Here is a 285,344-nt window from a genome sequence, read left to right as displayed (position 1 = left end):
TTCAGACTCACAAGGCCTGCTGTGAGATTGACCTGAGCTAAAACTTCATTCATCACCTAACCTCCAGACTGTGACCGGTAGCCCACAGTGCAGTTTTGGGTCTCCTGGAGTTAGTATCAGCTCAGAGCCAGTGTCTAGTCTTCCCTCAAATATCTGATTATTTCCTTGTCCCCAGTGCATAGACACCCTAGTAATATGCCATAGGTTCCTTTAAGGAAAGCTGGGACAAAGATTAACAGTATAATTTTTTTGCAATATACCAGTGTCATTCATAAAGTGGATCCAGTCCCCATTTTGTTCATAGGGTCTTGGGTCTATAAACTGGCTCAAGTCTGGGAATTGACTGAGGAGGCTCTCTGTTTGGGTGATTCCATTTAGAACTCTGCTCACTAGATCTAGAACACTTCTGCTTATATAGATCAAATAAGGATTGAGTAGATTGCCCATTTGTTTAAATTTTAGGGACATCATCCATGGTCAACTAGCCACTGCCAGTCAGACTATTGTGATTAATGCTTTAAGTATGCTGTCCATTATGGCAACCCTGCATTTGGTGATTAAGTGCCTTCTCTTGGACCCTGCCACCCCAGGTTACAATGATCTTCATTGCCTTTAGGAGTCCCAGTTCAGGGGCCCCTGGCTGGCTCAGTTGGTTAAGCATCTGACTTTGGCTCAGGTCATGATCTTGAGGTTTGTGAGTTCAAGCCCTACATTGGGCTCTGTGCTGACAGCTCGGAGCCTGGAGCCTGCTTCAGATTCTGGGTCTCTCTCTCTCTCTGCTCTTCCTCCACTTGAGCTCTGTCTTTGTCTCTTTTTCTGAAAAATAAACATTAAAAAAAAAAAGAGTCGCAGTTCAGGGTAGTACTTCTCATGGTAATTCCTGACCTACAGAGAAGAGTGACCACAGAGTTCTTCAAGGAAGCTGGGGTTTCCCTCACAAACTGATTTCTCACATTCATGGTGAAAGATGTGTCCTCTGGACCCTCTTAACATGAATAAGCATGTATTATAAGACAAATGTATTCTAACATTCTAATTTCCCTAAGCCTTTGGGTATCTTCCTCTACATTATATAAAGGCAGTTCTGGCATTTCAAATTTCTTTAGTGTAGGCCACATTTTGGTCCATGTTTCAGTCAACCAAAATACAACCTGTTAGAACCTTGTCTATCTCCTTAAGCTACAATATTGAGTCCAGAATCTCTTCTAGTGGGCTCATGTCAATAACTATAGACTCACCCAACTTTACATTTCTTCTACCATAACTCCAGACCCCTAATGTTCATTCCCACACATATTGCCTGGATTTCTTTCTTCTTCTTTCTCTCTCTCTTCTTTTTTTTTTAATTTTTTAAAGGTTTATTTATTTTAGAGAGAGAGAAAGAAAGAGAGAGAAGCGGAGAGAGATAGAGACACAGAATCTGAAGCAGGCTTCAGGCTCTGAGCTGTTAGCACAGAGCTGGTCACGGGGCTTGAACTCACAGGTCATGAGATCATGACCTGAGCTGAAGTCAGACACTCAACCGACTGACTGAGCCACCCAGGCGCCCCACATGTTGCCTGGATTTCTGTCTGTATAAATTAGAAAAATCATGCAGTGCTTTTGGGGTGAAGCTCACTCCTAATGGTTTACATTATCAATCTTACCTTTCAGGGCCTGCTGGGACTAGAGTGTAGTTATAGGTCTATAAGCAAATGAGCGAGGGGTGGGAATCAGTCCTGAGAGGGGAATCAGCAGTGTCTTACAAGGTGACTACCTCAGGGGAGGCCATTACAGTGTCCATAGGCAAAGCAGGGTTAACTTCCTCAGATGGGGGTCAAAGGACTGATTCTACTGTTAAAGAAGACTGTGCAGAATTTGGGAGTTCAATGTCTCTAGTTATCAGGATCTGCCCATATGTTCCTATTCCAATTTTCAGGATCCCACTCCTTTCCAATAAATGCCCTCACTTTAACAGCAGACATAATATCAGTTTGGGAATTCAATTTGTAATTTATCCACTTGTGAGATGAGACTGCAGGTTTGGTGTTTGGAAAGTTAAGCTCTGACAACAGAAGATGAATTTTTGTTTCAGAGCAGACAGAAATTTTCAGGTGATTTACGTGGCCCTTGAGCTGGGAAGTTGAATCCCTGAGCCCATCCTTTCCTTTCCTTAATTTGTCTAACACAATTAGCAGCAAACAGTCAATCTTATTATGTTTGTTAGTTTGATGAAAGTGTTCTAATATATCAAATACATGGTCACCTATGTACTTTGCCTTTTATAAGTATTTGATTAGAGTATCTAGTTGTGACATTCTGAGTATCTCTATTGCCATGGATTGTCAAGTGCCCTTTTTACTACTTAAAATAAAGTCATTAGTGCCTTTAAATCTTATCAGATTGAAGAACCAATTCCAGAAACCCCATAATCATTTCAGGCCTTAATAAATATTAAGGAATTAGCTTATACAATTGTAGAGAGTGGCAAGCACGAACCCTGTATATGTTATCAGAATGGAAATTCGACAGGAGTTGGTGTGGTAGTTCTGAGGCAGAATTTCTTCTTCTCCGGAAACCTCAGTTTTTGCTCTTAGGGTCTTCAACTGAGTAGAATAGGCCCACTCACATTATCAAGGGTAACCTCAATTTACTTAAAGTCAAATGATTTCAGATGTTAACCATATGTGCAAACCCAATCCTAACATGTACAAAATGTCTTCACATTACCACTTAGATTAATGTTATTAAAAAACTGGGTGCTATAGCCTAGTCAAGATGACATAAAACTAATCAGCATACATAAGGTATGAAAAGGAGATAATCGTTCAGTGTGTGAGAAAATAATAAAAATTTAATTACTCCCTAAGCTCTAAGTAAGTTGTTTCATTGATTTGTGTTTAGCAAATGTGGGGATAAAAGAAATAGTAAACAAAAATTTATGTCCCTTAAAATTTCAATAAATTACAAAAATCCCTTCATGGGTGGCACTGTGTATACCCATCACATCCATCTGGTTTCACATGTAGAGACATTAACATTGGTTAGTGGGTTCAGGTGGCGACCACCTTATATCCAACCACTATAAAGTCCCCTCATCACTCTTTCAACTAATAGTCAAATATCCACTGATGATCTTTACCTATACTCATTACTTCATTAGGGGCTATAAAAGGATGATTTTTCCCTCATTCATTCTGAATTTGTTAATTGGAATCCTGTTGGAAAGATGATGCTTCCCCATCATTAATTTGGGTCCTCTGAAATAAATTTCTGACCAAAAAAAAAAAAAATAGGATAATGGCTTGAATTCCCTATTTATTTGTTTATTAAAGTGAGTTTGTAAACAAAAACAAAAAAGAAAAAAATATATAAAACAAAACAAAAGAAGAAAAAGGAGTTTGTGCCAAAAGTGATAAAAGATTCATTTATATTTTACTAATTCAAGTGTAAAACACACGGATCATCAGTAACAGCTTAATTTTCAAAAAATTAACACACCTCTTTTACAACCCATAAGTCAAGAAATAGAACATTACCAGCACCACAGAAAGCCTTCTCACACACCCCTCAATCACTGAGCTCTTCTTCCTGCCCCCAAATAACCATTAATCTGAATTTTAGCAACAGATTACTTTTTTCTGTTTAAAACTTTATATAGATGGAATCATACATTGTGTGTTGTGTGCATGACAATATTATTTGTGAGATTCATCTGTGTAATTGTGGGTAGCTGTCTTTTGTCCATTTTTGTTACTTGTGTAGCATCCTATTATGTGAACATGAGTCAGTTTATCCACTGTACTGCTAATAAATTTTGGGATTGTTTCCATCTTTTGACTATCACAACCAAAACTGCTTTGAATAATACATCGATGTTTCACATATTTTGTTGTTGTTGTTGTTGTTGTTGTTGTTGTTGTTATATACCTAAAAGTGGAATCCACAAGTATAGGGAAGGTGAATCTTTATCTTTGGAAGATAAGGACAAGCCAATTTTCAAATTGGCTGAACATATTTATTCTTTTCAACAGCAGTGCTCAGCTCTTTCACATCCTTGTCAACAGTTGACATTGACAGATTCTCTCATTTAGAACATTATGGTTGGTGCATAGTGGCTTTTAATTTTGGGGAAATTTTTTTTGACTCAAAGGACACCGAGTCTATATGCTCAATGTGGAAATAAAAGAATGTCACTGGATCATTTCACAAGGTCATGTACTACTTATAGACTTGCTCTTAAGGTCAGTCACTAGACTGGAACTTACAGGCAAACCACAGACTGAAGATTCTAACTAAAGAAGGGAGTAAAAATATTAAAAAAAAAAAAAAAGAAGGGAGTAAAGACTATGCCTTACTTTGTCATGCACTATATTGCAGAGAGAGAGAGTTCTTTTGCTTCAGGTTAAGGAAAGTCAAGGTGAACTATCAGGGCCCAGGGTAGTGATAAAGAGCTGATGGAAATGATTAAGGATGATGCAATACGTAGAGTTGCACACTGTCTAAATGCACCAGATAGTGTCAGTTCCTATGGTGAATTTCCTTCACTGAAAAAGCCTGGGGGAAGAAACAGGCCTCAGAAAAAAGGCTTAAGATGGTAATAATAAAACAACAGCCAAAATAATACTAACAATTATATAGTGCTTTGCACATGTTAAGACATTTCACCCTTTTAATAAATGACTGGTGTCTTTTCCAGTTTTCAAGATGAGCACACAGGTACAGAGAGTTTAATTCACTTATCTAAGGCCACACAAAAAGTAAATGGTGGAGCCTGAATTAGAACCCAGGCAATCTGGCCTCAGGGCTCTGCTCCTGACTCTGTACTATCCATTGAATCAGGTTTGGGGGTTGGGGGATTCATGCAGAGAGATTCTGGGAAAGGAAGAAAAGGAAAAGGGGACAGGTAATCTTATTATCATCCAACAGACTTAAAAAAAAAAAAAAGCATGTCTGGACTAATGGGATACATCCTACCCTGTTGCTGAAAATAAAATAATGAAAGCCTGAACATGTCTAGGTTCGGATCTCAAAATCTTCAGTGCACATTGAGCATAATGGCTCGGTAGGGAAGCCCAACTTAGCAGAGATCCAAATGGTGGGGACTGCAAATCATTCTGGGAGTTACCCTTAGTTTTTACACACCTGTGTCAGGTATTTATGATTGCTTTAGCAAAGCACAGATGACACAGAATTATGTCTAGTTTCCCCTGGGTTTTGAGGTTGTAGAGAAGCCAATCAGGTTAGTTAATAATCTACATTTATATTATCCACACCAGTGGGTAGGGACCTTGTATTTGGCCCCAAGTCCAAGGCATTCAGAGGCCAGACCATGAGGTTCCAAACCCTCCTTCTGCTCCACTCTGGAGCCCATTTACTGATTATGGTAAATCTGGAGTCATTTTACTGATTAAGCTCACTATGGGCTGGTGAGCATGGAGTCTGGAGAAACTGATAACGAGAAAGGAGGAGCAAAGGAAGGCTATCTGAGTGGGTGCTTGGGCAAAGAGAATAGCCCATCTCTACTTCCTCCCAAAGCCCTGGACATCTCCTCTTCCCTACACCTTTCTACCCTTTCTGTCCTCGTCCCCTAGCTCTCTTTCTTCCCTACTTGCCTTCTCCATCAACAAAAATAAGTTGCCTTTCCTTGGAGAAAAGTTCACTCTATGAAGTAGGGAGAGCAAGAAGGATTGCCTGGGGCTGGAGCAGCCAGATGACCTTGATGGTTCACCTAGAGTGTCCCAAGATCAAGTGTCCAAGGTAGAATGGGCCAATGATTGCTCCATGGGTAAAGAGAAGCCTCAGGGAAGACGCTTACAGAGCCATGTTTGCATTTGAGCATCTCCAGTTTAAGGAGGCAGATGTGAAGCAGAACCCTGCCCTCAGGGTTGCCCTCTCCCTAGGACTTTTTCCAGGCTTTTACTTTCCACCCCCCACCCCACCTCCTTCAGTTTCTTCTGATAGTTCTCATGACTCATATGCACTTTTGTTGGGATTAGATCTTAGGATTCTGGAAAAGCCCATCAAAGTTAGTGGAGGTTTGTGTTTATAGAAGTGGGTGGGGATTTCAGAGTTAGTTCTCCACAGATATTGAGATGTCTGGAGAAGCTGGTGCAAGCAGTTCCTAACCATCTTTCTACTCATTTGGGGATCCCTGACCCTGACTGAAACCCAGGCCGTCTCCCTAACTCTGGTTCCTTATGTCCACCCTGTCCCTCTCCTGGCCTCTCTGTCTTTCTGTCCCTCTCATCTGTCCCAGCTGCACAAAGCAATAACAGGACCCCAGGGATGCCTCTCTGAACAAAGGTGGGGTGCAGAAGAGAGCCCAGGGAGTAGCAGAGCCAGAAGGCGGGAGGGTGGGTTCACAGCCCACTCCCTGTTGGACCCCAAGGTAACTGTTTCCACCCCTGGCACTCACTGCCTGGTGTATTTCCACACCATGTCTGTCCACCTGGCATAAGCAAGCCTGGCTTCCTGCCACTGCCTTCATGGACCACAAACAGTTCCGGCACTTGGACAGGCCACTGTGCTCATCACAGCATGAGCTGTGGGCAACGTGGCTGGAGGACAGGAGACCTAACTATTGAGATCAGAAGGATAAGGGTACAGAAATACTTCTGTAGTGTTAGCGGTGCCAGCAGAGTTTGGACTGTCCAGCAAGGCTTGTGAGTGATGTCGAGATTCTTGTAAGGACAAGCTGGGCTTTCCCAACTTTAGAACAAAGGGTTTTCACCATGTTGTGTCCCGGGAATGCACTGACCACCCTTCCCCCTATCAGCCTGGGAAATGTGTGTAGCATTTTGCTTCAGCTGTCATATTCAATCTGGTTTGTCACTGATTCTTGGTCCCTGGTCTCAGTCTTATAGATGTTGGTGACCCCAATGGGAGCTTCTCCAGGGGACACTTTTAGCTCCTTAGAATGGTGAGGATTTCATCTCTCTGAAGGAGGACTAACAGTATGGACGATGGCAGGCAGGTTGGCTACTGAGGCCAAGGACGATGGAGGAAAGATAATGGAAAGATCTTTTGCAAAGATCTTGAGGTGCTACTTGACTCGTGTGTGGGCTCACAACTCCACCTGGAGGTCACAAATGAGCTGCTGCTGCCCTAAGATTCTGGGGGGAACCCACCACATCCATGGTCACCCGTTGGGGAAGGAAAGAGTCCTCTGTTGGCCTCACTCAAGGGAGGGTGGGGACAGGACTGACCCCTGCATCCACATCTTGTCCCGACAGATAACTGGGCTATGTGAGATTTCAGACATATTTTCTGTGGGTAGCTTGCCTAGAATGACCCCAATTCCATTCATGTCCTTTTTAATGAAAGATCCTGAGGTTTGAGTAAGGTCAGAGAAAGGGCCAGTGAGAGAGAAGAAGGGAAAGTGAGTGACCGCAGAGAAACAGAAGGTCCCTTTGGCCTCATAATTGAATATGGGACCAAGTATACACGGGAGACTCTTTGTCCTTCCCCTCTGTCCCCAGCGTTCCCCTCTTAGACCTGTGATCCTTACCCTGACCTTGTGAGCTGGTGCCCACTCTGATGTTGCCCCATCTGGATTAGCTTTCAACACTGTACTCTGACATTCAGCCTAGAGAGTAGTTTGTCTTCTGACTACTGGTTAGGGAGGTAATTTAGGAACTCATGATCCCACTGAGAACAACTGAGAAAGCCTGATGAAACATAGTTTATCTTATTAAAATTTTCAACATGTAGACACAGTGAAGAGGCCCAGCCAACATCTAGGAGAGGACTGTAGCCTGGAGAGGTGAGGTCAGGGAGCCCAGAGCTCCAGATTCACTTTTGCTCTGAGGACATCAGCCAAGACTGAGGAGATAAGCAAGAAATCCATCCGAGCTTTTGGCTGCTTTGTGGTGCTGAGCAGAGAAAGACGTGAAAGCCTGGTGCCTAACAGGAGTGAGACCCTGATAGACTAACCCCCACAGTAAGTGGTGATTCTAAAATGCTGCTTCCTGGGGCGCCTGGGCGGCTCAGTCAGTTGGGTGGCTGACTTCACCTCAGGTCATGATCTCACGGTTCACAAGTTCAAGCTCTGCATCGGGCTCCATGCTGACAGCTCAGAGCCTGGAACCTGCGTCAGATTCTATGTTTCCGTCTCTCTCTGCCCCTCACCTGCTCATGCTCTGTCTCTCTCTCTCAAAAATAAATTAAAAAAAAATTTAAATGATGCTTCCTCTAACCAGAAGAGACTCTTTAAAAAAATTTTTTTTAATATGAAATTTATTGTCAGATTGGTTTCCGTACAACACCTAGTGCTCATCCCAACAGGTGCCCTCTTCAATGCCCATCACCCACTTTCCCCTCCCTCCCAGTCCCCATCAACCCTCAGTTTGTTCTCAGTTTTTAAGAGTCCAGAAGAGGCTCTTTTTAAAACATTTTTTTTAAGTTTACTTATTAATTTTGAGAGAGACAGAGACAGCGTGAGTGGGGCAGGGGCAGAGAGAGCGGGGGAGAGAGAGAGAGAATCCCAGGCAGGCTTCATGCTGCCAGTGCAGAGCTGACGAGGGGCTTGAACTCATGAAACTGTGAGAACATGACCTGAGCCGAAACCAAGAGTTGCCCGCTTAACCAACTGAGCCACCCAAGTGCCCTAAGAGACTCTTAATGATGCAGAGAGCAAACTGAGGGTTGCTGGAGGAGAGGTTGGTGGGGGATGGGTTACATAGGTGATGGGTATTAAGGAGAGTACTTGGGATGAGCACTGGGTGTTATATACAAGTGATGAATCACTAAGATCCACAATAGTATATGTTAACTAACTAGAATGCAAATAAAATTTTCAAACAAGCCATTTTTTTTTTTCTCAGTTGAGTTGTTAACTAACAGTTCAGACTTTGAGGAACACTACGGCCACACTAGAAGACCAAGGTGGTGTTTTGGTTTTTTGGTTGGCTTGTTGGTTATTTAGTCCTCTGCGAGGGTCACATAAAAACTGATAAATGTTACAGACTCTCTCCCCAGAGTACTTCCATGCAGAGGGAAATAAAAACGTTAACATGACACGTCAGTGCACGCAGAGGCCCCCTGAAGTCTTACAGACCTAGGTGTTCTGTTGTCAGAGACAACGGGTGACGACATCTTGAATAATCATTTCAACACCCCCAATACCTTTCCGTATATTTGTCAGCATAAACTGGATTAGACAAAAGCTGGTCTAATAGTATCAGGGGAATGAGAGGAGAGATGCCATCTATTGGCTTGTTCTTTCAGCCGAACCTGAGTGCCTGCAGGGCACCGGATCAAGCTGCAACCTCAGGTCTGTGCTCTGAGAACAGCAATCAGCCATCCTTTCTCCAGCCCTCGCCCCCAGCACCCGAACTGCCATCCTGTTATTCGATTCTCACATTGAGAGTCTTCTTAGGAGGTAGAAGCCACCTCTCTGCACAGAAAAGGAACATCTATTTTCCTACCATTCTTCTAGTTAGACAGCACGAGGCTCCACTAGGCAGCTGACCATGTGCTGGCCCTGACTCAGGAGGTGGTGTCAGCAAGGCTAACACTGTGCAGAAAGCATTTGCACAGGAGCCGTGTGGGCAGTTACTACCTCCTGTTGCCAGGAGCAGCAGCAACGTCAGTCCTGGACTCAGGGCCCAGCGTCCTGCATCAGGGGAGTCGGTGGTGTGACAGGTGATGTCTGTGCAGAGCAGTAGGGGCAGTGGGTTCCTGTGTGGGCTTCAACCTAGGGTGGGATTATGTATTCCATTCCTGGCTCTGTAGCCCCAAGCCTGCACTGTGGCCTTCCCCAACATAATCTCATATTTAGAAAAAAGTTGGATTCCATTGTTCGCTCCAAAAAATTGATCAGGGGAGTAGTTGCAGAGAGCAAGCATTCAGAGGTGTTTGTCACACCAAACCGTGAACCACTCCCTAGTCCTCCCACTCGTCTAGACCCCAGGATACAACAATGACATGTGTCTCACAACATCACGTCTCCTATTGACAAGGTATGTGCTCCCCTCTCTTTACAAGGGAAAAGAAAACGTATTTAAATGTGGTTTTAATGCCCCTCCCCAGGCTGGCTGCTCTAATCGCTGACCTCACTGGCTCCAGATCTGGCTGAGCGCCAGGCTTCTCACAAAATGCACAGGCCTCTCCCCAGACCCACAGACTCAGAGTCCACTTCGCAAGATCAAGGAATCGCTAATTTAACGAGCCCTGCAAGTGAACCCGATGCATAGCCGTGTGGGAATCCTCATCTCCATTCTTGCTACTGAAAGTGTGATGTAAAGACCAGCAGAATCTCATACTCTACTCCACACTTTGTGAGCCTTAAGACGGTGTTTGGGGGAGTCCTGTGAACTGGGAAGTTTGGGACTCCCTGGTCTAGGTGCCTTTAAGGTGAAGCCAGGACTGTGCAGACTGCTCTGAGTGTGGGGTCTGATCGGATCTTTTGGAACTGGGGGTCCAGGGTTTGGTCCTTTTTCCTTTTTCTTCTATGGCCATCACCCCTTTGGTGACCTCATCTATGCTGAAGGCTCTAAACATCATCTACGTGGTGTCATCTCCAAAATCGGTTTCTCTAGCCCAGACATTTCTCCTAAATTCCATACTCATCCATGCTCATCTGACTGCCAAGTTGATTCTCTCACATTTCTAATAGACATCTCATCTCATGTCTCTTCACTGACTATCTGTGATGCCTCTCCCCAAATAGGCTCCTTCCAGAATTTTCCCCATCTCTGCTGACAGCAACTCCATCTTTCCACTTGCATAGTCCAGAATTTTGGGGTCCTCCCTGGCTCCTCTTTCTCATACTCAAGATCTAATTCATTAGATTGTGCTGTAAGGTCCATTTACAGATTGCTTCCAGAATCCCATCACTTCACACTCTTTCCACTGCTCACACCCCAGTGGAAGGAGCAGACATCCCCAGCCTGGAACACTGAGCTGGTTTCCTGGATTCAGGAATACTGAGCTGGATTCAGATCACTCACTGTGAGTGGTGACAATCTCACCCCACTGCATCCTCAAAACGTCCCACTCAAAGAATTCTCATAACCCAGTCGTGTTCCCTCTGCCCAACCCCTCCCCACTTGAGGTCCTCCAGGATCTTACTTTAGGAGCCATGAGAGACACATCAGAGCCCTGGGTACGGTCACTGCCCGGGTTAATACAAACAGGATGAGGTCAGGAGATGAGACTAAAGGAGGAACTATGGAGTGGGTGAGCTCCCCATGGGATCCTGTCTACACTATCCCAGGGTCTCAGGGATCACCTCCTCCATACGTACTTGCAGACTGAATGTAGCTGCCTCCTTTTCCACCTGTGGGAAGAAAACACCGTGTTTGAGGCCATTTAGGAGGCAGGGCCATGAGGTCCTAGACCTAGTTCTGAACCCCAGGGAAACTTCCAGAACTGTGGCTACAGATTGAGGGCAGGATCAGGAAACATGAAGAAAGTACCTGTGTGGGGAATGGAGAAACCGCCCTCCTATAGTCTGTCCTCAGCAGGGGCCTTCCTCTCTGTCCTATGACTGCTGTGAATCAGGTCCCCATGACCAGATTCATCAAGGTGAAACATTTGTCCTTCATTTTCACGTGTTTTGCTACAAAGAAATTGTTAGCATTCCACTCCACACTGGACTAGCACATGTGTGTGGGTGGTACTTCCCATTAAGTTGGATAGGAAAACTCAGAGTATAGCCTCTCCCTACCTGAGTGCTTCTTTCTCCAGATCACAGCTCTAACCAGCACAGTAACCACAGGAGAACCAGACCAGCAACGATGTCCATGATGAGAGGAGGAGGCTCTGGGAGAGAAGGGAGGGACCCTGTACCCCAGGCATAAGCCCCTACCTTGCTGAAGTTCTTCAGAAGGGACATCTCCCCGAGAAGAGGCTCTGTGCCCAGGTTTCCCTCCTTACCCCATCTCAGGTCGACGGGCTCCTGTAGCCCCTCGTGCCGCACATGGCATGTGTATCTCTGCTCCTCTCCAGGGGGCACCACCACAGCCACCAACTTCTGGAAGGTCCAGTCCCCTGCAGGCCTGTGTCCAGAAGCTCTGAGTCCTGGGTCAGGTCCTCCCCATCACGCTGCCAGGGTAGAAGCCCAGGGCCCAGCACCTCAGGATGACATCACTGTCAGAGATGGGGTAGTGGGTTACCTGTGTCTTTGGAGGGTCTGAGGAGAAGGGTCAGAAAATAAAAAAAAAATTCATGTCTGTCTTGGGCCACTGCAGCAGCATTCATGTGACCATCCTGAGAAAGGACAGTTCAACTGGGGTGGGAGAAGGGAGCAATAACCCAGACACCAGCCTAGGCATAGACATCTTGGATGATCTCTTCTTGTCTGGAAAGTTCTTTAATTAGGACAAGATAGCCTAAGGTAGGAGGCAGATCGGGGGGGGGGGGGGGGGGGCGGGCGGAGAAAAAGTATTTCTGGTCCCGACCTGAGGCCCAGTGACTCAGAAAAGCTGGAGTCCGAATTCAAACACATTGGTTTTGGGGTAGAGAACAAAACTAAGAAAGTCCCCATGGTTCCTAAAGCCGCTGCCAGAGTCGCTGATCAGTTACTTCAGAGATGGTTTCCCCCTCCATCCCCGAGGGATTGCATTCCTTAATTGTCCAGGGAGAAGCGTGGGCACTCTGGACAGGTTGCTCTTTGGTACCCAGTCTGCACACCAGAGCTGTTTCCTTCCTCTCTCCACCCCTGGAGTGGGGGGCGGGGGGCATTCTGGCATCAGTCCCATTTATCTCTCCTAATAGAGAGACACTGGCCCCAGGCTGAGGGAAGACTGGGGAAGTTCCTTGCCCCCTCGTCCCTGCGAGCTGCGGCATCTGCTCTCTGTTCTGCAGGTGCCTACGGAGACCCTCCACCCACTCTCCGTCCAGGTGGTTCCTCCAGCCCTCGGCCACACCGGCCACTTCCCACTTGAGGCGAGTGATCTGCCGGGTGAGGAGCGCAGGTCCTCGTTCAGGGCCCGTAATCCGCGCCGTTCTTGGAGAATTGACTGTACCCGCGGGGGACCCGCCTGTCCCGCCCCACTTCTCATCCAGAAAGCCCCAGTCCCGGTGAGACCCTGGCCCCGCCCCCGCGAGAAATCCCTGGGTTGTTCTTGATCTGAGCCTGTTCAGCTTAAATTGGAAACAAAACCCGAGCAAGCCCTCTGGGCTCTTTCCCGGTCTAGGGGCTTGTCGGTGGACCTCGGGGTGACCTTCGGACCTGGAAATAAGGGCGGACATTGGGATGGGGGTCGTGACCTGGACTCGGGCCCGCTCACCGGACTCGCTCTGGTTGTAGTAGCCGCGCGTGTTCTGCAGGCTCACTCGGAAAATCTGTGCGTTGTCCTTGTAAATCCGCGTCTGCTCGTCCCAATACTCCCGCCCCTCCTGCTCCATCCACTGCGCCCGCGGCTCCATCCTCTGATTCGGGGCGTCGCTGTCGAACTGCTCGAACTGCGTGTTGTCCACGTAGCCCACGGAGATGAAGCGGGGCTCCCCGAGGCCGGGCCGGGACATCGCTGTGTGGAAATACCGCAGGGAGTGGGAGCCTGCGGGCGCGGAGGGGCTGAGACCCCGCCCGACCCTCCTCCCTGCGCGGGGCCAGGGTCCCAGGGGGAGGCGGCCGGGAGGGCAGGGGGAGGGGGACCAGAGTGGGTGAGAGCGGGGCCTAATCTGGGAGGGACGGGGGAGGACAGGTGGAGGGTGGGCAAGGGGCAGGTGCTGGTCTGGGGTCAGGGCGGCGGACAGTCGCCTTCCTCGGGGTCCTGCATCCCCGCGGGCGGTCCCCGCGCTCCTGCCCCGCAGAGGCCCTTTCCTCCCGACCCCGCAGTCACCCGCCCAGGTCGCGGTAAGAAGTAGGCCTCCCGAGAACAGGAGGAGGACGGGTTGTGGGGTCCATGCAGCAGACCCTCGGGGTCTTGGGAAAAGCTGAACGGAGCCTGTTTCCGAGAATTTTGTATGCGGCAACAGCGGTGACGCTAATTGTTTCTCTAAAACGGGAAACTCAATGGGAGTGCGCACTGGGCTTCCGTCATCAGTATCCAGGCAGGAGGACGTGACCCAGGCTGTGAGAAGGAGAAGTAAAACCAGGGGAGTTAAGGACTCCCTAACCCTGGCCTTCCCTGCGCCAGACACCGCCCTCGTGAGGGTACACGAAGAGTCAGGCCCTCCCGGGAGTTCTGAGACTTTGCCCTGACCTCTCTCCGCATGCACGGTGGTCAGGTGACGTTGTCATCCTGTCTTCCTGAGTCCTGGCCCAGGGGCTGTCTGAGGAAAACAGGGAAAGACACACAGGCTGGGCTCAACTCCTTTTCCTGCACAGTCCTTTCCGGAATATTCGCTGAACTGGATTCTCTTACCTCCTACCCCTTACCTTTCTTCCTCTGGATTATTCTAGAAAACTCACTCCCAGGGAATTCGATACAAGAGAATGAGCTCACCCTGGGGACAGAAAAGGAGGGACAGAGGTTTTCTCTTTAGACATGGAGAAGCTGTACCTGATTCCAGTTTCCTTCTTGTTGATTAACGCTAGTGGTAGCACAATGTTGGTAACCCCTGAACATCAGGAATCTAAACTGTAAATGTGATTTTGGCCCCACCCTACAGAAAAGTGACCATCCAGCACAGCAGTCAGACTCACAAAGCTCTTAAGTTTTCCCAAACAATGTATCAGTGACTCCTGTGTTTTATTCATTTTTGAAAGACAGAGAGAGACAGAGCACAAGCAGGGGTGGGGTGGAGAGAGAGGGGGGACACAGAATCCAAAGCAGGCTCCAGGTTGTCAACACAGAGCCTGACGCAGGGCTCAAACTCACAAACCGTGAGGTCATGACCTGAGCCAAAGTCAGATGCTCAACCGACTGAGCCACCCAGGGGGCCCTGACTCCTGTGTTTTAACATTACCTTCATTCCATAGCCCTAAGATTATCTGTGTGAATGCTGGCCATTTCCTCAGTCCATGGATACACAACTGTTATGTATATTTCTGCTGGAAGAGTGGGCAAGCTATAATCACCTCCCAGTTGCAAGTGTTCAGTGCAGCCAGATGCCCTTCACCAGTGTTCTTCCATTTCCTGTGTTTGAATTAATACTTAAATTATGTGCATATTGTTGGGGCACTTGGTATTGTTTTCTTTACCCTGAATATCATAAGGAGGCAATGGGTTTTCAGGGAGCGCCCAGAGTATAGTAAATAGTAGATGCAAAGAACGTCTTGCTACATCCTGTAGATAGAGATTTATTAAAAATCTGTATAACAATGTATTTAAATCTGAGAATTCCACTGCTTAGAATTCTTTCCCTCTGCTTCTTTTCCTCACCCTGTGCCTGCAGCCCTTCTCTCTGTCTCTCTCATCCCTCAGGCCCTCTCCTCCCCTTAGTCTCCACCATCCTGTCCCTCCTGGATTGTGGCCCTGGTGCCCTGCATCACCTGCTACCTGGGGCTCATCTCCCCACAGGGGAGTCTAATGTCCTGCTAATGTGAGTCAGCGGTCTTGCTAATATGAGTCAGGTCACATCATGTGTTCACTGAAAATGTTCCAGTGGCTCCGTCTCACTCTTGAGAAGCCTCTAGAATGTAGGGCACATGAGCACAGGGGCTTTGGGCTATTTTGGTGAAAGCTGTCTCCCAGCATAGAAAGCCATTCCTGGTGTATAGTAGGCTCTAAATTAATTGTTGTTGAATGAATGAATGAAATGTGACTATTAGTATTTAATTGCATCACATAAAAATCATAAAATGAAAAATACATAAGCAAAAATAAGGAAAGTTAAACAATTTTTTTTAAGTTTTTATTTTTGAAGGAGAGACAGAGACTGAGCATGAGTGGGGGGGAGGAGCAGGAAGAGAGGGAGACACAGAATTCGAAGCAGGCTCCAGGCTCTAAGCTGTCAGCACAGAGAGCCTGATGTGGGGCTTGAACCCACAAACCGTGAGATCATGACCTGAGCTGAAGTTGGACGCCTAACTGACTGAGCCACCCAGGCACCCCAAGGAAAGATTTTATTTCATCCATCTAGTGTGCATGAAGTTTCATAAATTCATTCCAGGGGCAAGACCTCTATGTACACTTGAGGCTGTGCAGTGGTTTCCTATTGCCGCAGAACAAATTCCCACAACCATAGTGACTTACGACAGCAGCCATCCATGTGTCCCAGTTCTGCAGGTCAGCAGTCCAGTGTGATGCTGAGGGTTCTCTCCGGTGTGTCACAGGCAGTGTTTGCACCTAGCGCTCAACATCCCCTCCAAGCCTGAACAGAGCTGTTGGCAGAATTCCATTTCCTGGAGCTGGAGGACTGCGGTCCTCTCCCTGCAAGGGTCCACTTCCTTGCACAATGTCAGTGGGATGCTGCTGTCAGCTCCTGTGGCCACCAGCACTGCTTGCCTGGTGGTCCCTTCCATGGTCAAGGCCTCCCTTGGGGTGCCTGGGTGGCTCAGTCAGTTAAGCGACAGACTTCAGCTCAGGTCGTGTGATCTTGCTCAGGTTCATGAGTTCAAGCTCTGCATCAGACTCTGTGCTGACAGCTCAGAGCCTGGAGCCTGCTTTAGATGCTGTGTCTGCCTCTGTCTCTGCCCCTCCCTGCTCATGCTCTGTATTCTTTCTCCCAAAAATTAAAAACAAAACAAAACAAAAAAACCTTTTTAAAATAAAATAAAAATTAAAAAAGGCCTCCCTCACCCTGAGTCCTGCTCATTCAGCCAGGCCTTCAGTCAGGAAGAACTCCATCCTGTTAAGGGCTCACCTGATGAGGTCAGGATTACTCACAATAACCCTCCACTTTTAATTCAGCTGATATGACCCTTAACTGCGCATGCAAAGTCCATTCACACTAGCACCTGGATTAATGTTTGATCCAACAACTGGGAGAATATGAACAACCTGAGGTTGGTAAGGGCATCCATCTTGGAATCTGCCCGAGACAGCCTGGTTCTTCCTTTTTCTCTAATTGGATCACAGTCAGAGACCAAAGTCCAAATAAATAGATTGTTTGAATGTTAATAGTATGTATTCTGTCCCCTTAGATATAGATATTCTTCTTAAATCTTAAAACTAATGGATGATTGTTTAACATCTCATAGTTAATTTAGAGCCAACAGAGAAAGAGAGAGAGAGAGAAACCCAGCTGGAAGCTGCCGTGTGTTTTATGTTCTGGGACCCAGAGTCACACACCATTACATCAGCCTTTTCTGTCTGAAGTGAATCCTTCAAGGCAGCCCACACCCAAGAGAAGGACATTCAGATCCACCTCTGGAAGGGAGGGTCTCAAAGGATTTAGGTACACGTTAAAACCAAAATTAAAATTAAATATTGTTTTTTGGATTTGGTAAGTCAAATCCTACTTTCACCCATTATTTTTATTGAATGCTTCAGAATTCTCTTTGGAAGGTAATAATGAGAAGTTTATATAAATTGAACATCCATAATAAATTTAACATGTCTCAGTATGTTTTTCAGTGAGATTTGGTAGAAGAGATTTAGGCATCTACAAATTCTAAAAAGCACTGTTACTATGTACCATTTTTTTTTCTTAAAAGCAGCTCTGTTGTCATTTCCATTCATTTCTTCTATTTCATCGGTGGTTATTCCTTTGTATGATTTCCAGCTTAATTTACATTGAGCAACAATGTACTTTTTCGTTCTGTGAATGTACTGAATCTAGGTGAATGTGAGGTTAATGTGCCCCCTCAAATCCTTCACAAGACAGAATTGCCTTGCACACTGTATGCAACATTGTATGCCAGAAATCAATCGAGATGCCAGTGAGCAAAAGATCAAATGCCCTATGTGTAGCCAAAGCTATTGTTGTTATAACATTCTGTGTCCTCTCTCTAACATAGTGCAGAATAATTGACCGTGGTTTTGTTCCAAATGCAAATAGTTCTTTCGAAGTATCTTTGAAACGAACTTTGGTATTTCATTTTTAATTTCCTTAGAAACATTAACCTGGAATGAATGGTTAACAAACTCCAATCTGAAAAATGACAGTTTAAGGAGTTCTGATACAGTAAACCCCTGGGCACCTGCACTGGGACAAGAAACAGAAGGAATGAAGCCCCGTGGACCACTGCCCAGTCCCATCCCCCCATGTGTAACCTCTGTCCTGAGACTCCTGGTTACAATTCCTTTGAGTTGCCCTAAAGATATTACAATAAGTGTATATATTTCCAAACAAAATATTATTAGTTTTTGCCTGTTTTTAACCTTTCTGTAAGTGAACACATGCTGCACATATTTTTCTGTGACTCAGTGTCTTCTCTCGTTGACTTCTCTCTGATGTGTGAGGCGTAGTTCACTCATTTTTACTGGTGTAAAGTTTTAAATTTTGTGACTCATTTCCTATTTATGTTTATGTGGTCATTCCAGTTTTTTCCATAAACATTACTGAACGTGTCTTCTGGGACACACGGGCCAGGGATTCCCCAGAGTGTACGATCAGGGTTAGGATTGCTGGACTGTATGCAGGATGTGCTGTAACCAGACCAGCACATGCGAACTTGATTTCCAAAGTGCTTGTGTCAGTGTAACCTTTCACCAGGCGTGTGCATGTGTCTCTGTTGCTGTTTCTATTGCTCTGAAAATGAAAACTGAGAGGCAGCTCTTTCACCTGAAGGGCAGGCAATAAGTGTGAACATTACTGCTTGGTTGCAGGACCGCCCAGGTCTGACCCTATTAATAACTTGATTTCCTTTACTTGTATTCCATATACCTAGTTATTATACTTGCAGCCTCTAAGTCCAGATATGCTTCCTCTCTGCATCACCATATAGTATTATTTTATTCGTTTGGAATCTTTTATTGTATATGTTTAGAATCATCCATAATGGAGACAGCGGAAGGGAAAAGTGGGGGCAGATGGACACAAGCAAAGACAAAAGACAATAGAAAATAAAAGCAAGAACAAGAAGAGAGGAATTGCAAACAGTGAGTAAAGACAACATTTTCAAAGTGCAAGGAAATAAAAGAGAGGTAGAATAAAATAAGTTTTAGAGAACTTTACTAGAGATCTATTGCTGTGTACCAGATGACCCCCCCAAATTACTGGCTTAAAACAACAAACACCTCTAAGCTCATGAGATACTACAAAGACAAATGCAATGGAGCAGAGGCTGATGGGAGGAGCTGGACAAAGAGGACGAATTTATAGATGGAATAGGCAGTAGGTGGTTGGTTTACAGATGGAAATGATTTTGTTAGTCCTCCTGGAAGCAGATGCCAAAACAAGACAGGGTTAAATTCATTGTAATATTATCAGAGGAAACACCTATCAGAGCATAGGAGAGGGAGACAGAAAATGCTGGAAGAGCCAGCAGACCGAGATGCCAGTCTGACCCCACATTATGGCCTGCAGGAGAAAGTTGTGTTGCACTATCACAGATCACCAGGCAACCTAAGTGAAGGTGAGCAAGGCTGGAGAGGAGTCCTCAGCTACAGTCAGCCCTCAGAGAGCCCCATGCCGCCTGGAAACCAGCCTGCCTTCATGTCCCTGCTGTGACCTGTTACTGTATAACCCAGCCCATGGGAAGCAGGGCCTCTGCAGAAATACTGCCATGGATTGCAGAGCACAGGTGTGGGGGCCCTTGTGGGCTACCTGGGAGTGTGACCCAAATCTTCCTATCTGAGGGGTCTGGGCCCTTGGAAATCAAGCCATTTTCAGGCTGGGTTCCTGCACTTGTCCCTTCATAGTTACAATGGGGTGAGGGAGAACCAGGAGGCACCGACGTCTGTCACCCAGGTTCCCCCTACATTGCTCTTATCCCAGTTGTGTAAGAGGAGTCCCACCCCCTCCAGAGGATCAGGGTGGATTACTTCTGCCTGGAGAAGAGCAGACTCCTACCCTGGGCACAGGGAGTCCAAACATCCCTGGTGACAGCCATAATGTGTATGAGGTTCAATCGATCCTTATTCCAGGACCTCCAACCTGCCGTTCCCAGAACTACAGAGAAGAGGAGCATAACCTCCCCCAGTGGGTGATTGGAAGCAATGGTACATGGATTGATACCTGCTTCCACCCCTTGGTTCCTGGACTCACATACTCTTCCTATTGAGACCACAGCACCATATAGAGATGTCTGATTCCATAAATATGTTGCATCATGGAAAATGGCAGGGTTTTCCCCCTAAAACTGACATCTTGTGCCTTAGAAGGCCATCCAGCATTTTGTGTGGCCGACTAGATCTGGACCATCTGAAATGTGACATGACAGGTAGATCCCATAGTCATGGCATATCCTGTACCTGCTTCACTGCGAGGGATCTCCCAGCCACATACCGTGTTAAGAGCAATTCTGAGCCCATGGATCAGGCCTTTTGATAGCCCCTAGACAGTGTCACTGGCTCTGTGGGGAGGAAAGGAAAGCGCTCACATGGCATAGGTGTCTGTCCCTGTGAGGATGAATGTCTAGCCCTTCCAGGATGGAAGGGGCTCAATGCAGTCAACTTGTCACTTCATGGACAGTTGACCACCTGAAGAGATGGTGTTATAGCAGGGCCCAGTGTTGGTCTCTGTTTCTGACAGGGTGGACATTCAGAGGTAGCAGTAGACTAAATGCGAATCATTGCTGCTGGATTCCTATGTGGCTTTATCTCTGCCATGTGGTCACTCCATTCATGCGCCCATTCCACCGGTCCTGGGCTGACCACTGATAAAGGCTTGCTAAGGTCAACTTGTCTGCTTAGTGTTTCAGTGTCTCTTCAGGGGTGGATGATTTCTGATGAGTGTTAACATGTGATTCAGGCTTCAGTGCAGAGAAACCATTTCCATTTAGGATGGACTGCTGTGGACCTGGCTAATTTATGACTTAGTGTGTTATACAGAACCCAGCATATATGGTCATTTTTTAAAAGTTTATTTTGAGAGAGAGAGAGAGAGAGAGAGAGAGAATCCCAAGCAGGCTCCACACTCAGCATCACGAACTGTGAGATCATGCCCTGAGCTGAAATCCAGAATTGGATGCTTAACTGACTGAGCCACCAGGCGCCCTGCATATGATCAATTTCAATCATGTGCCTGCTTGGTGTCCCATGGACAAGCATTCTCTCTTCTCAGGTCCTGAAACACACCACGTGTTACCTCTAAAAGGGAATCTACTACTCTTTGTGGATGGCATGGGCTTTACTACAATACCTGAGGTGACAGCATGTGATTCTCCTACTAGTGCTTTCCTTTAGCTCCACACTGCATCCTTTCCCAGCATCGACCCTTCTACCATCAAGAGGTCCAATAGATGGTATCTGAATGTAGGATGGCCTGGATCTTTCTGTTCTGGTCCCACTCAAAGCTAGCATCTCTCTAGGTTATCCAGACGTGGGCCAAACGTAACACCTATGTGTGAAGTGTGTGCTGCTGGAACCCCACGTGTCCCCTGGGCCATGTCCTTCCTTCTTTGCAGTGAGAGATGCAACTGGCAATAATCAGTGTCTTACCTTGGAGGGAATATCCCTGCATGCCCCTGACGTCTAGATCCATAAACCTTAATCAGGTGGCTATTCCCTGCACCTTTAAAAAAATTCATTTACTTAATTTTTAATGTTTAGAAAATGATGGTAGTTAGCATCAATGACCAAATTTACCATAATTTTATTTTATTTATTTATTTTTTTCAACGTTTATTTATTTTTGGAACAGAGAGAGACAGAGCATGAACGGGGGAGGGGCAGAGAGAGAGGGAGACACAGAATCGGAAACACGGAAACAGGCTCCAGGCTCTGAGCCATCAGCCCAGAGCCTGACGCGGGGCTCGAACTCACGGACCGCGAGATCGTGACCTGGCTGAAGCCGGCCGCTTAACCGACTGCGCCACCCAGGCGCCCCCAAATTTACCATAATTTTAAAGCATAAAATGTAAAATTTACCATCTTAACCATTTTTAGGTGTACTGTTCAGCGTATTAAGTACATTTTTATTCCAAGGCAACTGTTAACACCATCTATCTTCAACTCTTTTCATATAGTCAAGACTGAAACTCTTTATCCATTTAACAAAAATCTGTCGTTATCCCCTTCTCACATCCCCTGCAAACTATCATTCTATTTCCTGTCTGTATGGATTGGCCTATTCTAGGCCCCATATGTAAGTGGAATCATACAGTACCTGTGTTTTGGTGGCTGGTGTATTTCAGTTAGCACAATCCTCTCAAGGTTCATTTGTGTTGTAGCGTGTGTCAGGTTGTTCCTTCTTTTTAGGGTCGTATTGCATTCCATTGTATGTATATACCGTATTTTGCTTATCCCTTCATCCCTTGCTTAATTCTTTTGGCTAATGTAAATAATACTGCTTCTAAGTATGGGCTTATAAATATCTGTTGATATCTCGTCTTTCAATTTTTGGGGGTATATACCCACAAATGGAATGGCTGGATTATATGATAATTCTATGTTTAATTTTTTGAGGAAGCTTCATACCGTTTTCCATAGTGGCTGCTCATTTTACATTCCCAACAGTGTACAAGGGTTCTAATCACTTTTCCTGTTCACTGGCACTTGTTATTTTGTTATTTTTAAAAGAGTAGCCATTCTCATGCGTGTGAAGTGGTATCCATGGACCCTCATTTGTCCCCCTGTACGAGGGCTGGAAGAAACCACTTCTTCCCCTAAGAACTGGTATCTCACTGTGGTGTTGATTTGCATTTCCCTAATGATTATTGATGTTGCATATCTTCTCAGATGCATTGGCCATTGTATATCTTCTTTGGAGAAATATCTGTTCAAGTCCTTGGACCGCTTTTTAATCAGGTTGTCTTTTTTCATCTCAGGAGTTGTCTAATGTGTTCTGAATATTAATCCCTTATCAGATTTGTGATTTGGAAATATTTTCTCCCATGTTTGGATTGCATTCTTACTCTGTTGATACTATCCTTTGATGCACAAAAGTTTTAAATTTTCATGAGGACCAATTTGTCTATTTTTTCTTTTGTTGCCTGTGCATTTCATGTCACATTCAAGAAATCTTTGTCAAATCTAATGTTGTGAAGCTTTGACCCATGCTTTTCTTCTAAGATTTTTAGTTTTGGCCTTTATGATGAGGTCTTTAATCCATTTTGAGATTATTTTGAATGTGGTATTAGGTATGGGTCACCTTTTTTCTTTTGGATGTGGGTATCCAGTTTTCCCAATCATTTGTTGAAATGATTGTCCTTTTCCAACGAATGGTCTTGGCACCCTAGTCAATAACCACTTGACCATATATCCAAGTTATTTTCTGGACTCTGTTATTCCATAAGTATGTATATCTATTTTTATGCCAGCACCACACTCTTTTGATTACTGTCACTTACAAAAATTTTTTTTAACGTTTTATTTATTTTTGAGACAGAGAGAGACAGAGCATGAATGGGGGAGGGGCAGAGAGAGAGGGAGACACAGAATCGGGAAGCAGGCTCCAGGCTCTGAGCCATGAACCCAGAGCCCGATGCGGGGCTCGAACTCACGGACCGGGAGATCGTGACCTGAGCCAAAGTCGGACGCTTAACCGACTGAGCCACCCAGGCGCCCTGATTACTGTCACTTTAAAGTAAGTTTCAAAATTACAAAATTCAAAACTAGGCCTTCAAATTTGTCCTTTTTCATGATTGTTTTGGCTTTTGGTGTCCCTTGACCCCAAATAAAATTCCATATGATTTTTCTATTTCTGCAAAATATATCATGAGATTCTGATAGGGATTGCATTGAATCTTTTGATCGTTGTGGGTAGTATTAGCAGCTTAATAATATTAAGTCTTTCAATCCAGAAAAGTCTTTCCATTTCTTAATGTCCTCACTGATTTCTTTCAGCAGGTTTCTTAGTTTTCCCTGTACCAGTTTTTGCCTCCTTGGTGAGGTCAGTTTTCCACATATTTTATTTTTATTCATGCTATTGTAAATAGAATTGTTTTCTTTTTTTTTTTAATTTTTTTTTCAACGTTTATTTATTTTTGGGACAGAGAGAGACAGAGCATGAACGGGGGAGGGGCAGAGAGAGAGGGAGACACAGAATCGGAAACAGGCTCCAGGCTCTGAGCCATCAGCCCAGAGCCCGACGCGGGGCTCGACGCGGGGCTCGAACTCCCGGACCGCGAGATCGTGACCTGGCTGAAGTCGGACGCTTAACCGACTGCGCCACCTAGGCGCCCCTAGAATTGTTTTCTTAATGTCCTTTTGAACTGTTCATTGTGAGTGTATAAAAATACAAATGATTTTTTCATGTGATTTTGTATCCTGCAACTTTCCTGAATCCATTTATGAATTAAAATTTTTTTTTTGCAGAATTAAAAAAAATTTCTACATAGAAGGTTGTATAATGAAACAGGGATAGATTTACCCCTTCCTTTCCAATCTGGATGCCTTTTATATCTTTTTCTTGCCTAATTGTTCTGGCTGTAACTTCCAATACCATATTGACTAGAAACGGTGAAAGCAGGCATCCTTGCCTTGTTCCTGATCTTAAGGGAAAATCTCTTAGGCTTTCAACACTGATATTAACTGGGGCATTTATAATTGGATTTTATTATGTTGGGGTAATTTCCTTTTATTCCTTGTTGTATAAGTCCTTTTATAATGAAAGGGTGTTGAATTTTTTCTTTGTCTGCATTAATTGAGATTATCATGTGTGTTTTTTTTTAACCTTAATTTTGTTAATGTGATGTATTACTTGATTTCCTATGTTGACACTTCCTTGAATTCCAGGAATAAAACTCACTTGTTCATGATGTATAATCCTTTTAATATGCTCTTAAATTCAATTTGCTAGTATTCTGTTGAGTTTTGCACCAATATTCATGGGGGATATTGATCTGTAGCTTTCTTCTCTTGTAGTGTGTTTGTCTGGCTTTGGTATCAGGACCATGCTAACTTTATAGAATGACTTCAGAAGAGTTTCCTTTTTCTTCAAATTTTTGGGAAGAGTTTGAAAAGGATTGGTGTTAGTTCTGTAAGTGTTTGGTAAAACTCACCAGTAAAGCCATGAGGTCCAAGGCTTTTCTTTGTCAGGTGTTTGATTACTAATTTAATATCCTTTCTGGTTATAGGTCTATTCAGATATTCTATTTTCTTATAATTGTGTCTTGGTAGGTTTTAGTTTCAGGGAATCTATCCATTTCATCTAGGTTTTCCAGTTTGTTGGCAAGCAATTGTTTACAGTGCTCTCTTATAATCCTTTTTATTTCTGTAGAATAGGTAATAATATCTACACTTTCCTTTCTGATTTTATTATTATTATTTTATTATTTTATTTTTTATTTATTTTTGAGAGACAGAGAGAGACAGAGAGAGAGAGAGAGAGAGAGAGAGAGAGAGAGGCAGAGTGTGAGCGGGGAAGGGGCAGAGAGAGAAAGAGGGAGGCACAGAATCCAAAGCAGGCTCCAGGCTCTGAGCACAGAGTCTGATTAGGGCCTGAATTCAGGAACTGTGAGATCAAGACCTGAGCTGAAGTTGGATGCTTAACCAATTGAGCCACCCAGGCGCCCCTCCTTTCTGATTTTAGTAGTGTGTTTTCTCTCTTTATGTCTTTAGTCAGTCTAGGTAAAGCTTTGTCAATGTTATTGATCTTTGCAAAGAATCAGTTTTTGGCTTCATTGATTTTCTTCATTGCTTTTCTATTCCCTGTTTTATTTATCTCTGATATAATATTGATTCTTAACTTTCTTCTGCTTGCCGTGAGTTTATTTGTTGTTTGTTTACTAGTTCTTAAGTTGTAGAGTTTGGTTGTTGATTTGAGATCTTTTTTGATATAAACATTTGCAGCTATAAATTTCCCCATAAGCATTGTGTTCCTGTATTCTATAAGTTTGGATATATTGAGTTTTGTTTTCAGGTGTCTCTAAATATTTTCTGATGATTTTCTTTGGTGGTATACTTGTTTTACTGTTAAATTGACACATCTGAACCAAAATATTCACAATACTTGATACACTTTAAAGAGAATCATGTACTATAGTCTTAGATGTAACCACAGAACAAGCAGAACAAAAAGCTTTAAAATATATCCATAGTGTGTATTATTTCAATATTCATTCATTTACAAGTTAGACTTTTTCTTTTTGTAATTCTTTAAAGTTATTTATCTAGTTCTTTATTTATTTATAGTGTGTGTGGGTGAGTGGGGAGATGGGCAGAGGGAGAGAAAGAATCTTAAGCAAGCTCCATGCTCAGCATGGAGCCCAAAGCAGGGCTCGATCTCATGACCAGGAGTTCATGACCTGAGCTGAAATCAGAAGTCTGATGCTTAACCAATGGAGCCACCCAGGTGCCCCTCTTTTCCTTTTTCTTTCATTGTTTTATTTGTTTATTTATTTATTTACAAAAATTTAAAAATGTTTATTTATTTTTGAGAGACAGAGAGAGACATGGCATGAGTGGGGGAGGGGTAGAGAGGGAGACACAGAATCCAAAGCAGGCTCCAGGCTCTGAGTTGTCAGCACAGAGCCCGACGAGGGGCTCGAACCCATGAGCTGGGAGATCATGACCTGAGCTGAAGTCAGATGCTTAACCAACTGAGCCACCCAGGCGCCCCACTGTGAATTATTTTTAAACATCAAAATGAGTACTGTATGAAATTTTAATTCTATAAAATCAAATGCTGTAAAATTATTGCCAACTGCTTTTGCATATCAGAAACAAATTTATAGATATTTTTATTTTATTTATTTAAAAAAAATTTTTTTTTCAACGTTTATTTATTTTTGGGACAGAGAGAGACAGAGCATGAACGGGGGAGGGGCAGAGAGAGAGAGGGAGACACAGACTCGGAAACAGGCTCCAGGCTCTGAGCCATCAGCCCAGAGCCTGACGCGGGGCTCGAACTCACAGACCGCGAGATCGTGACCTGGCTTAAGTCGGACGCTTAACCGACTGTGCCACCCAGGCGCCCCTATAGATATTTTTAAACATCTCAGGGCACATGGGTGGCTCAATTGGTTAAGCATCTGACACTTAGTTTCAGCTCGGGTCACAATCTCACGGTTCGTGAATTCGAGCCCCACATCAGGCTCTGTGCTGACAGTACAGAGCGTGCCTGGGATTCTGTATCTCCCTCTCTCTGCCCCTCCCCTGCTCTCTCTCTCTCTCTCTCTCTCAAATAAACTTAAAAAAATATTTTGAAAACAGCTCAATGTACTAAGTCTTATCCAGGTGTACAACGTAATATTTTTTCAATAAAAAGCTGTATATCTAAAACAATTCAAGAACTCACAATAGAATAAACTGTTAAAAATGTGCAAGTTCACTAGACATGACCTACACTCTGTTGTATATGGATAGAGGTTTAAATGCTTATCTTATTGTAAAATACATTGAGTTTTTTGTATTCCTTGGTTATCATACATTGTCTCCCTTAAGAGGAGGTATGGTACTGTTATCTCCAGTTTCTAGTTCTGGTAATGAAAACCTCCATGAAGTCTGTTAACAATTCATTACTGGTACATTTATGAAGGCAGCTCACATGATTTGCAAACAAAACCTTCAGGCCTCGTGTTATTTACCAAAGAATTCAGTGCAGCAAGAAGAGAAAGCCCAGTATGCAAATTTACAGACTAATCTACAAATTAACCAGTTTCTGTGATCCAAACTGTGTCAAACTTTCAAGGTATTGTCCATAAAGTTCCATATCATTGTGACCTGCCCCTTCTACCCACAGAGGCTGCATTGGTCTTTGACAAGACTCAAACAATGTGAGGCCATGTGAAGGGTCAAGATGACTTCATCTTCAGTCCCGTGAATTAATACTGGAGAGGTTATCTTAGAGACTTTGTCAATGTTTGGGAATGCATCCAAACAGTAGGTCTTCATGGTATCAGGAAAAGTGACTGGCATTGCCGAGGTCAAAGGGGAATGAAGAATTATGCAAGCACTCTTACACCAAGCTGCAAGATCCACAGATGGTACTGTCCCTCTCTAATTTGGTCATTATAGAATCACATTTTCAGGGCGTTATCCATATCTTGTCCTAAGAGCAAGCCAAGCAGCTTCTATATCTGCATAGAGGTTCTTGTCTGATGGTTTCCCAGAACTTGGGCCATACCCAGAATAATCCTATGAGAGCATATGACAATTACTCTGTGATCCCAGTCCTATATAGAGTTGCTCATCTGACCACGATCAACAGCACTTCCATGTGAGAAGAATAAAGCGTACTTGACATTGGGTGAACAACGTGCAAACATGCAGACAATTCTGTTGCCTTTACTGGTTCTAGTCATGAAACACTAATAGCATCTCTTTGTTTAGAAGAGTGCTGCCAGTCTGCTGGTTGTGATCGGTGTAAAGTCCAGAGGCTTCCACGTTCATCATACATCAGCATATAAGTTGAATAAGGTGGCAAAAATGCTAATTTTGAAGCCATTTTCCCAGGAAAGGCGGACAGCAGAAGAGGCCACATAGTTCACTAAAGGAGAGGTTATTCTTCTATACCTGAGGTGTGGGGAGGAAAGGGCCAGGAGGGAGTCCCTGCCCATGCACTGTTCTCCACAAGATGCGACCCATGCTGCAGCCACTGCCGCCACCTCCCCTTCTGGCACAGCAGACACCTCTCCAGATGCAACCAGGTCTTCTTCACCCTTACTTTCCTTTCTATGCTCCTCCTCAGCCTCCTCTGTGGGGCCGGCTCTCCTGATGGGAGGAAGGTGGACATGGAACCGAGGGGGCGGGGGGGTGAGCAGAACTCTCGCTAAGGAAGGAGTTGGTCACTGACTTAAATGTTTTTTAAATAGTTCACTTGGGATTTCTTTGGGCCCATTGGTTAAGAGTGTGTTTAATTTCCTCCCTATTTGTATATTTTCCGGTATTCCTTTTGTTTTTGATTTCTAACTGCATCCCATTGTGGTTGGAAAAGATATTTTGTGTCATATCTCCTTTCAATACTGTTGAGTCTTAATTTGTAGTCTAACATATAGTGTATCCTGGACAATGTCCCATGTGCGCTGGAGAAGAACGTGTATTCTGTTATTCGTGGGTAGAGTGCTGTGTATGTGTGTGTCAGATCTAGCTGGTTTCTTGTGTTGCTCCAGACCTGTGTTTCCTCACTTTTCTTCTGTGGGGTGCTCTATCCAGCTTTGAGAATGGGACAGTGAATTCTCCAGCTACTATTGTGGGTCCCTACTTCTCCTTTTCCTTCTATTAAACTTTGATTCATAGATTTTGTTGATCGGGCATTAACGCTAAAAGTTTATCATTGTCAGATATTCTTGCTCTATTGAAACTTTGTTGTTTTGTCTCTTCTAAATTTCTTTTATTTAAAACCTATTTGGTCTGATATCAGTAGAAAATACTCCAGTTCTCTCTTGATTACTGTGTGCAGGGGATACCTTTTCTTACTTTTCACTGTCAAACTATTTGTGTTTTTCAATAAAGTGAGTCTCTTTTAGACAACATAGAGTTAGATCATCTTTCTGTCACCATTCTGCCAGCCTCTAGTTTTGACTGGAGTATTTAATTCATTTACATTCAAAGTAATTGCTGATAAGGAGGGACGTGTCTCTGTTATTTGGCTATTTTCTACATGCCTTATAAATACATTGTTCCTCATTTCTGGATTTGTTGTTTTAGTTTAGCTTTTTTAGTGAAATGGTTTAATTCTCTCTCATTTCCTTTTGCATATATTACTCTATAGACATTTTCTTTATGTTTGCCATGGGGATCACATCACACATCCCAAAAGTATAGCCCTCTAATGCGTATTTCTACAAGCTTATCTTCAATAACAGACCAAAAGTCTCATTTTATGCAGCTCAATCTGATCCCCTTGCAGTAATTGATGTCAGAAAATTACATCTTTATACATCATCCCAAAACATAGACTAATAATTGTTTTCGTGTTATTTGTTAAATCAAGTCAAAAACAAAAAGTGGAGTTACAATTCAAAGTTACAATAATAGCGGCTTTAAAAAAAATATCAGTCTTTTAAATCATGTAGAAAACAAAAACTGTACTTATAAAAAGTCACACTAAAACGATGTTTATAATTGCCCATTTATTTACCTTCACTGAGATCTGTATTTCTTCACACAACTTCAGTGACTGTCCAGTGTCCTTTCACCCTGAAGGATTCCCTTTAGCAAACCTTGCAGGGCAACTATGGGGAAATGAACTCTCTACCTTTGTTTACCAGAGAATGTCTTCATTTCTCCCTCACTTTGAAGACCCATTTTGCAGATATAGGATTCTTGATTGGAATATTTTTCTTTCAGCACACAGCATATCAGCCCATTGCCTTCTGGTCTCTAGGCTTTCTGATGACAAATCTGTCAACTTTTTAAGGAACCATTGTACTTGATGAGTCACTTTTCTCTTAGTGCTTTCAAGACTCTTTGCCTTTGGTTTTCGTTTCATTATAATGTGTCTTGGTGTGGATGTCTTTGCGTTCATCCTAAATGGAATTTACTATTCTTCTTGGATGTTTATATTCATGTCTTTCATCAATTTGGATCAAGTTTTCAACCATTATTTCTTCAAATAATCTCTCTTACTTTATTCTCTATCTTCTGTCTGGGACTCCCAAAATGCATATGTTGGTCCCTTTTCTGGTGTCTCAGTGCTCCCTTAGACTGTTCACTTCTCTTCAATGTTTTTCATTTGGCTCCTCAGACTAGATAATTTCAACTGTTCTCTCATCAAGCTCAGTGATTCTTTGTTCTGCTTACTGTAGTCTGCTCTTGAATACCTCTAGCAAATTTTTCATTACAGTTGTTGTACATATCAGCACCAGACTTTCCTTTCAGTTTCTCTTCATGTTGTGTATCTCTTTGTTGATATTTTACTTTATTCATAGCTCAATGTTTTGACTTTTTGGGTCTTCCTTTAATTCTTTGAACATCTTACAGACTGTTGATTTAAAGTACTTGTCTAGGAGTGGCTGGGTGGCTCATTTGGTTAAGCATCTGACTTCAGCTCGGATCAGGATCTCATGGTTCATGGGTTCAAGCCTTGCATCGAGCTCCATGCTGTCAGCTCAGAGCCTGGAGTTTGCTTCAGATTCTGTATCTCTCTCTCTCTCTCTGCCTCTCCCGTGCTCACACTCTGTTTCTCTCTCCCCCTCTCTCAAAAATAAATAAACATTAAAGAAATTTTAAAAATTAAACAAAATACTTGTCTAGTAAGTCCACATTCTGATCTTTCATGGGGTATTTTCTGGGTTTTTTGTTTGTGGGTTTGTTTGAATGAATCTTATTTTCCTGTTTCTTTGTATAATTTTTGTTTCGTTGTTGAAAACTGGTCACCTCAATCTTATAATGTGGTAACTCTGAAAATCAGATTCTTCCCATCAGCAGGTTTATTTTTGTTTTGATTTTTGATTGTTGTAGTCTGTGTGCCAGAAATCAGCCTGAGGTGTAAATTTCAGCTCTTCTCATGTCATTTTTCAGCCTACACTTTTCCCTGAGCATGTGTGTGGTAATTTTCTACATCCCTGCTCACCTCCTCTACCAGTGATGTTCAGAGAGGCTCTGAGAGCACAGTGGCAATGCCCCTGGGTGGCCAAGGGCTGACAACAAAAGCCCTTATACCTGCTTAGCCAGGACATCCCCCAGGGACTCCCTGGGCTACTGCACCAGGACAGGACTCTACATAGGGTTTGGCTTGTAAATTGTTTTCCCAAATATACTCTGACTTTGATGCTTCCTCCCCACTGAGTAACCAGGGACTTTGGCCTTACAGAAGAAAAGGTCTGTAGGCCATTAAAGTTGGTTCCCAGATCTGAAGCCAGATCCACAAACATGCTGGATGTTCCAATGCATAATCTGGCACTTTCCATGGAGAGGACATTGGACTAGGAGTCCCTGTCACTTGTTCCTGCTGCAGCATTTGATGCTGGAGGCTGGGATACTGGTTCTTTATTTCAGTCATGTAAATGCCATAATCTTCACTCCTGACAACTTCAGGTCCCTCTGTCTGCTATCCATAACACTTGAGTCAGGAGCTCTGGTACCCAAGTTCAAATCTCATTTATACCCCGATGGCTAACCAAGGGGTTTGAGAGTGGCTAGCCAGGAGCTCCCAAGGGCCTCAATCTCTGTAGCTGAGCCAATGACCTACAACAGGAAAAGCCCCTTCCTGAGTCCCAGACATCTCAAAGGCATCTGGTGGTTAAGCACTGCTTGTCTACAGTGCCCAATGTGATTGAAATGTGAGGCACTGTGCATAGTCCTGGTTGCTTGCTCAGGCAACCAAGGCCAGCAGGCAGGCAGTAAACTCAAGTAGGAACATGTGCAGATGCATCCACACGTGTACAGGACCCACCACACCAAACACCCATAAACTTTCCTCTTTCCAGCCTTCAAGTAAACATTAAGGAATTCTGGTCACAGCGTTCATTCCCTCTTTCCTTCTCTTCCTTCCTTCCTTCCTTCCTTCCTTCCTTCCTTCCTTCTTTCCTTCCTTCCTATTTCCAAGTATATTAAGTGGATATCTCTGTGCCAATCTGTGTGTTAGGCTTGGTAATCATTTAATGAAACAGACAGAACATATATTCTCCTAATGCTTACAATCTGATAGAAAAGAGACAATAAATAAAACATAATAATAGTAGTACCTTATATGGTACAGCTTGATTCGGGGCTGGACCCACGAACCATGAGATCATGACCTGAACTGAGGTCAGATGCTTAACCCACTGAGCCACCCAGTACCCTCACTTGTTTTCCTCTCTCATCCCTTTTCCCAGCCCTTGCTGGTCTCTACCCATGATCCTTCAGCATCCCTCTGCTTCCACCACTCACCAGACAGCAGCAGGAAAGGGCCCCATGATCAAGGACAACACCCTGGAGCAGAACTCAATGTCTTCTTTCCTCTCAAGCTTCGACCCATCCCCCAGCAGAGTACAGGCTCTCCCTGAAAGACACGTCCCTGTTGCGTGTTGGTCCCGGCTGAGCAGTGGCACAAACACAGCTCCTTCTCTCCCTAGCTGTCCGGCTCCCCCCCTGCATAAACACCCACGTGCAGGTGTTTGCTTGCTGGCCCCTCTGCCACAGGCACAGACTCCACCTGCAGCTCAGCTTCCCCCCTCCTGTAGCACTGAGCCAGCAGCTCCTAACTGGAAGGCACATCAGAAAGCCCAGGTGAGCAGCAGGTCCCATCTAGAAGAAGTGGGCTGCAGAGGGGTCTGCACTTGACCTGACTCGGGAGCACTCCACCTTCATAGAAGCCTGACCTTGCCCTTCAACCTCACCCCTGGCCCAGGCTTGCAGACTGCACTTGGCCTTCCCTCCTCCTTCCTGGCCCACATGCACCTGGAATCACAGCTTCTTCCCAGTGCTGCTTGGTCCAGGCTGCCAGGGCCTTCTTGCCCCGATCCTAGCAGGGACTGGACAAGGCAATGCAGGCAATGCTGTAGCAACGTTCTTCTAAATGAGGTCTAGGTGGTAAGTGAGACTTCCTAGGTGATGCTGTCTGTCTACCCTCTGTATCCTGAGACTGCCACCACACCACCTCCCCCCACCACCCACATGGAACCCTCCCAGACAGGGGCCCCCTTGGAATTTCTGTTCCACTTTACATGCCTGGAAAGCTCACTGTTCAAGGAAATTCTTCCTATCAAAGTTAATTAGTGGAAATCACTTGTTTTGACACCAACATTTAAAGTAGGCATTTGAGAAATTAGCGCATGATTTCATGCTCTTTCTCCAGCAAGTGCACCAATGACGTATGAGGCAATCATTTTGATCCCAAGGAACTAGAACTGATGTTCCCTTGGGGAGGACCACCCCAAGAGATAGCAGGAACAACCACAGACCTGCATGGTCCTTACTCTGGTTGTGATATGGTCACAGTCCCTCAATGTGGGGCAGGATGACTAACCATCCCAGGCAGCCCCAGACTGGGCAATGTATAAACACATTAGGACCAATGTATAAACACATTAGGTTCACAAGTGAGAAGACAGTCACCCTCCATGATGGTCACAAATAAATGGTGGAATCAACAGAAAGTCCCCAGGCCCTGCACTCTCCACCTTTTCTTGTTTCATGTGTCACCTTGTTCTTTGACCAAACACAAAACGTGTTTTCCTATTTCCCTCCCCTCAAGCAGCTTGATTATGGGGAAATCACGTTGACCATCCCTTCCTTCAAATCTACAGGGCAGAGACCACCATAAGGAAGCGCTGGCTCAAAGAGGGCAAGGTGAGGCCATAGGGCACAGTCCACATGCTCTGCTCTAAATGGTCTTTTGGGCTGTGCCCTGAGAGGCTGGACAGGGAAAATCCTGGAGGCAGGATCAAAACAGAGGGCACAGCTGCCCCGAGAATGACTTGCCCCCCTCTCCCCAAATGGTCAAGGGGGCCTGCATCTCCTTTTGCATATGTTCCGAAGAGAAACTCCAACAAGAATGGGGGCAGGTGGAGGGAACCAGAAAAGAGTACAGGTGGAAGTGACCCAGAGGAACAATTCAGGACACAGGTCCTGGAGGAACAGTTTTAGGGGCTGCATAGTGGACAGAGGTGACCATCTGTGCTTAGGACTCATCTATCTGCTATAAGTGGATCCTCCCAGTGGAACATTATAGTCAGGGCTCTGGCACCACAGACTGACCCCTAGGTGTGGTCTTGTGGGTCTTTTTCTTGGATTCCTCATGATGGCTGGGGAGATTGGAGAAAGGGTGCACATAGGAAGGAAATAGGGTCATCAACTCTTGTCTGGATTCCTCCCCAGTGTTGAATTCCTCCCTGCTAGCTCTCTGACCCTTTCTTGCTTGTGCCCCTCTGATCCCATGATCTCCTGGGCCCTCTGCAGTCAGGACATAATTGCCATGCATCACCCCGGGGTGAGCCCTGCTGAGTCTGAGAGTAGAGAGAGGTAGGGTCAAGTGCTGAGCAGGGAGTGCAGCCCTCGCTGCCCAATCCTCAGCCAGAGCCAGAAGTGGCCATGCTCCACACTCAAGGCCCCGGTGACCCTGGCTGTGAGCAGGGCTAAGGGTGTGGATGCAGATGTGGCTCACAGGCCACCTCAGCACTCACACTTCTCACTCCTGTTACAGGAGCTTGTCGTCCCCTCCGATCTGTGCGGATACAGATGAGGGATCCCATACCCCAGGAAAGCCCCTCCCATCCCACCATCTGCCCAGACTCTCACCTGGGCTTCCCTCAGCTGCTGGTGATTTCTTCCTGCATGAAAGGACACACACAATAATGGCAATAACAAAAGCAACAGAAGCAACCATAGCACCCCAATGGTTGGTCATCCATTCTGGTGCACCAGGGCATTTCTTGGAAAAAGGCCTTATATTAACCTGGGATCCCTACTTTCCTCTCCCCACCCTGGTTCCTGACCTGATCAGGGCCAGAGCCTCCTCCATGATCACTGCAGTCTCACCTGAGGGTACACAGTATGCAATGTGGTTCCAGGGGCTTCCATGTAGCAAGAGAACCTCTGCTCCTCTCCCTGGGAAATCCTTATGACCACACACATCCAGTAGGTCCCCTTCCCATCAGGAAGGACTCCCTAAACTGCTGGGCATCTTGGCTCACAGGATCCTCATCCTGAAGCAGGTCAGGAAGATATTCCCGGGAGGGAAACTGAAAGCCCAGCACGTCACAGTGACCATACCCTCCAGGGCCTGGCTGCAGGTGACCTTTACTGTTGGGGACACTGGGGAAGAAAGCACAGAGCCAGCCATTCACATGGCAGAGCACTGCTGCCCTCTAAGTGAGACAGAGAGGACAGGTTTGCTTCTTTCATCTTTCCAGCTCTGGCTGAAGCCATCATTGACCCCAGACTTTCTCCAAGTCCCTTCTGCACCCTACAACCCAATTCCTTTCAGCTGGCAGGAGGATGCACCTGGGATCCAGGCCTCGCTCTCACGGATTCTCATTTTGAGGCTGAGGAGGGGATATGGGGGGGGGGTGGGCTCCTGGGCTGAGGGGACTATAAGGGAACTCTCTGTGACAGGGTGGATGGAGCTTCCTCTCCTGCTTGACACCCACCTTCCTGGTTCAGTTTTCTGTCAGAAGGCCCATGGTCTTCCTGGACTAATGACACTGGGAGGGTGCATTTCCATCCCCACCTGTTTGGTGTCTCTATCCAGAGGCTGTAACAGCACAGGTGGGTCACGGTCCCAGGGGCCAACAGAACATATGTGCATCCCATAGGGCAGGGAAGGTTTCCTGGGACAGTGTTGTTGGGGGGAGGTCAATGGGCCTGGGGGAGGGGAAGGCCCTGCACCAAGGTTGAACCTGCTCTGCCCAGAAGTCCATCCAGGATTCCAGATATTTCTGCAGGCTTCCACCAAGCTCTCCCTGCACATAGGCTGAGGCAGCCTGGTTTGAAAGCCATCTGCATCATGATTTCCTTAGCCAAGGTCTGCGGCAAGGACCAGGGAACTGGCCATCCATGGGTCTTTGGGTCATAGGGGAGGAAAGAGCTCCCATCACAGCGGAAATGACCGAAGCTCCTTGGTGCTGTTGTTCTCTCGGATCTCCCAACCCCAGATCTCCTGGAGTGAATAGGAGCCTGCCCCCAGCCAGCAGTGACAAATCCCATCCAGTGTTCCTCTGCCTTCCCCTGACCAGTGACAGATTCCCACCAGAGGGGCCCCTCCCTGCTCTCCTCCACATCTTCCCTGTGCTGGGTGAGTGACGACCACCCCTGGGCTGAAGTCTACAGACCCTCAGTCTTCACCCCACTCCTGGTAAATCCAGTGGAAAGAGACAGGTTGCTGTTCTTGGCCTGGAACTTCCTCAGGAAAGGCTTCCCATCACCCTTGCCCCCACCCTGCACTCACCTCCTTTCTGGGCCTATAGGGCCACGGTGTCTGCCAGAATCTTTGTGAGGCTCTTCTCTCTCTCAAGTCCTTGGTCTCTGTGTCCCATGTCTTAGGTCCCAGGACTGCCTTGCCCACAGTCCCTGTGCCTCTGCCATGTGTATGTCATGTCATCATGCAAGAGGGCCGGGCCCTCTGAGCGTCCCACTGGGAAAAATCTCCAATGTACAGATCCATCCTGGGACAACACCGTGAGGTTATAACGAAGACTGAGGGAACCTGGCAAGGAGGAGACTGCAAATGAAACTGCCTCCTGGAAGTAACTGCTTGTCAAATGTTTCTCAGTAAAGCTCTGCTGTCCTGAGCTGCTTGAAGTCTTGAGGATGCAGAAAATGCACATGTACAAGGACAGAATAGAGGCTTTCCAGTACAGGAAGATAGGCAAGGAGCCTGAAGGAGAGGGAAGAAGGAATGGCAGTGGGGGCGGGGAAGGGGGGGGGGGAGATGTGCAAACATGCAGGACAGGAGCCAGGACAGGGAGGCACGGGCTCCTGTAGGTGGTGTGGGTTGGAAGTCAAGGCAGACGTTGGCCTGCAGGGAGCAAGGCACGGACAGGAAGGCCATGCTGAAGGAGAGGTTTTGTCAGCAGGGAAGGAAGGGCAGTCAAGGGCGGGGGAGGGGGGACAAGGCTGAGCGATGTTTGGCCAGGGCTGCCATGGTGCACAGGTGGGTGCTGGTGGGGTCCAGAGCCAGGGGCTGCTTCCTGTGGTGAAGACTCATCAGGAATGAGGTGGGGCCCCGGGGTAGGGGGGCAATGAGTGGGCTGTAGAGTGGATTGTGACCACAGGGAGTTTAGAGTAGCCCAGTGCCCTGGGAGAGGGGGGGAAGGTGTGGGCCTAGGCCCAGAGTGGAAGCGCGGCAGGATGAGGCCCCCAGGTGAGGAATGGGATGGACCTGCCAGTGTCCCTGGGGAGAGGCAGTCAGAGGGTCTCTGAGAGACAAGACAGTGAGCCCAAGGGTAGTCTATATTAGAAAGGAGGGGCAGTGGAAGAGAAAATAGACCTGACATGCCCCAGTGCATACCTTGGGGAAAGACCTGCATGGTGGGGGTGCTTCTGGGAGGAGGGCAGGTCAATATCTCCAAGGAGAGTTAAGGGGAGACTTCCAAACCAGGACAGGCAGGCTGGGAGAAGGTTGGCTGTGGGGAAAGTCTGGTGCTGACCACGTGGCTAGACAACCAGTTTGGAGACCAGATGTCAGGAGTGGGGCCCACTGAGGTCATGGAACCAAAGGATGGGGTTAGGGCCAAGGATAAGGGCAACGGGACCTCAAGCAGTTTTCTGGTTGGTGGGGGAGAGGGGAAGGCAGGAGCCAGCAGGGGAGGCTAGTGCTGAGGGTCTGGGAAGGGGGGACTGAATGTTTCAGAACAAACTTGAATCAGAGGCTGACAGGAGAGGAGGGGACTTGGGCTAGGATCCAGGAGGAGGGGGTGCTGATGGCAGGGCCCCATGGGAGGAGGTCCTGAGACAGGAGAGCTTGGTGAGGGCCCAGCATGTGGGCAAGGGGTGTGAGCAGGCATGGACCATAGGGAAGGGATGCAGAGGGACCAGGGAGACTGGGATTCCTGCGCACAGGGAGAGTGGAGGCCACGAAGGAGTGAGGGTGGGATGCAGAAGAGGGGACAGGACAGTGTGGGTGTTGACCCAGGATGAGGAAGGCCAAGAGACTGCACTGGAGGGGAGGGAGGAGGAGGGGCACCAAGACAGGGGACAAGTCTTGACAAAGCTCTGAGCACCATGCCACAGCCTTCCCCTTGGTGATGGCAGGAGGACAGTGGGAGGGAGAGTCTCTGGGCAAAGACTCCTCAGAAAATTAGCATACTACTGGAAGTCTTAGCTTCAGCAATGAGACAACAAAATGAAACAAAAGGCATCCAAATTGGCAAGGAAGTACTCAAACTTTCACTCTTCTCAGAAGACATAGTACTGTGTGTAGAAAACTCAAAAGATTCCACCAAAAAATTGCTAGAACCAACACATGAATTCAGCAAAATAGCAGATTGTCAAATCAATGTACAGAAATCTGTTGCATTTGTATATGCGAATAACAAGGCAGAAATAAAAAGAAACAAAGAATCAATCTTATTTGGGGTTGCACCAAAAACAATAAGACACCTAGGAATAAACCTAACTAAAGACGAAAAAGTTCTGGACTCTGATAACTATAGAACACTTATGAAAGAAATCGAAGAAGACACAAAGAAATGGAAAAGCATTCCATGCTCATGGATTAGAAGAACAAACATTGTTAAAATGTCTATCCTCCCCAAAGCAATCTATACATTTAATCCAATCCCTATCAAAATACCACCAGCATTTTTCACAGAGTTAGAACAAATAATCCTAAAATTTGTATGGAACCACAAAAGACCCCAAATAGCCAAAGCAACTCTGAAAAGCAAAAAACTGGAGGCATCATGATTCCAGATTTCAAGCTGTATTACAAAGCTGTAGTCATCAAGACAGTATGGTCCTGGCACAAAAGCAGACACATAGAACAATGGAACAGAATAGAAAATCCAGAAATGGACCCACAACTGTATGGTCAACTAAGTTTCGACAAAGGAGGATTGAATATCCAATGGAAAAAAAGTCTCTTTAACAAATGGTGTTGGGAATACTGGACAGCAACAGAGGAATGAAACTACATCCCTTTTCTACAGTATACACAGAAAGAAATTCAAAATGGATGAAAGACCTAAATGTGAGATAGGAAACCATTAACATCCATAAAAACTTCTTCTAGACACAGCACAAACAAAAGCAAACAGGAGCTACTTGGAGTTCATCAAGATGAAGACCTTTTGCACAGTGAAGGAAACAACCAACAAAACTAAAAGACAATCTAGAGAATGGGAGAAGATATTTGCAAACAACATATCTGGTAAAGGATTAGTTTCAAAAATCGATAAGGAACTTAGCAAACGTCACAACCAAAAATGCAAATAACCCAGTTAAGAAATGGGCAGAAGACATGAATAGACGCTTTTCTAAAAGAGACATCCAGATGGCTAACAGACATGTGAAAATATGTTAACATCATGAGAAAGAATGAAATCCTGCCATCTGCAGCAACGTGGATGGAACTGGAAGGTATTATGCTAAGTGAAATAAGTCAGTCAGAGAAAGACAGGTTATCATATGTTTTCACTGTTATGTGGAACTTGAGAAACTTAACAGAAGACCATGGGGGAGGGAAGGGGAAAATACAGTTACAAACAGGGAGGGAAGCAAACCAGAAGAGACTCTTAAATACAGAGAACAAACTGAGGGTTGCTGCGGGGCGGAGGAGAGGGAAAAATGGGGATGGACATTGAGGAGGGCACTTGTTGGGATGAGCAGTGGATGTTGTATGCAAGTGATGAATCATGGGAATCTACCCCCAAAACCGAGAGCACACTGTATACACTGTATGTGAGCCAAGTCGACAATAAATTATATTAAAAACAAACAAACAAACATGAAAAAAAAAAAGAAAATATGCTAACATTTTGCTAAAATGAACAACCCAGGAAACAACAGATTTTGGGGAGCATGTGGAGAAAGGGGAACCCTCTTGCAGTGTTGGTGGGAATGTACTGGTGTAGCCACTCTGGAGAACAGTATGGAGGTTCCTCAGAAAACTGATAATAGAAATACCCTATGACCCAGCAATTGCAGTACCAGGTATTTACGCAAATGGTACAAAAATACATATTTGTAGGGGCACATGCACCCCAACGTTTATAGCAGCATTATCAACAATAGCTAAACGATGAAGAGAGCCCAAATGTCCATCTACTGATGAATGGATAAAAAAGAGGTGGTATAGGGGCGCCTGGGTGGCGCAGTCGGTTAAGCATCCGACTTCAGCCAGGTCACGATCTCGCAGTCTGTGAGTTCGAGCCCCGTGTCAGGCTCTGGGCTGATGGCTCAGAGCCTGGAGCCTGTTTCCAATTCTGTGTCTCCCTCTCTCTCTGCCCCTCCCCCGTTCATGCTCTGTCTCTCTCTGTCCCAAAAATAAATAAACGTTGAAAAAGAAAAAAAGAGGTGGTATACATACACACACACACACACACACACACTCACACGCAGACACACACACATATAATGGAATATACATGATTTATCTTCAAGAAATTTCCAAGTGCATTTGAAAAGAATGTGTATTCTGTGGATGGCTGGAATGTTCAATAAATGTCAGATTTGTACTATTGGTTTATAGTACGGCTCAAATCTTCTTTATGATTATTGATCTCTGCATAGATGTTCTATCCATTATGGAAAGTGATATATTGCAGTTTCTGACTATTACTGTCATATTATCTGTTTCTCAATTTCTGTCTGTTTTGTTTTCATGTATTTGGCGCTGAGGTGACAATATATTCAGGATAATTTGACCCTTTTATCATTATAAAGTGATGCTGTTTATCTTTACTAGCATTTTTTCTTTATGTCATATACATTATTATGTATATTTATATACATAATATACAATATTATGTATTATTATGTATTATGTGTATGTATGTTATTCATATAACATATATTTATATATTTATATAATATCCTGGTCATGTTATATTTTATGTCTTAGGAGTGCAATATTGAAGTTTTATGACCTTCTTTTTACTACCTATTCTTTCTCAAGTTACTCAATCAAGTCTTTTTCCCGTTTGTAGTTTACATTTCATGCTGTGAGTTTCTCTTTTTCTTTTTTTTTTTTCAACATTTGTTTATTTTTGGGACAGAGAGAGACAGAGCATGAACGGACGAGGGGCAGAGAGAGAGGGAGACACAGAATCGGAAACAGGCTCCAGGCTCTGAGCCATCAGCCCAGAGCCCGACGCGGGGCTCGAACTCACGGACCGCGAGATCGTGACCTGGCTGAAGTCGGACGCTTAACTGACTGCGCCATCCAGGCGCCCCAAGTTTCTCTTTTTCTTTGTGCAATTCTTTGTGTAAATTTTTTGACACATAGGTTAAATGTAGATTTCTCTAGAGAAATTTGTTTCTTTCTTATAAACTTGAGTCAATATCAATCCAGGACAATAATAAACTGAACTAATGACTAGAAGGTATTTTGGCCCCAAATAAACGCAAATTTGGACTACAAATCACAGAAGCGTTAGTCTGTGATTGGAAATTCTTTGAAGTAGTTGTTTGCTCACTTCGTGCTAGCTCCAAGAAAACCTCCTTAGAGTAATATCTTCTTGTTCTTGAAGACAGAGTCGAGTCAATCTGATTCGTGTCACCCTTTCCTGAGGATATGAATCTATGAATCTTAGGTTCCCATACTTTCAGGGAGGGATGTTTCTCATGAAATAGAGTGAGCTCTGGGCATTATTTCTTGTCTATGAAGTTCATGAGCCTGAGAAGCAAGCAAAGATTTTCTAGATTTGAAATACACCATAAGTATCAGAGCAGCCATCATCCCTGGCTTTTTGCCTATTATTATATTTTGGCCTAAATGATTATTATTCTCCTGATTTTTCTTGTGGGTGAAATATATACAATATATAATATATATTTTATACATATTATTGTATACATCTATGTATAAATCATGATTAGTTGTTTTTATTGGAAGAGGCAGTCTTAAAACTTAGTCTACTGTGTTACTGGAAGAGGATCCCCATTCACAATTGTTTCATTTCTGCGATTTATCCAGCACCAGACGAGATGGTAGAATACAAGTCTACCTAAACCAGTGGTGATCTGTGTCTTCCGTGAGCCAGCACTGGTCTGTGAATGTGCATCAGCCCACAAACAGATAGAGCCAGAAATGAAAGTGAAACCTTATCCTGTCTCAGACTGGCTATCAAGACAAAAATAAGCCTGTATATCGTCATTGGATCTGCTAAAAACAGTTTGATTACTAGCTGTTCGTGGACCAGACGTGGAGGAGCACAATGTCTAACCTGGAATGATTTTGCAGACTTTTCTGAGGGTCACATAAAACCTGGTAAATTTTGGACACTCTGCCCAGAAACACGGGCATGTACAAAAAATATGAAGTGTTACTGTATGTATGAGGATTATTTGAAGTGTTACAGATCTGGGTTACTTAATCCTAGGAAGAGACAAAGGCTGGAGAAGACATTTTGAACAATGACTTCATCACCCGACAGTGCTACTCCACTTACCTGTGAGTACAACTGGAGTAGACAAAAGCTGGATCCCATAACAACTATCAAGGGGAAAAGTTGAAAGACCCCGTATTTAGTCACTCCTTCCTCCAATCTGACCTGAGTGCCTACAATGTATCATATCAAGTTGTAGTCTCAAATCACTGCTCCAAATGTTGCAATTTGTCATTCTTTTTCCATTCCTGGCCCCGCCCTGTTTCCATGCCCAGAGCTAATATCCTCTTCCCATATGAAAAACTTCCACATTTAAAAATGTTGACGGAGGGCAGAGACCATGGAGAGGAGAACCCACTTTGCCAAACACTCTTGCATTGGACGTGGCATGAAACTTCACAGTCACGTGACCACCTGCCAGAATCTCTCTCAGGACATGGGACAGATAGGCTGGGACCGCACTACATGGCATTTGGCACAGGTGTTTGAGTGACAGTGGTGTCATGCAGTTGCAAGGGGCAGCAGCAACAGCAGTCTCAGCCTCCAATCCAGTGTCCTATGTCAGGGGACTGTGTCGCGAGGGTGGCATCTATACCCAGGAGCAGGGCCCTGGCTATATGTGAGCCTCCCCATCGGGTCCATTGTGGATTCTGTTCCCGTCTGTGTAGACTCAAGCCTGGTTTGTGACTTTCCTTAAAATAGAACAAGGCCCCACATTCTCTTTCTCTCATCACAGTCTGTAACTGTGCACATGTATCACAAAGAGGGAGAAGTTGATGTAGGGAATAGCGTTAGAGAGCATGATTTCAGACTTTTTTTCACCAGTTTTACTGAGATATAACTGACATACACCATTGTGTCAGTTTAAGGCTACAGTTTCTTGACTTGATACGTTTCTATGCTGCAAAATGCTTACAAACAGAGCATTACCCTAGACCTGCAACTTGTCACATAGTTACCATTTCCTTTGGTGTGGTGCAAACATTTAAGATCTACACTCTTGTTATCTCAGAGATTTTATGTTGAGCTGACAACCACTTCCTCAATCTGCCACCTGGCTGTGCCCCCTAGGAGAGAAAATATGTATCTCCCAGCAGGTCTTGCATTTTTCTTCCTAGAAAAAACAACAACATTTCAATGTGGATGTAAGACCCCTTCCCACAATGAGGGCTCTCATCAGTGACTTCACTGCAACTCTATCTGGTGGAACCCCAGGATTGCTCATGGGTTCGTTACAAAACACTCAGGCCTCTCTCCACATACCCTGTTAGAGTGTTGGGCGTGGACCCAGGAATCACTACTTAATAAGCCCCACAGGAGAGGCTGAGGCACAGCCACGTGGGATCCTGCTTTATGTACTTGGTGCTCAGTGTGTGATGTGAAGACCAGAAGCAGCACCAACCTTGTTATAAACCCAGAATCTCACGCTCTACTCCAGACTGTCTAGCTCTTCCTAAGTCCAGGAAATTTCTGTGCACGCTGAAAGCTGGGTCTCCCCGGAGTGTGTGCCTTCTAGGTGCAGAACCAGAACTGTTCAGTATGTGCGTGTGCTATGATCACCTTGCTTAGCAATGAGGAGTCCAGGGTTTGGTCCTGTTCCTTTCTCTTCTATGGCCATCAACTCCTTGGTGACCTCATCTATGCTGAAGGCTCTAAACATCATTTATATGGTGTCACCTCCCACATCTATTTCTTCAACCTAGATATTTCTCCCACCCTGCACTCTACCTCCAGCTGGAACTTCGCTTGTATTTCTAATAATCTCAGATTTGACATTCCTAAACTGAGTGCCTGTGATGAAGCTTCCCCAAATGTCCTACTTCCAAAATCTTCCCTGTCTCATTGGAAGACACCCCCCTTTCTTCTTGCAGTCTGAAGTATTGGATGCCGTCCTCGATTCCTCCTTCTCACAACGCAGAATTAATACATTAGGACATGCTGCTAAGTTCATCTTTAAATGTATCCAGAACATACACACACACACACGCACACACACATGCACACACACACAATAACCAGAGTACAGCAACTTCCTGTTATTTCTCTCTTCAAACCCCAAAATAAATCCAACATCCCCCCTCCTGGAAACTGCACTGGCTTCCTACAGTCTCCCTATGGGTCTCCTGCCCTTCACCTGTCGATTCTGCATAGCAGCAAACAGATGCTGCTGAGAGAAGTACTACCACGTGGACCATCTGATCTAAACCATCCGGTGACTCCACATGTCACTCAGAGAAAATTTAAAAGTCTTCTAATCCTAAAGCCTAGATATCTGAGTGCATTTCCCATGCTCTCTGCTCCAGCCACAGTGGCCTCTCACCCTTCCTTGAACAAGGACACGCTCCTGCCCTAGTGTGTGTGTCTGGAAGTTCCCCTGCCTGGAAAGAATTCCTTGAGACATGCTCTTCAACAACTCGTTGTGTCCCACCCATCTCTCAGAGGTCAGCTTCCCAGTGAGGCTCACACTTACTACCATAGTAAAGTAGCCACCTTCCCTGTCCCCACACAGGTAACTCTCTGGGTCACCTTCCTCAAAGCACCTACCAATTTCCAATTTAAACACTTCCCTTATTTACCACATTTGTACAATATACAGTTGACTCTGAATTACACTGGTTTGACATGTGCACATCCACCGATCTGTGGACTTTTATACAATAAGTGCTGTCAATGCAGTTTCTCTTATGTTTTCTTACTATTTTCTCCACCTTAATTTATTGTAAGAATACATGTACATATCCATGTAACGTACAAAACATGTGTTGAATGACTGTTCCTGTTTTCAGTAAGGCTTCTTATCAACAGCATGTTATTAGTGGTAGTATTTAAGTTTCAGGGGAGTCAAAGGTTATACTTGGATTTCTGACTGCTCAATGGGGTCATTGCCCTCAGTCCCCAAATTGATCCAAGGTCAAGTAGAGTCTGTCCCTCACCCCTAGGACATATTCTCCACAAGACCAGCACGTTTGCCTCTTCTTACTTACTGAGGTGCTTAGATGAAAAAATAGCAGGTCCTGCACGTGGCACATGACATTATCAGTGGAACAAGTGGTCAGCGCAGAGGACCTATGTCTTCTGGATGAGCCTCAGGCACAGCCGGTCTGTGGCAGCTCCCGCAGAAAGTGCTCCCACCTCACCATCAGTGCAGCCTCTACTTTCCCCCAGGGGTGCTCCCCACTCTCTCTGCTCAGCTCCCCCCTCCCACAGCATTACCCCTGCACAGCACAGCACACAGTTACATTCCTGTCTTTAGAATCACTGTATTTATGCTCTATGAGGCCGTTGCTCCAACCAAATAGAAATCTACATTAGACCCTGCTTTATAAATCCATGAACATGGATGGGAGCCAGAACTAGCATCACTAGAACTAAGGGCAGGGAGAGGGCATAGAGAGGCAGGGAAGGTAGAAACTAACTGAAGCGTAGTAACGATGAGAAACTCTCAGACTCCTCCTACCTCCAGAATCTAAAGAATAATCCAGAAGACAGCTCGAGAGGAAGGGGAAGATTGGATGAATCTGAAAATTCATGTCTCCAAACCCCAGAGACCCCTGTGTGCAGGGGCCACCTAGGCCTGTGGGAACAACAGCCCAAAGGACTCCTGGTGCTGTAACCACCGGGGTGATCCGGGGAGAATGATACAGGAACTCGGACACAAGAGCAAGAACAGGCCTGATGCATCACAGACACAAGGAAAAAAAACCCCAAAAGATGGGCCTGAGGTCACAACCCAGGATGGAGCCTGGGCTGACCCAGTCACAGGAAGCTCTGGCTCCACAAGGTCCTGGTGACAGGTGACGTTCACATCCCTGTGGTCATGGTCCTGGTGAGACAAGGTTCCACAGAGGGACAAGGACAAGGAGCAGAGACATGACTCAGCTGAGGAGGGAGCACGACACTCCAAGGATGCACTGAGCACCGACTGGACCCAGGCCCCATCCCCGCTTGGCTCCTCCAGCCCTCTCCTGTCCCCACCTGCAACAGACACGGCACAGGAAACATCCAGGTTCTGGAAGGTTCTCAGGGCTTTCATTTATTTTCTGTTCCAACCATACAAATCCTCTCTTTTATTATCTCATCATGCCCACATACCAAGAATTACAGAACACAAATTCTTATCAGGATTCTCATTTTCAGTAGGGAAGTAAGGCATCAGTACTCAGCCCAACATGAAGGAAAGACAGGAATGGAGACAGAACACGAATCAGAACACCTCATGGTGGGCATGGGGGCCAGTCTCCTGTGTCCTCACGATATGCTAATAGGAATGCAGACACATTCTGACACCATCTGCAGGAAGTCAGGGGATCTCGATGTCACCAAGTGGGAGCATGAACAGATCCTGCATCGCTCAGTGCACCACAGGCAGCGGGTCTCACAGTGTAAAAAAATTTATCATGAACACATTTAGGTCAGTCACATAAGTGCCACATTTCAACAGCCCCCCTCATGCTCAAAGTGTCCCTAGTGCCCCCACTCCTTCCCACTTCACCCTCCAGAGTCTTACCTTTAAGAGCCATGAGAGACGAATCAGAGCCCTGGGTACTGTCATCGCCTGGGGTAGAACAAACAGGACATGATCAGAGTCACAGGAGTTGAGACTAAGGAGCAGCTATTGGGGGTGGGGGTGGGGGCGTGAGCTCCTCAAGGGGTCCTGTCTACATTATCCCAGGTTTCAGGGATCACTTCCTCGATACTTACGTGCAGCATGAGAGTAGCTTGGTCCTTTTCCTCCTGTGGAATAAAATACCATTTTAGACACCTGGGACAACTGGGCCATGTGATCCTAGAGCAACCTCCTAATCCTTGTTCACAATGAAGTTTCCAGAATTCTGACTGAAGACCCAGGACAAGATTGGATACATGAAGAAACAGGTGTGTGTGGGGAGGGTGGGGTGGGTCACAGGACCACCTGACTTGCTGGGGGTCTGTCCTGAGCAGGGACCTTCCTCTGTGTACTGTCACTGCTGGGAATCAGGTCCCCATCACCAGAATTACCAAGTGAAAATCTGTTCTTCATTTTCACAAGTGCTTTGCTACAGAGTGAATGTTAGTAACGGCTCCAGAGTGGGCAGGTCCATGTGTGTGGATGGAACTTCCCAGGAACCAGTCAGGACAATGTGCTGCCTAGGAAAACCCCCAGTGGGACAAGAGAACTCACATCCCCCCACTCTGTTCCTACCTGAGAACTTCTTCCTCCAGATCACAGCTCCAACCACCACAGTGACCACAAGGACAGCCACACCAGCAACGATGCCCAGGATCGGGATGGAGGGCAGAGAGGATGGCTCTGGAAAGGGAAGGAAGGTGAGGGGCCCAGACCTCTGGCTTCAGTCCTGACTCTGAAATTTCCAGAAGGGCCCTGCTTTCCCTGACACGGGGCTCTACCCCAAACCCTCCTTACCCCATCTCAGGGTGATGGGCTCGGGCAGCCCCTCGTGCTGCACATGGCACGTGTATCTCTGCTCCTCTCCAGAAGGCACCACCACAGCCGCCCACTTCTGGAAGGTTCCATCTCCTGAAGGTCTGGTGTCCACAAGCTCTGCGTCCTGGGTGTGGTCCTGCCCATCATGCTGCCAGGTCAGGGTGATCTCTGCAGGGTAGAAGCCCAGGGCCCAGCACCTCAGGGTCACCTCACGGTCAGAGATGGGGTGGCGGGTCACCCGTGTGTCGGGAGATTCTGAGGAAGAAGAAACAGAGAATCCACACTGTGGTTTAGCTTTATGGGCCACTGAAACTGCATCCACCTGACCATCCTGAGGTGGACAGGACCACTGGTCTGGATGGAAGAAGCACAAAACCCAGAGAGCAGTCTAGCCTTTGGGATCTCCTGATCCTTGTTAAGTTCTGGAATCAGGGAGAGAACCCAGGTAGGAGGCTGCAGGTCCAAGGGGGGAACACACTGTGGTCCTGAGTGTGGTGGAGGGTGAGTGACTCAGAAAACCCGGAATCAGATCTCCAAATACGTCCCAGATGGAGACAAGGCCTTGAGAGGGAAGGTCAGGGTTCACAAGGTGGCTGCCAGGGTCAGAGGGAACTGCTGATGGGTTATTTCTGGGATGTCTCAACCTGCATCCCAGGGAGAGACTGGATTCCTGTCTTTTTTAGAGAAAAGCACCCTCAAGGTGAGTCAGTCTCTAGTAGGCATATGAACTCCGAGGCGGATCTCCCTCTTCCCACCCGTGGGAGGGGCGCTATCGTGACACTGAGTCCATTTTCCCTTCCTCGTGGGAAGCCAGCCCCAGTGGAGGGGAGATCAAGGAGGCCCCGCGGTCCCAGTACCTGTGCGCAGCAGCGTCTCCTTCCCCATGTCCAGGTATTTGGCGAGCCACTCCACGCACGTGCCCTCCAGGTAGTTCCTGTTCTGCTCCGCCTCACCGGCCTCCTCCCACTTGTGGCGTGTGATCTGCGCCGCGGTGTCCGCTGCGGTCCAGGAGCGCAGGTCCTTGTTCAGGGCGATGTAATCCTTGCCGTCATAGGACACCTGACTGTACCCGCGGAGGAAGCGCCCGTCTGGCCCCACGTCACAGCCATACATATCCTGTAAGGTGTGAGACCCTGCCCCCGCCCCAGAGCAGCAGTGATTAAGGTGAAATCGAAAGTAAACCCGCCTAAAAGCTCCCTCGGGCTTTTCCAGGGTCGTGGGACGAGGGTCGCGGCCTCGGGGCAGCGCTCTGACCCGGAGACTCGGGGCGACCCCGGCCCGTCCGTGGGGCTGGGGGTCGTGACCCGGACCCGGGCCCGCGTCGCTCACCGGAACCGCTCTGGTTGTAGTAGCGGAGGGCGGTCTGCAGGTTCACTCGGAAAATCTGTGCGGTGTTCTTCACGTTCCGCGTCTCCCGGTCCCAATACTCCGGCCCCTCCTGCTCCACCCACGGCGCCCGCGGCTCCATCCTCGGATTCGGGGCGTCGCTGTCGAACCGCACGAACTGCGTGTCGTCCACGTAGCCCACGGAGATGAAGCGGGGCTTCCCGAGGCCGGGCCGGGACACCGCGGTGGAGAAATACCTCAGGGAGTGGGAGCCTGCGGGCGCGGAGGGGCTGAGACCTCGCCCGACCCTCCTCCCCGCGCGGGGCCCGGGTCCCAGGGGGAAGCGGCCGGGAGGGCAGGGCGAGGGGGACCCGAGTTGGGGAGAGCAGGGCGGAGTCCGGGAGGGTCGGGGGAGGGCAGCCCGGGGTGGGGCGGGAGGCGGGTGGGGGTCTGGGGTCGGGGCGGAGGACAGTCGCCTCCCCGGGGGTTCCGCGTCCCCGCCGGGCGGTCTCCTCCCTCCTGCCCCTCAGAGTCCCTTTCCTCCCGACCCCGCACTCACCCGCCCAGGTCTGGGGCGCGGCCAGGGCCCCCGACAGCAGCAGGAACAGAGTTGGGGGCATCACGACCCGCATGCTCGGGGTCTGGGCTGAAATGTGAGTCTCAGGAGGCGGGTGCGGAAACTTGATACCCCGGAACCGCGGTGCCGCTGATTGGCTTCTCCGGAAACTGGACACTAATAGGAGTGTGAACCGAGGCCGCGTCATCAGTATCCAGGCAGAAGGACCTGACACAGGTTGTGACAGGAGAAGTGAAACCAGGGCAGATGGGGACTCCCCAACACTGGGCTTCCCCGCCCCCGACGCCGCCCTGGGGCCAGAGACCCTGAGAGGCGGGCCTGGGGACCTGGGACTTGGCCTGGACTCCTCACCTATTGCACAGAGCGCTCTTTGTCACACTGTGTCCCTGAGTCGTGGACTGTGTCCCTGAGTCAAGTGGAAGGTGTACTTCCTAAAATCTCCCACTCTGGCACATTGTCACTCTCCCCTCCACACACACCCAGGGGCCCACATCCCCCTACTCTCCACACACAGGCGAGATCTTTGTGAAGTCTACGCAGCATTGCATTGCCCTGGCCCAGCTCCTGGTGGAGCAGAACTTGCCAGCCATTGCCATCCACTGTAGGATGCCCCGGGAGGAGAGGTGAGTGAGAGATGGAAAGATATCTTGTGTCCTTGGGAGGAAATGAGACCCATGAGATAAAGGTCTGTGAACATGTTTATGATTGTCTTTCTGAGAAACAAACATGTTATGATTGTCTTTTTGGTATCAGTAGTTTAAAGGTCTTCAATAACGAATTCTTGTGGCCAGCAACCTATGTGGCCAAGCATGGACATTAAGCAGGTGAACTCTGCCATCAACTACCACCGGCCTGGCGATTCCAACACCTACCTGTAAGCTGCACACCCACACAGACCTCCCAGTGTCCTCTCCCAGCCCCTGATTTCCTATGTCTTCATACATTACACCCTCGTCCCTCCTTTTGGGTGTCTTCCTACTTTGGGGTCTTCCAGTGCTACCCTCTGTCCCCTTCCAGGAGGCCTGAGCAGGCCAGTTCCCCCAAGGGCTTGGCCATCACATTTGTGTCAAGTGAAAAGATCCTCAGTGAGGTGCAAGGTCACACTGAGGGCAGTAGCAGTGAGCGGCCTGATGAGATGCACATTGTCTCCTCCAGTGAGTATTGATCCCATGAAACTGGTTCCTCCAACTCTTCAGAGTCTCCTTGTTCCTTAGAGACTTTGTCTTGAACCATGTAGTCCAGAGAATGGTGCCTGATTCCTAATGGGTGCCTGACAAGTTTATGTCCCGCGACCTTGATGCCATGTTGGGATGTTTTGTTCATTTCTATGTCCGGTCCCTTTCCTCTCTCATCCAATTAATTTTTTTTTGCACCTCAGTCTCTCCTCTGTCCCCACACACCACACGAACACCTGCATGTATAGGGGTTTGTGCTTCTGCCAGTCTCACTTAGCCTTCCCATGCCTTATTGTAACTGCACGTTTTCTCTGCGGTTGAAGCCATGGGAGAGGACGCACCATTTCACAGAGCCTGATGCTGGTCTCACACCCAGGAACCAGGAGATCATACATGACCTGAGCTGAAATCAAGAGTCGGATGCCCAACTGACTTACCTACCCAGGCACCCCTAAGGTTTATACTCCCTAATTAATTTCTTTTAAAAAATATTTTTAACTTTGAATATAGTTGGAAAACACAATTACATTAGTTTCAGGTGTACATAAATTGACTCAACTTCTGTACACATTTTCTTTTTTTGAGAGAGAAACAGCCAGAGCAGGGAAGAGAGTCAGGGAGGGATGGAGGGAGGGAGGGAGAGAGAGAGAGAGAGACAGAATAAGAGAATCTCAAGCAGGCTGATTCCTGCGGGGCTGGATCCCATGGCCCTGGGACCATGAGCGGAGAACCCACTGCCACCCAGGGGCCCTTCACCCTCTGTCTACACCATGCTGTGCTCACCAGAGTGTAGCTGCCACCTGTCACCAGACAGTGATGTTACAGTATCACTGATGATATGCCCTGTGCTGTGCCTTTTGTTCCTATGACCTGTTCCTTCCATAACTGGAGCCTGTGCCTCCACTACCCTCACCCACTGTGCCCATCCTCCTAACCTCCTTCCCTCTGGCAGTCATCAGTGAGTTCTCTGTATTTATAGGTCTGATTCTGCTGTTTGCTTGTCTATTTATTCATTTGTCTTTTTTTGTAAGTTCCACATAGGAGTGAGATCATGTGGTACTTGTCTTTCTCAATCTGATTTCTTTCACTTAGCAGACACACTGCCCTGTTTGTCCATCCATGTTGTCACAAGTGGCAAGATCTCATCCTTCTTGTGGCCGCATAATATTCTAGTGTGTGTGTATATATGTGTGTGTATATACCACACATCTTCCTTAGCCATTTGTCTGTGGGGGGAACACAGGTTGTATCCCTGTTGCTTTTGAAAACAACCTAACTCACTGAACATCATTTGGGATGAGGGCGCCCCCTGGTGTCCGGACCCCTGTCCAGGTGCTGGAGCTGAAAGAGACCCTAGGGAGGGCCTGGCTGAGGAGGAGAAAGACAGCTGGGTCTTGTTTCCTTGGCCTTGTGGCCGCAGGTGGGGTGGAAGGTAAGGGGACACCCCCTCCCTCACCCCACTGCTCTGCTCTCAGGTGGATTCTGACTGAGCAGCCTGAGTGGGGTCTGGACTGTAAGCTGGGTAGAGATGTCTGAGCAGAAACCTGGGTGTCAGTGGGGAAAGGAAGAAGTTTCTGAGCAGCCCTGGACTCCACAGGGGTCAGGCTCAGGGGTGAGGCGGGATTGCAGGAGAGGAGAGATCAGGGCCAGTGCCATTGCTGAGGTGTCTGTGTCCCTGTGCACCTTGTCCTCCAGCCCCGTGATGGTGATACAGGGAAAACCGAAAAGTAGAAACACTTCCTGGGACTCCTACTTCTAAATGTTTCAAAACTCAGTGAAACAAAAATCATTTCTGATGTGGAAATAGCATCTAAATGTCTGTACAATGCTCCTTAGTGTGGACATGCATACTCGCAGTTTGTGTGTGGACGCTGCATCAGTCTCTGGGCTGACAGCACTGAGTCTGCTAGGGATTCTCTCTTTCTCCCTCCCTTTCCCTCTCTCTTTGCCCCTCCCCTGCTTGTGTACTCTCTCTCTGAGTACACAAATAAGGTACAAATAAACCTTAAAAATAAAAGAATTGGTGTTTTCACTTTTAGGGGGGTGAACACCCAAGAGTGCAATTATTGGATTATATGATGAGTCACTATGTTGTAAACCTGAAAGGAATGGAATAGTGTGTGTAAGCTACACTCAAATAATAAGAAAAAAAGAGAATTAGAAATATTAGAGAACACTTTGGAAAGGAAGACACGAAACGTCACACACCTATATTGGTAATAAATAAACACAAAGAAAATGAGAGAGTGGAATATGTAGAGAGACTGGTCCTATAAAGGTGTGGTATGAGAGGATTGCAAAGCAGGGGGCTAAGACTCTCCAGGAGCCAAAGCCTCGGTCCCCTGGCTCAAGCCTCTTTGATTTTTGCAAATTGTTGACAACAGCAAGTAAATACAACACAGTATTTGGCCTCTTGACAGGTCATGTACCTGCAGTGTTTTCCATACTGGGTCATGAAGGAACCAGAAGGAACATTCTTATCCCCAAGGTGGCTCCCCGATGATGTCCTTCTGGAGAGAACCAGCACTCCCAGTGGCTTTCTGTCCTGGGAATGAAACTTCTTTCAGTTTCTTGCTGCTTTGTCCCTTTCCTTCAGGACATTCTTATGGTGCCTCTGGCCGGTTGTTCTCCAGCATCTCCCCCTTTCTGTCTGTATACGATGGACTGTAGGAGGACATTGCATAACCCGAACTGTCGGTCGGTACATTGACAGGCTCGTCGTCTCTGGCACAGACTGTACACGCAAAGATAAATACATTGCATGTTAAGGCAAACAGAATAGCAGTAGAGAAGCTAAATATCTTAACATGCTCTATTGGGTTTAATTTTCCTCATCCCTCTGATATACTTTCTAAGATCTTAGATCTGGATAACATGCCCAGATTGGTTTTGAAAGTCTCATAGATCTGTGCTTGCAGATGTTGAATGTCCATAGACACATTAGATTGCCCGAGCAAGTGTCTCTAACATCATTCCAAGGAAATTTAGTGTTATTAAACGATAATGGGGTTACACATATTGATGTAGTGTTCCAATCACATTTTAATGATATTTGTCTTTGTAGCTCAGTAATTGACCTCCCAGCAGCATCACACAGTCTGTTGTAGGCCTGCAATCTCACTGGACAGTCGATTGTCAATATCCCGGTGTGTCTTCCAAAATTTGAGTATTTCTCATGCCATTGTTGCACAAATTGTAGTGTCTGCACAGATTGGGGCAACAAGACAGCCGCAGTAGCTGCGGCTGCAACACAGCAATAATGCCTATGAGAGCTGCAACAAGCATTCCAGCAAACCGTCGGGATCCATGAAGAGCTCGCCATAGAGCGTGGTCCATCAGATACATTTCTGAACAATGTTGCAGTGGTCGAGACACGCAAAGCGGCAGCCACAGGCCAGGGAGTGCTCTAAGTAAATATAAGCTTTCCGGTGACAGAGTATAGAGTATAGAATTGTTAAGACAACATTTATATGTATAATGAGCAGTTAACACAGATTATAAGGGCCTCAGAATTATTCCAAACTCTCTGTCCTTTTAATAGTGTGCATGGCAAACGGACAAAACCCGTATGTACTAGGTACTATTGATCGTGAAAGATAAAGTAGAAATGTTGCTGGAGCTGTTTTTATACTATGTGCCCTTGCAGGTATGGAAAGGGTGGGGGACAGCAGTTAATTTCCATAGATGCTTTTGTAAGGGTCCTGGTTGTAAATGAGGACTGGGGGCAGAAAATCCCCCACTGTGCCAAACAATTGAGCCATTACCAGTGGTGAGGATAGTATGATTATGAACACCCCATTGTAGATTTTGTAACGAATTTTTAATGCAAATTGAGACCATAGGGCTCCAATCAATGATGCTTCCATAGGAAGTATTTAAAAGAACTCACCCTATCTCCCCTCTAAATGCCTCCTAAGTCACCCATCTGTCCCATTCTGACAATGTACGAGTAGCACAAGACGGAAGCATTGGAGGAGTGTCATTAATTGTAAGATTGGAGCCAATCAGAGAATGGGCGGATAGTATGAACACATGTTTGTGTTGGGTCCCATTTTTAATAATAGATAGCCATGCTGGAAGCTTACTTTTGACGCAGTGTTTCCCATAATGAAAACATAGGAGGAACTTCAATCCCTATAGTATAATTATCCATAACAGTACCTTCTTCATTTGGCCTATGTGGTCTTCTGTTGTCAAATGCCCCAGGTGTCCATTCAGTGTCATTTGTATATACCAGCATGGAGGAGTCATACCAATTGAGTCATATCCTGACTGAGAGGTAGATGAGAGATATAAGTCCAGGAAGTGTAGTTACCAGTGCTTACTGTAGTAGTATAATCGCGACCATCGCAGGGAAGAGGTGAGCAGGAGTTTGTGGGCTGCAAGTCTGCATCAATATTTTTTCAACATCATGTGTCAACCTCTTAACTTATCCCCAAGTGGGAGGTTGAGCGACCTCGTGTACCTCGGAAGAGGGTGTGGTGCATTGGGCACAATTATCAGTTTCTGGATGGACATTCTGAGAAACTCTTTGATTAGTGGAGTCATGTTGAATTGATGTCACTTGGACTGGCTCATGCCTGGATATCAAGTCGGGACTGGGTAACCACTGGTAGCCTTGATCCATAGAGACATAAGCCTACCGTTTGACCCACACAACAACCTCTCCCTTTTCCCAGTGTCCCTTCTCATCTTTCCAACATACCAGGTGATAAACAGGGGTGGCTTTTTGCCTGTGCCAGTGTACCTCAGCAGCAGGACATGTATAGGGTCTTTGTGTGTCCAAAAAGTTTAAAGTATATAAGGCACAGTGTAATTGGTCCCATGGTGTAGGTCTAAGTCCTTCTTCTTTTTCCCCTCTTGGTTTAATTAACATAATTTTAAGTCCCTGATGAGTACATTCTATGATCCCTTGACCTTGAGGGTTATAGGGAATGCCAGTAAGAGGAGTAATTTGTTGGGCTGCAAAGAAGCGGGCTACCTTATGAGATACATATGCAGGGCCATTATCAGTTTTAATGCATTGTGGGATACCTAGAATTGCAAAGGTTTCAAGAAAATGAGCAATAACGTGCATAGCCTTTTCTCTGGTACATTCCGTGGCCCAGATCTATCTGGAGAAGGTATCCACAGTAACACGCACATAAGGGAGTTTACCAAAAGCTGCGATATGGGTAACATCAGATTGCCAAAGTTCATTTGCCTGTAGTCCACGAGGATTCACTCCAGAGGTGTATGGAGCCACAGTGAGGAGCTCGCAAGAAGGATGGGTACTAACAATATCTTTTGACTGAGCATGTGTTACAGCGTGTCTATGGGCAAGTCCTCGGGCATTACTATGGTGAAACATATGCTCCTGTTGTGTCATCGTAAGGAGCCTTGTAATAAGTCATCAGCAATGGAATTTCCTGAGGCTAACGGGCCAGGAAGGTTAGAATGACTGTGAACATGAGTTATATACAAAGGTGTTGCTTTTGCCATATTAATTCTTGTAAATGCAAAAACAGATGATGTAATTCATTTCATGGAACAATATTTGTGGTTTCAATATTTAGGACTGTGGGCCACACATATTGTGAATCTGTCACAACATTGAGGGAGGCAGGTACAAGATGCGACAATTCTATAACGGCTGCTAATTCATCCTTTTGGGTAGATGTATAGGGTGTCTGCCAGGCCTTAGAGATAGGACCGTGTATAGAAGCTCTACCATGACCATTTCCATCTGTAAAATATGTGTCAGCATCTGCTAAAGGCTGGTCTCGAATTCTCTTTGGCCAAACCCATGATGTAGCCTTGAGAAATGACAAAATTTGGTCCCTTGGATAGTGATTGTCTAATTTCCCTACGTAATCAGACAAGGCTATTTGCCATTGTATATTAGTTTGGTAAGCCATATCACTTTGTTGATATGATAAGGGAATAATTATAGAGGAGGGATCACCACCATTAAGCACACGTAGTTGGGATTGGCCTCTCCAAATTATATTCCTAATTTTATTCAGCTATATGGTAAGAAGTTTAGTGTCCTTTTTTGGTAAAAACAGCCATTTAGTGATTCACCCATCCTGCCATAAGACCGCAGTGGAGAATGTGGAGTAGGAAAAATCAATAATTGAAGAGGAACATTAAGTCGAATACGAGTGAGCTGACAATTCTCAATATGATTTTTAATCCATTGTAGGTCAGCCTCTGCCTCTTTTGTGAGGACTCTATAGCTGTTAAGGTTGGGATCAAGGGCTAATGTTCCAAAAAGATGAGATTAAGCTAGGAGTTGGGATTCCCAAAGCAGGTCGCAACCGATTTATATCTTCTAGTAACTTCTGGAAATCATTTAAAGTTTTTAAATTATCTCGGCATCTTTATACTTTTGGGGGAAAGATGGTTGCTTTCTGAATTTTTGCACCAAGATAAAGGAAGGGATCTTGGGTTTGTACCTTATCCTCTGCTATTATTAGGCCTTTTTGAGTAACGATAATCTAGCAGTTTGATAAAGATCTTCTACCTGTGTAGGCATTGCTGCTGCAAAAAGAGTATCATCCATGTAATGGATATTCAACACCTGTGGAAACTTAATGCCTAATTGTGAAAGCTGCAGATTAGCAAAATGCTGACACATAGAAGGGCTATTAAGCATACCTTGCGGAAGCACTTTGCATTGATAGCGTTGCACAGGAACCATATGACTGTATGAAGGTACAGAAAAAGAAAATTTTTCTCTCTCATCTGGCTGTAGTAGAATTGTGAAAAAACAATCTTCAAATCTATTATAATTAATGACCAGGTCTGAGGAATCATAGTAGCAATGGGAGCCCAGGTTGCAAAGGTCCCATAGGTTGTATAACCTCGTTTACCTTCCTTAAGTCTATTAACATTCTCCATTTCCCAGATCTTTTCTTTATCACAACCCACCCGAGAATTCCATGGACTAGTGGACATTTCTATATGACCGGCATCCCATTGTTCTTGCACTAATTGCTCTAAAGCCTCTAATTTCTTTTTTGGAAGGGGCCACTGTTCCACCCACACCAGGGCAGTTGTTAACCATTTTAATGGTAAGGCACAATGTTGTTCAGGATAGTGGCCCTTACACTAAATTTGAATTCTGTACAGGATATCCCAGTTCTATAGAAGGAGGCTGCATTTCAGCAGTGTTTGGCTTCATATGCCCATTTTCGTGTTGTCCAAGCCCTTTTACTGGATTATAATTCATTTTGGACATCATATTCGTTCCAGCAGGGGAAACATAAGGAATATTAATATACGCTCCCCATTGACTTCATAGGTCTCTTCCCCACAGATTAGTAGCTCTATCAGTAACATGAGGCTGGATAGTAGCAGCCTGGCCTTCAGGCCCTTTACATAGAAAAATTTCTACATTCTGTTGGATATCAGTAGCTTTTCCTACACCTGTAAAGACTGCGGATACAGGACAAAGTGGCCAATTCTTGGGCCAAAACTGAGAAGCAATGATGGTGACGTCAGCTCCTGAGTCTACCAGGCCAGTAAACAATTTTCCGTTAATTTGTAAGGTCATCTCAGGCCTTCCGTCCTTTAGAAACATTTGCCAAGATACCGGTTTGCCAGTAGGTCCAAACCCTCCCTGCCATTCTATCGTCATGGAATTTAAAGCAATGTAATTAGTTGAGCAATGGGATCTCCTGCCATGACACAGTAAGGAACAGAAGTACTACCCATTCCTAAAATTTCATCCTTAAAATCAGCATCTCTAATTCCTAAGTGGACATGAACTCCCTTGGATGTAAGAGTACTTCGTCCAATAAGACGGCCAAGGGACCCTGAAGGAAGAGGGCCATAGATGCCAGTTTTAACCTTATAAATTCCCAAGGCAGATTCCAGGACCAGGGAATATGGGGCTGGGATATCTAATGCAGAGCACCCTCCTGTGGCCTGGAGGGGGTCATGGACAGACTTGCATGAAGAGTCCCTTTGCTCACAGGATAACAATGTAGAATCTGATTCCCCATATTGTTTACATTAGGGCTTTGTGTGAGTGGTGGGGGGGGGGGGGGGCAGATTATCCTTTTTCCCCACGGAGACGACAGGGGAGCTCCATTCTTATGGAATTTAGATCCACATTGATTTGCAAAGTCACAGCCTTTATTGCATGGGCCACAAAAGCCAAGAGGTTTAGTATTTCCTTCTGGTGGCCAAGGGGTATCACAGCAATTGTTAGGACTCTAGGACTCAGCTGTGGACAATCCTTTTTATAATGTCCCCATCTGCCACAGCAAAGACACTTGGACTGTTTGTAAGGTCCAGTGCCTTTCTGGCTATTTTCTCCCAGGCACCAAGTCAGCACAACTAGCTTGTATCGCGGCTTGATCATCATACTGAAGCTGAACCTGTATGGCAAACCATTGTCCAGTCCGGTAAGTTGTTCTCGGGTAATGGGCACAGGAGCATTGGCGGTGGCCAAACACCAGGCATGTATCTGTGCTTCTTCATCCCACCAAGTTCTAAACTGCAAAATTCAGAGCACTTAGAGCAGTGCGACCTAAGACCCCCCGCCCCCAGTCTCACGGAATGAGTCGCTCTGAATTCGCTAAACCTCACATCAATCCCAAAGTATAAGGGGAATTAATTCCCCTTAATTCCCCTTAATACTGCGTGCAAGCATGTTTCAAATCCTTAATGACCTTAAAATTTAAAGGTAATGATGAACAAATCGTTGTCCTCCCTGAGGATATTGCTGATGAGAAGGAATTTGGGTAATGTTGACAAGATAAACTGCAGGCATAGTAGCCATTAATTCAGTGTCCCCCGCAAGCTTAGCTTGTTGAAGCATCTGCATCATGGGGAAACAGGAACTGTGATGCTCCGAGCAGAAGTATCAAGAAATGGGTTTTTTGAGTAAGTGGAACATTTAGTTTCCTCAAAAGGATAGACCGGCTCAGGACCGTGGGGCAGTGCGGGAGGCAGGGGTCCGGAGGCTTGAGATGTAACTATCTCTGGGCCATTAACCTGGGACCCCCGTAAGTTTCTGTCCCTCTGGTGGTGGGCCTAGGGGCTGGGCTCCCAGTCCTCATTATCCACAAGCACATGATCACTTTCAGCCAGTGAGGGGTTGCAAGAACTAATGCCCCCTTCTTCCCAGGATTCTGACTGCAAGGGCTGCAAAGCCAGGGAAATTAAATTACATAAAGGCGATAAGGAGAGAGGGGTTACTTCTCCTTGTTGATAAGCTCTGCCCACAGCACCTAAAACTAATTCCATAGTTTCTGATTCAGAGCATTTTTGCCAGAGGGCGTAAACCAGTAACAATGTTTCTTTACCAAATAAAACGAATCCTTAAACACTGAACAGTTCACTTCTACCCCTGAGCTCTTTAATAAAGTCTGCAAGAGCTAAATATGTGAGTCCTAACTAGATGAGGTAGAATTCCTCATACTTACCCTGCAGAAATCCTGAAGGGTGAGCTTCCTGGCTCCAAAGTTCCCTTCGGTTCCCGCGGCACTTTGGCACTTAGGCACTTCTTCAGGCGTGTGGCAAACGTCCACCTTCATGTCCCTGTTCTGGTGCCAGCTGTAGAGAGAACGGGCCTGAAGGTGCCCTGAGGGGAGAATTGCAAAGCAGGGGGCTGACTCTCCAGGAGCCTAAGCACTGGTCTCTTGGCTCAAGCCTCTTTTATTTTTGCAAATTGTCTGATAACAGCGAGCACATACAACATAGTATCTGGCATCTTGACGGGCCGTGCACCTGCAGTGTATGCTATACTGGGTCATGAGTACATCTGGTACCAGACAAAACATTCTTATCCCAGGCCTGATGCCTGTACTATGTCCTTCTGGAGAGAGCGAGCAGTCTAGGCGGCCTTCTGTCCTGGGAATGAAACTGCTTTCAGTTTCTTGCTGTTCTGTCCCTTTCCTTCCGGACATTCTTACGGTGCCTCCCGCTTCTTGTTTTCCATCAGAATAAAAAATTGGACCAAAACTTAGTATCTTCAACTTGGCAAAGGTAAAAGTAGGTGAGGAGAGTGTCCAACAGAGGGCCGGGAAAATACACCGTCATAAAGGATAATGGGAGTGAACACTGGTATAAAAATTTTCAAGGGTTCTGCAAAATGTCTCCACAATTGAAGTGTGCTGATACTGTGACATAGACATTCTCTTTTAGGAGTTTAAGCTTTTTAAAAGTTTTTTATTTCTTTATTTTGAGAAAAATGAGAAAGAGTGCACGCAGGATTGGGGAGAGGGGCAGAAAGAGGGAGAGGAGAGAGAATCCCAAGCAGTCTGACACCAGGCTGGGGCTCAGGAACCCGGATATCATGAACTGAGCTGAAATCAAGAGGCTCATGCTTACCAGACTAAGCCACGCAGGTAGGAGTTTATCCTAAGGAGATAATCACATGTGTTCTCAAACATATATTTTCAGGGGGGCGCCTGGGTGACTCAGTTGGTTAAGTGCCAGACTTCGGCTCAGGTCATGATCTCAAGATTTGTGAGTGTGAGCCCCGTTCAGGCTCTGTGCTGATAGCTCAGAGCCTGGAGCCTGCCTTGGATTCTGTGTCTCTCCCTCTTTCTGCCTCTCCCGTTTCACGCTCTGTCTCTCAAAAATAAATAAACGTTAAAAAAACTTCAACACTAGGGCTCCTGGGTGGCTCAGGTGGTTAAGCCTCTGACTTCAGTTCAGGTCATGATCTCATGGTTTGTGAGTTCGAGCCCCACATCAGGGCTCTGTGCTGACAGCATGGAGCCTAGAGCCTGCTTCAGATTCTGTGCCACCCCCCACGCCCAATCCTCCCCAACTCATGCTCTATCTCTCTCTCAAAAGTAAATAAACGTTAAAAAGTATTTTTTAAAAAAAAACTTCAACACTATATTTTCAGGGATGTTTCTTGAATTGTGGTTTATAAAAACAAAGAATGGAACTATACCTAGTGCTAGAATCAATATGATAATGATAAGTATAAGTAGTAGAATACGTCTCAGGCATTATACCCATGTGATGTACACAGAGGGTCAAAGTTAATCATCAAAGCAAACCCATGAGGCACCCCCTAGGGGATCCCTTTGTACACACAGGGAGAGGGAGACTCAGGGAGGATAAGAAGGTAGTGGAACCAGGGTTCAATCCAGAACGTTTGCACTCAGAGGCTTTGTCAACTTGTCTTTCTTTGGTTCTCTGTCCATCTGGAGGTGGGTATGAGTGTGCACTCCATGCAAGTGAACTGTTGCAACGTTCCAGAATGTTCTGCGGTGGCAGGCTGGTAGGCTCAGAGCCTAAGAGGCATTAAGAGACAGTGGGACTTGCGTGCTCAAATCACACTAAAGCCCATCATCCCATGTACATCTCGAGGCCTCCAGTGACTCAGTGTCATCTGACTCCAGATGTAAAATGAAGAACAAGCGTGAGCCCCTGGTGACATGACATTGGCAGTGTCCCGTGGGAGGTGGGCATTAGCAGAAATGACAAGAAAATGTAAGTCACTCCTGAGGTGAGTGTGTGTGGAGAAAGGTCAGGATATCCCAAGGACAGTTGACAGGAGACCTAACAGGTCCCCAGTCACTAGAATCAATCATGTCTACAGAGTGTAAGAGGCATATGGCATATGGAACAGAATCGGAACCACACACACTGGTGAACAATCCTAGAACAAGAAAGAGCTCTGGGAAGTTAAAATTATGACTCTAGAAATGAATAATTTAGTCCATAATGTGGATGATTACAGTTGTACTTCCCCAAAATAGTACAGTCAGGAGGTGAAGGCAGCAGGAGAGAAGATCTGTTTGGTTCTTAAAATTTGTTTCTAAAAATTTCAAGAATATTTCTCAGAGTTGACAGGGAGCAACACATATGTTGAAAGTCCTACCCAAGTTCTTAACTAGAGTGGATGACAAGAGACCCACACGAAGACACATCACAATGAAATGTCAGGAGGAGGGTAGAGGAGCACACACCTCGGAAACTGCAGACACAACAACACAGAACTGGCAGCTGGGAGACATGACCCACGGTCCCCAAATCCCGAGGACAACTGTGTCCAGGACAGAGTCTCTATCCCGTCACCGTGGGAATCAGGGTGAGGGTAGCCCAAAGGCACGTCAGATGTTTAGAGTGTCAGTGTGTACTTTCCACATTCCCTCCATGGGATACCACTAGGCAAAGGGGAAAATGATGGAGAAAAGCAAAAGATGGGAGTGCGTGGGATCCAGGCAACAGGGGGCCAGAAGGAGAGAGGCAGAGGGCACCCAGGCTGAGCTGAGGGGGTCCGGCTGTCAGCCCTGCCCCAGGTGTGCAGGCATCCCATCCACATGGGGCAGGACTGAGGGTTGCGGGACAGGCTTCTGCACAGACATGAGGTGGAATAGTGGGTGGGCTCGAATAGATTCATGAAGATTTACCCGGGGGAGCTGGGGAAGGATTTAAATGAGAACAACAGAAACTAAGCAAATGAAGGATAAGATATGTATTTACTCCGGGAAAATAATAAGATGAGTCAGGAAAGGTAAAGTAATCATAGTCTACTAAATGCTCAGTTGTGAGTAGCATTTCACGGTCATACAAATGCAAACAGTGCACACTGAGTTAATCAAAGTTATAAAATAATTATACAGAGCATATGGGAGAGTATGAAAGAGCAAATTCAGTAAAGATGAAGCATAAACCAGAAAACCAGAGTATGGGTGCAAGAAGCAGGCTATTTAGAGGCACAGAAGCAATAATCAGAGAATCGGCTAAAATAACTAGTGCAGGTGATCTCTGAGATTCAGGAAAGGGGGACATAGAAGATTGGGGACACGTGACTTGACCTCAAGCACTGCAGAAGTATTAGACTTTTTAAAACGCTGTGCCTCTATCCATTGGCTAAAGACAACATGGTGGGTGAGAAATGGAGTCAGGAAAGTTCTGCACGGAGGCCATAGAGATGGGGCAGGAGTTGTGAGAGTCATGGAAACAAGTGTTGGATTTTTATGGGAGGATTTTGTTTAGATTTCTTTAGTTGTGTTTCATGTTTTTGCATAGGAGTCAGGACAGCATGTTTGTATGGGGAACTGCTGAGTCAGCAGAGAGGCGGAAATGGATGATGCTGCCCAAATGGAGGGGCAGCCTGAGACAGGAGGGGCGCCTCAACTATCACTTAGAAGGTGAGGACACAGGTGCAGATGGGCGAGGGGGTAGGGAGGAGGTGTACTTCTCATCTGAGTGAGAAACAAAGAAGCTCATCACCTCAGAGAGGGGAGCAGGGAGGGGTGCAAGAGACTGAGGAGGGGGGAGGAAGTGAGAAGCAGCCCTCTCAGGAGGGGGACAGTGAGCTGACTGGGGAAATGGCATCTGGAGAGAGGAGGACTGGGACCCCTGAGCTCTGTCCTCATCACTTTAGAGACAGAGAGAGTTCCAGCAACAAGAGCATATATCATAGACTTGGAGAAAGTGCAACAAAGTAGCTCAGGTTTGAGAATTACCATCCTTTTTACTTCGTCCTCATTCGCTTTTCTCATTTTATAATTTTTCTACAGGGAATATACATCACCTCATGTATACTGTACATCATACATACACATTAAAACCAGTTTATACATGTTTCTTTACACTTTAGAAAGGAAGGAGATGGTAGGAAATTCAGCAGCTCAGGACACAGAGCTGGGGTGGGCGGGGGAGGGGGGCTGGGCCTGCCTGTCTGCACCCTGGGCAGGGGACTCACAGAGACTTTGCTCCATTTCTCAGGACCCTGCCTCTGGGGGTGGGAGGGTGGGGGCAAGCAGGATCTTTCTCGTGCTTCTGGGGTGTGCTCCTTTATTCATTTATTATTATCTTGTCAGTTTAAATACTTTCTAGATGATGGATTTTGTATATTACATGGCATATTAAGCTATTCTCATGGGAGTACTTGTCCATACAATCAAGCCCACCTGCTTCAGAAATGAAAATTCAAAGGCAAAATAGTTCATGGAAAAGATGATTGGTCCTAAAGTAGAAGATCAGAACCCGAGTCTTGATTAATGGTCTGAGGATGATCTGTCAAGTGTTAGGGATTTTAAACTAGTTTATGTTTTGAAAACATCACTCCAGCACATACGAGGGAACCAGCAGATAATCACAAATATCCAAATATAAGGTAAGGGATCTGGCAATCCCTCATCCCCCCAGTCATCCAAATTCTCTCCCCAAAATACATCACAATGAGCCATTTCTCCTTTCTCCTACCCCCACCCCCAAATACATCTGTGCATATATGTCTACTGTTAGTTTATAAAGAAGTTCAGGCCAGAGACTAGGAGAGGATATTTGCAAATCACATGTCTGATAAAGGACTTGTTTTAGAACACCCATAAAACCCTTAAAAAGCAACAATAAGCCAACTACTCATTAAAAAAATGAGCAAACGCCTAAACAGACAGCTCACCAAGAACATATACTCCTGGGGAATAAGCACATGAGAAGGTGCTCACAGAAAGTGTCATTAGGGAAATGCAAAGGGAACAACAGTGATCTGCCATAGCACTCCTGTCAGAATGGCGGGAATCCAAGTGCTGACCAGGACTTGGAGCAACAGAAAGCCTCAGTCACTAATGGCAGGAATACAAAGTAGCACAGTTACTGTGGGCATCAGTCAGCAGTTTCTTGTAAAGCCACAGACTAAGCATGGGAGCTGCCGATCCCTCTCTGAGGTGTTTACCCAACTCATTAGGGAACTCATGTCTGCACAACAACCTGCATGCACATTTTCATAGTGGGACAGCCTGTATCTCTGGGCTGCACATCCTGACTTCCTTCCAACACTACTTCATGCAAAGGGACAAAGCATAAAAAGGAACTTCATGGGGAGAATCTGGGCAAGACAACCTTAGCCAAGGGGTGAAGGCTAACTTCATCAGTGATGACCAAGTGATCACTGTATGCTCTTGATATGTTGTGTTGAGAATGGCCCGTCCAGTTGTGGTCTTCCCAAGCCCATAGCTTTGGGCAGCCTAATTCACAATGAGGGATAGTCTACAATGTACCTGAAAGTTCTCCTCAAACATAAAAAGAAAAAAAAAAAAAAAAGGAAAGTCTGAGAAATGGTCACAGCCTGAGGAGCCTGATGGAGATACGAGTGGACTATCTTGGATGGAAAATTGGAAGAGAAAACAAACCAATAAAACAAATCCTGTGTGGAGTTCAGTAGTAGGAATGATGAGTATTGCATCATCATCTATGGTAAATGCATGAGGTTCAGGGTGGTTTTAACTACAGGGCAACCGAGTGTGGGGAGAACAGGGATTCTGTGCTAACTTTGTAGTTCTCTGTAAATCTCAAACTATTCTAAAATAAAACAGTTTCTTTTTTACAGTAGCCCTCAGACAAGTACTAGGTCCAGGAGGAAAAACTGTCTACTTTTCAGGTTTCCTGGGGTTGTTCAAGGGCCTGGAGAGAGAGGGTGTGGGGAGGACAGAGGGAAACTACAGACACAGGATAGGACTCAAGGATCTCCTCTTCTCTGCTCCCTGCCCCACCCCTGCATCTGCCCCCAGGGCTGCTAAGAAGGCACCTTCATCCCCCTCCCCCCTCCCTCCCTGCTCAGCCTGACTCAGCTCAGCCCAGTCCTCTCCCCTGGTGTTGCAGATCTGGAGAGGGACAGCGCTCCCGTGTGGCCACAGGGATGACGACAGAAAACGCGAGTTCCCTTTGGGGTTCTCCCCAGGGTCCTAAAGGGACCTTGACCCTGGCATCCCTGTCAGGTGTTCCTGCTTCTGCTTTCAGAGCTACAGGATCCTCCTCCAGTGAACCAAGTCTGGATTTTCCATTCCTAAGATGTGGTCGAAGAAGGGCAGGAGGAGGAGGCGGGTAATGACCTGGAATCTGGGGAGGCTCCTGGAGAAGTGAGCAGAGGTAGGAAATTGTGACATTAGGGGATGAAGGCCAACAAGAGTGCAGGAGGAGGAACCAGGGACCAGAGGTCAGGGGAAGGGTCATCTTAGGGGACCCTCGTGGGGGGAGGAGGGGTTCTGTCTGGAAGAGGCACGGGGGCAACTGGGTGGGGTCATGGTGGATGTCTCTGTTTTGCACCTGATGGTCATTACACAGGAGTCAGCTCTGTAATTGATCAGGAAACTGTATTCAGGTTTAGGCATTTTTCCATACTTACAACATGAATAGTTCAAACATCCCGGAATGAAGGGGAAAGAAGAGAGAAGGGAGGTGGTTAAGGGGCTCCCTTTCTTCCAGAGCAAGACCCCCTTTTGCTGGGGAGGCAGGGAGAGGCAAGGAACTGAGAGGAGGGGCAGCAAGGTCTGTGCAACCTGAAGGGACCTTGTTCTAATACTAGAGTTTCCAGATCCCACTCCCTGGGCTAGGATTTCACAGCCACCTGTCATCCACCCCTGTGTCACCTGGAGACATTCTCTCTTTGTGAACACGGGGAACCACTCCTCCAGGAGGAGCATTCCCAGGGCCTCCAACAGGGAGGTGCCCAGCAGCTCGGGCCATGGAGGCTGCGCTCCTGGAGCTCAGAGACAGGATGTGGGGTGCAGGCTGGACGCCGCAGGGGCTACAAGGACATGAGCCATGAGTCAGGCCCAGGCTTCTGCCTACCATTTCCCCCAGGACCCAAATGTGTCCCCTCCCTGCTCCCCAGGCCTGCAGGACCCATGCATCTCAACACCATGCCCAAGATTGACAGGGGGAAGCCCCTGTGCCAGGGGGTCAGACCCCCACATTTGGAACCTAGAGGGTGGCCCTCTCCCCCACCTAGAGGGCACGGGACCCTGGCTTGCTGCCTCTTCCTCCCCTTGGTGCACCCTTGAAACAGAATCTTGGTGCAACCTCGAAACCCAGACTGCTGTCTGGGTCCCTCAGGCCTGGCTTCCTGTCTCTACAAACTGTGAAATCACAACCTCTGTTTCTGTTGCATCTGCAGACCTCACATTGTCATTTCTGTACCTTGTCACTCAGGTACAGAGAATTCGGACCTCCCTGTGGTTGCCTCTGTAATCCATGACAGCCCAGGGGTTTGATGTGTGTTCTAATTTCCAAATCTAATTTCCAAATATTTGGGGATTGTCCAGAGAATCCCATGTTACTAATTTAGTGTCACTATGGTTACAGAGTATACTCTATAATTTCCCTGCCTTCACATTTATTTAGGGCCAGTCTGTGGTCTATTTTGGCTCATGGAATGGTTGAAATTGTCTAATCCTTACCTGTTCTATTAATGAGAGAAGAATATTGATCTTCAAATATAATAGCTAATGTCTCCATCTCTTTACCTTTCTTCCATTTTATGTGTCACCTGTTTTAGAGCTCTGTACTGAGGGTCTTCTCCATTCATTACTTTCTTTTGCTCCAATGCTGACCTTTTGTCCTTAGAGAAAGTCCTTCTTTGTCTCTAGCGATGCTCCCTATGTGACAGCCTATTTTGCTTCAGGTTAATGCAACGGTCCAGACTTCTTATACTTTCTATTCCCATGGGATATTCATTCCTTCGCCCTTTAAGTTTTAACTTATCTTTGGGTTTGTAGTTCAAGTGTTTCTATTCTACATAGTTTATAGTCCATCTTGATATTTATGCACTCTGATAACGTCAACCTTTTGATTGGAATTTTACTTGGTTTATATTGAATATGATTCCTGACATGGTAGGATTTGGGTCTATCATTTTGATCTTTGTTTCTGAAGTGTGTCATGTCTTTTCCATTCTTGTGCCTCTTTTCTACCTTCCTTTGTTTCAAGCAATCAGTTTTTGTTTATGCTTCAATTCTTCTGGTGGCTCTTTAGCTATACTTATTTCCGTTAATTTTTATTGAAGTTGTAGGGATTGAAACCTGCATCTTTCACTTTTCACAATCTACTTAAGGCAACACTGAACTCCATCCAGTACATACAGGAATAGAGTTTCATTTAGCCTTCTCACTGCTAGTATTGTTACATGTGTCACCAGCATACATTGTCAGTCAGATAATATCATGTACCTCTTAGTGTTTGTAACAGTCATATGTCTTTTAAAGAAGTTAGGAAGAAATTGTACATATACGGAATAATACCATTTCTGGTGTTAATTACTCCACTCTGTTTATGAGTTAACATCTGGTTTCATTTCTTTTGGCCTGCAGGACTTCCTTCAAAATGAGTTCATGGCGGGGAGCTTGCAATGAATTCTCCTAGCTTCTATTTATCTATAATACGTTGACCTAAAACTTACTTCCTCACTTATATTTACTAGTTTAAATTTATCTTTCCTGTGCCATTTCCTCCCTACTATTGTTTTATTTCTTGAGGTTTTCAGGTGAGATAAAATGTCCCAGGTGTGAATGCACAGTTAGAGGAATGTCACCAATGGTTTAGACTCATGGAGCTAGTACGACGAGGACGATAGAGAACAGGTTCCTTATCCTGTGTTTCCTGATGCCCCTTTCCATCTGGTCCTCGTCCCGGCCCTCAGCCCTGATTGTGACATTTCTCATTCTATTACATTTCTCACCAGGAGGCTCTCCTTATCTCCAGCAATGTGCTCTCTTTTCAAATCTCTTTTGCTCCTGATGTTAACATATCAGCCTCCTCATGTCACAGTTTGCCTGGCACAGCTGTTCCATCAACTTACGTTCTGCCTGTGTCCTCATACTGAAAGTGCACATCTTGTCTTTTTTTTTTTTAATGTTTATATCTTTATTTTTCAGAGGGAGAGAGCAGGGGGTGGAGAGAGAGGGAGACAGAGAATCCGAAGCAGGTCCCATGCTGCCAGCACAGAGACCGACGTGAGGCTCAAACTCACAAACCATGAGGTCATGACCTGAGCTGAAGTCAGATGCTTAACCAACCTAGCCACCCAGGTGCCCTGAAAGTGCACGTCTTGTAATCAGCACGCAGTGGGACATGTGGCTGTGTCTACAGGGGTGTCACATCTTCAGCCTACTTCTCCTTAGTAGAACTGTAGGGCTCCAGAGGACTTTGTTCCTTTTCTATGCCTCTGCCCCTTTCCTTGAACATTTCCAGCATTTCTGCTCATCTCTTCCTCCTAAACTCTCACCTCACAGTCCTTCCGCCTCCACCCTGCCCTGCTCCTCAGCACCTGCCTTGTGTAAAGTGTGTGTGATGCCAGCACCCCTGTCCAGTTTCCAAGGTCTGTGTCATTAACCATTGCAATGCCACAGATTATAACATGATTCTGCAGCTTTGTATGACATTATTATAGCAATAATAATAATAATAAAATAATATAAACATAATAATAATTAAAGTGTAAGGACAGGGAAGTGGGGCAGCTCCAGCTAAGCTGTCTCATTAGGTTGCAGCCAAGATGCAACTAGAATCGCAGTGATGCGAAGGCGTGACATGGGCTGGAGGGTCAAGTTCACGCCCCCACGTGTGGCTGCTGGCAGGGAACTTCAGTGTCCTCGGGCTCTCAGGGGGAAGCCTCAGCTCCTCACTCGTGGGCCCGTCTGCAAGTGAGGATCTTTCTGACAGGGCACCTGCCTTCTTCCAAATCCAGGATCTGAGAGAAGGAAACAAAGAGAAGAAGGGGGAGAAGAAAACCACAGTCCCTTTGAGACCTGATCTCTGAAGTCACACACTATCACGTCCCCCTTATTCTGTCTATGAGAAGTGAGCCACTGATTCCAGTCTGCACACAAGAGGAGGAGAATTAGTTCTACCTCTTCATGGGGGGAGTATCAGTGAATATGTGAACATTCTAAAACCATCATGTCCTGTGTGGAAGGTGTTGTCAACTTTGAAGATTTGTCTTTGTTTTTTTGTGGGTTTTTTTTTGCTTTGTTTTTAAATATATATTTATCTTAAGAGAGAGAGAGAGAGAGAGAGAGAGAGAGAGAGAACATGAGCAGGGTACAAAGACAGAGGGAGAGAGAATACCAAGTAAGCTTCATGCTCAGCAGGGAGATCCAACAGGGGCTCCATCACACGACCAAGAGATCATGACCTGAGCCGAAATCAAGAGTCAAGATGCTTAACTGACCTAGCCACCCAGGCTCCTCTGTCTTCTTTTTGATTCTCTCATGTGGACATGAAGAGCCTCAGTGTGGTTTTCTTTTGCTCTTCTTCTCTGGTGAGTTACCAGCTTCTCAGATCTATAAGCTCAAGCTTCTTGCACTAAATTAGAGGAGTTTTCAAATGGGATTTCTTCAAATATTTTTCTGCCCTTTTCCTCCTTCCCATTTTTGGTCTTTGATCATCTGTTTGCTTTTTTTTTATTGTCTGTGGATTTCTGAGGTTTTATAAGTCTCTCTTCAATCTTTTTTCTCTGATGTTTTGGATTGGGTAAATTCTATTGATTTATATTCAACCTCATTGATTCTTTATTCTGCCTTCCCAGGCTTTCTGTGAAGTTTACCTATTGAACTGTCATTGCATTTTTTCCCACTTTCAGTTCTAGAATGTCAATTTGGTCTTCTTTGTACAGTCTACTCCTAATTCAGATTTCCTTTATGCTCACCCTTTGATAACTTGATTTTCTTAAATTCTTTCAACATATATTTATTCATTTTTGGATGCTCATGGCTAGGTTTGGTGCTGATTGCAATATCTGGGAATCGTCACACAGGGAACACGCTTGTGTTGAATTTTGCATAGTCACACATTTCTGTTTCACTGCCTGTCCTTTGAAATATGTCCTTTAAAGTGGATTGTGTGATTTAGTTTTAGCAAATCTGAAATCTATTGTCCCTTTTTTTTTCTTTGACGATTGTGTTTTTCCTAAAAGTGTTTCACGAGCATGGACCCCACTATGACATGAACATTGTTGACTGGTGTTATCTATACCCAGTTTTTCCCACCTCCAGGGGCTACATTTTATCCCGGGTCTTCAGTGAGACTCCCTCCAGCTGTGTGCTTTGGGGGTCAGTCAAGGGTTAGTGCAGGTTCCTTAGAGTTTGACCCTCACCTCTTCTGTGGTCATCTTTTTCCTGGTATTTCCCCCAAACTTCTAAATGTCCTCCAGCCACAAAGTCTGAACATCCTTCATCCATTATGGTCTTATCTTTTAAGTCAACTCTGTGCCCTATGTGAGGCTTGAGCTCATGGTCCCAAGAACAAGAGTTGGATGCTTTATAAGAGACTCTTAAATACTGATAACAAACTGAGGGTTGATGGAAGGTAGAGGGGAGGGGAAAGTGATCGATAGGCATTGAGGAGGGCACCTGTTGGGATGAGCACTGGGTGTTGTATGGAAACCAATTTGACAATAAATTTCATATTAAAAAAAAGAAAATGATGGCAATTATTAGATAAACTTCTATATCTTGTTATAAAAAATAAAATGAAAAATAAAATGAGACTTCCCTCTGGTTCCTCCTGCGTTATCAACAGTGTCTCCTGAGTGTCCCCAAGCCATGCAGAGTGTGGTGCTCATCTAGGAATTTTGACCAAGATTCTATTCAGATTTCAGATCTCAACCCTCTGCTGCTCCCTCACTTTTCAAATTTCCCCTTTAAATGTCCAGCTCCTTGGCACTGTGACTGCTGTCATCTGCCCCGTGAGCCACTGGGCTGCAGTTATGTTAGGGAGGGGAGCACCCAGAGGGGAGAAATCTCTGAACTTGTGGTTCTCGTCCATTGTAGTGGTGGTTATACAAGAATAAAGTTCTCATGTTTCTTCCTGCCTGCATTTACTTTTCATGGACTTCAAGTATTTATTTTAATGTTTTTCTTCAGTTTTGACAATTGTCTTCTGAGGAGGAACTAACTCCATCCCCTCCTCCTGCCATTCCCAAAGTCTCACGTGAGAGAGGATTTGGGGTGAAAAGGTCCCAGCCCGTGATCTGATCTTGTGAGAACAAGGTGGATTCAGGCACCTGAGGTTCCGTGTTCAGGCTTTTCCAGCTGAAATACGGGGAGGCCTGGGATCTGGGCACAAGCTGACTGCATATAACCCACAGTGACAGAGGAGGACGCCCCTGCACCACCTCTCATCCACTGCTTCTATAGTATTAGCTAAAAAACGCTCTGTACATGAGAAGTTTCTTACATTATCTGCACTGAGTCACCAAAAGGCAGCAAAGTTTGAATGGAGGTCTTGGAAGTGGTTGAGTTAAATCTGAAACAAGCTCCACCTTGTCCTCCATCATCCTCAGAAGCTGCAATGACCATGACTCTCCCCATCTGACGGTTGCTTGTAGCCTTCATCAGGGAGACGCCTGTATTCTTCCCTGTGCTCTGGGCATTTGCGCTGGAGGCTTCTCTCCAGGTCTGACAGCACCAGCCCTTGGAGCTGTAAGTGCATTGGTATCATCAGACCCTTCTGAGTAACAAGTGTTATCCCCCCAAAGTAAAACGGAGGATTTCTCATCTCACAAGTGTTCTCACATTACAAAGGTATGAAAAGTGTACAGAATCTTCCCTGGGACATGGAAATGGCACAATTTTTTGAGGGCCAAGCTTGTACCCAGAGACCTCAGCAAACTGCACAAATAGTTGGTGGGCAGAAGACGTGCTCGACAGCTGTTCTACACAAACCTCTGGGGTCTGAGGGACTTGACCACAGATCTGCCACCTGCTAGTGAAGCATGGTTCACTGATGGGACGGCTGGGTGTTCCCATGTGGCAAATGCAAAAAAGTGCTGTGGCCATCCACCAATGAGGGGAAGCTTCTACCAGCACGCAGCAATGGAGACTCAGTGCAATTATGGTGACATGATTGCCGAAAGGTCACACAGGCGACACTGACTGAAGCTCATAGATTCATCAGCTTTTCTGAATGGAACTGTTGATTGTCAGGCCATGTGACTTTTGAACACTGAGTTTGAAGGGCATGTCACATGGTAAAACCCCTTATAAAGAGGGTGAAGGAATCTAGACTAACATTTATGGTCCACATTTCATGCTCAGGAGAATGGATTTCAGGAACAGCACCAGACTTACAGCATCAGGATCTGCATTTTTTTTTAAAATTTTTTTTTCAACGTTTATTTATTTTTGGGACAGAGAGAGACAGAGCATGAACGGGGGAGGGGCAGAGAGAGAGGGAGACTCAGAATCGGACCAGGCTCCAGGCTCTGAGCCATCAGCCCAGAGCCTGACGCGGGGCTCGAACTCACAGACCGCGAGATTGTGACCTGGCTGAAGTCGGACGCTTAACCGACTGCGCCACCCAGGCGCCCCAGGATCTGCATTTTTAACAAGATCTTCACAGAATTTGCTTACATGCTGGAACATCAGAAGCACAGTTCCAGGACCATGTTCCTCAATGTGTGATCTCCAAGCACCTGGGGCACTGCTCAACAGCACATTCACAAGCCCTGTCCCAGAGGTGCTGCGTCTGATTCTCTGTGGGTAGATGCACCCAGGAAGTTGCCTTGTCAACAAGCACCTAGGTTCTCGTGCACTCGAAGCTTCAGGACTGCACTGTAGATGGTGGGAAATCTGGGCAGGGCTGGGCTGTGGGCTGTGGATGGGACAATGATGTGAGGCAACTGGAACACACCCGCCGAGCCTTCTCCCAGCAGCCAGTGTGGCAGAGACGTCTGATACGTGGACAACGCAGATGTCATGCTCTCCTTGAGAGTCACCTGATGTGATGGCAGGGAGTCTGTCACATATGTCTCCTCGTGGATGCCCAGTATGGGGGCAATGTGGCTCTGGTAATGAACACACTTCTGTGAAGGTGTCATGAGAAGCCATGGAGGAGCATGTCCAGTTCAGGGATACAGGGTCTGCTGATCCTTGGTCCACTGAAGATAAAGAATGGGACTATTTTCCCTGTGAAAGAGTCCTGAACAGTAGCATGGTGACCTCATGAAAAGATACACCCTGGGCTCCCTGGGGTGTCATTATTGAGCTCCTGCCTGGTCCCTGCTGAAGAGTCACGTGGAGATGGCTCTCAATCCCTGTCCTGTGCCTCATCTGTATGACTTCTGTCACAGGACAATGCCAGTGGTCATGGGCCCTCGGGGAGGGAGGGCACAGTCTGGCCCTGCCCCCTCCCTGGATGTCTGCTCTCCCCAGGCCTGTTGCTGTGGTGTCTGCTCTGCCTCTGGGGACCCATGTGTCACCTGGGCACCAGGCTAGAGGGCTGGACAGGCAGCAGGGTGGGATGGGAGAAAAGACTCCACAAGCAAAGGACAGCTGGAGCCCAGATGGGTTCTGGCTAAACAGCCTATAGGCTGTGTGATCTGAACATGTGAATGATTTTGCCTGAGTATCTGCTTCTTCGTCATGAGTTCTGTGTGCTAGAATCTTCCTTGGATGCATCATCATTAGGAGGATGTACAATCGTGCACGGAGCGCCCTGGGTCACAGAGTCTCCTGGTACATTCTCGTCAGTCTCACGTGGCCACATAGAAGGGTCACGATAGCTGTCCTTCCTTGTCCCTGGTGTGGCTGTGTGTGCTATCTATTGCTCAGGTCAAGTGCACCCTGAAGCATGTGATTCTCCTTCTGACATAAGGTTGAAGGTCCATAGTAGCTTAACACTGCATCCCAATGCTGACCTCACTCACCTCCCTTATCTCCTCAGCAGGCCTCTTATCATCTCACATCATCACAAGAAGCAGGATGAGCACAGTACATCAGATTAGTTGGGGGCAGTTATGCATAAGTTTGACTACAGTATACTCTTAGGATTCTTCTCTTTTTTTGTAGTTATTGTTGTTAACTTATTACTGTGCCTAATTCATACATGAAGCTTGATCATGGGTGGGAACGTATAGGAAACCTCATAGGACACGTAGGGTCCGGTACTATCTGCCATCACAGGCAGCCCCTGGGGTCTTGGAACATACTTCCTGTGAAGAAGGGGACTACTTTAGTTCAGTACCTTAGCGATTTCCCCGAAGTGTCTATGTATTCTCCATTCTTGGGGCCCCTGAGTGGTTCATTCAGCTGAGTCTCTTAATTTCAGCTCAGGTCACGATCCCAGGTTGGTGGGATTGAGCCCCAAGTCAGGTTCTGTGCTAAGCATGGAGCCTGCTTGAGATTCTCTCTCTTTTCCTCTGTCCCTCCTTCTCTCTCACACATAAATAAATACATAAATACATAAATACATAAATACATAAATAAATAAATATTCTCCTTTCAGTTCATCTTGACTTTGGTCACATTATTAGACTTTGAAATGTCCCTGGATCTGATTGTGCCCATGTGTTTCTTTGTTAGTCTGTCAGGTTGGAGTCCCTCATGTTCTGGCTGGAAAATAATGGAGAAGGTGTTATGTGCTGACTGAGTTCAATGAAACGACGGCTTCCAAATCTCTAATCTCTCACAAGGTTTCCCAAAAATGAGTTAATCAAACTCCAGAGAAGGAACGAAGATGCTTTTTGGTGCAAGAACCATGAGTCCCTCTCCCTGGACCCTGAGCATGATTCTCAGGAATCCTTAGGACCTCAGGAAAGCTCCTGTCTCCCAGGCCTGTGGACAGTTCAAGCGCCAAGGACGTTCCACAAAGTGGGGAGGAGGAGAAGGTGCTGAGGAGCTGGCCGTCTCTCTTACACAGAATGGGGAGGAAAAGCACCTCCTCATTCATGATACGCAGAGTAAACTCCCTCTCTTTGGTGCCACAATGGTCTTCACTTGGCTTGTCCTGGATGCTTCCTCCCGGTGCTGTGATGGGTCCCAGATCCCCGTGCTGCTCCAAGTCAGCTGACACGGGCTCTGGAAGAAGAAATGAAAGACAATTTGTTCACCGTGGAGTCAAGTTCATTTAAAAGAGGAAGAAGGGACACAAAATCTGACCTTCAGCCAGTCCCGCCATGAGGTGAAGTCATTCAGGACATGTCTTCCTCAGAGGTCCTTGAATTTGAGGGATGTGTGTTGTTTGTTGGGTCACTTTGAGAAGCTGTCAAGTGAACTGCAGCAACGAGGAAGACATTTCAAATGAAAGGACATTGGGTTTGATCCTGATTTTGTGTCCAAGTTGTGCAAAATAAAGAGATGATAGAAATTCTCTAGGTTCGGTTTTATCATGACTAAAAGAATTGATCATAAGTGATGTGAGTAGAAAAGAGTGCTCCTTTAGTTTCTCTATAATTTTCCCACTCTTTAATGACCGTAAATGGCATGTCTGTGAGTTGGATTCCCAGTATAGAACTTGCTCTCTTCCTTCCCCTGTATGGCAATGACCCATAATCTCACACTACATTATAACCTCTGCACTCTTACAAGGTAGATGGGGCAACAAGCGTCTACAGCAAATTCCCTTCTGAACTCTGAAATGCTCCTGACTGTCCAGCACGTCCGTCTTCCTTGTGATTTCAGGAAGTCTGTTTTCAAGGGCTGGGGACACAGTTCTGGGGGCTGGAAGCTGCACCCACTTCCTCCTGGAGGGAAGGAAGGGACCGTGGTTCCATGACCCCAGACATCTCTCTGAGAGGGAGAGGCTCCTCCAGCCTGAGAGACCAGCACTGTTGTCATCTGTGAAGGGCCTCGGATTAATGGCCTCTCTCCTCACCAACAACTAAAGAGATCAGAATAAGGTAGCCAGAGGTCCATGATCCTTTCTGGCCTGAGAGCATGGAAGTTGTCGGGCATAGCCGAGTGTGAGAGCCACATGGCTTCTTCACAGGGAAACGTGGATCAGTCACACCCTCACTCCATAGTGGCAGCAAGGGCACAGGACAGCCCTTGGTTTGAAAGGGAAGCCCTGGTCCATTACTATTATGTTTAGAATTGAACAGTTTACTTCTCTGTAATGTTCTGTCCATGTGAAATGACTAAAACTTTCAGAATTTCTAAAAAAGTGGAAGGGTGTTTTATTCAAGCCATAGTGAGGACAGCTGGCCAGGATACACAAACCTCACAAAGAAGATAGTGTTTCGAAGGAAGGGATATTTGTGCAGAGTATTTGTGTTTTTATGAAAAGTGTCAGTAACCATCACAACGAAAGATATTCCAGAACAACTTATGAATATCAGCTCTCTGAAAAAAGTTTATTTTCCAAACATTTACCTCTTCCCATTGCACAAATTTCTTTAAGGTGACTCTAGCAGGTCTGATATCATTTTCAGCTGCTTTTGCCATCTTAGCACTGCTTGAGGCCAGATCTGCTAGGTATCATGGTTTCCATCCAAATATTCAGAGAGTATTATTTAATCTTAGAGGTTTATTTATTTATCTATTTTTAAATTTTTTTACAGCTGACTTTGTGGAAGATAAATGCCATCAGTATACATTTTATATATCACTTCTCATACCCAAGATTAGAATTTGCCATGTACATTCACTTAATTTACAATGTCAAAAAATGGGCACCTGGGTGGCTCAGTCAGTTAAGCATCAGACTTGGTTTTGGCTCATGATCTCAGGGTTGTGGGATCGAGCCTGGAGTATGGCTCTGTGCCAAACATGGACCCGCTTAAAGATTCTCTCTCTCTCCCTCCCTGTGGCCCATTCCCCTGCTCTCTCTCTCTCAAAATAAATAAACATTGAAAAACTGAAATGTCAAAGAAGCTACCAGAATTGTAATAGAGTAATTAAAAATAGTTTTTTTTTCAATTTGAATAGAGTTGACACATAATGTTACATTAGTTCCAGGTGTACAAGGTAACGTATGACAAGTTCACACATTGTGCTCTATCCACCACAGGTGTAGCTGCCCCAACACATCCTGTTACAGTATCAGTGACTGTTCCTCATGCTGTGCCTTCTATTCCCGTCACTTCTTCATTCCCTAACTGGAGCCTGTGTTCCTGCTCCCCCTTACCCGCTGTCCCAACCCCCACACCATCCTTTCTGGCAACCAAATCAGATGTTCATTTACTGTATGATAATACGTGTGAATACAAAGTGTCCTGAAGTAAATATTTAAAGTGATTTATTTGAATTCACATTTCACTGTATCATCCTGAAATCACTGAATACATGACTTACGCAGTACCAAGTTAGAATATCCAGAAATTTCTGTAAAACTTTGTGTGAGACCCTGAACTTTGTGGCCACACTGGCACCATGGGTACACGTGTAACCGTGTCACATCTTGTTTGAGCACCGATGACTACCTTTGATGCCCTGGATTCTCAGATCAACAAAACCCTCCTTGTTACACGTCTTCAATTAGTATTTAAGTGATGAAAACACATTCTCATGACATAGTTGAAACGACACTGATAATGATTTTTTGCTTGATTTATAAGTTGTCCAAATACTTGTCTTATTCTGGCAGACACACGGTTTGCAGCCAGCAGCCCAGTGACAGGGACCACAGGGACATGTGCTGCTCACAGTCCAGTCACAGCCTTCATTCACCATGTAAAATGCTCTGCTTCACTGCACAGTAGAGAGTGTGACTTCTGATGGCACTTTTCCCATGTTGGTTGCTCTTATCAGCCTTATAAGGGTTACTATACAAAGTTTAACTAATCCAATGACTTGCTGTGTGAAGGTAATTTATAATGTTCTTCACATTGTTCTTCTTAATTATTGCTAATTGTTCGTTGCATTCTGAGCACTGACAGCATGTGCTTAGCAGGTCCATATTCACACAGCTTTGGAGCATGATTTGCGTGTAATATTTACATGGTTAGCAAGAGTAAGACACCAGTGAGTTTTGAAAAAAAAAAGAAGGGATTTTTTAAAGGTTTTGTTATGCAATATAGTGTTTCCTTTGAACTAGATCTTACACAATGTGGAAGCCATTCCCACTCCTTATAAGGTTTGTACAGTATTAGATGCTCTGTGACAGGGCAGGTTGTGATTCATTGCTAGTGTTATGGCTCCCTGTTCCCTCTCAGACCCGGAAGAGTCATGGCTAGTATATTTCAAAGCAAAGTTAAAAGGTGTTGAAACTTTGTCACTTCATTCTTACTGTGTATTCTTAGTATTTTATTTATATTCTTGAATCTGTATCTATTATTTCCACAACAATTGCGGCAGACTGACACTGAAAACAAAGGAAAAGTTGTGCAACATAAGGGTAATGATAAGTTGAAGACTCTCCTAATCTCAGAGGGAAGAAATACAACCCAGATCATTGTCCAAACTGCCTTTGTATCACTTCTGCCACATCAGCTCTGCTCGCACACCGAGCTGGCCCGCCTGCCCTGCACGTTTTGGACCTCCGGCCCCACCCCAGTCCCATGAGCTGCTTCCTTAAAATGCACCCACCTCTCCCTTGATGCACGTATCTAACTGTGTCTGTTTCTCTGAGCACCCTGACTAACACAGTACTGTGAGGGGCACGAAGGATAGGGACCTACAAAAAAGAAAACTCACCGTTGTCATGGAAAGTACAGTGGCAGGTGGTGAACATGCAATCACGTGATGCTCACTGGCCAAGGCTGCATGTGAGCAGGAGCTACTCACCTTCCCTGGGGTGCAGCGGGGGTAGGGGGGCAAACTGTCCCTGAGGAAGTAACATGACAGCAGACACCAGAGGGAGGCCAGACCAAAGGTTGTGGCAGGGAGGTGGGGAGAATGTGCCTCATGAAGGAAGAAGGAGGGATCAAAGATCCTGGGGTGGGATAGACTAGACTGGGGACAGAACAGGAGCAGGGACTCTGGGACAAGAAGAGCTGAAGGCTGTGCCTTCTCTTGGGGCATCCTTCCCTCCACCTGTACCTTCTCCTTCACACTCATCACCCGGATCCTGGGTGACTTCCAGGGCCTTACAATTGTCCCATAGCAGAGCTGGGAGGCCCTGGACCTTCCAGGCTTTGTTCTAGAGGTAAAGAAGCTGAGGCCACAGAGGGGAGTGGTTTCCCCAGGAAACAAAGGGTGTGGGGAGGCTGGAAGCCCCTGACTCTGAGGCCAGTGCCTTTTCCACAGTGACAGGGAGGGTGATGTGAAGGAAGGGGACCTTGGTCAGGAGAACGGTGCAACTAGCAGGGGTTGAGATGCAACAAGATCACACGGGGGACCTGGGGAGGGTCCCATTCCAGGCTCCTCACACCTCACTCTGAGCCATGAGAACATTTCTAACTGTCCCCACTCCTCCTGATGCCTCCACGTCTTCAAGCCCTGCTCAAGATCAGGTTCTTCATGGCACTTTTCAGATATGGAGGAAGATTTCCTTTTTAGTTCTCTAAATTATACCAGTGCACGATGGGTGTGAGATTTGAATATCACAATCACTTGTGTGAGGAGAGGGGGTCAGGGAAGAGTGTTGTGTAATTGCCTTCTTATTCTTTTATGTTGTGTGCCCTACTGTCCTATTACACAACACACACGCACACACGCTCACAACCCTTCCCCACACATGGATAACTAGGTCCTCAGTAAGTACTGGAGCTTCCTCTGAACGCACTGGTTCCTGCTTCAGGAATGCACTGTGTGCAGTGTTTCTCCTCAGCTGTGTCTCAGTCACCTCCAAGAGTCCCTGCATTTAGTGCCTTGGGCTCCATGGGTGACCAACCGTTCATCTGCCATGACAGTGAGAAGATGAAGACAAAGTCTTGAGTCCAGGAGTTGATGGAGGAGCCAAGGCATTTTGATGACAAGACCAAGTTCTTCACAGGCCAGAGGAAGAGTAAGCACTTAAATCTGAGAAATGTGCAGCGATACTACAACCAAACCACGGAGCATAGTCTGAACAAAGAGCACCCACGAAAGCAGGCAGGTTGGTGCCTGGAAGAAAGCAGAAGTCGCCGTGCAGATGACATCAGCCCAACCCCCAGGGACGTGAGACCTTCTCGTCAGGAATTCCCCTAGTGGCAGCTGGGGCAGGCAGGGGTGCACAAGCTGTCACTGGAGAGTGAAGGCGGCTACAGTCTGGTCAGAGGGGCAAGGTCTTTGTATCATTAATTAGCTAACTGACTAAGCCGACTCAGTGGGTCAGGGACACTTCTTTAGGTCACTGTAGGTTGGGCACCAGAAAGGATGACCTACTGTTTGACCTCATAGAGCTTACAATTAAGATGGGGAAGCAACCATACTTCTGTGGTCACGTTATTGAGCTTGTGTGGCACACTGAGAGATCCTGAAGACAGGTACCTCCTTAGATGTCAAATGAAAAGTAGAGAAATGGTCACAGAGTCGATAGGCCAGACACCCCAGTGAGAAGGGAAAGTGTCATGAATGAGGTGGAACTTTGTGTAGAGTCTGATGTGTGTGTGTGTGTGTGTGTGTGTGTGTGTATGATTTGGGTTGATGGGAGAGGGGTGGGGTTCCAAGCAGGGAGAGGTTAGGGTGGGCAAGGTGTGGGGTGAAAGTGGACAGAGTGATTTCAAGGCATAGGTTATAGTTTAATAATTTCTAGTAAATGTCATGAGAACTTAGCATATGAAACAGGGAAGAGATTTGCATGTGGATTCACGGCATAAATCAGCGAGAGGCTCAACTAAAGCTGAAGACAGAGGCTGCTCAGATTTTACCACGAGATCCATACAGAAGCTTGAATTCAACAGTTTGCCAGATGGTTTGGTTACAGGCACCGAGAGTCCTGCCTTCTAAGGGCTCACAGCACAGGAGGAGAGAGACATTGTGCAGTGAAGTTTGGTACTGTGTGCAAGTAATGGACCAGGATCTTTTGTAAAGCTTTCTCAGTAAGTGGAAACACATCTAAAAAGAGATGCTCCTATGATTCTCATCATGTAGGAAATGACAAACATTTTATGACCTGTGTGCAGGAACTGTTGGAGGACCAACATATATCCTTCTTTTATATCACAAGATCATAGTCTACAGGGTGAATGTTCCCTGCAGAGCAGCCCAGTGGGGTGGTGCAGGGATAAGGGCTGGAGGGTCTCTGCCGGCATGCTCTGCCCTGACTGACACTGCCTAGTCCTGGAGAGGAGTTGGGCAGGCCCCCAACCCTGCAGTTCACTGTGACTTGGGGCTCCAGGAGGACACAGGACGGTGGGCGGTGGCAGGATGGCTAGGACAATGACAACCACCTGAGTTTGGACATGGACCTCTGCCATCTGTGGTCGTCTCATCATTGCCCACTATCCTGGCACAGATGGGAGGCCAGTAGGCATCATGGTTTGTAGTAGATGCTTTAGAAGGCTTTGCCTTAGCCCTCCCTGTTTTATCTACCACAGACCCTATCAGAACACATGTGACCCACCACCCCCTCTCTGACTGCCAGGTCACCCTGATGTCTGGTGTGCCCTGGGCTTCCGCCCCGTACATATCACCCTGACCTAGCAGTGTGCCAGGGAGCACCAGACCCAGGACAAGAAGCTTGTGGAGACCAGGCAGAAGAGGATGGAACCATCCAGAAGTGCTTGGCCATTGTGCTGTCTTCTTGAGAGGAGCAGGGTGGGGGACAACCAGGGTGGGAGAGCAGTCAGAAGAAGGTGAGAGGCTGAAGACCTGCTGGACGCCCAGAGTCCCAATACCAGGTGGGCAGTGCACATGGCTGCCGCTGGATTCCAGAATCTCAATCTAAGGTCACATCTCCCACTCACTTAGGAGAGCTCCAGGAGCAGGCATGCTGAGTACCAGAAAGTACTAGAGGCCCTAGGGAGTGGGATTCTTTCTAGTGAGACAAATATTCTCTGGTGTTTCTCCCTCAAGATACTAAAATTTTTAAAATGATGAAGTGGGAGTGAGCCATTCCCTGGGTGAAATGGCAAATGTGAAGGGAGTGTGTTATGTGTATGTGTGTCTGTCTGTCTGGGTGGGTTCACAATCCCATAGAAGTGTGTATGGGTATTTGTGTATGGAGGTTTGTATAGATGTGTATAATTGAACATACATATGGGAGAGAGAGAGAAAGAGAGAGAGAGAGGGCACCCACTGCTCTGAGGATTCCTCAACTGTACCTCCACACTGGCCATTTCATGGTTGCCTCACCACCACCCCATGGGATATATGTGACGGAACAGCTCTTCATCTGCAGGAAGTGAGAGGGGCTCAGGCTGATGAGTGACAGGGAGAACTGGTACTTGTCATGTAGGAGGAAGAAAACAGGAGCTACATTGGTGGGACTCTCTTCCTCCCCAGAGTTCTGGTTTAAGGGATTTGCATGAATTGATTCATTTCAACCTCATAATAGTCCCATGAGATAGGGAAAGCTATCAATTCCAATTTATAGGCAAGGAAATCAAGATCACTCAGAAGTTACATGACTCAATTGGCTGAGCCATGATTCTAAAAAGCAGTCAGACTCCTGAGCCCAAGAGCCCACCGTTTTTTGTTTGTGTGTTTGTTTTGTTTTGTTTTGTTTTTCATTCCTGGACACTGTTCACCTGCTGCATTAAGAGTCACCTCATTCTATGGCTCTGACAGCTTCTCCTCCTCCAGCACTGAGTCTTGTGAAGAGTATGCATTTCTCACAGTCCCTATAAGTAAGTCCATGGGGTTTGAAGTGACAGAAGAGTTGGTTCTACATTGGCTGATGGAGTTGGTTTGCTGCAGATGGTGGGAGAGAGGGTCATACCTGGGCTGTACGGAGTCCACGGTGTGTGCATCTGGGCTGTGAGGTGGGCTGTCCACAATGCTGAGGGGGAAAGACCAGCTATGGGGGGTGGGGGCAGAGTTTCTTCATCACTGTTCTATTCACAGCCCAAAAGCACAGCCCTGTGCAGGCCAGAGAGACACTGGGGTGGCCATTCATGTCCTTCTAATCCCTGCTGTCTCTGTCTTCTCTGTTTCTAAGTGACCTCCTGGTGATACCTGCTCTCCAAGGTGAGAGGTGAGACCAAGACTAGCCTCACTCTCCTCAAGGTACTTCCTCCTATCCTGCCTTTCCTCACTCATGGGGCCTCCCAGATGCAGGAAGAGCAAAGAACTTGACATTCACGTTGTAAAGAGAACAGGATGTCTGTCTTCAAGAAATGGAAAGCCTGCCTTAGGGGGAGGACTGAGAGTTCCCTTGTTGGTTGGGCTGGGGGCCTCAGTGTTGTGCTGGATGTAGACAGAAGACTGAACTCAGTTTCTTGTCTTTCTAATGCAGCTGCTGGCCTCAGCAAAGCTTGTAATTTGAGCAGATAGTAGAAAACTGGAGAGGTGTTATATGATCCAACATCATCACTGCCACATTTTATTGGTTAGAGGATTTTCCAGGTCCCACCCACACTCAGTGGGAGGAGACTCCCCAAGGCCAGTGGACCAAGAGGTGGAGCCCATTGGGCTTTATTATAGAATCTGTATGCAACAGGGTGTTCCAGTTGGCAGATGGCAGGAATGGAGGGTACCACATTCTCTAAACTGGGTGGATTCATACACAGGTGCCCAATCACTGAACAAGACGATTATCACTCTGAGTGTCTCGTTGGAGAAGAGAACTGCACAGCTGAGCTGTGTTATTAAAGCAGAGTTCTAGATACAAGATTCACATTATCGTTTGGAAAGGTCTGTCTCAACTTTGTCGAGCCTCAGAGGTCATCTTCTCTGAACACTTCACCCTGGACTTGTCAGACCTTCTAAACCTCTAGGAAAGCATTATCACTAAACTGAACTTTTTCTTTTTGCTTTCCTGTGTCATACTCCCAGGCAAATCCTGGTCTCCCACAATTTCTTCCAGTTTGCCACATACAGGATCCCACAAAGTTACTTCTTGTAATTCCACTTTGTTGGTTTCTTTCCCTTCATCCATTTACTTTCTTAATGATATTCTTTTATATTGATGAGTCAGTTACATAAGAACATTAGTATTCTCTACCTAAACATTTTCACTAATTTTTGGACCAAATGGGCAAAGGTTCTCTTTCCAAGTCTCAGCTCATTCCCACACAGGAACAAGACACAGAGGTAGGGTTCCTGGAAAGTCAGGGGTTGGCACAGAAGCTCATCAGAAGGAGACATTTAGGTCACATGGTATGTACCTGCATCTTCTTTTTGTCTCTAGCATGTGGCACAACACCAGGCCCACAGTAGGCACTCAACAAGCTTCTGTCTGGAGGGTGTTTCCCAGAACTCATTATACTAGTTGCATTTACCAGGTTATTCACCTCACTGTGAATTCCTTTTTATTTCTGTAACTCTGGCCTAGTGGAGAGCTGACCCTCTACTACTACCTAATATGTGTCTGCTAAATGGAGGTAGGCTTTCTTGGTAATTCAAAATTCATGTCAACTGACTGAGACATGCACAAGATATAAAAACTTTGTATAACATAAAGGAGTACAGAGTGAACAGTAAATTTCCTCCTCCATCGTATCCATTTTTAAAAATTTAAGTACAGCAAAAACATCCTTATTCCATAGTGATAGAGTCATGGGAGCACAGAGTCACTCAGATTCAAACCAGATTCATGCACCAGCCTCCCATGAGGCTATGTGTGTCTGCGTGACTACATTCCAGCCATTATGGTGAAGCAGAATGAAGTAGTAGGTGTTGCCCTGAAAGGAGGGAAACTTCCTCTTTTCCTGCTTTCTCTACATGGCACATGGACCATGGACATGGTCTTAGGTACTCTGGCTCATGTTACTAAGGGCAACTTCCCAGGTCATAGGAAGCTGCATGCCTGGACAGCCTTGTGGGGCAGAGATACACTCACAGCCCTGGATGGCTTGATTCATTAATGGGAGACACATAGAAGCTGCGTCCCATTCATCCCACTGGAGCTGGATTCTGCTGCACACGACGGAACTAATACATACAGAGGGAGGAGGACTTCCAAGAGTGGGTGGCCATAGTGGTCTGTTCTGGAGATGAGCAGAGATATATACACAGGGTGTACCAGGGTGGGCTCCCTGGGACAGTGTCCTGGGTTGGAGGAAGGGAGACCTGGGCCACAGGGGCATCACAGGAAGACTAGAGACTATTCTCCTCCTCATTTTCTGGTCATGGGGCTGCCCTGGGGGAGTGTTTGGCTCTCAAGATGTTACCTTTGGGAGACGTTGTTTCTTCCCTTTTCTTCTTGTCCTGTTTACAGAGTTCACCTGTCCTTCCAGCCATGATGACCATCACTGCTGGTGACCTTTTTCCTCCTCCTCATGCCATCTGATGGCAGTGGCTGTGCAGGTTGAGGTCTATAGAAGAACCCCACAGAAGGGAAAGGAATGCAGGGTCCTTTGTCATTGTTTCCCTCAGAAACCCGTACTTCCCCAGCCTGGCTTAACGTCCCACCTGGACACACTTGACTCCATGTCCCTCATGTCTTGTGCCTGGTGATCCCAGATATACTTTGTATGACTTCACCCTATTCTATTTGTTACCAGCAAGTCACTATAACCAGCTTCTGTTCCACAGTGGCTGTCACTCAAAGGCATGAATACAAGAGGATGGGTACTTTGGAGTCATCTTAGAGTCTGCCTACAACAGGGGTGACTTTGGGAAACACCTGAATGCATGGTCTCTCACAAGGCTATGGCCAGGAATGCAGAGACTAGCATAAATGAGGAGTTCAAGTGCAACAAAGTTGGTGATCACTCCCTGGGAATCCAGAGCAAAATCATGATGCCAACGTTGTTGCATCTGGACACGGCCTAAGACTCCACCAGCCAGGTGACCACATACCAGACTCTGACTCAGGATGTGGAGACAGGGAAGCTGGGACAGTGCTGATGCATTTGGCACAGGCGATGTGAGTGGCAGTCTTGTCATCCACCTGCCAGGAGCAGTAGCCATAGCAGTCCTTGCCTCATGGACCAGTGGTGTGAACAGTGGCATCTGTGACCAGCACCACGGACAGTGGTTCCTATTTGGGCCTTGACCTAGGGTGGGTCTATGGATTTTCCTCCTGGCTGTTGGCCTCAGGACTGTTCTGTAGCCTTGGCTGAAATAAATGACGCGTAATACTCTAAGTAAACATATACATGATATACATTTACCTATAAATATATATACTCATAAAGTGTAAATATACTTTGCTTTATACTTTTTATATTTATCTTAAAAGACATTTTAGCATTTATTAAATATAATTTATATTTTATATTACACATTTGAAATGGATATTATACATCTCCCTGACTATATATACATATGTGTATATGTGTATAGCAAATATGTAAATATTATAGTAAATATATATTGTTTCAATTAAAACAACTTGGACTCTGTTGTTTAAAACAAAGAGTGAGAATCTATCTACAATCTATCCACTTGTAGAGAGCAAGGATTCAGTACTTTTTTCCACTTTCATGCAGGTAGAATTGACATATAACATTTTATAAGTTTAAGAGCACAGCGTTTTGATTGGACACATTTGTATACTGCAAAACGATTACCACCATAGAGTCAGCTACACCTGCATCATGTCTCAGTAATCTCAGTAACTTGTGTGTGTGTGTGTGTGTGTGTGTGTGTGGTGCAAACATTTAAGATCTACACTTAGTATCTCAGACATTTTATGTTGAGCTGATAACCTCTTCCTCTGTCTGCCATCTGACGTGCCCCATGGGAGAGAAACTGTTTATTCCAGCATATCTTGCATTTGTCTTCCTAAAAAACACCCATTTAAATATGGATGTAAGACTCCTTCCCACAAGGAGGGCTCTCATCAATGATTTCAGTGATCCTGGTGGACCCCAGGATTGCTTGTGGCTTTGTTACAAAATACTCAGGCGTCTCCCTCAACCTACCATCTTAGAGTGTGTGCGTGTGTCGGGGAGGTGGGGGGTCAGGAATTACTTATTTAATAGGCCCCACAGGAGAGGCTGAGGCACAGCCATGTGGGAATCCTGTTTTATGTGCTTGTTCCTCGGTGTGTGATCTGAAGACCACCAGCAGCACCAACCTTGTTATAAACCCAGAATCTCACGCTCTACTCCAGACTGTCTAGCTCTTCCTAAGTCCAGGAAATTCCAGTGGACAATGAAGGTTGGGTCTCCCTGGTCTATGTGCCTTCTAGGTGTAGAACCAGAACTGTTCAGTATGTGTGTGTACTCTGATCAGCTTGCTTAGCACTGAGGAGTCCAGGGTTTGGTCCTGTTCCTTTCTCTTCTATAGCCATCAACCCCTTGGTGACCTCAAATGCTGAAGGCTCTAAGCATCATTTATATGGGGTCACCTCCATATCTATTCCTCCAACCTAGATATTTCTCCCACCCTGTACTCTATATCCAGATGGAACTTCACTTGCATTTCTAATAATCTCAGATTCGACATTCCTAAATTGGGTGCCTATGATGCAGCTTCCCCAAATGTCCTACTTCCAAAATCTTCCCTGTCTCATTGGAAGACACCCCCCCTTTCTTCTTGCAATCTGAAGTATTGGATGCTGTCCTTTATTCCTCCTTCTCACAACCCAGAAGTAATACATTAGGACATGCTGCAAAGTTCATCTTTAAATGTATCCAGAACATACACACACACACACACACACACACTAACCAGACTACAGCCACTTCCTGTTATTTTCTCTCTTCAAACCCCAAAATAAATCCAACATCCCCCTCCTGGAAACTACACTGGTTTCCTACAGTTTCCGTACTGGTCTCCCGCCCTTCACCTCTCGATTCTGCACAGCAGCAAACAGATGCTTCTAAAGAGAAGTAGTCCCAGGTGGACCATCTGTTCTACACCATCTAGTGACTCCACATGTCACTCAGAGAAAACTCAAAAGCCTTCTAATCCTAAAGTCTAGACATCTGACCACATTTCACATGCTCTCTGCTCCAGCCACAGTGGCCTCTCACCCTTCCTTGAACAAGGACACGCTCCTGCCCTAGTGCGTGTGCCTGGAGGTTCCCCTGCCTGGAAAGAACTCCCTGAGACATGCTCTTCAACAATTCCTTGTGTCCTGCACATCTCTCAGAGGTCACCTTCCCAGTGAGGCTCACACTTACCACCGTAGAAAAGTAGCCACCTTCCCTGTCCCCGCACAGGTAACTCTCTGGATCACCTTCCTCAAAGCACCTATCAATTTTCAATTTATTTTTGTATTTTTTTTAATGATTATATTTGAGACGAGGGAGACAGAGCGCAGGTGGGGGAGGGGCAGAGAGAGAGGGAGACACAGAATCTGAAACAGGTTCCAGGCTCTGAGCTTTCAGCACAGAGCCCGATGTGGGGCTCGAACCCACGAACCATGAGATCATGCCCTGAGCCAAAGTCAGATGCTTAACCAACTGAGCCACCCAGGCACCCCAACCAATTTCCAATTTAAATACTTCCCTTATTTACCACATTTATACAATATACAGTTGACTCTGAATTACACTGGTGCGAACTGTGCACATCCACCGATATGTGGACCTTTTTACAACAAGTGCTGTCAATGCACTTTCTCTTATGCTTTCTTACTATTTTCCCCAGCCTAATTTATTGTAAGAATACATGTTACATATACATATAATGTACAAAATATGTGTTAAATGACTGTTCATGCTTTCAGTAAGGCTTCTTATCAACACTATGTTATTAGTGGTAATATTTAAGTTTCAGGGGAGTCAAAAGTTATACTTGGATTTCTGACTGCTCAGTGGGGTCATTGCCCTCAGTCCCCACATCGTTCCAGGGTCAAGTAGAGTCTGTCCCTCACCCCTAGGACATATTCTCCATAAGACCAGCACGTTTGCCTCTTCTTACTTACTGAGGTGTCCTAGATGAAAAAAATAGCACGTCCTGTACGTGGCACACGACATTATCAGTGGAACGATTGGTCAGTGGAGAGGACCTCTGTCTTCTGGATGAGCCTCAGGCACAGCCGGTCCGTGGCAGCTCCTGCACAAAGTGCCCACACCTCACCATCAGTACCGCCTCTATTTGCCCCAGGGCTGCCCTTCCCTCTCTCTGCTCAACTTCCCCCTCCCACAGCGTATCCCCTAAACAGCACAGCACACAGTTACAGTCCTGTCTTCAGAATCACTCTATTTAGGTTCTATGGGGCTCTTTCTCGGCCACACAGAAATCTACATTAGACCCTGCTTTATAAATCCATGAATGTGGATGGGAGCCAGAACCAGCATCACCTGAACTAAGGGCAGGGAGAGGGGACAGAGAGGCAGGGAAGGTAGAAACTAACTGAAGTTGAAAAAGGATGAGAAACTCCCAGTTTCCTCTCGACCTCCAGAATCTAAAGAATAATCCAGAAGACAGCTCTAGAGGGAGGAGATGGATGAATCTGAAAATTCATGTCTCCAAACCACAGAGACTCCTGTGTGCAGGGCCCATCTTGGCCTGCGGAACGACAGCCCAAAGGACTCCTGGTGCTATAACCACCGGGGTCACATGGGAGAAGGAGACAGGAACTCGGACACAAGAGCAAAAACAGGCCTGATGCTCCACAGAAACAAGGGAAAAAAAACACCCAAAAGATGGGCCTGAGGGCACAACCCAGGATGGAGCCTGGGTTCCTGACCCAGATTCCTCTGACCCAGTCACAGGAATCATTTGCTGCCCAAGGCCCGGGTGACAGGTGACGTCCAAGTCCCTGTGGTCACAATCCTGGTGAGACAAGTTTCCACAGAAGGGACAGGACAAGGAGCAGAGACATGACCCAGCTGAGGAGGGAGCACGTCACACTAATTATGCACTGAGCACCGACTGGACCCGGGCCCCGTCCCCGATCAGCTCCTCCAGCCCTCTCCTGTCCCCACCTGCAACAGACACGGCACAGGAAACATGCGGGTTCTGGAAGGTTCTCAGGGCTTTCATTTATTTTCTCTTTCAACTCTAAAAATCTTCTCTTTTATTACCTCATCATCCCCACATACCCAGAATTACAAAACACAAATTCATATCTGGATTCTCATTGTCAGTAGGGAAGTAAGGAGTCAGTACTCGGCCCAACATGAAAAAAAGACGGGGACGGAGACGGTCCAGCACTGACCCTGCTGGAACAGGAAAGCAGCTCAGAAAGGGAACACGAATCAGTACGGGGAGGGGTCATGGAGGGCAGGGGGGGGGCCAGTCTCCTGTGTCCTCACGATATGCTAATAGGAACGCAGACACATTCTGACACCACCTGCAGGAAGTCAGGGGGATCTCGATGGCACCAAGTGGAGTGTGAACAGATCCTGTATCGCTCAGTCCCTGAGGGGCAGTGGGTCTCACACTGTGAAAAAATTAATCACGAACAGATTTAGATCAGTCACATAAGTGCCACATTCTCAACAGCCCCCCACATGTCAACATGTCCCTAATGCCCCCACCCCTCCCCACTTCAGGCCCTCCGGAGTCTTACCTTTAGGAGCCATTAGAGATGAATCAGAGCCCTGGGTACTGTCATCGCCTGGGGTAGAACAAACAAGATGAGATCAGAGCCACAGGAGAAATCCCCATGGGGTCCTGTCTACACTATCCCAGGTTTCAGGGATCACGTCCTCCATACTTACGTGCAGCATGAGAGTAGCTTGGTCCTTTTCCTCCTGTGGAAGAAAATAGCATGTTAGACACCTGGGACAGCTGGGCCATGGGATCCTAGAGCAACCTCCTAACTCTAGTTCACAATGAGGTTTCCAGAATTCTGACTGAAGACCCAGGACAAGATTGGATACATGAAGAAAGAGGTGTGTGTGAGGGGGTGGGGGGGTGGGGGTCACAGGACAACCACTTGCTGGAGGTCTGTCTGGAGCAGGGACCTTCCTCTCTGTCCTGTCACTAATGGGAATCAGGTCCCTGTCTCCGGAATCACCAAGTGAAAATCTGTTCTTCATTTTCACAAGTGCTTTGCTACAAAGTGAATGTTAGTAATGGCTCCAGAGTGGGCAGGTCCATGTGTGTGGATGGAACTTCCCAGGAACCAGTCAGGACAATGTGCTGCCTAGGAAAACCCCCAGTGGGACAAGAGAACTCACATCCCCCCACTCTGTTCCTACCTGAGAACTTCTTCCTCCAGATCACAGCTCCAACCACCACAGTGACCACAAGGACAGCCACACCAGCAACGATGCCCAGGATCGGGATGGAGGGCAGAGAGGATGGCTCTGGAAAGGGAAGGAAGGTGAGGGGCCCAGACCTCTGGCTTCAGTCCTGACTCTGAAATTTCCAGAAGGGCCCTGCTTTCCCTGACACGGGGCTCTACCCCAAACCCTCCTTACCCCATCTCAGGGTGATGGGCTCGGGCAGCCCCTCGTGCTGCACATGGCATGTGTATCTCTGCTCCTCTCCAGAAGGCACCACCACAGCTGCCCACTTCTGGAAGGTCCCATCTCCTGCAGGCCTGGTCTCCACAAGCTCTGCGTCCTGGGTGTGGTCCTGCCCATCACGCTGCCAGGTCAGGGTGATCTCCGCAGGGTAGAAGCCCAGGGCCCAGCACCTCAGGGTCACCTCACGGTCAGAGATGGGGTGGCGGGTCACGCGTGTGTTGGGAGACTCTGAGGAAGAGGAATCAGAGAATCCACACTGTGGTTTAGCTTTATGGGCCACTGAAACTGCATCCATGTGACCATCCTGAGGTGGACAGGATCACTGGTCTGGATGGAAGAAGCACAAAACCCAGAGAGCAGTCTAGCCTTTGGGATCTCCTGATTCTTGTTAAGTTCTGGAATCAGGGAGAGAAGCCCAGGTAGGAAGCTGCTGGTCTAAGGGGGGAACACACTGTGGTCCTGAGTGTGGTGGAGGGTGAATGACTCAGAAAACCCGGAGTCAGATCTCCAAATATGTTCCCAGATGGAGACAAGGCCTTGAGAGGAAAGGTCAGGGTTCATAAGGTGGCTTCCAGGGTCAGAGGGAACTGCTGATGGGTTACTTCTGGGATGTCTCAACCTACATCCCAGGGAGAGACTGGATTCCTGTCTGTCCTTTATAGAGAAAAACACCCTCAAGGTGAGTCAGTCTCTAGTAGGAATATGAACTCCGAGGCGGATCTCCCTCTTCCCACCCGTGGGAGGGGCGCTGTCGTGACACTGAGTCCATTTTCCCTTCCTGGTGGGCAGCCAGCCCCAGTGGAGGGGAGATCGGGGAGGCCCCGACGTCCCGGTACCTGCGCGCAGCAGCCTCTCCTTCCCCATCTCCAGGTATTTGGTGAGCGACTCCACGCACACGCCCTCCAGGTAGTTCCTGTAGTGCTCTGCAGCACAGGCCACCTCCCACGTGTGGCGGGTGATCTGCGCCGCAGTGTCCGCTGCGGTCCAGGAGCCCAGGTCCTCGTTCAGGGCGATGTAATCCTTGCCGTCATAGGACACCTGACTGTACCCGCGGAGGAAGCGCCGGTCTGGGCCCACGTCACAGCCATACATCCACTGGATGTTGTGCGACCCTGTCCCCGCCCCCAGAGCAGCAGTGATTAAGGTGAAACCTAAAGTAAAACCGCCTATAAGCTCCCTCGGACTCTTCCAAGGTCCTGGGACGGAGGTCACGCGGCCCCGGCGCCTCCGTGAGGATGGGGGTCGTGACCTGGACCCGGGCCCTGGCGCTCACCGGAATCGCTCTGGTTGTAGTAGCCGCGCAAGTTCTGCAGGCTCACTCGAAATTTCTGTGCGTTGTCCTTCGCGTTCCGCGTCTCCTGGTCCCAATACTCGGACCCCACCTGCTCCATCCACCGCGCCCGCGGCTCAGACCTCGGATTCGGGGCGTCGGTGTCGAACCGCACAAACTGCGTGTCGTCCACGTAGCCCACGGAGATGAAGCGGGGCTTCCCGAGGCCGGGCCGGGACATCGCGGTGTGGAAATACCTCAGGGAGTGGGAGCCTGCGGGCGCGGAGGGGCTGAGACCCCGCCCGACCCTCCTCCCCGCGCGGGGCCCGGGTCCCAGGGGGAGGCGGCTGGGAGGGCAGGGGGAGGGGGACCCGAGTTGGGGAGAGCAGGGCGGAGTGCGAGAGGGTCGGGGGAGGGCAGGCCGGGGCGGGGCGGGAGGCGGGTGGGGGTCTGGGGTGGGGCGGAGGACAGTCGCCTTCCCCGTGGGTCCCGCTTCCCCGCCGGGCGGTCTCCTGGCTCCTGCCCCGCAGAATCCCTTTCCTCCAGAACCCGCACTCACCCGCCCAGGTCTGGGTCACGGCCAGGGCCCCCGACAGCTGCAGGAGCAAAGTTGGGGGCATCACGACCCGCATCCTCGGGGTCTGGGGAGAAATGTCAGCCTCAGGAAGCGGGTGCTGATACTTGATACCCCGGAACCGCGGTGCCGCTGATTGGCTTCTTCGGAAACCAGACACTAATAGTGTGAACCGAGGTCGTGTCATCAGTATCCAGGCAGAAGGACCTGACACAGGTTGTGACAGGGAGAAGTGAAACCAGGGCAGATGGGGGCTCCCCAACACTGGGCTTCCCCGCCCCCGACGCCGCCCTGGGGCCAGAGACCCTGAGAGGCAGGCCTGGGGACCTGGGACTTGGCCTGGACGCCTCACCTACTGCACAGAACGCTCTTTGTCCCACTGTGTCCCTCAGCCGTGGACCAGGAGCTGTGTGAGTCACTGATTCTCCAGCATTTTGTTCTCAGGATATCTCTACAGTCTTACAAATTAGTGAGGATCCCAGGGATAATTGTGTGCCTGTGGATTCTATGGATCCTTATTTACCACAGTAGGACTAAAGCAGGTTCAAATATTTATTAATTCATTTTCAATCATATGAAAACAGAAATATTGTTTGTATGGGAAGTGACATGTTCCCAAATAAAAGGGGCAGTGAGAATAGTGGTTTTGTTGCATTTTACATTTTTGCAAGTCTCTTTCTTGTCTGTCTGGTTGGAAGACCACTGGATGTTCAGATTTGCTTCTGCATCTCTTGTGCTGTTTTGGCTGAAGTATATGAAAAAATTTATGTCCCTGACCAAATGTAGGAGAATAGTATGTGTCATAACCTTTTCAGATAATTATGCATATTCATCTTTGGTACTATAGTAAATCTACACACCGTGTATTTTCTGTGAGGTTTTAGTAAACTGGAATCTGAAACAGTATCATTGACTGTGTTTTTCTGTTACATTAAATCCATAGGCCCATCTGCACATGGAATGGATCTTGTACTAATGCATGAATGTTTTTAAGTAACGTGTTGTGTGTTGTTTCATTAAGTAATATAGGTGTTCCAGCATTGATTAGAGTGGAATTGAATTATCAAAAAGTCATTTGTTTTGGGGCACCGGGTGGCTCAGTTGGTTAAGCATCTGGCTTTGGCTCAGGTCATGATGTCACGGTCCGTGAGTTCAAGCCCCGCCTGAGACTCTGCTAACAGCTCTGAGCCTGGAGGCTGCTTAGGTTTCTGTGTCTCCCTGTCTCTCTGCCCTACCCCTGCTTGCACTCTGTCTCTCTCTTCTCTCAAAATGAATAAACATTATAAAAAATTTTTTTAGGTCATTTGTTTTAATATTATCACAAATCCCAACAAACAAGGTGGTCAGTACTGAGAAGCTGTCAAGCTTCTAGGTGGATCACAGTTTAAATGGGATGGGCTTCATGGGTGATGGGTTCACTGGGTGTTGTATGTAAGTGATGAAACACTCAATTCTACTCTTGAAACTAATATTAAACTGTATTTTAACTAACTGGAATTTAAATAAAAACTTGAGATAAACAAAGTAATGGTAAAAAGCAGCAATTGCTCAGAAACCAGCATAGGGAGATGTTCGGTATTTTGTGGGTCGTACGGTGCCTTGTTTTTGTCCGTAACTGGACAAAGTTTTGTCATGGTTTCAGAGTGTCCTTGTGTGCTGTTGATGTTCTGTGAGATGACTGGCTCATGTCCCACAGGCATAATAATGGCCCAGTGGTGGCATCAGCCAGCTTCTCACCACACTGAGGCCCAGCTGTCAGTGTCAGACCAGTTCCCGATTGAGGACTGCTGTTTCTTCTGTCTTTAATTCCATATTTTAAAGTAGTTAACACCCATCAATAATAATTAAAGGGTAGGACTCCTGATCTCATGGTTTGTGAGATGGAGCCCTGTGTCAGGCTCTGTGCTGACAGTGTGGAGCCTGCTTGGGATTCTCTCTCTTGATCTCTCTGTCTCTGTCTCTGCCCCTCCCCTGCTCATACTCACTCTGTCTCTCTCTGTCTTAAAATAAATAAATAAACTTTAAAAAAAATCTGGAGGACTTTTAAATCCTTAAATATTCCCACATACATTGGCCCTGTTAGGGTTCTTAAATATGCTTATTTCTTCTTGTATCACATCCTGAGGAGAAGCTTTCTCTCAGCTTACGGATTGTGCAACTTTTGACACTAAAACTACTTCCAGAATTAGGGTAGGTCTTAGGTTTAATGTTTCATAAGCCGGAATATCGGTCATGGTCGTTCCAGACCCTAGTTCCAATACTTATCCCTTTGTCATGGAGTACCTCCTTCCTGTCTCCTAACATGTCTGCCAGATTTGGTTACTGTTCTCTGTATCTCCTCAGAGGCCGATTTGCTCAGGAAAATCTGAAGCAAAGGAGAGAAAGGAAGAGTAATTATCTTTAGAGGAAAAAAGGAATCATGTAGTGGGGAATAAGAGGGACTTAGTGGGATTCATGTGGAGGGTATACTTCCGGAAATCTCCCACTCTGGCACATTGTCACTCTCTCCTCCACACACACACCCATGGGCCCACACCCCCCTACTTTCCACACAGGCAAGATCTTTGTGAAGTCTGTGCAGCATTGCATTGCCCTGGCCCAGCTCCTGGTGGAGCAGACTTGCCAGCTATTGCCATCCATTGTGGGATGCCCTGGCAGGAGAGGTGAGTGAGAGATGGAAAGATGTCTTGTGTCCTTGGGAGGAAGTGAGACCACTGAGATAAATGACTGTGAACATTTTTATGATTGTCTTTCTGACAAAAGCTTTCTTGGTATCAGTAGTTTAAAGGTCTTCAATAACGAATTCTTGTGGCCAGCAACCTATGTGGCCAAGGCATGGACATTAAGCAGGTAAACTCTGCCATCAACTACCACAAGCCTGGGGATTCCCACACCTACCTGCATCGGGTAAGCTGCACACCCACGCGGACATCCCAGTGTCCTCTCCCAGACCCTGATTTCCTATGTCTTCGTACATTACATCCTCATCCCTCCTTTTGGCTGCCTTCCTACTTTGGGGCCTGCAAGTGCTACCCTCTGTCCCCTCCCAGGAGGCCTGAAAAGGCCAGTTCCCCCAAGGGCTCGGCCATCACATTTGTGTCAGGTGAAAACATGCCAAGATCCTCAGTGAAGAGCGGGGTCACACCGAGGTCAGTAGTAGTGAGCTGCCTGATGAGATGGACGTTTCCTCCTCCAGTGAGTACTGATCCCATGAAACTGGTTCCTCCAACTCTTCAGAGTCTCCTTGTTCCTTAGAGACTTTGTCTTGAACCATGTAGTGCAGGCAATGGTGCCTGATGCCTAATGGGTGCCTGACAAGTTTATGTCCCCCGACCTTGATGCCATGTTGGGATGTTTTGTTCATTTCTATGTCTGGTCCCTTTCTTCTCGCATCCAATTAATTGTTTTTACACCCCAGTGTCTCCTCTGACCCCACGCCCCACACCCCACACAAAACCTGCACGTATAGAGGTCTGTGTTTCTGCCAGTCTCACTTAGCCTTCCCAGGCCTTACTGTAACTGCACATGTTTTCTCTGCAGTTGCAGCTATGGGAGAGGACGCACCATTTCACAGAGCCTGATGCAGGTCTCACACCCAGGAGCCAGGAGAGCCAGGAGATCATACGTGACCTGAGCTGAAATCAAGAGTCAGATGACTAACCCACTCAGACACCCCTACGGTTTATACTCCCTAATTAATTTCTTTTTAAAAATATTTTAACTTTGAATATGGTTGAAAGACACAATTACATTAGTTTCAGGTGTATAACACAGTGACTCAAATTCTATTACATTTTCTTTTTTTGAGAGAGAGACAGCCAGAGCAGGGAAGAGAGGCAGAGGAGGAGAGAGAGACAGAGAGAGAGAGAATAGAGATTCTCAAGCAGGCTGATTCCTGCGGGGCTGGATCCTATTGCCCTGGGACCATGAGCAGAGAACCCACTGCCACCCAGGGGCCCTTCATCCTCTGTCTACACCATGCTGTGCTCACCAGAGTGTAGCTGCCACCTGTCACCAGACAGTGATGTTACAGTATCACTGACAATATTCCCTTTGCTGTGCCTTTTATTCCTAAGACTTGTTCCTTCCATACCTGGAGCCTGTGTCTCCCAGTCCCCTAACCCACTGTGCCCATCCTCCCAACCTCCTTCCCTCTGGCAGTCATCAGTGAGTTCTCTGTATTTATAGGTCTGATTCTGCTGTTTGCTTGTTTATTTATTCATTTGCTTTGTTTTGTAAGTTCCATATATGAGTGAGATCATGCGGTACTTGTCTTTCTCAGTCTGATTTCTTTCATGTAGCAGACACACTGCCCTGTTTGTCCATCCATGTTGTCACAAGTGGCAAGATCTCATCCTTTTTGTGGCTGCATAATAGTCTATCATGTGTAATTGTATATGTGTGTATATACCACACATCTTCCTTACCCATTTGTCTATGGGTGGACACAGGTTGTATCAGGGTGACTTTTACAAGAACCTCAAACACTGAACATCATCTGGGATGAGGGCGTCCCCTGGTGTCCGGGCTCCTGTCCAGGTGCTGGAGCTGAAGAAGACCCTAGGGAGGGCCTGGCTGAGGTGGAGAAAGGCAGCTGGGTCTTCCCTCCTTAGTCCTGTGGCCTCACGTGGGATGGAAGGTCAGGGGACATCCCCTACTTCTCTGCTCTCGGGTGGATTCTGACTGAGAAGCCTGAGTGGGGTCTGGACTGTAACTGGGTAGAGATGTCTGAGCAGAAGCCTGGGTGTCAGTGGGGAGAGGAAGAACTTTCTCAACAGCCCTGGACTCCACAGGGTCAGGCTCAGGGGTGAGGCATGATTGCAGGAGAGGAGAGCTCATGAGCCCGTGCCATTGCTGAGGTGGCTGTGTCCCTGTGCACCTTGTCCTCCAGCCCCGTGATGGTGATACGGACAAAAGCGAAAAGTAGAAACACTTTCTTGGACTTCTATTTCTAAATGTTTCAAAACTCAGTTAAAACAAAAATCATTTCTGATGTGGAAATAGCATCTCAATGTCTATACAATGCTCCTTAGTGTGGACGTGCATACTCGCAGTTTGTGAGTGGACCCTGCATCAGACTCCGGGCTGACAGTCTGCTTGGGATCCCCTCTCTCTCCCTCCTTTTCCCTCTATCTCTGACACTCCCCTGCCTGTGTACTCTCTCTCTGTCTCTCAATAAAAATAAATAAACTTTAAAAAATAAAAGAATTAGTGTTTTCACTTTTGGGGGATAAATACCCAACAGTGCAATTATTAGATTATATGAGAGTCACTATGTTGTAAACCTGAAAGGAATGGAACAGTGTGTAAGCTGCACTCAAATAATAGGAAAAGAGATAATCAGAAATATTAGAGAACACTTTGGAAAGGAAGACACAAAATGTCACACGCACGTATTAGTAATAATATACATAAAGAAAATGAGAGAGTGGAATATGTAGAGAGACAGGTCCTAAAGGTGTGTTATGAGAGGATTGCAAAGCAGAGGCCTACGACTCTCCAGGAGCCAAAGCCTTGGTCCCCTGGCTCAAGCCTCCTTGATTTTTGCAAATTGTTGACAACAGCAAGCACATACAACATAGTATTTGGCCTCTTGACAGGTCATGTACCTGCAGTGTTTTCCATACTGGGTCATGAGTTCATCTGGCACCAGACAAAACATTCTTATCCCCAGGGTGGCGCCCGGATGATGTCCTTCTGGAGAGAAGGAGCAGTCCCAGTGGCCTTTTGTCCTGGGAATGAAACTGCTTTCGGTTTCTTGCTGCTCTGTCCCTTTCCTTCAGGACATTCTTACTGTGCATCTGGCCTGCTGTTCTCCAGCATCTTCCCCTTTCTCTTTGTATACGATGGACTGTAGGAGGACATGGCATAACCCGAACTGTCGTCGGTCAATATGTTGACAGGCTCATCGTCTCTGGCACAGACTGTACATGCAAAGATAAATACATCACATGTTAATGCAAACAGAATAGCAGTAGAGAAGCTAAATATCTTAACATGCTCTACAGGGCTTAATTTTCCTCATCCCTCTGTTATACTTTCTAAGACCTTAGAACAGGATAACATGTCCAGATTGGTTTTGAAAATCTCATATATCTGTACTTGCAGACGTTGAATGTCCATAGACAAGTTAGATTGTCCGAGCAAGTGTCTCTAACATCATTCCATGGAAATGTAGTGTTATTAAACGGTAATGCAGCTACACATATTGATGTAGTGTTCCAATCACATTGTAATATTTGTCTTTGTAGGCTCAGTAATTGACCTCCCAGCAGCATCACACAGCCTGTTGTAGGTCTGCAAACTCACTGGACAGTCGACTGTCAATATCCCGTTGTGTCTTCCAAAGTTGGTGCGATTTCTCATGCCATTGTTGCACATGGGGCAATGAGACAGCCGCAGTAGCTGTGGCCACAGTCACAGCAATAATGCCTATGACAGCTGCAACAAGCATTCCAGCAAACCGTTGGGATGGATGAAGAGCTCGCTTAGAGCCTGGTCCATTAGATACATTTCTGGACAATGTTGCCGTGGTTGAGAGATGCGAAGCGGCAGCCACAGGCTAAGGTGCTCTAAGTAAATATAAGCTTTCCGGTAACAGAGTATAGAGTATAGAATTGTTAAGACAACGTTTATATGTATAATGAGCAGTTAACACAGATTATAAGGGCATCAGAATTATTCCAAACTCTCTGTCCTTTTAATAGTATGCATGGCAAACGGACACAGCCGTATGTACTAGGTACTATTGATCGTGAAAGGTAAAGTAGAAATGTTGCTGGAGCTGTTTTTATAATATGTGCCCTTCGAGGGGCGCCTGGATGGCGCAGTCGGTTAAGCGTCCGACTTCAGCCAGGTCACGATCTTGCGGTCCGTGAGTTCTAGCCCCGCGTCAGGCTCTGGGCTGATGGCTCGGAGCCTGGAGCCTGTTTCCGATTCTGTGTCTCCCTCTCTCTCTGCCCCTACCCCGTTCATGCTCTGTCTCTCTCTGTCCCAAAAATAAATAAAAACGTTAAAAAAAATTTATAATATGTGCCCTTCCAGGTATGGAAAGGGTGGGAGGCAGCACTTAATTTCCATAGATACTTTTGTAAGGGTCCTGGTTGTAAATGAGGACTGGGGGCAGAAAATCCCCCACTGTGCCAAACAATTGAGCCATTAGGGGTGGTGGGGATAGTATGATTATGCACACACCATTGTAGATTTTGTCATGAATTTTTAAGGCGTGCTGAGCCCATAGGGTTCCAATCAATGACACTTCCATAGGAAGTATTTAAAGGAACTCGCCTATCTCCCATCTACATGACTCCCAAGTCACCCATCCGTCCCATTCTGACAATGTACGAGTAGCACAAGACAGAAACATTGGAGGAGTGTCATTAATTGTAAGATTGGAGCCAATCAGAGAATGGGCGGATAGTATGAACACATGTTTGTGCTGGGTCCCATTTTTAATAACAGATAGCCATGCTTGAGGCTGACTTTTGAGGCTGTGTTTCCCATACCGGAAACATATAGTGCGACCTTCAATCCCTATAGTATAATCATCCATAACAGTACCTTCTTCATTTGGCCTACGTGGTCCTCTGCTATCAAATGGCCCAGGGGTCCATTCACTGTCATTTGTATACACCGGCACAGGGGAGTCATACCAATTGAGTCATATCCTGACTGAGAGGTGGATGAGGGGTATAATCCCAGGAATTATAGTTATCAGTGCTTACTTTAGTAGTTATAACTGCGAGCATCGCAAGGAACAGGTGAGCAGGAGTTTGTGGGCTGCAAGTCTGCATCAATATTTTTTCAGCATCATGTGTCAACCTCTTAACTTGTGCCCAAGTAGGAGGTTGAGCGACCTCATGTACCTCGGAAGAGGGTGTGGTGCATTGGGCACAATTATCAGTTTCTGGATAGACATTCTGTGAAACTCTTTGATTAGTGGAGTCATATTGAACTGAGGTCGCTTGGTTCGGCTCATGCCTGAATTTAAAGCCGTGACTGGGTAACCACTGGTAGCCTTGATCTGTAGAGACACAAGCATACCGTTTGCCCCACACAACAACCTCTCCCTTTTCCCAGTGTCCCTTCTCATCCTTCCAATATAACAGCTGATAAACAAGGGTGGCTTTTTGCCTGTGCCAGTGTACCTCAGCAACAGGACATGTATGGGGTCCTTGTGTGTCCAAGAAGTTTAAAGTATATAAGACTTAGTGTAATTGTTCCCATGATGTAGGTTTAAGTCCTTCCTCTTTTCCCCCTTTTTGTTTAATTAACAAGGTCCCCCTTGACCTTGAGGGTTATAGGGAATGCCAGTAAGAGGAGTAATTTGTTGGGCTGCAAAGAAGCGGACTACCTTATGAGATACATATGCAGGGCCATTACCAGTTTTAATGCATTGTGGGATACCTAGAATTGCAAAGGTTTCAAGAAAATGAGCAATAACGTGCATAGCCTTTTCTCTGGTACATTCCGTGGCCCAGATCTATCTGGAGAAGGTATCCACAGTAAGACGCACATAAGAGAGCTTACCAAAAGCTACAATATGGGTAACATCAGATTGCCAAAGTTCATTTGCCTATAGTCCACAAGGATTCACTCCAGAGGTATATGGAGCCACAGTGAGGGGCTCGCAGGAAGGACGGGCACTAACAATATCTTTTGACTGAGCATGTGTTACAGCGTGTCTATGGGCAAGTCCTCAGGCATTACTATGGTGAAGCATATGCTCCTGTTGTGTCATCTGTAAGGTGCCTTGTAATAAGTCATCAGCAATGGAATTTCCTAATGCTAACGGTCCAGGAAGGTTAGAATGACTGTGAATATGAGTGATATGTAAAGGGTGTTGCCTATGGAGTATTAATTCTTGTAAATGCAAAAACAGATGATGTAATTCATTTCATGGAACAGTATGTACGGTTTCAATATTTAGGACTGTGAGCCACACATATTGTGAATCTGTCACAACATTGAGGGAGGCAGGTACAAGATGCAACAATTCTATAACGGCTGCTAATTCAGCCTTTTGAGTAGATGTACAGGGTGTCTGTCAGGCCTTTGAAATAGGACCGTGTATAGAAGCTCTACCATGACCATTTCCATCTATAAAATATGTGTCAGCATCTGCTAAAGGCCGGTCTCGAATTCTCTGGCCAAATCCATGATGTAGCCTTGAGAAATGACAAAATTTTGTCCCTTGTATAGTGACTGTCTAACTTCCCTACGTAATCGGACAAGGCTATTTGCCTTTGTATATTAGTTTGGTAAGCCATATCAATTTGTTGATATGATAAGGGAATAATTATAGAGGAGGGATCACCACCATTAAGCACATGTACTTGGGATCGGCGTCTCCAAATTATATTCCCAATTTTATTCAGATATATGGTAAGAAGTTTAGTGTCCTTTTTTGGTAAAAACAGCCATTCAGTGATTCCCCCATCCTGACATAAGACCGCAGTTGGAGAACGTGACGGAAAAATCAATAATTGAAGAGGAACATTAAGTCGAATACAAGTGAGCTGACAATTCTGAATATGATTTTTAATCCATTGTTCAACCTCTGCCTCTTTTGTGAGTACCCTAGGGCTGTTAAGGTTGGGATCACGGGCTAATGTTTGGAAAAGATGAAATAAGGTAGAAGTTGGGATTCCCAAAGCAGGTCGCAACCAATTTATATCTTCTAGTAACTTCTGGAAATTACTGGGGGAACGATGGTTGCTTTGTGAATTTTTGCACGAAGATAAAGGAAGGGATCTTGGGTTTGCACCTTATCCTCCGCTATTATTAGGCCATATTTGGGTAACAATAATCTAGCAGCTTGATAAAGATCTTCTACCTGTGTAGGCGTTTCTGCAGCAAAAAGAATATCATCCATGTAATGGATAATCAACGCCTGTGGAAACCAAATGCGTAATTGTGAAAGCGGCAGATTAACAAAATGGTGACACATAGTAGGGCTATTTAGCATACATTGCGGAAGCACTTTCCATTGATAGCATTGCACAGAAACCATATGACTGTATGAAGGTACAGAGAAAGCAAGTTTTCTCTATCATCTGGCTGTAATAGAATTGTGAAAAAACAATCTTTTAAATCTACTATAATTAATGACCAGTTCTGAGGCATCATAGTAGTGGATGGGAGCCCAGGTTGCAAAGGTCCCATAGGTTGTATAACCTTCCTTAAGTCCGTTGCCATTCCTTCCTTAAGTCCGTTGCCATTCTCCATTTCCCAGATATTTTCTTTATCACAGCCACCCGAGAATTCCATGGACTGGGGGACATTTCTATATGACCGGCATCCTTGCACTAATTGCTCTAAAGCCTCTAATTTCTTTTTTGGAAGGGGCCACTGTTCCACCCACACCAGGACAGTTGTCAACCATTTTAATGGTAAGACATAACATTGTTCAGGAACAGTGGCCCTTACACTAAATTCGAATTCTGTACAGGATATCCCAGTTCCACACAAGGAGGCCACATTTCAGCAATAATTGGCTTCATATGTGCCCATTTTCTTGTTGTCCAAGCCCTTTTACTGGATTATAATTCATTTTGGACATCATATTGGTTGCAGCAGGGGAAACATAAGGAATATTAATGTATGCTCCCCATTGACTTCATAGGTCTTTTCCCCACAGATTAGTAGCTCCATCAGTAACATGAGGCTGGATAGTAGCAGCCTGGCCTTCATGGCCTTTACATAGAAAAATTTCAACATTCTGTGGGATATCAGTAGCTTTTCCTACACCTGTAAAGACTGCAGATACAGGTCAAAGAGGCCAATTCTTGGGCCAAAACTTAGAAGCAATGATGGTGACGTCAGCTCCTGAGTCTACCAGGCCAGTAAACAATTTTCCGTTTATTTGTAAGGTCATCTCAGGCCTTCCGTCCTTTAGAAACGTTTGCCAAGATACCGGTTTGCCAGTAGGTCCAAACCCTCCCTGCCGTTCTATCGTCATGGAATTTAAAGCAATGTAATTAGTTGAGCAATGGGATCTCCTGCCATGACACAGTAAGGAACAGAAGTACTACCCATTCCTAAAATTTCATCCTTAAAATCAGCATCTCTAATTCCTAAGTGGACATGAACTCCCTTGGATGTAAGAGTACTTTGTCCAATAAGAAGGCCAAGGGGCCATAAATCCCAGTTTTTACCTTATAAATTCCCATGGCGGATTCCATGACCAGGGAATCTGGGGCTGGGATATCTAATGCAGAGCTCCCTCCTGTGGCCTGGAGAGGGTCATGGACTGAGGGACAGATTTACTCCATGAGTCCCTTTGCTCACAGGATAACACTGTAGTATCTGATTCCCCATATTGTTTACATTAGGACCCTGGGGTGGGGGGCATTATCCGGTTTCCCCATGGAGAGGGCAGGGGAGATTCATTCTCATGGAATTTAGATCTACATTAATTTGCAAAATGATTGCCTTTATTGCATCAGGGGCATAATCCAGGAGGCTTAGTATTTCCCTCGGGTGGCCAAGGTGGATTGCCAGAATTGTTAGGACTGGGCTGTTGACAATCCCTTTTATAATGTCCCAATCTGCCACAGCGAGGACATTTGGACTGTTTGTAAGGTCCAGTGTCTTGAATAGCCGCTGCCAGTGGTCCCATTTTATAGATCTCTGAGCCAGTATCTTGACAGGCCTTTAAATAATCAGTTAAATCATGTCCTTGAGACTTCACTGGTCATAAAGCTTGCTGGCATTCCTTATTAGCATTATCAAAAGCCAGCAGCTGTAAGAGACAGGTAAGCCCGCTGATAACATCCTTTAGTCCAGGGATGAAATCTACACGGTTCCTTAGGACTCTGTTTAACTTGAACAAAAGAGGTTGTAGCCTGTCCAGGGGGAGCTATTTTCTCCCAGGCACCAAGTCAGCACAATCTAACTTGTATCGCGGCTTGATCATCCTACTGAAGCTGAACCTGTATGCCAAACCATTGTCCGGTCCGTTAAGTTGTTCTTGGGTAATGGGGACAGGAGCATTGGCGGTGGCATCACGCCAGGCCTGTATCTGTGCTTTTTCATCCCACCAAGTTCTAAACTGCAAAAATTCAGAAGCACTTAGGATAGTGCGACCTAGGACCCCCCCAGTCCCACGGAATGAGTCACTCTGAATCGCTAAAGCAGACACCAATCCCAACGTATAAGGGGAATTAACACCATATTGCGTGCAAGCCTGTTTCAAATCCTTAATGACCTTAAAACTTAAAGGTAATGATGATCAAGTCGTTGCCCTCCCTGAGGATATTGCTGACATGGAGGAATTTGGGTAATGTTGACAGGATAAACTGCAGGCATAGTAGCCATTAATTCATTGTCCCCCCCCAGGCTTAGCTTGTTGAAGCATCTGCATCATGGGGGAAACAGGAACTGCGATGCTCCCAGCGGAGGTATCAAGAAATGGGTTATTTGAATAAGTGGAACATTTAGTTTCCTCAAAAGGATAGACCGGCTCAGGACCATGGGGCAGTGCGGGAGGCAGGGGTCCGGAGGCTTGAGATGCAACTATCTCTGGGCCATTAACCCGGGACGCCTGTAGGTTTCTGTCCCTCTGGTGGTGGGCCTAGGGGCTGGGCTCCCAGTCCTCATTATCCACAGGCTCATGATCACTTTCAGCCAGTGAGGGGTTGCAAGGACCAATGCCCCCTTCTTCCCCGGATTCTGACGGCAAGGGCTGCAAAACCGGGAAATTAAATTACATAAAGACCATAGGGAGAGAGGGATTACTTCTCCTTGTTGATGAGCTCTGCCCACAGCACCTAAATCTAATTCCATAGTTTCTGATTCAAAGCATTTTTGCCAGAGGGCGTAACCAGTAACAATGTTTCTTTACCAAATAAAACAAATCCTCAAACGCAGAAGGATTCACTTCTACCCCTGAGCTCTTTATAAAGTCTGCAAGAGCTGAAGACTTGAGTCCTAACTAGATGAAGTAGAATTCCCCATACTTACCCTGCAGAAATCCCGAAGGCTGAGCTTCCCGGCTCCAAAATTCCATTCGGTTTCTGTGGCACTTTTTCAGCAGTGTGGCAAACGGCCACCTTCAGGTCCCTGTTCTGGCGCCAGCTGTAGAGAGACAGGGCCTGAAGGTGTGGTGAGGAGAGAATTGCAAAGCAGGGGGCTAAGACTCTCCAGGAGCCAAAGCCTGGGCCCCCTGGCTCAAGCCTCTTTTATTTTTGCAAATTGTCTGATAACAGCGAGCACATACAACGTAGTATTTGGCATCTTGACAGGCCGTGCACCTGCAGGGTATTCCATACTGGGTCATGAGTACATCTGGCACCAGACAAAACATTCTTATCCCAGGCCTGATGCCCATACTATGTCCTTCTGGAGAGAGCGAGCAGTCCCGGCTCTGTCCTGGGAATGGAACTGTTTTCAGTTTCTTGCTGTTCTGTCCCTTTCCTTCCAGACATTCTTACGGTGCCTCCTGCTTCTTGTTCTCCAACAGAATAAAAAATGGGTATAAAACTTAGTGTCTTCAACTTGGCAAAGGTAAAAGTAGGTGAGGAGAGTGTCCAACAGAGGGCCGGGAAAATACACTGTCATAAAGGATAATGGGAGTGAACACTGGTATAAAAATTTTCAAGGGTTCTGCAAAATGTCTTCACAATTTAAGTGTGCTGATACTGCGACATAGACATTCTCTTTTAGGAGTTTATCCTTTTTAAAAAATTATTTATTTATTTATTTTGAGAAAAATGAGAAAGAGTGCATGCAGGCGCAGGGAGAGGGGCAGAGGGAGAGAGAGGAGACAGAATCCCAACCAGTCGGACGCCAGGCTGGGTCTCAGGAACCCGGAGATCATGAGCTGAGCTGAAATCAAGAGGCTCATGCTTCCAGGACTAAGCCATGCAGGTAGGAGTTTATCCTAAGGAGATAATCACATATGTTCTCAAACATATATTTTCAGGGGGACACCTGGGTGACTCAATTGGTTAAGTGCCTGAGTACAGCTCAGGTCATGATCTCAAGATTTGTGAGTTTGAGCCCCATTCAGGCTCTGTGCTGATAGCTCAGAGCCTGGAGCCTGCCTTGGATTCTGTGTCTCTCCCTCTTTCTGCCCCTTCCCTTTTCGTAATCTGTCTCTCAAAAATAAATAAACCTTAAAAAACCTTCCTTATCTCCTCATGCAGGCCTCTTATCATCTCACATCATCACAAGAGCAGGATGTACACACTACATCAGATTAGTTGAGGGCAGTTATGCATAAGTTTGACTACAGTATACTCAGGATTCTTATCTTTTTTTGTAGGTATTGTTCTTAATTTATTACTGTGCCTAATTCATACATGAAGCTTGATCATGGGTGGGAACGTACAGGAAACCTCATAGGACACGTAGGGTCCGGTACTATCTGCCATCACAGGCATCCCCTGGGGTCTTGGAACATACTTCCTGCCAAGAAGGGGACTACTTTAGTTCAGTACCTTTGGGATTCCCTGAAGCGTCTATGTATTCTCCGTTCTTGGGGCCCCTGAGTGGCTCATTTGGCCGAGTCTCTTAATTTCAGCTCAGGTCACGATCCCAGGTTGGTGGGATTGAGCCCCAAGTCAGGTTCTGTGCTAAGCATGGAGCCTGCTTGAGATTCTCTCTCTTTTCCTCTGTCCCTCCTTCTCTCTCACACATAAATAAATACATAAATACATAAATACATAAATAAATATTCTCCTTTCAGTTCACCTTGACTTTGGTCACATTATTAGATTTTGAAATGTCCCTGGATCTGATTGTGCCCATGTGTTTCTTTGTTAGTCTGTCAGGTTGGAGTCCCTCATGTTCTGGCTGGAAAATAATGGAGAAGGTGTTATGTGCTGACTGAGTTCAATGAGACGACAGCTTCCAAATCTCTAATCTCTCACAAGGTTTCCCAAAAACGAATTAATCAAACTCCAGAGAAGGAACGAATTTGCCTTTTGGTGCAAGAACAATGAGTCCCTCTCCCTGGACCCTGAGCATGATTCTCAGGAATCCTTAGGACCTCAGGAAAGCTCCTGTCTCCCAGGCCTGTGGACAGGGCAAGCGCCAAGGACCTTCCACAAAGTGGGGAGGAGGAGAAGGTGTTGAGGAGCTGGTTGTGTCTGTTACACAGAGTGGGAAGGAAAAGCACCTCCTCATTCATGATACACAGTGTAAACTCCCTCTCTTCGGTGCCACAATGGTCTTCACCTTGGCTTGCCCTGGATGCTTCCTCCCGGGGCTGTGATGTGTCCCAGATGCCCGTGCTGCTCCAAGTCAGCTGACACGGGCTCTGGAAGAAGAAATGAAAGACAATTTGTTCACCGTGGAGTCAAGTTCATTTAAAAGAGGAAGAAGGGACACAAAATCTGGCCTCGAGCTGGTCCCGCCATGAGGTGAACTCATTCAGGGCATGTCTTCCTCAGAGGTTCATGAACTTGACGGATGTGTGTTGTTTGTGGGGTCACTTTGAAAAGCTGTCAAGTGAACTGCAGCAAAGAGAAAGACATTTCAAATGAAGGGACATTGGGTTTGATCCTGATTTTGTGTCCAAGTTGTGCAACATGAAGAGATGATAGAAATTCTCTAGGTTCAGTTTTATCATGAGTAAAAGAATTGATCATAAGTGATGTGAGTAGAAAACATGCTCCTTTAGTTTCTCTATAATTTTCCCACACTTTAATGACCGTAAATGGCATGTCTGTGAGTTGGATTCCCAGTATAGAACTTGCTCTCTTCCTTCCCCTGTATGGCAATGACCCACAATCTCACACTACATTATAACCTCTGCACTCTTACAAGGTAGATGGGGCAACAAGCGTCTACAACAAATTCCCTTCTGAACTCTGAAATGCTCCTGACTGTCCAGCACGTCCGTCTTCCTTGTGATTTCAGGAAGTCTGTTTTCAAGGGCTGGGGACACAGCTCTGGGGGCTGGAAGATGCACCCTCTTCCTCCTGGAGGGAAGGAAGGGACCGTGGTTCCATGACCCCAGACATCTCTCTGAGAGGGAGAGGCTCCTCCAGCCTGAGAGACCAGCACTGTTGTCATCTGTGAAGGGCCTTGGATAAATGGCCTCTCTCCTCACTAACAAATGGAGACAGCAGAATAAGGTAGCCGGAGGTCCAGTGATCCTTTCTGGCCCGAGAGCATGGAAATTGACAGGCATAGCTGAGTGTGAGAGCCACATGGCTTCTTCACAGGGAAATCTGAATCAGTCACACCCTCACTCCATGGTGCCAGCAAGGGCATGGGACAACCCTTCCTGGACAGGCTTCACCTCTTCCATCAGGGAAGGTTGAATCCAGTCAGGCTGTGGGGTGGGCTCACTGCTTCCCTGCATTCCTTTAGTTGTTCACTAAGACAACAAACCCCCACTTGACAAACTTGAGCTACATTTTGCTGTTTTGAGTAAAAAAAAATCTGATGAATGTATGGAAGTTGCACATTTTCTAGAAGGAACATAGTGTTTTTATTTGTCCAAATAATATAGCCCATTCTAATAAAAGCCAGTACTCAGGCCATTGATACAAAATTCTATCGTAGAATTTTCCTCTTGCAGACCAGACAGGATGTCTGTCTTTCTTTGTTGGCAAGATGAGACGTGTGGACCCAGAAAGCACTACAAATACAGCTTGTACAGGTGATTGCTCTGAAAAAGGATCCAATACAGAGAAAAGAAAGAGATGGGGAAGTTTTAGCTGCATTTCAACCCTGGTTCTAGTCACACTTGACATTCAGTTGCATTCTTGCAAGTTTTAGTTTGTTCACTAAGACTCTGAACCCCCATTTTGACAGCCTGAGTTCCTCTCTGCGTCTTTCAGCTGAAATATAGGTACCGAACACATGAAGATTGCGCTTCTCAGGCAATAACATGTGGTTTTCCTTTGTGCAAATAGTACAGCCCACCTCCAGTAACAGCCCTGTTCATCTAGAGCTGGTTTGCTTTACAACTTTGTGTCCAATGAGGCTTCTTCACACTCAGAAACGTCAAGGGATTTGGCGGGTGTGTGAAATCTTCGAGCAACACTGAAGATTTCATATTCGACAGGAAGACAAATTGTAATGCGTTTTGGTGCCTGAGAATTCGAGAAGAGAAGTAGTACACATTCACAGATGATTTTTGACAATAGAACCCAGGGTTCAAAGGGAAGCCCTGGGGCATTGCTATTATGTTTAGAATTGAACAGTTTACTTTTCTGTAATGTTCTGTCCATGTGAAATGACTAAAACTTTCAGAATTTCTAAAAAAGTGGAAGGGCATTTTATTCAAACCATAGTGAGGACAGATGCCCAGGATACACAATCCTCACAAAGAAGATAGTGCTTCAAAGGAAGGGATATTTGTGCAGAGTATTTGTGTTTTTATGAAAAGAGTCAGACACCATCACAATGAAAGACATTCCAGAAAATTACAAACTTCAACTGTGCTTTCTGTACGTGGAAGTTTGCAGGCTTCGAAGATATAGGGGCAGAACTTAGGAAGAATTTTACTCTTATTTTAGTTTGATATGTGTCTTTTAGGTTCTTTGCTAATGAAGTAGAGGCACAATGTGTGCTCAGGGCAGAAGTAGAGGCCATGCTTTCTAGTTCGGGGTAGTCATTCTGATCCTGGCAAGGCCCAAAAACACTGAAAGCTGAAAATGTCCTTAATTGGTTCTAAAGTCAATAATTGTGCAAGCGTCCAAAGGTCTGTCCCAAGTTATACTAGAGAGCACAGGGTTTCCCTGCCTCCTCAGGCCGGGCACCCCCTCCCTCCTCAGCACAGAAGGGCATTCTGCTCTGTGAGATATTGCAAACCACACGCAGGAAATGCGGATCCTTCTGGAAAGAGCAGAAGGCCCCTTGCTTGTGCTGCTCACAGAAGCAAACTGAATCGATGCCCCACAGCATTCATGAGGTTGAAGATAGCAGAACATTTAGAGTTTATTTTTCAGAGGACTGTTTCTCCCCACTCAGCTATGGTTTCTTTTCAGATTCCTGTCCCTGCAGGAGTCTGGGATCAAGGTCAGGTGGTGTGGCTCCAGCATGTGAACAAGTGAGGTCCTGCATTCTTTATCAGGATAATGAACCAGGGACTCCATCCCCTTTATACTGGCTCTCAGAGCATGCCCAGTGCCCCCCTCCTTGTCCCAAGACAACCTCGGGAGATCAGGGGCTACATTTATCCTCCTGCTGAAGCTGGTTCCACCCCAACGTGAACACAGGCTGTATGTTTGATGCGCAAGCTCCATCTTTCCTTGTCAATAGTTACATGTCCTGCCCTTTCCATCAATATGTACATAATCTCATCCCTTATGATTATAGAAAAAAACTTGTTCCTTCCCCTTCAGGGAGAACATTTAGCAGCCAAGGCTGCTTCTCAAATAAACCCTTTCCTTGCTGCAGCCTGATGTCTCAAGCATTGGCTTCACTGTGCATCGGGTAGAGGGACATGGGTGGGTTTGGTGAGAAAACTTCCTGTGCTGGATTCCCGCTCCTGGGCTCCAGGGTGAGGAGGCTGACACCACACTGGCAAGTGTCCAGTCGGGCCTGATGTCCCCTCCTGAAATGGCTTTGTTCAGGATGGACAGCCCATGGCTCCTTGGTGGCTCTGAGAGTGACACAGCACATGGTGATGTGGGCCTGGAGAAACTGTGGCCACAGAAGATGCTCCTAGGGTCCTTCCAGTTCACCAGGTAGACACTACAGGTCACCTCTTCCAGAAGGTTCCATATAGTTGGCCCGGTCACCATGACTGCTGCCCAAGGTGTGATCAATAATTATTCTCACCTGAGGCTGACCTGTGATGAGAAGATGATGAGGCGAGGAGTGTGAAAAGGAGTACAGATGGCACAGGGGTAGTTTAGGAGGGACGGGGCTGACATGTGCCACTAGTGTGGCCCCCGCAGTGGCCTTCTGACAGGTCCCCGCATATCCTCTCCTCCTCTCCATCTCTTCCCTGCAATATACCCGAGTAGCCTTCCTCCGCATGGACTGTAACCCTCATTGTGTTTCCCACACCAGGCAGGGAGGGCTCCAGGGCCCGGCCTCTGTCCTCAGCCTCCCCTCTCTCCACCTTGTTTCCCTCCAGCCATGAGAGCAAACAGTGCTCGAGCATCAGCTGTGTGCCAGGCACTGTTCCGAGCACTTCACAGGTGTCACCTCATCCCTAGAGCATCAGCCGTGGTACAGGGAGGAGGTTGACGCGTCCCTGAGTGAGGAACTTGTTCAGGTCCCAAGCTAAGTGGCCGGTGGAGGACATCCAGGGATCCAGGTGGGCCGGGTCCAGGCTCGCACTCTTCAGCTCCAGGCTGCAGCCACTGGAAGCTTCCCTGCACTTGGTCAGACCCGAGAGCCTGCCACACCGGCCACCAGCCAGGACTTCTCCCCAGCTGCTCCCCTAGTGAACCATTCATCCAGTGTCAGCTCCTGTTCGTCCTGGGGGCTCAGGTTGATGTCACCTTCTCAGGGAGGATGTCCTGAGCTGCTCCCAGGATGGTGCCCCTGCTCCATGATCCAAATGTCTGTCTCTTCAGGCCGAATATTTAATATATAAACACACCAGCCTGTTTTACTTGCTCACTGCTCTATCCCCAGTGCCCAGCAGAGATCAGGCCCCAAATATGTATCATCAGAGTTAATCAATTAATCAGCCTCATCAAAAAGACTTAGGGAGAACCTCATGCTTCTAGTAATGGTGGGCTGGAAAAATTGCATCCACCTTCCTACTGAAAGCAACCCACTTTTGTTTATTTGTTTTTAAATTGATGTGATATACCTTGTCTGTGACATGAGCTAAAGTATTTGAAGGGTGTCATGCGAAGGCTTACACTTATTCTCTTTGACTTATAAGGGTCAGAAAGTGGTCATTTCTTTTCTTTTTTTAACAGTGTTTTCTAATGATTATTTATTTATTTTGAGAGAGAGATAGAGAGAGAGAGAGAATCCCAAGCCAACTCCTTGCTGTCGGCTCAGAGCCTGATATGGGGCTCGATCTCTCAAACTATGAGATCGTAACTTGAGCTGAAATCCAGTGTTGGATGCTAAACTGAATGAGACACCCAGTCACCCCAGAAATTGGTCATTTCTAAATTATTGTATTTTTTTACGTAAACTCTATATCCAACGTGGGGCTTGAATTCATGACCCCAAGATCAGGAGTCATGTGCTCTATGGACTGAGACACTCAGGTGCCTCAGAAATCATCCACTTCTGTAGAAACTTCAGGGAGACAAATTGGGCATCATGATAAGGTTTGTTTTATTTTTGTTTTCAAATCAGACATCACACAGGAATGCACTTCCTGTGCTCCTCCATCACTGAAAGGGTCCCACTCTGTGGTGCCTTCGTTGTATGGGGACCTGTGGCATCATGAGGGGTCAAGCGCAGGCCCTCTGAGCCCCTCCCTCACTGAAATTGCCCCGGGAGATGGAGCCCTGAGGTGCCCGTCACAGGCTTGGGTTCCACCAGCTCTGTCATCTGGCACTTCTACCCGCTGTCCTCACATTGCATAGTGACACTGTGACAGTAATATGGCACTGACTTGCAGAGTTATAAATGGTTTTATCTCCGTAACACATGTAAATTCTTGTTTGTTGGTTTCTTATTTTGTTTTCACTTCTCTTGGCCTTCTGATACCCAAGTCAACTCTTTCCTTCTCCCAGTTCCCGTTTCTGATTGAACAACGTCCTGCAGCAACAACAGGGAAGAATTTTTAAAATGGGAAAAAGCCCAGCCCCTCAGCTGCAATCCGTCTACCTTAAGGGACAGCAGCCTGTGTCTGCTGCATTTGGCTGTGAGCCAGGATGGAAGGATGGTTGTGGCTCTAACTGGGAACCACAGAGGGAACAGTGCAGGAAGGCCACTGTCCCCTGAGCCCCCGCCCTCCCCCAGCTCCATGGGACAGATCATTAAAGGTGCTGTTGCTCTGGAGGGTTGGAGGGAAAACGGAAGAGGAGGTGTATGGGGGTGAGAGGCAACGAATGCATGTTTTCTCCTTTCTCAAGTGCACTGAGCAACATGACCTGTTCCGTCCCCTCCGTGCTTCTCCTGTCTCCTCAGGAGCTGTGTGCAGATTTGTGGTCTAGTTCCAAGCCAGTGCAGTCTGCACTTTCCCCTGCAGACATCATTCCAGGGAATTCTCCCAAACACATCACATGATGAGAGTGGGAGGGAGGAGGGTGGAGGAAAATCCTGGCATTTGTCTGGGATCCTCCACCTGCTGCCACAGAGTGCTCAGCCTGGGAGAGTTGGGGACCCGAAAGCACAAGCAAACAGTCCTCTTCCAGCTCAGACTTCAAACTGTCCTCAGGGAACTCCAGCAACATGCCCCACCCCCTTGCTCCCTAAAGGGTTAGAGGTTCAGGGAGTGATTGGTGTTGCCTGTGTGCATGCTGAGCCCTGGGGGCAGGTCAGCCAGGGCGCCCTCTCCTCCTGTCCCCACCATCCTCCTCACTTCTTTCAAGCAGGGTGGGGCCAGCAGGGTGAGGAGCACATTCTGGGGACCAGGGGGCTCCTGCAAGGACTGCAGGCCTGCTGGGCTGTGGGAATGGATGGCGCCCCTCTCTGCCCCTCTTTGGGGGAGTGCTCTGCCCTCACTCTCCCTTCCTATGTGGGAGCCCGTCCAGACTATGCCACCTGAAGATGAAAATGTCTTTCCCCCCCCCCACAATCAGGAAGTGATTCCTTTCCTAACTGGTTCAGACCTGGTAAGCCTGAGTCAGCCCTGGTTAGTCAGCTACTCGGGAATCCCCAGCCACCCTTCCCTCCCCTGGGAGCTGCTGGGGGAACTTAGATTTTTATGAATCCTGCCCACATGTGTGCAGTCCTACAGCACAGTGAGTGGGGGCCACCAAAGAAACCAACAAGGACCTGGCTTCGTGAATTCAGAGAGAAGTACCGTTGTGCTGGGTTCTGAGTCTTGTGATCACATGGAGATGCCCATGTGGATGGGTCAGCACGGATCAAACACAGGGAAGGTGAGCCCGAAAGTCAGGGGACTGCTGCTATTATGTTCCTGCGTGTATTCTTTCTGGTTCTAAATTCCCTGCTAACAGTCCGGATTACAAACTCTGAATTCCCTGAACCCTTCACTCTGAGTTGTCCCATGTGTCCACCTTGTCATCTTCATTTATTTCTTATGTCAGGTATTCAGCGAGTCAACAATACTGCCAGCAAACCATATGTTAGACAAGGATATTATTGAAAAACATTTGAGCACCAGTACAGTAATACAATGTATAAATAAAAAGATTTAAGTTATACTGTGTCTATGTTCTAAATAAACCATGTATTAGAAAACTGCTCACAAATGATGTAAGTTATAGTCTATTTTATTTCTTAAACTATTATAAAAAGTTGTTGAGATTTGAAAGTATTTGGGGTGGCACCTGGGTGGCTCAGTCGGTTAAGTGTCTGACTTCAGCTCAGGTCATGATCTCCTCATGGTTAGAGGCTTTGAGCCCTGCATAGGGCTCTCTGCTGTCAGCAGGGAGCCTGCTTGGGATTTTGTCTCTCCCTCTCTCCTACATCCCTTTCTCTCTCTCTGTCTCAAAATAAGTAAATAAACTAAAAAAAAATAAAAGTATTTTGGACTTTTTTTTTTATACAGTTGTCATTAGCAAAGTGATATGCTGCTGTGAGCCCTGGTTGGACAAGCGAGCCCATAACAAGTTTTCAATGTGTTCCCATTGAATTGTCTTTAATGTAACAGCACATAAACATTATGCTGCTCACGGTACTAGATTCTCTCTCACTTTAACTATTACATTAAATTTTTTTTCCATTGTAATACTGTCTGAAGTTCTTACATATTTAATATCACTGTAGTTAACTGAGGCACAAATATCATTTGTTACAAAGACATTTTTGATTGAGATTAATTTTATTCATTTAATAAATAAAATCTATTTGTTTGGTAAATAATCAGGGTTCATTAAATTAAACTTAAAACTTCTGTATGTGTTTATTTCTTTCAAATGACAAGTGAAATCACATATTATTAAATAATTGTCTTTCTCTTGATAAGGGATTTTTCTTTCAAAGGGTATGTCCTATTACTTTTTTGGAAACATGATATTATCTAGTTTTCCCCTTTGATTCCATTACTAATTTTGTAAGTTAATTACTTTTTCCTTTCTCAGATTAATCCAGCTTCTGTAATAAGTAACAAATCTCTCTGGTAAGGCTAAAGACAGTAGTGACCTCACTGTTCACAGACAAGTTATTAACACCAACTCTCTGAAAAAAGTTTATCTTCCAAACCTTTACCTACTCCAATTGCATGGATGCTTATAAAGTGACCCTAACAGGTTTGATACTATTTCCAGCTGCTGTTGGCATCTTAGCACTGCAGGAGCCCAGACCTGCCCAGTGTCCTGGTTTCCACCCAAATATTCAGATATTATTTAATCTTCTTAGTGTTTATTTATTTACCTGTTGTTTTTATAGCTGACTTTGTGGAAGATAGATACCATCATTATACGTTTGATTTATCAATTCTCATACCCAAGAGTAGAATTTGTTATGCACATTCACTTCATTTAAAATGTTGGGACATATGGGTGGCTCAGTTGGTTAAGTGTCCGACTTCAGCTCAAGTCATGATCTCATGGTTCCTGAATTTGAGCCCCTGTGGGCTCTGTGCTGACAGCTCAGAATCTAGAGCTTGCTTTGGACTCAGTGTGTGTGTGTCTCTCTCTCTGCCCCTTGCCTGCTAGCACTCTGTCTCTCTCTCTGTCTTAAAAATAAGTAAACGTTAAAATAATTGAATCATTTCAACCTCATAATAGTCCCATGAGATAGGGAAAACTATCAATTCCAATTTATAGGCAAGGAAATCAAGATCACTCAGAAGTTACATGACTCAATTGGCTGAGCCATGATTCTAACAAAACAGACTCCTGGACTCAAGAGTCCACCATTTTTTGTTTGTTTGTTTTGTTTTGTTTTGTTTTTCATTCCTGGAACTGTTCACCTGCTGCATTAAGAGTCACCTAGGGGCGCCTGGGTGGCTCAGTCGGTTGAGCGTCCGACTTCAGCCAGGTCACCATCTCGCGGTCCGTGAGTTCGAGCCCCGCGTCAGGCTCTGGGCTGATGGCTCAGAGCCTGGAGCCTGTTTCCGATTCTGTGTCTCCCTCTCTCTCTGCCCCTCCCCCGTTCATGCTCTGTCTCTATGTCCCAAAAATAAATAAAAAACGTTGAAAAAAAATTAGAAAAAAAAAAGTGTCACCTTATTCTGTGGCTCTGACAGCTTCTCCTCCTCCAGCACTGAGTCTTGTGAAGGGTATGCGTTTCTCACAGTCCCTATAAGTAAGTCCATGGGGTTTGAAGTGACAGAAGAGTTGGTTCTACATTGGCTGATGGAGTTCGTTTGCTGCAGATGGTGGGAGAGAGGGTCACACCTAAGCTGTACGGAGTCCATGGTGTATGCATCTGGGCTGTGAGGTGGGCTGTCCACAATGCTGAGGGGGAAGACCAGCCGTGGGGGGCAGGGGCAGAGTTTCCTCATCAGTTTTATCTGCAGCCCCAAAAGCACAGCCCTGTGCAGGCCTGAGAGACACTGGGGTGGCCATTCATGTCCTTCTAATCCCTGCTGTCCCTGACTTCTCTGTTTCTAAGTGACTTCCTGGTGATACCTGCTCTCCAAGGTGAGAGGTGAGGCCAAGTCTAGCCTCACTCTCCTCAAGGTACTTCCTCCTATCCTGCCTTTCCTCACTCATGGGGCCTCCCAGATGCAGGAAGAGCAAAGAACTTGACATTCACGTTGTAAAGAGAAAACAGGATGTCTGTCTTCAAGAAATGGAAAGCCTGCCTTAGGGGGAGGACTGAGAGTTCCCTTGCTGGTTGTGGGCTGGAGGCCTCAGTGTCTTGCTGGATGTAGACAGAAGGCTGAACTCAGTTTCTGGTCTTTCTAACGCAGCTGCTGGCCTCAGCAAAGCTTGTACTTTGAGAAGATAGTAGACAGCTGGCGAGGTGGAAATCTTGATGCTATATGATCCAACATCACCACTGCCATGTTTTATTGGTTAGAGGATTTTCCAGGTCTCACCCACACTCAGTAGGAGGAGACTCTACAAGGCCAGTGGATCAAGAAGCCATTGGGCTTTATTATAGAATCTGTGTGCATGAGGGTGTTCCAGGTGACAGATGGCAGGAATGGAGGGTAGCACATTCTCTAAACTGGGCGGATTCATACACAAGTGCACAAACAGTGAACAAGATGATTAGAACTCTGGGCACCATGTTGGACAAGAGAACTGCACAGCTGAGCTGTGTTATGAAAGCAGGGTCCTAGACACAACATTCATGCTATTGTTTGGAAAGGTCTGACTCAACTTTGTCAAGCTGAGAGGTCATCCTCTCTGTACATTTCCCCCTTGACTTATCAGACCTTCTAATCGTCCAGGAAAGCACCATCACTTAATGAACCACTTTTTTTTTTGCTTTCCTTTGTCATTCATGTTCCCAGGCAAATCCTGGTTTCCAATATTTCTTCTAGTTTGCCACATACAGGATCCCACAAAGTCACTTCTTGTGATTCCACTTTGTTGGTTTCTTTCCTTTCATTCATTTTCTTTCTTAGTAATTTTCTTTTGTATTGATGAGTCAGTTACATAAGAAAGTTAGTATTCTCTACCTAAACGTTTTCACTAATTTTTGGACAAAATGGGCAAAGTTTCTCTTTCCAAGTTCTCAGCTCATTCCCACACAGGAACAAGACACAGAGGTAGGGCTCCTGGAAAGTCAGGGGTTGGACCAGAAGCTCATCAGCAGGAGACATTTAGGTCACAAGGTATGTACCTGCATCTTCTTTCTGTCCCTAGTATGTCGCACAACACCTGGCCCACAGTAGGCTCTCATTAAGCTCCTGTCTGGAGGCTGTTTCCCCAGAACTCATTATACTAGTTGCATTTTCCACGTTATTCACCCCACTGTGAATTCCTTTTTATTTCTCTCACTGTGGCCTAGCAGAGAGCTGGCACTCTACTACTGCCTAATATGTGTCTGCTAAATGGAGGTAGGCTTTCTTGCTAATTCAAAATTCATGTCAACTGACTGAGACATGCACAAGATTTAAAAACTTTATGTAACATGAAGGAGTACAGAGTGAACAGTAAGTTTCCTCCTCCATCGTATCCATTTTTAAAAATTTAAGTACAGCAAAAATCATCCTTATTCCATAGTGATAGAGTTTCATGGGAGCACAGGGTCACTCAGATTAAAAACAGATTCATTCACCAGCTTCGCATGAGACTGTGTTTGTCTGTGTGACTACATTCCAGCCATTATGGTGAAGCAGAATGATGTAGGAGGTGTTGCCCTGAAAGGAGGGAAACTTCCTCATTTTCTGCTTTCCCTGTGCTGCTCATGGACCATGGACATGGTCTTAGGTACTCTGGCTCATGCTACTAAGGGCAACTTCCCAGGTCACAGGAAGCTGCATGCCTGGACAGCCTTGTGGGGCAGAGATACACTCACAGCCCTGGATGGCTTGACTCACTCTTGGGAGACACATAGAAGCTGTGTCCCGTTCATCCTACTGGGAGCTGGATTTCTGCTGCACATGACTGAACTAATACATACAGAGGGAGGAGGACTTCCAAGAGTGGGTGGCCATGGTGGTCTGTTCTGGAGATGAGCAGAGATAAATAAACAGGGTGTACCAGTGTGGTCTCCTTCGGACAGTGTCCTGGGTTGGAGGAAGGGAGATCTGGGCCACAGGGGCATCACAGGGAGACTAGAGACTATTCTCCTCCTCATTTTGTGGCCATGGGGCTGCCCTGGGGGAGTGTTTGGCTCCCCAGGTGTTACCTTTGGGGGCTTTGTTTCTTCCCTTCTCTTCCTGTCATGTTTACACAGTTCACCGGTCCTTCCAGCCATGATGACCATCACTGCTGGTGACCTTTTTCCTCCTCCTCATGTCATCTGATGGCAGTAGCTGTGGAAGTTGAGGTCTATAGAAGAACCCCTCAGGAGGGAAAGGAATGCAGGGTCATTTGTCACTGGGTTCCATCAGAAAACCCTACTTCCCCAGCCTGGCTTGATGGCCCACCTGGACACACTTGACTCCAGATTCCTCATGTCTTGTGCCTGGTGATCCCAGATATACTTTGTATGACTTCACCCTATTCTATTTGTTACCAGCAAGTCACTATAACCAGCTTCTGTTCCCACAGTGGCTGTCACTCAAAGGCATGAATACAAGAGAATGGGCACTTTGGAGTCATCTTAGAGTCTGCCTACAACAGGGGTGACTTTGGGAACCACCGGAATGCATGGCGTCTCACAGGGCTATGGCCGGGAATGCAGAGACTAGTATAAAAGAGGCGTTCAAGTCCAACAGTGTTGGTGACCACTCCCTGGGAATCCAGAGCAAAATCATGATGCCAACGTTGCTGCAGCTAGACACGGCCTAAGACTCCACCAGCCAGGTGACCACATACCAGACTCTGACTCAGGATGTGGAGACAGGGAAGCTGGGACAGTGCTGATGCATTTGGCACAGGCGATGTGAGTGGCAGTCCTGTCATCCACCTGCCAGGAGCGGCAGCGACAGCAGTTCTCACCTCATGGTCTAGTGTTGTGAACGGTGGCATCTGTGACCAGCACCACGGACAGTGGTTCCTATTTGGGCCTTGACCTAGGGTGGGTCTATGGATTCTCCTCCTGGCTGTTGGCCTCAGGACTGTTCTGTGGCCTTCACTGAAATGATGCATAATACTCTAAATGTATACATGATATATATTTCCCTATAAATATATATACTCATAATATACAAATATAATTTGATTTATACTTCATATATTTATATTAAAAGACATTTTAGTATTTATTACATATAATTTATATATTTAAAAAAAATTTTTTTTTCAACGTTTATTTATTTTTGGGACAGAGAGAGACAGAGCATGAACGGGGGAGGGGCAGAGAGAGAGGGAGACACAGAATCGGAAACAGGCTCCAGGCTCTGAGCCATCAGCCCAGAGCCCGACGCGGGGCTCGAACTCACGGACCGCGAGATCGTGACCTGGCTGAAGTCGGACGCTTAACCGACTGCGCCACCCAGGCGCCCCACATATAATTTATATTTTATATTATATATTTAAAATTTGTATTTATCTTTCTCCCTGATTATATATATATACACATGTATATATATATATATGTGTGTATATATATGTGTGTGTGTATATATATATATATATTTCCTCATAAATATACATTGCTTCAGTTAAAACAACTTGGACACTGTTGTTTAAAACGAAGAGTGAGGATCTGTGAAGGAATACTTGTAGAGAGCAAGGATTCAGTACTTTTTCCACTTTCATGGACATAAAATTGATATACAACATTTTATAAGTTTAAGGGCACAACCTTTTGATTGGATACATTTGTATACTGCAAGTGATTACCACCATAGAGTCAGCTACACCTGCATCATGTCTCAGTAACCTGTGTGTGTGTGTGTGTGTGTGTGTGCGTGTGTGTTGCAAACATTTAAGATCTACCTCTTAGTATCTCAGAGTTTTATGTTGAGCCTATAACCACTTCCTCTATCTGCCACCTGATGTGTCCCATGGGAGAGAAACTGTGTTTCTCCCAGCATATCTTGCATTTTTCTCCCTAAAAAACCCCATTTAAATGTGAATGTAAGACTCCTTCCCACAATGAGGGCTCTCATCAATGACTTCAGTGGTCCTGGTGGAACCCCAGGATTGCTTGTGGCGTTGTTGCAAAATACCCAGGCGTCTCCCCTGGCTCATCATCTTAAGAGTGTGTATATGTGTGTTGGGGCACCTGGGTGCCTCAGTCAGTTAAGCATCTGACTTTGGCTCAGGTAATGATCTCACCATTGGTGAGTTCAAGCCCCGCGTTGGGCTCTGTGCTGACAGCTCAGAGCCTGGAGCCAGCTTTAGATTCTGTGTCTCCCTCTCTCTCTGCCCCTCCCCTGCTCACACTCTGTCTGTCTGTCTCTCTCTCACAAGTAAATAAACATTAAAAAAAAAGAGTGGGTTGTGTGTGTGTGTGTGTGTGTGTGTGTCAAGGGGAAGGGAGGGCAGGAATCACTACTTAATAAGCCCCACAGGAGAGGCTGAGGCACAGCCACGTGGGAATCCTGCTTTATGTGCTTGGTGCTCAGTGTGTGGTCTGAGAAACCAGCAGTAGCACCAACCTTATTATAAACCCAGTATCTCATGCTCTATTGCAGACTGTCTAGCTCTTCCTAAGTCCAGGAAATTCCAGTGCACACTGAAGGCTGGGTCTCCCTGGAGTGTGTGCCTTCTAGGTGCAGAAGCAGAACTGTTCAGTATGTGCATGTGCTCTGATCAGCTTTCTTAGCACTGAGAAGTCCAGGGTTTGGTCCTGTTCCTTTCTCTTCTATTGTCATCATCCCTTGGTGACCTCATCTATGCTGAAGGCTCTAAACATCATTTGTATGGTGTCACCTCCTACATCTATTTCTTCAACCTAGATATTTCTCCTGCCCTACACTCTATATCCAGCTGCCAATTTCACTTTCATTTCTAATAAGTACCTCAGATTCCACATTCCTAAATTGGGTGCCTGTGATGCTGCTTCCCCAAATGTCCTACTCCCAGAGTCTTCCTGGTTTCCACGGAAGGCACCCCACATTTCTACTTGCAGTCTGAAATATTGGATGCCCTCCTTCTCATACTCCAGAATTAATGCATTAGGAAATGCTGCAAGGTCCATCTTTAAATACATCCAGAACACAATCACTTCCTATTACTCTCCCTCCTCACACCCCAGAGCTCCAGCCGACATCCCCCTCCTGGACACTGCACTAGTTTCCCTACTGGTTTCTCGCCCTGCACCTCTCGATTCTGCACAGCAGCAAACAGATGCTTCGAAAGAGAAGTAGTACCAGGTGGACCATCTGTTCTAAACCATCTGGTGGCTCCACATGTCACTCAGAGAAAACTCAAAACCTTTCTAATCCTAAGGTCTAGACATCTGACCGCATTTCACATGCTCTCTGCTCCAGCCACAGAGGCCTCTCACTCTTCCTTGAACAAGGACATGCTCCTGCCCTAGTGCATGTGCCTGGAGGTTCCCCTGCCTGGAAAGAACTCCCTGAGACATGCTCTTCAACAACTCCTTGTGTCCTGCACATCTCTCAGAGGTCACCTTCCCAGTGAGGCTCCCTCTGGTACTAAAGGAGCCACCTTCCCTGTCCCAGCACAGGTAACTATCTGGGCCAGCTTCCTTCAAAGCCCTTCCCAACTTCTAACACACACACACTTCCCTTATTTACTAGCACATCGTCTGTCCCTTACTACCAGAACATATCCCCATGAGGCTGGAAAATTCTGCCTGTTTTTACATCACTGAAGTGTCCTAGATGCTACAACAGTGGTCCTGTATCTGATACTCAATTATCAGTTGGATAAACGATCAGCATAGAACACCTGTCCCTTCCAGATCAGTCTCAGGCCACATCTGTTCACGGCAGCCACCACTTTTCTCACCAGTGCTGGTCTCCCCCCTAAACCCCACCTCCTCCATCCCACACCATCCCTCCTGCACAGCACAGGACACAATGACAGTTCTCTTTCACAAAAGGTGTACCTAGGCCCAAGGGTCATATACTGAAGACAAATGTGAATGCAGATTAGACACTACTTTCTCCCTCTAGGAATTAGGTTTGCAACCAGGACTAAGAGCTCTAGAACTAAAGGCAGGGGGGCAGCAGGTAAGCAGAGAAGACACAAACTAACTGAAATTTAATAAGGATGAGAAACTATCAGATCCTGTCTCTCACTCTGGAATCTGCTTTTTAAAAAAGATGGGGGGAAAGATGGAAAGAATGATCCAGAACCGCCCTAGAAGGAGGAGAAGAGATAGATGTATCTCAAAATTCATCTTGCAAATCCACAGAGACTCCTGTGTGCAGGGGCTCACTGGGCCTGGGGGTAAATTGAGAGGCCCAAGGACCCCTGAGACTGTCCCAGACTGGGGGACACCAGAGGAAATGGAAGCAGAAACTTACACAAGAACAAGAACAGGCCTAAGTCTCCATAGAAACATAGAAACAAAAAAACTGAAACAAGCAAAACTTGGGGGCTGAGTCCCCACCCAGACTTGAGCCTAGGCTGTCCTGGTCACAGGAAACTCTGGCTGCACAAGGTCCTGGACACAGGAGAGATCTGTGCCCTATGATTCACAGCCTGATGGGACAAGGGTTTGACTGAAGGGACCAGGACAAGGGAGCAACATTGATGAGGCAGCTGAGGAGAGACCTTATCAAAGCCCAGGATGCACTGAGCACCGACTGGGCACAGTCCTGTCCACGCTGGCTCCTCACAGCCTCTCATGTCCCCACCCCCAGAGGATGCACAGAGAACATGCAGACCCTGGAAGTTCTCAGAGTTTCTATTTATTTACTGTCTCAAACTTCAGGAGTCTTCTTTTTTAACTAACCAATCAACCCGCAAGGAAAGCACAGAAGAAAACAAATGTGCATCTAAAGTTTTATGTTCAAGGAGAGAGTAAGAGCCGCAGCTCCATGGGACACAAGGCACAGATAAGGACAGAGAGGCCCGTGCCCCCTTTGCAGGAACAGGACAGCACATGAGGGAAAAGGCAGGGCAGCGTGGGCAGTGTGGGGCAGGGGAGCGACAGATCTGGGCTCCCGCCCTTTTGAGGGGACACAGAGAGCCAGGCCCTCCCCGGGGTTCTGAGACTTTGCCCTGACCCCTCTCCTCCTGCACAGTGGTCAGGTGACTTTGTCATCCTGTCTTCCTGAGTCCTGACCCAGGGGCTGTCTGAGGAAACCAGGGAGAGACCCACAGGCTGGGCTCAGCCCCCTTTTCCTCCATAGTCCTTCACAGAATATTCACTGAACTGAATATTACCTCCCACCCGTCACCTCCTTCACTCTGGACTCTTCTAGAAGGAAAATCACCTCCAAGGCACTCAATAACAGAGAGCGAGCTAGCCCTGCTAACAGAGAGGGAGGGACAGGGGTTTTCTCTTTACACCTGGAGAAGCTCTGCCTGATGTACCAGCCAGAGATTCCCATTGAGGCCAATTTCCTTCTTCTTGATTAACTCTACTGGTCGCACAATGTTGGTAACCCCCGATCATCAGGAATCTAATCTGTAAAAGTGAGTTTAGCCCCTGCCGACAGAAAAGTGACCATCCAGCACAGCAGTCAGACTCACAAAGCTCCTATGTTTTCCCAAACAATATATCAATGACTCCTGTGTTTTAACATGAGTTTCATTCCATAGCCCCAAGATTCTCTGTGTGAGCCCTGGACATTTCCTCAGTCCATGGATGCACAATTGTTATGTATATTTCCGCTGGAAGAGTGGACAAGCTTTAATCGCCTCCAAGTTGCAAGTGTTCAGTGCAAACGACCTTCACCAGCATCCACGCATTTCCTGTGTTTGAACTAATACCTAAGTTATGTGCGTATTATTGGGGCACTTGGTATTATTTTCTTTACCCTGATTATCATAAGGAGGCAATGGGTTTGCAGGCAGCCCCAGAGTATAGTAAATAGTAGATGCAAAGAATACCTTGCTATGCCCTGTAGATACTTATTAAAAATCTGTAAAACAACATATTTAAATCTGAGAATTCCACTGCTTAGAATTCCTTACCTGTCCTTTTTCTCACCCTGTGTCTGCAGCCCATCCCTCCATCTCTCTCATGACTCAGGCCCTCTCCTCCCCTTAGTCTCCACCACCCTCTCCCTGCTGGATTGTGGCCCTGGTGCCCCGCATCACCTGCTACTGGGACTCTTCTTCCCACAGGGTCAGTGATCCTGCTAATGTGAGTCAGGTCACGTCATGTGTTCACTGAAAATGTTGCAGTGGCTCCGTCTCACTCTTGGGAAGCCTCTAGAATGCAAGGCTCATGAGCACATGGGCTTTGAGCTTATTTGGTGACACCTGTATCCCCAGGATAGAAAGCCTAGTAGGCTCTAAATTAATTGTTGTTGAATGCATGAATGAAATATGACTGTATTAGAACTTCATTGCATCACATAAAAACCACTAAATGGTATACAGTGAAAAGTCAGGAAAGGTTTGGTTTCATGCAACTAGTGTGCATGGTAGTTTACATTCATTTCAGCGGAAAAAGTGCAATGTGATTTGCTGCATAGTGAGCCTGTATACTCATTTTCTATTACTGCAGAGCTAATTACCACCACTTAGTGGCTCTAAAGGACACTCATTAATTTTTTAAACATTTATTTATTTTGAGAGGGTGGGAGGGGCAGAGAGAGGGGGAGAGAAAATCCCAAGCAGGCTCTGCACTATGAATGCAGAGCCTAAAGAGGGGCTCGAACTCACAAGCTGTTGAGATTATGACCTGACCTGAAATCAAGAGTCAGACGCTTAACTGACTGAGCCACCCAGGTGCCCCAACACACATTCATTTCCCTACAGTTTTTTAGTCAGAAATCTAGACATGATGTAGATGGCTTCTCTGTTCATGATTTCACAAAGCTGTGTTGTCATCTTTCGGTGGATTGCTCCTTCAAGTTCATACAGAGCTGGAGGCAGAATTCTGTTTCTTACAGTTATAAGGCTGAAGTCCCCATTTCCTTGCCAGCGGGAATGGTCCTTAGTGCCCACAAGGATTGTTGGCCATTGTGCCTCTCCATTTTCAGCGCCAACAATAGGGAACCCATTCACATTGAATCCCTCTCACACTTCGAATCCTTTTGCTCAGGAAGAACCAAGTCCTTTTAAAAACTCACCTGATTAGGGCCGTCCAACCCAAGGTAATCTCCCTTACTTAAGGTCAACTGATACGAGACCTTGCTTGTATCTTCAAGGTCCCTGCCCAGCAGCACCTACATTAGTGTTTGATTGAATAGCTGAGGGAAAGCTGAGTAACCAGGAGCTACTTATTGGAGGTTCTTCATGCAATATGCCTGTCATGGCACTCCCACTACTGGTATGTATCTCTTCAGGGCCCTATCATCCCCAGTGATATTAGGCAGCCAATTCTCAGACAACCTTTCCTGCTGTGATCCCTGCCCAGTAGAGGAAAATACCCACGAATGTATTTGTGCAATCCCCAGGGGAGGATGGGTGTTAAATGAAGCGTGTGTGTTCACTCTTAACATTTGTGGCACAGGATGCACTCACACCAGGTGTCAGCTGGGTCATATGCCTTCGGAGAGAGAGTTCTGGGGACCAGCTTGTGCCTCCGCCACAAGGACCCTTTTTATATTTTCTGGCAGGAGTTTTAGGGAAGTTGTCATCTTAGTCCTATAACCCAGTGTGCACATCTACACTGTAGACTACCATATAGACATTGAGATGCTATTTCCAAATCAGAAATGATTTTTTTGTTTCACTAAGTTTTGAAACATTTAGAAATAAGGAGCCCAAAGAAGTGTTTCAACTTCTTGGTTTTCCCTGTTTCACCACCAAGGGGCTGGAGGAGGAGGCGCACAGGGACACAGACACCTCAGCAATGGCACCGGCTCATGAGCTCTCCTCTCCTGCAATCCTGCCTCACCCCTAAACCTGACCCCTGTGGAGTCCAGGGCTGCTCAGAAACCTCATCCTGTCCCCAATGATGCCCAGGCTTCTGCTTAGACACCTCCACCTGGCTTACAGTCCAGACCCCACTCAGGCTTCTCAGTCAGAATCCACCTGAGAGCAGAGCAGTGGGGGATGTCCCCTTACCTTTCACCCCACGTGCAGCCACAGGACTAAGGAGAGAAGACCCAGCTGCCTTTCTCCTCCTCAGCCAGGCCCTCCCTAGGGTCTCCTTCAGCTCCAGCACCTGGACAGGTCCCCGGACACGAGAGGCACCCTCATCCCAGATGATGTTCAGCATGTGAGGTTCTTGTAAAAGTCACACTGATAAAACCTGTGTCCACCCATAGACAAATGGCTAAGGAAGATGTGTGGTATATACACACATATACAAATACACAAGATAGACTATTATGCAGCCACAAAAAGGATGAGATCTTGCCACTTGTGACAACATGGATGGACACACAGGGCAGTGTGTCTGCTACGTGAAAGAAATCAGACTGAGAAAGACAAAGACCATATGATTCCATTCATATGTGGAATCTAAAAACCAAAACAAAGAAACAAACAGCAGAATGAGACCTATAAATACAAAGAACTAACTGATGATAAATACAGAGGGAAGGAGGTTGGAGGATCGGCACCAGGGTGAGGGAGTGGGAGACACAGGCTCCAGTTCTGGAGGGAACAGGTTATAGGAATAAAAGGCACAGAACAGGGAATATCATTAGTGATACTGTAACATCATTATGTGGTGACAGATGGTAGCTACACTGTGCTGAGCAGGGCATGGTATAGACACAAAGTGAGTCACTGTGTTGTACACCTGAAACTAATGTAATCTTGTGTCAACTATATTCAAATTGAAAATTTTTTTCAAAGAAATTAATCAGAAAGAATAAACTGTAAAAATACCAATTTTCTTAATAGGTGATGGATATTGTGGTAGTTTTTATATTCTTTGAAAAATTTCCCTCAATTGGATAATTTTTTCTAAAGTATATATATATATATATATATATAAAATTTTAACGTTTTTATTTATTATTGAGAGACAGAGAGACACAGAGTGAGAGCAGGGAAGGGGTAGAGACAGGGGGAGACAGAATCAGAAGCAGGCTCCAGGCTCTGATCTGTCAGCACAGAGCCCGATGTGGGGTTCGAACTCACCAACCGTGAGATCATAACCCGAGCCAAAGTCGGTCGCTTAACCTACTGAGCCACCCAGGCACCCCTCTAAAGTATATTTTTTAAGTTTGTTTATTCACTTTGAGAGAGAAGGAGAGAGTGAGCATGAGTGGTGGAGGGTCAGAGAGAGAGAGAGAGGGAGAGAGAATCCCAAGCAGGCTCCTCACTGTGTGGTGGAGACCAATTTATGCCTTTAACCCACCAGCAGTGACATCATGACCTGAGCCTTAACCAAGAGTCAGACTGACACACCCAGGTGCTCCTTAATTGACAATTTTTAAAAAGTACACATTTTGTTTTGTTTTGTTTTTTTTAATTTTTTTTCAACGTTTATTTATTTTTGGGACAGAGAGAGACAGAGCATGAACGGGGGAGGGGCAGAGAGAGAGGGAGACACAGAATAGGAAACAGGCTCCAGGCTCTGAGCCATCAGCCCAGAGCCTGACGCGGGGCTCGAACTCATGGACCGCGAGATCGTGACCTGGTTGAAGTCGGACGCTTAACCGACTGCGCCACCCAGGCGCCCCAAAAAGTACACATTTTGTGAAGTAAAATAGTTTAACAATTAAATCCAACAAGTAATGAGTGGGGGGAAAGCCACACTGAAATAACAAGTGCACAGGAGAAAACTGGAAAACCTACTTGAAATGGAGAAATTCGTAGGAACAGACAACCTACAAAGACTTAATCATGAACAAACAGCCAACCTGACAAGACCCATAACTAATAAGAAGGTCGAATCACTGTCAAAACAGAAAGACATATCCTGGATCAGATGGCTTCACTGGAAAATTCTGCCAGCCATTGGAGGAAGAATAAACACCAGTCTCCTCAAAGTCTTCCAGAATTGACAAGGAGAGAACACTTCCTGACTCGTCTATGTTGCCAGCATTACCAAGATTCCCCAAAGCAGACAGACACTACAAGAACAGGAAACCAGCTTCACTGCCCTTGGACCCAGGCTCCACAGCACAGTACACGAGCCCCAAGCCTTTAACAGAAACCAACCTTGAATTGTGTTCTAAAATCACCTGACCCTGGGTGCCTGGGTGCCTCAGGCAGTTAAGGGCCTGACTTTGGCTCAGGTCATGATCTCGTAGTTTGTGGGTTCAAGCCCCGTGTTGGGCTCCCTGCTGACAGCTTGGAGCCTGGAGCCTGCTTTGGATTCTGTATATCTCTCTCTCTATGCCCCTCCCTCACTCACACTCTGTCTGTCTCTCTCTCAAAAGTGAATAAACATTAAAAAAGTAAAACATGGGAGGAGCAAAGATAGCAGAACAGCATGGAAGTTTTTTTTGTGTCTTGCGTCCATGAAATACAGCCAGACCAACACTACACCACCCTATACACCTAGAAAACTGATTGTATGATTAACACAACAATCTGCACATTCTGAACCACAGACTTCAGCAGGTACATGGTGCAGAGAAGTGAATTTGGGGAGCGAGGAGACACTGAGGGTGGGGAACTGCTTTTGCGGGCAGAAAGAGGATGAGAGGATGGAGACTGGGGAGGGGGGAGAATACAGGAAAAGCACCTGTCCCCAAAAACAGCTGTATAGAAAGTGGAAAATTGGAAACAGACACAGGGACTAAACTAAAAAGGGAGAAAGGAGAAAGGAGAGGGCTTGAATTCCATTCAGACTATAAACAAGGGGAGCGCAAAGGCCGCAACTCCACAGCTCGATACCTGGTGATGCTCTGGTGGGAAGGGCAAATCCCCAGGAGCAGAGTGGGGTCTGGGAGGTTCTCGGGCTGCAGGGGGAAAAGTGGTTCCACTGCTGGAATGACATTTGGTAGAGACTGTTGAAGCCACCTGGTCCTAGCAGACCTCAGAGAACGGCCACATTCACTGGTGCTGGAACAAGGTCATTAAGGGTGAAGCCTGGTGCCAGATGTGTGTTGTGATTTTCCATAATCCCTGAAACGCTGCTGCTACACTATCCTGCGAACTTTTCCTGGGGCGGGCTGGCATCTGGCCGTAGTCTCAGGGCACTGGCAGCAGCAGGGTCCAGCAAGCATTCCTGGGTGCAGCTGACATTCAGCCATTGCTCATTCAGCCACTGTTCAGTGAGACCCTCCCACAGAGGGGTGGAACGGGTCAAAGCCGCAGTCCTTCAGAAATAAGGGGCCAAGGAAAACAGCCACATCTGAGACAAAACTTGGGAGAGAGGTACTGCCTGGGGCCTGGTCACAGAGAGTGAAAAAGTGGGGAGTGGATGAAAGCTGAAGAAGGAGGATGGGTGCGTGATTGCTGATTTGGGAGAACAGGGTGGGTAGCTGGGTGGCGCCATATTCAGGACTCCCATGCATGGGAATGGGCATGTGCACGTAGGAGCACCACAACAATCCACCCCAGTAGGCTAAAAGCGCCATCTAGTGGAGAGCAGAGCCATTACACTGAGCCCCGCCCAACTGGGCAACTTGGCTCTCAAGAACACAAGTCTCACCACCTGCTTAGTTTATGGAGTATGAAGCGCTACATAGACTGACTTCCATGGGAAAATGAAGTAATTTTGGTCCTATTTCAATCTGTTAGCAGGTTCATCTATTCAATTTTCTTTCTTTCTTTCTTTCTTTCTTTCTTTCTTTCTTTCTTTCTTTCTTTTCTTTTTTCTTTTTCTCTTTACATGTCTTTTCTTTTTCTTGAATACAGAAATAGAAAAATTTAATTTTTATTTTCAATTTTTATTTAATTTTTATTACTATATTTTTTACTTTTATGTAAATTTTTTCAAATTCTATTTTAGTTCCATCATTTTATTTTATTCAACTTCAGTGTATTCACCTTTTCAAATTTTCAAACAAATTCCTTTTTATTTTAGTTTCTTTATTTTTATTTTTTTCGCTTTTTCGTTTCTTTTCTTTTTCTTGAATGCAGAAAGAGAAAAATGTCAGGTAAGGTAATTTAAGGTAAACTTCAATTTCTATTAAAAATATTTTTATTCAACTTTTATTACTATATTTTTTGCTTTTATGTAAACGTTTTCAAATTCTATTTTACTTCCATCATTTTATTTTAGTCTACTACAGCATATTCACTTTTTCAAATTTTCAAACTATTTCCTTTTTTTCTTTCTTTTTGATTTTATCTTTTTTCTCTTTTTCATTTCCTTTCTTTTTTCTTGAATACAGAAAAAGAAAAACTCATATTTATTTTTAGTTTTTATTAAAAATATTTTTCTTTTTTTCTACTATATTCTTTACTTTTCTGTATATTTTTTCAAATTCTATTTTACCCCCATCATCTCATTTTAGTCTATCTCAGTGTATTCATTTTTTCAAATTCTCAAATGATTTCCTTCCCCCCCCTTTATTTCTCTAATCTGTCAAACCACTTTCTACACCCAACCAAAACACACCTAGGATCTAGCATCATCTATTTGATTTTTGTGTGGGTGTGTTTTTAATTTTTAATTTTAATGTTTTTTTAATTTTAATATTTTTATTTTCAATTTTTATACATCATTAATTCCTTTCTCCCTTCAAAATGACAAAATGAAGGAATTCATCTGAAAGAAAGAGCATGAAGAAATCACATCCAGGGATTTAACCAACACACATACAAGCAAGATGTCTGAACCAGAATTTAGAATCACGATAATAAGAATACTAGTGGGAGTCAAAAATAGGTTAGAATCTCTTCTACAGAGATAAAAGAAGTAAAAAATAGCCAGAATGAAATTAAAAATGCTGTAACTGAGCTGCAATCACAGATGGATGCAGCGGCAGCAAGGATGGACGAGGCAGAACAGAGAATCAGCGATATAGAGGACAAACTTATAGAGAATAATGAAGCAGAAAAAAAGAGGGAGGTGAAGGCAAAAGAGCACGATTTAAGAATTAGAGAAATCAGTGACTCATTAAAAAGGAACAACATCAGAACCATAGGGGTCGCAGAAGAGGAAGAGAGAGAAATAGGAGTAGAAGGGTTATGTGAGCAAATCATAGTGGAAAACTTTCCTAACCTGGGGAAAGACACAGACATCAAAATCCAGGAAGCACAGATGACCCCCATTAGATTCAATAAAAACCGACCATCAACAAGGCACATCATAGTCAAATTCACAAAATACTCAGGCAAGGAGAGAATCATGAAAGCAGCAAGGGAAAAAATTCCCTAGCCTACAAGGGAAGACAGATCAGGTTTGCAGCAGCCCTATCCACAGAAACTTGGCAGGCCAGAAAGGAGTGGCGGGATATATTCAGTGTGCTGAATCAGAAAAATATGCAGCCAAGAATTCTTTATCTGGCAAGGCTGCCATTCAAAATAGAAGGAGAGATAAAAAGTTTTCCAGACAAACAAAAATTAAAGGAGTTTGTGACCACTAATCCAGCCCTGCAAGAAATTTTAAGGGAGACTCACTGAGGGGAGAAAAGACGAAAAACAAACAAATATATATATATATATATATACCCAAGCAAGCAAAGACCAGAAAGGACCAGAGAACACCACCAAAAATTCCAACTCTACAATTATCATAATGGCAATAAATTCATATCTTTTAGGAATCATTCTAAACATCAATGGACTCAATGCTCCAATCAAAAGACATAGGGGACCAGAATGGATAAGAAAATAAGATCCATCTATATGCTGTTTACAAGAGACCCACTTTAGACCTAAAGACACCTTCAGGTTGAAAACAAGGGGATGGAGAACCATGTATCATGCTAATGGTCAACAAAAGAAAGCCAGAGTAGCCATACTTCTATCAGACAATCTAGACTTTGAAATAAAGACTGTATCAAGAGATGCAGAAGGGCATTATATCATAATCAAGGGGTCTATCCACCAAGAACCCCTATCAATTGTAAACATTTATGCACCAAATGTGGAAGCACCACAATATATAAATCAATTAATCACAAACATCTTTATGTTTCTTTAAACTTTCTTTAAACTCATCAATAGTGATACCATAATAGTAGGAGACTTCAACAGCCCACTCACAGCAATAGATCATCTAATCAAAAAATCAATAAGGAAACAATGGCTTTGAAGGACACACTGCACCAGATGGACTTAACAGATATATTCAGAACATTTCATCCTAAAGCAGCAGAATATACATTCTTCTCCAGCGCACATGGAACATTCTCCAGAATACACCATATACTGGGACACAAATCAGCCATATGTAAGTACAAAAAGATCAAGATCATACCGTGCATATTTTCAGACCACAACACTATGAAACTGGAAATCAACCACAAGAAAAAATTTGGAAAGGTAACAAATACTTGGAGACTGAAGAATATCCTACTGAAGAATGAATAGGCTAACCAAGCAGTTAAAGAGGAAATTAAAAAGTATATGGAAGTCAATGAGAATGATAACATCACAACCCAAAACCTCTGGGATGCAGCAAAGGTGGTCCTAAGAGGAAAGTATATAGCAATCCAGGCCTTCTTAAAGAAGGAAGAAGGATCTCAGATACGCAACATAACCTTACACCTTAAGGAGCTGGAAAAAGAACAGCAAATAAAACCCCAAACCAGAAGAAGACAGGAAATAATAAAGATTAGAGCAGAAATTAATGCTATTTAAACCAAAAAAACCAAAAAACAAAAAACAAAAAAAACCAACCAAACAAGCAAACAGTAGAACAGATCAATGAAACCAGAAAGTGGTTCTTTGAAAGAATTAACAAAAGAGGGGTGTGCCTGGGTGGCGCAGTCGGTTAAGCGTCCGACTTCAGCCAGGTCACGATCTCGCGGTCCGTGAGTTCGAGCCCCGCGTCAGGCTCTGGGCTGATGGCTCAGAGCCTGGAGCCTGTTTCCGATTCTGTGTCTCCCCCCTCTCTCTCTGCCCCTCCCCCATTCATGCTCTGTCTCTCTCTGTCCCAAAAATAAATAAACATTGAAAAAAAATTAAAAAAAAAAAAGAAAGAATTAACAAAAGAGATAAACCACTAGCCAGACTGATCAAGAAGAAAAAGGAAAGGACCCAAATAAATACAATCAAGAATGAAAGAGGAGAGATCACAGTCAACACAACAGAAATAAAAACAATAATAAGAGAATATTATGAGAAATTATATGCCATTAAAATGAGTAATCTGGAAGAACTGGACAAATTCCTAGAAACATATACACTACCAAACCTGAAACAGGAAGAAATAGAAAATTTGAACAGACCCATAACCCGTAAGGAAATTGAATTAGTAATCAAAAATCTGCCCAAAAAATGAGTCCTGGGCCAGATGGCTTTCCAGGGGAAATCTACCAAACATTTAAGGAAGAGTTAACAGCTATTCTCTTGAAACTGTTCCAAAAAACAGAAATGGAAGGGAAACTTCCAAACTCTTTCTATGAAGCCAGAATTACATTGATTCCAAAACCAGAGAACCCACTAAAAAGGAGAACTATAGACCAATTTCCCTGATGAACATGGATGCAAAAAAAATCCTCAACAAGATATTAGCCAATCGACTCCAACAATACATTAAAAAAATTATTCACCACGACCAAGCGGGATTCATACCTAGGATGCAGGGCTGGTTCAATATCTGCAAGACAATTAAAGTGATTCATCACATCAATAAAAGAAAGGACAAGAAGCATATGATCCTTTCAATAGAAGCAGAGAAAGCATTTGACAAAATACAGCATCCTTTCATGATAAAAACCCACAAGAAAGTAGGGATAGAAGGAGCATACCTTGAGATCATAAAAGCCATATATGAATGATCCAACGCTAATATCATTCTCAATAGGGAAAAACTGAGAGCTTTCCCCCTAAGGTCAGGAACAAGACAGGGATGTCCACTCTCACCACTGTTATTCAATGTAGTATTGGAAGTCAGCCTCTGCAATCAGACAACACAAAGAAATAAAAGGCATCCAAATCAGCCAGGAGGAGGTCAAACTTTCACTCTTCGCAGATGACATGATACTCTATATGGAAAACCCAAAAGATTCCACCAAAAAACTGCTAGAACTGATTCATGAATTCAGCAAAGTTGCAGGATATAAAATCAACGCACAGGGGCACCTGGGTGGCTTGGTCGGTTATGCGTCCGACTTCAGCCCAGGTCATGATCTCACGGTCCGTGAGTTCAAGCCCCGCATCGGGCTCTGTGCTGACAGCTCAGAGCCTGGAGCCTGTTTCAGATTCTGTGTCTCCCTTTCTCTCTGCCCCTCCCCTGTTCATGCTCTGTCTCTCTCTGTCTCAAAAATTAAATAAACGTTAAAAAAAATTTAAAAAAAAATCAACGCACAGAAATAGGTTGCATTCCTATACACCAACAATGAAGTGGCAGAAAGAGAAATCAAGGAATCGATTCCATTTACAGTCACACAAAAAGCCATAAAATACCTAGGAATAAATCTAACCAAAGAGGTGAAAACTCTATACACTGAAAACTATAGAAAGCTTATGAAAGAAATTGAAGAAAACACACACAAAAAAAGGAAAAAGATTGCAGTTCCTGGATAGGAAGAACAAATATTGTTAAAATGTCGATACTACCCAAAGCAATCTACATATTCAATGCAATCCCTATCAAAGTAACACCAGCATTCTTCACAGAGCTAGAATAAATAATACTGAAATTTGTATGGAACCAGAAAAGACCCTGAATAGCCAAAGTGATCTTGAAAAAGAAAACCAAAGCAGGAGGCATCACTAACCCAGACTTCAAGCTATACTACAAAGCTGTAATCATCAAGACATTATGGTACTGGCACAAGAACAGACACTCAGATCAATGGAACAAAACAGAGACCCCAGAAATGGACCCACAAATGGATGGGCAACTAATCTTTGACAAAACAGGAAAGAATATCCAATGGAATAAAGACAGTCTCTTCAGCAAGTGGTGCTGGGAAAACTGGACAGCGCCATGCAGAAGAATGAACCTGGACCACTTTCTTACACCATACATAAAAGTCAACTCAAAATGGATGAAAGACCTCAATGTAAGACAGGAAGCCACCAAAATCCTCGAGGAGAAAGCAGGCAAAAACCTCTTTGATCTTGGCTGCAGCAACTTCTTACTCAACACGTCTCTGGAGACAGGGGAAACAAAAACAAAAATGAACTACTGGGACCTCATCAAAATAAAAAGCTTCTGCACAGCAAAGGAAACAATCAGCAAAACTAAAAGGCAACCGACGGATTTGGAGAAGATATTTGCAAACGACATATCAGATAAAGTGTTAGTATCCAAAATCTATAAATAACTGATCAAACCCAACACCCAAAAAACAAATAATCCAGGGAAGAAATGGGCAAAAGACATGAATAGACACTTCTCCAAAGAAGACATCCAGATGGCCAACAAACACATGAAAAAATCCTCAACATCACTCATCATCAGGGATATACAAATCAAAACCACCATGAGATACCACCTTTAACCTGTCAGAATGGCTCACATTAACAACTCAGGTAACAACAGATCTTGGCGAGGATGTGGGGAAAGAGGATCTCTTTTGTATTGTTGGTGGCAATGCAAGTTGGTGTAGCCACTCTGGAAAACAGTATGGAGGTTCCTCACAAAACTAAAAATAGAACTACCCTACGACCCAGCAATTGCACTACTAGGCATTTATCCACAGGATACAGGTGTGCTGTTTCGAAGGGACACATGCACCCCCGTGTTTATAGCAGCACTATCAACACTAGCCAAAGTATGGAAAGAGCCCAAATGTCCATCGATGGATGAATGGATAAAGAAGATGTGGTATATATATACACAATGGAGTATTACTCGGCAATCAAAAAGAATGACATCTTGCCATTTGCAACGACCTGGATGGAACTGGAGGGTATTATACTAAGTGAAATTAGTCAGTCATAGAAAGACAAATAGCATATGACTTCACTCACATGAGGACTTTAAGATACAAACTAGATGAACACAAGGCAAGGGAAACAAAAATAATATAAAAACAGGGAGGCGGACAAAATAGAACAGATGCATAAATATGGAGAACAAATTGAGGGTTACTGCAAGGGTTGCAGGAGGGGGAATGGGCTAAATGGGTAACAGGCACTAAGGAATCTACTCTGGAAATCATTGCTGCACTATATGCTAACTAATTTGGATGTAAATTTTAAAAAATAAAAAAATAATAAAATAAATAAATAAACTAAAATAACCTGACCCCAAACTCACTCACTTACAGATACCACTGATGCATGCATGTTTCATGTTGATGTTGTATGAAACAATTCTAACAAATCAGGAGTTGGGGGTTTGGGAGTGATGGTGACACAAAAGAGGAATCCATAGGGTGGGGATTGGGGATTATCAGGAGCAGGTGGCAGCAGTGCCTCCTTCACCCCCATGCCTGCTGTCATCTCCTGAAGAGGGACTGTCACCTTCCAAAACAATGGGTGAGTTCCCTCACATGGCTGCAACCGCAGAGAACAGACGCACAGTTACAATAAAGCATGGAAAGGCTACATGAGATTAGCAGCAACACAGACACCTATACATGCAGGTGTGTGTGTAGGGTGTGGGGTCAGAGGAGAGACTGGGCTGCAGAAAGAGAAATAATTGGATGAAGGAGGAAAAGGACCCCACATAGAAATAAACAAAACATCCCAACATGGCATCAAGACATAAGCTGCTCAGGCACCCATTAGGCATCAGACACCCGTTGCCTGCACTACATGGTTCAAAACAAAGACACGAAAAAACAAGGAGACTCTGAAGATTTGGAGGAGCCAGTTTCATGAGATCAATACTCACTGGAGGAGGAAATGGCCATCTCATCAGGCAGCTCACTCCTACTGACCTCAATGTGACCCTGCACCTCACTGAGAACCTTGGCATCTTTTCAACTGACACAAACATGATGGCCAAACCTGTGTGACCAAACTGGCCTGCTCAGGTCTCATGGAAGGAGATAGATAGTAGCACTGGGAAAACCCCAAAGTAGGAAGACACCCAAAAGAAGGGAGGAGCATGTAAGTTATGAAGACATAGGAAATCAGGGGGTGGGAGGGGACACTGGGATGTCCATGTGGGTGTGCAGTTTACCAGATGCAGGTAGGTGTGGGAATCCCCAGGCAGGTGGTAGTTGATGGCAGTGTTCACCCACTCAATGTCCATGGTGGCCACAAGAAGTTGTCATCGAAGATCTTTAACTACTGATACCAGGAAAGCCTTTGGCAGAAATAACATTAGAAAATTGTTCACAGTCCTTTCTCTCAGTGGTCTCATTTTCTCCCCAAACACAAGACATCTTTCCATCTCTGACTCACATCTCCACCCAGGGCATCCCACAATGGATGGCAATAGCTGGCAAGTTCTGCTCCACCAGGGGCTGGGCCAGGGCAATGCAATGCTGCACAAACTTCACAAAGATCTCGGCCCACGTGTAGAGTGTAGGGAGATGTGGGCCCACTGGTATGTGTGTGGAGAGGAGAGAGACAATGTGCCAGAGTGGGAGATTTCAGGAAGTACACCCTCTACATGAATCCCACTAATTCCCTCTTATTCCCCCCTACATGATTCCTTCTTTTTCGCTCTCAGTATAACTTACTTTTCACTTCTCTCCTCTGGTTCTGATTTTCCTGAGCAGATTGGCCTCTGAGAAGATACACAGAACATTAACCAAATTTGGCAGACATGTTAGGATACAGGAATGTGATTACTCTATGAAAAAGGACTAAATCCTGGAACTAGGGTCTGGAACAAACAATATTCTTGCTTATGAAACATTAAACCTAAGACCTACCCTAATTTTGGGAGTAGTTTTCGTGTGAAAACGTTACACGATCGGTAAGCTGAGAGAATGCCTCTCCTCAGGGAGTGATACAAGAAGAAATAAACACATTGGCCCTAACTGGGCCAATGAAGATTGGGATTTTTAAGAATTTAAAAGCCTTCCAGGTTTTATATATGATGTTTGCTTTACTTATGGGGATTTTAATTTATTGAATATCTGACCATCCTAGCATGGAACACCGTAGCAGTCCCCAACTCTCTCAGCCCCTTGGTATCCATCAGAAACATCACCAATTTGTCCAAAAAACACCTTTATACTCAATCCTCATTATTCACAGATTCTGTATTTACAAATTTATCTATTTGCTAAAAATTCTTTTAACCCCAAAATCAATACTTATGGCACTTAACCATCATTCAGTGACACGCCCAGAGCAGCAAAATATTTAGTCACCTGACATGCATGTTCCCAGCTGAAGTCAAAATTTTTTGTGTAACTTGAAAAAGTCCTTCTCAGACATAAAAAGTTGCAAAGACACCCTCAATGTCAGAACACAAAAATTATGGCCTTACTTTGTCTAAAGAAACACATACTAATTAGCTGGAAAAATCAGCACAAAATTGTTATGTGATGAAAAAAGAGACGAGTGTACAATAAGAAGTTTAGAAATAACCCCAAGTGGATACTTGATTGTTGATAGAGGTAGGACTTTAGGAAAGAGGAAAAAGATGGAGTTTTCAATGAAAAGTCAGTCAACTGTTAGCTATTCATGAAGGAAAAAACAGATTTAACCTTTCCTTCACACCATACACATGCAGAAAGAAATCAATTAAAATCCATAAAATTTCAGAAAGGATTACAGAAAAGTACCTTTATGAGTATAATTAAGGAAAAATTTGTTAAACAGAACTGAGAAGACATTTCTAATAGAGAAAATTCCTATATGTTATTAGGTAAAAGTAATAACTACTGTTCATCGAAAGTCATGATTACAAAAGTGAAAATAGAAGCCATATATTAGGAGAAATTGTTTGCCACACATGTTAGCAACCAAGCGCTAGACCGCAAAATACGTAAACACTGCTCAGATCAGTGAGCATAAGACAGACTACTTAGTGAATAAATGGCCCAATACGTCCCATTTACCAAAGTCAAGTGGAAGCCAGAAGGCAAGGGAGCACGGGAGATACAGGAGTCCATTCCATAAGTGGTCGATAGAGGATGGTCTCCCAGGACACAGAGCAGGTGAGCATGGGTAAGTGATGAATGGGAATGTTACAAAGAAGAAATCTAAATAATAAACATGGATATGTAAATGTGCTTTCTCTCCTTCCCTGATGGAAATGCAAATTATCACCATAATGGCAGACAGCATGAACGCACCTGACAACATGCTGTGTGGAAGAACCCAGTCTCAAAGGACTGCCTGGGGCTCGATTCCAATTTCAAGAAATGTCCATAATACACAAATCTACAGAGACCGAAAGTACATTAGCACTTGCCCAGAGCTGGGGGAAAGGCGATGGGAGAAAGGGGAAGCGACTGCTAATGAGTACAAGGTTACTCCTGCTGTGATGAAAATGTTCTAAAAGCGATTGTAGCAATAGTTGCACAACTTTGTGAATATAATAAAAACGATTGAATTGTATACATAAATCAGTGATCGGTGTGTGAATAACATCTCCATAAAGTTGTATTAAAAACTCCTAATGAGATATATGCTAAATCCACTAGAATCTCCAAGTCACACTGACTGAAGAAGTGGTTCAGGGCAGATGGAGTAGGAGGTATCAGTAATCCACATCCCCACCCGGCTAACAGGTGCACTGATGCAATCTGACAGAACTGTTGTGGAAAGCTGGAGTGTATTGAAGGCATGGAACTTCCAGGGGAAAGTCTCGGATGGTAAATGGCAGTTAAGTTCAGTCTACTTCAGCCTGGCACCGTAGATGAGGCTACCACCTCCTGACTCTCAGGCCCCTTACAGACACCCAGAGTGATTCCTACAGTAGTTTGAACACAGCACGTGGAAGCTAAGGTGAGTGTTTAGGACAATGCCCGCCAAACATCAGGAATAAATGTTCTGATCGCTGCTTGCTGCTTTTGGTCAAGGGGATGTAGGAGACACGTAGGCAACCATGTTTGCAATTCCCACCACCAATATGGCAAGCCCTTTCTCCACTGGTTAAAGCAACCTGAAGGGTATTTAAAGGCTTTCCCCTGCTTCATTTTCCATTTTTTTCCATTTTGCAAAGGAAGTATATAAGGACTGGATCACCGGAAAGCAGCTGCAAATACAGAGACATTTACAAAGTTACATATGCCCAGGGAAGGGTGCAGGCTCATAAATGATCTGAGAGGTTCTTAAGGTTACACCGTAGGTAGACACCTGGCATGCAGACACTCTACACAACAGAACGACCAAAACACAAAAGCAAAACACAGCAACCAAAAAAGCTTTGCAAACTCTGGGGAAGGGGAGAATCAATTTCCAGAGTTATCACATAAGATCAAATGTGTAGTTAAAAAAAAAAACCCAAATCACAAAGCATACAAAGAAACAGGAAAGTATGACCCATTGAAAGGAAAAAACTCTATCAGTAGAACGGTCTCTGAGAAAGAACTGATGCAAACCTACTAGACAAAGACCTTAAGGCAACAGTCGTACAGACCCTCAAGCTGCAGGCAGGAGTGGAGACCAGGGGCTCCTAATGTTTGTCTTTCAGGAAAAAAACAAAACCAAAAAATCAAAAGTTAAAAATATGACATAAATAAATAAATAAAAAGTAGCATTCACCCCTTGCTTCTGTAAAATCACCAACACAAACAAATAACCACAAATTGTGACATGGCCTTGGGAAAGCCCTAGGCCATCACGAGGACACAGCACAACCCTGTGGAGCACAAGAACCATAGGTTGCTGCACAGAAAAGCAGGGAAAACACTTCACCTGTGTCACCCCCTACTTCACTCTGGACCAACTCAGCACCAAGGAAGAAGCCATCAGAAGGATTTCACCTGCAGGGAAGGAGAACAGGAGGACTCCAGCCATCCTGATCACCTGTGCACAACCATAGGTCAAAGACTAAATCAAAAAGGAAATTTAAAACATCTTGAGAAAAACAAAAATGGAAACAGAACATATAAATCTCACAAGATGCAGGAAATCAGTCCTTAAGAACGTTTGTAGCCATAAGTGCCTATGTAAAGAAAGTCACAAATAAACAACCTAACATTACACCTCAAGGAACTAGAAAATAAGAACAGACTAAGCCCAAAGTTTAGAAGGATGAAAATAACAAATATCTGAATGGAAATAAATGAAATAGCAAGTAAAAACACATCATAAAAAGATAAATGAAATGAAGAGTTGGTTTTTGTTAAGCTAAAAAAAGCTCACAAACTGTTAGCTACACTAAGAAAAAATGGAGGTGACTCAAATAAAGAAAATTATAAACAAAAGTATCGAACTGTGGGGTGGCTTGCTGGCTCAGTTGGTTGAGTGTCCGACTCTTGATTTTGGTTCAGGTCATGATCTCATGGTTCAGTTTGTGAGACTGAGCCCCATGCTGTCCTCTGCGCTGACAGCACTGAGCCTTCTTGGGGTTCGGTCTCTCCCCTTCTCTCTTCCCCTCCCCCCTTTCTCAAATTAAATAAATATATGTTAAAAAAAACTACAGAACTGATTCCACAAATTTTCAAAGGTCATAAGATTTACTATGACAATAAATGGCAACAAATTAGATCACTGAGAGATATTGGATACATTCCTGAAAACATACAAGTCCCCATGGGACTTATACTGAATCATGTACTTGCACTGAATCATAGACAAAAACAGAGAATCTGGACAGACCAATTACTAGTAGCAGATTGAGTGAAGAATAAAAAGTCCCCCAACACAGTAAAGCACCCAGGTGGCTTTACTGGTGAATTCTATCACACATTAAGATGGATTAATACCAATCTTTCTCAAACTCTTTAAAAATATTAAAGAGAAAGAAATACTTCCAAACTCATTTAATGAAGCCAATAGTACCCTGGTAGCAAAACCAGACAAGGACACTACAAGAAAAGAAAATTACAGCCAATATCACCTATGAATAAAGATGCCAAAGTCCTCAACAAAATGCTCGCAAAATGAATTCAACAGCTTTTAAATTTATTTTAATGTTTATTAATTTTTAAGAAAGCATGACATAGAGACAGAGCATGAGCAGGGGAGAGGCATGGAGAGAGGGACACACAGACTCTGAAGCAGGCTCCAGGCTCTGAGCTGTCAGCACAGAGCCCGATGCGGGGCTCAAACCCACCAACCATGAGATCATGACCTAAGCCGAGGCCAGACGCTTAAATGACTGAGCCGCCCTGGTGCCCCCAAATGCTTTTTAAAAGGAATATAAACCATGATCAAGTGGGGCTTATGTCTGGGGTTCAGTGATGGTTCAATACACCCAAATCAATAAACGCACACCACATGAACAGAGAGGGTTACAAATCACAGGATCATCTCAATAAATGCAAAGACAACATTTGACAAAGCTGAATATCATTTCATGATAAAAAGTCTCAAGGAGTTGGATATAGAAGGAATGGACCTCAACATAATAAAGGCCATAACGCCAAGCCCACAGCTAACATCATCCTCAATGGTGAAAAGCAAAGGCCTTTGCTCCAAGATCAGGAACAAGACAGGACTGCTCACTCTCACCGCTTCTATTCATCATCATACCGGAAGTCCTAGCCAGAGCACAAAGGTGAGGAAAAGAAATAAAAGGAATCCAAATTGGAAACGAAGAACTGAACATGTCTCTGTTTGCAGATGACATGATTTTTTCCTTTCAAAATTTACTCTCTTAGTAACTTTCAGATAGACAATGCAGTATCATTAACTATACTCACCATGCTGTACATGACATCCCCAAAGCTTCTTTTATAAGTGGAAATTTGTGCCTCTCAACCCCCTTCACCTGTTTCACTCACCTTCTCACGCCCACCTCTGGCCACCACAGATCTGTTCACTGTATTCTTGAGCACAATGCTTTGTTTCTCTTTTTAGGGGTGCTGTTTGTTGGTTGTTGTTGCTGCTGTTTTTAGGTTCCACATGTGAGATCATGTGGTATCCGTCTTTTGCTTTCTGACTTATTTTACTTAGCGTGGTGTCCTCAGAGTCCCTCCATGTTTACACAAATGGCAAGGTTTCATTCCTTTACATGGCTGACTAATATTCCACTTTAGGTTTTTCCCATATCTTGACCAAGATATAATCATATATAGAAAATCCTAAAGTCTCCCACCAAAAAACAACAACAACAACAACAACAACAACAAAACCAAACATTAGCACTAATAACAAATTAAGTGAGGCTGCAGGATACAAGATCAATCTATAAGAATACGTTATGTTTACACACCAACAACAAAATACCTAAAGAGGAATTCAGAAACCAAACCATTTACAGTGGCATCAAAACCAATAAAATACTTAGGAATATATGTAACCATTGAAAGACATGCACCTGCAAAACTATAAGATTTAGATGAAAAACATTTAAGAAGAGACAAATAAATGAAAAACTATCCAGTGTCCTTGGGTTACAAGAATTAATATTGCTAAACTATCCGTAGTGTCAAAGTGATCTACAGATTCAATGCAATCCCAAACAAAATCACAATGGCAGCTTTCAAAGCAACTGAAAACACCATCCCCAAATTCATGTGGAAGCACAAAAGACCCCAAAGGCCAAAATGATGTTGAGAAAGAACAACAGATCTGGAGGCACTACATGCCCTGATTTCAAACTATGTTACAAAGCCATAGCAATCAAAACAGTACAGTACTGGCATGAAAGCAGGATATAGAACAATGGAACAGGACACAGAGCCCAGAAATAAACCCCACGTATATGGAAAACTCACCTTTGTCAAGGGTACAGACAACATACAATGGGCAAAGAATAGTCTCTTCGGTAAATGGTGATAGGAAACTGGATATCACATGCAATCAGTGACAGTGTAAGTTGCAGTGTAACTGTGTTATATCACTGACAAAAATTAACCTGAATGGGTTAAAGACTTGAATGTAAGAAGTGAAACCATAAAACTTCTAGGGGAAAAGATAGGGAAAAAGCTCCTTGTCATTGGTATTAGCAATGATTTGGGGGATATCACAGCAAAAACACAGGGCAAAGGAGCTAAAGTAAACACGTGGAACTACATCTACTGAAAAGTTTCTACACAGAAAAGAAAACTATTAATAAACTCTAAAGGAACCCTACATAATGTGAGAAAATATCGGCCACCCATTATCAGAAAAGAGTTTAATATACAAAATATATAATTAACACATAGAAATCAAGAAGATAAAACCAGATAACAAAATTCACAAATAGCAGACCTGAATAGACATTTTTTCAAAAAAGACACACAAATTGTCAACAGGTACATGAAAAGGTGCTCCTCGATATCACTAGTCATCAGGAAAATGCCAATCCAAACCCCAATGAGATGTCATCTTGCACCTGTTAGGATGGATATAAAAGAGGCCAGAGAACAAATGTCAGTGAAGGTGTGGAGGAAGGGAACCCTTGGTCACTGCTGGTGGTACGGAAAACATTATGGAGCTTTGTGAAAAAAATTTTAATTAGAACTACCACATGATCCAGCAATCCCACTCCAGAGTACACATCATAGAGAGGGAAATATGAATCAAAACACACTTTATTTTTTAAAAATGTTTAAGTTTATTATTTATTTTGAGAGAGAAAGAGCATATGAGCAAGTAAGGGAGGGGTCAGAGAGAGAGGGAGAGAGAATCTCAAGCGAGGTCCACACTGCCAGTGCAGAGCCTGACATGGGACTTGAACCCACCAACTGTGAGATCATGACCAGAGCTGAAATCAAGAGTCGGACACTTAACCAACTGAGCCATTTTGGCACCCCAAACACACTTTACATAAAAAGGTTACAAAACACAAAGAAAATTACATACTAATACATCTTTCAATACAAGAAGATAAAATAATCATAAACATTTACACACCTAATAACACGTACTCAAAATATATGAGGCAAAACCTGACAGACTAAAGGTGGAAATACACAGTTCTATAATAACAGTTGGAGGCTTCCATACCCCTATTTCAAGATGCACAGAACAACCAGACACTAGACAGAAATAGAGGACACAGAGGACATGAACCATACGCAACGATCTCGCTAAATGTAACCCCATACACACAACACTCTAAACCCAAACAACAGAATATACAGTATCTCAAATGCACCTGGATGTTCTCCAGTGTTGATCATATACAGGGCTACAAATTCATTCTCAATAGGTTTGAAAGATATCACACAAACTCTCCAATATATCACAAGGGAAAGTAGGAAGTACTTAGAGACAAACAAAAGTGGAAACACCACACAACAACACTCATGGGATGCAGTGAATGCAGTGCTATTGGGGAAATTTATAGTTAAAATTCTTACATTAAAAAAAAGGAGAGGACTCGGGTGAAAGATGGCAGCATAGGAGGGCGCTTGGCTCAACGCATCCTGCTGATCACTTAGATTCCACCCACACCTGCCTAAATAACCCAGAAAACCTCCAGGAGACTAGCAGAATGGACTCTCTGGAGCCAAGCATAGACAAGAGGCCCAGGGAAGAGGGTGGAAGAGCAGAGAGGCAGTGCACGCTACACGGACTGGTGGGAGGGGCTGGGGCAGTGGAGGGGCAGCCCGCCCTGCAAGGCAGAGTCCCCGAGTCTGGCTTGCAAAAGTGGAGGGGCCGGACTCCATGAGTTCTGGCAGCCAGCAGAAATTAACATCCGGAATGTTAAAAGTCAACAGGTCTGCTCTGAGAGCGGTAGGGTGGGGGGACACCAGGAGGGAGAGTTGTTGAGCCCCAGAAGAAAAAGATCAGCTCTATGGGGAACAAAGATGCTGGCAAGCACCATCTCCCTCTCCCATCCCCAGCCGAAATCCCAAAGGGAACCAGTTCCTGTCACCGAACTTGCTTGCACTGCACAAACACCAAATGCTGTGCTTTAGTGGATCCATCCTTCAGACCTGTCGCCTTCCTCCTGGTGCTGCAGGGCCCCTCCCACAGGGGACCACCAACGGCAAAGCGAGCTAAGCCTGCCCGTCCCACCCATGCACCTTGTGGATCCACACCAGCTAATACACCAGATCCCATCAAAGCAGCACCACAAGCCTGGCAGTGTGCAAGTAGCCTGGACGGGGACCACACCACTCCACAGTGAGTCCTGCCCCTGGGAGGTGGGAAGATAAGGTACACACCAGTCTGACTGTGGCCCAACGGTGGGCTGAGGACAGACAACCAGTCAGACTGCGGCCCCACCCACCAATACAAGTTACTCCAGACAGCAGGGGGGAAGTGCCCTGCAGTTGGGTGCCACCGCAGGAATTACCCATAATGACTAAATACAAGAACTCTCCTCAAAAGAAACTCCAGGAAGTAGCGACAACTAACGAATTGAGCAAAAATGATTTAAGCAATATAACGGAACAAGAATTTAGAATAATAGTCACAAAATTAATCGCTGGGCTTAAAAAAAGCATAGAGGACAGCAGACAATCTATTGCTACAGAGATCAAAGGACTAAGAAATAGTCATGAGGAGCTAAATAACACTATAAATGAGGGACAAAATAAAATGGAGTCGACCACAGCTCAAATTGAAGAGGCAGAGGAGAGAATAGGTGAATTAGAAGATAAAATTACGGGGGCGCCTGGGTGGCGCAGTCGGTTAAGCGTCCGACTTCAGCCAGGTCACGATCTCGCGGTCCGGGAGTTTGAGCCCCGCGTCAGGCTCTGGGCTGATGGCTCGGAGCCTGGAGCCTGTTTCCGATTCTGTGTCTCCCTCTCTCTCTGCCCCTCCCCCGTTCATTCTCTTTCTCTCTCTGTCCTAAAAATAAATAAAAATGTTGAAAAAAAAAAAAAGAAGATAAAATTACAGAAAAAAAGGAAGCTGAGAAAAAGAGAGATAAAAAAATCCAGGAGTATGAGGGTAGAATTAGAGAACTAAGTGATGCAGTCAAACGGAACAATATCCATATAATAGGAATTCCAGAAGAGGAAGAGAGAGATAAAGGGGCTGAAAGTGTACTTGAACAAATCATAGCTGAGAACTTCCCTGATCTGGGGAAGGAAAAAGGCATTGAAATCCAAGAGGCACGGAGAACTCCCTTCAGATGTAACTTGAATTGACTTTCTGCATGACATATCATAGTGAAACTGGCAAAATACAAGGATAAAGAGAAAATTCTGAAAGTAGCTAGGTTCTTATACACTAATAATGAAGCAACAGAAAGACAAGTAAAGAAACTGATCCCATTCACAATTGCACCAAGAAGCATAAAATACCTAGGAATAAATCTAACCAAAGATGTAAAAGATTTGTATGCTGAAAACTATAGAAAGCTTATCAAGGAAATTGAAGAAGATATAAAGAAATGGAAAAACATTCCATGCTCATGGATTGGAAGAATAAATATTGTCAAAATGTCAATACTACCCAAAGCTATCTACACATTCAATGCAATCCCAATCAAAATTGCACCAGCATTCTTCCCGAAACCAGAACAAGCAATCCTAAATTTCATATGGAACCACAAAAGGCCCCGAATAGCCAAAGTAATTTTGAAGAAGAAGACCAAAACAGGAGGCATCCCAATTCCAGACATTAGCCTCTACTACAAAGCTGTAATCATCAAGACAGCATGGTATTGGCACAAAAACAGACACATAGACCATGGAATAAAATAGAAACCCCAGAACTAGACCCACAAACGTATGGCCAACTCATCTTTGACAAAGCAGGAAAGAACATCCAATGGAAAAAAGACAGTCTCTTTAACAAATGGTGCTGGGAGAACTGGACAGCAGCATGCAGAAGGATGAAACTAGACCAGTTTCTCACACCATTCACAAAAATAAACTCAAAATGGATAAAGGACCTGAATGTGAGACAGGAAACCATCAAAGCCCTAGAGGAGAAAGCAGGACAAAACCTCTGACCTCTGCCGCAGCAATTTCTTACTTGACACATCCCCAAAGGCAAGGGAATTAAAAGCAAAAATGAAGTATTGGGACCTCATGAAGATAAAAAGCTTCTGCACAGCAAAGGAAACAACCAACAAAACTAAAAGGCAACCAACGGAATGGGAAAAGATATTTGCAAATGACATATCGGACAAAGGGCTAGTATCCAAAATGTATAAAGAGCTCACCAAACTCCACACCCAAAAAACAAATGATGCAGTGAAGAAATGGTCAGAAAACATGAATAGACACTTCTCTAAAGAAGACATCCACATGGCCAACAGGCACATGAAAAGATGCTCAACATCGCTCCTCATCATGGAAATACAAATCAAAACCACACTCAGATATCACCTCACACCAGTCAGAGTGGCCAAAATGAACAAATCAGGAGACTATAGATGCTGGAGAGGATGTGCACTATTGTTTGGAATGCAAACTGGTGCAGCCGCTCTGGAAAACAGTGTGGAGGTTCCTCAAAAAATTAAAAATAGATCTACCCCATGACCCAGCAAGAGCACTGCTAGGAATTTACCCAAGGGATACAGGAGTGCTGATGCATAGGGGCACTTGTACCCTAATGTTTATAGCAGCACTTTCAACAATAGCCAAATTATGGAAAGAGACTAATGTCCATCAACTGATGAATGGATAAAAAAATTGTGGTTTATATACACAATGGAATACTATGTGGCAATGAGAAAGAAAGAACTATGGCCTTTTGCAGGAACGTGGATAGAACTGGAAAGAGTTATGCTAAGTGAAATAAGTCATACAGAGAAAGACAGATACCATATGTTTTCACTCTTATGTGGATCCTGAGAAACTTAACAGAAGTCCATGGGGGAGGGGATGAAAAAAAAAAGAGGTTAGAGAGAGAGATAGCCTAAGCATAAGAGACTCTTAAAAACTGAGAACAAACTGAGGGTTGATGGGTATTGAGGAGGGCACCTGTTGGGATGAGCACTGGGTGTTGTATGGAAACCAATTTGACAATAAATTTCATATTTAAAAAAAAAGAAAATGGTCATAAAGTGCCTCAGCAATGCTTCCAAAAAAGAAAAGAAAAGAAAGAAAGAAACAAAGAAAGAAAGAAAGAAAAGAAAGGCGGGGCAGTAGAAGAGAAAATAGATTCGACACGCCCCGGTGCACACTTTGGGGAAGGACCTGCATGGTGGTGGTGGTTCTGGGAGGAGGGCAGGTCATATCTCCAAGGAGGGTTAGGGGGAGACTTCCAGCCCAGAATGGGCAGGCTGGAAGAAGTCTGGCTGTGCGGAAAGGCTGGTGCTGACCACGTGGCTGGACAGCCAGTTTGGAGACCAGATGTCAGGAGTGAGGCCCACTGAGGTCGTGGAACCAAAGGATGGGGTGAGGGCCAAGGATAAGGCAGCGGGACCTCGAGCAGTTTTCTGGTTGGTGGGGGAGAGGGGAAGGCAGGAGCCAGCAGGGGAGACTAGTGTTGAGGGTCTGGGAAGGGGGGACTGAATGTCCCAGAACAAACTTGAATCAGAGGCTCACAAGAGAGGAGGGGACTTGGGCCAAGGCCAGGAGGAGGGGGTGCTGATGCAGGGCCCCATGGGAGGAGCTCCTGAGAGAGGAGAGCTTGGTGAGGTCCCAGCATATGGGCAAGGGGTGTGAGCAGGCATGGGGCCATAGGGGAGGGGTGCAGAGGGACCAAGGAGACTGGGATTCCTGCGCACAGGGAGAGTGGAGGCCACAAGGGAGTGAGGGTGGGATGAAGGAGAGGGGACAGGGCAGTGCGGGTGTTGGCCCAGGATGGAGGAGGGCCAAGGGCAGGTGCCTGCGCTGGAGGGGAGGGACAAGGAGGGATGCCAAGACAGGGGACAAGTCTGGACAAGGCTCTGAGCACCATGCCACAGCGCTCCCCTTGGTGATGGCAGGAGGACAGTGGGAGGGAGAGTCTGGGCAAAAGACTCCTCAGAAAATTAGCATACACTGGAAGTCTTAGCTTCAGCAATGAGACAACAAAATGAAACAAAAGGCATCCAAATTGGCAAGGAAGTACTCAAACTTTCACTCTTCTCAGAAGACATAGTACTGTGTGTAGAAAACTCAAAAGATTCCACCAAAAAAATTGCTAGAACTAACGCATGAATTCAGCAAAATAGCAGACTGTCAAATCAATGTACAGAAATCTGCTGCATTTGTAAACATGAATAACAAGGTAGAAAAAATAGAAACAAAGAATCAATCCTATTTGGGGTTGCACCAAAAACAATAAGATACCTAGGGATAAACCTAACTAAAGAGGAAAAAATTCTGGGCTCTGATAACTATAGAACACTTATGAAAGAAATTGAAGAAGACACAAAGAAATGGAAAAGCATTCCATGTTCATGGATTGGAAGAACAAACATTGGTAAAATGTCTATCCTCCCCAAAGCAATCTATACATTTAATGCAATCCCTATCAAAATACCACCAGCATTTTTCTTTTTTAAAAAAATTTTTTTTAACGTTTATTTATTTTTGAGACAGGGAGAGACATAGCATGAACAGGGAAGGGTCAGAGAGAGGGAGACACAGAATCTGAAACAGGCTCCGGGCTCTGAGTTGTCAGCACAGAGCCCGACGCGGGACTTGAACTCATGGACCGCGAGATCACGACCTGAGCCGAAGTCGGCCGCTTAACCGACTGAGCCACCCAGGCGCCCCCCCTCCAACCGGCATTTTTCACAGAGCTAGGACAAATAATCCTAAAATTTGTATGGAACCACAAAAGACCCGAATAGCCAAAGCAACTCTGAAAAACAAAAAACGGGAGGCATCACGATTCTAGATTTCAAGCTACATTACAAAGCAATAGTCATCAAGACAGATTTCTGGGAGCATGTGGAGAAAGGGGAACCCTCTTGCAGTGTTGGTGGGAATGTAAACTGGTGTAGCCACTCTGGAGAATAGTGTGGACATTCCTCAGAAAACTAATAATAGAAATACTCTATGATCCAGCAATTGCACTACCAGGTATTTATGCAAAGGGTACATGTATTTGTAGGGGTATTTGTAGGGGTACATGCACCCCAATATTTATAGCAGCATTATCAACAAGAGGTAAACGATGGAGAGAGCCTGAATGTCCATCGACTGATGAATGGATAAAGAAGAGGTGGTATACACACACACATAAACACACACACACACACACACACACATATATATAATGGTATATGATTTGTCCTCAAGAAATCTCCATGTGCATTGAAAAGAATGTGTATTCTGTTGATGGCTGGAATGTTCAATAAATGTCAGATTTGTACTATTGGTTTACAGTACAGCTCAAGCCTTCTTTATGTTTATTGATCTCTGCATAGATGTTCTATCCATTATGGAAAGTGATATATTGTTTCTGACTATTACAGTGTATTACCTGTTTCTTAATTTCTGTCTGTTTTGTTTTCATGTATTTGGCACTGAGGTGACAATATATTCAGAATTGTTTCATCCTTCTGATAGTTTGACCCTTTTGTCACTATACAATGTTGCTGTCTCTCTTTACTAGCATTTTTTCTTTATGTCACATACATAATATTCATTCACATAACATATGTTTATATATTTATATCATATCCTGGTCATGTTATATTTTATGTCCTATGAATGCAATATTGAAGTTTTCTCACCTTCTTTTTACTACCTATCACAGTTACTCAATCACAGTCTATTCCCATTTGTACTTTACATTTCATGCTACAATTTCTCTTTTTCTTTGTGCAATTCTTTGTGTACATTTTTTGACACACAGGTAAAATGTAGATTTTTCTAGAGAAATTTGTTTCTTTCTTATAAATTTGAGTCAATATCAATCCTGGAAAATAATAAACTAAAGTAATGACTTGAAGGTATTTTGGCCCAAAATAGCAAAGCAAATTTGAACTACAAATCACAGAATCATTAGTCTGTGACTGGAAATTCTTTGAAGTAGCTGTTTGCACACTTTGTGCTAGCTCCAAGCAAACCTCCTTAGAATAATATCTTCTTGTTCTTGAAGATAGAGTCGATGTGATTCGTGTCACCCTTTCCTGAGGACATGAATCTATGAATCTTTTGTTCCCATATTTTCAGGGAGGGATATTTCTCATGAAATAGAATAAGCTCTGGGCATTATTTCCTGTCTATTCAGTTCCTGAGCCTGAGAAGGCAAGCTAAGATTTTCTAGATTTGAAATACACCATAAGTATCAGAGCAGCCATGATCCCTGGCTTTTTGCCCATTATTATATTTTGGCCTAAATGATTATTCTCTTGGTTGTTTTTTTGGGTGATATATATACACATCACCAAATATATGTATGAAATATATACATATATATCTATATAATACACACACACACACACACACACACATATATATATATAATCATTGTTAGTCATTTTTATAAGAAGAGGCAGCTTTAAAACTTAGTCTACTGTGTTACTGGAAGAGGATCCCCATTCACAATTGTTTCATTTCTGCGATTTATCCAGCACCAGAGGAGGTGGTAGAATACAAGTCTACCTAAACCAGTGGTGATCTGTGTCTTCCGTGAGCCAGCACTGGTCTGTGAATGTGCATCAGCCCACAAACAGAGACAGAAATGAAAGTGAAACCTTATCCTGTCTCAGACTGGCTATCAAGACAAAAATAAGCCTGTATATCATCATTGGATCTGCTAAAAACAGTTTGATTACTAGCTGTTCGTGGACCAGATGTGGAGGAGCACAATGTCTAACCTGGAATGATTTTGCAGACTTTTGTGAGGGTCACATAAAGCCTGGTAAATTTTGGATACTCTGCCCAGAAATACAGGCATGTACAAGGAAATATGAAGTGTCAGTGTATATATAAGGATCATCTGAAGTGTTAAGGATCTGGGTAACGTAATCCTAGGAAGAGACAAAGGCTGCAGAAGACATTTTGAACATTCACTTCATCACCCGAAAGTGCTACTCTACTTACTTGTGAGTAGAACTGGAGTAGACAAAAGCTGGATCCCATAACAACTATCAAGGGGAAAAGTTGAAAGATGCCATTTTTTAGTCACTCCTTCCTCTAATCTGACCTGAGTGCCTACAATGTATCATATCAAGTTGTAGTCTCAAATCACTGCTCCAAATATTGCAATTTGTCATTCTTTTTCCATTCCTGGTCCCCAGTTGCCATGCCCAGAACTACTACCCTCTCCCACATAAAAGATTTCCACGTTTAAAAATCGTGATGGAGGGCAGAGACCATGGAGAGGAGAACCCATTTTGCCAAACAGCCTTGCACTGGATGTGGCATGAAACTTCACAGTCACATGACCACCTGCCAGACTCTCTCTCAGGACATGGGACAGATAGGCTGAGACCGCACTACATGGCATTTGGCACAGGTGTTTGAGTGACAGTGGTGTCATGCAGTTAGTTGCAAGGGGCAGCAGCAACAGCAGTCTCAGCCTCCGGATCCAGCGTCCTATGTCAGGGGACTCTGTTGTGAGGGTGGCATCTTTACCCAGGAGCAGGGCCCTGGCTATATGTGAGCCTCCCCCTCGGGTCCATTGTGGGTTCTGTTCCTGTCTGTGTAGACTCAAGCCTGGTTTGTGACTTTCCTTGAAATAGAACAAGGCCCCACATTCTCTTTCTCTCATCCCAGTCTCTGTAACTGTGCACATGTAACACAAAGAGGCAGAAGTCGATGTAGGGAGTAGCGTTAGAGAGCATGATTTCAGACTTTTTTTCACCAGTTTTACTGAGATATAACTGGCATACACCATTGTGTCAGTTTAAGGCTACAATCTCTTGATTTGATACGTTTCTATGCTGCAAAATGCTTACAACCATAGCTAAGACCTGCACCGTGATACATAGTTACCATTTCCTTTTGTGTGGGGAAAACATTTAAGATCTATGCTCTTGTTATTTCAGAGATTTTATGTTGAGCTGATAACCACATACTCAATCTGCCACCAGGCTCTGCCCCCTGGGAGAGAAAATATGTATCTCCCAGCAGGTCTTGCATTTTTCTTCCTAGAAAAAACAACAACATTTAAATGTGGATGTAAGACCCCTTCCCACAATGAGGGCTCTCACCAGTGACTTCACTGCAACTCTATCTGGTGGAACCCCAGGATTGCTCGTGGGTTCATTACAAAACACTCAGGCCTCTCTCCACATACCCTGCCAGAGTGTTGGGCGTGGACCCAGGAATCACTACTTAATAAGCCCCACAGGAGAGGCTGAGGCACAGCCACGTGGGCTCCTGCTTTATTTTCTTGCTGCTCAGTGTGTGATCTGAAGACCAAAAGCAGCACCAAACTTGTTATAAACCCAGAATCTCATGCTCTACTCCAGGTTGTCTAGCTCTTCCTAAGTCCAGGAAATTCCAGTGGACACTGAAGGCTGGGTGTCCCTGGAGTGTGTGCCTTCCAGGTGCAGAACCAGAACTGTTCAGTATGTGCGTGTGCTCTGATCAGCTTGCTTAGCACTGAGGGGTCCAGGGTTTGGTCCTGTTCCTCTCTGTTCTGTGGCCATCATCCCCTTGGTGACCTCATCTATGCTGAAGGCTCTAAACATCATTTATATGGTGTCACCTCCATATCTATTCCTCCAACCTAGATATTTTCCCACCCTGCACTCTATATCCAGCTGGATCTTCGCTTGCTTTTCTAATAATCTCAGATTCGACATTCCTAAATTGGGTGCTTATGATGCAACTTCCCCGAATGTCCTACTTCCAAAATCTTCCGTGTCTCATTGGAAGACACCCCTCCTTTCTTCTTGCAGTCTGAAGTATTGGATGCTGTCCTCGATTCCTCCTTCTCACAACCCAGAAGTAATACATTAGGACATGCTGCAAAGTTCATCTTTAAATGTATCCAGAACACACACACACACACGCACACACACACACAAAATAACAAGAGTACAGTCACTTCCTGTTATTTTCTCTCCTCAAACCCCAAAATAAATCCAACATTCCCCCCTCCTGGAAACTGCACTGGCTTCCTACACTTTCCCTACTGGTCTCCTGCCCTTCACCTCTCGATTCTGCACAGCAGCAAACATGCTGCTAAGACAAGTAGTACGACGTGAACCATCTGATCTAAACCATCTAGTGACTCCACATGTCGCTCAGAGAAAACTCAAAAGCCTTCTAATCCTAAAGTCTAGACATCTGACCGCATTTCACATGCTCTCTGCTCTAGCCACAGTGGCCTCTCACCCTTCCTTGAACAAGGACACGTTCCTGCCCTAGTGCTTGTGCCTGGAGGTTCCCCTGCCTGCAAAGAACTCCCTGAGACATGCTCTTCAACAATTCCTTGTGTCCTGCACATCTCTCAGAGGTCAGCTTCCCAGTGAGGCTCACACTTACCACCCTAGTAGCCACCTTCCCTGTCCCCCCACAGGTAACTCTGTGGGTCACCTTCCTCAAAGCACCTACCAATTCCCAATTTAAACACTTCCCTTATTTACCACATTTATACAATATACAGTTGACTCTGAATTACACTGGTTTGAACTGGGGACATCCACCGATATGTGGACTTTTTTACAAAAGTGCTGTCAATGCACTCTTATGCGTTCTTACTATTTTCTCCAGCCTATTTTATTGTAAGAATACATGTTATATATACATGTAACGTACAAAATATGTGTTAAATGACTGTTCCTCTTTTCAGTAAGGCTTCTTATGAACAGTACATTATTAGTGGTAGTATTTAAGTTTCAGGGGAGTCAAAAGTTATACTTGGATTTCTGACTGCTCAATGGGGTCATTGCCCTCAGTCCCCACATTGTTCCAGGGTCAAGTGGAGTCTGTCCCTCACCCCTAGGACATATTCTCTACAACACCAGCATGTTTGCTTCTTCTTAATTACTGAGGTGTCCTAGATGAAAAAAATAGCAGGTCCTACACGTGGCACACGAGATTATCAGTGGAACGATTGGTCAGCGGAGAGGACCTATGTCTTCTGGACGAGCCTCAGGCACAGTCAGTCCGTGGCAGCTCCCGCACAAAGTGCCCCCACCTCACCATCAGTGCCACTTCTACTTTCCCTCAGGGCTGCTCCCCCCTTCCTCTCTCTGCTCAGCTCCCCCCCTCCCACAGCATTTCCCCTGCACAGCACAGCACAGAGTTACAGTCCTGTCTTCAGAATCATTGTACTTAGGCTCTATGGGGCCTTTTCTCCAACCAAATAGAAATCTACATTAGACCCTTCTTTATACATCCATGAACTTGGATGGGAGCAAGAACCAGCATCACTAAGGGCACGGAGAGGGGGCAGAGAGACAGGGAGGTAGAAAGTAAATTAAGTTGAAGAAGGATGAGAAACTCCCAGTTTTCCTCTCGACCTCCAGAATCTAGAGAATAATCCAGAAGATAGCTCTAGAGGGAGGAGATGGATCAATCTGAAAATTCATCTCTCCAAACCCCAGAGACTCCTGTGTGCAGGGGCCACCTAGGCCTGTGAGAACAAGAGTCCAAAGAACTCCTGGCGCTGCAGCCACTGGGGTCACCCGGGGAGAATGAGACAGGAACTTGGACACAAGAGCAAGAACAGGCCTGATGCTCCATAGAAACAATGGGGGAAAAACACCCAAAGATGGGGCTGAGGTCACGACCCAGGATGGAGCCTGGGCTGACCCAGTCACAGGAAGCTCTTGCTCCACAAGGTCCCGTTGACAGATGATGTCCATGTCCCTGTAGTCATGGTCCTGGTGAGACAAGGTTCTGCAGAAGGGACAAGGACAAGGAGCAGAGACATGACCCAGCTGAGGAGGGAGCATGTCACACTAATTATGCACTGAGCACCGACTGGACCCAGGCCCCGTCCACGCTCAGCTCCTCCAGCCCTCTCCTGTCCGCACCTGCAACAGACACAGTACAGGAAACAGCAGGTTCTGGAAGGTTCTCAGTGCTTTCATTTATTTTCTCTTGCAATTTTACAAATTTTCTCATTTATTACCTCATCATCCCCACATACCCAGAATTACAAAACACAAATTCCTATGAGGATTCTCATTTTAAGTAGGGAAGTAAGGCGTCAGTATTCAGGCCAACATGAAGACAGGAATGGAGACAGAACACGAATCAGTATGGGAGGGGTCATGGTGGGCAGGGGGGCCACTCTCCTGCATCCTCACAATATGCTAATAGGAACACACACATCTGACACCATCTGAAGAAAGTCAGGGGACCTCGATGTCACCAAGTGGGAGTGTGAACAGATTCTGCATCGCTCAGTCCACCACAAGCAGTGGGTCTCACACTGTGACAAAAAGTCATCATGAACACATTTAGGTCAGTCACATAAGTGCAACACACTCAACAGCCCCCACGCATGCTCAAAGTGTCCCTAGTGCCACCACTCCTCCCCACTTCACCCTCCAGAGTCTTACCTTTAGGAGCCGTTACAGACGAATCAGAGCCCTGAGTACTGTCATCACCTGGGGTAGAACAAACAAGATGAGATCAGAGCCACGGGAGATGAGACTAAAGGAGCAGCTATGGGCGGGGGGCGGGGGTGAGCTCCCCATGGGGTCCTGTCTACACTATACCAGGTTTCAGGGATCACCCCCTCCATACTTACGTGCAGCGTGAGAATAGCTTGGTCCCTTTCCTCCTGTAGAATAAATAGCATGTTAGAGACCTGGGACAGCTGGGCCATGTGATCCTAGAGCAACCTCCTAGTCCTTGTCCACAATGAAGTTTCCGGAATGTTGACTAAAGAGCCAGGACAAGATTGGGACACATGAAGAAAGAGTTGTGGTGTCACAGGACCACCTGACTTGCTTGAGGTCTGGCCTCAGCAGGGACCTTCCTCTCTGTCCTGTCACTGTTGGGAATCAGGTCCCTGTCCCCAAAATTACCAAGTGAAAATCTGTTCTTCATTTTCACAAGTTCTTTGCTACAAAGTGAATGTTAGTAATGGCTCCAGAGTGGGCAGGTACATGTGTGTGGATGGAACTTCCCAGGAACCAGGCAGGACAATGTGCTACCTAGGAAACCCCCCAGTGGGGCAAGAGAACTCAGATCCCCCCACTCTGTTCCTACCTGAGCACTTCTTCCTCCAGATCACAGCTCCAACCACCACAGTGACCACAAGGACAACCACACCAGCAATGATGCCCAGGATGGAGATGGAGGGCTGAGAGGATGGCTCTGGAAAGGGAAGGAAGGTGAGGGGCCGAGACCTCCAGCTTCAGTCCTGACTCTGAAATTTCCAGAAGGGCCCTGCTTTCCCTGACACGGGACTCTACCCCAAACCCTCCTTACCCCATCTCAAGGTGATGGGCTTGGGCAGCCCCTCGTGCTGCACATGGCACGTGTATCTCTGCTCCTCTCCAGAAGACACCACCACAGCTGCCCACTTCTGGAAGGTTCCATCTCCTGCAGGCCTGGTCTCCACAAGCTCTGTGTCCTGGGTGTGGTCCTGCCCATCACGCTGCCAGGTCAGGGTGATCTCCGCAGGGTAGAAGCCCAGGGCCCAGCACCTCAGGGTCACCTCACGGTCAGAGATGGGGTGGCAGGTCACACGTGTGTTGGGAGATTCTGAGGAAGAGGAATCAGAGAATCCACATTGTGGTTTAGCTTTATGGGCCACTGAAACTGCATCCACCTGACCATCCTGAGGTGGACAGGACAACTAACTGGTCTGGATGGAAGAGCACAAAACCAAGACATCAGTCTAGCTTTTGGGATCTCCAGAATTGTTAAGTTCTGGAATAGGGAGAGAGCCTGGGTGGGAGGCTGCAGGTCTAAAGTGGGGAACACACTATAGTCCTTACTGTGGTGGAGGGTGAGTGACTCAGAAAACCCGGAGTCAGATCTCCAAATATGTTCCCAGATGGAGACAAGGCCTTGAGAGGAAAGGTCAGGGTTCATAAGGTGGCTGCCAGGGTCAGAGGGAACTGCTGATGGGTTATTTCTGGGATGATCTCAACCTGCATCCCAGGGAGAGACTGGATACCTGTCTGTGTTTTAGAGAAAAGCACCCTCTAGGGGAGTCAGCCTCTAGTAGGAATATGAACTTCGAGGCGGATGTCCCTCTTCCCACCCGTGGGAGGGGCGCTGTTCTGACACTGAGTCCATTTTTCCTTCCGCGTGGGAAGCCAGCCCCGGTGGAGGGGAGATCGAGGAGGCCCCGCGGTCCCGGTACCTGCGCGCAGCAGCGTCTCCTTCCCCATCTCCAGGTATTTGGCGAGCCCCTCCACGCACGTGCCCTCCAGGTAGTTCTTCCAGCCCTCGGCCTCACCGGCCTCCTCCCACTTGCGGCGGGTGATCTGCGCCGCGGTGTCCGCTGCGGTCCAGGAGCGCAAGTCTTCGTTCAGGGCCATGTAATCCTTGCCGTCATAGGACTCCTGACTGTACCCGCGGAGGAGGCGGCCGTCCGGTCCGACGTCACAGCCATACATCCACTGGATGTTGTGCGACCCTGTCCCCGCCCCGCCCCCAGAGCAGCAGTGATTAAGGTGAAACCGAAAGTAAACCCGCCCAAAAGCTCCCTCGGGCTCTTCCAGTGTCGTGGGACGGGGGTCACGAGGCCTCGGGGTTGCGCTCTGACCCGGAGACTCCGGGCGACCCCGGCCCGTCTGTGGGGTGGGGGTCGTGACCTGGACCCGGGCCCTGGCGCTCACCGGTTTCGCTCTGGTTGTAGTAGCCGCGCGTGATCTGCAAGCTCACTCTTAAAGTCTGTGCGTGGTTCTTCGCGATCCGCGTCTCCCGGTCCCAATACTCCGGCCCCTCCTGCTCCACCCACGGCGCCCGCGGCTCCATCCTCGGATTCGGGGCGTCGCTGTCGAACCGCACAAACTGCGTGTCGTCCACGTAGCCCACGGCGATGAAGCGGGGCTCCCCGCGGCCGGGCCGGGACACCGCGGTGTAGAAATACCTCAGGGAGTGGGAGCCTGCGGGCGCGGAGGGGCTGAGACCCCGCCCGACCCTCCTCCCCGCGCGGGGCCCGGGTCCCAGGGGGAGGCGACCGGGAGGGCAGGGGACCCGAGTTGGGTAGAGCAGGGCGGAGTCCGGGAGGGGTGGGGGAGGGCAGGCCAGGGCAGGGCGGGAGGCGGGTGGGGGTCTGGGGTCGGGGCGGAGGACAGTCGCCTCCCCCGGAGGTTCCGCGTCCCCGCCGGGCGGTCCTCTCCCTCCTGCCCCTCAGAGTCCCTTTCCTCCCGACCCCGCACTCACCCGCCCAGGTCTGGGGCGCGGCCAGGGCCCCCGACAGCAGCAGGAACAGAGTTGGGGGCATCACGAACCGCATGCTCGGGGTCTGGGCTGAAATGTGAGTCTCAGGAGGCGGGTGCGGAAACTTGATACCCCGGAACCGCGGTGCCGCTGATTGGCTTCTCCGGAAATCGGACACTAATAGGAGTGTGAACCGAGGCCGCGTCATCAGTATCCAGGCAGAAGGACCTGACACAGGTTGTGACAGGGAGAAGTGAAACCAGGGCAGATGGGGACTCCCCAACACTGGGCTTCCCCGCCCCCGACGCCGCCCTGGGGCCAGAGACCCTGAGAGGCGGGCCTGGGGACCTGGGACTTGGCCTGGACGCTTCACCTACTGCACAGAGCTCTCTTTGTCCCACTGTGTCCCTCAGCCGTGGACCAGGAGCTGTGTGAGTCACTGATTCTCCAGGATTTTGTTCTCAGGATATCTCTACAGTCTTACAAATTAGTGAGGGTCCCAGGGATAATTGTGTGCCTGTGGATTATATCGATCCTTATTTACCACAGCAGGAATAAAAAAAGTTCAAATATTTATTAATTCATTTACAATCATACGAAAACAGAAATATTGTTTGTATGGAAAGTGACAATGTCCCAAATAAAAGGGGCAGTGAGAAGGGTGGTTTTCTTTCATTGCAAGTCTCTTTCTTGTCTGTCTCCTTAGAAGACCACTGGATAATCAGATTTGCTTCTGCATCTATTGTGTTGTTTTGTTAGAAGTATATGAAAAAATTCATTCCTTGATCAAATATAGGAGAATAGTATGTGTTATAACCTTTTCAGATAATTATGGATATTCATATTTGATACTATATTAAACTACACAGTGTGTACTTTCTCTGAGGTTATTTGCAAACTGGACCTGAAACAGTATCATTAACTGTGTTTTTCTGTTACATTAACTCCATAGGCCCATCTGCACATGGAACGGATCTTGTCCTAATGCATAATTCTTTTTAAGTAACGTGTTGTGTGTTGTTTCACTAAGTAATATAGATGTTCCAGCATTGATTAGAGTGGAATCAAATTATCAAAAGTCATTTGTTTTGGGGCACCTGGTTGGCTCAGTTGGTTAAGCATCTGGCTTGGGCTCAGGTCAAGATCTTACGGTCCATGAGTTCAAGCCGCACGTGGGACTCCGTGCTAACAGCTCGGAGCCTGGAGCCTGCTTAGGATTCTGTGTCTCCCTGTCTCTCTGCCCTACCCCTGCTTGCACTCTGTCTCTCTCTTTCTCTCAAAAATGAATAAACGTTAAAAAAAATTTAAAGAAAGTCATTTGTTTTAATATTACCACAAATCCCAACAGACAAGGTGGTCAGTACTGAGAAGCTGTCAAGCTTCTGGGAGGGTCACAGGTTAAATGGGATGGGCTCATGGGTGATGGGTTCTAAGGAGGGCACTTGTTGTGATGAGCACTGGGTGTTGTATGTAAGCGATGAATCACTCAATTCTACTCTTGAAACTAATATTAAACTGTATGTTAACTAACTGGAATTTAAATAAAAACTTGAGATAAACAAAGAAATGGTAAAAAGCAGTGATTGCTCAGTAACCAGCACAGGGAGATGTTTGGTGTTTTGTGGGTCGTACAGCGCCTTGTTTTTGTCTCTAATTAGATAAAGTAATGTCACGGTTTCTGAGTCTCCTTGTGTGCTGTTTATGTTCTGTGAGATGACTGGCTCCTGTCCCACAGGAATAATATGGCCCAGTGGTGGCATCAGTCAGCTTCTGACCACACTGAGGCCCAGCTGTCAGTGTCAGACCAGTTCCCGATGTGGGGGCTGCTGTTTCTTCTGTCTTCAATTGCATATTTTAAAATAGCTACAACCCATCAATAATAATTAAAGACTTGGTGTTTTGGGGAGCCTGGGTGTTTTGGGGAGCCTGGGCGGCTCGGTCGGTTAAGGGTCAGACTCCTGATCTCATGGTTTGTGAGATGGAGGCCTGTGTCAGGCTCTGTGCTGACAGTGTGGAGCCTGCTTGAGATTCTCTCTCTTGATCTCTCTGTCTCTGTCTCTGTCTCTGTCTCTGCCCCTCCCCTGCTCATACTCACTCTGTCTCTCTCTGTCTTAAAATAAATAAATAAACTTTAAAAAAAAATCTGGACAGACTTTTAAATCCTTAAATATTCCCACATACATTGGCCCTGTTAGGGTTCTTAAATATGCTTATTTCTTCTTGTATCACACCCTGAGGAGAAGCTTTCTCTCAGGTTACAGATTGTGCAACTTATTCACACTAAAACTACTCCCAGAATTAGGGTAGGTCTTAGGTTTAATGTTTCATAAGCCGGAATATCGGTCACGGTCGTTCCAGACCCTAGTTCCAATACTTATCCCTTTGTCATGGAGTACCTCCTTCCTGTCTCCTAACATGTCTGCCAGATTTGGTTACTGTTCTCTGTATCTCCTCAGAGGCCGATTTGCTCAGGAAAATCTGAAGCAAAGGAGAGAAAGGAAGAGTAATTTTACGTAGAGGAAAAAAGGAATCATGTAGTGGGGAATAAGAGGGACTTAGTGGTTTCATGTGGAGTGTGTACTTCCAGAAATCTCCCACTCTGGCACATTGTCATTCTCCACCCATACACACACCCAGGGGCCCACATCCCCCTACTCTCCACACACAGGCGAGATCTTTGTGAAGTCTGTGCAGCGTTGCATTGCCCTGGCCCAGCTCCTGGTGGAGCAGAACTTGCCAGCTATTGCCATCCATTGTGGGACGCCCTGGGAAAAGAGGTGAGTGAGAGATGGAAAGATGTCTTGTGTCTTGGGAAGAAATGAGACCCCTGAGATAAAGGACTGTGAACATTTTTATGATTGTCTTTCTGACAAAGGCTTTCTTGGTCACAGTAGTTTAAAGGTCTTCAATAACGAATTCTTGTGGCCAGCAACCTATGTGGCCAAGGCATGGACATTAAGCAGGTGAACTCTGCCATCAACTACCACCGGCCTGGCGATTCCTACACCTACCTGTAAGCTGCACACCCACACGGACCTCCCAGTGTCCTCTCCCAGCCCCTGATTTCCTATGTCTTCATACATTACACCCTTGTCCCTCCTTTTGGGTGTCTTCCTACTTTGGGGTCTTCCAGTGCTACCCTCTGTCCCCTTCCAGGAGGCCTGAGCAGGCCAGTTCCCCCAAGGGCTTAGCCATCACATTTGTGTCAAGTGAAAACATCCTCAGTGAGGTGCAGGGTCACACTGAGGGCAGTAGCAGTGAGCGGCCTGATGAGATGCACATTGTCTCCTCCAGTGAGTATTGATCCCATGAAATTGGTTCCTCCAACTCTTCAGAGTCTCCTTGTTCCTTAGAGACTTTGTCTTGAACCATGTAGTGCAGGCAATGGTGCCTGATGCCTAATGGGTGCCTGACAAGTTTATGCCTCCCAACCTTGATGCCATGTTGGGATGTTTTCTTCATTTCTATGTCCGGTCCCTTTCCTCTCTCATCCAATTAGTTGCTTTTGCACCCCAGTCTTCCTCTGACCCCCGCCCCACATGAACACCTGCGTATATAGGGGTCTGTGTTTCTGCCAGTCTCACTTAGCCTTCCCATGCCTTATTGTAACTGCACATGTTTTCTCTGCAGTTGCAGCCATGGGAGAGGACACACTCATTCACAGAGTCTGATGCAGGTCTCACACCCAGGAACCAGGAGATCATACATGACCTGAGATGAAATCAAGAGTCGGATGCCCAACCAACTTACCTACCAAGGCACCCCTACAGTTATACTTCCTAATTAATTTCTTTAAAAAAATATTTTAACTTTGAATATAGCTGAAAGACATGATTACGTTAGTTTCAGGGGTACAACACAGTGACTCAAATTCTGCATACATTTTCTTTTTTTTGACAGAGACACAGCCAGAGCAGGTAAGAGAGGCAGAGAGGGAGAGAGAGAGAGAGAAAGAGAGAGAGAGAGAGAGAGAGAGAGAGAATAAGAGAATCTCAAGCAGGCTGATTCCTGCAGGGCTGGATCCCATGACCCTGGGACCATGAGCGGAGAACCCACTGCCACCCAGGGGCCCTTCACCCTCTGTCTACACCATGCTGTGCTCACCAGAGTGTAGCTGCCACCTGTCACCAGACAGTGATGTTACAGTATCACTCATTATATTCCCTGTGCTGTGCCTTTTATTCCTAAGACCTGTTCCTTCCATAACTGGAGCCTGTGTCTCCCACTCCCCTCACCCACTGTGCCCATCCTCCCAACCTCCTTCCCTCTGGCAGTCATCAGTGAGTTCTCTGTATTTATAGGTCTGATTCTGCTGTTTGCTTGTCTATTTATTCATTTGTCTTGTTTTGTAAGTTCCACATAGGAGTGAGATCATGTGGTACTTGTCATTCTCAGTCTGATTTCATTCACTTAGCAGACACACTGCCCTGTTTGTCCATCCATGTTGTCACAAGTGGCAATATCTCATCCTTTTTGTGGCTGCATAATATTCTATCATGTGTGTTTGTATATGTGTGTATACACCACACATCTTCCTTAGCCATTTGTCTATGGGTGGACACAGGTTGTATCAGGGTGACTTTTACAAGAACCTCAAACACTGAACATCATGTGGGATGAGGGCGCCCCCTGGTGTCCACAACCCTGTCCAGGTGCTGGAGCTCAAGGAGACCTAGGGAGGCCCTGGCTGAGGAGGAGAAAGGCAGCTGGGGTTCTTTCCTTAGTCCTATGGCTGCAAGTGGAGTGGAAGGTAAGGGGACATCCCCCACTGCTCTGCTCTCAGGTGGATTCTGACTGAGAAGCCTGAGTGGGGTCTGGTCTGTAAGTCTGGTAGACATGTCTGAGCAGAATCCTGGGCATCAGTGGGGAGAGGAAAAAGGTTCTGAGCAGCCCTGGAGTCCACAGGGGTCAGGCTCAGGGGTGAGGCAGGATTGCAGGAGAGGAGAGCTCAGGGCCAGTGCCATTGCTGAGGTGTCTGTGTCCCTGTGCACCTGGTCCTCCAGCCCCGTGATGGTGATACAGGGAAAACTGAAAAGTAGAAACACTTCCTTGGACTCCTATTTCTAAATGTTTCAAAACTAAGTGAAACAAAAATCATTTCTGATGTGGAAATAGCATCTAAATGTCTATACAATGCTTCATCGTGTGGACATGTACACTCACAGTTTAAGTTGACCCCGCATCAGGCTCTGGGCTAACAGCAGTGAGTTGGCTTGGGATTCTCTGTCTCTCCCTCCCTTTCCCTCTCTCTCTGCCCTTCCCCTGTTTGTGTACTCTCTCTCTGTATCTCAATAAAAATAAATAAACCTTAAAAATAAAAAAATTGGTGTTTTCACTTTTGGGGGGTAAACACCCAAGAGTGCAATTATTGGATATATGACGAGTCACTATGCTGTAACCTGAAAGGAATGGAACAGTGGGCGTAAACTACACTCAAATAATAAGAAAAAAAGAGAATTAGAAATATTAGAGAACCCTTTGGAAAGGAAGACACGAAATGTCACACATCTATTATGGTAATAAATAAACACAAAGAAAATGAGAGTGTGGAATATGTAGAGAGACAGGTCCTAGAGGTGTGGTGATGAGAGGATTACAAAGCAGGGAACTAAGACTCTCCAGGAGCCAAAGCCTCAGTCCCCTGGCTCAAGCCACTTTTATTTTTGCAAATTGTTGACAACAGCAAGCACATATAACATAGTATTTGGCCTCTTGACAGGTCATGTACCTGCAGTGTTTTCCATACTGGGTCATGAGTACATCTGGCACCAGATAAAACATTCTTACCCCCAGGGTGGCGCCCGGATGATGTCCTTCTGGAGAGAACCATAACTCCCAGTGGCTTTCTGTCCTGGGAATGAAACTTCTTTCAGTTTCTTGCTGCTCTGTCCCTTTCCTTCAGGACATTCTTATGGTGCTTCCAGCCTGTTCTCCAGCATCTCCCCCTTTCTGTCTGTATACGATGGACTGTAGGAGGACATTGCATATCCCGAACTGTTGGTTGATACATTGACAGCCTCTTCGTCTCTGGCACCAGACTGTACATGCAATGATAAATACACCGCATATTAATATAAACAGAATAGCAGTAGAGAAGCTAAAAATCTTAACATGCTCTATAGAGTTTAATATTCCTCATCCCTCTGATATACTTTCTAAGATCTTAGATCCAGATAACATGTCCAGATTTCTTTTGAAAGTCTCATATATCTGTGCTTGCAGATGTTGAATGTCCATAGACATGTTAGATTGTCCGAGCAAGTGTCTCTAACATCATTCCATGGAAATTTAGTGTTATTAAATGGTAATGGGGTTACACATATTGATGTAGTGTTCCAATCACATTGTAATGATACTTGTCTTTGTAGGCTCAGTAACTGATCTCCCAGCAGCATCACACAGCCTGTTGTAGCCCTGCAATCTTACTGGACTGTCTACTGTCAATATCCTGCTGTGTCTTCCAATGTTGGTGCGATTTATCATGCCATTGTTGTAAAAACTGTACTGTCTGCACAGATTGGTGCAACGAGACAGCCGCAGTAGCTGCAGCCACAGTCACAGTAATAATGCCTATGAGAGCTGCAACAAGCATTCCAGCAAACCGGTGGGGATCGGGATCGATGAGGAACTCGCCTAGAGTGTGGTCCATCAGATACATTTCTGAACAATGTTGCCATGGTCAAGACACCTGAACCGGCAGCCACAGGCCAGGTTGTGCTCTAAATAAATACAAGCTTTCGGGTGACAGAGTAAAGGGTATAGAATTGTTAAGACAACATATATATGTATAAAGAGCAGTTAACACAGATTATAAGGGCATCAGAATCAATCCCAACTCTCTGTCCTTTTAACAGTATGCATGGCAAACGGACACAAGCCCGTATGTACCAGGTACTATTGACCGTGAAAGATAAAGTAGAAATGTTGCTGGAGCTGTTTTTATACTATGTGCCCTTCCAGGTATGGAAAGGGTGGGGGGCAGCAGTTAATTTCCATATATGCTTTTGTAAGGGTCCTGGTTTAAATGAGGACTGGGAGCAGAAAATCCCCCACTGTGCCAAACAATTGAGCCATTAGGAGTGGTGACAATAGTATGATTATGAACACACCACTGTAGATTTTGTAATGAATTTTTAAGGTGAGCTGGCCCATAGGGTTCCAATCAATGATGCTTCCATAGGAAGTATTTAAAGGAGCTCGCCCTATGTCCCCTCTACATGCTTCCTAAGTCACCCATTCGTCCCATTCTGACAATGTACAAGTAGCACAAGACGGAAACACCAGAGGAGTGTCATTAATTGTAAGATTGGAGCCAATCAGAGAATGGGCCGATAGTATGAACATATGTTTGTGCCGGGTTCCATTTTTAATAATAGATAGCCATGCTTGAGGCTGACTTTTGAGGCTGTGTTTCCTGTATCCAAAACATATAGGATGACCTTCAATCCCTATAGTATAATCATCCATAACAGTACCTTCTTCATTTGGCCTATGTGGTCCTCTGCTGTCAAATGGCCCAGGTGTCCATTCAGTGTCATTTGTATACACTGGCATGGGAGAGTCATACCAATTGAGTCATATCCTGACTAAGAGGTGGATGAGGGATAGAAGCCCAGGAAGTATAGTTATCAGCCCTTACTGTGATAGTTATAACCGCGAGCATCACAAGGAAAAGGTGAGCAGGAGTTTGTGGGCTGCAAGTCTGCATCAATATTTTTTCAGCATCATGTGTCAACCTGTTAACATGTCCCCAAGTAGGAGGTTACTGGTCCTCGTGTGCCTCGGAAGAGGGTGTGGTGCATTGGGCACAATTATCAGTTTCTGGATGGACATTCTGTGAAACTCTTTGACTAGTGGAGTCATGGTGAACTGAGGTCGCTTGGATCGGCTCATGCTTGGGTTTTAAGCCATGACTGGGTAACCACTGGTAACCTTGATCTGTGAAGACATAAGCATACCGTTTGCCCCACACAACAACCTCTCCCTTTTCCCAGTGTCCCTTCTCATCCTTCCAGTATACCAGGTGATAAACAGGGATGGCGTTTTGCTTGTGCCAGTGTACCTCAGCAGCAGAACATGTATGGGGTCCTTGTGTGTCCAAAAAGTTTAAAGTATATAAGGTACAATGTAATTCATCCCGTGGTGTTGGTCTAAGTCCTTCTTCTTTTTCCCCTTTTGGTTTAATTAATATATTTTTAAGTACCTGATGAGTGCGTTCTATGATCCCTTGACCTTGAGGGTTATAGGGAATGCCAGTAAGAGGAGTAATTTGTTGGGCTGCAAAGAACCTTATGAGATACATATGCAGGGCCATTATCAGTTTTAATGCATTGTGGGATACCTAGAATTGCAAAGGTTTCAAGAAAATGAGCAATAACGTGCATAGCCTTTTCTCTGGTACATTCCGTGGCCCAGATCTATCTAGAGAAGATATCCACAGTAACACACACGTAAGAGAGCTTACCAAAAGCTGGAACATGGGTAACATCAGATTGCCAAAGTTCATTTGCCTGTCGTCCACGAGGATTCACTCCAGAGGTGTATGAAGCCACAGTGAGGGGCTCACAAGAACGACGGGCACTAACAGTGTCTTTGGACTAAGCATGTGTTACAGAGTGTCTATGGGCAAGTCCTCGGGCATTACTATGGTGAAGCATATGCTCCTGTTATGTCATCTGTAAGGTGCCTTGTAATAAATCATCAGCAATGGAATTTCCTAACACTAACGGGCCAGGAAGGTTAGAATGACTGCGAATATGAATGATATATAAAGGGTGTTGCCTATGCCGTATTAATTCTTGTAAATGCAAAAACAGATGATGTAATTCATTTCATGGAACAATATGTACGGTTTCAATATTTAGGACTGTGAGCCACACATATTGTGAATCTGTCACAACATTGAGGGAGGCAGGTACAAAATGCAACAATTCTATAACGGCTGCTAATTCAGGCTTTTGGGTAGATTTATAGGGTGTCTGTCAGACCTTAGAAATAGGACCATGTATAGAAGCTCTACCATGACCATTTCCATCTGTAAAATATGTGTCAGCATCAGCTAAAGGCTGGTTTCAAATTCTCTTTGACCAAACCCATGATGTAGCCTTGAGAAATGACAAAATTTTGTCCCTTGGATAGTGACTGTCTAACTTCCCTACATAATCGGACAAGGCTATTTGCCTTTGTATATTAGTTTGGTAAGCCATATCAATTTGTTGATATGATAAGGGAATAATTATAGAGGAAGGATCACCACCATAAAGCACATGTAGTTGCGTTCAGCCTCTGCAAATTATATTCCCAATTTTATTCAGATATATGGTAAGAATTTTAGTGTCCTTTTTTGGTAAAAAAAAAAAAAAAAAAAAAGCCATTCGATGATTCCCCCATCCTGCCGTAAGACCACAGTTGGAGAACATGGAGTAGGAAAAATCAGTAATTGAAGAGGAACATTAAGTCGAATCCAAGTGAGCTGACAATTCTAAATATGATTTTTAATCAATTGTAGTTCAGCCTCTGCCTTTTTTGTGAGGACTCGAGGGCTGTTAAGTTTGGGATCAAGGGTTAATGTTCCGAAAAGATGAGATAAGCTAGAAGTTGGGATTCCCAAAGCAGGTCGCAACCAATTTATATCTTCAAGTAACTTCTGGAAATCATTTAAAGTTTTTAAATTATCTTAGCATATTTGTACTTTTTGGGGAACGATGGTTGCTTTGTGAATTTTTGCACCAAGATAAAGGAAGGGTTCTTGGGTTTGCACCTTATCCTCTGCTATTATTAGGCTGTATTTGGGCAACAATAATCTAGCAGCTTCATAAAGATCTTCTACCTGTGTAGGCATTTCTGCAGCAAAAAGAATATCACCCATGTAATGATAATCAACACCTGTGGAAACCAAATTCGTAATTGTGAAAGCGGCGGATTAACAAAATGCTGACACATAGTAGGGCTATTAAGCATACCTTGTGGAAGCACTTTCCATTGATAGCGTTGCACAGAAATCATATGATTGTATGAAGGTACAGAAAAAGCAAATTTTTCTCTCTCATCTGGCTATAGTAGAATTGTGAAAAAACAATCTTTCAAATCTACTGTAATTAATGACCAGTTCTGAGGAATCATAATAGCGGATGGGAGCTCAGGTTGCAAAGGTCCCATAGGTTATATAACCTTGTTTACCTTCCTTAAGTCCATTAACATTCTCCATTTCCCAGATCTTTTTTTTATCACAACCACCGGAGAATTCCATGGACTAGTGGACATTTCTATATGACCGGCATCCTTGCACTAATTGCTCTAAAGCCTCTAATTTCTTTTTTGGAAGGGGCCCCTGTTCCACCCACACCAGGACAGTCGTTAACCATTTTGATGGTAAGGCATAACGTTGTTCAGGAACAGTGGCCCTTACACTAAATTTGAATCTGTACAGGATATCCCAGTTCCACAGAGGAAGGCTGCATTTCAGCAGTGTTTGGCTTCATATGCCCATTTTCGTGTTGTTCAAGCCCTTTTACTGGATTATAATTCATTTTGGACATCATATTGGTTGCAGCAGGGGAAACATAAGGAATATTAATATATGCTCCCCATTGACTTCATAGGTCTCTTCCCCACAGATTAGTAGTGAAAGGGCAGACCTACGCCGGCCGACTCCATCTTGTTCTGTGTCCTCCACCTGAGTGACTATGTCCCCTACATGCCCCCTTTCCGGGAAAATCGCAGAAACCTCAGACCATGCCTCCACCCCTTGAGTAACCTCCCACTCACCCTTTCATACTTCCCGATCAAAACATGCCAGGGCGACCTGCATAACAGGACTCTGACCCTTCCCCAGCCAATTGGCTGAGGCCACAGCCATTACCTCACCAACTGCCCCTAGACCCCAATAAAACCTTTGTGCTTTTGACACTCGCTCTCTCTCCCCCGTATCTCACTGCTTCATCAGTCCAGGTAGGGGATTGAGCTCGAGCTAGCTCGAATAAAGGCTCTTTTGCTTTTGCATCGGACTCGTCTCCCCGGTGGTCTTTGGGGATCACGAATTCTGGGCATAACAATACCCACCTGCTGATGGACAGAGAACCAAAGAAACACAAGTCAACAAAGTCTCTGAGTGCAAACGTTCTTGATTGAACCCCGGTTCCACTACCTTCTTATCCTCCCTGAGTCTCCCTCTCCCTGTGTGTACAAAGGGATCCCCTAGGGGGTGCCTCATGGGTTTGCTTTGATGATTAACTTTGACCCCTGTGTACATCACATGGAGATAGTGCCTGAGATGTATTCCACTACTTATACTTATCGTTATCATATTGATTGTAGCACTTAGATATAGTTCCATTCTTTGTTTTTATAAGCCACAATTCAAGAAGCATCCCTGAAAATATAGTGTTAAAGTTTTTCTTTTAAACATTTTTAAAGGTTTATTTACTTTTGAGAGAGAGACAGAGAGAGACACACACACAGACAGAGCACGAGTCCGGGGGCAGTAGAGAGAGAGGGGGGCACAGTATCTGAAGCAGGCTCCAGGCTCCATGCTGTCAGCACAGAGCCCTGATGCGGGGCTTGAACTCACAAACCATGAAAGATTATGACCTGAGCTGAAGTCAGAGGCTTAACCAACTGAGCCACCCAGGCGCCCCTAGTGTTGAAGTTTTTTAACGTTTATTTATTTTTGAGAGGCAAAGCAAGAAAAGGGGAGGGGCAGAAAGAGGGAGAGACACAGAATCCAAGGCAGACTCCAGGCTCTGAGCTATCAGCACAGAGCCTGAACGGGGCTCACACTCACAAATCTTGAGATCATGACCTGAGCTGAAGTCCGGCACTTGACCGAGTAACCCAAGCGTCCCTCTGAAAATATACATTTGAGAACATATGTGATTATCTCCTTAGGATACACTCCTACCTCTATGGCTTAGTGCTGTAAGCATGAGCCTCTTGATTTCACCTCAGCTCATGATCTCCGGGTTCCTGAGACCCAGCCTGGCGTCCGACTGGTTGGGATTCTGTCTCCTCTCTCTCTCTGCCCCTCTCCCCACTCCTGCGTGCACTCTTTCTCATTTTTCTCAAAATAAATAAATAAATTATTTTTTAAAAAGGATAAACTCCTAAAAGAGAATGTCTATGTCACAGTTTCAGCACACTTAAATTGTGGAGACATTTTGCAGAACCCTTGAAAATTTTTATACCAGTGTTCACTCCCATTATCCTTTATGACGGTGTGTTTTCCCGGCCCTCTGTTGGACACTCTCCTCACCTACTTTTACCTTTGCCAAGTTGAAGACACTAAGTTTTATACCCATTTTTTATTCTGTTGGAGAACAAGAAGCAGGAGGCACCGTAAGAATGTCTGGAAGGAAAGGGACAGAACAGCAAGAAACTGAAAGCAGTTTCATTCTCAGGACAGAAGGCCGCCTGGACTGCTCGCTCTCTCCAGAAGGACATAGTACAGGCATCAGGCCTGGGATAAGAATGTTTTGTCTGGTGCCAAATGTACTCATGACCCAGTACGGAATACCCTGCAGGTGCACGGCCTGTCAAGATGCCAAATACTACGTTGTATGTGCTCGCTGTTATCAAACAATTTGCAAAAATAAAAGAGGCTTGAGCCAGGAGACCGGTGCTTCGGCTCCTGGAGAGTCAGCCCCCTGCTGACTCATGGCACCTTCAGGCCCTGCCTCTCTACAGCTGGCACCAGAACGGGGACCTGAAGGTGGACGTTTGCCACACTGCTGAAGAAGTGCCACAGGAACTGAAGGGAACTTTGGAGCCGAGAAGCTCACCCTTCAGGATTTCTGCAGGGTAAGTATGGGGGATTCTACCTCATATAGTTAGGACTCATGTCTTCAGCTCTTGCAGACTTTATTAAAGAGCTCAGGAGTAGAAGTGAGCTGTTAGCGTTTGAGGATTTGTTTTATTTGGTAAAGAAACATTGTTACTGGTTACGCCCTCTGGCAAAAATGCTCTGAATCAGAAACTATGGAATTAGTTTTAGGTGCTGTGGGCAGAGCTTATCAACAAGGAGAAGTAACCCCTCTCTCCTTATCGTCTTTATGTAATTTAATTTCCCTGGCTTTGCAGCCCTTGCAGTCAGAATCCGGGGAAGAAGGGGTCATTGGTCCTTGCAACCCCTCACTGGCTGAAAGTGATCATGAGCCTGTGGATAATGAGGACTGGGAGCCCAGCCCCTAGGCCCACCACCAGAAGGACAGAAACTTACGGGGGTCCCAGGTTAATGGCCCAGAGATAGTTACATCTCAAGCCTCCGGACCCCTGCCTCCCGCACTGCCCCACGGTCCTGAGCCGGTCGATCCTGTTGAGGAAACTAAATGTTCTGCTTATTCAAAAAACCTATTTCTTAATACGTCTGCTGGGAGCATCGCAGTTCCTGTTTCCCCCATGATGCAGATGCTTCAACAAGCTAAGCCTGCGGGGGACACTGAATTAATGGCTAGTATAGCTGCAGTTTATCCTGTCAACATTACCCAAATTCCTCCTCATCAGCAATATCCTCAGGGAGAGCAACGCTTTGATCATCATTACCTTTAAGTTTTAAGGTCATTAAGGATTTGAAAAGACCTTGCACGCAATATGGTGTTAATTCCCCTTATACGTTGGGATTGGTGTCTGCTTTAGCGATTCAGAGTGACTCATTCCGTGGGACTGGGGGGGTCCTAGGGGGGTCCTAGGTCGCACTGTTCTAAGTGCTTCTGAATTTTTGCAGTTTAGAATTTGGTGGGATGAAGAAGCACAGATACAGGCCTGGCGTGATGCCACCGCCAATGCTCCTATGCCCATTACCCAAGAACAACTCAACGGACCAGACAATGGTTTGGCATACAGGTTCAGCTTCAGTATGATGATCAAGCCGTGATACAAGTTAGTTGTGCTGACTTGGTGCCTGGGAGAAAATGGCTACCCCGGGACAGGCTACAACCTCTTTTGTTCAAGTTAAACAGAGTCCTAAGGAGCCCGATGTAGATTTCATGGATGGGCTAAAGGATGTTATTATAAAAACCGTTTCTTGGGAGGTTTTATGGGATCTCCTCTTACAGCTGCTGGGTTTTGCTAATCTAATAAAGAATGGCAACAAGCTTTATGCCCAGTGAGGGCTCAAGGAGGTGATTTAACTGATTATTTAAAGGCCTGTCAAGATATCGGCTCAAAGGTCTATAAATGGGGTTACTGGCAGGGGCTATTCAAGGCACTGGACCTCACAAACAGTCCAAGTGTTTTTGCTGTGGCAGATTGGGACATTATAAAAGGAATTGTCCACAGCCCAGTTCTAACAATTCAGGTGATCCACCTTGACCAACAGAAGGAAATACCAAACCTCCTGGGTTATGCGCCCCCCACCCCCATGCAATAAAGGCTATCACTTTGCAAATCAATGTAGATCTAAATTCCATAGAATGGAGCTCCCCTGTCCTCTCCCTGGGGAAAACTGATAAAGCCCCCACCCCAGGGCCCCAAATGTAAACAATATGGGGAATCAGATTCTACATTGTTATCCTGTGAGCAAAGGGACTCATCATGCAATTCTGTCCGTGACCCCCTCCAGGCCACAGGAAGGAGCTCTGCATCAGATATCCCAGCCGCAGATTCCCTGGTCCTCGAATCTGCCATGGCAATTTATAAGGTTAAAACTGGGTTTTATGCCCCTCTTCCTTCAGGGTCCGTTGGCCTTCTTATTGGATGAAGTAGTCTTACATCCAAGGGAGTTCATGTCCACATAGGAATTATAGATACTGATTTTAAGGATGAAATTTTAGGAATGGTTAGTACTTCTGTTCCTGTGTCATGGCAGGAGATCACTTTGCTCAACTAATTCTTGTTGCCTTACATTGCTTTAAATTCCATGCCAATAGAATGGCAGGGAGGGTTTGGGCCTATCAGCAAACAGGTATCTTGTCAAACGTTTCTAAAGGACAGAAGGCCTGAGATGACCTTACAAATTAACGGAAAATTGTTTACTGGCCTGGTAGACTCAGGAGCTGATGTCACCATCATTGCTTCTGAGTCTTGGCCCAAGAACTGGCCACTTTGACCTGTATCTGCAGTCTTTATAGGTGTAGGAAAAGCTACTGATATCCAACAGAATGTTGAAATTTTTCTATGTAAAGGGCCCGAAGGCCAGGCTGCTACTATCCAGTCTTATGTTACTGATAGAGCTACTGTTATGCCCAGAATTCGTGATCCCCAAAGACCACCAGGGAGCCGAGTTCGATGCAAAAGCAAAAGAGCCTTTATTCGAGCTAGCTCGAGCTCAAGTCCCTACCTGAACCGACGAAGCAGTGAGATACGGGGGAGAGAGAGCGAGTTTCAAAAGCACAAAGGTTTTATTGGGGTCTAGGGGCAGTTGGTGAGGTAATGGCTGTGGCCTCAGCCAATTGGCTGGGGAAGGGTCAGAGTCCTGTTATGCAGGTCACCGGGCGGGCGTGTTTTGATCCGGAAGTTTGAAAGTCTGAGTGGGAGGTTACTCAAGGGGAGGAGGTGTGGTCAAGGTGAAGGACACAGAACAAGATGGAGTCAGCCGGCATAGGCCCGCCCTTTCATTCCCCCCTTGTCATGTAGCTTGCAGACCCAATCATGGGACAGCTGCATTTATGGTGACAAGGGGAACAGAGTTTGGAGGTTTACGCAAAGTTCTGGGAAGCAAGTGTCCCTGGGGTGGCTCTGAGGTCTGATTAAGTATTGTCCCTGAGCTGGTGTCTATGATCTTCCAGGTGATGTTTTGGGGGGCGTATGAGCAATGACAAGCAGAGTTAACAGAGTTACCAATATTAGGTGGGTCAAATGCGCTGTAGCTTGAGCTTGAGCGGGTTGTGTTGGTCCCCACTGACGGCCCATCGCATGACGAAGTCCTTCTGGATCGAGGAGGGGTCCGCTGGCCGAACATGGGTGTGATGGACCCAGGTTGTGATGCCGTCTACTTTGAGAGCGGTGGGGGTTGTCAGCACCACGATGTAGGGTCCCTTCCAGTGTGGCTCGAGGGTCTCTCAGTGGTGCCTCTTGACGTAGACCCAGTCTCCTGACCTGTACTGATGAGGTGTCGGGGTCAGGCCAGCCTCGTAGATGGCACGGAGGCGCGGCCAAATGTCCTCGTGCGCCCTATGGACCCTCTCAAGGAAAGAAAAAGTTCTTGATCTTTAAACTTAGCAAGAAGGTTGGGAATAATAGGGGGGGGCCTGCCAAACATGATCTCGTAGGGAGTAAAACCCAGAGTGTAAGGAGCATTCCTAACCCAGTAAAGGGCATACGGTAGAAGAGTCACCCAGTCCCCGCCAGTCTCCATGGTTAATTTGGTAAGGGTCTCTTTTAGGGTTCTATTCATTCTTTCTACCTGTCCTGAGCTCTGGGGCCTATAAGCAAAATGTAATTTCCAGTTTGCCCCCACCGCCTTGGCTACTGCCTGCATTACCTGCGAGATAAAAGCTGGTCCATTGTCTGATCCTATCATGGCAAGAAAACCATACCTGGGTAAGATGTGTTCTAGTAGCTCCTTAGCCACCGTCTGAGCTGTTTCATGCTTGGTTGGGTATGCCTCCACCCAGCCAGAGAAGGTGTCTGTAAATACTAAAAGATATTTATAACCATACTTTCCTGGTTTGACTTCAGTGAAGTCGACTTCCCATTGGGCTCCTGGTCTGGTGCCTCTGAGCCTGGTTCCTTTTTTATTTGATGTGGCTCTCGCGTTGGTGAGTTGGCAGGTCTTGCAGGCAGATACAACTTGCTCTATTTTGGTGTCCTGTTGGTGAATTTTGATTCTGGCATGTCGGATTAAGTCTTTTAATTTTCAGGCCCCCATGTGAGTAGACCGATGCATGTGCTCTAATATTGAGACTCTGACCGGTCTGGCAGCACGAGCTCCTTGTTAGGTGTATACCACCATCCCTTTATCTCCTGGGCCATGGGGAGTTTTTTGATCCGCTGTAACTCCTCCTGGGAGTATTTTGGCTGGTCTGGTAAAACTGGGTCTCCCAAGTCCGGTAGTTGTTAAGCCATTTGTCTAGCTCCCAACATTAGCGCCTGGGTAAGGGCGACGAGCTCTGCTCCCTGGGCTGATATTCCAGAGGGTAGAGCCTCTGCCCATATGGTGTCTGCTTCGGTGACCACCGCTGCACCCGCATACCTCTGTCTGTCTCGCACAAAGCTGCTGTCATTAGTGAACCAAGTAGCCTCGGCATGGGGGAGGGGCCAGTTGGTCAGGTCCATCCGGAATCCATGTACATGTTCCAGGATTCCCGCACAGTCATGTAGTGGAGCACCTAGGTCAGGGTCGGGCAGCAGGGTTGCAGAATTGAGGGCTGCACTAGGGTGGAACTGCACCTGTGGAGGGTTGAGTAGGAAGCTCATACGTGGGTTGCTCATCCATCTATCAGGAGGTTGTTTCAGGACCCCTTCAACGTTGTGTGGGGTCGTGATCCAGATCTCCTGTCCTAGGGTCAGTTTGTCTGCGTCCTTGACTAGGAGTGCGTCGCCGCAAAAATTCTCAGGCATGGTGGCCAGCCAGCAGCCACTGGGTCTAGTTCCTTGGACAGGTAAGCCACCGGGCTGTTCCAGGGGCCTAAGGCTTGAGTTAGAACCCCTTTTGCTATTCCCTTATGTTCGTCTACAAAGAGGTGGAAGGGCTTCGTAATGTCTGGTAGGCCCAGGGCTGGGGCACTTAGGAGGGCCTTTTTTAACTGATTAAATGCAGTTTCTTCTTTTTCAGCCCATTTAAATGTTTTCCCCTCTTTGGTAGCTTCATATAGGGGCCGGGCGATCTCAGCAAAACCTGGAACCCAGAGGCGGCAGTAGCCGGCTGATCCTAAGAATTCCCTTACTTCTCTTCGGGAGGTGGGAGTAGGGATCTCTAGGACAGTTTCTTTTCTGGCATCTGATAACCGCCGCTGTCCACTGTCCAGGATATATCCCAGGTAACTTATCTTCTCCCTGCATATCTGAGCCTTCTTCATGGATGCCCAGTACCCTAAGGCCCCCAGGGTAGCCAGCAGGTCCTGGGACCCTCGCTCACAGTCTTTGGCTGTGTCGGCAGCAATCAGGATGTCATCTACATACTGTAGGAGGGAGAGGCCAGGGTGCTCCCTTCTGTACTCACCCAGGTCCTCGTGTAGTGCCTCGTCGAAGATGGTGGGTGAATTTTTGAATCCCTGAGGTAGTGGTGTCCAGGTGAGTTGCCCACTGTAGCCCTCCTCCAGATCATGCCACTCGAAGGCAAACAATGGTTGGCTCTGGGGTGCCAGTGGCAGACTGAAGAAGGCGTCCTTTAAATCTAGTACAGTATACCAGACCCTAGAGGGCGCCAAGGAGCTCAAGAGTGGGTTGGGAACACTTGGGTGTATGTCCGTGACCCTCTTATTTACTTCCCGGAGGTCTTGTACCAGTCGGTAGTCATTTGTGTTAGGCTTTTTGATCAGCAGTAGGGGGGTGTTCCAGGGAGACTGGCAAGGAACTAGTACCCCTAGACTTCGTAGTCTCCGGATGTGTGGCTGGATCCCCTTCTGGGCCTCTTGAGACATGGGGTATTGTTTGATCCTTACCGGACTTTCTCCTGGCTTGAGCTCTACCAGGACTGGGGTCCTGTGAGCGGCTAGTCCTATCCCCCCCACCCCACCACCGTCTCTGCCCAAACCGAGGGGAATTTTTGTAGCCATCTGTCTATATTATTCTCTCACAGGAGCACCTCTTGGTGGAGGCGGTATTCATCCTCCAGTTTCATGGTCAGGACCTGGATGGGGTGGCCCTTGCCATCGGTGACCTGAGGCCTCCCTTGTCTGAAAGTTATCTGAGCTCCAATCTTGATCAGTAAGTCCCGTCCTCACAGTGAGTAGGGGCATTCTGGTATTACCATAAAGGAGTGGGATACCAGGCCCATTCCCAAATCTACTGTTCTTCGGGTAGTCCATGAATACTGGCTCATACCAGTTGCCCATTGTACCCAGGACTTCTTGCTGGCTAGTTTTCCTTGTGGGGTGCGGAGGACCGAATGTTGTGCTCCGGTGTCAACGAGGAAGTCAACAGGGGTCCCCTCCACTTTAAGAGTTACCCTGGGTTCGGGGAGAGGGTCCAAACCCCGCCTCCCCTAGTCACTTAGTTCATCTAGCTCTAGGACTTTTATTCGATCAGTCTTGCTTCCCTTCCCACGGCCTTTTTCGGACAATCTCGGGCCCAATGCCCTACCTCCTTGCAGTATGCGCACTGATCTTCCTGCAGCCTCTGCTTCCCCTCTTTGGTGGTTCCTTTACCTTTTCTTGCGTCGTCTGCCAGCTGCCGGAGACGGCAGTCTTGTTCCTCGGGGGAGTTAGCAGTGGTAGTTAGTAGTATTCTGGCCAGGTCTTGAGTCTGCTTACTGCTGGCAGCCGCCATGGCGCAAGCCTGCTTGTCTTCAGGAGGCTCCTGGTTATTATATACATTTTTGGCTACCACCAGTAAGTCCTGCAGACTTTTTCCTCCTAGTCTATCTATTTTCTGTAATTTTCTCCTAATGTCTATGGCCGATTGGTTTACGAAGGCCATGATAACAGCTGCCTTGCTTTCTGGAGCCTCTGGATCCATGGGGGTATAGGTACGGAATGCCTCCATGATCCGTTCTAAAAAGGCAATCTAGATCAGCAGCCGGAGGGGGATCCTGGGAAGATGGCAGCGTAGAAGGACGCTGGGCTCACCGCGCGTCCTGCTGATCACTTAGATTCTACCTACACCTGCCTAAATAACCCAGAAAACCACCAGAAGACTAGCAGAATGGAGTCTCCAGAGCCAAGTGCAGATGAGAGGCCCATGGAAGAGGGTAGGAAGGGCGGAGAGGTGGTGCACGCTTTACGGACTGGCGGGAGGGAGCCGGGGCGGAGGGGAGGCCTGCCGGCCAAGCAGAGCCCCAAGTCTGGCTTGCAAAAGTGGAGGGGCCGGACGAAGTGTGTTCCGACAGTAAGCGGGACTTGACATCTGAAATGTTATAAGCTAACAGCTCTGCTCAGAGAACGGGAGGGCTAGAGGACAATGGAAGGGAGAGTTGTTGAGCCCTGATGACAGAGCTCAGATTGGCAGGGAACAAAGGCGCTCTCCAGCGCCATCTCCCTCGCCCATCCCCCAGCCAAAATCCCAAAGGGAACCAGTTCCTGCCAGGGAACTTGCTTGCACCGCACAAACACCCAACGCTATGCTTCTGCGGATCCATCCTTCCGGTGGGTCTGACTCCCTCCCGGTGCCACAGGGCCCCTCCCGAAGCAGAACTCTGAAGGAAAAGCGAGCTGAACCTGCCCCTCATGCCCCTGTGCACCTTGCCGATACACCACAGCTAATACGCCAGATCCTCAGCACCACAAGCCTGGCAGTGTGCAAGTAGCCCGGATGGGCCACGCCACCCCACAGTGAATCCTGCCCCTAGGAGAGGGAAAGAGAAGGCACACACCAGTCTGACTGTGGCCCCAGCGGTGGGCTGGGGGCAGACATCAGGTCTGACTGCGGCCCCGCCCACCAATGCAAGTTATTCAAGACAGCACAGGAGAAGTGCCCCACAGTCCTGCACCACTCCAGGGACTATCCAAAATGACGAAACAGAAGAATTCCCCTCAGAAAAACGTCGAGGAAATAACAACAGCTAATGAACTGATCAAAAATGATTTAAACAATATAACAGAAAGTAAATTTAGAATAATAGTCATAAAATTAATCCCTGGGCTTGGAAACAGTATAAAGGACAGCAGAGAATCTCTTGCTACAGAGATCAAGGGACTAAGGAACAGCCAGGAGGAGCTAAAAAATGCTATCAATGAACTGCAAAATAAAATGGAGACAACTACGGCTCTGATTGAAGTGGCAGAGGAGAGAATAGGTGAACTAGAAGATAAAATTATGGAAAAAGAAGAGCTGGGAAAAAGAGAGATAAAAATATCCAGGAGTATGAGGGGAAAATGAGAGAACTAAGTGATGCACTAAAGAGAAATAATATATGCATAATTGGTATTCCAGAGGAGGAAGAGAGAGGGAAAGGTGCTGAATGTGTACTTGAAGAAATCATAGCTGAGAACTTCCCTGACCTGGGGAAGGAAAAAGGCATTGAAATCCAAGAGGCACAGAGAACTCCCTTCAGACATAACTTGAATCGATCTTCTGCATGACATATCACAGTGAAACTGGCAAAATACAAGCATAAAGAGAAAATTCTGAAAGCAGCTAGAGATAAACACACTCTAACATATAAAGGGAGACCCATAAGACTCATGACGGATCTCTCCAATGAAACTTGACAGGCCAGAAAGGAATGGCAGGAGATCTTCAATGTGATGAACAGAAAAAATATGCAGCTGAGAATTCTTTATCCAGCAAGTCTGTCATTTAGAATAGAAGGAGAGATAAAGGTCTTCCCAAACAAAAACTGAAGGAATTCGTCACCACTAAACCAGCCCTACAAGAGATCCTAAGGGGGATCCTGTGAGACAAAGTACCAGAGACATCACTACAAGCATGAAACCTACAGACATCACAATGACTCTAAACCCGTATCTTTCTATAATAACACTGAATGTAAATGGACTAAATGCGCCAACCAAAAGACATAGGGTATCAGAATGGATAAAAAAACAAGACCCATCTATTTGCTGTCTACAAGAGACTCATTTTAGACCTGAGGACACCTTCAGATTGAGAGTGAGGGGATGGAGAATTATTTATCATGCCACTGGAAGTCAAAAGAAAGCTGGAGTAGCCATACTTGTATCAGACAAACTAGACTTTAAATTAAAGGCTGTAACAAGAGATGAAGAAGGGCATTATATAATAATCACAGGGTCTATCCACCAGGAAGAGCTAACAATAACAAATGTCTATGTGCCGAATACAGGAGCCCCCAAATATAGAAAACAATTACTCACAAACATAAACAACCTTATTGATAAGAATGTGGTAATTGCAGGGGACTTTAACACTCCACTTACAGAAATGGATAGATCATCTAGACACACGGTCAGTAAAGAAACAAGGGCCCTGAATGATACATTGGATCAGATGGACTTGACAGATATATTTAGAACTCTGCATCCCAAAGCAACAGAATATACTTTCTTCTTGAGTGCACATGGAACATTCTCCAAGATAGATCACATACTGGGTCACGAAACAGCCCTTCAGAAGTATACAAGACTTGAAATCATACCATGCATACTTTCAGACCACAATGCTATGACGCTTGAAATCAACCACAGGAAAATGTCTGGAAAGCCTCCAAAAGCATGGAGGTTAAAGAACACCCTACTAAAGAATGAATGGGTCAACCAGGCAATTAGAGAAGAAATTAAAAAATATATGGAAACAAACGAAAATGGAAATACAAGAACACAAACGCTTTGGGATGCAGCAAAGGCAGTCCTGATAGGAAAATACATCGCAATCCAGGCGTATCTCAAGAAACAAGAAAAATCCCAAATACAAAATCTAACAGCATACCTAAAGGAAATAGAAGCAGAACAGCAAAGACAGCCTAAACCCAGGAGAAGAAGAGAAATAATAAAGATCAGAGCAGAAATAAACAATATAGAATCTAAAAAAACTGTAGAGCAGATCAACGAAACCAAGAGTTGGTTTTTTGAGAAAATAAACAAAATTGACAAACCTCTAGCCAGGCTTCTCAAAAAGAAAAGGGAGATGACCCAAATAGATAAAATCATGAATGAAAATGGAATGATTACAACCAATCCCTCAGAAATACAAGCAATTATTGGGGCGCCTGGGTGGCGCAGTCGGTTAAGCGTCCGACTTCAGCCAGGTCACGATCTCGCGGTCCGTGAGTTCGAGCCCCGCATCAGGCTCTGGGCTGATGGCTCAGAGCCTGGAGCCTGTTTCCGATTCTGTGTCTCCCTCTCTCTCTGCCCCTCCCCCGTTCATGCTCTGTCTCTCTCTGTCCCAAAAATAAATAAAAACGTTGAAAAAAAAATTTTTTAAAGAAATACAAGCAATTATCAGGGAATACTATGAAAAATTATATGCCAACAAACTGGACAACCTGGAAGAAATGGACAAATTCCTAAACACCCACACTCTTCCAAAACTCAATCAGGAGGAAATAGAAAGCTTGAACAGACCCATAATCAGCGAAGAAATTGAATCAGTTATCAAAAATCTCCCAACAAATAAGAGTCCAGGACCAGATGGCTTCCCAGGGGAGTTCTACCAAACATTTAAAGCAGAGATAATACCTATCCTTCTCAAGCTATTCCAAAAAATAGAAAGGGAAGGAAAACTTCCAGACTCATTCTATGAAGCCAGTATTACTTTGATTCCTAAACCAGACAGAGACCCAGTAAAAAAAGAGAACTACAGGCCAATATCCCTGATGAATATGGATGCAAAAATTCTCAATAAGATACTAGCAAATCGAATTCAACAGCATATGAAAAGAATTATTCACCATGATCAAGTGGGATTCATTCCTGGGATGCAGGGCTGGTTCAACATTCACAAATCAATCAATGTGATACATCACATTAATAAAAGAAAAGATAAGAACTATATGATCCTGTCAAACGATGAAGAAAAAGCATTTTACAAAATTCAGCAACTTTTCTTAATAAAAAACCCTCGGGAAAGTCGGATTGAAGGAACATACTTAAAAGATCATAAAAGCCATTTATGAAAAGCCCACAGCTAACATCATCCTCAATGGGGAAAAACTGAGAGCTTTTTCCCTGAGATCAGGAACACGACAGGGATGTCCACTCTCGCCGCTGTTGTTTAACAGCATTTAACTGTTTAGTGTTGGAAGTCCTAGCATCACAAATCAGACAACAAAAGGAAATCAAAGGCATCAAAATTGCCAAAGATGAAGTCAACCTTTCACTTTTTGCAGATGACATGATATTATACATGGAAAATCCGATAGACTCCACCAAAAGTCTGCTAGGACTGATACATGAAATTAGCAAAGTTGCAGGATACAAAATCAATATACAGAAATCAGTTGCATTCTTATACACTAACAATGAAGCAACAGAAAGACAAATAAAGAAACTGATCCCATTCACAATTGCACCAAGAAGCATAAAATACCTGGGGATAAATCTAACCAAAGATGTAAAAGATCTGTATGCTGAAAACTATAGAAAGCTTATGAAGGAAATTGAAGAAGATATAAAGAAATGGAAAAACATTCCATGCTCATGGATTGGAAGAATAAATATTGTCAAAATGTCAATACTACCCAAAGCTATCTACACATTCAGTGCAATCCCAATCAAAATTGCACCAGCATTCTTCTCAAAACCAGAACAAGCAATCCTAAAATTCATATGGAACCACAAAAGGCCCCAAATAGCCAAAGTAATTTTGAAGAAGAAGACCAAAGCAGGGGGCATCCCAATCCCAGACTTTAGCCTCTACTACAAAGCTGTAATCATCAAGACAGCATGGTATTGGCACAAAACAGACACATAGACCAATGGAATAAAATAGAAACCCCAGAACTAGACCCACAAACGTATGGCCAACTTATCTTTGACAAGGCAGGAAAGAACATCCAATGGAAAAAGGACAGTCTCTTTAACAAATGGTGCTGGGAGAACTGGACAGCAACATGCAGAAGATTGAAACTAGACAACTTTCTCACACTATTCACAAAAATAAACTCAAATTGGATAAAGGACCTGAATGTGAGACAGGAAACCATCAAAACCCTAGAGGAGAAATCAGGACAAAACCTCTCTGACCTCAGCCACAGCAATTTCTTACTTAACACATCCCAAAGGCAAGGGAATTAAAAGCAAAAATGAACTACTGGAACCTTATGAAGATAAAAAGCTTCTGCACAGCAAAGGAAACAACCAACAAAACTAAAAGGCAACCAACGGAAGGGGAAAAGATATTTGCAAATGGCATATCAGACAAAGGGCTAGTATCCAAAATCTATAAAGAGCTCACCAAACTCCACACCTGAAAAACAAATAACCCAGTGAAGAAATGGGCAGAAAACATGAATAGACACTTCTCTAAAGAAGACATCCGGATGGCCAACAGGCACATGAAAAGATGCTCAACGTCGCTCCTCATCAGGGAAATACAAATCAAAACCACACTCAGATATCACCTCACACCAGTCAGAGTGGCTAAAATGAACAAATCAGGAGACTATAGATACTGCAGAGGATGTGGAGAAACGGGAACCCTCTTGCACTGTTGGTGGGAATGCAAATTGGTGCAGCCACTCTGGAAAACAGTGTGGAGGTTCCTCAAAAAATGAAAAATAGACCTACCCTATGACCCAGCAATAGGACTGGTAGGAATTTACCCAAGGGATACAGGAGTACTGATGCATAGGGGCACTTGTACCCCAATGTTTACAGCAGCACTCTCAACAATAGCCAAATTATGGAAAGAGCCTAAATGTCCATGAACTGATGAATGGATAAAGAAATTGTGGTTTATATACACAATGGAGTACTACGTGGCAATGAAAAAGAATGAAATATGGCCCTCTGTAGCAACGTGGATGGAACTGGAGAGTGTTATGCTAAGTGAAATAAGCCATACAGAGAAAGACAGATACCATATAGTTTCACTCTTATGTGGATCCTGAGAAACTTAACAGAAACCCATGTGGGAGGGGAAGGAAAAAAAAAAGAGGTTAGAGTGGGAGAGAGCCAAATCATAAAAGACTCTTAAAAACTGAGAACAAACTGAGGGTTGATGGGGAGTGGGAGTGAAGGGAGGGTGGGTGATGGGTATTGAGGAGGGCACCTTTTGGGATGAGCACTGGGTGTTGTATGGAAACCAATTTGACAATAAATTTCATATATTGGAAAAAAAAAAAGGTGCCTTGTTCAACCCTGAGGTTATTTGTCCTACCTGTCTCATCCCCTAGGCTAGCTAAGATAAACAGGTGGTGCCTCAAGTCCGCTGTAAAAAACCTTCTGCCCAACTGCCCAGCGCCAGGATTTTTTTTGTATTAACCTAAACCCCTAACCCCGGATATTGTCAAGACCCCCTTTCCCTCACGTCCTCAAGTTAATGTTCACAGATTGATTGTCTCTGTGCATGTCCATCGTCATGTTTGTAAGCCTTCTGATCCAAATGAAAACGGGGCATAGACCCTTATTCAGGGCTCTTGTCTTTTCCCGGACGTTAGCGATCTCTCGCTTTTCATCTTGTGTCCCACTCTCTTGCTGGCCAAGAGAGGACTTTAGACTTAGAGTCTACGACGGCTTCGTGAATTCAGAGAGAAGTACCGTTGTGCTGGGTTCCGAGTCTTGTGATCACATGGAGATGCCCATGTGGATGGGTCAGCAGGGTTCAAACACAGGGAAGATGAGCACGAGAAAGTCAGGGGACTGCTGCTATTATGTTCCTGCATGTGTGTATTCTTTCTGGTTCTAAACATCCCTGTTAACAGTCTGGATTAGAAATTCTGAATTCCCTGAACCCTTCACTCTGAGTTGTCCCGCGTGTCCACCTTGTCATCTCCATTTTATCTTATGTCAGATATTCAATGACTCAACAATACTGCAAGCAAACTATATATTAGACAAGGATATTATTGAAAAACATTTGAGCACCAGCACAATAATACAATGTATAAATAAAAAGATTTAAGTTATACTGTTTCTATGTTCTAAATAAAGCATGTAGTAGAAAACTGCTCACAAATGATGTAAGTTATAGTCTATTTTATTTCTTAAACTATTATAAAAAGTTAGTTGTTGAGATTTGAAAGTATTTGGGGTGGCACCTGGGTGGCTCAGTCGGTTAAGTGTCTGACTTCAGCTCAGGTCATGGTCTCATCATGGTTAGAGGGTTCGAGCCCTGCATAGGGCTCTCTGCTGTCAGCAGGGAGCCTGCTAGGGATTTTGTCTCTCCCTCTCTCCTACATCCCTCTCTCTCTCTCTGTCTCAAAATAAGTAAATAAACTAAAAAAAATAAAAGTATTTTTGACTGATTTTTTTTATACAGTTGTCATTAGCAAAATGATATGCCATTGTGAGCCCTGGTTGGACAAGCGAGCCCATAACAAGTTTTCAATGTGTTCCCATTGAATTGTCTTTAATGTAACAGCACATAAACATTATGCTGCTCACGGTACTAGATTCTCTCTCACTTTAACTATTACATTAAATTTTTTTTCCATTGTAATACTGTCTGAAGTTCTTACATATTTAATATCTCTGTAGTTAACTGAGGCACAAAAATCATTTGTTATAATGACATATTTACTTAAGTGAGATTAATTTTATTCATTTAATAAATAGAATCTATATAGTTTGGTAAATAATCAGGGTAAATTAAATTAAACTTAAAACTTCTGTATGTGTTTATTTCTTTCAAATGACAAGTGAAATCACATATATTATTAAATAATTGTGTTTCTCTTGATATGGAATTTTTCTTTCAAATGGTATGTCCTATTACGTTTTTCAAAACATAGTATTATCTAGTTTTTCCCCTTTGATTCCATTACTAATTTTGTAAGTTAATTACTTCTTCCTTTCTCAGATTAATCCAGCTTCTGTAATAAGTAACAAATCTCTCTGGTAAGGCTAAAGACAGTAGTGACCTCACTGTTCACAGACAAGTTATTAACACCAACTCTCTGAAAAAAGTTTATCTTCCAAACCTTTACCTACTCCAATTGCATGGATGCTTATAAAGTGACCCTAACAGGTTTGATACTATTTCCAGCTGCTGTTGGCATCTTAGCACTGCAGGAGCCCAGACCTGCCCAGTGTCCTGGTTTCCACCCAAATATTCAGAAATTATTTAATCTTCTTAGTGTTTATTTATTTACCTGTTGTTTTTATAGCTGACTTTGTGGAAGATAGATACCATCATTATACGTTTGATTTATCAATTCTCATACCCAAGAGTAGAATTCGTTATGCACATTCACTTAATTTAAAATGTTGGGACGCATGGGTGGCTCAGTTGGTTCAGCTCAAGTCATGATCTCCCGGTTCCTGAGTTCGAGCCCCCTGTGGGCTCTGTGCTGACAGCTCAGAATCTAGAGCTTGCTTTGGACTCAGTGTCTCTCTCTCTCTCTCTCTCTCTCTCTGCCCCTCGCCTGCTAGCACTCTGTCTCTCTCTCTGTCTTAAAATAAGTAAACGTTAAAATAATGCCAAAACAGGGGCCCCTGGGTGACTCAGTCTTTTAAGCATCGGACTCTTGATTTCGGTTGTGTCGTGATCTCAGAGTCGTGGGATCGAGCCCCAATTCTGGCTCTGCGCTGAGCATGGAGCCTGCTTAAGATTCTCTCTCAAAATAAATAAACACTTTTTAAAAAGTCAAAAAGCTACCAAAATTGTAATAGAGTCATTTTATTTTTATTTATTTTTTAATTTTTTTAAACATTTTATTTATTTTTGAGACAGAGAGAGACAGAGCATGAACAGGGGAGGGTGAGAGAGAGAGAGAGGGAGACACAGAATCTGAAACAGGTTCCAGGCTCTGAGCTGTCAGCACAGAGCCCGATGCGGGGCTCGAACTCATGGAGTGAGAGATCATGACCTGAGCCGAAGTCAGACGCTTAACTGACTGAGCCACCCAGGCGCCCCTGTAATAGAGTCATTTTAAATAGTTTTTAAAATTTGAGTAGAGTTGACACAGAATGTTACATTGGTTCCAGGTGTACAAGGTAACGTATGACAAGTTCACACATTGTGCTCTCTCCACCACAGGTGTAGCTGCCCCAACACATCATGTTACAGTATCAGCGACTGTTCCTCATGCTGTGCCTTCTATTCAGTCACTTCTTCTTCATTCCCTAACTGGAGCCTGTGTTCCCGCTCCCCCTCCCCCACTGTCCCAACCCCCACACCCTCCTTTCTGGCAACCAACTCAGATGTTCATTTACTGTATATAATACATGTGAATACAAAATGTCCTGAAGTAAATATTTAAAGTGATTTATTTGAATTCACATTTCACTGTATCATCCTGAAATCACTGAATACATGACTTACGCAGTACCAAGTTAGAATATCCAGAAATTTCTCTAAAACTTTGTGTGAGACCCTGAACTTTGTGGCCACACTGGCACCATGGGTACACGTGTAACCGTGTCACATCTTGTTTGAGCACCGATGACTACCTTTGATGCCCTGGATTCTCAGATCAACAAAACCCTCCTTCTTACACGTCTTCAATTAGTATTTAAGTGATGAAAACACATTCTCATGACATAGTTGAAACGACAGTGATAATGATTTTTTGCTTGATTTATAAGTTGCCCAAATACTTGTCTTATTCTGGCAGACACATGGTTTGTAGCCAGCAGCACAGTGACAGGGACCACAGGGAGATGTGCTGCTCACAGTCCAGTCACAGCCTTCGTTCACCATGTAAAATGCTCTGCTTCACTGCACAGTAGAGAGTGTGACTTCTGATGCAAGTTTTTCCATGTTGGTTGCTCTTATCAACCTGTAAAGACTATTATGCAAAGTTTTTCTATTTCCAAGACTTTACTGTGTGAAGTTCATTGATAAGGTTCTTCACACTTTTCTTCCTGATTATTGCTAATTGTTCATTGCATTCTGGGCACTGACAGCATGTGCTTAGCACATTCACATTCACACAGCTTTGGAGCATGATTTGCACGTAATATTACATGGTTAGCAAGAGTAAGACATCAGTGAGTTCTGACAAAAATAACAGAGATCTTTTTTTAATATTAGAAATTTCAAACGGTGTTTTCTTTGAACTAAATCATGCACAGTCTAGAAGCCATTCCCAAGCGTTATAACATTTGTACAGTATTAGATGCTCTGTGACACAGCAGGTTGCGATTCATTGCTGGTGTTACGTCTCCCTGTTCCCTCTCAGATCCAGAAGATTCACGATTAGTGTATTTCAAACAATGTTAAAAGGCACTGAAGCTTTGTCACTTCATTCTGTTTATTCTTAGTATTGTATTTATGTTCTTGAATCTGTATCTATTATTTCCACAACAGTTGTGGCAGACTGACATTGAAAACAAAGGAAAAGTTGTGCAGCATGAGGGTAATGATAAATTGAAGACTCTCTTAATCTCAGAGGGAAGAAACACAATCCAGATCATTGTCCAAACTGCCTTCAGATCACATCTGCCACGTCAGCTCTTCTCGCACACCCAGCCTGCCAGCCTGCCCTACATTTTCAGACTTCCAGCCCCACCCCAGTCCCATGAGCTGCTTCCTTAAAATACACCCACCTCTTCCTTGATGCACGTATCTTATTGTGTCTGTTTCTCTGAGCACCCTGACTAACACAGTACTGACAGGCACTAAGGATAGGGACCTACAAAAAAGAAAACTCGCCATTGTCATGGAAAGTACAGTGGCAGGTGGTGAACATGCAATCACGTGATGCTCACTGGTCATGGCTGCACTTGAGCAGGAGCTACTCACCTTCCCTGGGGTGCGGCTGGGGTGAGGGGAGGGGGCAAACTGTCCCTGAGGACTCCTGGGCTGAGGGGACAATAAGGGAATTCTCTGTGATGGGGAGGCTGGGGGCTTCCTCTCCTGCCTGACACCCACCTTCCTGGTTCAGTTCTCTGTCAGAGGGCCCATGGCCTTCCTGGACTATTGACACTAGGGGGGTGCATTTCCATCCCAACTTGCTTGGTGTCTCTATCTAGTAGCTGTAACAGCACAGGTGGGTCATGGTACCAGGAGCCAACAGAACATATGTGCATCCCATAGGACAGGGAAGATTTCCTTGGACAGGGTGTTGGGGGGAGGTCAATGGGCCTGGGGGAGGGGAAGACCCCGCACCAGGGTTGAACCTGTTCTGCCCAGAAGTCCAACCAGGATTCTAGATATTTCTGCAGGCTTACACAAAGCTCTCCCTGCACATAGGCTGAGGAAGCCTGGTTTGAAAGCCATCTGCATCATGATTTCCTTAGCCAAGATCTGCGCTGAGGACCAGGGAACTGGCCATCCATGGGTCTTCGGGTCATAGGGGAGGAAAGAGCTCCCATCATAGTGGAAATGAATGAAACCCCTGGTGCTGTTGTCCTCTCAGATCTCCCAGCCCCAGATCTCCTGGAGTGAATAGGACCCTGCCCCCAGCCAGCAGTGACAAATCCCATCCTGTGTTCCTCTGCCTTCCCCACACCAGTGACAGAATCCAGCCAGAAGGGTCCCTCCCTCCTCTCCTCCACCTCTTCCCTGTGCTGAGTAATGACCACCTCTGGGCGGAAGTCCACAGACTCTCAGGCCTCACCTCCACTCCCAGGTAAATCCAGTGGAAGGAAAACAGGTCTCTGCTCTTGGTCGTGAACTTCCCTGGGAAAGGCCTCTCATCACTCTTGCCCCACTCCACTATCTCCTACTTTCTGTGCCCACAGGGCCAGGGGGCCTGCCAGAGTCATTCTGAGGCCCTTCCTGCTCTCTCTCAAGTCCTTGGTCTCTGTATCCCATGTCTTAGGTACCAGGACTTCTTCTGCCCACAGTCCCTGTGCCTCTGCCATGTCTATCTCACTGTCATCTGCAGGAAGGCCTGACCATCCACGCGTCCCTCAGTGAAAAATCTCTGATACACAGATCCATCCTGGGACAGCACCGTGAGGTTATAATGAAGACTGAGGGATCCTGGCAAGGAGGAGACTACAAATGAAACTGCCTCCTGGAAGTAACCACTCATCAAATATTTTTCAGAAGAGCTCTGCTGTCCTGAGCTGCTTGAAGTCTTGAGGATGCAGAAAATGCACATGTACAAGGGACAGGAAGGAGGCTTTCCAGTACAGGAAGATAGGCAAGGGGCCTGAAGGAGAGGGAAGAAGGAATGTCCGTGGGGGGTGGGGGTGGAGGACAGGAGCCAGGAGAGGGAGCCAGAGGCAGGGTGGGGACAGTGACACAGAGGGCCTGTGGGGTGGATTGTGACCACAAGGGAGTTTAGGGTGGCCCAGTGCCCTGGGGGTGAGGGGGGAATGTGTGGGCCTGGGACCAGAGCAGAAGCATGGCAGGGTGAGGCCCCCAGGTGGGGAATGGGATGGACCTGCCAGTGTCCCTGGGGAGACGCAGTCAGAGGGTCTCTGAGAGACAGAGCAGCGAGCCCAAGGTAGTCTATATTAGAAAGGAGGGTCAGTGGAAGAGAAAATAGACCCGACACACCTCGGTGCACACCTTAGGGAAGGACCGGCATGGTGGGCGTGGTTCTGGGAGGGGGGCGGGTCATCCCTCCAAGGAAGGACTTCCAGCCCAGGACTGGCAGGCTGGGAGAAGGCTGGCTGTGTGGAAAGGCTGGTGCTGACCACCTGGCAGAAACAACAAGTTTGGAGACGAGATGTCAGGAGTGGGGTCCACTGGGGTCAAGGAACCAAAGAAGTGGGTGAGGGCCAAGGATCTGGGTAGCTGGACCTCAAGAAGTTTTCTGGTCAGTGGGGGAGAGGGGAAGGCAGGAGGCAGCAGGGGAGACTAGTGCTGAGGGTCTGGGAAGGGGGCACTGAATGTCTCAGAACAAACTTGAATCAGAGGCTGACAGGAGAGGAGGGGATTTGGGCCAAGAGCCAGGAGGAGGGGTGTGGATGGCAGGGCCCCATGGGAGGGGCTCCTGAGAGAGGAGAGCTTGGTGAGGGCCCAGCATGTGGGCAAGGGGTGTGAGCAGGCATGGGGCCATGGGGGAGAGGTGCAGAGGGACCAGGGAGACACAGAGTCCAGTCCACAGGGAGAGTGGAAGCCTCGAGAGTGTGAGGGTGGGATGAAGGAGAGGGGACAGGGAGGTGTGGGTGCTGGCCCAGGATGGAGAACGTCCAAGAGCAGGTGCCTGCAATGGAGGGGAGGGAGGAGGAGGGGCACCAAAACAAGGAACAAGTCTGGCCAAGAAGCTGCACCCCATGCCGCAGTGCTCCCCTTAGTGATGGCAGGACGGCAGTTGGAGGGAGATGCTCTGGGCAAAATACCCCCTCAGAAAATTAGAGTGGAGGAAAGTTAGGGAGAGGGAAGTAGGCCAGAAGTTTCCTTGCAGGCAATGGCCCATGGGAGGAGTGAAATTGGCGGGGGTGAGGAGGGGTGAGGTGAGGGACCCAGAAGCAGTTCAAAGAAACCAAGGAGAATGTCAGGGAAAGGGTGAGGGACATGGGGGACCCCGATGAGAGGTCTCTTCAAGATTGGAGAAGCAGGCTTGAGCTTTGAGGGCAACAGGCCCCCTCCTTCCCTGGGCAGTCTGACGGATGATGGGGCTCCACAACATTCACTGAGGCCACTGCCCCTCCAACTACCACAGTGAACCCCAGGCAGCAGTGGCGCTCCCCAGCAGAAAGCCAAAAGTCACAGCGGGGCTCAGAGCAGTGGGACAAGCTGTCCCATGTCTGCAACTGTGCCCACCTCCAGGTGGGTGATGGGCACTGGGCTCAGCAGAGCAGTCGAGAATCCAGGGAAAAAAGTACAGTCCAAAGGAAGCCCTAGGCCTCTACCCCCCATGCCTAGAATAGTCTACCAATCAAGAGCAGGACGTGTGCCTCCCGGGTGACCACGGAAGTCCCCTAAGTCCAGGGCTGAGGGAACACACACCAAGACCACCAGAAGACCTCAGGAGGCTAGGGTTGGTGGCACAGGGAAACCCGGAGAAGCTGGAAAGCCTGCGGTTCCGGATCCCAAGCAGGGTTAGGCTGCAGGGCAGTGCAGCCAAATGGTGCAGGGACAGGCTCTGAGTAGGTGGGTGTCAGGGCCCCAACCTCAGGAGCTCCAGACCACTGTTGCCCAGAGCAGCACAGACCTCCCCTCACTCCTGTAGAAACCAAATTCAACAGTGTTATCAAAAAAATGATTCACCACAATCAAGTGGGATTTATTCTTGGGTTGCAAGAATATTCTTGGGTTGCAATATTGCAAGAATATTCTTGGGTTGTAAGGGTGGTTCAGTGTTCGCGAAATCAATCCACATGATACATAACATCAATAAGAGAAAGGATAACCATATGATCAGTTCAATGGATGCAGAAAAAAGCATTTGACAAAGTACAATTTAAATTTGCAGTAAAACCCCTCAATAAAGTAGGTATAGAGGGAACATAGCTCAACGTAATAAAGGTCATATATGAAAACCCACAGCTAACATCATCCTGAATAGGGGACAAACTGAGAACTCCGCATCACTCATCATCAGAGAAATACAAATCAAAACCACATGGAGATATCACTTCATACTTGTCCGAATGGCTGAAATCAAAACACAAGAAACAACAGGTCTTGGTGTGGATCTGGAGGAAAAGGAGGCCTGTGCACTGTTAGTGGGAATGCAAATGGGTGCAGCCACAGTGGAAAACAGTCGGAGGTTCCTCAGAAAATTAAAAATACAATTAATTACCAGATGATCCAGTAATTCCACTACTGGGTATTTTTCCAAAGAATATGAAAACACTAATTTAAAAAGATATACACCCTGATGTTTATTGCATCATTCTTCACAATAGCCAAATTATGAAGGTAGTCCATGCGTCCTTCCAGAGATGGATTAAGAGCCTGTGGTATATTATGTTTTAAAGTTTATTTATTTATTTTGATAGACAGCACAAGCGAGGGAGGTCAGAGAGAGAAGGAGGCAGAAAACTGCAGGCTGGCTCCCCACTGTCAGCACTGAGCCTCATACGGGGCTCGATCCCATGACTTGAACCAAAATCAAGAGTCATAGGCTGAACCAAATGAGACACTCAGGTGCCCCCAAGATGCGGTGATATTTATGCAACGGACTGTTACTCAGCCACAAAAAAGAATGAAATCTTGCCATTTGCAGCAAAATGAATGGGTCACGAGAGTATAATGCTAAGTGAAATAAGTCAGAGAAAGACAAATACAATATGATTTCAGTCATATGTGGAACATAAGAAACAAAACAAAGGAACCAAGCGAAAAAGAGATAAACCGAAAACCAGACTCAGAACTATAGAGAACATATGGATGGTTACCAGAGGGCAGGTGGGGGTGGAGGGTGGGGTGAAACAGGTGAAGGGGATTAAGAATACACTTATCCCGACAGGCACAGAGCAATGTATAGAATTTTGGACTCCCTATATTGTACATCCAAAACTCATATAACACTGCTCATTAACTATGCTGGAATTGGAACAAAAACAGGAGAAAACAAAAACAAGATTAGTAAGTGGGTGCCCTTCACGTAGGTCCTGGGCACTTTTCAAACTGCTGTTTAGCTGAGTCCTGAGGGGTGTGAGGCCAGACACAGGCCTTGTAAGAGTGGGTTCTTGGGGAGGAGTTCAGGTGGCAGAGGAGGAGGGGGACCGTAAGTTTGTCTCATCCCTGGAACTCGGCCAGATAGTTATCAAATCACTTTGAACACCAGAGAAATCAATTGGAGTTTGGAGAGAATAAAAACTCTAAGTCTACAAGTAGAAAAGTGACCACCTTCTGGAAGGTAGGAGGCAGGAGATTGATTTGGGGGAGCCAAAGCTGCAGTTAGGGCAGCAGGCAGGGAGCCTGCTTACAGAGATACCACAAGAATTATAAGCAGCGCACAATCTGAACTTTAGCCCACTGCTGTGGGGGTGTGCCTGGCTTACAGGTGCTCAAGTGGCAACGTGGGAGGAGTCCCAGGAGTGACAGTCTGCTCTGAGGATCCCCGGGTCACAAGAAGGACAAGGGCCCCCACGTGCTCCATTGCTCCCAAGTGTAGGAGCAGGGCCTTCAGCTGAGGGGAGAGAGCTGTGGTGCCGCATTCTGCTCTGTTTTCCAGAAACTTGGAACAACTGCATGGTTGTGCCACCACTTTCCTGGCATCGCCCGCAAACAGCAAAAGTGACGCGAGATCCTCTCCTAGGGAACAGCACTGGTCCGGGCCAGGGGAATCCCTAAAACTTGGAGTTTTGAAACTCAGTCACATGCTTGTGGTAAAAAAGGTCAGACCCAGAGCTATCAAGCCTTACTATAAAGCTACAGAAATCAAAGCATTATAGTACTGGCATAAAAACAGGTATACAGACTTATGAAAAAACAGGGTCCAGAAAATTTCTTTGGATATATGCCAAGTGATTATTGACAAGGGTGCCAAAACAATTCATTGGGAAAGGACAGTTGTTTTAACAAATGATATTGGGAAAACTGGATAGCCACATGCAAAAGAAGGGAAACTGGACATAAGCGAGGTAATTCCTTGCTTTTCTGTGAGGGATTTCTGAAAAATTAGGGGCGCAGTCTTTCAGCTCCATCCCTGGAGAGTGGGAGCTTCCACATTCATCAGCCCATCAGCCCTGAAAGGCTTCGGGAAGCAAAACAGCGCCATCTAGCGGACGCGAGAACTGCTTACATCAAGCCCTGACCACCTTGCTATGAAGTCACATTTCCATCTCAGAATCAGCACAACAGGCCCCTCCTCCAGATGGCCAGCACTTGCTCCCACCACCTCTACTGATCATAAAACACACCAAAGCTTCAGCTCTAGGGAAAATAAGATCGAGTTCCTCTTTTACTTTTATTCTTTATTTTTAAATTATTTTTTCATTTATTTTCTTATTTTTAAAAATTCCTTTTTTATGTTTTATTATCATTTTATTAATTTATATATATTTTATTTTGTGTATTTGTGTATTTTTATTTTATTTTATTTTTATTATGATTATAATTTTTGTTGTTTGGATATAGATTCCTTTAACAAACAGACAAAACATACCCAGGATCTCACTTTTTTGATAGTTTCTGTCTTGCTTTGTTTTTTTTCTTTCTTTTCTGTTCTGGGAAAAATGACAAGAGAGAGGAATTCACACCAAAAGAAAGAGCGAGAAATATATCTCTCAGTCAGTGATTTAACCAATACAGATATAAGTAAGATGTCTGTACTAGAATTTAAAACAATTATAAGAATAATAGCTGAGCTTGAAATATACATAGAAGACACTACAGAATCTTTTCTGCAGTAATAAAAGAACTAAAATCTAGTCAGCTCAAAATTAAAAATGCGGTAGCTGATGGCACAAAAATAGACACTCAGATCAATGGAACAAAATAGAGAATCCAGAAATAGACCCACAAACGTATGACCAACTAATCTTTGACAAAGCAGGAAAGACTATCCAATGGAATAAAGACAGTCTCTTCAGCAAGTGGTGCTGAGGAAACTGGACAGCGACATGCAGAAGAATGACCCTGGACCACTTTCTTACACCATACACAAAAATAAACTAAAAATGGATGAAAGACCCCAATGTAAGACAGGAAGCCATCAAAATCCTCAAGGAGAAAGCAGGAAAAAACCTCTTTGATCTTGGCCACAGCAACATCTTACTCAACACGTCTCCAGAGGCAAGGCAAACAAAAGCAAAAATGAACTACTGGGACCTCATCAACATAAAAATCTTCTGTACAGAGAAGGAAACAATCAGCAAAACTCAAAGGCAACTGACAGAATGGGAGAAGATATTTGCAAATGACATATCAGATAAAGCGTTAGTATCCAAAATCTATAAAGAACTTGCCAAACTTAACACCCAAAATCAAATAATCCAGTGAAGAAATGGGCAAAAGACATGAATAGACACTTCTCCAAAGAAGGCATCCAGATGGCCAACTGACACATGAAAAAATGCTCAACATCACTCATCATCAGGGAGATGCAAATCAAAACCACCATGAGATATCACCTGACTTCTGTCAGAATGGCTCACATTAACAACTCAGGCAACAACAGATGTTGGCGAGGATGCAGGGAAAGAAGGATCTCTTTTGCATTGCTGGTGAGAATGCAAGCTGGTGCAGCCACTCTGGAAAACAGTATGGAGGTTCCTCAAAAAATTAAAAATGGAACTACCCTACAACTGAGCAATTGCACTCTTAGGTATTTATCCAAGGGATACAGGTATGCTGATTCGAAGGGACACATGCATCCCCATATTTATAGCAGAACTATCAACAGTAGCCGAAGTATGGGAAGAGCCCAAATGTCCATCAATGGATGAATGGATAAAGAAGAAGTGGTACGTATATACAATAGAGTATGACTCGGCAATCAAAAAGATGAAATCTTGGGGCGCCTGGGTGGCGCAGTCGGTTAAGCGTCCGACTTCAGCCAGGTCACGATCTCGCGGTCCGTGAGTTCGAGCCCCGCGTCGGGCTCTGGGCTGATGGCTCAGAGCCTGGAGCCTGTTTCCGATTCTGTGTCTCCCTCTCTCTCTGCCCCTTCCCCGTTCATGCTCTGTCTCTCTCTGTCCCAAAAATAAATAAACGTTGAAAAAAAAATTTTTAAAAAGATGAAATCTTGCCACTTGCAACTACATGGATGGAACTGGAGGGTATTATGCTGAGTGAAATTAGTCAGAGAAAGACAAAAATCATATGACTTCACTCATATGAGGACTTTAAGAGACAAAACAAATGAACATAAAGAAAGGGAAGCAAAAATAATATAAAAACAGGGAGAGGGACAAAACAGAAGAGACTCATAAATATGGAGAACAAACTGAGGGTTACTGGAGGGGTTGTGGGAGGGGGATGGACTAAATGGGTAAGAGGCATTAGGGAATCTACTCCTGAAATCATTGTTGCACTATATACTTACTAATTTGGATATAATGTTAAAAAATAAAATTTAAAAAAATGCTGTAACTGAAATGCAAACCCAAATAGAGTTCATAAAAACGAGGATGGATGAATTAGAGGAACGAAACAATGATATAGAAGATAAAATGATGGAAAATAATGAACTGAAAAGAAGAAAAGAAAGGTACTGTATCATGAAGGTAGACTTAGGAAACTCAGGACTTCCTAAAATGGAATAAAATTTGCATCATAGGAGTCCCAGAAGATGAGAAGAAAGAAAAAGGGGCAGAAGGTTTATTCAAACAAATTATAGCTGAAAGTTTCCCTAATCTGTGTGAGGACACAGACATCAAAATCCAAAAGCACAGAAAACTCCCATTAAATTCAACAAAAGCTGATCATCACCAAGGCATATCATAGTGAAATTTATAAAACACACAGACTAGGAAAGAACCCTGAAAGCAGCAAGGGGGAAAAAAATGTCCTTAACATACAAGGGAAGACAGAACAGGTTCTCAGCAGCCCTGTCCACAGAAACTTGGCAGGCCACAAAGGAGTGGTAGGACATATTCAATGTGATGAATGGAAAAATATGCAGCCAAGAATTCTTTATCCGGCAAGGTTGTCATTCAGAACAGAAGGAGAGATAAATAGTTTCCAAGACAAACAAAAACTAAAGGAGTTTAAGACCAGTCCTGAAGGAAAAAATATTTTTTTGAGAGAGAGAAGGTGCAAGTGAGCAAGGGAGAGAGAGAGAGAATCCCATGAGGCAGAGAGAGAGAGAGAGAGAGAGAGAGAGAGAAACCAGGCTCAGCTGAACTGAGGCCCCAGCTCACCCTATGCAGGACTCAAACTCACAAACTGTGAGATCATGACCTGAGCTGAAATCACATGCTTAACCGACTTAGCCACCATGACTCCCCTTGAAAGAAATTGTAAGGGGGACTCTGAGTGGAGAAAAAAGACCAAAAGCACACACACAAAAAAACCTAGAAAGGACCAGAGAACATCACCAAGACACCAAATCTACAGGTAACACGGGGCACTAAAGCCATATATTTCTTTTTTTTTTAATTTTTTTAACGTTTATTCATTTTCTGAGAGACAGAGACAGAGCATGAGCAAGAAAGGGGTAGAGAGAGAGACACACAGAATCCAAAGCAGACTTCAGTCTCTGAGCTGTCAGCACAGAGCCCGAATTGGGGCTCAAACTCACGAACTGCGAGATCATGACCTGAGCCGAAGTCAGACGCTCAATCGACTGAGCCACCCAGGTGCCCTTAAAGCCATATCTTTCAATAATTATTCTGACTGTAAATGTATTAAATGTTCTAATCAAAAGATTATGGTATCAGAATGGACAAAACAACAAGATCCATCTATATGCTTCCTACAAAGGGTTCATTTTAGACCTAATGACACCTGCAGATTGAAAGTGACGGGTTGGAGGACCAATTACCATGCTAATGGACGTCAAAAGAAAGCCAGAATAGCCATACTTATATCAGATGAACTATATTTTAAACCAAAGACTGTACCAAGAGATGAAGAAGGACATTACATCATCATTAAGGGGTCAATCCAGAAAGAATATAATACAATTGTAAACATTTATGCCCCCAAATTGGCAGAACACAAATATATAAATCAAGTAATCACAAACATAAAGGAAGTCATTTATAATAATACAATCATAGTAGAGGACTTTAACACCCCATTTACATCATTGGACTGACCATCTAAGCAGAAAACCAACAAGGAAACAATAGCTTTACATGACACACTGAACTGGATGGACCTAAAATATATATTCGGAACATTTCTTCCTAAAGCAGCAGAATACACATTCTTTTTGAGTGTACATGGGACATTCTCCAGAATAGATCACACACAAGGTCACAAATCAGCCCCCAACAAGAACAAAAAGATTGAGGTCATACCATGCACACTTTTAGACCACAACACCATGAAATTTGAAGTTAACCACAAGAAAAAATTTGAAAAGCCATCAAATACACGGAGGTTAAAGAACATCCTACAAAAGAATGACAGGTTAACCAGGAAATTAAAAAGTACCTGGATGCAAATGAAAATGAAAACACGACAGTTCAAAACCTGTGGGATGAAGCAGAGGCAGTCCTAATAGGAAAGTATATTGCAATAGAGGCCTATCTCAAGAAGCAAGAAAGGTCTCAAATACACAACATAATCTTACACCTAAAGTAGCTAGAAAAGGAACAGCAAATACAGCCTAAAGCCAGCAGAGAAGGGAAATAATAAAGATTAGAGCAGAAAGAAACCATATAGAAACAAACAAACAAACAAACAAACAAACAAAACCCTAGTAGAACAGATCAACAAAACTAAGTCTGTTTTTTTGAAAGAATAAAACTGATAACCCTCTGGCCTCACATATCAAAAAGAAAAGAGAAAGGACCCCCAAAAGATAAAATTATAAATGAAAGAGGAGAGATCACAACCAACACCACAGAAATACAAACAATTATAAAAGAATACTATGAAAATTATATTCCAGAAAACTGGGCAATCTGGAAGAAATGGAAAATTCCTAGAAACTTACAAACAAAAAAACTGAAACAGGAAGAAATAGAAAATTTGAACAGATATACAACAAGCAAAGAAATTGAATTGTATTCAAAAATCTCTCAACAAACAAATGTCCTGGGCCAGATAGCTTCCCAGAGGAATTCTGACAGACATTTAAAGAATTCTTCTCAAAGTGTTCCTGTTCTTCTCAAACTGTTCCAATAAATAGGAATGGAAGGAAAATGTCCAAACTGATTCTACAAAGCCAGCATTACCTTGATTCCAAAACCAGAGAAAGACCCCATCAAAAAGGAGAATTACGGGCAAAAACCCTTGATGAACAAGAATGCAAAAATGCTCAACAAAATAGTAGCAAATCGAATTCAACAGTACATTAATTAAAAGAAGTATTACTATGATCAAGTGGGATTTATTCCTGGGCTGTGGGTTTGGTTCAATGTTTGCAAATCAATCAACATGATACCCCACATTAATAAAAGAAAGACAAGGACCATATGATCCCGTCAATACATGCAGAAAAAGCATTTGGCAAAATACAGCATCCATGCTTGATAAATACCTTCTACAAATAGGGATAGATGGAACATGCCTCAACATCATAAAGGCTATTTATGAAAAACCCATAGCTAAAATCGTCTTGAATGGAGAAAAACTGAGAAACTTTCCCCTATGGTCAGGAACAAGACAAGAATGTCCAGTCTCACCATTACTATTTAACATACTACTGGAAGTCTTAGCTTCAGCAATCAGATAACAAAATGAAAGAAAAGGCATCCAAATTGGCAAGGAAGTACTCAAACTTTCACTCTTCACAGAAATCATAATACTCTGTGTAGAAAACCTGAAAGATTCCATCCCAAAATTGCTAAAACTAACACATGAATTCAGAAAAGTTGCAGATTGTTAAATCAACGTAGAAAAATCTGTTGCATTTGTATACACGAATAATGAGGCAGGAAAAAAAAAAAAGAAACAAGGAATCAACCCTGTTTGGAATTGCACCAAAACCAATAAGATACCTAGGAATAAACCTAATTTATTAGGTTTATTAGGAATAAACCTAATAAAGAGGAAAAAGTTCTGCACTCTCATTGATAACTATAGAACACTTATAAAGAAATTGAGGATACAAAGAAATGGGAAAGCATTCCATGCTCATGGATCGGAAGAACAAATATTGTTCAAATGTCTATCCTCCCCAAAGCAATCTATAATTTAATACAATCCCTATCAAAATACCACCAGCATTTTTCACAGAGCTAAAACAAACAATCCTAAAATTTGTATGGAACCACAGAAGACCCCAAATAGCCAAAGAAACTCTGAAAAACAAAAAAACTGGAGGCATCACAATTCCAGATTTCAAACTGTATTACAAAGCTGTAGTCATCAAGACAGTATGGTACTGGCACAAAAGCAGACACATAGATCAATGGAACAGAATAGAAAATTCAGAAATGGACCCACAACTATATGGTCAACTAATTTTTGACAAAGCAGGAATGAGTATCCAATGGAAAAAAGATAGTCCCTGTAACAAATGGTGTTGGGAACACTAAACAGCAACAGGAAGAAGAATAAAGTGGGACAACTTTCTTACACCATACACAAAAGGAAATTCAAAATGGATGAAAGACCTAAATTTGAGATAGGAACCCATCAAAATCAATAACAGCTTCTTACTGTACACACTGCTGGAGGCAAGGGCAACAAAGGCAAACATGAACTACTGGGACTTCATCAAGATAAAAACCTTCTGCACAGGGAAGGAAACAACCAACCAAAGTAAAAGACAATCTACAGAATAGCAGACGATATTTGCAAACGACATATCTGATAAAGGATTAGTTTCCCAAATCTATAAAGAACTTAGCAAACTCCACACCCAAAAAGCAAATAACTCAATTAATAAATGGGCAGAAGACATGAATTTAGAAGACACTTTTCTAAAGAAGACATCCAGATGGCTAACAGACTTGTTAAAATATGCTAACATCATGAGAAAGAATGAAATCCTGCCATTTGCAGCAACGTCGATGGAACTGAAAGGTATTATGCTAAGTGAAATAAGTCAGAGAGAGACAGATATCATATGTTTTTACTGATATGTGGAACTTCAGAAACTTAACAGAAGACCGTGGGGGAAGGGAACGGGAAAATATAGTCACAGAGATGGAGGGAGGCAAACCATAAGTGACTCTTAAATACAGAGAACAAACTGCGGGTTTATAGGGGGCAGGGAAGAGGGGGAAATGGTGATGGGCTTTGAGGAGGGCACTTGTTGGGATGAGCAGTGGGTGATGTATGTAAGTGATGAACCGTGGGAATCAACCCCAAAACCAAGAGCACACTTTATACAGTGTATGTTAGCCAACTTGACAATAAATTATGTTAAAAATAAACAAACAAACAAACAAATAAGCAAGCACACAAATGTTTAAAAAAAAAAGAAAATATGCTCACATTTTGCTGCCAGAATGTCTAAAATGAACATCACAAGACATAACAGATGTTGTCAAGTATGTGGAGAAGTGTTGGTGTCTTGAAGTGTTGGTGGGAATGTAAACTGGTGTAGCCACTCTGGAGAACAGTATGGAATTTCCTCAGAAAACTAGTAATAAAAATACCCTATGGTCCAGCAATTACACTACCATGTATTTACCCAAAGGGTACAAAAAGACATATTTGTAGGTATACATTCACCACAATGTTTATAGCAGCATTATCAATAATAGCTAAACTATGGAGAGAGCCCAAATGTCCATCGACCGATGAATGGATAAAAAAGAGGTGAGATATATCTATATATATATAGATATATAGATATATAGATATGTGTGTGTATACATATATATAGGAATATTACTCAGCTATCAAAAAGAATGAAATCTTCCCATTTACAACAACATGGATGGAGCTAGAATTTTTATGCTAAGCAAAATAAATCCATCAGAGAAAGACAAATATCATATGATTTCAATCATATGTGGAATTTTTTAATGTTTGTTTACTTTTGAGAGCGAGACAGACAGAGTGCCAGTGGGGGAGTGGGAGAGAGAGAGGGAGACACAGAATCTGAAGCAGGCTCCAGGCTCTGAGCTGTCAGCACAAAGCTGGATGCGGGACTCAAACTCACAAACAGTGAGATCATGACCTGAGCACAAGTCAGACACCCAACTGACTGAATCATCCAGGCAATGCTCATATGTGGAATTTAAGAAACAAAACAGATGAACATGTGGGAAGCAGAAAAAAAAAGAGGAGAGAGGGAAGCAAACCACAAGAGACTCTTAATGATAGAGAATAGACTGAGGGTTGATGGAGGGAGGTGGGTGGAGATTGGCTAAATGGGTGATGGGCATTAAGGAAGGCACTTGTTATGATGAGCACTGGGTGTTTTATGTAAGTGATGAATCACTGAATTCTACTCCTGATACCAATATCGTACTGTATGTTAACTAACTAAAATTTAAATAAAAAGTTAAAAAAAAAAGAGTGGGTTCTTCATTAGCTACAGTTCTGTAGTTTTCCTGAATATACTCACATTGGCTTTCAAAGTCAGGCCTTTTAGGGGCTCATCTCTCCTGTGCAGACCCCAGGGTTTAGTGCTTGGTGTGGGGCACAGACACTTGCTTTTCAGCGAAATTTTGTATTTTTGAAGTCCCAGTATATTTTGAATTCTCATATCTGGGAGGGGGCAGGTTTGCTTTTGGTTTTGTCTTTGTTTTTGTTTTTGGCAAGAGTGTCTCTGCCTCTCTTACCTGTTTTCATGCTGTCCTTTTATTGTTTGTTGTGCAGGCTGAAGTCTTTTTCAGAGAACATTATCCTGTATATAGTTGTAAATTTGTTATGTCCATGAAAAGAGACAAGTTCAGGATGTCGGTAAACTGGTACCTTGAACCAGACTCCCAAAACCATCTTGATTACCTTTGCTTTGCAGGATGTTTTTGAAATTGGGAATTGGGGGTCCTACTACTTTGGCCTCCTTTTTTAAGATTGGTTAATCTAAGTCCCTTGACTTTTCCTATGAGTTTAGAATCAGTTTGTCAGTTCTTACAAAGGAGCTATTTAAGTATCTGATAGGGATTGTGTTGAACCTATAGATGAATTTGAGGAACGTTGCCACCTTGACAATATTAAGTCTTCTGACTGTGAATATGTTTCCATTTACTTAGATGTTTTTAAATTTCATTCAATAATGCCTTGTAGCTTTCAGAGTATAAGTTTTGCACTTCTTTTGTTCAATGTATTCCTAGTATTTAACTCATTTTGGTGCTATTATAAGTGGAGTTGTTTTCTTAATTTCATTGTTGGATTGTTTATTGAAAGTATATGGACATATAACTGATTTTTCAGGTATTGACCTCATATCCTACAATGTTGCTGAACTTGTCTGTTTGTTCTAATAGTTGACGCCCTAGGATTTTCTATGTACAAGATCATGTCATCTGTGTGCGAACAGAAATAATTTTACTTCTTTTTTCCCCAATCAGGATGCACTTTATCTTATTTTCTTGCTATAGAATCTCCAGCACAATGTTTAATGGAAGTGGTGAGAGTGGACATCCTTTTCGTGTTGATCGAAAGAGAAAAACAACCAGTATTTCACCATTAAGTACGTAACATGTTAGCTTAAGGGTTTTCATAAATGCTTTTAATCAGATTGAGAAAATTCCCTTCTGTTACCAGTTTGGTGGGTTTTTATCATGAAAGGGTGTCAGATTTTGTCAAATGCTTCTTTCCCATCTGTTGAGATAGCAGGTGGCTTTTGTATTTTATTATAGAAATATGGTATATTGCACTGTTGATATGGATGTTAAACCAATATTGCATTCCTGGAATAAATTTCACTTGGTCATGGAGTATAGCTTTTTTTATATGTTGCTGGATTTGATTTGCTACGTTTTGTTGAATTTTTCCATGTCTATATTCATAAGAGATATTAGCCTGAATTTTCTTTTCTTGTGATATCTTTGTCTGGTTTTGGTCTCTGAATAATACTAGCCTCATAGAGGGAGTTGGGTTCCCTCCTCTCCTTTTTGGAAGGTTTTGTAAAGAGCTGTTATTATTTCTTTAAACATTTGGTATAATTCACAGGTGAAGCATTTGGAACTGGGGTAGCATTTTTTGTGGGGTAGATTTTTGACAATAGACTCAATCTTCTACCTCATTATAGGTATATTCAGATAGTCCATTTCTTCTGAGTCAGTGTTTGTACTTTGTGTCTATTAATTTGCCTATTTTATCTAAGTAAGCTAATTTTTGGCATAATTGTTCATCATAATCTCATATAATTCTCTTTATTTCAGTATGGTCAGTCATAAAATTCCCTCTTTCATTGCTGACTCCAATAATTTGAGTTCTCTCTTTCTCTCTGTCTCTCTCTCTTTCCCTTGTTAGTGAGTCTAGTTGAAAATTTGTCTGTTTTGTTGATCTTTCAAAGGATCACATTTAACTTAGTTAGTTTTATATATTGTTATTTTATTCTCTTTTCTGTTTTTCATTCATCTCCACTCTAATCTTTCCTTTTTCCTTCCTTTTGCTTGCTTTTGGTTTAGTTTGCTCCTCTTTTCTCTTTGACTTAATGTGGAAATTTAGGTAATTGATTTGATATGTTTCTTTTTAAAAATGTTTATTTATTTATTTTGAGAGGGGAGTAGAAAGAGAGGGAGAGAGAGAATCCCAAGCAGGCATCATGCTCAGTATGGAGCCCAACCCAGGGCTCGATCCCATGACCATGAGATCATGACCTGAATCAAAATCAAGAGTGGGACACTCAACCAACTGAGCCACCCAGACACCCCACTCTGTCTTCACTTTTATTAATCTTAAACTATTCTGTGATTCCCACTGTGATATCTCATTTACCCTTTGATTATGTAGAAGTGTGTTGTTTAATTCTGCATATTTTGAGTTTCCCAAATTTCTTCCAGTTATTGACTGATTTCTAGTATCATGCCACTGTGATAAGAGAACATATTATGCATTATTTACATCCTTTTAAATTCGTTGAGTTTTGTTTTATGGCCTAGCATATGGTTTATCCTCAAGAAACCTCCACATGCATTTGAAAAGAATGTATATTCTGTTGATGGTTGGAATGTTCAATAAATGTCAAATTTCTGCTGTTGGTTTATAGTATGATTCAAGCCTTCTTTATGTTTATTGATCTCTGCATAGATGTTCTTTCCATTATGGAAAGTGATATATTTCAGTTTTTGACTATTACTGTTGTATTGCCTATTTCTCAGTTTCTGTCTGTTTTGTTTTCATGTATTTGGTGCTGAGGTATTAGGTGAATATATATTCAGAGTTGTTTCCTCCTTCTGATAATTTGACCCTTTTATCATTATAAAATGTTGCTGTTTATCTTTACTAGCATTTTTTAAATGTTTGTGTGTGTGTGTGTGTGTGTGTGTCAGAGAGAGAGAGAGAGAGAGAGAGTGAGCCGGGGGGAAGGCAGAGAGAGAGGGGGACAGAGGATCCGAAATGGGCTCCCTTGCTGATGGCAGAGAGCCCAGTGCGGGGCTCAAACCCAAGAACCATGAGATCATGACCTGAGCTGAAGCCGGATGCTTAATCAAATGAGCCACCCAGGCACCCCTTTACTAGCATTATTTATTTATTTATTTATTTAAAAGTTTATTTATTTTGAGAGAGACAGAGACACTGTGAGTGGGGGTGGGGTAGACAGACAGGGAGAAAGAGAAAATCCCAAGCAGGCTCCACACTGCCAGTTGCAGAACCATTTCTTTAATTTTATACTATTTGTAATTGAATCTCAAGTGTGTCTACTCTAGACAACATAGTTGGATCTTGTTTATTTTCAGTCCAACCATCTACACTTTGATTGACTTATTTAAGACATTTACATGAAATGCTAATATTGACATAGATGGATTTATGATGTCATTTTACTTTTTGTTTTCCATGTTTCCACTCATTCCTCTTTTACTGATAATCATTTATTAAGTGCATATTTCATGTTGTAATATGTTAATTATATAATAATATAATCTATTTTGTAGTTATTTTCTTTTTTATTTTTATTATTTTTTTTAAATTTTTTTTTTCAACGTTTATTTTTATTTTTGGGACAGAGAGAGACAGAGCATGAACGGGGGAGGGGCAGAGAGAGAGGGAGACACAGAATCGGAAACAGGCTCCAGGCTCTGAGCCATCAGCCCAGAGCCCGACGTGGGGCTCGAACTCACAGACCGCGAGATCGTGACCTGGCTGAAGTCGGACGCTTAACCGACTGCGCCACCCAGGCGCCCCTGTAGTTATTTTCTTAAGGGTGATTTTCTTTTCCCATTTTTTCTACATTTTCAGTTTTGTGATTTTTTTCTTTATGTCATATATATAATATTTAGTCACATAACATATATTTATATATTTACATCATATCCTGGTCATGTTATCTTTTATGTCCTATGAGTGCAATATTGAAGTTTTATGACCTCCTTTTTACTACCTATATTCTCTAAAGTTGCTCAATCATAGTCTTTTTCCCATTTATACTTTACATTTCATGCTATGAGTTGCTCTTTTTCTTTGTGCAATTCTTTGTGTACATTTTTTGACACATTGGATAAATGTAGATTTCTCTAGAGAAATTTATTTCTCTCTTATAAATTTGAGTCAATATCAATCCAGGACAATTATAAACTAAAGTAATGACTTGAAGGTATTTTGGTCCAAAATAGCAAAGGAAATTTGGACTACAAATCACAGAAGTGTTAGTCTGTCATTGCAAATTCTTTGAAATAGCTGTTTGCTTACTTTGTGCTAGTTCAAAGCAAATCTCCTTACAATAATGTCTTCTTGTATTTCAAGATAGAGCCAATCTGATCTGTGTCACCCTTTTTAGAGGATATGAATCTATGTATCTTAGGTTCCCATATTTTCAGGGAGGGGATGTTTCTCATGCTCCTCACATGAATAAGCTCTGAGCATTATTTCCTGTCTATTCAGTTCATGAGCCTGAGAAGCAAGCTAAGATTTTCTAGATTTGAAATACACCTTAAGTATCAGAACAACCATCATCCCTGGCTTTTTGCCCATGATTATATTTTGGCCTAAATGATTATTCTCTTGATTTTTTTGGGGGGTGATATGTATACACATCACCCAAATATATGTATAAAATATATACATATATATATAATACACACACACATATATACATATATATGTGTGTGTGTATTATATATATATATATATATATATATATATATAAAATCATTATTAGTTGTTTTTATAGGAAAAGGCAGCCTTAAAACTTAGTCTGTGTTATTGGAAGAGGATCCCCATTCACAATTGTTTCATTTCTGCAATTTATCCAGCACCAGACAAGGTGGTAGAATACAAGTCTACCTAAACCAATGGTGATCTGTGTCTTCTGTGAGCCAGCGCTGGTCTGTGAATGTGCATCAGCCCACAAACAGATAGAGACAGAAATGAAAGTGAAACCTTATCCTGTCTCAGACTGGTAATCAACACAAAAATAAGCCTGTATATCAAGTCATTGGATCTGCTAAAAACAGTTTGATTACTAGCTGTTCGTGGACCAGACATGGAGAAGCACAGTGTCTAACCTGGAATGATTTTTTAGACTTTTGTGAGGGTCACATAAAATCTGGTAAATTCTGGTTACTGTCCCCAGAAATACGGGCATGTACAGAGAAATATGAAGTGTCAGTGTATGTATAAGGATCATCTGAAGTGTTACAGATCTGGGTTACTTAATCTTAGGAAGAGACAAAGGCTGGAGAAGACATTTTGAACAATCACTTCATCACCTGACAGTGCTACTCCACTTACTTGTGAGTACAACTGGAGTAGACAAAAGCTGGATCCCATAACAACTATCAAGGGGAAAAGTTGAAAGATGCCATTTTTTAGTCACTCCTTCCTCTAATCTGACCTGAGTGCCTACAATGTATCATATCAAGCTGTAGTCTCAAATCACTGCTCCAAATATTGCAATTTGTCATTCTTTTTCCATTCCAGGCCCCCAGTTTCCATGCCCAGAACTAGTACCCTCTTCCCACATAAAAGATTTCCACGTTTAAAAATCCTGATGAAGGGCAGAGACCATGGAGAGGAGAACCCATTTTGCCAGTCTTGCATTGGACATGTCATGAAACTTCACAGTCACGTGATCACCTGCCAGACTCTGCCTCAGGACATGGGACAGATAGGCTGGGACCACACTACATGGCATTTGGCACAGGTGTTTGAGTGACAGTGGTGTCATGCAGTTGCAAGGGGCAGCAGCAACAGCAGTCTCAGCCTCCGGATCCAGTGTCCTATGTCAGGGGACTCTGTTGTGAGGGTGGCATCTTTACCCAGGAGCAGGGCCCTGGCTATATGTGAGCCTCCCCCTCGGGTCCATTGTGGATTCTGTTCCCGTCTGTGTAGCCTCAAGCCTGGTTTGTGACTTTCCTTGAAATAGAACAAGGCCCCACATTCTCTCTCATCCCAGTCTCTGTAACTGTGCACATGTATCACAAAGAGGCAGAAGTCAATGCAGGCAATAGCTTCAGAGAGCATGATTTCAGACTTTTTTTCCAGTTTTACTGAGATATAACTGACATACACCATTGTGTCAGTTTAAGGCTACAATCTCTTGTTTTGATACATTTCTATGCTGCAAAATGCTTACAACCAGAGCATTACCCTAGACCTGCACCTTGTCACATAGTTACCATTTCCTTTGGTGTGGTGCAAACATTTAAGATCTACACTCTTGTTATCTCAGAGATTTTATGTTGAGCTGATAACCACTTCCTCAATCTGCCACCTGGCTCTGCCCCATGGGAGAGAAAATATGTATCTCCCAGCAGGTCTTATTTTTCTTCCTAGAAAAAACAACAACATTTAAATGTGGATGTAAGACCCCTTCCCACAATGAGGGCTCTCATCAATGACCTCACTGCATCTCTACCTGGTGGAACCCCAGGATCGCTTGTGGGTTTGTTACAAAATGCTCAGGCCTCTCCCCATCTACCATGTTAGAGTGTTGGGTGTGGACCCAGGAATCTTAATAAGCCCCACAGGAGAGGCAGAGGCACAGCCATGTGGGAATCCTGCTTTACGTGCTTGGTGCTCAGTGTGTGATCTGAAGACCAGAAGCAGCACCAACCTTGTTATAAACCCAGAATCTCACACTCTACTCCAGACTGTCTAGCTCTTCCTCAGTCCAGGAAATTCCTGTGCACACTGAAGGCTGGGTCTCCCTGGAGTGTGTGCCTTCTAGGTGCAGAACCAGAACTGTGCGGTGTGCTCTAGGTTTGCTCTGATCTGCTTGCTTAGTGCTGACAAGTCCAGGGTTTGGTCCTGTTCCTGTCTCTTCTATGGCCATCATCCCCTTGGTGACCTCATCTATGCTAAAGGCTCTAAACATCATTTCTATGGTGTCACCTCCATATCTATTCCTCCAACCTAGATATTTCTCCCACCCTGCACTCTATATCCAGCTGCCATCTTCGCTTGTATTTCTAATAATCTCAGATTCCACACTCCTAAATTGTGTGCCTGTGACGCAGCTTCCCTAAATGTCCTACTTCCAGAGTCCTCCCTGTTTCCATGGAAGGCACTCCTCATTTCTACCTGCAGTCTGAAGCATTGAATGCCGTCCCTGATTCCTCCTTCTCAAAACCCAGAATTAATACATTAGGAAATGCTGTAAAGTCCATCTTTAAATGTATCCAGGACACACACACACACACACACACACACACACACACACTAACTAGAGCACAGTCACTTCCTATTATTTTCTCTCTTCAACCCCCATATAAATCCGACATCCCCCTCCTGGAACACTGTACTAGATTCCCACAGCTTCCCTACTGGTCACTTGCCCTTCACCTCTCGATTCTGCACAGCAACAAATGCTTCTAAAGAGTAGTCCCAGGTGGACCATCTGATCTAAACCATCTGGTGGCTCCACATCTCAGAGAAAACTGAAAACCCTTCTAATCCTAAGGTCTAGACATCTGACCACATTTCACATGCTCTCTGCTCCAGCCACAGTGGCCTCTCACCCTTCCTTGAACACAGGACACACTCCTGCCCTAGTGAATGTGCCTGGAGGTTCTCCTGCCTGGAGAGAACTCCCTGAGACATGCTCTTCAACAACTCCTTGTGTCCCACACATCTCTCAGAGATGAGCTTCCCAGTGAGGCTCACACTTACCACCCTAGTAAAGTAGCCACCTTCCCTGTCCCCCCACAGGTAACTCTCTGGGTCAACTTCCTCAAAGCACCTACCAATTTCCAATTTAAACACTTCCCTTATTTACCACATTTATACAATATACAGTTGACTCTGAATTACACTAGTTGGAACTGTGCACATCCACTGATATGTGGACTTTTTTTTTTACAATAAGTACTGCCAGTGAAGTTTCTCTTATGTTTTCTATTTTCTCCAGCTTAATTTATTGTAAGAATACATGTACATATACATGTAATGTACAAAATATGTGTTAAATGACTGTTCCTGTTTTCAGTAAGACTTCTTATCAACAGTAGGTTATTAGTAGTAGTAGTTAAGTTTCAGGAGAGTCGAAAGTTACACTTGGAATTCTGACTGCACAATGGGGTCATTGCCCTCAGTCCCCACGTTGTTCCAGGGTCAAGTGGAGTCTGTCCCTCACCCCTAGGACATATTCTCCACAAGACCAGCATGTTTGCCTCTTCTTAGTCACTGAGGTGTCCTAGATGAAAAAATAGCGGGTCCTGCATGTGACACACGACATTATCAGTGGAACAATTGGTCAGCGGAGAAGACCTCTGTCTTCTGGATGAGCCTCAGGCACAGCCGGTCCGTGGCAGCTCCCGCACAAAGTGCCCCCACCTCACCATCAGTGTGCCTCTACTTTTCCCCAGGGCTGCTCCTCCCTCCCTCTCTCTGCTCAGCTCCCCTCTCCCACAGCGTTTCCCCTGCACAGCACAGCACAGAATTACAGTTCTGTCTTCAGAAACACTGTACTTAGGCTCTAGTGGGCCTTTTCTCCACAACCAAATAGAAGTTTACATTAGACCCTGCTTTATAAATCCATGAACTTGGATGGGAGCCACACCAGCATCACTAAACTAAGGGCAGGGAAAGGGCATAGAGAGGCAGGGAAGGTAGAAACTAACTGAAGTTGAAAAAGGATGAGAAACTCTCGGATTCCTCTCTACCTCCAGAATCTAAAGAATAATCCAGAAGACAGCTCTAGAGGGAGGAGAAGGGAAGGATGACTGAAAATTCATCTCTCCAAACCCCAGAGACTCCTGTGTGCAGAGCACACCTAGGTCTGTGGGAATGTCAGTCCAAAAGACTCTTGGTGATGTAACTGCTGTGGTCACCTGGGAAGAATGAGACAGGAACTCGGACACAAGAGCAAGAACAGGCCTGATGCTCCACAGAAACAAGGTAAAAAAAAAACCACCCAAAAGATGGGGCTGAGGGCTCAACCCAGGACGGAGCCTGGGCTGACCCAGTCACAGGAATCATTTGCTGCCCAAGGTCCTGGTGACAGGTGACATCCAAGCCCCTACGATCACAGGTCCTGGTGAGACAAGTATCCACAGAAGGGACAAGGACAAGGAGCAGAGACATGACCCAGCTGAGGAGTGAGCACGTCACACCAATGGTGCTTGAGCACCAACTGGACACAGGCCCTGTCCCTGCTCGGCTCCTCACAGTTCTCTCCTGTCCCCACCTGCACCAGACTCAGTACAGCAAAAACACAGGTTCTGAAGGTTCTCAGTGCTTTCATTTCTTTTCTACTTCAACTTCACAAGTCCTCTCTTTTATTATCTCATCATCCCCACATGCCAAGAATTACAAAACACAATTCATATCTGGATTCTCATTTTCAGTGGGGAAGTAAGGCAACAATACTCTGCCCAACATGAAATGAAGACAGGGATGGAGACGGTCCAGCCCTACCTCTGCTGGAATAAGAAAGCAGATCAGAAAGGGAACAGGAATCAGTATGGGGAGGGGTCATGGTGGGCGGGGGGGGGGGCAGTCTCCTGTGTCCTCACAATATGCTAATGGGAACGCAGACACATTCTGACACCATCCTCAGAAAGTCAGGGGATATCGATGTCACTAAGTGGGGGTGTGAACAGAACCTGCATCGCTCAGTGCACCACAGGCAGTGGGTCTCACACTGTGGAAAAAATTAATCACTAACAGATTTAAGTCAGTCACATAAGAGACAATTTCTCAACAGCCCTCCGCATGTCAAAGTGTCCTTAGTGCTCCCACCCCTCCTCACTTCAGGCCCTCCAGAGTCTTACCTTTAGGAGCCATTAGAAACGAATCAGAGCCCTAGGCGCTGTCATCACCTGGAGTAGAACAAGCAGGATGTGATCAGAACCACAGGAGATGAGACTAAAGGAGGAGCTTATAGCAGCGGTGGGCGGGGGCGGCAGGGACCTCCCTATGAGGTCCTGTCTACACTATCCCAAGGTTTCAGGGATCATCCTCTCCATACTTACGTGCAGCGTGAGAGTAGCTTGGTCCTTTTCCTCCTGTGGGAAGAAAATATCATGTTAGAGACTTGGGACAGATGGACCATGGGATTCTAGAGCAACCTCCTAGTCCTGGTCCAAAATGAAGTTTCCAGAGTTCTGACTAAACACCCAGGACAGGATTGGGACACATGAAGAAAGAGGTGTTGGGTCACAGGACCACCTGACTTGCTGGAGGTCTGTCCTGAACAAGGACCTTCCTCTCTGTCCTGTCACTGCTAGGAATCAGGTCCCCATCAGCAGAAGTACCAAGTGAAAATCTGTCCTTCATTTTCCAAGTGCTTTGCTACAGAGTGAATGAATGTTAGTAATGGCTCCAGAGTGGGCAGGTACATGTGTGTGGATGGTACTTCCCAGGAACCAGGCAGGACAATGTGCTACCTAGGAAACCCCCCAGCAGGACAAGTGAACTCAGATCCCCCCACTCTATTCCTACCTGAGAACTTCTTCCTCCAGATCACAGCTCCAACCACCACAGTGACCACAAGGATAGCCACACCAGCCATGATGCCCGGGATGGGGATGGAGGGCTGAGAGGATGGTTCTGGAAGGGGAAGGAAGGTGAGAGGCCCAGATATCTGGCTTCAGTCCTCACTTTGTGAAATTCTCCAGAAGGGCCCTGCGTTCCCTGACAGGGGCTCTACCCCAAACCCTCCTTACCCCATCTCAAGGTGATGGGCTTGGGCAGCCCCTCGTGCTGCACATGGCATGTGTATCTCTGCTCCTCTCCAGAAGGCACCACCACAGCTGCCCACTTCTGGAAGGTCCCATCTCCTGCAGGCCTGGTCTCCACAAGCTCTGCGTCCTGGGTGTGGTCCTGCCCATCACGCTGCCAGGTCAGGGTGATCTCCGCAGGGTAGAAGCCCAAGGCCCAGCACCTCAAGGTCACCTCATGGTCAGAGATGGGGTGGCGGGTCATATGTGTGTCGGGAGATTCTGAGGAAGAAGAAACAGAGAATCCACACTGTGGTTTAGCTTTATGGGCCACTGAAACTGCATCCACGTGACCATCCTGAGGTGGACAGGACTACTGGTCTGGATGGAAGAAACACAAAACCCAGAGAGAAGTCTAGCCTTTGGGATCTCCTGATTCTTGTTAAGTTCTGGAATCAGGGAGAGAGCCCGGGTGGGAGGCTGCAGATCTAAAGTGGGGAACACACTGTGGTCCTGACTGTGGTGGAGGGTGATGACTCAGAAAACCCAGACTCAGATCTCCAAACATGTTCTCAGGGAGAACAAGGCCTTGAGAGGGAAAGTCAGGGTTCACAAGGTGGCTGCCAGGGTCAGAGGGAACTGCTGATGGGTTATTTCAGGGATGTTTCTCAACCTGAGTCCCTGCTGGGGAGAGTGGATTCCTGTCTGTCCTTGAGAGAAAAGCGCCCTCTAGGTGAGTCACTCTAGCAGGAATATGAACACCGAGGCGGATGTCCCTCTTCCCACCCGTGGGAGGGGCGCTGTTCTGACACTGAGTCCATTTTTCCTTCCTCGTGGGAAGCCAGCCCCAGTGGAGGAGCCATCGGGGAGGCCCAGCGGTCCCGGTACCTGCGCGCAGCAACGTCTCCTTCCCCATCTCCAGGTATTTGGGGAGCCCCTCCACGCATGTGCCCTCCAGGTAGTTCCTCCAGCGCTCCGCCTCACCGGCCACCTCCCACTTGCGGCGTGTGATCTGCGCCGCTGTGTCCGCCGCGGTCCAGGAGCGCAGGTCCTCGTTCAGGGAGATGTAATCCTCACCGTCGTAGGCGTCCTGACTGTACCCGCGGAGGAGGCGGCCGTCAGGACCGATGTCACAGCCATACATTCTCTGGAGGCTGTGCGACTCTGGCCCCGCCCCGCCCCCAGAACAGCAGTGATTAAGGTGAAACCGAAAGTAAACCCGCCTCAAAGCTCGTGCGGGCTCTTCTCGGTGTCGGGGGACAGGGGTCCTGTGACCTCGCCGCTGTGCTCAGACCCAGAGACTCGGGGCGACCCCAGCCCGTCCGTGGGGATGGGGGTCGTGCCCTGGACTCGGCCCGCTTACCGGACACGCTCTGATTGTAGTAGCCGCGCAGGTTGTTCAGGCTCAGTCGGAAAGTCTGTGCGTGGTCCTTGACCATCCGCGTCTGCTCGTCCCAATACTCCGCCCCCTCCTGCTCCATCCACGGCGCCCGCGGCTCTTCCCTGGGATTTGGGGCGTCGCTGTCGAACCGCACAAACTGCGTGTCGTCCACGTAGCCCACGGAGATGAAGCGGGGCTCCCCGCGGCCGGGCCGGGACACCGCGGTGTAGAAATACCGTAGGGAGTGGGAGCCTGCGGGCGCGGAGGGGCTGAGACCCCGCCCGACCCTCCTCCCCGCGCGGGGCCCGGGTCCCAGGGGGAGTCGGCCGGGAGGGCAGGGGGAGGAGGACCAGAGTAGGGGAGAGCAGGGCGGAGTCCGAGAGGGTCGGGGGAGGGCAGGCCAGGGCGGGCTCGGAGGCGGGTGGGGGTCTGGGGTGGGGGTCTGGGGTGGGGGCGGAAGACAGGCACCTTCCCTGTGGGTCCCGCATCCCCGCTGGGCGGTCTCCTCGCTCCTGCCCCGCAGAGGCCCTTTACTCCTGACCCCACACTCACCCGCCCAGGTTTGGGTCACGGCCAGGGCCTCCGACAGCAGCAGGAGGAGGGTTCGGGGCATGACGAACCCCATCCTCGGCGTCCGGAGAGAATGTGAGTCGCAGCTGGTACCAGGGGCGGGTGCTGAGACTTTATGACCCGGAACCGCGGTGCGGCTGACTGGCTTCTCCGGAAACCGGACACTAATAGTGTGAACCGGGGCTGCGTCATTAGTATCCAGGCAGAAGGAGCTGACACAGGTCGTGACCTGGAGAAGTGAAACCAGGGCAGTTGGGGGCTCCCCACCACTGGGCTTCCCCGTCCCCGACACCGCCTGGGGGCAGAGACCCTGAGAGGCAGGCCGGGACCTGGGACTTGGCCTGGACGCCTCACCTACTGCACAGAACTCTCTTTGTCACACTGTCTCCCCGAGTCTTGGTCCAGGAGCTGTTATTCTCCAACATTTTGTTCTCAGAATATCTATACAGTCTTACAAATTAGTGAGAATCCCAGGGATAATTGTGTGTCTGTGGGTTATATCTATCCATATTTACCATAGTAGGAACAAAACAGAATTAAATATTTATTAATTCATTTACCATCATATGAAAACAGCAATATGTTTTTTATGAAAAATAATTTTTCCAAATAAACAAGGCAGTGAAAAGAGTGGATTTTGCTTTATTTTACATTCTTGCAAGTCACTTTCTTGTCTGTCTCATTAGAAGACCACTAGATGTTCAGATTTGCTTCTGCATCTATTGTGTTGTTTTGGCTGAAGTATATGAAGAAAATTTACGTCCTTGACCAAATATAGGAGAATAGTATGTTTCATATCGTTTTCAGATAATTATGGGTATTCGTCTTTGATCTATATTAAAACTACACAAGTTGTACTTTCTCTGAGGTTATTTGAAACTGGAACCTGAACCGGTATCATTGACTGTCTCCTTCTGTGTTACATTCAATCCGCAGGCCCATCTACACATGGAATGGATCTTGTACTAATGCATAATTGTTTTTAAGTAATGTGTTGTGTGTTGTTTCACTAAGTAATATAGGTGTTCTGGCGTTGATTAGAGTGGAATCGAATTATCACAAAGCCATTTGTTTTGGGGTGCCTACCTGGCTCAGTTCGTTAAGCATCCAGCTTCGGCTCATGTCATGATCCCGTGGTTCATGAGTTCTAGCCCCTCATCAGCTGTGCTAACAGCTCGGAGCCTGGAGGCTGCTGAGGATTCTGTCTCCCTTTCTCTCTGCCCCACCCCCACTTGCACTCTGTCTTTCTCTCCTTCTCAAAAATGAATAAACATTAAAAAAAAATTTAAAGAAAGTCATTTGTTTTAATATTACCACAAATCCCAACTGAAAAGGTGGTCAGTACCGAGAAGCTGTCAAGATCTTGGGTGGATCACAGGTTAAATGGGATGGGCTACATTGGGTGATGGGTACTAAGCAGGGACTTGTGATGAGCGCTGAGTGTTGTATGTAAGTGATGAATCACTCTTGAAACTAATAATACACAGTATGTTAACTAATTGGAATTTAAATAAAAACTTGAGGGGAAGAAAAGGGTAAAAAAAGCAGCGATAGCTCACATTAACCAGCATAGGGAGATGTTTAATATTTTGTGGGTTGTACAGTGCCTTGTTTTTGTCTGTAATTAGACAAAGTAATGTCATGGCTTCACAGTGTCCTTGTATGTTGATGTTCTGTGAGATGACTGGCTCATGTTCCACAGGAGTATAATATGGCCCAGTGTTGTCATTGTCAGACCAGTTCCCGATGTGGGGGCTGCTGTTTCTTCTGTCTTCAATTCTGTGTTTTAAAATAGATACAACCAATTAATAATAATTAAAGAATTGGTGTTTTGGGAGCCTGGGTGGCTCAGTCGGTTAACGGTCGGACTCCTGATCTCATGGTTTGTGAGATGGAGCCCTGTGTCAGGCTCTGTGCTGACAGCGTAGAGCCTGCTTGGGATTCTCTCTCTTGATCTCTCTGTCTCTGTCTCTACTCCTCCCCCGCTCATACTCACTGTCTCTGTGTCTCAATATAAGTAAAAATAATTTTTTAAAAATCTGGAAGGACTTTTAAATTCTTAAATATCCTTACACATTGGCCCTATTAGTGTTCTTAAGTGTTTATTTCTTCTTATATCACTCCCTGAGGAGAAGCATTCTCTCAGCTTACCGACTGTGTAACTTATTCACACTAAAACTACTCCCAGATTTAGGGTAGGTCTTAGCTTTAATGTTTCATAGCAGGAATATTGTTTGTTCCAGACCCTAGTTCAAGTATTTAGCCCTTTTTCATGGAGTACCTCATTCCTGTCTCCTAACATGTCTGCCAAATTTGGTTACTGTTCTCTATCTTCAGAGGCCAATCTTCTCAGGAAAATCAGCACCAGAGGAGAAAAAGGAAGAGTAAGTTATACTGAGAGCAAAAAAAGAATCATGTAGTGAGGAATAAGAGGGACTTAGTGGGATTCATGCAGAGGGTGTACTTCCTGAAATCTCCCACTCTGGCACATTGTCTCTCTCCCCTCCACACACACACCCATGGGCCCACATCCCCCTACTCTCCACACACAGGTGAGATATTTATGAAATCTGTGCAGTGTTGCATGACCCTGGCCCAGCTCCTGGTGGAGCAGAACTTTCCAGCCATTGCCATCCCCTGAGAGATGTCCCAGGAGGAGAGGTGAGTCAGAGATGCAAAGATGTTTTGTGTCCTTGGGAGAAAATGAGACCACAGGGAGAATGGAATATGAACATTTTTCTAATTGCCTTTCTGACAAAGGCTTTCTTGCTGTCAGTAGTTTAAAGATCTTTGATAACAAAATCTTGTGGCTGCCAACCTATGTGGCCGAGGCATGGACAGTAGCAGATGAACACTGCCATCAACTACCACCTGCCTGAAGATTCCCACCCCTACCTGCATCGGGTAAACTGCACACTCACACGGGCATCCCAGTGTCCCCTCCCACCCCTTGATTTCCTATGTCTTCACACCGTACATCTTTGTCCCTCCTTTGGATGTCTTCCTATTTTGGGGTCTTCCCAGTGCTACCCTCTGTCCCCTTCCAGGAGGCCTGTGCAGGCCAGTTGCCCTAAGGGATTGTCCATCACGTTTGTGTAAAGTGAAAACAATGCCAAGATCCTCAGTGATGTACAGGGTCACACTGAGGTCAGTAGTAGTGAGCTGCCTGATGAGATGGATATTTCCTCCTCCAGTGAGTATTGATCTCATGAAATTGGTTCCTCCAACTCTTCAGAGTCTCCTTGTTCCTTAGAGACTTTGTCTTGAACCATATAGTGCACGCAATGGTGCCTGATGCCTAATGGGTGCCTGACAAGTTTATGTCCCCAGATCTTGATGCCTTGTTGGGATGTTGTGTTTATTTCCATGTGGGATCTCTTTCCACTCTCATCCAATTAATTGTCTTTCTTGCACCCCAGCCTCTTCTCTGACCCCACACTCCACACAAAAACCTGCACGTATAGGGGTCTGTGTTTCTGCCAGTCTCACTTAGCCTTTCCATGCCTTATTGTAACTGTATGTTTTATCTGCAGTTGCACGCATGAGAGAGGATGCACCCATTCTCAGAGTCTGATGCACATCTCCCATCCATGAACCAGGAAATCATAGATGACCTAAGCTGAAATCAAAAGTTGGATGCCCAACTGACTGACTCACCCAGGTACCCTTACAGTTTATTCTTCCTAATTAATTTCTTTTAAAAAATATTTTAAATTTGAGTAGAGCTGACACACAAGATTACTTGTTTTTTAAGTTTATTTATTTTTGAAAGAGATAGAGCATGAGCAGGGCAGGGCAGAAAGAGAGAGGGAAACACAGAATCTGAAGCAGGATCCAGGCTCCAAGCTGTCTGCACAGAGCCCAACACAAGGCTTGAACTCACAAACCACGAGATCAGGACCTGACCCAAAGTCGGATGCTTAACTGACTGAGCCACCCAGGTACCACAAGATTACTTTTATTTCGTGTGTACAACATAGTGACTCAACTTCTGTATACATTTTTTTCTTTGAGAAAGAGACAGCAAGAGCTGAGAAGAGAGGCAAAGACAGAAAGAGAGAGAGAGAGAGAGAGAGAGAGAGAGAGAGAGAATCTCAAGCAGGCTCAATCCCTCAGTCCCTGCAGGGATTGATCCCATGACCATGGAATCATGCCCTGAGAACCTACTAATCCACCCAGGGGGCTTCACCTTGTATCTACACCATCCTGTGCTCACCACAGTGTAGCTTCCATGTGTCACCACACAATGATGTTACAGTCTCACTGACAATATTCCCTGTCCTGTGCCTTTTATTCCTATGACCTGTTCCTTCCATAACTGGAGCTTGTGTCTCCCACTCCCCTTACCCTGGTGCCCATCCTCCCAAACCCCTTCCCTCTGGCAATCATAAGTTTGTTCTCTGTATTTATGTGTCTTATTCTGTTTGTTTCTTTATTCATTTGTTGTTGTTGTTGTTGTTTTAGACTCCACATATGAGTGAACTCATATGGTACTTGTCTTTCTCAGTCTGATTTATTTCCCTTAGCAGACATTCTACCCTAATTTCCATCCATGTTGTCACAAGTGGCACCACACATTTATATGAATGTGTATATACCACACATCTTCCTTAGCCATTTGTCTCTGGGAGCATACAAGTTGGTTAGTGTGGCTTTTGGAAAAACTTCACTCACTGAACATCATCTGGGATGAGGGCATCTCCTGGTGTCCAGGTCCCTGTCCAGGTGCTGGAGCTGAAGGAGACCCTAAGGAGGGCCTGGCTGAGCAGGAGAAAGGCAGCTGGGTCTTCTCTCCTTAGTCCTGTGGCCACACATGGGGTGGAAGGAAAGGGGACATCCCCCACTGCTCTGCTCTCAGGTGGATTCTGACTGAGAAGCCTGAGTGGGGTCTGGACTGTAAGCCAGGTGGAGATGTCTAAGCAGAAGCCTTGGCATCAGTGGGGAGAGGATGAGGTTTCTGAGCATCCCTGGACTCCACAGAGACCAGGCTCAGGGGTGAGGCAGGATTGCAGGAGAGGAGAGCTCAGGAGCTCGTGCCATTGCTGAGGTGTCTGTGTCCCTGTGCGCCTCATCCTCCAGCCCCGTGATGGTGATACAGGGAAAACTGAAAAGTAGAAAAACTTCCTTGGACTCCTATTTCTATATGTTCCAAAATTCAGTGAAACAAAAATCATTTCTGATTTGGAAATAGCTTCTCAATGTCTACATAATGCTCCGTAGCGTGGACGTGCACACTCATATTTTGTGAGTTAAAGCCCCACATCAGGCTCTGGGCTGACAACAGTGAGTCTGCTTGGGATTCTGTCTCTCTCCCTCCCTTTCCCTGTCTCTCCCCCCGCCCTCCGCCCCTGCTTGTGTACTCTCTCTGTCTCTCAATATAAATAAATAAACTAAAAAAAAAAAAAAGAATTGGTGTTTTCATTTTCTTTGGGTAAATACCCAAGAGTGCAATTAGTGGATTATATGACGAATCACTATGTTATAAACCTGAAAGGAATGGAATAGTGTGTGTAAACTGCAATAAAATAATAAGAAAATAAAAAAGAAAAAGACAATTGGAAATATTAGAGAATAGTATGCAAAGGAAGACAAAAATGTCACACACATATATTGGCAATAAATACACATAAACAAAATGAGACGTGGAATAAAAAATGTGAATAAACATTCTGAAAAATATCTCCACAATTTAAATGTGCTTGTACTGTGACATAGACATTCTCTTTTAGGAATTTATCCTTTTCTAAAAAATATATTTATTTATTTATTTTGATAAAAAGTGAGAAAGAGTGCATGCAGGAGTGGGGAGAGGGGCAGAGAGAGAGGAGTGAGAGAATCCCAAGCAGTCTGATGCCAAGCTGGATCTCAGGAACCTGGAGATCATGACCTGAACTGAAATCAATGGTCTGATGCTTAACCGACTGATCCACCCAGATAATCACGTATGTTCTCAAAAATATATTTGCAAGGGTGCGCCTGGGTGGCTCAGTTGGTTAAGTGTCCAACTTCAGCTTAGGTCATGATCTCAAGGTTCTTGATTTTGTGCCCTGCGTCAGGCTCTGTGCTGTTAGCTTGGAGACTGGAGCCTGCTTAGGATTCTGTGTCTCTTTCTCTCTCTGCTCCTCCCCCACTCACTATCTCTCAAAAATAAATAAACATTAAAAACTTCAAAACTATATTTTCAGGGATGCTTCTTGAATTGTGGCTTATAAAAATAAAGAATGGAACTATATCTAAGTGCTATAATCAATATGATAACGATAAGTATAAGTAGTGGAATACTTCTCAGGCATTATCCCCATGTGATGTACACAGGGGTCAAAGTTAATCATCAAAGCAAACACATGAGCACCCTCTAGGGGATCCCTTTGTACACACAGGGAGAGGGAGACTCAGGGAGGATAAGAAGGTAGTGGAACCAGGGTTCAATCCAGAACGTTTGCACTCAGAGGCTTTGTCGACTTGTCTTTCTTTGGTTCTCTGTCCATCAGGAGGTGGGTATGACTGTGCACTCCATGCAAGTGAACTGTTGCAATGTTCCAGAGTGTTCTGCAATGGGATGCTGCTAGGTTCAGAGACTAAGAGGACATTAAGAGGCAGTGTGACTTACCTGCACAAATCAAACTAAAGCCCATCATCCCATGTACATCTCGAGACCTCCAGTGACTCAGGGTCAGCTGACTCCAGATGTAAAAAAAAGAACAAGCGTGAGCCCCTGGTGACACGATGCTGGCACTGTCCTGTGGGAGGTGGGCATTACCAGAAATGACAAGAAAATGTAAGTCACTCCTGAGGTGAATGTGTGTGGAGAGAGGTCAGGATATCCCGAGGACAGTTGACAGGAGACCTAACAGGTCCCCAGTCACTAGAATCAATCATGTCTACAGAGTGTAAGAGGCATATGGCATATGGAACAGAATCTGAACCACACACTCTGGTGAACAATCCTAGAACAGGAAAGAGTTCTTGGGAGTTAAAACGATGACTCTAGAAATGAATAATTTAGTCGATAAAGTGGATGATTAAAGTTGTACTTCCTCGAAGTAGTGCAGTCGGGAGGTGGAGGCAGCAGGAGAGAAGACCTGTTCGGTTCTTAAAATTTGTTTCTAAAAATTTCAAGAATATTTCTCAGAGTTGACAGGGAGCAACTCATATGTTGAAAATCCTACCCAAGTTCTTAACTAGAGTGGATGACAAGAGACCCACACGAAGACACATCACAATGAAATGTCAGGAGAAGGGTAGAGGAGCAGACACCTCGGAAACTCCAGACACAACAACACAGAACTGGCAGCTGGGAGACATGACCGACGGTCCCCAAATCCCGAGGACAACTGTGTCCAGGACAGAGTCTCTATCCCATCACCGTGGGAATCAGGGTGAGGGTAGCCCAAAGGCACGTCAGATGTTTAGAGTGTCAGTGTCTACTTTCCACATTCCCTCCATGGGATACCACTAGGCAAAGGGGAAAATGATGGAGAAAACCAAAAGGGAGCACATGGGATCCAGGCAACAGGGGGCCAGAAGGAGAGAGGCAGAGGGCACCCAGGCTGAGCTGAAGGGATCCGGCTGTTGGCCCTGCCCCAGGTGTGCAGGCATCCCGTCCACATGGGGCAGGACTGAGGGCTGCAGGACGGGCATCTGCACAGACATGAGGTGGAATAGTGGATGGGCTCGAATAGATTCATGAAGATTTACCCGGGGGAACTCGGGAAGGATTTAAATGAGAACAACAGAAACTAAGCAAATGAAGGATAAGATATGTATTTACTCCGGGAAAATAATAAGATGAGTCAGGAAAGATAAAGTAATCATAGTCTACTAAATGCTCAGTTGTGAGTAGCACTTTACGGTCATACAAATGCAAACAGTGCACACTGAGCTAATCAAAGTTATAAAATAATTATACGGGGCATATGGGAGAGTATGAAAGAGCAAATTCAGTAAAGATGATGCATAAACCTGAAACCAGAGAATGGGTGCAAGAAGCAGGCTATTTAGAGGCACAGAAGCAATAATCAGAGAATCGGCTGACATAACTAATGCAGGTGATCTCTGAGATTCAGGAAAGGGGGACATAGAAGATTGGGGACACGTGACTTGACCTCAAGCACTGCAGAAGTATTAGACTTTAAAACGCTGTGCCTCTATCCATTGGCTAAAGACAACATGGTGGGTGACAAACAGAGTCAGGGAAGTTCTGCACGGAGGCCATAGAGGTGGGGCTGGAGTTGGTGGAGTCATGGAAGCAAGGGTTGGATTTTTATAGGATGATTCTGTTTTGATTTATTTAATGTTGCTTCATACAAATATGACAGCATGTTCGTATGAGGAATGACTGAGCCTGTAGAGAGGGGGAAATGGATGATGCAGGTGCCCAAATGGAGGGGCAGCCTGAGACAGGAGGGGCACTTCCACCATCACTTAGAAGGTGAGGACACAGGTGCCGATGTGGGGGAGGGGAGGGAGGACTGTGCTGTTCTCACCTGAGTCCTTCTTTCTGAATGAGAAACAAAGGAATTCATCATCTCAGGAAGGGGGGCAGGGAGGGGTGCAGGAGACTGAAGAGGGGGGGAGGAAGTGCAAAGCAGCCCTCTCAGGAGGGGGACAGTGAGCTGACTGGGGAAATGGCATCTGGAGACAGCAGGGCTGGGGCCCCTGAGCTCTGTGCTCATTGCCTTAGAGAGAGAGAATTCCAGCACCAGGAGCATCTATAATAGACTAGAAGAAAACGCAACAAAGTAGCTCAGGTGTGAGAATTACCATCCTTTTTAATTTGTCATCATTCGCTTTTCTATTTTATAATTTTTCTACAGGGAATATACATCACATCATATATATTGTACATCATACATACACATCCTAATCAGTTTATACATGTTTCTTTACATTTTAAAAAGGAAGGAGATGGTAGGAAAGTCAACAGCTCAGGCCACAGAGCTGGGAGGGCTGGGCCTGCTTGTGTGCGCCCTGGGCAGGGGACTCACAGAGACTCTGCTCCATTTCTCAGGACCCCCTTCTCTGGGGGTGGGGGGATGGGGGCAAGCAGTATCTTTGTCTTCCTTTTGGGGCGTGCCTCTTTATTCATTTATTACTATCTTGTCAGGTTTTTAAAAAATGTTTATTCGTTTTTGAGATACAGAGACAAAGTGTGAGTGGGGAAGGAACAGAGAGACCTAACTTGAAACAGGCTCCAGGCTCAAAAATGTCAGCAGAGAGCCCGATGCGGGGCTCGAACTCAGAGACCGTGACATCAAAACCTGGGCTGAAGTCAGACGCTCAACTGACTGAGCCACCTAGGACCCTCATCTTGTCAGTGTTAATGCTTTCTAGATGATGGTTTTTGTATGTTACATGGCATTTTAAGCTATTCTCATGGGAGCATTTGTCCATACAATCTAGCCCACCTGCTTCAGAAATGGAATTTCAAAGGCGAAATAGTTCAGTGAAAAGATGATTGGTCCTAAAGTAGAAGATCAGAACGTAAGTCTTATTTAATGATCTGAGGATGATCTGTCAAGTGTTAGGGATTTTAAACTAGTTTAGTTTTTGAAAACATCACTCCAGCATGTATGAGAGAATCCAGTAGATAATCACAAACATCCAAAAATAAAGAAGTCACATGGTAACACCTCTTCCCCCATCACCCAAGTTCTATACCCAAAATCCATCACAGTGAGCCATTTCTCCTTTCTCCTACCCAAAATATACATCCGTGCATATGTGTCTACTGTTACATCAGTAAGAAGCTCAGGCCAGAGTCTGGGAGATATTTGCAAATCACATATCTGATAAAGGCGTTGCTTTAGAATAAAACTCATAAACCCATAAAACTCTTTTCTTTTTTTTTTTTTTCAACGTTTATTTATTTTTGGGACAGAGAGAGACAGAGCATGAACGGGGGAGGGGCAGAGAGAGAGGGAGACACATAATTGGAAACAGGCTCCAGGCTCTGAGCCATCAGCCCAGAGCCTGACGCGGGGCTCGAACTCACGGACTGAGAGATCGTGACCTGGCTGAAGTCGGACGCTTAACCGACTGCGCCACCCAGGCGCCCCAAAACTCTTTTCTTTACTGTTTTACTTATTTTTGAGAAAGCAAGAGACAGAGTACTAGCAGGAGACAGCAGAGAGAGAGAGGGAGACACAGAACCCGAAGCAGGCTCCAGGCTCTGAGCTGTCAGCTCAGAGACTGATGGGGGGCTCGAACTCATGAACTGCAAGATCATGACCTGAGTCATAGTTGGATGCTTAACCAACTTAGCCTCCCAGATGACCCAGAATACCCATTTGGCTCTCAAAAAGCAATAATAAGTAAACAAGTCATTAAAAAAATGAGCAAAAGCTAGGGCGCCTGGGTGGCTCAGTCGGTTGAGTGTCCAACTTTGATGCAGGTCACCATCTCATAGCTTCTGGGTTCGAGCCCCGCGTGGGGCTCTGTGCTGACAGCTCAGAGCCTGGAGCCAGCTTCAGATTCTGTGTCTCCCTCTCTCTCTCTGCTCCTCCCCCACTCATGCTCTGTCTCTCTCTCTCTTTCTCAAAAATAAATAAAATTTTTAATGAGCAAACATCTGAGCAGACAGCTCACCAAGAACATATATTCTTGGCGAATAAGCACATGAGAAGGTGCTCACAGAAGGTGTCATTAGGGAAATGCAAAGGGAACAACAGTGATCTGCCATCACACTCCTATCACAATGGCAGGAATCCAAACACTGATAATATCGAGTGCTGACCAGGACTTAGCAACAGAAAGCCTCAGTCACTAATGGCAGGAATACAAAGTAACACAGTCACTGTGGGCGTCAGTCAGCAGTTTCTTGTAAACCAAACACAGACTAAGCATGGGAGCTGCTGATCCCTCTCTGAGGTGTTTACCCAACTCATTAGGGAACTCATGTCTGCACAACAAGCTGCACGCACATTCTCAGAGTGGCACAGCCTGTATCTCTGGGCTGCACATCCTGACTTCCTTCCAACACTAATTCATGCAAAGGGACAAAGCATAAAGAGGAACTTCACGGGGAGAATCTGGGCAAGACGACCTTAGCCAGGGGATGAAGGTTAACTTCACCAGTGATGACCAAGTGATCACTGTATGCTCTTGATATGTTGTATTGAGAATGGCCCACCCAGTTGTGGTCTCCCCAGGCCCATAGCCTCAGGCAGCCTAATTCACAATGAAGGATAGTCTACAATGTACCTGAAAGTTCTCTTCAAACATATCAGGGTCATCAAAATATGAGAGTCTGAGAAATGGTCACAGCCAGAGGAGCTCAAAGGAGACGTGATTGGGACTTAACTCAATGTAGTATCTTGGATGGGATCCTGTAAGAGAAAACAAAACCAATAAAACAAATCCCATGTGGAGTTCAGTAGTAGGAATCATGAGTATTGTGTCATCATCTGTGGTAAATGCATCAGGTTGAAGGTGGTGTTCACAGGGCAACCGAGTGTGGGGCGAACAGGGACTCTGCGCTAACTTTGTAATTCTCTGTAAATCTCAAACTATTCTAAAATAAAACAGTTTCTTTTTTACAGTAGCCCTCAGACAAGTACTAGGTCCAGGAGGAAAAACTGTCTACTTTTCAGGTTTCCTGGGGTTGTTCAAGGGCCTGGAGAGAGGGGTTGTGGGGAGGACAGAGGGAAACTACAGACACAGGACAGGGCTCCAGAATCTCCTCTCCTCTGCTTCCTGCCCCACCCCTGCACCTGCCCCCAGGGCGGCTAAGAAGGCACCTTCATCCCTCCCACCCCCTTCCCTCCCTGCTCAGCCTGACTCAGCTCAACCCAGTCCTCTTCCCTGGCCGTGCAGAACCGGAGAGCGGCAGCACCCCAGTGTGGCCACAGGGATGATGACAGAAAACCCGAGTGCCCTTTGGGCTTCTCCCCAGGGGCCTAATGGGACCTTGACCCTGGAGTCCCTGTCAGGTGTTCCTGCTTCTGCTTCCAGAGCTATAGGATCCTCCTCCAGGGAACCAAGCCTGGATTGTCCATTCCTAAGATGTGGTCCAAGAAGGGGAGGAGGAGGAGGCGGAGCTCCCCTGGGTAATGACCTGGAACCTGGGGAGGCTTCAGGAGAGGTGAGCAGAGGTAGGAAATTGTGACATTAGGGGATGAAGGCCAACAAGAGTGCAGGAGGAGGAACCAGGGACCAGAGGCCAGGGGAAGGGTCATTTTAGGACCCTTGTGAGGGAGGAGGGGTTCTGTCTGGAAGAGGCACAGGGGCATCTGGGTGGGGCCATGGTGGACATCTCTGTTTTGCACCTGATGGTCATTACACAGGATTTAGCCCTGTAATTGGTCAGGAAACTGTACTTAGGTTTAGGCATTTTTCCATACTTGCAATAGGAATAGTTCAAACATCCCAGAATGAAGGGGAAAGAAGAGAGGGGAGGTGGTTAAGGGGCTCCCTTTCTTCCAGAGCACGACCCTCTTTTGCTGGGGAGGCAGAGAGAGGCAAGGAACTGAGAGGAGGGGCAGCAAGGTGTGTGCACCCTGAAGGGACCTGGTTCTAATTCTGGAGTTTCCGGATCTCACTCCCTGGGCTAAGATTTCACAGCCACCTGCCGTCCACCCCTGTATCACCTGGAGACATTCTCTCTTTGTGAACACGGGAAACACTCCTCCAAGAGGAGCAGCCCCAGGGCCTCCAACAGGGAGGTGCCCAGCAGCTGGGGCCATGGAGGCTGCATTCCTGGAGCTCAGAGACAGGACGTGGGGTGGAGGCTGGACGCCGCATGGGCTACAAGGACATGAGCCATGAGTCAGGCCCAGGCTTCTGCCTACCATTTCCCCCAGGACCCAAATGTGTCCCCTTCCCACTCCCCAGGCCTGCAGGACCCATGCATCTCAACACCATGCCCAAGATAGACATGGGGAGGAAGCTCCTGTGTGTGTGTGGGCGGGGGGAGTCAGACCCCCCATAGTTGGAACTTGGAGGGTGACCCCTACCCCACCTGGAGAGAGCAGGACCCTGGCGCCCTGCCTCTTCTACCCCTTGGTGCACCCTCGAAACAGGGACCTGCTGTCTGGGTCTCTCAGACCTGGCTTCCTGTCCCTGCAAACTGTGAAATCACAACCTCTGTTTCTGTTGCATCTACAGACCTCATATTGTCATTTCTGTACACTGTCACTCGGGTATAGACAATTCTGACCTCCCTATGATTGCTTCTCTAAGCCACGACATTTCAGGGGTTTGACGTGTGTTCTAATTTCCAATTATTTGTGGATTTTCCAGAGATCCTCATGTTACAGATTTCTAATTTAATGTCACTGCGGTTACAGAGTGTACTCTATAATTTCCCTGCCTTCACATTTATTTAGGGCCAGACTGTGGTCTATTTTGTCTCATGGAATGGCCAAGTCCTTACCTGTTCTATTAACGAGAGAAGAGTATTGATCTCTAAATACAATAGTTAATTTTTCTATTTATTTACCCTTCTTCCACTTTATGTGTCACCTGTTTTAGAGCTCTGTACTGAGGGTCTTCTCCATTCATTACTTTGTCTTGCTGTGATGCTGACCTATTATTCTTATAGAACGTCCTTCTCTGTCTCTAGTGATGCTCCCTATGTGACAACATATTTTGCTTCAGGTTAATGCAACACTTCAGACTTCTTATGCTTTTTATTCCCATAAGATATTCATTCCTTCACCATTTAAGTTTTAACTTATTTTTGGTTTTGTAGTTCAAGTGTTTCTATTCTACATAGTGTATAGTCCATCTTGATATTTATGCAGTCCAATAATGTCAACTTTTTGAGTAGAATTTTAGTTGGTTTATATTTAATGATTCCTGACATGGTGGGATTTGGGTCTATCATTTTGCTCTTTGTGTCTGAAGTGTCTCATGTCTTTTCCATTCTTGTACCTCCTTTCTACCTTCCTTTGTTTCAAGCAAATAGTTTTTGTTTATGATTTGATTATTCTAATGGCTCTCTAGTTGTATTTATTTCTGTTAATTTTTATTGAAGTTGTAGGAATTGAAACCTGCATTTTTAACTTTTCACAATCTACTTAAGGTAACATTGAACTCCATCCAGTAAACACAGGAATGGAATTTCATTTAGGCCCCTCTGTGCTAGTATTGTTACATGTGTCACCAACATACATTGTAAGCAAGATAATATTATGTACTACTTAGGGTTTGGCACAGTCATACATCTTTTAAAGAAGTTAAGAAGATGGGAATGCAAGCTGCTGCAGCTACGCTGGAAAACAGTATGGAGGTTCCTCAAAAAACTAAAAATAGAACTATCCTGTGACCCAGGAATTGCACTACTAGGCATTTATCCACAGGATACAGGTGTGCTGTTTTGAAGGGAGACATGCACCCCCATGTTTATGGCAGCACTATCAACAATAGCCAAAGTATGGAAAGAGCCCAACTGTCCAGTGATAGATGAATGGATAACGAAGAGGTGGTATATATATACAATGGAGTATTACTCGGCAATCAAAAAGAATGAAATCTTGCCATTTGCAACTACGTGGATGGAACTAGAGGGTATTATGCTAAGTGAAATTAGTTAGAGAAAGACAAAAATCATATGACTTCACTCATATGAGGATTTTAAGAGACAAAACAGATGAACAGAAGGGAAGGGAAACAAAAATAATATAAAAACAGGGAGGGGGACAAAACAGAAGAGACTCATAAATATGGAGAACAAACTGAGGGTTACTGGAGGGGTTGTGGGGGGGGTGGGCTAAATGAGTAAGGGGCACTAAGGAATCTACTCTTGAAATCATTGTTGCACTATATGCTAACTAATTTGGATGTAAGTTTTAAAAAATTAAAATTTAAATTAAAAAAAATAACAGTAAACCAAATACGGTAAGCGTTAGGTTTCACTAAACACTTTTTTTTTAAGTTAGAATTATTTTCTTTTCTTTTTTTTTTTTTTTTTTTCATCTCCTCTATTAACTTTAATCACATTTTCAACATGGAGCCAAGAATGAAGCTTTGACAGGGGGCCATAAATTTACACAAGCAAGCATTGTCACTTTTCTGCAGTAGCAAGACTGAGATAACACAAGAGAGTTGGGTATTTTCTTTCCTGCCCCTTTCTTTACTGAAGAGCACTAAAAAAATATTTGAAAGATTTACCCATACCTCAAATTCATTTGCCATAAATCTCAAGAAATTATTGCATTTAATTTTGCTTGGTTTATGGCAAATAAAAAAATCAATTTAATTCCTCAATTAGACTGTTAAAAGCAGATTTTTTTTTTTTTAAAGATCACAGTGATGACAGAATTGGTACATGTTTCATCATAATACACCTGCTTATGAGAACAGACGTTGAACACTAAAAAAGGATTTACATTTAACATGGATCATTTGCTATGTGGGCAAACACTTCTGGTTTATTCAGAGCCAGAATCTTTATATGGTTCCAGAGGGACTCCTTGGCAGATTCTGCTGATTACTCATTAAACAGCTGAAACATGTATGGACATTATTTATCTTACAAAGCTTACCCACAGCAAAACAAGACACAAAAACGAGGTAAATGAGGTGAATACTACGGACAAGATTATGGTTCTTGGAAAGGCTAAAAGTCAAATATATTTTTGGTAAGCTTTTCCTTCTAAGTATGTTTTAAAAGTTGAAAATATTAAGTGCCGGAAGGCCACAAAATTTAACAAGTGTGTTTTGTCACTCAGTGAAACACACGGCATTATGCTGAACTGCAAAATCTGTAACCTTTCCCAGCAGGCAGTTCAAAGGCCAACGTGGCCATCTTTGCCTCAGTAGAGACAAGGTTTTGACTGTCCCCTCTCTTAAATACGATCTCTGCTCCAAAGACAGTTGTTTTTGTCTACATTATTCATGGAATAATACTGTATAACACTCTTCCAATAGCCAAGGACATTATGACAGGTAGCTACTGTATCTGCTTCTAAGTCAAATAACTACTGTTCACTCTGTGTGAGAATGAATTAAATTATTTTTCTAAGAAGCCTGTACTTAACAGTTCTCTGAGATGATCAATGGAAAGAACACCCAATTCTGATTAACAAAAAACAAATTTGTACCATTTTTCCTGCTACTCCTCCCCATTCAAATAATCATATGTAGGCACTTAAAACTGGAAAGATGTAGCTCTCTTCTATTAAACACTTAAGACTCCAGTAAGACCTTTCTTTCTTCTGATGTAGGAGTGCCACTGAATATATTGCTAAGCTTGAAGCAGAGGCTAAATGGTTTGGTGGGAACAGTTTTTTGGGGGAAGTCAATGTTTTCTTATTACTTTGTCACTCTTGTGGTTCAAGTTCTTAAAAGGTTGAAAATTTTGCTAGGTCCTTCTCCATCTCGGCATACTGTTCTTTAAGTCTCTCCATGGCTTTTCTGTGTTCTTCATCCACTTCAGCCTGTTTGCTGTGTTGTTCTTTCATGAAATCTTCCCACTGGATTATATGCTGTTTTTCACTAGCTATTAAATGGTCATTAAGAATCTTCTTTCGTTCCTGCTCCTTCTGTTGGAGTCTACAGACTGCGTCAGAAGCTGTTTGCAATCTCTGGAGACCTTGGCTTAAGTCGTCCTGCATTATTTCTCTACATTTGGGAAGAGTATGTTCATTTGTTTCATGGATCATATTCTTCAAATTTTCAAGAACTCGCATTTCTCGAAGACCCCGTTTTTCTTCAAATTCTTTCACAAAATAACGGGTTTCACCTTGAATAACTGGTCTGTGATCTAAAAGCCTTGAATGAATTTCTCCAAGGTCCTTGATAATGAGGTGCGCTGGAGAGCCCGCGGTCCCCAGCGAGTCCTTTTTCTTGTCGCCGCCGCCCGGGGAGGCCTCACAACCCACAGGCGTCTCCGTCCCTCCGCCACTCATCGCGACCTGCTCCGCCCACCCGCCTCCGCGTTCTAGAATTATTTTCTGAAAACATTCAGTGTCATGAAAGACAGGTGAGGAAAAATACTGTGCTAAATTTCTCTCTGAGTAAATTTCTGTCTGCTGCTGTTACGTTATCCATTATCTTAAGAATCAGGTTCTCTGTGATTTAATTATTACAAACTCTTTTCTGTTGTTATGAAGTAATATCCATACATTATTAAAGAAAAACTTCCGAGCTCAAAAAAAAAGAAAAAAATAAGTTAAGAAGAAAATGTATGTGTATAGACTATCACCATTTTTGTTGTTAATTACTCCATTCTGTTTATGAGTTAACATCTAGTGTCATCTCTTTTTGGCCTGCAGGACTTAAAAGTAGTTCATGGCAGAGAGCTCGCAACGAATTCTCCTAGCTTATATTTATATATAATACATTTATCTAAAATTTTTCCCATCATTTATATTTACCTAGTTTATATTTATCTTTTCTGTGCCACTTCCTCCCTACTTTTGTTTTATTTCTTAAGGTTTTTCAGATGAGATAAAATTCCCCAGGTGTGAATGCACAGTTAGAGGAATGTCACCAATGGTTTAGACCCATGGAACTAGTAAGACGATAGAGAACAGGTCCCTGATCCTGAGTTTCCTGATGCCCCTTTGCCTCTGGTCCTCGTCCCAGCCCCCAGCCCTGGGCGGCCACTGGTCTCCTTTCTGTCTGCACTTATGACATTTCTCATTCTATTACATTTCTCACGAGGAGGCTCTCCTTATCTCCAGCAATGTGCTCTCTTTTCAAATCTCTTTTGCTCCTGATGTTAACATATCAGCCTCCTCATGTCACAGTTTGCCTGGCACAGCTGTTTCATCGACTTACATTCCACCTGTGTCTTCATAGTGAAAGTGGACGTCTCAGTTCTTGTTTGTTTATTTATTTATTTATTTTTGTAGGGCAGAGAGAGAGAGGGAGTCAGAGAATCCAAAACAGGCTCCTTGCTGTCAGCACAGAGACTGACACGAGGCTCGAACTCACAAACCATGAGATCATGACCTGAGCTGAAGTGGATGCTTAAACAACTGAGCCACCCAGGTTCCCCAAAAGTGCATGTCTTGTGCACAGCATGCAGTTGGCTTATGTCTTGGCGTCTCTGCACACTGTGACCCATCTTTCTGGGGTGTGAGACTGTGTCTGCCGTGGGGTCACCTCTTCAGCCTGCTTCTCCCCAATAGAATTGTAGAGCTCCCGAGGCTTCTTTTCCTTTTCTATGTCTCTGCCCCTTTCCTTGAAAATTGCCAGCATTCCTGCTAATCTTTTCCTCCTAAACTCTCACCTCACAGTCCTTCCGACTCCACCCCTGTCCTGCTCCTCAGCACCTGCCTCGTGTAAAGTGTCTGTGATGCCAGCACCCCTGTCCAGTTTCCAAGGTCTGCGTCATTATCCATTGCGATTCCACAGATTATAACATGATCCTGCAGCTTCATATGACATTATTATAGCAATCAATTCTTGAGGATCATAAGTGTAAGGACAGGGGAGCGGGGCAGCTTCAGCTAAGTTTTCTCATTAGGTTGCAGCCAAGATGAAACTAGAATCACAATGATGCGAAGGCTTGACATGGGCTGGAGGATCAAGTTCATGCACCCACCTGTGGCTACTGGCAGGGAGCTTCAGTGTCCGCAAGCTCATAGGGGGAAGCCTCAGTTCCTCACATGTGGGCCTGTCTGCAAGTGAGGATCTTTCTGACAGGACACCTGGCTTCTTCTAGAACCCATGATCTGAGAGAGGGAAAGAAAGGGAAGAGAGAGAAAAAAAACACATTCCTTTGGGACCTAAACTCTGAAGTCACACCCCATTACATCTCCCTTATTTTCTCCATTGGAAGTGAGTCACTGAGTCCAGTCCACGCACAAGAGGAAAAGAATTAGTTCCACCTCTTCATGAGGAGAGTATCAGTGAATCTGTGAAAATTTCAAAAACATGACATCCTGTGTGGGAAGGTGTCACATGGACATGAATGAGCTTTGGTGTGGTTTTCTTTTGCTTCTGTTCTCATGAGTGATGACCTTCTCAGATCTATAGGCTCACGGTTTTTGCACTAAAGTAGAATTTTCAAATATAATTTCTTCAAATCTTTTTTTTTTTTGTCTCCTTCTAATTTTTGAACTGTGATTGTCTATTTGTCTTTTTAATTCTCCTTGGGATTTCTGAGGTTATATTAGTTTCTCTTCAATCTTTTTTCTCAGTGTTTTTTGAGTTGGGTAATTTGTATAGATTTATATTCAACCTCATTGATTCTTTATTCTCCCTTCCCAGGGTTTCAGTGGAGTTTGCTTGTTGAATTTTATTACTTTTTTTTTCTTTTTTGGTTCTAGAATTTCTATTTGGTCTTCTTTGTACATTCCACTTCTTCATTCAGATTTCATTTCTGTTCAGTCTTTAAGAACCTGATTTTCTTAAATTATTTCAACACATATTTATTCATTCTTTAAAACTATTTCCTGAAGTTCATGGCAGCATTTGGGGTTGATTCCAACATCTGGGTACACAGGGGATATGTCTGTGTTGACTTTCTCACAGTCACACATCTCTGTTTCTTTGCTTGTTTGGTAATATGTCCTTTAAAAGTAAATGAATTATGCATTTTAAGTTTTAGCAAATCTGGAATCTATTTTATTTATTTAAGTTGAAGACTGTTTGTATCCTGGAAGTGTTTCACTTGCATGGACCCCACTATAACCTTAACCCCCACATTGTTGACAGCTATTGTCTATGCCCTGTTTTTCCCATATCCAGAGGCTGCATTTTATCCTGGGTCTTGAGTGAGCCCCCCTCCATCTGTGTGACCTGGTGGTCAGTCAAGGGTTCGTGCAGGTTCTTCTCAGATTTTGGCCCTCACCTTCTCTGTGGTCGTCTTGTTCCTGATATTTTCCCCTAACTTCCAAATGCCCTCCCAGCCACAAAGTCTGACCATCCTTCATCCATTATGATTTTATTTTTTAAGTAAACTCTATGCCCTATGTGGGGCTTAAACTCATGATCCCAAGATCAAGACTAAGCCACACTGGCACCCACAGTATGATTTTTCTTGCTGTTGCCTGAGCCTTGTGCTGATTGGAGAATTCATAAGTCAACAGCGCAGACTCACAGATTAGATCAGGACAGCTGTGTCTTTAAATTTTTTTTTTAACGTTTATTTATTTATCTTTTGGGACAGAGAGAGACAGAGCATGAACGGGGGAGGGGCAGAGAGAGAGGGAGACACAGAATCGGAAACAGGCTCCAGGCTCTGAGCCATCAGCCCAGAGCCTGACGCGGGGCTCAAACCCACGGACCGCGAGATCGTGACCTGGCTGAAGTCGGACGCTTAACCGACTGCGCCACCCAGGCGCCCCAGGACAGTTGTGCCTTTAAAGCTAGACCTCTTCTGGTTCTTTCTGTGTTATCAACAGTGTCTCCTGGCATCCCTCAGCCATGCAGAGTGTGGTGCTCATCCAGGGAATTTGAGTGACATTCTATTCAGATCTCAACCCTCTGCTGCTCCCTCACTTTCAAATTTCCCCCTTTAAATATCCAGCTCCTTGGCACTGTGACTGCTGTCATCTGCTCTGGGAGCCACTGGGCTGCAGTTATGCTGGGGGAGGGGAGCACCCAGAGGGGAGAAGGCTCTGTACTTGCGGTTCTTGCCCATTGTAGTGGTGGTTATTCAAGATTAAAGTTCTCATGTTTCTGCCTGCATTTACTTTTCAGTGACTTCAAATGTTTATTTTTAATGTTTTTCTCCAGTTTTCATAATTGCCTTCTGGGGAAGAACTTACTCCACCCCTTCCTCCTGCCATTACCGGCAGTCTCACCTGAGAGAGGATTTGGGGTGAAAGGTCCCAGCCCATGATCTGATTTTGTGTGAACGATGTGGATTCAGGCACCTGCGGTTTCATGTTCAGGCTTCTCCCACTGAAATAAAGGGAGTCCTGGGATCTGGGCACCAGCTGACTTGATATAACCCACAGTGATGTAGAAGAACGTTCCTGAGCCACCTCCCATGCAACTGCTTCTGTAGTACTAGAAACAACATCTTCTTTTTTTTTAAGATTTTACTTTTTAAAAAGTAATTTCTACAACCAACATGTGGCCCAAACCCACAACCCCTGCAAGAGTTGCATGCTCTACTGACTGAGCCAGCCAGACCCCCAGTCTTTTTTGGTAATTTTCAGTACAATATGCCCCCCAGAGTGGGCCTTGAACTCCTGACCTTAAAATCTAGAGTCACATGCTCTACTCCCTGAGCTAGACAGGCACACCTATAAACACATTCTTTCGTGAAAATTTTCTTTTTCTTTCTTTTCTTTCTTTTCTCTTCTTTCTTTCTTTCTTTCTTTCTTGCTTGCTTTTTCTTTCTTTCTTTTTCTTTTAGTATTCAGGTATTTATTCTTTTTCATTCTTTCAGTCCCTTTAATTTACAAACTATTTTTAAAATTTATTTATTTTTTTAATTTTAATCTGAGTTAGCATATAGTGCAACAATGATATCAGGAGTAGATTCCTTAATGCTCCTTACCCATTTAGCCAATCACCCCTCCCACAGCCGTTCCAGCAACCCTCTGTTCCCTATAATTAGGGGTCTCTTATGTTTTTGTACCCTTCCCTGTTTTTATATATTTTTTTGCTTCCCTTCCCTTATGTTCACCTGTTTTGTATCTTAAATTCCTCATATCAGTGAAGTCATATGATATTTGTCTTTCTCTGACTAATTTCTCTTAGCTGATATCCTCCAGTTCCATCCATGTAGTTGCAAATGGCAAGATTTCATTCTTTTCAATTGCTGAGTAATACTCCATTGAATTTATATACCACATCTTCTTTATCCATTCATCCATTGATGGACACTTGGGCTCTTTTCATACTTTGGCTATTGTCAATAGGGTGCATGTGCCCCTTTGAAACAGCACACCTGCATCCCTTGGATAAATACCTAGTAGTGCAATTGCTGAGTCATAGGGTAGTTTTATTTTTAATTTTTAGAGGAACCTCCACACTTTTCCAGAGTGGCAGCACTCGTTTGCATTCCCAAAAACAGTGCAGAAGACATCCTCTTTCTCTGCATCCTCACCAACCTCTGTCATTGCCTAGTTGTTAATGTTAGCCATTCTGACTGGTGTGAGGTGATATCTCACTGTGGTTTTGATTTGTATTTCCTTGATGATGAGTGATGCTGAAGATTTTTTCATGTGTCTATTAGCCATATGGATGTCTTCTTTGAAGAAGTGTCTATTCGTGTCTTTTGCCCATTTCTTCACTGGATTATTTTTTTGGAGGGGATGTTGAGTTTGATAAGTTCTTTATAGATTTTGGATACTAACCTTTATCTGATATGTCGTTTGCAAATGTCTTCTCCCATTCCATCAGATGCCTTTTAGTTTTGCTGATTCTTTTCTTTGCTGTGCAGAAGTTTTTATTTTGACGAGGTCTCAATAGTTCATTTTTGCTTTTGTTTCCCTTGCCTCTGAAGACGTGTTGAGTAAGAAGTTGCTGTGGCCGAAGTCAAAGAAGTTTTTGCCCGGTTTCTCCTCTAGGATTTTGATGGCTTCCTTTCTTACGTTTAGGTCTTTAGTCCATTTTGAGTTTGTTTTTGTGTAAGGTCCAGGTTCATTTTTCTGCATGTTGCCCTCCAGTTTTCCCAGCACCATTTGCTGAAGAGACTGTCTTTATTCCATTGAATATTCTTTCCTGCTTTGTCAAAGATTAGTTGGCCATACATTTGTGGGTCCATTTCTGGGTTTTCTGTTCTGTTCCATTGATCTCTGTGTCTATTTTTGTGCCAGTACCGTACTGCCTTGATGATTACAGCTTTGTAATACATCTTGAAGTCCTGAATAGTGATGCCTCCAGCTTTGGTTTTCTTTTTCAGGATTGCTTTGACTATTGGGGCTCTTTTCTGGTTCCATACAAATTTTAGGATTGTTTATTCTAGCTCTGTGAAGAATGCTGGTGTTATTTTGATAGGGATTGCATTGAATATGTAGATTGCTTTGGGTAGTATCAACATTTTAACTATATTTGTTCTTCCAATCCATGAGCATGGAATGTTTTTCCATTTGTGTGAGTGTGTGTGTGTATTCAATTTCAGTCATAAACTTTCTATAGTTTTCAGCCTATAGATGTTTCACCTCTTTGGTTAGGTTTATTCCTAGGTATTTTATGTTTTTGGTGCAATTGTAAATGGGATTGATTCCTTGGTTTCTCTTTCTGCTGCTTCATTATTGGTGTATACAAATGCAACCAATTTCTGTACATTGATTTTATATCCTGCAACTTTGCTGAATTCGTGGACCAGTTCAGACAGTTTTTTGGTGGAGTCTTTTGGGTTTTCCACATAAAGTATCATGTCATCTGTGCAGAGTGAAAGTTTGACTTCCTCCTTGTCGATTTGGATGCCTTTTATTTCTTTATTTTGTCTGATTGCTGAGGCTAGGACTTTCTTTTTTTTTTTTTTCAACGTTTACTTATTTTTGGGACAGAGAGAGACAGAGCATGAACGGGCGAGAGGCAGAGAGAGAGGGAGACACAGAATCGGAAACAGGCTCCAGGCTCTGAGCCATCAGCCCAGAGCCCGACGCGGGGCTCGAACTCACAGACTGCGAGATCGTGACCTGGCTGAAGTCGGACGCTTAACCGACTGCACCACCCAGGCGCCCCGAAGCTAGGACTTTCAACACCATGTTGAATAATAGTGGTAAGAGTGGACATCCTTGTGGTGTTCCTGACTTTAGGGGGAAAGCTCTCAGTTTTTCCCCATTGTGGATGATATTGGAGGTGGGTCTTTCATATGTGGCTTTTATGATCCCGAGATATGATCTTTCTATCCCTACTTTCTTGAGGGTTTTTATCAAGAAAGGATGCTGTATTTTGTCAAATACTTTCTCTGCATCTATTGAGAGAATCATGTGGCTCTTGGCCTTTCTTTTATTGATGTGATGTATTACATTGATTGATTGGCAGATGATGAACCAGCCCTGCATCCCAGGAATAAATCCCACTTGATTGTGGTGAATAATTCATTTAATGTGTTGTCGGATCTTGTTGGCTAGTATCTTGTTGATAATTTTTGCATCCATGTTCATCAGGGAATTTGGTCTGTAGTTCTCCTTTTCAGTAAGGTCTTTGATTTTGGAATTGAGGTAATGCTGGCCTTATAGAATGAGTTTTGAAGTTTTCCTCCCATTTATATTTTTTGGAACAACTTCAAAAGACTAGGTGTTAACTCTTCTTTAAATGTTTAGCAGAATTCCCCTGGAAAGCCATCCAGCCTTGGACTCTGTTTTTTGGGGGAGATTTTTTATTACTAATTCAATTTCTTTACTGGTTGTGGGTCTGTTCAAATTTTCTATTTCTTCTTGTTTCAGTTTTGGTAGTTTTTCTTTCTGGAAATTTGTCCATTTCTTCCAGATTGCCCAATTTATTGGCATATAATTGTTCATAATATTATCTTACTATTGTTTGTATTTCTGCAAAGTTGGCTGTGATCTCTTCTCTTTCATTCTTGATTTTATTTATTTGGGTCCTTTCCTTTTTCTTTTTGATCAGTCTGGCTAAGGGTTTATCAATCTTGTTAATTCTTTCAAGGAACCAGCTCCTGGTTTCATTGATCTGTTTTATATATATATATATATATATATATATATATATATATAATTGATTTCTGCTCTAATCTTTATTAATTCCTGTCTTCTGCTGGTTTAGGGCTTTGTTTGCTGTTCTTTTTCCCACTCTTTAAGGTGTAAAGTTAGGTTGTGTATATGAGACCTTTCTTCCTTCTTTAGGAAGGCCTGGATTGCTATATACTTCCCTCTTATGATTGCCTTTACTGCTTCCCAGAGGTTTTGGGCTGTCGTGTTTTAATTTTCATTGGCTCCCATGTACTTTTCAATTTCCTCTTTAATTATTGGTTAACCCATTCATCCTTTAGTAACGTGTTCTTTAATCTCCATGTATCCACGTGTTGCCTGTAGAGTTGGAGTTTCTGGTAATGTTCTCTGGTCTTTCTAGTCGTTTGGTCTTTTTGTCTTGTTTTGTCTTTTCTCCACTTAGAGAGTCCCCCATAAAATTTCTTTCAGCATTAGTTTACTGGTCATGAACTCCTTTAGTTTTTGTTTATCTGGGAAACTCTTTATGGTCCTTCCATTTTGAACGACAGCCTTGCTGAAAAAGAATTCTTGGCTGCATATTTTCCTATTCAGAACTTTGAATATATCTTGCCACTCCTTTCTGGCCTGCCAAGTTTCTGTGGATAGGTCTGCTGTGAACATGTTCTCTCTTCCCTTATAGGTTAAGGGAGAAACCTTTTATAGTTCTTTCCTTGTCTGTGTATTTTGTAAATTTGACTATGATATGCCTTGGTGATGGTTGGTTTTTGTTGAATATATTGGGAGTTCTCTGTTTTTCTTGGATTTTGATGTCTGTCTCCTTCTCTAGATTAGGTAAGTTTTCCACTATGATTTGCTCACATAAATCATCTGCCCCTTTTTCTCTCTTTTCATCTTCTGGGACTCCTATGATTCAGACATTATTCTTTTTAATGTATCTCTGAGTTCTCTAAGTCTTGTATTTCCCTCCTTTTTTCTGCTTCATTATTCTCCACAATTTTGTCTTATATATCACTAATTTGCTACTCTGCTTTGTCTATCCTTGCTGTCATGGCAACTATTCAAGATTGCATCTCGGTTATAGGATTTTTAATTTCATCGTGACTAGGTTATACTTCTTTTACCTCCCCAGAAAAGGATTGTATGGTTTTTTCAGTCCCAACTAGTATTCTTATCATGGTGATTCTAAGTTCTAGTTCAGACATCTTGTTTATATCTGTGTTGATTAAGCTGCTGGCTTTCATATCTTCCTGATCTTTCTTTTGGGGTGAAATTCCTTAGTTTTGTAATTTTAAGGAAGAAAAAAATAATAAAATTAAAAAATTAAAAACAGAACAAAAATCATAAAAGCTAGATCCTGCATGTGTTTTGGTCTACTTGTTGAGAGAATCTTGATAGAAGACAGAAAAAGGGGTAAGAAAAGAAATGAAAAGAAAGAAAAGAAAGTTAAGAAAAAAATTAAAAATTAGAAAATGTATACATTAAAATAGAATAAAATGAAATAAAGGAAGTGAAATTGAATTAAGAATTTACAAAAAAATTTAAAAACATAGTAAAAAATAATTTAAACATTTTTTTAAATAAATTAACCAGCAAACAGAATGAAACCCAAATGAAGTTACATCCTGTTTCCCTTAGAACTCAAACTATGAAGCACTCTATAGTCCATACACTAAGCAGGTAGAGGGACTTGTGGTGGTCCTCTAGGGGATATGCTTGGAGGGTACAGTTGGGTGGGGCTCCAGTGCAATGGCTCCGATGTCCACTAGGTGGTGCTGATAAACTTACTGGGGTGGTAGGTGCGGCGTGCATGGATGTGCACCTGCATTTGTGTGTGGGGTGGGGGAGAGGTGAAAATGGCTTCACCCACTTTCCTACTCTCTGGCACAGGAACTTTGCACTCTCATTGACCCACAATCAAGCACCCTTCCTTTCTCAGGCCTCTGTCCACTGCCCGCCTCAATCCTGTCCGTGTCCAGCCATTCACCTACCAGGTGGCACCTTCCCCCAGAGTTTTATCTCAGATGGGGCTGTGTTTCCAAAACCCTCACTTCAGAGACCCTTTTGGCTTGGACTCCTGCGGATTCTCTGGGGGAGTGTCTCACTGAGCAGTGGCCCGGTGCTGGCTTGCCCAAGAAAATGTTCATGCATTTGCACAGCAGCAGAAGTTCAGAGATTATGGCAATTCACAATACACAGCCAGCACCAGGTTTCACCATATTCTGGAGTCTTTGTCCCAATATCAGCAAACGTGGCTGCTCTCTGGGGTCTGCTGGAACCTTTGTCTATGGGGAGGCCATATGGCCTCTACCAAATGCTCTCCAGGCAGAGAACTGCCTCTCCCCATGTGGGCACAAGAACCCTTCAAACCTCTCTGCCTGCTCCTGGAGGTTCACCCTACTTCCTCACCAGACCACCACCAGGCACTGAGCTCAGGAATTTCAGACTCTGTGCTCTACTGTTTATAGAATCCTAATGGTACTGAAACCCTCTCTTCTCTCCCCATCAATGATTTTGAGGAACAGATTTCTTGTTCAGTCCCCTGAGAGTGTTTTCACTCTTTCTCTTTCTCTCCAGCTGCTTTCAGGGGAGTGCTTTTCCTGCAGATGCACTGCACTCTCTTCCCCACCCCCCCTTTCTCTGTCCTTTTTCCACAAAAACAGCTTATCATTATCCTCAGTTTATCTATCACCCATGGCTTTTCTCTCCCCCAGTTCACCTCTCTCCACCAAGTACCTGCTGAGTTCTGTGGCTCAAGTCATGCAGATTGTTGTGTTAATCCTCAGATCCATTTCCTAGGTGTACAAAATGGTGTGGTGTTGATCTAGCTGCATTTCAGGGATGAGACAAGCTGAGAGGTTCCATGCTGTTCTGCCATCTTAAACCTTCCCCATAGTGCAAAATTCTGATGGAAATTTTTCAATGTTTGCTGCTGTTATCAACCCTGTATTTTTTTAAATTAAAAAAAATTTTTTAATGTTTATTTATTTTTGAGACAGAGAGAGACAAGAGCATGAATGGGGGAGGGTCAGAGACAGAGGGAGACACAGAATCCGAAGCAGGATCCAGGCTCTGAGCTGTCAGCACAGAGCCCGACGTAGGGCTCGAACTCACAGACGGTGAGATCATGACCTGAGCCGAAGTCGGACGCTTAACCGACTGAGCTACCCAGGCGCCCCAACCCTGTAAGTATTATTAATAGAAAGTTTTACTATTTCAAAGACTTTACTGTGTGAAGTTCATTTACAAAAAGTTCTTCTTGATTATTGCTAATTGTTCATTGCATTCTGAGCACTGACAGCATGTTTTCAGCACGTTCACATTCACACAGCCTTGGAGCATGATTTGCACATAATATTTACATGGCTAGCAAGAGTAAGACACCAGTGAGTTTTGGCAGAGTAGCAGGGTTTTTTTCTTTAATTTTAGAAATGTCAAATAGTATTGAACTAAATCATACACAGTCTGGAAGCCACTCCCACTCGTTATAACATCTGTACAATAGTAGATGCTCTGTTACACATCAGGCTGTGATTCATCACTAGTGTTGTGGCTCCCTGTTTCCTCTCAGACCCAGAAGATTCATGATTAGTATATTTCAAAGCAATATTAAAAGGTATTTAAGCTTTGTCACTTCATTCTTACTGCTTATTTCTTTGTATTCTATTTCAGTTCTTGAATTTACATCTATTATTTCCACAAGAATTGTTGCATACTGACCATAAAAACAAAGGAAAAGTCAAACATACATGGTTTCAGAAGTTATGCAACATGAGGATAATGATAAATTGAAGACTCTCCTAATCTCAGAGAGAAGAAATACAACACAGATCGTTGTCCAAACTACCTTTGGATCACGAATGCAGCATTAGCTCTGCTCGCACACCCAGCCTGCCCGCCTGCCCTGCACATTTTGGACTTCCAACTCCCGCCCCCGTCCCATAAGCCAGTTCCTTGAAATTCTCCCACCTCTCACTCTATGCACGTATCTTCTTGTATCTGTTTCCCTGAGCACCCTGACTAACACAGTACTGTGACAGGCACAAAGGATAGGGATCTACAAAAAAGAAAACTCACCGTTTACATGGAATGCACAGAGGCAGGTGGTGAACGTGCAATCACGTGATGCTCATTGGCCATGGCTGCACATGAGCAGAAGCTCCCCATCTTACCCAGGTTGCAGCAGGGGGTTGGAGGAGGGAGGCAAACTGTCCCCAAGGAAGTAACATTGCAGCGGAGACCAGAAGGATGTAAGACCAAAGGTTGTGGCAGAGAGATGGGGAGAGTGTGCCACATGAGGGAAGAAGGATGAATCAAAGGTCCTGGGATAGAATGGAGTTTGAGGGACAGAACAGGAGGAGCAGGGAGGCTAGGACAAGAACAGCTGCAGGCTGTGCCTTCTCTTGGAGCATCCCTCCCTACTCTTGCACCTCCTCCTTCACACTCATCACTTGGATCCCTTGGTGACTTCTGGGGCTCTACAACTGTCACATAGCAGGATGGAAGGCCCTGGGCCTTGTAGCTTCATGGCTTTGTTCTAGAGATAAAGAAGCCTAGGCCACAGAAGGGAGTGACTTTCGCAGGAAACAGAGGGTGTGGTGGGGCTGGAACCCCTGACTCTGAGGCCAATGCCTTTTCCACAGTGACAGGGAGGGTGATGTGAAAGAAGGAGACCTTGGTCAGAAAAGAGGTGGGACTAGCAGGGGTTGGGATGCTACGACATCACAGCAGCGGACTTGGAGAGGGTCCCATTCCAGGTACTAACACCTCAGCCAGAGCCATGAGAATATTTCTAAATCTCCCCCACTCTTCCTGATGCCTCCACTTCTTCAAACCCTGTTCAAGATCAGCTTTTTCACGGAACTTTTCTTTTTTGAGAAAGATAGAGAGCATGAAAGCACGTGAGAGCAGGGGAGGGGCAAAGGGAGAGGGGAAAGAGAGAATCTTAAGCACATTCCATACCCAGCACGGAGCCCCATCTCACAACTGTGAGACTAATCAAGAGTTGGATGCTTAAGCAACTGAGCCACCCAGGTGCCCTAATGGCACTTTTATTTTCGGGGATTAGAGTAACATTTCTTTTTTGTTTTGCTGAATCCCATCAGTGTACAATGGGTGTGGGATTTGAATATCACTTTGGCGGTGGGGGGTGGGGTGGAGGTTGTTGTGTCATTGTCTTTCCACTATTTTATTCTGTATGCCCTGTCTCTCCTATCATACAATACGAGCATGCACACACATACACACACAGACATTCACACTTATTCCCCACACATGGATAATTAGTACCTCACTCATAAATACTGGAGCTTCCTCTGAAGGCACTGGTTCCTACCTCAGGAATGCGCTGTCTACAGCATTTTTCCTTGGCTGTGTCTGAACCAGCTCCAGAAGTCCTCGCATTTACTGTCTTGGGATTCATTAACTACCAACCTTTCATCTGCCATGAAAATGAGGAGATGAAGAGAAAGTCTTGAGTCCAGTGGCTGATGGAAGAGCCAAGATTTTTGACAACAAGACCAAGATTTTCACAAGCCAAATGAAGAGTAACCACTTCATTCTGAGAAACATGAAGCAATACTACAACCACACCACGGAGCACTGTCTCACAAAGAACACCATGAAAGAAAGCCTAAGTCTGGTAGACAGCCAAACCTTCAAGAGTTGTGGCATCTTAGTCTTTGGAGTAGATGCTTTTCAAAAAGTCCTTGCCTTAGCCCTCCCCATTTTGAAACTTTCCACAGAGCCTCTCAGAACACATGACCCACCAGCCTCTGACTGTAAGGTCAACCTGAGGTGCTGTGTGGCTTGGGATTTTGACCTGCAGATATCACTTTGACCTGGTAGTGTGTTCTCCAAGGCTAGAGGGGAGGCAGTCTAGCTTTAACCAAAGAAGTGAAATACCTGTGCTCTGAAACTATAAAACACTGAGCAAAGAAATTGAAAATGACATCATGAAATGGAAAGACAATCAATGCTCATGAATTGGAAGCACAGATATCAAAATGTCTATACTACCAAAAGCAATTTACACATTTAGTGTGATCCCTACCTAAATACCAACAGCATTTTTCACAGAACTAGAAACACTCAATCCTATATTTGTATGGAACCACAAAAGACCCTGAAGAGCCCAAGAAATCTTGAAAAAGAAAAGCAAAGCGGGAGGCATCAGAATTCCAGACCCCAATTTTACAAAGCTGTAGTAATCAATACAGTATGGTACTGGCATAAAAATAGACACACATTTCAATAGAACAGAGTAAAAAATCCAGAAATAAACCCACAATTATATGGTAAGTTAATCTTTGACAAATCAGGAAAGAGCATTCAATAGGAAAAAGACTTCTTCAACAAATGGTATTGGGAAAACTGGACAACGACATGCAAACAAATGAAACTGCACCATTTTCATATACCACACACAAAAATGATTTCAAAATGGATTAATTACCTAAGTGTGAGACCTGAAACCATAAAAATCCTAGAAGTGAGTACAGGCAGTAAATTCGCTGACATCGGACATAGCAAACATTTTTCTAGGTATTCTCTTAAGACAAGGGAAAGAAAATCAAAAATAAACTATTGGGACTACATCACAATATAAGCTACTGTACCGCAAAGGAAACAACCAACAAAACTAAAAGACAACGTATAGAATGGGAAAATATATTTGCAAATGACATATTTGAAAAAGGGTTATTATCCACAATACAGAAAGAACTTATATGACTCAAAACATAAGACAAAAATGCCAATTAAAAAATGGGCAGAAGACATGAACAGATAGCTTTCCAAAGAAGACATCCAGGTGGCCAAAAGACACATGAAAAGATGCTCAACATCACTCATAATCAGGGAAATGCTCGTGAAAACCTAGTGCTCATCCCAACAGGTGCCCTCCTCGATACCCATCACCCACCTTCCCCTACCTCCCACCCCCGCATCAACCCTCAGTTTGTTCTCAGTTTTTAAGAGGCTCTTATGGTTTGCCTCCCTCCTTCTCTTTTTTTTTTTTTCCTTCCCCTCCCCCATGGTCTTCTGTTAAGTTTCTCAGGATCCAAACAGGAGTGAAAACATATGGTATCTGTCTTTCTCTGTATGGCTTATTTCACTTAGCATAACACTCTCCAGTTCCATCCACGTTGCTACAAAAGGCCATATTTCATTCTTTCTCATTGCCACGTAGTACTCCATTGTGTATATAAACCACAATTTCTTCATCCATTCATCAGTTGATGGACATTTAGGCTCTTTCCATAATTTGGCCATTGTTGAAAGCGCTGCTATAAACATTAGGGTACAAGTGCCCCTATGCATCAGCACTCCTGTATCCCTTGGGTAAATTCCTAGCAGTACTATTCCTGGGTCATAGAGTAGATTTTTTGAGGAACCTCCACACTGTTTTCCAGAGCGGCTGCACCAGTTTGCATTCCCACCAATAGTGCAAGAGGGTTCCCATTTCTCCACATCCCCTCCAGCATCTATAGTCTCCTGACTTGTTCATTTTAGGCACTCTGACAGGTGTGCGGTGGTATCTGAGTGTGGTTTTGATTTGTATTGCCATGATGAGAAGCGACATTGAGCATCTTTTCATGTGCCTGTTGGCCATCCGGATGTCTTCTTTAGAGCAGTGTCTATTCATGTTTTCTACCCATTTCTTCACTGGATTATTTGTTTTTTGGGTGTGGAGTTTGGTGAATTATTTATAGATTTTGGATACTAGCCCTTTGTCTGAAATGTCATTTGCAAATATCTTTTCCCATTCCGTTGGTTGCCTTTTAGTTTTGTTGGTTGTTTCCTTTGCAGTGCAGAAGCTTTTTATCTTCATGAGGTCCCAATAGTTCATTTTTGCTTTTAATTCCCTTGCCTTTAGGGAATGTGTCAAGTAAGAAATTGCTGTGGCTGAGGTCAGAGAGGTCTTTTCCTGCTTTCTCCTCTAGGAGTTTGATGGTTTCCTGTCTCACATTCAGGTCCTTTATCCATTTTGAGTTTATTTTTGTGAAAGGTGTAAGAAAGTGGTCTAGTTTCAGTATTAGGCATGTTGCTGTCCAGTTCTCCCAGCACCATTTGTTAAAGAGACTGTCTCTTTTCCATTAGATATTCTATCCTGCTTTGTCAAAGATTAGTTGGCCATATTTTTGTGGGTCCAATTCTGGAGTGTCTGTTCTATTCCATTGGTCTATGTGTCTGCTTTTGTGCCAATACCATGCTGTCTTGATGATTACAGCTTTGTAGTAGAGGCTAAAGTCTGGGATTGTGATGCCTCCTGCTTGGGTCTTCTTCTTCAATATTACTTTGGCTATTCGGGTTCTTTTGTGGTTCTATACAAATTTTAGGATTGCTTGTTCTAGCTTCGAGAAGAATGCTGGTGCAATTTTGATTGGGATTGCATTGAATGTGTAGATAGCTTTGGGTAGTATTGACATTTTGACAATATTTATTCTTCCAATCCATGAACATGGAATGTTTTTCCATTTCTTTATACCTTCTCCAATTTCCTTCATAAGCTTTCTATAGTTTTCAGCATACAGATCTTTTACATCTTTGGTTAGATTTATTCCTAGGTATTTTATGTTTCTTGGTGCAGTTGTGACTGGGATCAGTTTCTTTATTTGTCTTTCTGTTGCTTCATTATTAGTGTATAAGAATGCAACTGATTTCTGTACGTTGATTTTGTATCTTGAGACTTTGCTGAATTTATGTATCAGTTCTAGGAGACTTTGGGTGGAGTCTATTGGGTTTTCCATGTATAGTATCATGTCATCTGCAGAAAGTGAAAGGTTGACTTCATCTTTGGCAATTTTGATGCCTTTGATTTCCTTTTGTTGCCTGATGGCTGATGCTAGGACTTCCAACACTATGTTAAACAACAGCGGTGAGAGTGGACATCCCTGTCGTGTTCCTGATCTCAGGGGGAAAGCTCTCAGTGTTTCCCCATTGAGGATGATATTAGCTGTGGGCTTTTCATAAATGACTTTCATAATGTTTACGTATGTTCCTTCTATCCCGACTTTCTCGAGGGTTTTTATTAAGAAATGATGATGAATTTTGTCAAATGCTTTTTCTGCATCGATTGACAGGATCATATGGTTCTTATCTTTTCTTTTATTAATGTGATGTATCAGGTTGATTGATTTGCAAATGTTGAACCATACCTGCAGCCCAGGAATGAATCCCACTTGATCATGGTGAATAATTCTTTTTATACGCTGTTGAGTTCGATTTGCTAGTATCTTCTTGAGAATTTTTGCATCCATATTCATCAGGGATATTGGCCTATAGTTCTCTTTTTTTGCTGGGTCTCTGTCTGGTTTGGGAATCAAAGTAATGCTGGCTTCATAGAATGAGTCTGGAAGTTTTCCTTCCCTTTCTATTTTTTCAAACAGTTTGAGAAGGATAGGTATCATCTCTGCTTTAAATGTTGGTAGAATTCTCCAGGGAAGCCATCTGGTCCTGGACTCTTATTTGTTGGGAGATTTTTGATAACTGATTCAATTTCTTCTCTGGTTATGGGTCTGTCCAAGTTTTCTATTTCTTCCTGTTTGAGTTTTGGAATTGCTTAGGAATTTGTCCATTTCTTCCAGGTTGTCCAGTTTGTCGGCATATAATTTTTCATAGTATTCCCTGGTAATTGCATGTATTTCTGAGGGATTGGTTGTAATCATTCCATTTTCATTCATGACTTTATCTATTTGGGTCATCTCCCTTTTCTTTTTGAGAAGCCTGGCTAGAGGTTTATCAATTTTGTTTATTTTTTCAAAAAACCAACTCTTGGGTTCATTGATCTGCTCTACAGTTTTTTTAGATTCTATATTTATTTCTGCTCTGATCTTTATTATTTCTCTTCTTCTGCTGGGTTTGGGGTGTCTTTATTGTTCTGCTTCTAGTTCCTTTAGGTGTGCTGTTAGATTTTGTATTTGGGATTTTTCTTGTTTCTTGAGATAGGCCTGGATTGCAAGGTATTTTCCTCTCAGGACTGCCTTTGTTGCATCCCAAAGCATTTGGATTGTTGTATTTCCATTTTCGTTTGTTTCCATATATTTTTAAATTTCTTCTCTAATTGCCTGGTTGACCCACTCATTCTTTAGTAGGGTGTTCTTTAACCTCCATGCTTTTGGAGATTTTCCAGACTTTTTCCTGTGGTTGATTTCAAGCTTCATAGGATTGTGGTCTGAAAGCGTACATGGTATGATCTCAATTCTTGTATACTTATGAAGAGCTGTTTTGTGACCCAGTATGTGACTTATCTTGGAGAATGTTCCATGTGCACTCGAGAAGAAAGTATATTCTGTTGCTTTGGGATGCAGAGTTCTAAATACATCTGTCAAGTCCATCTGATCCAATGTATCATTCAGGACCCTTGTTTCTTTATTGAGGTGTGTCTAGATGATCTATCCAACCTAGATATTTCTCCTACCCTGCACTCTATATCCAGCTGCAAGCTCGCTTGCATTTCTAATATGCATCTCAAACTTGACATTCCTAAACTGGATGCCTATGATGCTGCTTCCCCCAAAGTCCTACTTCCATAACGTTCTCATTTCCATGGAAGGCATCCCACATTTCTACTTGCAATCTGAAATATTGGATGCCCTCTGTATTCTTCCTTCTTACAACTCAGAATTAATCCAATAGGAAATGCCACAAAGTTCATTAAATACACCCAGAACCAAATCATGTCTTATTACTTTCCTTCCATACCCTAGACATACAGCTGACATCCCCCTCCTAGAACACTGCACTAGTTTCCTACACTTTTTCCTACTGGTCCCTCGACCTTCAGTTCTCGATTCTGCACAGCAACAAACAGATGCTTCTAAAGAAAACTACATTCTTGTAACTCCACACTCAACAGAAGAAAAGTCAAAACCCTTATAATATCCTGCGGGCTAGACATCTGACCTCATTTCACATGCTCTCTGCTCCAGTCACAGTGGCCTCTCACCCTTCCCTAAACACAGGACACGCTCCTGCTCTAGTACATGTGCACTGAAGGTTCCCCTGCTTGTAATGAACTCTCTGAGACATGCTCTTCAACAATTCCTTCATGGGGCCCCTGTGTGCCTCAGTCGGTTAAGTGTCCGACTCTGGGTTTTGGCTCAGGTCATGATCTCGTGGTTTGTGAGATGGAGACTCACACTGCACACAAAGCCTGCTTGGGATTCTTTCTCTCTCCCTCTCTTTCTGACCCTCCGCGGCTCTGTCTCTCTTTCTCTCTCTCAAAATAAACAAACTAAAAAACAAAACACAAAAACAAAAACAAAAAAAAGCTCCACCAATTCCTTCATGTCCTTCACATCTCCCAGAGCTCACCTTCTCACTGATCCCTTTAGTAAAGTAGCCACCTTCCCCGTCACAGCACAGGAGACTCTCTGGGTCGCCTTCCTCAAAGCACCTACTAACCTCCAATTTAAACACTTCTCTTATTTACTATGTTTATATAATATACAGCTAACCTCTGAATTACACTGGTTTGAACTATGCATATCCACCTATATGCAAAATTTTTTACCATAAGATTGTCAATGCGATTTCTCTTACATATGATTTAATATTTTCTCCAGCTTTATTTATTGCAACAATACACTATATATGTAACATACAATGTATATGCTAAGCGACTGCTCAAGTTTTCAGCAAGGCTTCTATCCAACAGTAGGTTATTATTAGTAGTACTTAAGTTCTAGGGGAGTCAAAACTTATACTTGCATTTCTCACTGCACAGTGGGGTCACTGCCCTCAATCCCCACATTGTTTCAGGGTCAAGTGCAATCTACCCCATCACTACTAGGACATATTCTCTACAACACCAGCATGTTTGCCTCTTCTTAGAGTCACTGAGGTGTCCTAGATGAAAAAATAGTGGGTCCTGCACGTGGCACACGACACTATCAGTGGAATGACTGGTCAGCAGAGAGGACCTCTGTCTTCTGGATGAGCCTCAGGCACAGCCCGTCAGTGGCAGCTCCTGCACAAAGTGCCCCCACCTCACCATCAGTGCCGCCTCTGCTTTTCCCCAGGGCTGCTCCTCCCTCCCTCTCTCTGCTCAGCTCCCCCCCCTCCCGCCCCCACAGCATTTCCCCTGCACAGAACAGCACACAGTTAGTCCTGTCTTCAGAATCAGGCTCCATGAGCCTTAGGCTCAATGGGGCCCTTTCTCCAACCACACAGAAATCTACATTAGACCCTGCTTTATAAATCCATGAGTGTGGATGGGAACCAGCACCAACATCACTAGAACTAAGGGCAGGAAGAAGGGGCAGAGAGGCAAAGAAGGTAGAAACTAACTGAAGTTGAAAAAGGATGAGAAACTCCCAGATTCCTCTCTGTCTACCCCAGGATGTAAAGAATAATCCAGAAGACAACTAAGAGGGAGGAGATGGATGAATCTGAAAATTCATGTCTCCAAACCACAGAGACTCCTGTGTGCAGGGCCCACCTAGGCCTGTGGAAACAACAGCCCAAAGGACTCCTGCTGCTGTAACTGCCAGTTCATCCAGGAAGAATGAGACAGGAACTCAGACACAGGAGCAAAAACAGGCCTGATGCTCCACAGAAAAAAATAAAAAACACCCAAAAGATGGGGCTGAGGGCTCAACCCAGAATGGAGCCTGGGATGACCCAGTCACAGGAAGCACTTGCTGCACAAGGTCCTTGTGACAGGTAATGTCTGAGTCCCTGTGATCACAGGTCCTAGTGACACAAGGTTCCACAGAAGGGACAAGGACAAGGAGCAGAGACATGACCCAGCTGAGGAGTGAGCACGTCATGCCAATGGTGCACTGAGCACCGACTGGACACAGGCCCCATCCACACTCGGCTCTTCCAGCCCTCTCCTGTCCCCACTTGCAACAGACACAGAACAGCAAACACACAGATTCTGGAGGGTTCTCTGTGCTTTCATTTCTTTTCTGCCTCAACTTTACAAATCTTTTCTTTATTACCTCATCATCCCCACATGCCAAGAATTACAAAACACAATTCATATCTGGATTCTCATTTTCAATAGGGAAGTAAGGCAACAATACTCTGACCAACATGAAATAAAGACAGGGATGGAAACAGTCCAGCCCTACCTCTGCTGGAACAAGAAAGCAGATCAGAAAGGAAACAGGAATCAGTATGGGGAGGGGTCATGGTGGGCAGGGTGGGCCAGTCTCCCAACATTTTCACAATATGCTAATGGGAACATCAGCATAATGGGAACATTCTGACACCACTTGCAGAAAGAGAAGTCAGGGGCTCTTGATGTTACCAAGTGGGAGCGTGGGCAAATCTTGCATTGGTCAGACCCCCACAAGGGAGCAGGTTTCACACTGCGAAAAAATTAATCATGAACACATTTAGATCAGTCACATAAGTGCCACATTCTCAACAGCCCCTCACATGTTCAAAGTGTCCCTAGTGCCCCCACTCCTCCCCTCTTCAGGCCCTCCAGAGTCTTACCTTTAGGAGCCATTAGAGACGAATCAGAGCCCTGGGTACTGCCATTGCCTGGGGATAGAACACACAGGACGTGATGAGAACCACAGGAGTTGATACTAAAGGAGCAGCTATAGGGGGTGGGGGCAGTGAGCTCCCCATGGGGTCCTGTCTACACTATCCCAGGGTGCCAGGGATCACCCCCTCCATACTTACATGCAGCGGGAGAGTAGCTTGGTCCTTTTCCTCCTGTGGGAAGAAAATATCATGTTACAAACCTGGGACAGATGGGCCATGAGATCCTAGAGCAACTTCCTAGTCCTGGTCCAAAAGGAAGTTTCCGGAATTTTGACTGAAGACCCAGGACAGGATCGGGAAACATGAAGAAAGGCAGGATCTGACCCACCTGACTTTGTGGAGGGCTGTCCTTAGCAGGGACCTTCCTCTGTGTCCTGTCACTGCTGGGAATCAGGTCCCCATCACCAGAATTACCAAGTGAAAATCTGTCCTTGATTTTCACAAGTGCTTTGTTACAGAGTGAATGTTAGTAACGGCTCCAGAGTGGGCAGGTACATGTGTGTGGATGGTACTTCCCAGGAACCAGGCAATGTGCTACCTAGGAAACCCCCCAGCAGGACAAGTGAACTCAGATCCCCCCACTCTATTCCTACCTGAGAACTTCTTCCTCCAGATCACAGCTCCAACCACCACAGTGACCACAAGGATAGCCACACCAGCCATGATGCCCGGGATGGGGATGGAGGGCTGAGAGGATGGTTCTGGAAAGGGAAGGAAGCTGAGGGGCCCAGATATCTGGCTTCAGTCTTGACTTTGTGAAATTCTCCAGAAGGGCCCTGCTTTCTCTGACATGGGGCTCTACCCGAAACCCTCCTTACCCCATCTCAGGGTGATGGGCTCAGGCAGCCCCTCGTGCTGCACATGGCACGTGTATCTCTGCTCCTCTCCAGAAGGCACCACCACAGCCGCCCACTTCTGGAAGGTCCCATCTCCTGCACGCCTGGTCTCCACAAGCTCTGTGTCCTGGGTGTGGTCCTGCCCATCACGCTGCCAGGTCAGGGTGATCTCCGCAGGGTAGAAGCCCAGGGCCCAGCACCTCAGGGTCACCTCACCGTCAGAGATGGGGTGGCGGGTCATGCGTGTGTTGGGAGACTCTGAGGAAGAAGAAACAGAGAATCCACACCGTGGTTTAGCTTTATGGGCCACTGAAACTGCATCCACGTGACCATCCTGAGGTGGACAGGACAACTGGTCTGGATGGAAGAAGCACAAAACCCTAGACAGCGGTCTAGCCTTTGGGATCTCCTGATCCTTGTTAAGTTCTGGAATCAGGGAGAGAACCCAGGTAGGAAGCTGCTGGTCCAGAGGGGGAACACACTGTGGTCCTGACTGGTGGAGGGTGAATGACTCAGAAAACCCAGACTCAGATCTCCAAACATGTTCTCAGATGGAGAACAAGGCCTTGAAAGGGAAGGTCAGGGTTCACAAGGTGGCTGCCAGGGCCAAAGGGAACTGCTGATGGGTTATTTCAGGGATGATCTCAACAGCCATCCCAAGGAGAGACTGGATTCCTGTCTGTCCTTTATAGAGAAAAGCACCCTCAAGGTGAGTCTGTCTCTAGTAGGAATATGAACGTCGAGGCAGATCTCCCTCTTCCCACCCGGGGAGGGGCGCTGTTCTGACACTGAGTCCATTTTCCCTTTCTCGTGGGAAGCTATGCCCAGTGGAGGGGAGATCTAGGAGGCCCTGCCGCCCAAGTACCTGTGTGCTGCAGCGTCTCCTTCCCGTTTTCCAGGTGCCTGCGGAGCCACTCCAGGCACGTGACCTCCAGGTAGTTCCTGAAGTCCTTAGTCACACCAGCCGCCTCCCACTTGCGGCGTGTCATCTGCGCTGCGGTGTCCGCCGCGGTCCAGGAGCGCAGGTCCTCGTTCAGGGAGATGTAATCCGCGCCGTCGTGGGACTCCTGACTGTACCCGCGGAGGAGGCGGCCGTCTGGGCCCTGGCCCCATGTCACAGCCGTACATTCTCTGGATGCTGTGTGATCCTGGACCCACCCCCGCGGTCAGCACCGCCTCCGCGGTCAGCTTTGTCCCCACTGTCAGCCCCGCCCCCACTGCCAGCCCCGCCCCCGCGGTCAGCTGCGGAGACAGAGACCACGTGGATAGACACGCCATTAAGTACAAACTGTAACTGAAACTGCTCAAAAGTGCCCGCGGGTGTTTCCTGGGTCGGGAAACGCAGTGGAATGGCGGTGGGGGGAGGGAGCGGGGGAGGGGAAATTCTGCGGCCTCGAGGTTGCCCTCACACCCGGAGACTCGGGGCGACCCTGGCGCGTCCTTTCGGATGGGGATCATGACCTGGACTCGGGCCCGCGTCGCTCACCGGAATCGCTCTGGTTGTAGTAGCGGAGCATCGTGTTCAGGTTCACTCGGGAAACTTGTGCGGTGTCCAAGTAAATCCGGGTGTTCCGGTCCCAATACTGCGGCCCCTCCTTCTCCACCCATGGCGCCCGCGGCTCAGCCCTTGGATTCGGGGTGTCGCTGTCGAACTGCTCGAACTGCGTGTCGTCCACGTAGCCCACGGCGATGAAGCGGGGCTCCCCGAGACCGGGCCGGGACACGATGGTATCGAAATATCTCAGGGAGTGGGAGCCTGCGGGCGCGGAGGGGCTGAGACCCCGCCCGACCCTCCTCCCCGCGCGGGGCCCGGGTCCAAGGGGGAGGCGGCCAGGAGGGCAGGGGGAGGGGGACCCGAGTTGGGGAGAGCAGGGCGGAGTCTGGGAGGGACGGGGGAGGAAAGGCCGGGGCAGGGGGCGGGTGGGGGTCTGGGGCGGGGCAGTGGACAGGCAGTTTTCCCGAGGGTCCCGCGTCCCCGCCAGGCGGTCCCCTGGCTCCTACCCCGCAGAGTCCCTTTCCTCCCGACCCTGCACTGACCCGCCCAGGTCTCAGTCACGGCCAAGGCCCCCGACAGCAGCAGGAGGAGCGTTTGGGGTTCTATGAACCCCGTCCTCAGCGACTGGGAAGAATGAGTCCCAGTTTGGTAGAGGAGCGGGTGAGGAGACTTTATAATTCAGAATCGCTTTGCGGCTGATTGGCTTATCTAGAAATGGCATCCAATGGGAGTGAGAACTGGATCTATGTCATGAGGATCCAGACCGGAGGACATGACACAGACTGTGACTGGGAGAAGTAAAACTGTGGAAGATGGGGACTCCCCGTACACACGACCTCTTTTCCCCAGCACTGCCTTAGTGTCTGGAAACCTGAGAGGCAGGCCCAGCGACGGGGGACTTTGCCTAGACCCCTCTCCTACTGCGGTGCTCTTTGTGACACTGTCTCCCTTAGTCCTGCCCCAGGAGCTGTGTTAGTCAGTGTTTCTCATTGTGTTCGCAGAATATCTATCCAGTCTTACAAAGGATCCGAAGGATAATTTTGTCTGTGGGTTATACCTATCAATGTTTCCCATAGTTGGTGGAAAACAGGTTTAAATATTTATTAATTCATTTAGAAAAATATTAATTACTCATAGCATGAAAACAGAAATAGATTTTTTAAATTTTATTTACTTATTTTTTAATTTAAATTTTAGTTAGATAACATACAGTGCATAATTGGTTTCAGGACTAGAATTCAGTGATTGTTTACATACATATAACATCCAGTGCTCATCACAAGTGCCTCTCAATACTAATCACCAATTAGAACACTTTCCACCCACCTCCCTCCATCAACCCTATTTGTTCTCTATGTTGTGGTTTGTTTCCCTCTCTACTCTCCCCACTCCTTCCCCTTTGTTCATCTGTTTTGTTTTTTAAATTCCACATATGAGTGAAATCATGTAGTGTTTGTCTTTCTCTGACTTATTTCACTTAGCATAATGCATTCTACTTTCATCCACATCATTGCAAATAGCAAGATTTCATTCCTTTTGATGGCTGAGTAATATTCCGTTGTGCCTATATACCACGTTTTCTTTATCCATTCATCAGTTGATGGACATTTGGACTCTCTCCACAGTTTGGCTATTGTTGATGATGCAGCTATAAACAGTGGCATGCATATACCCCTTTGAATCTGTATTTTAGTGTCTTTTTTGGTAAATAACTAATAGTGCAATTGCTGGGTCATAGGGTAGTTCTATTTTTAGTTTTTTGAGGAAACTCCATGCTGTTTTCCTGAAGGGTTGCACCAGTTTGCATTCCCACCAACAGTGAAAGAAGGTTTCCCCTTTCTCCACATCCTTGCCACACCTGTTGTCTTTGTGTTGTTAATTTTAGCCATTCTGACCGGTGTGAGATTGCTATCTCATCGTGGTTTTGATTTGTATTTCCCTGATGATGAGTGATGTGGAGCATCTCTTCATGTGTCTGTTACCCATCTGGAAATCTTTGGAAAAGTGTCTCTTCATGTCTTCTGCCAATTTCTTAAATGGATTGTTTGTTTTTTGGGTGTTGAGTTCGATAAATTCTTAGAGATTTGGATACTAACCCTTTATCAGATATGTCATTTGCAAATATCTTCTCCCATTTCATCGATTGCCTTTTAGTTTTATTGGTTGTTTCCTTCACTATACAGAAGCTTTTTATCTTGATGAAGTTCCAACAGTTCATTTTTGCATTTGTTTTCCTTGCCTTCGGCAACATGTTCAGCAAGAAGTTAGTGCAGCTGAGCTGGCTGTGTTCTCCTCTAGGATTTTGATGGTTTCCTTTCTCACATTTAGATCTTTCATCCATTTTGAATTTATTTTTGTGTATGATGTATGAAATTGGCCCAGTTTTCCCAACACCATTTGCTTAAGAGACTGTCTTTTTTCCGTTGGATATTCTTTCCCGCTTTGTCAAAGTTTAGTTGATTATATAGTTGCAGATCCATATCTGGGTTCTCCATTCTGTTCCATTGATCTATATATCTGTTTTTGTGCCAGTACCATACTGTCTTGATGACCAGAGCTTGGTAATATAGCTTTAAATGAGAATTGTGATGCCTCCACTTTTTTCTTTTTCAGGATTTTTTTTTTTTTTTGGCTATTCATTTGTGGTCTTTTGCGGTTCCATACAAATTTTAGAATTGTTCTAGCTGTCTGAAAAATGCTAGTGGTATTTTGATAGGGATTGCAATAAATGTATAGATTGCTTTGGGTAGTATAGACATTTTAACAATGTTTGTTCTTCCAACCCATGAGCATGGAATGCTTTTCAATTTCTTTGTGTTCTTTTCAATTTATTTCATGCGTGTTACATAATTTTCAGAATATAGATATTTTACCACTTTGGTTAGGTTTACGTTTAGGTATCTTATTATTTTTGGTACAATTGCAAATGGGATCGATTCCCTGATTTCTTTTTCTATTCCTTCTTTATTGGTGTATAGAAATGCAACAGATTTCTGCAAACTGATTTTATGTACTGCGACTTTGCTGAATTCATGTATTATTAATTGTAGCAATTTTTTTGGTGGAGTCCTTCGGGTTTTCTACATAGAGTATCATGTCATCTGCAAACAGTGAAAGTTTGACTTCTTCCTTGCCAATTTGGATGCTTTTTATTTCTTTTTGTTGTCTGACTGCCAATGCTAGCACTTCCAGTACTATGTAAATAGTAATGGTGAGAGTGATTATTCATGTCCCCTGACCATAGGGGAAAGGCTATCAGTTTTTCCCCATACAGATCTTTGTATATGGCCTTTATGATGTTGTGAAGTATGTTCTATCTATCCCTACCTAGTCGAGGGTTTTTATCAAGAATGATTCTGTATTTTGCCAAATGTGTGGGGTTTTGTTGTTTTGTTGTTTTTGTTTTTGTTTTTTACATCTATTGACAGGGTCATATGGTTCTTATCCTTTCTTTTATCATGTTGGTTGATTTGCAAATAGTAAACCAGCCCTGCAGCCCAAGAATAAATCCCACTTGATACTGGTGAATAATTTTTTTAATGTACTGTTGAATTCAATTTGCTAGTGTCTTGTTGAGAATTTTTGCATCCAGGTTCATCAGGGGTATTGGCCTTTAATTCTCCTTTTCAGTGGGGTCTTTGTCTGGCTTTGGAATCAGGTAATGCTGGCTTTGTAGATGAGCTTGAAAGATTTCCTTCCATTTCTATTTTTTGGAACAGTTTGAGGAGAATAGGTATTAACCCTTCTTTAAATGTTTAGTAGAATTTCCCTGGGAAGCCATCTCGTCCAAGACTCTTGTTTGTTGGGAGATTTTTGATTACTGATTCAAATCTTTGCTGGTTGTGGGTCTGTTCAAACTTTCTATTTCTTCCTGTTTCAGTTTTGGTAGTGCATGAGTTTCTAGGAATTTGTCCATTTCTTCCCAATTGCCAGTTTGTTGGCATATAATTTTTCATGGTATTCTCTTATAATTGTTTGTATTTCTGTGGTGTATCTCTCTTCTTTCATTCATGATTTTTATCTATTTGAATCCTCTTTCTTTTCTTTTTGATAAGTCTGGCCATGGAGTTATTAATTTTGTTTATTCTTTCACAGAACCAGTACTTAGTTTCATTGATCTGTTCTACTGTTTTTGTTGTTGTTATTATTGTTGTTGTTTCTATATATTTTGTTCTGCTCTAATCTTTATTATTTACCTTCTTTTGCTGGCTTTAGGCTTTATTTGCTGTTCCTTTCCATAGCTTCTTTAGGGGTAAATTAGGTTGTGTGTTTGGGACCTTTCTTACTTCTTGAGATAGGCCTAAATTGCAATATACTTCTCCCTTAGGATCACCTTTGCTGCATCCCAAAGTTTTTGGACCGTCTTGTTTTCCTTTTCATTGGCTTCCATGTATTTTTTAATTTTTTCTTTAATCTCCTGGTTAACCCATTTGTTCTTTAGTAGCATGTTCTTTAACCTCCATGTACTTGAAGGCTTTCCAAATTTTTCTTGTGGTGACTTCGAGTTTCATAGTGTTGTGAACTGAAAATACGCACGGTATGATCTTGATCTTTTTGTTCTTGTTTAGGGATGATTTGTGACCCAGTATGTGATCTCTTCTGGAGAATGTTTCATGTGTACTCGAGAAGAATGTGTATTCTGCTGCTTTAGGATGAAATGCTCTGAATATATCTGTTCAGTCTATCTGAACGAGTGTCATTCAAAGCCAAGGTTTCTTTGTTGGTTTTCTGTTTGGATGATCTGTCCATTGTTGTAAGTGGGGTGTTAAAGTCCCCTACTCTTATTGTATTATTATCAATGAGTTTCTTTATGTTTGTTACTAATTAATTTATATATGTGGATGTTTCAAGTTGGGGGCATAAATATTTACAATTGTTAGTTCTTCTTGATGGATAGACCCCTTAATTATGAAATAATGCCCCTTTTCATCTCTTGTTATAGTCTTTGTCTTAAAATCTAGTTTGTCTGATGTAAGTATGGCTACTCCAGCTTTTTTTGACATCCATTAGCATGACAGATGGTTCTCCATACCCTCACTTTCCATCTGCAGGTGCCTTTAAGTCTAAAATGACTCTCTTATAGGCAGCATATAGATGGATCTTGTTTTTTTCTTTTAATCCATTCTGATACCCTATGTCTTTTGATTGGAGCATTTAGTCCATTTACATTCAGAGTGATGACTGAAAGATAGGAATTTAGTGCCATTGTGTTACTTATAGGGTTGCTATTTCTGGTGATTTTCTCTGGTCCTTTCTAGTCTTTGTTGCTTTTGGTCTGGTTTTTTTTGTTTGTTTGTTTTTTGTTTTTATCTACTTAAAATTTCTTGCAGGGCTGGTTTAGTGGTCATGAACTCCTTTAGACTTTGTTTGTCTAGGAAACTCTTTATCTCTCCTTCTAAACTAAAATACAGCCTTGCTGGATAAGGAATTCTTAGCTGCATATTTTCCCCTTTCAGTTGAAAATATCCTGCCACTCCTTTCTAGCCTGCCAAGTTTCCACATGGACAGATCTCCTGCAAATCTGGTCTTCCCTTGTATGTTAAGGACCTTTTTTCCCCTCTTCCTGCTTTCATGAAGCTTTCCTTTTAGGTGTATTTAGTGAATTTGAATATCATATGCCTTGGCAATGGCTGACTTTTGTTTAAGTTAATTGGAGTTCTCTGCACTTCTTGAATTTTGATATGTGCCCTTCCCCGAATTAGGCAAGTTTTCAACTATAATTCACTCAAATAAACCTTCTGCCCCTTTTTCTCTCTCTTCATTTTCTGGGACTCCTATGATTCAAATGTTTTTACGGTTTAATAAGTCACTGAGTACCCTAAGTGTGCCTTCGTGCTCCATGGTTTTTGTTTCCCTCTTCTTTTCAGCTTCATTATTTTCCAGAATTTTATCTTCTATATCACTAATTGGCTCTTCTGCCTTGCCTATTCTTGCTGACATGGCATCTTTCAGGTTTGCATCTTGGGTATAGCATTTTTAACTTTGACCTGACTAAATTTTAGTTCTTTTATATCTGCAGGAAGGGATTCTCTGATATCAGAGAATGTTGGGTTTTTTTGTTTTTTTGTTTTTTAAAGCACAGCAAGTATCCTTATAATTATTGTTTTAACTTCTGGTTCAGACATCTTACTTATATCTGTATTGATTTAATTGCTGGCCATGAGTTCTACTTCCCATTCTTTCTTTTCAGGTGTATTTCTCCATCTTGTCATTTTGTCTGGAAAAGAAAAGCAGAAAGAAAAACAAATAACAGAAAACAGACAAACAAAACAAAAATAAAAAACAAAAAACAACAAAAAATCTAGGTCCTTGGGTGTATTTTGGTCTGCTTGTTAAAAGAATCTAGAGCTAAAATATAAAACAAAATAAAACAAAAATAAGGAAACAGAAAACTAAAAGTAAATAAACATATAAGAATACATATAGATAATAAAAAATAAAAAAGGAATTGAAAAAATAAGAAAATAAATGAAAATAATAAAAAAATAAAGAATAAAAGTAAATCGGAAGCCGGATCCTATTTCCCCGAGAGTTGAAGCTTTGTAGCACTGTGATCAGTAGACTTGCTGTGAGTGAGTGGTTTGTGCTGGTCTTCTGAAGGAGGGGCCTGCTGCCGTGGACTCAGGCTGACTTGTTTCAGAGGAAATGTGCTTCCAGGGTGCCATCGGGCTGGTCTTGGTGTAAGTGGCTTCAGCCCCCACTAGGTGGTGCTGTTTTGCTCCCTGAAGCCTTTCAGTGTTGCTGGGCGGGGATGAATAGGGCGTCGCCCCACTTTCCAGCCCTGAAGCTAAAAGATCGTGTCACCCACTCCTCAGGGAACCCTCAAAGAAGAGTAATCAATCACCCCTCTTGCCCCTGATTTCCATCAGAACCTTACTTTCACCCTGCCGGTGTCCGAGCTTTTCTGTCTCAGGCAGGACTGAGTTTCAAAACCCCAAATTTTGGGGACTTCCACAGCACACTGGCACTGTTCCTCTGGGTGATGGTCTCACTGCGCTTTTGTCAGCCTGTAGGAGGAAAGCAGAAAGTGGTCACCTGATGGTGCAGCTGTTCAGAATTTCTGGCAAAAGGAAGCAGAAAGCTGGAACCCCAGCCTGCTGCCCTCAGCCGGAGTCCTCGCTCTTACACCTGGGAGCAGTGCAGCACTTGGGCGCCCCGGTCTTTCTTGTTACCAAGAGATTCTCATACTGCGCTGCCACTCCTGGGACTCCTCCCAGTTCCCTCCCACCTGAGCACTTATAAGCCAAGCACACCCCCACAGGAGCGGACTAAAATTCCAATTTTGTGCTGCTTATAATACTTGAAGTATCTGCATAAGCAGGCTCACTCTGTAATGCCCGAAGTTCCGAAACCTCCCACAAAAGTCCACCAGAGTCGTAAGTCAAAGCCAAGCGGCAAGGGTCGTTTATTGCAGGTTCGAACCTGGTCCTCTGCGCACTCGTCGCCGGTGACGCAAGAGGCCACGATCAGGGTTGGTACAGCGTTTTTATAGACAGAGACAAATAGCACAGGGGAGGTTTCAAATTATGAGGGGCCTGATTAGTTGATTTTAAAGTAAGGACATTTGTTGTTCTCTGATTGGGCGTCCTTTGTCTGTCCTTTGGCGGGAAGGCTTTGTCCGTTACTTGTTACTTGTGGCGGGAGGAAAAAAGGGGGAAGGGGGAAGGGGGTAGGTGAGGAATGTGCTAAGCAAGCAGGTTTACAGAAGCGAGAAATGCCGGTTAGTTTATGTACAATCACTCATTCCATCACATATCAGACTACATTTAGGAAGGTTTACAACCCATTCTACGACACAGCGGGTTACATTCAGGAAAGGCCTCACAATGCTCGTAGCAAACAGCAAGCAAAACAGACTTCTCAGCAATTGTATTTCTTATCAAAGATCCATAATAAGCAGAAACGAGAACTTTAGCTTTAAACTAAGGCAGGGCTGTCATTTGGATTTAAAGCTGTTCTTTTCAACTCCCTGCTGCCCTACCCTCAACTTTGTCTCCCCCAAATCAAATCTCCTGCCTTCTACCTTCCAGAAGGTGGTCGCTTTTCTATTTGTAGACTTAAAGTTTTTGTTTTCTCAGAACTCCAATTGAGTTCTTGGGTGTTCAGAATGATTTGATTTGGTAAGTACCTGGCTGTGTTCCAAGGAGGAGACAAGCTTAGGGTCCCCCTACTCCTCTGCCACCTGAACTCCCCCCCTCCCAAATAACTATTTCCCCAAATAAACAAGGCAGTGAGAAGAGTGGAGTTTGTTACATTTTACATATTTGGAAGTCACTTTCTTGTCTGTCTCATTAGAGACCAGTAGATGTTCAGATTTGCTTCTACATCTATTGCGTTGTTTTGGTTGAAGTATATGAAAAAATTACATCCTTGACCAAACATAGGAGAATAGTATGTGTCATAACCTTTTCAGATAGTTATGGAATTTCATCTTTGATACTATATTACAACTACACAAGTTGTACTTTCTCTAAGGTTATTTGCAAACTGGATCCTGAAACAGCATCATTGATTGACTGGTCCTTCTCTGTTACATTAAATCCATAGGCCCATCTGCACATGGAATGGATCTTGTACTAATGCATGATTGTTTTTAAGTAATGTGTTGTGTGTTGTTTCACTAAGTAATATAGGTGTTCCATCACTGATTAGAGTGGAATCGAATTATCAAAAAGTTACATTTATTACAGATCCCAACAAAATGCTTGTCAGTATGAGAAGCTATCAGGATTATTGGTGGACCACAAGTTTTCCAAAATGCTGATTTTCTCTCAAGAGCTTACATTTTATCAAGGCAACAAGTACTGCCTTGTCTTATGTGAGTTGATTTTCGTGAAGGGATAGGTTCATGTCCTTTTTCAAGAAAACTTCTGCCAAATATCTAGTCTAAATAATCCAAGGTTCTGTGTCATTCATTCCTTCAAGTAAAAAGAGCATTTTGAAAAAAAAAAAAACCGAACTGTTTTCCTTGAGGCTTAAGGTTGTAACAGAAGTGCTATATTTCCCATGTCATCATAGAAGACATGTTCAAAATGTTGGTTTGAGAATAATTTAGTAAAGATAATAATTAAAAAATTATCTTTAATGTTTATTCCTTTTTGAGAGACAGAGAGAGACAGAGTGTGAGCAGGGGAGGGGCAGAGACAGAGGGAGACACAGAATCCGAAGCAGTTTCCAAGCTCTAAGCTGTCAGCACAGAGCCCGTTTCGGGGCCCAAACCCACAAACCATGAGATCATGACCTGAACCGATTGAGACATCCAGGTGCCCCACTGTCTGTGAGGTTCATAACAATTTCCCCAGCAATGTAATCCCCAGTGACTTCAAATTTGCCAGTGTGGCCCTGCATCATCATCACAGTTAGAAACAGGACGATGACTTTGGAGCATAGCCTAATAAGACCTGGTGTTTGCCTCTCTTCCCGGCATTGTTTATGGTCTGGGGAGCGTCTGCCAGGACATGCGCACCATTATGGTGGCAGAGAAAGAGGAGAGAGGTGTTTGGTTTGGTTTCGCTTGGTTTTTTGTTTTGTTTTGTTTTGTTTTTTGGAAGTAGTGGTGAGGAATAACAACTATTGCAGTTTGGACCCATAACCTCCATTCTTACTGTTTTACCTCAGTACGAATATTAGCATAGTGAAAAAGCAAATACTGTCTAAGTGCTATTATGAAAATAGTTTAAACCTCTGTGACAGGGCCCCAGTGACGTACGGTGTTCCACAGACCTCACTTTGAGAATTGTTGCTCTGAATAAGCCTGGGAGGGTCTCCCAGCTGATCCCTGCCCTGGCCTCCTCTTAGCAGAATCCCTTTCCCTGAGCTGGACTTGGCTCTGATAACTTAGCTCTGAGTTTAGCCCCTGAGGGCACCCGGGACAGACCTCACCTCCTGGAAGTTTGCTGCCAGAGTGTCCTCAGTCTGGGAAGGAGGTGGAGGGGCCGGTATTTCCTTTTGTAATTGGGAACAGTTTGTGCCTGAAGGCACTAGACCCATGCATGACCGATTTTGATTTTGTGATACACCACCTTCCTATGTATTCGCATCTGAGAGATCTCATGTAGTCTGTAAGAGAAATAATATTGGTCTTCACATTTTACATGTACCTAATGCATCTGACTTGAGGCCCATAAAGCATGCAATGCAGTACCGTCCAATACAACATTCTGTAATGAAGGAATTGTTCTATATCTGCCCTGTCCAGCATGGTGGCCACAAGCTGCATGTGGCTCTTGAGATACAGGTGGCACTTGAAATGGGGCTAGTGTGCTGAACAGTTGCATTTTTAATTATTTCAAAGGAATTTGAATTTAAGTAGCCATATGTGGTTAGTAGCTACTAGTTTTAAAACTTAATTTATTTATTTTGATGTGGAAGGGACAGAGAGAGAAGGAGAAAGAGAATCCCAAGCATGCTCTGTGCTATCACTGCAGAGTCCCACGTAGGGCTTGATCCCTGTGGGACTGTGGGATAAAGACCTGTGCTGAAATCAAGAGTCAGGCACTTAACCCACTGAGCCACCCCTGTGTCCTGAGTAGTCTCCATTTGAACAGTACATATCTAGAATATTCTTAGTTTTTGGAATCCTCCTCAAAAAAGATACTATGTGATTCACAGGTATGTGTGTATTAAATTTATCTTCGTATAGAAGTCATGGATTTATCTATGTGTGTTTGAGACATACCCTTACAAAACAGCATGAGAGTTTAATTAATAATGCATTATAACTGCTAAAGTGTATAGAGATTAACAAAACATGATATATCAAATCAAGGTGATAACTGTTCAAAAATGCCCATCACTGGAGGTAATTTTAGTTTCTATTACCTTCAGTGCCTTGGTGTTGTTTGTGTTAACCCGGTAAACACAAGCAGGCACATAAGTCTTCACTGAGCCCAAGAGAGAGGATTTGTTGAACACAACATATATGAGCTACCTTGAAGGCCCTGCACATAATTGTAAAAATCCTAAAGCAGAAGATGTACATCTTAGATTCCACCACCTTAGAATCTTTTACCTGTTGCTCCTTTGTCCAAATTCAGACATTTCTCTGTGTTTTCCCTCACCCTTGAAACCCTCTGCTCTTCATTTCTACCAAGGTGAAATACCTGAAACATTTATAATTGTGGGATGAAGAATTCTGTAAGTGTGGCCCAATGATTTGAAAATCATGATATGAAAATGATAAAGCCAAACAAAATTTCTGCATGTCAAGCACTCACAAAGATTCAAACACATGTCGTGATCAAATTAAAAGACACAGAAACAATTTTGACAGACAAAAGGGTAACATGCTTCAATGTTCTCCAGCCAAAGACACCAGGAGCAGCTGTGGGCATTCAAGTTGGATCTATTACTTGTTGCACTGAGAAATAATGCACTCCTTTGGGGCCGTGAGACATCTTAATATGGTGTTGGAACCTATAAGGATATGAACTTTGGATGGGTGTTTTGGGGAGGGTTTGTGGAAGCTGGGGCACACTCCTGACTGCATGTTGTGAGGACATGTGGGCAATTCTATGCTTGACCATCTGAGTGAATTTCATTTCTAAGCAGGACAGACCAGAGTGACGATAAAGCAGTAAGGGTAAAGAAGCAGTGATTGCTCACAGTAACCAGCACAGGGAGATGTTGGGTATTTTGTAGGTTGTACAGTGCCTGTTTTTGTCTGTAATTAGACAAAGTAATGTCATGGTTTCAGAGTGTCCTTGTCTGATGCTGATGTTCTTGAGATGACTGGCTCGTGTCCCACAGGAGAGTAATATGGTCCAGTGGTGGCATCGGTCAGCTTCTGACCACACTGTAGCCCAGCTGCAGTGTCAGACCAGTTCCCAATGTGGGGGCTGCTGTTTTTTCTGTGTTATATTCCATATTTTAAAATAGCTACAACTCATTCAAAAAATAGTTAAGGAATTGGTGTTTCCATTATCTTTGAGTAAATACCCAAGAGTGGAATTATTGGATTACATGATGAATCAGTATGTTATAAACCTGAAAGGAATGGAACAGTGTGTCAAATGCACTCAAATAATAAAAAAAGATAAAGAAAAAAAGTTAAATGTTAGGAAACAATTTGGAAAGGAAGGAATTAATATGTCAAGCAAATATATTGGTGATAAAAGTGAGGATGTGGAACAAGAAATGGGAATAAAACTTGGAATCTTCAACTTGGCAAAGATGAAAGTAGGTGATGAGAGTGTACAACACAGGGTTGGGAAAATACAACGGCATAAAGGGTGATGGGAGTGAACACTGGTATAACATTTTTAAAGGGTTGTTTTGAGGGGCACCTGGGTGGCTCAGTCAGTTAAGCATCCGACTTCAGCTCAGGTCACGATCTTGCGGTCCATGAGTTCGAGCCCCGCGTTGGGCTCTGGGCTGATGGCTCAGAGCCTGGAGCCTGCTTCCGATTCTGTGTCTCCCTCTCTCTCTGCCCCTCCCCGGTTCATGCTCTGTCTCTCTCTGTCTCAAAAATAAACGTTAAAAAAAATTTTTTTAAAGGGTTGTTCTGAAAAATGTCTCCACAATTTAAATGTGCTTATATTGTGACACAGACATTTTCTTTTAGGAGTTTACCCTAAGGATATAATCATACATGTTCCCAAAAGTATATTTTCAAGAATGTTCTTAAATTTTGGCTTATAAAAACAAAGAACAACTTATCTTAAGTGCTATAACCAATATTATGATGGTAAGTATAGATGTGGAACACTTAATATATCTCAGGCATTATCACCATGTGACTTACACAGAGGGTCAAAGATAATCATCAAAGCAAACCCATGAGGAGCCCAATAGGGAATCCCTTTGTACAAAACAGAAAGGGAGACTCAGAGGGGATAAGGAGACAGTGGAGCCAAGGTTCAACCCAGAAAGTTTGCTCTTAGAAGCCTTGTTGACTTGTCTTTCCTTGGTTCCCTGCCCATCATGAGGTAAGTATGATGTATAATCCATGCAAGTGAACTATTGCAATGTTCTAGAATGCTCTGCAATGGGAGGCTGCTAGGCTCAGAGCCTAGGAGGACATTAAGAAGCAATGTGACTTACCTGCTCAAATCAAACTAAAGTCCATCATCCCGTGTACATCTCGAGGCCTCCAGTGGCTCAGGATCAGCTGACTCCAGATGTAAGATGAAGATCAAGCATGATCCCCTGGTGACACAACACTGGCACTGTCCTGTGGGAGGTGGGCATTAGCAGAAATGACAGAGACAAACATAAGTCACTGCTGAGATAAGTGCTGCATGGAGAAACATCAGGCTATCCCAAGAACAGATGACAGGAGACCTAACAGCTCCCTGACTGCTAGAATCAATCATATCTACAGAGTGTAAGAGGCATATGGAACAGAATGTGAACCACACACAGTGGTGAACCATCATAGAAAAAGAAGGGAGCTCTTGGGAGTTAAAACTATAACCATAGAAATGAATAATTTAGTTGATAAAGTGGATAATTACAGTTGTACTTTCCCGAAGTAGTACAGTCAGGAGGTGATGGCAATAGGAGACAAGAACTGTTTGGTTCTCAATCAAGTGATTCCAACAAGTTAATAACAATAGTTTAAAAAATAATGGAGAGTATGAAATGATGAAGAAAATTTCAAGAAGATTTTTCTGAGTGGGCACCTGGGTTGCTCAGTTGGTTAAGCCTCTGACTTCAGCTCAGGTCATGATCCTACAGTTAGTGAGTCTGAGTCCCACATCAGGTGAACTCGTGCCCTGCTTCTGGTGAGCCCAGCTTCTCCCTCCCTCTGCCTCCCTTTCTCTCTCTCTCTCTCTCTCTCTCTTTCTGCCCGTCATGGGATTCTCTCTTTTTCTCCCTCTCTCTACACCCTTGCTCACTTGTGTCCTCTCTCTAATTAAAAAACAAAAAAAAATATTTCTTGGAGTCTACAGGGAAAAATACATATTTTATTAAAAGACCTGACCAAGTTCTTGATTGGAGTAAATGACAAGAGGCCCACACCAGGAGACTTCACAAGGAGATGTGTGAAATAAGGTGGAGGAACAGACACCTTGAAAACTCTAAGACACAGCAACACAGTCCTGGTGGCTGGAAGACATGCATGGTTCTCAAATCCCAAGGACAACTGTGTCCAGTACAGAGTTTCCATCCCATCACCATAAGAATCAGGGCGAGGGTAGCCTAAAGGCACATCAGATGTTTAGAGTGCCAGTGTCTACTTTCCACATTCCCTTCCACGGCAAAGGGGGGAAAATGATGGAGAAAAACAAAAGATGGGAGCACGTGGGTCCAGGCAACAGGGAGCCAGAAAGAGAGAGGCAGAGGGCACCCAGGCTGAACTGAAGGTGGGTGTTGGCCCTGCCCCAGGTATGCAGGCATCCTGTCCACATGGGGCAGGACTGAAGGCTGTGGGACAGGAGTCTGCATAGACATGAGGTGGAATAGTGGATGGGCTTGAATATTCATGAAGATTTACCCAGGGGGAGCTTGGAAAGGATTTAAATGAGAACAACACAAACTAAGCAAATGATGGATAAGATATTTACTTAGTCCCGGAAAATAAAAAGTTGATTCAGAAAAGGTGAAGCACTCATAATCTACTAAATCCTCATTTGTGACAAGCATTTCATGGTCATAATAAAGCAAACACTGCACATTGAGCTAATCAAATTATCAGATAATTATAAGGAGGAGATGGGAGAGTGTGAAAGAGGAACCAATTTGGTAAAGATAATGCATAAACCAGAACCAGAGAAGGTATATGATAAGCAGGCTATTTAGAGAGAGGTTCATCACCTCAAGGTGCAGAGCAGGGAGGGGTGCAGGAGACTGAGGAGGGAGGAGGAAGTGAGAAGCAGCCCTCTCAGGAGGGGGACAGTGAGCTGACTGGGGAAATGGCATCTGGAGAGAGCAGGGCTGGGGCCGCTGAGCTCTGTGCTCATCACCTCAGAGAAGAGAGTTCCAGCAGCAGGAGCACCTATAATAGACTAGAAAGAGATGCAACAAAATAGCTCAGGTGTGAGAATTACCATCCTTTTTACTTTGTCATCATTTGCTTTTCTCATTTTATAATTTTTCTCTAGTGAGTGTACAATATATCATATATATTGTACATTATATATATACATCTTAATTGGATATAAACATTTAATTTCAGTTTTAAAAGGGAAGACAGACGTTAGAAAAGTCAGCGGCTCAGGCCACAGAGCTGGAAGGTTGGACCTGCCTGTCTGAGCTGTGGGCAGTGGACTCACAGAGTCTTTGCTCCATTCATGTTCTCTTCGGATGCCAAACAAGGTCTTTCTCTCCATTTCGGGGTAGGCTCATTGTTTCATTTATTACTATCTTGTCAGTTTTAATCCTTTCAAGACAACTATTTTTCTATGTTACATGGCATTTTAAGCTATTTTAGTGGGAGAATTTGTCCATACAATCTAGCCCTCCAGCTTCAGAAATGGAAATTCAAAAACAAAAGAGTTCAATGAAAAAGATGATTGATCCTAAAGTAAACCAGAGTTTACTTTATGGTTTGAGTTTAATTCATGGTCTGAAGCTGATCTGTCAAGTGTTAGGAATATTAAAGGAGTTTATTTTTCTGAAAACATTATTCATGCACATACAAGAAAATTCAATAGATATTCAAAAATATGAGAAAATAAAGAAGTTACATGGTAACCCCTCAGCTCCCAGTCACCCAAGTTCTCTACCCCAAATGAGCAACATTGACCCAGTGATGACGGGTCAAAGTCGCAATTTAGGGTGCATGGGGCGGTGCACAGAGCAATAGGACTGCCTATATGATGGTGGGTCAATGCTCCCATTCAGGTCTCAGGGGGAGGGATGTAGAACAGCAGCTGCATGGCCCTAGTTAATTTGTAGGTCAAACCTCCAATTCTAGAGCAAGAGTGGAGCACAGTGCAGCTGCATCTCTAGCCCTTGTATATAGTGAGATTCTGTGGTGTCCTTATCCCAGAAATTGGATCACAGCAGGGACTTGGGCCCCTGGGGGCAGGTCTCACCACAGTGAGATCTCCAGTGCTGGGAAGTAAATGAAGTGACAGGGACTCCAGGCAGCTCTATCAGCTGGGTTTAGCAATTGGTCAAGATGTGGGGGTCCTTGGTAACAAAGGATGCAGATGTACAGGTGAGTAGCATGGCTGGAGTTCTCCGGTTCTCTTCTCCCTGGAGGTAAAATCCCTCCAAGGGCATCTTGCTTGGTGCGGAGCTGCTCCAGACTGAAGGATAGAGTGACACAGGTATAGTGCTTCCTGTGCTTTTTTTATGCAGCCACCATTGGGTTTTGTGCTCTATAGGGTTCTGCTGTTTCCTTGCGATAGTCCAGGGCTTTCCCAGAGCCATTGTCATCAACTTCTGTGGTTTATTCATTGTTTGTGTTGATGTTTTTACAGAAGCAAGGGTTGTACCCTCTTTGTTTGTTTGTCTGTTTGTTTATATTTTTGCCTTTTAACTTTTTGTTTTTGCTCTTTTTCAGGAGAGACAGCCATTGGGACCTTCTAGTCTCCATCTCCTGGAGCTTGAACGTCTGTAAGACCGTTGACTTAAAAATCTTTGTCTAGTAGGTTTGTCATCTGTTCTTTCTCAGAGACAGTTCTACAGATTAATTTTTTTCCTTTCAATAGGTCACACTTTCCTGTTTCTTTGTATGCCTTGTGATTTTGGTTTTTTGAAAATTGCACATGTGATCTTATGTGATAACTCTGGAAACCATATTCTCCCCTTCCCCAGAGGTTGCAGAGCTTTTTTGTTGCTATTTTGTACTTATGGTATTTGGTTTTTCTGTTGTGTAGAGTGTCTCTGTGCCAGGAATTAACCTAAGGTGCAAAGTTAAGAATATCTCAGGTCGTTTTTGAGCCTGCACTTCCCATGGGCATGTGTAACTTTCTAAATGTTCCTGTATTTGCAGTTGCTTTTCGATGTCTAGTCCTTATATGCTTCCCTCCCAAAATGGAAAAAAAAAAAGGGGGAAATGAAGTGGGTGAAAGCCTTTAAATACCCTTGAGTTTGTTTCAACCACAGGAGAAAGGGCTTGTCATATTCATGATGGGAATTGCAAACATGGTTGCCTACATCTTTGCTGCATCCCCTTGACCAAAAGCAGCAAGCAGCAAGCAGAACACTTATTCCTGATGTTTGGAGGGCACTGTCCTAATTGCTCACCTTAACTTCCACAAGCAGTGTTCAGACTGCTGTAGGAATCACTCTGGGTGTCTGCAACAGGACTGGTGGTCAGGGGATGGTAGCCTCATCTATGGTGTCAAGCTGAAAATGACTGAAATTAATTGCAATTTACCATCTAAGCCTTGCCCCCTGCAAGTTGCAAGCTTTCAATAGACTCCAGTTTTGAACCACAGTTCTATCAGACAGATTCCACCAGTGCACCTGTTGTCCAGGTGGAAAAGTGGATTACTGATGCCTCCTGCTCCACCATCTGCCCTGACATCACTTCCCTAAAGTAAGTTAGCATAACTTAGAGATTCTACTGGATTTAGCATGCTATTGATTATGGTTTTTATTAAAACTTTACTGAGACCTTATTCATATACTAATCACTGATTTATATGTACAATTAAATCGGTTTTAGTATATTCACAGAGTTGTGCAACTATCACAACAACCAATTTTAGAACATTTTCATCACCCCTAGAATAAACCTAGTACTCATTAGCAGTCACCCGCTGTTTCTCCCATCTCCTTTCCCCCCGCCCTCTGCAACCATGAATCTACTTTCTGTCTCTGTAGATTTGCCTATTATGGACATTTATTAATATTGGAATCGTACAGCACATGGTCCTTTGAAACTGAGTTCTTCCACATAGCATGTTGTCAGGCACATTCATGCTGTTATTATGGTAATAATTTGCATTTCCCTCAGTGAAGAAGATAAAGCACATTTCCATATCCATGTTTATTAGATTTCTTCTTTTTAACTTTCCCATTCCTCCACTTTCCCATGCTCACCTGCTCTGTGCCCTGGGAAACCATCCTCTATCAACCACTTATGGAGTGGACTCCTGTATCTCCAGATGCCCCTTGCCTTCTGGTTTCCACTGCAGTTTGGCAAGTGGGAGGCATTAGGCCATTTATTCATTAAGTAGTCTGTCTTATTCTCACTGGTCAGAGCAGTATTTTCATATTCTGCATACTAATGCTTCGTTGGTAATATGCGTAGCCAGTAATTTCTCCTAATGTGTGGCTTGTCTTTTCACTTTTTTAAATGACATCTTTTGATGAACAGCAATTATTAGTTTTAAGCTAATAACATATAGGAATTTTTTCCCTATTGCAAATGTCTTCTATGTTCTGTATCACAAATTCTTAAATCATAGTCAAAGTTATTTTGCTGTAATCTTTTCTGAAACATAGATTTTAATTGATTTCTTTCTGCATGTGTATGGTGCGAAGAAAAGGGTGAAATATATATTTTTTCCTTCGAATAGGCAATAGTGGATTCACTTTTCATTGAAAAATCCTTTGGGGCTCCTGGGTGGCGCAGTCGGTTAAGCGTCCGACTTCAGCCAGGTCACGATCTCACGGTCTGTGAGTTCGAGCCCCGCGTTGGGCTCTGGGCTGATGGCTCAGAGCCTGGAGCCTGTTTCCGATTCTGTGTCTCCCTCTCTCTCTGCCCCTCCCCCATTCATGCTCTGTCTCCCTCTGTCCCAAAAATAAATAAACGTTGAAAAATCCATCCTTTCTCCTCTCCCCTAAAGTCCTCCTTTATCAACAATCAGGTATCCACATAGGTGGGATTATTTCTAAGGCTCTTATTTTGTACCCTTGTCTCTTTCTTCATCATGTTGACAATTTTGTGCTGATTATCCCAGCTTTATAGTTCATGTTTCATTGGACAAAGTAAGGCCATAAATTTTGTGTTCTGACATCAAGAGTGTCTGCAACTTTTTAAGTTTGAGAAGCACTTTTCCAAGTTCCACAAAAAAGCATGACCTCAGGAACATGCATGTTGAGTGGCTAAGCATTCTTGCTGCTCTGGGCATGCTCCTGAGTGATGAGGAGTGCAACGAGTATTGATTTGGGGGTTAAAACAATTTTTAACAAATAGGCAGATATGCAAATATAGAATCTGTGAATGATGAGAATTGACCATAAGTGTGTTTCATGGCTAAACTGGTGAAGTCTCTCATGGATACCAAGGAGCTACGCATGAGGGAAGTGCCATCCAATGTGGGGATGTCCCAGGAGGAGAGGTGAGTCAGAGAGGAAAATATGTTTTCTGTCCTTGGAGGAAATGAGACCATTGAGAGAAGGGAAGGTGAACATTTTTCTAATTTCCTTTCTGACAAAGGCTTTCTTGGTATCAGTAGTTTTTTTTCTTTTTATGTTTATTTATTTTTGAGAGAGACAAAGAGAGACAGAGAGACAGAGCATGCATGGAGGAGGGGCAGAGAGAGAGACACACACAGAATCCAAAGCAGGCTCCAGGCTCCGAGCTTTCAGCACAGAGCCTGATGCAGGACTTAAACTCACAAACCAAGAGATCAAGACTTGAGCTGAAGTCAGATGCTTAACTGATTGAGCCACCCAGGTGCCCCACTGGTATCAGTACTTTAAAGATCTTCAACGATGGGGATGTCTGGGTGGCTCAGTGTTAACCCACTGACTTCAGCTGAGGTCATGATCTTGCGGTCCATGGGTTTGAGCCTTGTGTCAGGCTCTGTGCTGACAGCTCAGAGCCTGGAGCCTGCTTGGGATTCTGTCTCCTTCTCTCTCTCTCTGTCCATCCTCTGCTCACACTCTGTCTCTGTCTCTGTGTCTGTCTCTCTCTCAAAAATAAACATTTAAAAAAAAACTTCAATAATGAACTCTTGTGGCTACCAACTTATGTGGCTGAGGCATGGACATTGAGCAGATGAACACTGTCTTCAAATACCATGTGCCTGAGTATTCCCACACTGACCTACATCAGGTAAGCTGTGTACCCACGTGGGCATCCTGGTGTCCACTCCTACCTCATGATTTCCTTGCCTTCATACCTTACTTCTTCATCTCTCCTTTTGGGTGTCTTCCTACTTTGGAATCTTCCAGTGGTACCCTCTGTCTCCTTCCAGGAGGCCCGAGCAGAGCAGTTTGGCCCCAAAGGCTTGGCCATCATGTTTGCATCAGATGAAAAAGATGCCAAGATTCTCAATGATGTGAAAGGTCACATTGAGGTCACATTGTGTTTCTGCCAATCTCACTTAGACTTTTCATGCCTTATTGTAACTGTGCATCTTTTCTCTGAAGTTGCAGCCATGGGAGATCATGCACCCATCATATTGGAATATGACAGTCTGTCCCTCTTAAGGGGAGGACAGCAGGCATGGGGGAGAAGGAGGCATTAGTGCCACCTGCCCCTGACACCCCCCAACCCCATTCATGGTTTCCCCCCTTTGTGTCACCACCACTCCTAAACCCCTGCATTGGTAGTATCTGTAAGTGATTGAGTTTAGGATTGAGATTATTTTAGGGCACGATTCAGGGTTGATTTCTGTAAGGGTTTGGGGCTCATGGAGCCCAGGTCCAAGGACAGTAACAGTGGTTTTCTTTCCTTGTAGTATCTTTGTCTGCTTTGGGAATCTTGGTAATGCTGGCAACATAGACGGGTCAGGAAGTGTTCCCTCCTTTTTAATTTTGGAAGACTTTGAGGAGACTGGTGTTTATTCTTCTTGGAATGTTTGGTAGAATTCACCAGTGAAGCCATATGATCCAGGATGTGTCTTTGTCATTTGATACTGATTCAACCTTCTTACTAGTCAGGTTGACTGTTTCTTCATGATTAAGTTTTCATAGGTTGTCTGTTCTTATGAATTTGCCCATTTCACATAGGTTTTCCAGTTTTTTCATGTGCACTTGTTATTTCATTGTGGCTTTCCCCCCTCATTAATTGTTGGCTTTTAATTGTTAAATTATTTTACTTCACAAAATGTGTAGTTTTTAAAGTCATGTAATTAAGAGGAGTTTCCAAAAGAATGTAAAAATTCCCCAAATGCCCTTGACCCATAAATAAAAATTGGTATGTTTTATAGTTTATTCTTTCTAATTAATTTCTTTAAAATTTTTTATTATATGAATAGTGTTTACATACAGGTTACATTAGTTTCAGGTGTACAACACAGTGACTCACCTTCTGTCTACCCCGTGCTGTGCTCACCACAGTGTAGCTGCCATTTGTCACCAGACAGTGATGTTACAGTATCACTGATGATATTCCCTGTGCTGTGCCTTTTATTCCTATGATCTGTTCCTTCCATAACTGGAGCTTGTCTCCCACTGCCCTCACCCATTGTGCCCATCCTCCCAACCCCTTTCCCTCTGGCAATCACTAGTTCATTCTCTGTATTTATAGATCTATTTCTGCTGCTTGTTTCTTTCTTTTTTTTGTTTTTTAGTTTCCACATGAGTGAAATCATATGGTATTTGTCTTTCTCAGTCTGACTTATTTCATTTAGCATACATACTGCCCTGTTTGTCCATCCATGTTGTCACAAGTGGCAAGATCACATCCTTTTTCATGACTGCATAAAATTCTATCCTGTGTGTATATATGTGTGTGTTTATACCACACATCTTCCTTATCCATTTGTCTATGGGGGAACCTGGTTTCATCAGTGTGGCTTTTGAAAAAACAAAAACAAAAAAACTTCACACTCTGAACATCAACTGGGATGAGGGGGCTCCTGGTGTCCATGTCCCTGTCCAGGTGCTTGTTGTTGAATGAGACCCTAGGGAGGGCCTGGCTGAGGAGGAAAAAGGCAGCTGGGTCGTCTTAGTCCTGTGGCCGCATGTGGGGTGGAAGGTAAGGGGACATCCCCCACTGCTCTGCTCTCAGGTGGATTCTGACTAAGAAGCCTGAGTGGGGTCTGGACTGTAAGTCAGGTAGAGATGTCTGAGCAGAAGCCTGGGCATCAGTGGGGAGAGGAAGTTTCTGAGCAGCCCTGGACTCCACAGTGGTCAGGCTCAGGGGTGAGGCAGGATTGCCGGAGAGGAGAGCTCAGGAGCCAATGCCATTGCTGAGGTTTCTGTATCCCTGTGCACCTCATCCCCCAGCCCCTTGATGGTAATACAGGGAAAACCAAAAAGTAGAAACACTTTTTGACTCCTTATTTCTAAAATTCATAACTCAGTTAAACAAAAATCATCTCTCATTTGGAAACAGCATCTCAATATCTACATATTACTCTATGGCGTAGACTGCACTTTGGGGATTTTGGGATTAAGATCACAGCTCCCTAGGCCTCCTGTCCCCTGGTGATGGTATAAGAGGTGTCCCTGTGCTGGGGTCACACCTGATATCCCAGGAGTCTCTCCCAATGCAGGTGTCAGGCAGACCTGTCATTTGGTGTGAGTACATCCTGCCCCACAAGAGTCAAGAGTGAACCCGCAGACTTCACTTAACACCCAGCCTACCCCAGGGACTGCACCCCCATTATCCAGGGGTTGAGAAAATGTCCACATAGTAGAATTATGGTCCAACCCCCCCCAAACCTCCTTGTCCCATTGTCAGAGCCCAAGTGAGAGCCACAAACCCCTATGCTTTCCCTCAGTCATCTTTCACACACTCCCCACCACCATCTGCTTCAAGTCTACCAGGACTAATGTCATTACATTCTTTTCCTCACTTGTGTCAGTCACCCCTGCTCCCCAGACATTCTACACTCTTGTTCTACAAGGCTCTGCACACCCCTATTGTGCCTGCTCTCATGCCCACTTCCTAGCTGCTGAACCTTCCACTTCACCCCATGGAGTGCTCAGCCCATGATTAGCAAGTGTCCAGAGTCCTGTCAGGACATTCCCTCACTTCACAGCTCTGACAGTGTTATGCCCAGAATTCGTGATCCCCAAAGACTGCCAGGGAGCTGAGTCTGATGCAAAAGCAAAAGAGCCTTTATTCGAGCTAGCTCGACCTCAATCCTTTACCTGCACCGATGCAGCGGTGAGATACCAGGGAGAGAGAGCGAGTTTCAAAAGCACAAAGGTTTTATAGGTGTCTAGGGGCAGTTGGTGAGGTAATGGCTGTGGCCTCAGCCGATTGGCTGGGGAAGGGTCGTGGCCTTGGCTGATTGGCTGGGGAAGGGTCGGAGTCCTGTTACGCAGGTCGCTGGGCGTGTTTTGATCAGGAAGTTTGAACGGGTGAGCAGGAGGTTACTCAAGGGGAGGAGGCATGGTCTAAGGTTTCTGCGATTTTCCCGGAAAAGGGGTCATGTCGGGGACATAGTCACTCAAGGTGGAGGACACAGAACAAGATGGAGTCAGCTCGCGTAGGCCCACCCTTTCAACAGAAACCAGGTCTCCCTGAGGACACAGCTGCCCATGCAGTCCTCTTCCAAGGGGTGATTCCTCTCACATAGACCTTGTGCCCCTGGACCAAGAGATGGGTGGGATCTCATTACACTCAACCCTTCTTCCCCATTCTTATTTCTGCTAATGACCTTGTTTCCTACTTCCCTAAGCAAACTGAGTATATTAGAGGTGAGTATTTACAGATTTCTACACTGATGAGGGAGCATAAAGCAGGTTGACAGGCCACAAACAACCCCCCCCCCAACTCCTAGATGGGATATTTGTGATATTCCTTGGGCACTCCTGACTGCCCAAGAACAAAGAAAAGGGGAAAAAATAAATGGTTAACTGATAGAGATCATAGTCTTGTAGGACCTAAGTTTCCATCACCCCTCCATAGTGATGTGAAAAACAAAGGCAGAAGGAAATGGCAGATAGAACTAAATTTCCTTCTAACATGGAGCCCATTGACAAATACTTGAGGCTGGCAGAGTAAAACCTTTCTCCTGGAACTCCCTACTGTCTTAATGCTAATGCTTTGCTAGAGGGAGAACAACCTTCCCTTGAAAACAGCTAGGCCTCCACTATCCTGTGAGTCTTCTTTAGCATATGAAAATCTCACTGGAAACTTCCCTTAGACTTTACCTCCCCCCAGTTCCATAGTATAAAACCAGTCTTTCCTCATGGTCCTAGGGCAGCTCTTTCTGCCCATGGGTCCTGTCCCTGTGCTTTAACAAAATCACCTTTTTCCACCAAAGACATCTTCAAGAATTCTTTCTTGGCTGTTGGCTCCGGAACCCAGGAACCCCACTGTCACCAAAAAAAATCTCATCACACACCACCTACTCATGCCGGCATCCGCACCCACATGACGGACTGTCCAGTTCTGTAGCACAGGTTGCTCACCCATGGTTGTGCCAGTCAGAGCCAGTCCCCTGCTGGAGTCCTCCACCTCGCCCCTTTTTGTCTACTTACAGGTATTGCTCCAGTGTTGTTCTCCTTTTATCATTTTTATCATCAATCTTTGTTCTCACCCAGACTGTTGTGGTGGCTGTGAGAACACACATCCCTGACCCTCAGCTTGAGGGGCAGTAACTGATCCAGAGCCCCGACTCTGTGCGCTCAGATCTGATGCCATGTTTGCTCTGAGATGACACTTCCTGTGGAATTCCCCCAGCCAAGGCTTGTGAACAGCAAGGAAACAAAGGCAGGACTCTTCCTTTCTGGAAGCTGACCTAG

At 44.9% G+C, this 285,344-nt stretch overlaps 3 protein-coding genes, 2 long non-coding RNA genes and 2 pseudogenes across 18 annotated transcripts; 1 reads left to right on the top strand and 6 right to left on the bottom strand.

The window, feature by feature from the left end:
- Window positions 1–13,490: 13,490 nt before the first annotated feature.
- Window positions 13,491–16,448, bottom strand: LOC122489353. Its single transcript, XR_006298895.1, has 4 exons — window positions 16,068–16,448; window positions 14,309–14,376; window positions 14,133–14,202; window positions 13,491–14,000 (listed from the first exon to the last, which is right to left on the bottom strand). It is a non-coding gene; the product is annotated as an uncharacterized LOC122489353 (long non-coding RNA).
- A 10,506-nt stretch (window positions 16,449–26,954) lies between these two features.
- LOC122490436 lies at window positions 26,955–35,190 on the bottom strand (annotated as a pseudogene).
- Window positions 35,191–46,722: 11,532 nt separating this feature from the next.
- LOC122489348 (class I histocompatibility antigen, Gogo-B*0103 alpha chain-like) lies at window positions 46,723–163,623 on the bottom strand. 11 transcript variants are annotated; one of them, XM_043591062.1, is made up of 8 exons: window positions 163,390–163,622; window positions 162,840–163,109; window positions 162,362–162,637; window positions 161,479–161,754; window positions 161,257–161,364; window positions 160,793–160,825; window positions 92,055–92,102; window positions 46,723–47,095 (listed from the first exon to the last, which is right to left on the bottom strand). In XM_043591062.1, exons 1-8 carry the CDS (start codon window positions 163,592–163,594, stop codon window positions 47,091–47,093), a joined length of 1,221 nt encoding a protein of 406 aa, XP_043446997.1. In that variant the 5' UTR covers window positions 163,595–163,622; the 3' UTR covers window positions 46,723–47,090. The 11 variants fall into 11 exon arrangements, with proteins under 11 accessions (XP_043446997.1, XP_043446996.1, XP_043446995.1 ...); XM_043591061.1 differs by lacking the exon at window positions 92,055–92,102 and adding an exon at window positions 47,223–47,270 and having other exon boundaries at window positions 163,390–163,618; XM_043591060.1 differs by lacking the exons at window positions 92,055–92,102; window positions 160,793–160,825; window positions 161,257–161,364; ... (2 more) ...; window positions 162,840–163,109; window positions 163,390–163,622 and adding exons at window positions 47,223–47,270; window positions 47,417–47,449; window positions 47,898–48,005; ... (2 more) ...; window positions 49,470–49,739; window positions 50,026–50,156.
- A 50,130-nt stretch (window positions 163,624–213,753) lies between these two features.
- On the top strand, window positions 213,754–218,460 carry LOC122489355. Of its 2 annotated transcripts, XR_006298897.1 has the most exons (4): window positions 213,754–214,137; window positions 216,009–216,015; window positions 216,179–216,187; window positions 217,185–217,286. It is a non-coding gene; the product is annotated as an uncharacterized LOC122489355 (long non-coding RNA). The 2 variants fall into 2 exon arrangements; XR_006298896.1 differs by lacking the exons at window positions 216,179–216,187; window positions 217,185–217,286 and adding an exon at window positions 218,338–218,460 and having other exon boundaries at window positions 214,124–214,137.
- On the bottom strand, window positions 217,180–220,647 carry LOC122489349 (patr class I histocompatibility antigen, B-2 alpha chain-like). 3 transcript variants are annotated; one of them, XM_043591069.1, is made up of 8 exons: window positions 220,510–220,647; window positions 219,940–220,209; window positions 219,465–219,740; window positions 218,583–218,858; window positions 218,359–218,466; window positions 217,890–217,922; window positions 217,689–217,736; window positions 217,180–217,558 (listed from the first exon to the last, which is right to left on the bottom strand). In XM_043591069.1, the coding sequence occupies exons 1-7, from the start codon at window positions 220,580–220,582 to the stop codon at window positions 217,720–217,722; spliced, it is 1,053 nt and encodes a 350-aa protein (XP_043447004.1). In that variant the 5' UTR covers window positions 220,583–220,647; the 3' UTR covers window positions 217,180–217,558; window positions 217,689–217,719. The 3 variants fall into 3 exon arrangements, with proteins under 3 accessions (XP_043447004.1, XP_043447003.1, XP_043447005.1); XM_043591068.1 differs by lacking the exon at window positions 220,510–220,647 and having other exon boundaries at window positions 219,465–219,670; window positions 219,940–220,494; XM_043591070.1 differs by lacking the exons at window positions 218,359–218,466; window positions 220,510–220,647 and having other exon boundaries at window positions 219,465–219,670; window positions 219,940–220,496.
- Window positions 220,648–235,437: 14,790 nt separating this feature from the next.
- Window positions 235,438–237,401, bottom strand: LOC122489350 (biogenesis of lysosome-related organelles complex 1 subunit 5-like). Its single transcript, XM_043591071.1, has one exon. The coding sequence runs from the start codon at window positions 237,375–237,377 to the stop codon at window positions 236,811–236,813; it is 567 nt and encodes a 188-aa protein (XP_043447006.1). The 5' UTR covers window positions 237,378–237,401; the 3' UTR covers window positions 235,438–236,810.
- Window positions 237,402–257,899: 20,498 nt separating this feature from the next.
- Window positions 257,900–278,813, bottom strand: LOC122490435 (annotated as a pseudogene).
- Between the last annotated feature and the right edge of the window lie 6,531 nt (window positions 278,814–285,344).

This window comes from Prionailurus bengalensis, chromosome B2 (genome assembly GCF_016509475.1).
Source record: "Prionailurus bengalensis isolate Pbe53 chromosome B2, Fcat_Pben_1.1_paternal_pri, whole genome shotgun sequence".
In the NCBI taxonomy this organism is placed as follows: Eukaryota; Metazoa; Chordata; class Mammalia; order Carnivora; family Felidae; genus Prionailurus; species Prionailurus bengalensis.
This window is presented reverse-complemented; position numbering and strand designations above follow the sequence as displayed.

Excerpts from the sequence above, each read along its gene's own strand:
- LOC122489348 (XM_043591063.1), bottom strand. The coding sequence starts at position 163,594 with ATGACGCGGCCTCGGTTCACACTCCTATTAGTGTCCGATTTCCGGAGA. Across the intron at positions 162,638-162,839 it reads CTACAACCAGAGCGAAACCG|GGTCGCACAACATCCAGTGG; the intron begins GTGAGCGCCAGG and ends GGGCGGGGACAG. Across the intron at positions 160,826-161,256 it reads CTGGAGGAAGAAGTGCTCAG|GAGGAAAGGGACCAAGCTAT; the intron begins GTAGGAACAGAG and ends TTTATTCTACAG.
- LOC122489349 (XM_043591068.1), bottom strand. The coding sequence starts at position 220,445 with ATGCGGGACCCACAGGGAAGGTGCCTGTCTTCCGCCCCCACCCCAGAC. Across the intron at positions 219,671-219,939 it reads CTACAATCAGAGCGTGTCCG|TCAGGACGCCTACGACGGTG; the intron begins GTAAGCGGGCCG and ends CCGCGGGTACAG. Across the intron at positions 218,859-219,464 it reads GGAGACGTTGCTGCGCGCAG|AATCTCCCGACACACATATG; the intron begins GTACCGGGACCG and ends CTTCTTCCTCAG.
- LOC122489350 (XM_043591071.1), bottom strand. The coding sequence starts at position 237,377 with ATGAGTGGCGGAGGGACGGAGACGCCTGTGGGTTGTGAGGCCTCCCCG.